Source organism: Equus przewalskii, chromosome 1, assembly GCF_037783145.1.
Source record: "Equus przewalskii isolate Varuska chromosome 1, EquPr2, whole genome shotgun sequence".
NCBI classification, from domain to species: Eukaryota; Metazoa; Chordata; class Mammalia; order Perissodactyla; family Equidae; genus Equus; species Equus przewalskii.
The window spans coordinates 171,521,037-171,782,201 of NC_091831.1; the positions used below are offsets into that span (position 1 = coordinate 171,521,037).

At 35.9% G+C, this 261,165-nt stretch overlaps 2 protein-coding genes across 17 annotated transcripts; one reads left to right on the top strand and one right to left on the bottom strand.

Moving 5' to 3' along the window:
* The first annotated feature begins 13,377 nt into the window (after positions 1–13,377).
* INSM2 (INSM transcriptional repressor 2) lies at positions 13,378–16,284 on the top strand. The gene has a single exon (XM_008512971.2). It carries the CDS (start codon positions 13,461–13,463, stop codon positions 15,159–15,161), a length of 1,701 nt encoding a protein of 566 aa, XP_008511193.2. The 5' UTR covers positions 13,378–13,460; the 3' UTR covers positions 15,162–16,284.
* Positions 16,285–17,347: 1,063 nt separating this feature from the next.
* RALGAPA1 (Ral GTPase activating protein catalytic subunit alpha 1) lies at positions 17,348–242,658 on the bottom strand. Of its 16 annotated transcripts, XM_070588292.1 has the most exons (43): positions 242,042–242,658; positions 208,596–208,706; positions 208,015–208,064; positions 204,976–205,033; positions 199,161–199,204; positions 197,622–197,799; positions 196,024–196,139; positions 193,062–193,200; positions 191,800–192,008; positions 189,893–190,132; positions 180,944–181,141; positions 177,288–177,425; positions 172,768–172,916; positions 170,045–170,174; positions 168,100–168,337; positions 166,946–167,107; positions 161,031–161,171; positions 151,598–151,765; positions 149,452–149,532; positions 148,316–148,440; positions 147,045–147,261; positions 145,587–145,763; positions 141,980–142,132; positions 139,340–139,533; positions 138,999–139,097; positions 138,302–138,457; positions 136,791–136,919; positions 132,337–132,462; positions 128,608–128,666; positions 125,102–125,210; positions 123,653–123,763; positions 118,156–118,224; positions 110,324–110,458; positions 109,453–109,636; positions 101,136–102,000; positions 98,716–98,787; positions 74,070–74,193; positions 63,755–63,910; positions 48,176–48,334; positions 46,342–46,469; positions 27,033–27,157; positions 26,395–26,425; positions 17,348–18,680 (listed from the first exon to the last, which is right to left on the bottom strand). In XM_070588292.1, the coding sequence occupies exons 1-42, from the start codon at positions 242,145–242,147 to the stop codon at positions 26,418–26,420; spliced, it is 6,336 nt and encodes a 2,111-aa protein (XP_070444393.1). In that variant the 5' UTR covers positions 242,148–242,658; the 3' UTR covers positions 17,348–18,680; positions 26,395–26,417. The 16 variants fall into 16 exon arrangements, 14 of the variants coding, with proteins under 14 accessions (XP_070444393.1, XP_070444414.1, XP_070444374.1 ...); XM_070588313.1 differs by lacking the exon at positions 149,452–149,532; XM_070588273.1 differs by lacking the exon at positions 26,395–26,425.
* Between the last annotated feature and the right edge of the window lie 18,507 nt (positions 242,659–261,165).

Consider the following 261,165-nt stretch of genomic DNA (forward strand, 5'->3'; position numbering starts at 1 on the left):
TCATTCCCTGAGAGTTATGACTGAATTTTGGAAGCTGAGCCTGGTTGAAATTAAGATATAGGAACACCAAAGGGAAGTGGAAGGGTGTTCGTCTCTCCCTCTGGAAACATGCTAGACAAGCCCATTAAGTGTGTTAGCTGGCCTAGTGCCTCTTTTGATTGCCTCCAAATTAACATGTAGTTTTAGGCAAATGTCACTTATGGAGATAAGCCATAGATTTCAAAGGGCATCGTATAAATGTAAGAGGAATGGCATTAACAAATTTATACATTTTATGTAATGACATGATAAGTAATGAATAGTTTGTTTATTTACCTTGAAATATAGAACTATCATAATTCTTAGATAAAGCACAATGATAATTCTGCCTTAGTATAATTTATAAGAAGTTTTCCAATGAAATCATCTCACATCCAGTGTATCTCATTATTAACCTCTGATATAAAACTCAATTACAACTAAATCTAATTATGTAACAGGGAATGTAGTGTATGTACTATAAGTACACACGAAAGGAAGACATGCTTTGTTTTGCCTAAATTTCCTGTTGATGTAACACAAAATATTACTTACGACATCTAGCACAATGATTTAGGTAATAATGTCACCAGTTAAAGCTATGACATGGATGTAATACATAGTTTCAGTTAGCCTATCAGACGCAAATCTTCAGGAAACTAGGCTTTATTGGTTCAGATACTTGCCTGCTTGCTTTACAGAACACTTTGTTAAGTGAAAGGAAGAATAATGTGTCCAATTGAAAAACAGAGGGAGTTTGGGGCTGGCAGAATGCAATTGCCCAAGTTAGAGTGAACCAAATTGATCTGAAATCATTTAGATAACAATGTGATGGGCAGCGGACAGCATTTGTTTATGAAGACAGATTATGCCAGGCAAATCTGATTTATTTGGTCTTATAAAATTACTCAACAAGTTTGTGGGTAAAGAAAACTCCATGGACAAACAATATATCTAAATGTTTGTAAAAGCTTTTGATGAGGCTCTGCATGAGATTACGATAATTGAAATGCTGGGAAGATGTTGCCTGGATAACAATGCAGTGGTGTGGTTATCAGATTTAAAACAGAGGAATCATAAAAAATAGATCATAATATCTAATTGAGGTATTTGGCAGAAGACCATAAAAGAGCTAGCATCTTTATAGATCAATATCATAAGCAAGTATGAAAATGATTTAGTCCACAAAAATTAATTTACTCTTCCTTCAGGAGGTAACATATCATAAATAAAAATTGGTTTGAAATACTTTACTATTGTCTAAAATGAACTATTACTTTATTTTTGGCCTCTACTGATATTTACAAAATTTGGAATTTGTGATGTCTGCCAAAAGCATTAAAATAGATAGATTACCACAAGTTTGATAGGTTTCCAAAACAGTAAAATTCAGTGAAAATCTTAGGTAGGTTTGTGAATAAATTCCTTTATAGGTTTTTAAGAGCTGAGAGATAACTTAAAAGAAAACAGCTATAGTAACAGTAATAATTTCGAGAGAAACAGCAACTAATTATAAATAAAAATTAAGGGAAGAGAATATGGAAGGAGAAGGGAATACAGTGTGATGCCTTTTAAAGTTTTATTGTCAAATGGGAAAAATACTTTCAATATATATGCACATGGGTTACATTAAAATATTTAACAATACGTATGAAATGGCTGCTAACCAATAAGAAATGACATCGGCCACAGAGCTAGCACAGGGTCCTAAAGACCTCTTGGTAAGTTGGACATTAACTCTTTAGTTGATAAATAACGGGGAGGTGGGTGGTGTCTGGGAGGGTCTGGAGTGACTGGAAGAGTCAAGGGGAGAAGATTTGGAAAGATAGTGGCTATTTGTTAATCAATACAGAAGTATTTTAATATTTTTAACGACTGATACAGCTCTTTTGGTGGGTACCAGCTTTACAATAGCCAAAGGATCCAAGGAAAAAAAGCAGACAATTTGAACAGGTTAGAATACAAAAAATAAAATACAATTTCAATAAACAGATTATAAGATGTTAAACTTCCTTAGTAATTAAATAAGTACAAATTTATTTTAATGAAACAATAGTTTTCACTTATCTAACTGGCAAATATTTTTTCTTGTAAGTGACAGAACATTGTCAAGGGAACAGGGCAAGTGGCATTCCTAAGCCTGCTGAGGGAAGTGTAAACAGGCACAACCTTTCTGAAAGATGATTTCTCAATATTTATCAAAAGTGTTTAAAATGTTAGTCTGACTTGATGGTTCTGGTAATGTTAGGCAAAAGTAGACAGATCAGTCCTCCCAGTGGAAATAACTAAAAGATCTGGATTTAAAATACATTCTTAAAGCATAAAATGATATGAAAAGATAGTATAAAATTGCCAGACTGAAGGTGAAGGAGAAATAGGAATCTGAATACCGAAGCTGATCTGCCCCGAGGGAATTTGCTGATTGGTAAAAACCAGAATCTTCATCTTGATAGACTTGCAGTGGAAGGGAGACAGAAAGCAAAGCCCAGGACCTGCACCGATGGCAAGTCTGATCGGAGTCCCTCCCCCACAAGATAGTGGGGCTCTAAAACTCCTGAGTATTTACTGCTTGTATTCAAATTGCTTGGGCCAGTGAATCTCAAGCCTGGAACCTGGGTTAAAATAATTCTGGATTGGCAGTGCTTCCAGGAGCCTGGCAGAAGCAAATACAAGTCCTCTTTTAAGTAAGATACCTTCATCATAGGCCTAAATCATTTCCATAAATAATTTTTCAAATATAATGTTCAGCACATTCTCAGAGATAATCAGGTATCCAAGGAAAAGAGATTAAATGGGCAAGAATCAGCAGAAACAACAAACAACAAAAACAGACTCATGAAGACTTTAAATACGGGAATTATGAGGTGTGGACTACAAAACAAGACTATAAAACAATTACGATAACTATGTTTAAAGACACAAAAGACCAGCATGAGGATATCTACAGAGAACAGGAAACCACATAAAGTAATATAGCAAGTCTGAATTTGAAAAAAAATAACCAAACAGAATTTTATTGTGATTTTAAATATTCTAAGTATTGTTTATTTCAAATAAAATTTATAAATAAAATTATAAATATATTTGTATTTTGTAAATACAGATAATTTTTATAAGTAGAATTTATACATAAAGATTTAAAGTTTGATAAGATTTTGTCTTGATTAGATACATCTTATCGTTCAGTGAACCTGAAGAAACATCAAGAGAAATGATCCAGAATGCAGCAGAGAGAGGTGAAAAAAATAAATAAATAAAAGGGAAATATATATGAGAGGGTGAAAGACACAGAAGATATAGTGAGAATGTCTAACACAAGCTTAGCCAGAGTTCTGGAAGGAGAAGGAGGGAATGAGATGAAGCAGTTATCTGGAGTTAACTGCTGTGGAGTTTCCAAATTGACAAAAGACTTCAAAGCACTGATTTCAAGTCTTATGAACTGAAAGAATGACAGATGAAAAGAAAACCACACCTAAGCACACTGAGGTAAAACTTCTTTTTAAAACCAAAGACAAAGAACCAATATTAAAAGCAGCCAGAGGCGCTGGCCCTGTGGCCGCGTGGTTAAGTTCACACGCTCTGCTTCAGCGGCCTAGGGTTTCACTGGTTTGGATCCTGGGTGTGGACCTGGCACTGCTCATCTGGCCATGCTGAGGCAGTGTCCCACATGCCATAACTAGAAGGACCTGCAACTAGAATATACAACCATGTATTGGGGGGTGCTTTGGGAAGAAGAAGGAAAAAAAAAAACGATTGGCAACAGATGTGAGCTCAGGTGCCAATCTTTAAGAAAAAGAAAAGCAGTCAGAGAGAAAGATAAATTACTTTAAAAAGAGCAACAATGTACTGACAGCTGACTTCTCACTGGTAAAAATGGGAAACCGAAGACAGTGGAATCTTATTTTCAATGTGCTGAAGAAAATAATTACCAACCTGGAATTCTATAGGTGGATAAAATAAAGACCCTTCAGACACACTGGAGCTAAGATATTTTGCTCCTAGCAAATCTACAGTGGAGAAAATCTCAGAGCACATATTTCTGGCAGGAGGAAAATGATCCCACAGGGAAAGTCTGAGATACAAGAAAGAGTTAGGAGCCAAGGAAGTGAAAAATGTGGGGAAATCTAATGAATATTAACTGTGTAAAACAATAATAATAATGTCTTGTGGGTTTTTTAAAGTACAAAATTAAAATAATAATAATAATAGTTTACGTCAGGAAAGAGTAGATGCAGTTAAAGTGTTCTAACTTCCTTAATATTATAAAAAATAAACTTTGATAAATTAAAAATGTGTCGTAATTTTAAAATTAATAACACAAATGGGCATAATTTTAAATTGACAAAGGGGGGAATTTGATACATAAAAATCAGAAATCAGTCTAAAAGATAAAAAAGAAAAAGAAATGTAACAGATCGGGCAAAGAGAAACCACTTTTGAAGATGGCAGATTTAATTCCAAATGCAGTGTCGGTTACACAAATGTAAAAGTGTTAAATGCTCCAGTTAAAAGTTAAAGATTGTCTGACTGGTTAAAAAAAATCCAACTACTGTTAACAGGAGACTCATTTAAAACATAATGATAAAGAAAGGTTGAAATTAAAAGGCAATTACGTACCATGCGAACACCAACCAAAATATAGCTGAGGTGTCTGGAGGAAAACATCAGAGAAAACAGATGGTAAGTCCAAAAGCATTAGTATAGATAGAAAGGGATACTTTATACCAATGAGACCCTCAATCACCCAGATATTGCTTTTAATTCTTATGCGCTGTGACAAAGTCTCAAAATGTATAGAGCAAAAATTGAGAGACTACAAAGAGAAATAATTTACTATGTGGGAAGGGGCATATACGTATATAATACTGGGTATGTAAAACTGCAAAATATGCATTCTTTTCAAACACATGAATGGAATTTGTTTATTAAATCTAAATATCTTCAATAACTATATTGAAGATCGAAAGGCTTTTTTTCCCCTAGCTAGGTAGACAAGCTTTCTTATTATTCCACGGTGTTTTCTGGGAACACGCACATTATTCTGCATAGTGAAAAGCTGGTTAGAGAGTCAGTTTCTCACCTTATGAGTTTACAAGCAACATCAAGCACATATTTACTGATCCTGAGCGCTAGTGTGAGCCTGTGCTGTGGAGGATGTTAGTTTATCTCATTCAATTTAATTCTCTTTCTAGATGTAGGTATTCTTATACCTAATTTAGAGATAAATAACTGAGACTCAGAGAGGTTAAGTAAAATTTTTAAGATCACCTCTTTAGGAAATGACAGTGCTAGAATTCAAATCTACTCTTTTTATGAGCAATGAACCAGCTCCAAAAGATCCTTAATCCTTTGAGACTGAAGTAAGGAGGTAAGTATTCTTATAAAAGACTATAAAATTAGAAAGATGATGTCTTTGTGCAGCATCGACAAAGGTTTAAGTGTCTGCAGTATAGGAGGGTTATAGATTGAACCAAAGAAGTGGCTATAAAATAATGTGATGGGAGAGAGCTATCTTAGAAGGCAGAGCTGGTGCTAGTGATTTGGAACGAGAGAATGGCCGAGGGGAGAGGACTGTCACATGCCAGCATAACAGAAATTAAAATGCCTCTCCATTACGGCCTCTGACACCATTGAAAATCTTTTCCTTCTAGCTCAAGTTCACTCTTTTCAATTGCTTATGGTTTCTGAAGTGAATCGCAATTTCAACAGGCAGTCTTTCTTGATCAGATGAAAGTCAGATTGTAAGTTCCCTCTACTTTCAAGTTTTTAGAATAAGTTATCTATTTCACTGCTTAACACCCGGAGAAAAACACTCATAAAGTAGAATAAAACAGTTCATCAACCAATTACTTAAATCCTTTCAATAGACGAATAATTAGGGCCACGCCATCTTCTGTTTTAATATTCTCCCGGCTGAACTCCCCACCTCCAGTCTCGTCTCACTCTCCTTACCTTCTTCTCCACATCTCCGCAGCTCCAGAGGTTTACTCCAACACAGCCATCTGAGTTATCTGTCCAACACAAAGACTTGATTACATCATTTAAATGCTTTCATAAAAAAATCACTGGCTTTCCCCGAATAATACTCAGGCTCCACTTAGGGTGGCATATAATGCTCTTTGCAATCTGGCCCCAACTTACCTTTCCAGGCTGAGCTCCTCATTTCCTACCACATCCCCTTACCATAGGAAACAACACCCTGAGGCCCCATGTAGCGTGGATACCATGCCGGTGTGCCTATGTGATAGGAAACTGGGGCCAGAGAGGTTAAATAACCTGTCCAAGTCACACAGCCAGTACGTGGCAGAATCAGGATTCGCACTCAGACCTGACTCCAAATCATGAGCTTAATCCAGTAAACTCCACTGTCTTCTGTCTTTCATATGTTTTGTGAATTTTGTTTTAACCATTTAAACAGATTTAACTTTAAGCATATTAAATACTATGGATAATCAATGCTGTCTTGCATCATAATTGGGTATAAAATATAAGCCAGTCACATAAATCATTCTGTTATTTCTGTAGAATTTATATTTGCCATTGGTGTCAATAGTTTTCCTTCACCTCAGACACTTAAATAATAATGATGATAATATAACCTTCCATTCATTAGGGCTTACCATGTGCCATAGATTGTGCTAAGCATCTTAGACACATAATAATACGTAATGATCAAAGCACTCTGAGATAATTATTACTAGTCCCATTTTGTGATGAGGAAACTGAGGCTACAAAAGGCTAAGTGGTCGCTTAAGATTAAATGGCTGGTGATGGAGCTGGAACTGAACTCAAGCCTGTCTCACTGGACAGCCTGTGCCCTTGATGAGCTCACGACGCCATCTCCCTTGAGAGCTTTAGATTGAACTTCTCAGTGACCTGGATCCTACCCTCCATGCCCTTTGCCTGACAGTCCTTATTTTCCACACATGTGGTCTCATCTTGCAAGTCTTGTCTTTCCATCTAAGCAGCTGACAAGCTCCTTTCTGCTCCCTTCTCCTAGATTCCTGGGCGCTGGACGGTTTGAGACAGTAGAAACTCTGGTTTTGAGCTGGGGCTTATTTTTTTTGCAGGGAGGGGCTTCAGAGGAAGGGCATGGGTCAAGTGGCTGAGGTGGGGAAGACAAGACCTCCCAAGGTCATACGATGCAAGGGAGCCCTTTCTATTCCTCTCATTTTTCTGTGCCAAGATTCCCAAATGCCTAGAATCTAGAGCTCCTTATGACTTCGTCCTCCCTCTGTGCTCAGGCAGAGTGGGCTCTGGGTCTATAGGGTGCAGCAATAAGAAACAATGATGCTTTTCGACTCCAGTGGCTCATTATTTTAACTATCAATTCATTTGCATATATGCCAGACATTGTTCTAGATACCAGATACAAGGCTGTGAAGAAAACAAAATATCTGTCCTCGTGGACCTTACACCTTGCTGGTGGACAAGAGACAGTTAACACATAAATGTATAATATGGTGACAGATAGTGATAAGTGCTATGAACAGAAAAAGCTGAGTAAAGGGACAGAAAATGATGAAGGGTAATGGTGGGTGTGGGGCTGCTATTTTCGTTAGGGTGGCCAGGGAAGATCTTCCTGAGGTGGTATTCTCTGAGTAAAGACCTGGATAAAGTAAAGGAACAAGTCATGAGCATATCCGAAGGAAGAGCATTCAGGCAGAATAAACGGCCTTGAGGTGGAAGAGTGTTTGTCATGTTTGAAGAAAACAAGGGGACCGATGTGTACGGAACAGGATGAATGGGGAAGAGAGTGGCGGGAGATACGGTTTAAGACCAGCCAGGGACCAATTAGAGCTTTAGATTTTATTATAAATATCATGGGAAGTCATTTAAAGATTTTGAGCAAAAGAGTAGAATGATCACATCTCTGTTCTAATAGGCTCCATCTTGCTGCTGACTGGAGAACACCCCGCTATAGTGGGGCAAGGTCGGACCCAGAGAGACCAGAGGGTGCCAGGGCAGAGAATCTGAGAAGCATTCAGGCTCAGGAAATGCTTTGAAGGTAGAGCTGATAAGAATTGCTAATAGATTGAATGTGGGGTATTTGGCTTGAGCCAAAAGTTTTCAGGTTTTGGTTTGGGCAGCTAATTGAATGGAGGTGCCAATTACCAGGCTGAGGAACAGGTTGAAGAGAGGAAGCCAGTTTTGTTGTAGACTTGTGAGAGACCGTTTGACTCTCCAGTTCTTGGGGGAGAAGAGGCCTCTAGTAGATGCCGCAGGTCTTAACCTTTCACAGGGGTGAGTCGACATGGAGGCGAGGGAGCAGAGAAGTAGAGGAAATACAGTTTCTTCTGAGGAATCCTTCTGATATTCAAGGCACTGAAATCATGTGAAATCATGTCACCCATGGGAGCTTGTCTCATAACACCATGATTTCAGGGCAAGAAGTCTCTCTCTTCAAAAAATGTCCTGATGGTTATTGTCTCAAAATTTTAGAATTTAAATCAAAGTAATTTATCCTACAAGTAGAGATAAGAAGCTTAAAATGCAAATAACCTCAGAGATAATGCAGTGTTTATGAGTTTTTATCAAAGTGTCAGAGAGCAGATGCAGGTCCTGAGGGTTTACGAGAGGAACAGGATGTCATTGTCAAGAGAAGGGATGTAGATAAAGAGAGCAAAGCTTTCACAGTGTTGCCAGGGGCTGCCATAAGTTATCAGAATTTCTAAGTGGGAAAATGGAGAAAGAAGCGTTCATATCTTGAAGGATTATCTAGGTTTATACCTAAGCGGAGAGTATCCATCTAAATCCATTCTCTCCCCTATCTTTTTGCCCTTTTTCTACCTTTTAACCTTTAACCCTTAATCTCTTCCCAAAAGTGTTCTTCAACTGGAAGGCCTGTGGTACCATAGGGGATTGTCACCCCTCTCCTAGGGCCAGAGTTCAAACAGGTGGCTCTGGAGAATGCTCCTTACCTGTGCAATTCCCCTTTGATGTCGCACTGTCATTTCTCCAATAGTGTCCTAGGGGCAGGGTACCACATCCAACACCAGAAAGGGTTTAAGGCAGCTTTTACATTATTTTTTTTCTGATTATCAGAGTGATATGTGCATATTACAAAAAATTTTAACAAAAAAGTTAAAGCAATAACAAAAGACTGAAATTCCTACTAACTAGAGGCAACTCTGACAACATTTTGGCACATTTCCTTCCAGCGTTTTATTCATTTTGTTCTTTCATAATTGAGCTCTTTGTTGTACAAGCAACTTGGCTTCCCGCTGTTCTTCTCAACATCACGGCGTCCATATTTGTCCACGTCATCGCATCTTTATGGCTACATAATCATCTATAGTGCAGCTGCACTGTGATTTAACAAGGGAGCTTCTGATGCTTTACAGTTTCAAATAACACTGTGATAAACAGCCTTGTGCATAAATCTTTGCTTTTCTTTTGGACGATTTACTAAAAGAGGAATTGGTGAATTAAAGGGTATGCATATTTTTGAAAGCTCCTGATATACGTTGCTACACTTATTTCCAGAAAGGTTGTCATCAAATTCACGTGGGGGGACCGGCAAGGGAGACCACTATTGGATCTATTAGAAAATATTTGACAGCAATTCTTTTTTTTTTTTTAATAATCTTTTTATTTTGAACACACAGAGGAGAAATGGCTGTGTACTGTTATATACTAATCATTATTTGCTCTGTTTCACAGTGGTAACTCAGGACTAACTCAGTATTAGATAACTGTGAGCCAATGTGGGGCACGTGTTACAGGGCACGGAGAAGGGCAGATACAGTTGTGTGGTGAAACTCAGGAAACTCTCCTTTCATGGCGGTTGGATGGTCCCTGGATACTGAGGGGACGGGGAGACGGGAGGTCGGAGAAGGCATTCCCGGGAAGGGGATGGAGTGGGAAGGAGGTGAGCAGTGCCCCCAGAGGCAAGGGAGTTGCAGAGGACAGCACAGCAGCACCGCCTGCCCTTCCTCACAGTGGGATGAGGCGGGGCTGGTAGGAAGGTGGCACAGAAGCCAATCCTTTGGCACCTGGGGTGATGTCGATGTCCTCTGGGGCAACCAGAGATCTTAGGGTAAATTTCTGTAAAATGTTGGTCAGGAATAAAAACAGCTCCATGCGGGCCAGGCCCTCTCCTAAGCAAATTCGTTTTCCTGAAAATAACAGAGGGTAGCTGCTCCTTGAACACTGGGTTTCTGAACTGTCACAGAAAGAATTCACGGCAATTATTTGACGAGTGACAGAATAGATGTACAAATGGAAGAGGTTGGCTGGTGGGCAGGATGGCTGAAAGGATGGTTGCTAGATGGATGGACGCCTTTGCTATCCATCTAATAACTAGCACCATTCATTCAAAAAATATCTATGGAATATTAGTTCTATGCCAATCACTTTATTAAGTATTCCCACATAATAACTGCTCTTTTGACTTTTTAAATTTCCATCATTTTTTTTATCCCCTGGAAACAGACCCACGTTCTCAGTTAATTGAAAGAGGAAGGACTGAGAGGTAAGGCTCACGTATCTGTGTTTCCCTTTTTATCTCTGGCAGAAAGTTTAGCCAAAGATACTTCCCCTCGTGCAATTTCAAAAACAATGTTACTCCCTCTCTTAAAACTTTAAACGGCTCTCTGTGCCTGTCCTATGTAATAAAGTCCACATCACATGGCCTGGTCCTTCACATTCTTTTCACAGTCTGATATGCCATGATTTTGCCTTCCACTTTTTTTGTGTGAAATTTTTTTATTGCAGTAAAACAGATATAACAAAAATGTCTATTTTAACAATTTTAGGTGTGCAATTCAGTGGCATTAATTGCATTCACAATGTTGTCCATCCATTACTGCTATTGATTAGCAAAACTTTTTCATCACTCCAAAAAGAAATTCTGTAACCATTAAGCTATGAGGTCCCTTTCCCCCAGTCCCTGATTTCTAATAATCTACTTTCTATCTCTATGATTTGTCTGTTGTAGGTATTTCATAAAAGTGAAATTTTACAATATTTGTCCTTTTGTGTCTGGCTCATTTCACTTTGTAGTATGGATCAGCATTTCATTCTTTTTTATGGCTGAAGAATATTCTGTCATTTGTATATACCACATTTTGTTTTTACATTTATCTGTTGATGAGCAATGGGTTGTTTGCATCTTTAGGCTATTATGAATAATGCTACAATGGACACTGGTATACAAGTATGTGTTCCTGTCTCTGTTTCTAATTCTTTGGGGGTATATCCTAGAAGTGCAAATGCCGGCTCATGTGGTTGACAGCAATTCTTACAAAGTACTATGCACCTGAGCCCCTCTTGAAAGAGGGCTGTCAAAGGACTAAAATTCTTACATCAGATTTTCCACACCACACAATATGTCTGGGTCATTAGGAGAAAGAAGGGGAAAAGAATTGAAAAGAAGTTGAGTTAGAAGTCATATATAAACTGATGTGTCAGAAATTATCAATTTGGAAAACTAAGCTTACCGACACTATTAAAGGACTCAACATTTTAAGTAGTGATTCAGAATATTTTGATTATAAAGTGTCCGGTTTATTTATTTTACTTAATTTTGTACAATTTCATGCTAATTAATGGGAAACACTATAATGATGATGTTTTTCAAACTGTGGGTCCTAATCTGTTAGTAAGTTCTGGAAATAATTTGTTTGATATGATCAGCATTTAAAAAAAAAGGAAAATAGAATCGAGTAGGAAATACAAGAATGCATTACACCTAGTTAAGGGTATTATTTTGAGAAACTTGTTTCAGTTAGATGTGTGTATATTATAAAATATATTTCTTATTGTGGGATGTGATCAGAAAAAAATGGTTTGAAGTCACAGGTGTAGCGGAAAGAGTCTGATCTGAGGAATTAGCCAGAACTCTAGTTCGGATCTGGGCTTTAGGTGAGTTTTGCCAGTCATGTAACTTCTCTGGGGCTCACTCCCCTCCTCGAAGGAGAGTAATAAGCATATCTCCTTCTGTTGTGTCTATGTGTAAAGATTAGAGATTACCTAAGTAGAATGCCTAAAATAGTCAATGATTAACAAATACATAATTACTTCCAAATCTTCCTAAAAACAATGCTCTCCATGTGAAAACACTCCCTTCATTAGAAGGAACACAGTATGTGTTACTGATGACTAGATCTGATACTCTCTAGTCTACTTTAAAAACACATTGCTCAGTCTGTTTCTGCAATTTGGTTTCCTAAGGAGTCTTGAACACATAGTTCTTTCCCCTTCTTATCCTCACATTGTACTTATATCTCTGTCATGGATTTTGGCATTTTATTATACACCTGTCATATGTTTTCTAACTATTTCATAGTTCAGCTAGTATGACAAACTTTCAGATCTCTTCTAGTGCTTAAAACGGCGCTGGGCACATTACTTAGTGCTGGATGAAAATCTGTTAAGTTTGGTCCATAGCACACCTTTTGCAAGGTATCACTTATATGAGGGGGAGCAGATGTAATCCTGATTCCACCAGTATTTCTCACTCAGTCTGTCCATGCTAAACAGGGCAGTTAGGCACTAAGTCATGTCTCGGGGTAGAACAAGTGGAAGGTGGGAACAGAGAAACCACTTTATCTAAGGACAGTCGAAAATTAGATCCTCCTTTCCCCTCCCCACTCCTATTCCCATGGGGAGGGGCATTTATAAGCCCGCGGACCAGGGCCCGGAAACCTGCAGGCGTCCTGAGCTCCAGAGGCTTGCCAGGCACGCTCCGTCTCCCGCACTGAGAGCCCTTCTTCCCAGATGAATTCTCATAGTATCACAGACGCGCGCAGCCTCGATCGATACTGGATGGCAGACGTGCTCCCGCCGTCAAGTGTAGGCACAGGGCGGTGGATTTAGCCGCCCTGCCGCTCCGTCGCAGCTTCTCATCAGCTCAATACGGGCAGACGACGTTAACCCGTTCCCCGCTGACACTCACTGGTCGCTTCCCCGGCACCTGCCGCCCGCCAGCCCTCCTCTCGGCTCCGCTCCCGCAGGGCGGCGCTTCTCCATCAGACTCCCACGCGTGGGGGGCAGCAGGGTCCCCGCCCCGAGCAGGGCGCCGGTAGGTGGCCTCTCCGCCCGCCTCCCCGACGGTCCCTGGAGGCGGCCGTGCGGGGGGAGCTGAGCATCCTCACCCTCCGGACCTTCCCTTCTCGTGTCTTCGCCCGGCGGGCGGCAGGGGCGGGCGGCCGGGGCAGACCCTAAAGCCGCCGTGGGGCCGCTGGCGGGCCGGGTAGGGCCGCGCGGGCCGCCTCGTGGACCCCCGCGAGCCCGGCGGGCGAAGCCCCGCCCCGGCGCCCGCTCCCACTCCTGATTGGCGGGTCCCGCCCGAAGGCAGCCCCGAGGTCCCGGCGCGTCTCAGCTATAAAGGCGGCCGACGCATGACGGCCGCGGCGGGGCTCGGGCGGCTGCGGTGCTCGTCCGCTCTCGGCCCCGCGCGCCCCCGCTCCTCCACGCCCCCGAGCGCTCCCGGCTCCACCATGCCGAGGGGCTTCCTGGTAAAGCGGACTAAACGGACGAGCGGCTCGTACCGAGCGCGCCTAGCCGAGCGGGCCTTCCCCCTGCTGGGGCCCCAGGGGGCGCCGCCCTTCCCCGAGGAGGCTGCCCGTACGCCCCAGCCCGGGGCAGAGCGGGCGGCGCCCCCGACCCTGGAGGAGCCCGGGACGGGGCTGCAGGAGGAGGCGGCCCGCCAGCTGTCGGGGTCGCCCTGTCGGGCCGCTGGGGTGAGCGCGGGGGAGGGCGGGCGGGAAGGCGCGGAGCGCAGGGCGGATGGCAGGGAGGGCCCCGGGCCCGGGCCCGGGCCCAGCCCCAGCCTCGCGAAGCCGGCGGGCGCGGAGCTGCGCCGGGCGTTCCTGGAGCGCTGCCTCAGCTCGCCCGTCTCCGCCGAGTCCTTCCCCGCGGGCGCCGCCGCCGTGGCCGCTTTCTCCTGCTCGGTGGCGCCAGCAGCCGCGCCGACCTCGGGGGATCCGTTCCTGCTGCCGCTCCGGGCACCGTTCCCAGAGCCCGCGCTCCATCCGGACCCCGCGCCCCCCTCGGCCACCCTGCACGGCCTGAAGCGGGCCGCCGGCGGCGAGCGCCGCGCCAAGGCACCTCCGGGCTGCGCGTCCGGACCCGCGGCCGCCGGAGTCAAGAAGCCAAAGGCCATGAGGAAGTTGAGCTTCGCCGATGAAGTGACCACGTCCCCTGTCCTGGGCCTGAAGATCAAGGAGGAGGAGCCCGCGGCGCTGTCCCGGGGCCCCGGGGGCAGCCGCACGCCGCTGGGGGAGTTCATCTGCCAGCTGTGCAAGGAGCAGTACGCGGACCCCTTCGCGCTGGCCCAGCACCGCTGCTCCCGCATCGTGCGTGTCGAGTACCGCTGCCCCGAGTGCGACAAGGTCTTCAGCTGCCCCGCGAACCTCGCCTCCCATCGCCGCTGGCACAAGCCGCGTCCTGCAGCCGCAAATGCAGCCACAGTGTCCTCCGCCGACGGGAAGCCGCCTCCTCCGTCATCCTCGTCCTCTCCGGACTCCGGGACCATTGCATCTTTCCTGGCGGAGGGGAAGGAGAACAGCCGGGCCCAGCGAACTGCGGATCAGCACCTGCAGGCCAGGGACAGCTCCGGGGCGGAGCAGCACCAGGACAGCGCCCCACACCAGGGCCTCCAGGTGGTGTCCCACTCCGAGCCACCGCGGCCTCAGCTTCCTTACTCGGAAGCGGTGTTGGGGCGCCGGGTGCCTGGGCCGGGCAGTGCCGGTGGTGTCGGGGGACCCGAAATCTTCGTGTGCCCATACTGCCACAAAAAGTTCCGTCGCCAAGCCTATCTGCGCAAGCACCTGGGCACTCACGAGGCGGGCTCAGCCCGCGCGCTCGCCCCGGGCTTTGGCGCTGAGCGCGGCGCTCCGCTCGCCTTCGCTTGCGCGCTGTGCGGGGCGCACTTCCCGTCCGCGGACATCAGGGACAAGCACCGGCTGTGGCACGCGGTCCGCGAGGAGCTGCTCCTGCCCGCCCTGGCTGGGGCGGCTCCCGAAGCGCCGAGCCCAGGCGGCGCATCCGACGGGAGTGCTCAGCAAATTTTCTCGTGCAAGCACTGCCCGTCCACTTTTTTCAGCTCCCCGGGGCTGACCCGGCACATCAATAAGTGCCACCCCTCAGAAAGCCGGCAGGTACTGCTGCTGCAGATGCCTCTGCGGCCGGGCTGTTGAGGCCCGAGAGACCAGGAGGATTGCGAGGCTGGCCTTGGAGGAGACTGAACATGGGAATTTCTGTGGGGCTTTCTTCAGCTTGCAAGGAAGCTTCACCTTCCTATATTTTCCTATATTTCTCTCCTAAAACTCCCAGTAGTCAATGTTCCGCCAGAGGAGCGGACAGCGAAATGTAAACTCCCTCTCTAGAGCAGGTATGTATGTGGTGTAACGTTCGCGGTCAAAGACTTGTCAGCTTTAAGTCCTTCTCACTTTCCCCACGAAAATAGGATTTCCCCCCCAAACTCTGGCGACCCTAACGAATCCTATATGACTCGTAATTCCTATGGAAAGTCGCAGTGAATGCGTGCATGTTTCAGTGTCTACAAAGGATTCTAGCTACCAGACGTGGTAGTCATTAATGTTTTTTTTCTCTTGCCATCGCAGGCGCATACGTAGTTCTGTCTCAATAGGGTCAGATATCTTGCATTGTATATTCTGTGAATTAAAAGTTATGTGATTGGTGCCAAACTTACGGGGAGGGGGGGCAAGATTCAAGACCCGTGTCTGTGGGCAGGAAATCTAAGAGGATGCTGGTGCTCCGGGGGACCGGTGTGGAGGATCTCCCTGTCAACTTTCTTTTCCTCCATTCTCAGTATCAGTCCTTCTTAAGCTAGGGTTTGGAGGTGGAGAGCGCGCTGCTTTACTGGAAGGAGTTGAGATACCCCCCAAAGTCTCATCTTTAGCTATTTTGTGTACAGTATTCAGGAAGAGATACTTTAAACCTTTCTTTAAATAATAGCTTTTTAGAAACACAGAACTCACTTCCTGAAGTTTGACTGTTTTAGTAGGGTTTCATCCAAATTACTTAATTCTTCTGTTGTAAATCTCATACTGTGTATACGAAACTACATTCAGCTTAAGGAAGATGTTAATACCTGTAATCCACTATGGAACTGAATGGCAATTCACTCAATATTCAGTATTTTCTTTCCAGCAGCAACCTGTATTTGAATTTACGTAAACCATATTCAGTGTACCCATGCCCTAACAGCCAGAGTTTGGGACCCTGGCTGAGTCTTGCTTGACATATAGCCCATATTTGTAAGATGCTGACCGCCAAATAAATGTACACAGCTGGTGCTTTGTTGTGTTCTGTGTTTGTCTTAGGAATCCCATTGAACACAGCCTATTTTTCAAAGCCACATTTCTTATCTCCTCAAATGTGTGCGCTAAGTCCTGCTTTAGAATCTTAGTGAGCCATTTAGACAGAATACAGACAAGAGAAATTATATTTTGTAATGAATGTAATGGTGCAGAAATGCAACGGGAAAATTTCCTTTGAGTTACGGCTGCACAGACTGAGCTCCAAAAGGCAAAGAATATGTACTATTCTTTAAATCTAAAGACACTTTACCACCCAAAAATGTCAACAGAAAAAGAAGTATTTTAAAGATGCTTTTTTGAAAAAAAAAAAGCTAGTGAAAAGTGTTATGAGAATGAAAAAGATCATGTTAACTGTGCTAACTTCACTATTTTCACTCCATTTTGTTACATATCAATCCATTAGCTGTTCATTTTTTTTTTTAAAGTGAAAGCACTACAGAAACATGTAAGCAGTTACTTGATGTTCCATTTTGTAATTCTTCACCTTGGTTGTGAAAAACTGTCCATATTGTTTAATCTTGTTCCCAGGGACCCTCTTTATCCATTTGTTTATTTTCTACACAAGCTTTTATAGGAATTTTAGTTTATTTTCTACATAGTTTCATTGGTATTTGTTTTTATTTATAAGAAAAACAAAAACAAGTGCACAGAAACTCTGAGAGGTTGTTTTAGAAACTGTCTATAAAAAGTTTTGTTCCTGAATGTTTATTATAAAACAAAGTGAAATTTAAGAAATCAAAGCAGCATGAGGCTGAGATAAATTGATGCTTTAACCAAGAGCATTGAGTGGTTTTGGCCAGCCCTTAGGAAGCTGTACAACTTTCTGCATTTTCAATGGCTGTGGTCATCCTGAGCTCAGGATCGCTGAGAAATAAGTTGGGGTATATCCTGAGCAGGGAATTCAAGTTCACGTTTCATGATTAGCAGAGAGAACCCAGGGTGACGCTTTACATCTCTCCATTGATCACACAGCGCTGCTTAATTCTAAGAATATATATAAGACACATATAAAAGACAAATCAACACTCATGGACAGGAAGTGATAAGAATATTTTTATTGTATTATTAAATACCATATCTTTTTCACTGTTACAAATTTGTAGATACTACATGAATGATGATACATAATTTATATTTTATAGTTTGCCGGTAGGATGTATTTACACATGCAGTTAGTACCAATGTCATGCTACATTTCCCTAGGAGATGCCCGTTCCAAACAAAAAGTGAGCAAAATAAGAGCAGCTTATCTACTGTAGGAAAATACTTCTGGAGGGTGGAATGTGTCCCAACCTGCACCTGCCAGTCCAGGATTAACAATGTTAGATTTAATTTAGGATCCTGGGTCACGTTCCCTTTTAAAATAACACACATAATTTAAGCAACACATTTATATCAGAAAAGTTTTTGCCTTTTTTTCTTTCTTTCTCTCCCTTTATTCCCCCCTTTTTGTACTTAAAAAAGAACACAGATACACCAGGATCCAGAAGCCAACAATAAAGAGCCACAATCTCAAAACAGAAATGGCATTTAACAGTGATACCATTTAAAAAAGCAAAACATTAGAAAAATATGTGGAAGCTAAACATAAATTAAAGTTCAGCACAGTGATTTTTCTGGTTATCAGATATGTCATGGCATCACCTGCACAGCCGAGAAATGAGGCATTGCTTTGGGAAGAAAAAGTTAATGCTAATTACTGGAGTTGGAACTTGAAATACTAAAAGATCATTTATTTTAAGTGTTTTATTTTCATAACATAAATAATCCATACACATTCTGTGTATTAACAGATTTGCAACTTTTGCTATAACTTTACAAATGCTTAAATTTAAAAATTTACATTTGTAAAAAAAAGCATATTTTACTGAGCCATAAAGTTGCAATGGGGCACGATAAATAAAATAATGAGACCATCTGTCCAATTATATTTTGGCTCAAAGTTAATCATGAAATTAAAAGTCAAACTACACAGACATAATTATCTAGGAAGGTAAAGGGTTTAGAATCCAAGTCCACCCCCAAATACGGCAGCTTGGAGTGGGGGACCCAACTGAACCAACAACCCAAATCTAAAATATGAAGTTACAAATTATTTAAATCCAGTGTTTTCTAAAATAAACTTCAGGAAGGAACATGCATGTTCTGGCAAATACGAAGGCCTGAAAGTGTAACTCTGTCCACGTGAAGGCGGCTGCTGCTGGCCATTGCTGGCGGCGCGGCCTCAGGATTTATTGGCTGAGCCAGAGGAACGACGCAGCTTCATGGACATGCGGCTTTTGCTAGTTCGAGGCGACATGGGGGACGCCAGGTCAGCCCCATCTACCTGCGCTGCTGTGGGAGTTTCACTGGGTAGAATCTCTGGGTAGGAGCCTGTGGGAAACAGCAAGAGCTTTAGTCCAAGTCACCTGGCCTCTCATCCCATAAGAAATAGCCTTCCTGCTACTGATTTGTAGCGTGGATCCCCACCCTTACTGAGGTCTTGAGAGGAAGGAGCAAGCCCAAAATGCGCTTGTTACAATGGCCTACTAATATTTTATTTAAAGTCCAGTGATCTGGTGGCTCATGTCATCATATTAGCAAGAAAGCGCCAATCATTACTTCCAGAGCCAGAACTAACCAGAGAGCTCCCCGGAAAAAGCAAAGGGAAGTGAAATCTTTGGGTCAGAAAGGACAGGGATCCAAAGCACCATTAGCATGCAGGGGAAGGCTCAGAAGCAGGTGAAAAGGACCGAGCCCTGTCTCTGGGGGACGGGCTACAACCATCAAAAGGGCCTTCGTTGCTCAAACTTGAAAATAGCACCAAATGGTTCCAAGAAGGAATTCATTACTATGAGACCATTATACATGCTGGGTATTTAAATCTGCTTTTAAGAAGGAGCAGGGTAAATTCGTGGGGGAAGGAGGAGGACAAGAATCTCATCTGAAAGTCAGTCAAAAAGACAAAGTGACCCCTCAAAATCTCTCAGTGTAGAAGAGCTATGCTATGCCTGTGTTTCATGAACCTAACTTTTGCAGTTAGACTACTCAGTCACCGCAAGTAGGTAACCAGCAGCATTAGCAGACATCAGCATTTAAGAGAAGCGAAACGAGTTCAAATGGGAAACTTCTTTGGGTCATCCACAAAGTAGTTCTTTACTTCTGTACTTTATTTCTATGAATTATGATTCTCTAACATACAATAATACTACAGAACTTTGCACACTATGGGATCTCAAATATTTCTGAATAAGAAATTACATTAAGAAGTCCTTCAAAAACAAAGAAAATCTTTAAACAGAATAAGGAAAATTTTAAAATACTGTATATGTTAAGGCATTTAATCCAGATTTTCTGGGTCTTATGCACATGAAAATTTTCTTTATGTGTGTCACAAACAAACAAACACACATCACACAGGTTGCAGACAAACTTACACATCTCCTTACTCTGCTGGGAAGCTTCTGGCATATCTGTTAGCCAACGTGGCACCTCACTGACACCTGAAGCTTGGAAATAATTACACTAGCACTTCCATACAGTGAAACATCTGTGCCTACACTGAGGTTATCAATATTTCTAAGGAAACACAAAGCTGTTGAATAAGGGGTACAGATCCTATTGAGACTCACAGGAAATTAAGAATGGATCTCAGTAGAACAAAGTGTTTTTAAGGCCAAATATAACTATACTTAAGAGCAAACATACATTGTCCAGGAAAAAATATTTTATCACTACTCATAATCCAGGTCAATTGCCCTCCTTTTCAAAGTAACTTCCCCAACATTCTTTCTTTTCATAATTGAAATGAGGTTGGCCTTCAAAATACAAGGAAGGATGTTTCTGTTCACTTTTACTCTTCCTGAAGATCTGAATTGGTTCATACTGGACTGAGACTGGGAAACCCAGAGGAAAATATGAATCCATGGCCCTTTTAGGGAAACGCTGCAGATGGCTGGCAGGAGAAAGGTGAGAGCAGCAGCTCATGCTTCTCTGGTAATGCGTGGTGTTCCCGGCCAACCATGAGGGGCCTTCCCATGGCTGTTTACCTTGAGATGGCCAATGTTTTCTAGCGGAGGTTTGGGGAGGAAGAGAACTATCACTGCATTTCTCTCTTTGTTGTGAATGAAGAAATGAAGAAGCGAGCAGAAGTGAGAAAACAAAGAGAAAGACAGATAACAGACATGAGAGACACAGCGCAGAACCTTACAGGTGTTAACCGAAGAGCGGAGAAGAGAGTCATCAGGTTTTACTATGAAATACAATTGGGCATGCGATGCGTTAGGATGATGATGCTTCACAATGCCAATGCTTTGTAAATTCAAATGCTATACTTACCAACTAATAAAACAAGTTCAAATAGGAAAAAGAAAAGAAAAGAAAAGTCTATGAGAGATTCTGTACACATGTCCCTTTTAAAGTGTTTATTGTACTGTGGCAGGTCACGTTATCCTAATCACACAGTCAAAATCTCTAGAGCTGTACTGTCCAACAAGGTAGCCATAGCCACAATAAAATTAATTAATATTAAAACTAAGTAAAAATAAAAATTTGGCTTCTTGGTGCACTAGCCACATTTCAAGTGTTCAGTAGCCACGTGTGGCTAGGGGCAGCCATACTGGACAGTGCAGACGTGGATATTCCCATCGTCAGAGCAAATTTTACCGGAGAACACTGCTTTAGACTACGCCAAATTCAAAGAGGACTTTCCTCAAAACAGCAATTCCTCCATGTCTCCCTTACTGCCTTCAAGGTCAAATCGCCTTTCAGTCAGCTGAGAGTCAAACCAGGCTTTTTGGTGTGTGTGGTACACGGCTCTCAACACCTCCTCACATTTTAGCAGATGGTATTTGTGGTATATACTCAGCATACACAAACTCTGTATAAATAATTTACAGTGGGTAGATCTCAACTTTAGAAGTAAAGAATACAGTGATATCTTTACTTCATTTCACATCCTATTCTGCCTAAGTATTCACCTGAATCATAAAGAATGTTGATTTATTTATTTCTATTAATATATCTTTAAGTATAAAGTTTAAAAAGTATCTGTGGGCTTCTATGTTTGTACATACTGTATCTGTTACTAACATTCTTATGGTACTCACACAGACTGTGTCTATTATCTTGATGGTATAATAAATTGATTCATATATTGTGCACTGATTACAATGAATTATTATTACAAATAATATGATGAATATGACTTTGGGGATCTATACAGATTATAAAAGGGAACTCAATGGATTGGTATTTATTGTGGCTTTTTTTTGTGTTGCTTGCTGAGAGGTATGACCAGTTTAAAACTGCTAAAGTTATTGGGTTATAAATATAACCTTTAAAAATATTGTGACTTTGAAAGCAATTCCAATTAATACTGAACTAAGAGGAAATGTGATGTGTTAGAAAAAGCTTGGGCATAGCTAAAACAGACCTAGGTTAAATGTCAAGTCTGTCATGCTGCTAGCTGTTGGATCTTGGGCAAAGTGACCTGAGATATTTTGTTTTCGTTTTTTTTTTTGCTGAGGAAGATTTGCTCTGAGCTAACATCTGTTGTCAATCTTCCATTTCTTTTCCCTTTTATGTGAGCTGCTGCTACAGTATGGCTGCTAACAGATGAGTGGTGTATATCCACGCCTGGGAACTGAACCTGGGCTGCCGAAGCAGAGCACACCAAACTTAACCAGTGGCCACTGTGGCTGGCCTGACAGTTTTCTTTTTTATAAAACAAAGACAGTACTAGTTATTTCGCAAAGTTGTGGTGGCTGAATGACTACATATTCAATGACCCTGGCATGCACAGCAGGTACACTGTAAGTGCAGCTTTATAATAAAGCTACTAAACAGATAAGAGTAAAATTTAACAGACTTTGAATCAGAACAGATGAAAATTAGAAGAGATTGAAATTGGAAACATTTTTGGAGAAAACGACCACTTCTCCCATGCCAACCTTAAAACTATTAAAAAAAATTAGAAAAAATTTTTTTCAATAGGTGGAAAAGTAGAGCCTTCAAACTAAAAGCACTTAACAATTTCTAATTTGTAGGTCAGGTTTTTGGACAATGTCTTTGTCGCCTCTCTCTTTCAACAGTAAGAAGGGTTGAAAATACTTAGACTAAATGTTAATTGCAATAGACAAGATCACAGACTCTGAAGTCAGACTTGTGCTTTACCAAGCACCAGGAGACTCTGGGTATCTGGGTGGGGCTTTTTTTTTTTTTTTTTTTTAATCTCACAGAACTGCTGCAAAGGTTAAATGAGAGAATGCATGGAGAGTACTTAGCAGAGTGCCTGGCATTCAGTAATTGCTCAATTATTATTTTATTATTTTCATTACAAAAATTTTACATCTGAATGAATGTTTGATGTGGAAACTGAACCTCGTAATTATTGCCACAAAAGGTTAATGGACTTTATTTAAGATTGATACTTTATTTAAGATTTTGCCTCTTGGTCAACAACATATGAGCCAAATTTCCAAGTTCAAAATACTGAAAACAGAATACTACATTTGGCTGTTTATAATTTCAGGCTAACCTAGTAATAAATAAATAGGATTAGGAAGCTGTTTTTAAAAACAGTAAACCAAGTTCCAGCTTATGTTCCATGTTGAAGGAAACTGGTTTTCCTGTTGGCCCTACCAATAATCTTTAGGAGATATATAAAGTAACTGTCTTCCGAGGAGCTGAAATATTTCCTTTCAGATTATTTCAGAGCCTGGGAAGACGAGGAGAGTTTAAAATAACTTTTAAAGAGGGACATCGAACTAAAAAGGTTACATAAGCAATAGCTAAATTTTGATGATTCATCCCATTCAAAGATTCAGACATGGATCTGACCATCGTCATGCTATTCCACGTACATGTGGCAATACAGAGTTTGTGAATTAACAGCAAAACTGAGGTTAGAATGAAGGAAGATTAGACGCAACTCTAGGTCTTCACAATCACTCCACCTAGATTCTCTCTTATTTTGATGACATAGAAATATCTGAATCTCATTACTAATTTTAATAATATTGATTTCAATAGAAACTTATATGTTTTCTAAAGGCAATAATACAAAGTGGTATGCATAGCTGTAAGCATATTTATGTGTATGTGTGTAGATATATATGCATACGTAGAGAGGGAGGCAAACACCTATCAACCCTTTAATTTTTAAAGTACTAAAATGTCTAACTTAATTGTAGAAAAACAATCCATAGGGCGAGGTAGATACTAGCTCAATTAAAAGAAGAGAGTATTAGAGGTGATTCCAGACATACGACACAATAGGCATTCAAAAATATTTATTGCTGATGATAGCTTTTAAAAGACATAATACTGGAATATGGGTGTATTTTTCATGTTGAAATTGAGAAAGAATTTAATTAATATTTACTGTGCACTTGCAGCAAAACAGGATCCTGTTTCTTGTTATTGGCATCTATAATTTCTTCTATTAAAAAAAGATAATTTGAAAAGACAACGTAACATTCGGGAAAATATCTAGATTTTGAACTAATAATGTAATCTGGCCAAGAAGAGGAGTAACTTCATTTTAAAATTCAGAGTCAGAGGAGAGGTGTTCACGAATATAAAAAAGTTAAAGAAGAAGGTCACTGTAAAACTTTTGATATTTTCCACACACATGCCTGACAAAGATAAAGGGACTTTTTTCCTGTAATTTTTTTTTTAAATAAAGGAAAAGAAAAATCTAATAATGTTTTAATATAGTTATGGCAGATCAACAAAGTGTGACATCACGATATCTCCCTCAATGACCTTAGGGATAAAAATAATTCCCCTTAAGTATCAGTTTACTGCCACAGACAGAGTCCACTTTGAGAAATTACAGTCATGAAATTTATGGATCAACTATGATATACCAAAAGTGTTCTTCATATGTATTTAAATAATACTAAAAATTATCTAGAAAAATCCTGTTTGAATTTCAATGTCATCACAGCTGGTACATTACTGTTAACCAGGATGTAGGTTTTAGATAATCTTGAACCAAGTTAAGTAAACTTAAAAAACAGTATTTTTCCACACTATTCTACCAAATAGAATTATATTATAGGATTGGTTAGAAAAAAATGGATTATATGCTTTATATGATTATCATACTGATATTTCTTTAAAACTTAATTTCAAATTATTGCATTAGTATTGATGAGTATTATTTTATATACGTGGGGTATGCATAGGATATCTAAAGTGAATTCTCAATTGCAATTATGAATGCATTTCCTCAATGTGGTAAATAAATTTTATCATTACATTAAAGAGTAAAAAACTTCACAATATAATGTAATTTTTGCCAGCCACGAGTCAGGTCCGTATTGCTATTATGTGGCTTATTTCATGTTTTCTCTCTTTCACTGATTTACAACTTTAAAGGGAGTTCTATATATATGGCGTGGTTTATAACAGGAAAATAAAAATTTGGACAATTGGAAGAAAAAATAAAACAATAATTCTTCAGATATCATATTGTTTTTGCTACTGTAGAAGAGTAAATATTTCATTTTTATATTATTGTGTTTAATTGAGAGCCACTCTGATAAAAGTTTCTATCTTTTATAACTATTAAAGCCTATAAAAAACCATATAAAAATGTATTCAGTAATACCAGAACAAGTTATTTACAGGTAACAACATCCTTTTGAAAGTTACAGTGCATGTTTCTAATGATTCCTAAAGGCAAAGACAATTTTTTAAAATGAACTGAAAAGAACTTGTAGCACAGTATTATGTTTATGTTAAAATTCACATTTTCATTACTATTTAGAAAACCTAAGTTTCATGTTAAAAAAGGTGTAGAATAAATAAAATAGTAAAACAGATTAAAAAATGAAGCCAATAGAGCCTTGACTTGGTTACTGTATCGTCCTTTACTCACGTCTCAGAAAGTGAGATGACTACTTACTTCCCATATTACACATCTGGCCAAATGTGCAAGATAATATGCAAAATATGAGAAAACCATTAAGAAGAGGAGCATGAAGGACTCCAGCTGGTAAATAACTATAACATGAAAACTGACAGCTTTTATATATTTAAGGGGAAAAGTTAGTCTGAATGTGGTCCTATTATCAATGTTTTTCAGTTGTGAAATTTATGGCTTGACTATATGATACACAAGTGTTATCCATATGTATTTTAATAATGTAGTCTGATATTTTATCAGATACTCTCTATTAAAAATGAAATTTCCAGTTATACTTAACTAGCTTTTATTTTGTTGATCATTAATTTACTTTTAAATCTTTCACTATCTTTCTTAAGGCCAAACTGAGTAATTTTAGATAGTGTCAATCCACTGAAGCCAATCTTAGACTTTTTAATCTCTCTTTCAAAAGATTCGACCAAATCTAATAAAATTTTCTCTTTCCTATTCCTAGGTCTTTTAACTGAAAGGGTTCTAACTTTTTTGGTAAAATTCTTTTTATAATGGCTAATTAAATGGTGACAGAAATGGAAGCTTTAATGTCACTGACTAAATCTCAATTGAGAATTACAGTAATTTTTTTTTCCAAATAAATTAGGCCAGAAAGGGAGTATTGTGCCTTTTAAACTTGTTTAATATAAAGAATACTTATATAACATGAGAATTTAAGGCTTATTATGATGAACTTCAAGTATATTGTATTCTCTTTTCCTGCTTCCCTTGAACACCATTAAAATAGTCATCTTTGTATTTCAGGTGCCTCGTACAGTGCAAGGCACACAACAGAATAACTATTTGATGAGTTCAGATATTCAATAACAATGCAACAGATTACAAAATACAAAGACACACCATTTCAGTTCAGTAGCACTACTTTTTCATGCTGAGAAACAAAAAAGGTCAATACAGGAACAAGGTGTAACTAATTCCAACCAAGGGTTCTATTATTAGTTATTTTTATCCCAGAACCAGTGTTAGTGTTTCATGCAGACCTGGGTTAGTAAGTATAATTCTGGAAGAAATTTAGTGACAATTTCTGAAATGTTTAGTATGAACCAGGGCAGTGTTAATTAAGTTTGCTTATTGTTTGAGTTACAAGCTTAGTGCTTGCTAATTTTTAAAAAAGGAAATGGGGAAAGAACAAAGGGTGTTTTGGTTGACACTTTGTCTTACCTTCAGATAAAGAGAACTGATATTTAATGATCTAAAGAGGGAAAATAAAATAAATGAAACAATCATAAGGAGTGCAAAGTATTACAGAATAGGAAGGCCATGAGTCATTTATTTTCTTACTGATTTCTTCAAAATTAGTTAATTGTGAAAATGCAGTACCCTCTTATAATCTTTAAATATTAAAAATTAATTTACTGTATTAAGTACTTCTAAATCTGGACAAGTTATTTTAAATTTAATTGTAAAATCAGAGATGATAAGGCAATATTCTTGGCCACAAGATTTGATCCTCTAAAGTTGAGAGAGTGCACGCTCAACTTGTGTTTCTTTTGCAGATACTTCAGTAATAATTCCATCAAACACAACAGTCACTGCCCATTAGCTCAGAAAAAATGTGGTGCATGTACTTTTATGAAGATTGTTGACTTTTAAAGGAACTGCATTTAGGTAAAAGAAAGTATAAATCAAATTTACAGGCCAAATTTAAATATTAAATGATGATGAAAAATATTTACATTTCAATGACTGGAATTTTATTCAAGCAAGTTTTCCATTATTTTAAAAGTTTTTAGTACAAAAGGGTATTGCATTTCAAGTTCCAATAATGAAAAGTAACTAATACTTGCTTTTAATCTTACCGGCATCAGATGGTAAATGATGGTAGGGAGCCGGAGAAAAAACCTGGGCCGCAAAATCTTCAAATGTCGTTGGTTCTAAATGGTGCTGGACAATTGTTTGCAGGTATCGCGCTCTCTCCTCATAGCTGATTTCCTTCAGTTAAGGGTGAACTTAAATGTGGCTTACATTGGAAACGAAGAGATCTCATCAGAAAGGACTGCTATGATGGCTAAGCCATTACTTCTTAATAAACATAACTATTCACTAACTATTCTTGTAAATCATTAAAAGTATGGCTTTTTAAAGAGTAAAAATACAGTTTTTAACATAAGTTTACTATTCAGGATATCATTATAAATGGCAGCTTAACAGGGAGACATTTATTAGAAAATAATTAAAACTAAATTGTAGGAAGAAAGAAAGGTAATAGTTTACTTGAGAAAGGATTCAACTGCTATCAGGTCAGCCTAGGCTCATCTTACCTTGTTAATCAGCTTCGATCTGCAGATTTACTTTGAAAAGCCACACAATTATAATGCTGTTTAAAATGCTATGTCTGAAATTCTATAGTTTTCATTTGTATGGATTTATTGTGAAAAATTCCTGCATATCTTCTTCTTTTTCTAAAATCCCTGCATTTACCCAACAATTGTTCTCATTTTGAATGGAAGACTACTGTTGCTGTAATCCTTGAATAACTCCATGCGGTTAAGATAAATACATAGTTGGATCCGTATGTCAGGAAAAAATACCTAGTCAATTACAACACTGAAACAAGCAGGAATATTTGCAAAGAGTCCACAGGACTCCTAAACACTGTCTAACAAAGCATCTACAGGGCACTGACACTGACAGAAAAATACTGTACTTCCCTTTCACCACATTTTCTTCTCTGATATTATTGACAAGCAACCAGTCCCTTGAAGTGTTGTTGCTTTTGAACAACCCACTCCAGGCTTCCTGTTTCAGCAGGCCTGATTGTGCTGTTAGCACAGAGAGGGCGAGAAAGAGAGAGAATATTTCTGTTGTTCACGAAAGCAACTATGGAAATGGCTGTCAAAATGTAGAGCAGCAGGCAGCAACATACAATTATCAGGAAAAACTCACATGCTGACTTCATGTCGTATAGTTCCTGAACTGAGAAATCAGTTAACCTTTCTTCTACAACTTTTGAAATTTTCCTGCTGTACTCAACGTGCTATGTTGATAGGCTTTACATAAGATATTTAAATAAGTATAAAGGATAATAAAATTTGCCCATTTGTTCTTCTTTCTTCACTGAATTTTTTCCAAAACCCACTTCAATATTTTCTCCTCAAAATTCCTTATTCTTTTAAAATTGCAATTCAACTATTGTTCTACAATTCTAGAAAGTGTAGACCAAGTCTACAACTAAGACCAAGAAAAATAATTTGAGAGGAATATAATTTAAAATGATATCCAATGGGAGATACAGCCAGTTACACTTACAAAAGGTTATTGATTAAGAAGAGGAAAAGAGGTAAAGGTAAGACTATATTCATTAGGTGCTTAACTTAGACTGTGATGTCTTCTGCCCTCTAAACGGCTTGAGCACTCTATTCTTGTATGACAGTTTATTTTATGCATCAAATATTGAAATAATCTGAACTCCAATCCTTGCAGTCCATTATTTTCAATTCTTTATGCTGGGGTTGAACTTCAAAAGAATTTCCCTTCTGAAATGGGTAGCAACAGGACAAGATGCTACATTAAAATGATCAGTGTAAGGATTTTACGGAAGGATCATACAGACATTTTTGAGTGTTAACACAGAAAGTAATATAGAACACTTTTTAAAAAGGGTATATGGTTATAAGTGGAAGAGGATGAAACTGATGGTTCAATCTAAATAATACCACATATCTCACAACTTGTTGGAAAGTACTTTTTTCATTGGGGGAGATTCACAGCTGCCGAATTTTCTGCAGTTAATAGAGTCCTTTGATTCACAGCAGTGCCCCTTGTACAAAAAATACTGGCCTTTGTGTATTACCAGAAACTAATTTTCTATTTGGCTGAAAAGGGAAAAATGGGGTTATTGCTTCTCCCTCCTACAGAGCTTTTCATTATGCCTGATGCACTCAACTTCTAAGCTCTTCTGAGAAAAAAAATAACTGAAGAGGCAAGAGGTAGAAAAATGAGCTTGTTAGCACATTAGAAGTGAAGTATCTTGGTGGGCCCTAGAAATTCCCAGTGGTGTGTTAACTTATCACTCTATGCATGCTGGCACTGATAGTCTCCCAATTGATCACTCTCTTTTCGCACCAAAGGTGCTGCCAGGAAGCAAAGGCTGAAGGCCCACAGGAGAACAGTCTGCTATCAAAACAAGCTGTTTTTAAAAGTCTGCTTGAATGGGTAAAACGCTTCATGAAAAGGAGGGTGGAGACACCTACCTGCTTTTAAAATGCTCTACTTTCAGAGGGCCTATAAATGAAATATTTTACTTTATCTTATTAGAGTTAGAGTTTACAAAAAAATTAGGCAGAAAGAAAGCAAATGTTAATATTTCTAAAGCAGGGAGAATATTTCCAATGTAGTAAAATTTATTAAAGCAAGAAATGACTATCTAGATAAAATACATTTTGGGATGTAATTCTATTTCACTATAAAAGAAGGAGATTTATAAAACTCTGAAGAAACTCTAATATAAAGCTATACAAACTAAAATTATCCAGATACAATATACTCATTTTGTGTAAAAACACATGATGTATTTAACAAAATTATTAAAAAACTTCATGATGCTTTCTAAAACAATTTTTAGAAGTTCAAACATAGGTGGCAAAGTGAAGGAGAACAATCATGAATGGTTGACTTTAAATGCAAAACTGTACGGCTTATCACAAATTAGGCAGGCTAACGGCTGACGGTTCCTTTTTGGAGGGTTATCTTCAGTAAACACTGTTAGCTTAGAAAAGAATTATAGTCGACAGTAACTCACCTTCTAAATGCTAAATATTCTTTATAATTTTCCAGATTTGATGTAGGCTTATAAACAAATCAAAATGAGCCAACTCAATCTACAGTACTTGAATCTTTTCCTCTTTTAACTCTGGAAAATATATATTAAGGAGATATAATGAACTCTACTTAAACCATAGTCCTGAGTCCACAAACAAGGTGCTTTTTGTGACTGAGCTGATTCTAAAGTTCCAAACAGTGTTGTTAGCATCTGCAACGGTCACCTGAATCCAGGGCAGTTAATTCCTGTATCTCCTTATAATAGGTTAGACCCTTATTCCTCAAAAGGCAGCTCTCTAGGGAAGAGTTATTAGTACCTATAAATTGAGTGGCATACACAAACTTGATGGCTAGCAACAACAGGATAGCTCAAGCTATATTCCTACTCTGAGTATATGTTATCACTGGCATTGAAATTAAAAAACTGAAACGAGATGATAAAAAAAGTAATGGAAAACTAAAAAATTCAGAACAAAATTTAAAGTACAAGTTGAATTAAGAAGGCTTTTGTTGTAAATTTAAAACAACCCCAGCCAAAGCTAGCTAATAAAAAGCCGTTTGATGGGGGAGACTTTCAGCTGGTAGGGATCTTTAATATAGAACTAGCCAATCAAAAGAAATAACACACAGGTGCTGCAATCACAGCACTGTAATGATCCACTAATCCTCCTTCCTTCTACTTTCTGCAAAGGCAGAAAAGGGGGGAAGGACTATTACTATTCTAAAAATAAAGGGAACTAAACATTTTCTATAGTACAGTTTAAACCTAATTTGTACTTCATTAATATTAAGTTAATATTATTATTCATTTTAAGTAACTACTTTTGATTTTAAACTTACATATGAAATTATTTACGGTCCTCTGCCACTGTGTCAAGACCAGCTGTCAAGAAACTGGGGTTCAATTTCAGCCGGTCCTGGAAAGAGATGCTTGAATTCTCTGTGCTGCAGTTTATCTATATGTTAAATGGGGACACCACCACCTGCTCCTATTTATGTCATAGGGATGTTTAAGATAAAGGATATAAATAGTCAATAACCCAAAAGTCCCCCTACATCTGTGCTGAAAATGGTTTATTTTGACCTTTGGCTCAAGTCTTCGTAAACAGCAGGTGCTTTCTCCTTGAGGACAATTTTCAATGTCAGTTTAAGAAATATACCTGTATTCATGTGCAAGAACTCTTTGATAATACTTCTTGCTTGTGGTATGTACAGAGGGACTTTTGACTTATTCTGATGAGAGGAAACTGATTTCTCATGAGAAAAAGACACAATACGAAGAAAAGATACTGCAGAAGGTTAATTACTACCACGGCTGTCAATTTTACTAATGTATAGGGAGACTAGACAAAAGGGAGATTTGCTTTTAAAGAAGCAACAACCCTTCATTCTCCACAATATTAATATAATGTACTTTTGAACTGCTTTTACTGTCACAAAAGGCAAAACTTTCAGTTTTGTGATCACTAATTCCATGGCATGCCCAGCAGGTTGTATAAACGTTTAGTTCAAATGTGATTCGTGACAAGTCTCAAAGAAATGGAAATGTGTGTGTGTATATATACATGTGTGTATATATGTAGGTTGTACATAGCAAGAATGAATAAAAAGTATAATTTTTCACAAAAAAGAGCTATGAAAATTTTAATTATAAGCAGACATCAAAGACACACCACTGCTTAGTTTCTTTTTAAATTCAGGTTCAATGTTTTCTTTCCTAAACAAGAAAAGAAAAAACTATTGCTCCTTTTTAAGTAAAGGCAAAGTATGAAGTGTGTATATCTGTGCTCAATGTCATAGCCTCAGGGCTTAAGTCCCATTCCGAAATTCCTAATTTAGTAAGCACTTGCCTACACTCATATATTTCTGTGGCTTCTTTGCAGTTTTAGCACTTAGGAATCTCAGCTCCCTTCTCTGTATAGAAGATTCCAAGAACAGTAATTGCAGGAAAAGGGAGAGTATTGCCTACTGACTTAAAACTTTTGGAGAGTACTGCTTACAGTATTCACGAAGTTTGTAAGATGGTTGGTAGCTTGAAATTGGCTATAGTGGGAGTTTTCACAACACAGAACTCCACGAACACCACAAACTGGGGCCTCGCCTGCTCTCGAGAGCCAGTTGTTAAACAACGTGTGCCTCTTTCCTCGTGCTTGTTCTCCTAACCAACTAGTGAGGAGACTATGCCATGGGGCAGAGGTCGTGTCTTTTTGTCTTGTATCTCCGGCACCTAACACAGTAGTACTCAATGACTGTTTACAAATTACAGATGGAATGAATACAGCTGGTTTGACAGTCGATTAGGAGATGCTATACAGACAGCCCCCTTCCCCGAATCCCAACCTGGCTCCCCAGGGGCAAACCTCTCTGGGGCAAGTATAGTTGGGACATTCTTAGGATTGTATATACAGAGTATGAGTCTTACTTGTGACAAAGAGTTGGTTTCACCCCTACCCTTGATATTGCTGACCTTTGGAAGAAGAAGTGAACAAAGCACAGTGTATACATAGATAAGGTGTAACATTAAGTGAAAAGAAAACTGGTAGTAAATTCTCAAAAAAATTATAATTGTTTAAAGAAGAAATTCTACAAATGTTCAAAGTAACTACAACTCACTACAATTCAGCATTAAAAAAACATTTTGCCCCATTGGTTGTGATAATTTTTTTTTTAATTTAAAGAAAGTAAAAAATTTTTCATAAATTCTACAATGGTTTGAGATAATGAATTTCGTTAAACTAATTCTTTTCATTTAAAAGGCCATCTATAGAGAATGGAGAAAAGGAAGAAACTTTGAGAAAAATCTCTATGGATAAATTTCAAAACCATTTTAGACAGATTTTCAAAAGTGCTCTGTATGCCTTAAGAATAGAGGTGATAATACCCTTGAAATACAATGGTTGGGAGCTTAAATATTTAGGTTTTTAAAGAGGCCACCTTGAGAGGGTTTAATCCCTAGGCATCATTTATTGAGAATTATCTTAGGGCAGCAGGAACTAGAGGAAGGATACGACAATGATTTACCAACATTACTTCCTGGAAACTTAGCAAAAGCAGCAAAATGTTTCTTCAGCAAGAACTCTTGCCTTGATGGAGAGCACAAAAAGATATTTGCCTGGAAGAACAAAGCTGCTGATTGGTAGAGCTGGGACTAGAACCGTGGTCATTTAACAGTCCAGTGCTCTTTCTGCATCCAATCTCAATGATCTGGGTTTTGTATGTAAGAAGCATTTTAATTGGTTCAGGCTGGCCAACACAATGAATGTTAGCTTAAATACTAAGACCGGCAATTTTTGAAAAATGTTTGTTTCTATACTAGGATATCATATGTAGTACAGTCATGCACTGCTTAACAACGGGGATATGTTCTGAGAAATGCATCGTTAGGTGATTTTGTTGTTGTGCAAACATCATAGAGTGTACTTACACGAATCCAGACGGTATAGGCTATGAGACACCTAGGCTTTATGGTACTAATCTTAAGGGACCACTGCCATATATGTAGTCTGTCATTGACCGTAACGTCATTTGGCAGCATGTGACTATAGAGTAAAAATCCTTGGCATGCTCTTAAAATAAAAACGAGAAAATAAATCACATTTGGCTTTTTAGTTCTAAAAGGCCCTGAAATATCTTCAAACAGTCTGAGGCAATATCATTACACAGGGTCTTGAAAAAATAATGAAAAATAAGAATTTTATTGAGATATATGATGTGAGTAGATATATTTTCCAAGTACATCTCAAAGATCTCATGGCTATTATTATCAGTAATAAAGTGGCATATTTTCCTGAAATATATAGGGCAATTAAATATCTCATGGGCTAATAGGCACTGCTTATTTATAAGACGGAAGTAAACTATATTGCTTACCTTATAGAGCAAGATCTGGTAAATTAATACTCCATTCCTTTCCTACAGTAGCTAATTTCTTCAAGAAACACGTAGTCTAGTTCATATGCAGTAAAAATAAGATTCCCCTAAATAAGTAGTATGAATCTTGGTATTAATATTATTTATTTGTACTATGTTAACAGAAATTCTTCTCAAAGTCTGCAGCGGGTTATGTCAAACTATTGTGTATGATTTTTATGATGCCTTATACTAACGAAATTCTTTAGTAGGTGATACTATCTACACTATGAAAGAAAAGCTGTGATTTGTCAGAGTAGACAAAGCTGGGCTTTAATCCACCCTTTTAACCATACTGCCAAGTCTATATTGTTTTCACTGCGTCTCAATTAGGAGACAGGCAGGACACCTGGTACTTCTTTATCTAAGTCCCATGGGCTGCCAGATGACTCAAAATCCATAACAGGTGCTAAGGCAGTGTGAGGATAGTCCTATTATTGAAAGCTGGAGTTGAATAAAATTTGGACCATATGTAATTGCTCATAAATCAGTCAATTACTAAATGAAAACATTAAATAAAAAGTTGATAAGCCCAATTCTACCAAAGCACATGTAAATATATTTAAAAAGATTAACCTTAAATAAATAGGATTAAAAACTTAAACCCTACCTAAAGGTTCTGAAAATCCTTCCTAATTTAATAATCCAATAATCACTGGTGGTTTCTAAAAAGCACTAACATGATTATTAAATATGTATATCTTATTCCACTTTCATAAAAGTTGTATAAAGCAAAACATTTAAAGGAAAAACTAAGTTATCTGAATTTCAAATTTAATGAAATTAACATTTTGGACTCTCATTCTTGATAAGATCTACTTGCAAGTATCATCATTAATAATGAGACTTCTATAGTCAATAGAGAACTGCTTCAGAATCACTAGCATTAGAGTAAGAATTTAAAAAACATTGGGGGAAAACTGGAAACAATCACTTTGTGTTACTCCTTTCAGGAATAAAAATTTCAGTACATTAAAGTTGAGGAAGTAAATGCATGTGTTTGAACTAAACACTAAATTTGAGTTCTGTCAGAAGATTGAAAAAGGAAAAAAATAACTAAATAAGTGAAATTTTACAGTGTACAATTACTTAAGTGTTATCTGTACCTAAATGTGCACTAACTTAATTAAGATTTTGTTTAAATGCTGTAATTATCAGGAGTACGAAAAAAGGTAATTTATGATCATGGTAAGTAGTTACAAAGTGCAGCAAACTGTCATTTAAGACAGTGTCATAGAATCTACGATAAACAATATATTGGCTGAAACTAATGCACAATATGCCCCCAGGGAGTGAGAGGCTTAGAGACTGGACCGTAACATGAAAATCTACCCATTAATCTTGACTTAAATATAATCTATCCTGCAGTAAAAGGAAGAATGGGCATTCAATGAATTACTGTTTTTGAAATATTGCCTGGGAGCCCATTTACTAAAATCATTTATGGGGACACGAGGAGATGGAATACTAGCAAATTTCAGAGACTGTGACTAATTTTACAAAACATGCATTTGATTTTCCCCCAATTAGCAGGAGCATCCCACTTAAAAAAATTATAGATTAAAAAAGTTTTCTTAAAATCTCTCTCCCTAATCCTTTGAAAAGACATGTTGCATAAATTACAATATTGCATTTAGTCAACTTAAGTTCAGCTGAAAAAAAAATCATCTATGGACATACACTGCGGGGTCAGGATCCCGGGGGCTGAAATAAGCTTTATTTTAATTTTTCTAAGATTGCAGATCATTGTTTCTTTGCATCAGAACCACCAACTGCTTGATTAGATTGACAAGAAGAAAACGGACGGGCCAAGAACAGTGTTTATACAAATATCATGGCATACAATGCTTCATAAAGAAGGAACAACCCTCACATGTTTAAAGATATCCCAAACGGAATGCACTGAGAGGGAACCGTGAGGGCCTGAAAGCTATCAGCCTCTCTTTTAAAAGATAAATCCATATTTAACCTTAAGATTTGCTGCCCGGTTTCTCTTTAGTGGATTCTTTCAGCACTTGTAATTGTTATGCATAAAATTAATTTACATTTCTATATTAATATGGCTTATATGTATTAAGATGATATTTGGGAATTCTAAAAAGCACAGTGTAAAGAAAATTAAGCCAAACTTGTCTTTAACCATGTCTGTTATATGAATTGTGGTGGTTTTAATCCACTTTCCTTTATTTTAAATTTCTATAAAGATTTAAAAGTACATTATATTCATCTAAACATAAAGCAAAACTGACTTTTGCTCTGCTATAATCTGGTGGGCTAAAAATTGATAATGGCACGTTAAAATGGAATTACTACAGGTGGTTGCTTAAATAATTTGCTTTTTCTGATAGTAGGTATGTACTAAATAGAAGTCAACACTCCCATCAAGAAAGTAGAAACATCAGTTCTACAACAGCTATTTTTGCTTCTTCTCTTTTCTGAACAGCAATTAGTAAAGCAACCCCTTCCCCTCCTCCCTAGTGCTGTCAAGCTGTTCAGAGCAGTCTGCAACTCGACAATGGTACCATTGTGAATGCTCTCTGGGCTTCCTTCCCACAGAGAGTTAAATGGGCAGTTCCTGCTGCCCATGATTGGTGTCCAGTGAAATAATACTCAAGAGCCAGGTTTTATCAGCTTCACGCCAAAGAAGTGAAGCCAGGGAACCCAAGCCTTCATATCATACTGGACCATATGCCAACCCTGATGGCCCTAAAGGTTTATCACTAAGAATCAGGATCCATCATGTCCCTTGTGAAATTTCACTCACATACCTTATGTGAAATGCAAAGCTTCACTAAAACCGAACCTTCTTTACAATTGGCATGAACAGATGGACGGTAACAGTGGTTTGGCAAGCAAAAGTTAAGATTTAAATAGGCTGTATTCTAGTGTTTGAGAGGAAAAGCGGCTAGAAGAAAATGGGGAGATTGTGACCCATAGTTTAATTTTAATTCCATTATTGAGTTATTAAAAATTCAACTGCAAAAGCCCTCATGTTTAGTAAAAGGAAAAGAATGGATTAAAAGCACTGCAATTCCTCTGTCAAACAAGGTTCAAGACTGATTTCAGCTTTACATCCTTCATTCTCTGCTCTCTGAAATCCCCCATAGCCTCCGAATCCACTGCTGTTTTTCTATTTAAACAAAGACTAGAATGAAACTTGCACATTATGTAGCATATAGTGAAAAATAACGTGAGCATACCAGTGTGCCCTCAATCACTATTACCAACAACATAATGGTTTAATAGAGAAAAAGAGAAATCCCTGTTCGAGCACAGATGAGAAGTTAATAAGGATGGAAGTGGAGAACTTCAGTTTTGTTGTTTTTACAGAACAGCCCGCCTATCACCTGACAGAGTTCTCTTTTTCTTCTGGTGCACTGTGATATGACTCAACTGTCTAGATTGGCATATGTGGACTGTGCTGTCACACTGGATTTGACAAAACAGATAAGATCGTTCTAGTGCTTTCTTTTCCTTTGCTATTTTTGCTGTGAAGCCAAAGTACTATCAGAATAGGATAAAAATACTTCATTTATCAGTAACGTGTTAAAGTATAATAGTGTGCAAAAGCACAATAATGTATAAAAGTACTTTACAGGAAAAGTGTAAAGAAGGATTGTTATGCAAGAATGAAGTCTATCACGAAACTTAAGAATTAGGAAAGTCTCAAATGCTCTTTATTAAATGGCAAATATGTATAAATATTATCAAACATTTAGAGATGTTCTTAGTCTCATTAAGAAAAATAACACCAGCTAACACTGTTATCACCCTGGCAATTACTGCATAACATTATTAAATACAGACTTTATTTAAATATTAGTATAATAAACAGACTGATTTCAGAAAGGCTTTACTAGAAAAGGAAAACAATACATTTAAGCTGTGTTCTGCTATTCAACAGGTAAAAAAAGGAACTGTCACCTTAGACACTGGTTGCTATATTATTGGCAGTAACATTAGGAAACCAAGTTTATTGTTGTTTTTTCTGCTTGACTACATATGCTGGTTTTGACCTACTTCTTGACTCTTATCGGTTACTACTCATCCCTTTGCTCTATACCACCCAGTAGTGTGCAACTCCTTGCATTTCCTGACCACATCACACTTGCATCCCTCCGTGCCCATTTCCCACCCCTAAGGAGGTCTTTGCTGGAGTTGTGTGCCTGGTAAAGTTCCATGTCTTTGAAGTAACTAGCAGACCATGCTTCCTGGGTAAAGCCATTCCTGATTTCCTCCTCCCCACTATCCTCTCCCACTTTAACAAAATTAATCACCTTTACCATCGTACTTTGTATACGTTACAACTGCTGGACTCTTCAGAGTTCACGTCAGGCATTCATTCTCAGGGCTCTCCCTCTCTCCTGCACTAGACTGTAAGCTCCTTGAAAGCAGTGATTGTCTTTCTATCCCTAACTTTTCTCTCAGTGCCTCCTGAATAGAAGGCACAGCAGGTAGTCAATAAATATTTGGTGAATAAATGAAAGGTCTAAAATCACTTAGCGATCTTTTTCTGGGTGAAGAAATACAGCCTTTTAAAAAATACTTAGGTTTGTCATTAGTGCATTAAGTTCTTGGTAGAGAATAAAAACTTAAAATATCTCTAGAATTAATACAATGGTAATAGAAGTTGGTCATGTACTGAAGTCATTTTTGTGAGCTCCCATAGTTTAAACACAGGAAAAGTAATTATTATTGGTCCATATTAGTAAAACCTTAAAAAAGATCATCTCTAGAGAACATTAAAAGACAATGCTATTTTCACACATACTGGTTCAACTCCACAGAATAAACTTCATTATCACAAAAAATTTATTACATATCAGAGAGATTTTTATTTATCGCTTTTACATCTCTTTGAAAGGACACAGGCAGATTTGCTAGACCAAAACTAACATTTTTATAGGTATGCAATAAAATATTCCCACAACGATTGTAAGGAAGCCTCTTAAAATACCAATAACATCATCAATAGGCCTATATTGCCATCACTCGAAAGGAATAGCTGAACCAATGAAAATTGATGCAGTAAAGAAGATATCAGAGTCACAACAGAAACGTTAAACATATCCTGGGCCCCTGTTTAAATAATTACTCTGTGTACATAAACAACTATGAGGTTTGGCAGCAAAATCCAGGCCAAGGGGACGTTTAATCACAAGCTTTTCGGTAAAAAATTCTATAGCAATGCCTAGAACAGACTTAACTGTCCCCATTGCAGAGCATATTGTTAGGTAAATAAGAATGTCTACTTGCTCTTAGAGAGCTCCCACTATACTGATTAAAATCAAAGGCATGAGGGCTGCAAGCATTTCAAAGGCCACAAACCCTGGATCACTTAGTTGGTGACACATTTTATTTAAAGAAATATCTTCTCTTCTTTAGAAGCAGAAGTGAGCACAACCAGAGATCTTAGAGTGTGCAACAAATAACCAATTTGTACATGCAGTTTCAGACTTTCATCAGAAAGCATGTAGAGCAAATGGCGCGCACAAGACAGCGAGAGCTCCTAATGGAGTCGCCCACATAGATGGCGCAGAGCTTCAAAAAGGACAACTGAAGCTCTCGGCCTGTCTAGAATCCCACACCTGTTCCCCACTGCTCTCCTGTGGCTACCAGCTTTCTTGCCATTCAGCAGGAAGTGTGAACCGTCAGGGCTACAGCCGCGTGCTGCCTCCTTTGTGGGGTGGGGTGGGGGGGCGTGGCACACCGGGACGGACAGACGGACGACGACAGACAGACACCAAACTGTGTTCTCTCCAACCCAAGACATCTGTCACTGTCATCAAGTCACAGATGTCTTAGCTCACTTTTCTCCTTAACAGATTCCCCTCCCCCTTAGAAGTGGAGGAAAAAACCTGATTATTGATCTTTGAAAATTATCTTCATTAAACTACAATGCCCTCTAATTGAAATATACTGATTAAAAGTCAAGTACTTTGTGTGTGCTATTCTGGCTTGTTCATGTACCAGGGGGAATCTCTACTGCTTCTAGGTTTCCTTTTCTTACCTATCCAGCACGCTCTTACAGTTGTAGCCTAGACTAATATAAGTCACAAATTATAACAACACAATTATAAAAAACACAAGTGAACGTATTATTAAAAGTATATTGGCAAAAGAATAGAAATTTCCTGTTAAAGAGAAAAAATGAATAGCTAAGAATCCATCCCTCCATCCATGAACCCATCTACCCTGTACCATTATAACAAATTACTAGCCACCTATCACTGTGCTAGAAGTGAGTGAAAGCAGGATATGTAGGACTTACTAACACATGCGTGCGCACACATAGTAAGTCCTATAACAAAATGCTACCAGGCAGTGTGCTGCTTAGTGAAGGAATTTTTCTTTTTATAAAGTTATTTTATTTGGGTCATGCAGAATGAATATATCAGGTGAAAAAGAGTAGAGAAGGGCATTCCTGGGGCAAAAATACGGGCATTCAGGGATGATAAATATGGTTTAGCTGGACACGCATAGGGTGTCCTGGGTGTCACTGTGGTAGATGACAGTAAGGATGGGAGGCGGAGCTGGGGAGGAGTATTGGTATCCTTGACAGAACTACAGTGAGAAATAGGAGGTTGGGAGGGTAAGTTAACAAGAACTGATTGCAGGTAGTCAAAGAATTTAGATAAGAATTTCAATAAACAGTCAAGAGCCATCAGTCTTTTACTATATTTAGATTTGTGTTTGAAAGAATATTTCCAGTGTTAATGTAGAGGATAATAATAATGATAACATCAACTACCAGGTAGCTACTACTTTCTGAGCTCTTGCTACATGAGAGACAGGCTGCTTAGTGCTTCCTGTGGATAATCTCATTTAATCCTTACAACAATCCTGAGTTTGGTACTCTTTTTACAGATTAAAGAAAAAATTAGACACAAAGACAGTGACATGCTTAATAAGAGGTTCTGGACCATGAAGCCCATGCTGATTTCCTAACAATCAGCTTCCATTTCTTTTTGAGGAAGATTAGCCCTGAGCTAACATCTGCCGCCAATTCTCCTCTTTTTGCTGAGGAAGACTGGCCCTGAGCTAACATCCATGCCCATCTTCCTCTACTTTTTTATATGTGGGATGCCTACCACAGCATGGCATGCCAAGCAGTGCCATGTCCGCACCCGGGATCTGAACCAGTGAACCCCGGGCCGCCAAAGCAGAACGTGCACACTTAATCACTGAGCCACTGGCATGACCCCCATATTTCTTAATATTATTAATTTATAAATTATGGACAGTCCATATTTATATTACCTTTTTGAGGAAATGATCTATAAAAAGATAGTAGATACATAAAATTATGTAGTTTCTCAATAAACTCACTTTCTTCTAACATGAAATGGTGACAATATTGACGGGCCTCCCGAAGAGGCTTTACAGTATTCTATCATAATGAATGGCAAACTGCATTAGTGGAGCCGATCAATTACATTTCATTTTGTTTTGGCACTCATACTTTTGCAACAGGTTCTTAACATTTGAGTAGTAGAACTGCAGGGATAACAAACTGTGACTAATTGAAGAATGATCATTGACTTCTGGTAATTTGTCTGATAGAGTTAAACAGAAACCCAATTCTGGCATTTAAGAAAAAGTCAAATCTAAACAGATTAGAAGAAATCAAATAATACTGGTTTGGCAGGACAGAATATTTAAACCTAGGAAGAAAGTGTTTTTTAAAGTGTCTAATTTTATAATATCCCTCATACTGAAATTTCAGAATATTACATATATATCATATACCCATATACACATAAAGTCCCAAAATATAAATTATAACAGACATGCTGCATTCCATCTACTCAAATCTCACTCTTCGAGGCCCAGATTTTCTAGACATTGTTCCCTGATTTTCTTACTCCAAAGAAAGGACTTCTTCCTTGGAACTCCCACAGCATTTTATTTATAACCCTACTATGACACATTTTATCTCACGTTATAATTATTAATGTACACATTATTCTCTCCTTTTAAACTATAAGCTTATCGAAGACAAGATTATCGTCTGATTTGTCTTCGCATCTCTCTCAAAATTTTTACCACTACTATGTAACTGATCAATAAACATTTTTGATAGAAGAAAAATAGTACAGTTCTATTTCTTGACCTGGCGGTGGTTAAACTGTAATTATTCAGCATATAGTACGTTTAGGATTTAAGTTCTTTTCTCAAATTATATTTTACAGTAAGAAAGTTTAAAAAGAAAAACTTAAGGAAAACAGGACATGAGAGATGGTTAATTTTATGTCAACTTGGCTAGGCCATGGTACCTAGTTGTTGGTCAAACACAAGTCTAGTCTAGATGTTGCTGTGAAGGTATTTTTTAGATGTGATTACTATTTAAATCAGGAGACTCTGAGTAAAGTAGATTACTCTCCACAATGTGGGGGGGCCTCATCCATCAGTTGAAGGCCTTAGGAGAAAAGATTTAGGTCCCCAAGGAAGGAAGGAATTCTATCTCCAGACACTTTCTGACTTACACTACAACATCAACTCTCCCTAGGAACTCCTGCAGATTTCAGACTTGCCAATCCCCACAATCGTGTGAGCCAATTTCTTAAAATCAATCTTTCTCTCTTTTGTATGTACATACACATGATTATGTTTCTCTGAGAGCCTTAATACACCATGATTATATACTGAACTTCTGAAAATTTCTATGTATAATAAATCCTACATTAAAAAAGAAAAAGAAACAGTACATACATGATAACACCAAATTTAACATTTGTGCATACTCAAAATGTCTCTAGGATCAAAACGAATAATTGTCTTAAAATTTTTATTTAAGGAATAGAATCATGATAGCTAAGACTATGAAACTAACACTTTGGAATTATTACTTTCACTGCAAAAAAACCCCCCAAATCCTCAAAACACACACACACACACACACACACACACTCTCACTCTCTCTCAACAGGTAACTAATAAATGATGTCTAAGATTAACCTGAAATACTCCTCAGGTCCAATGGTTACTCAGAATTTGCCTCCTCTTCCTCTCAAGTGTTGCATTTCAGTTCTAATTGTATGATCAAACCAACAAACTGAGCTTGAGACAAAAAAAGTTACCCAGCTGACAAAGTCAGAGGTTGCAAGAAAATGCTTTTCAAGTACAAGTAATGCAAGAAACGACAAGTGAAGTGAAGGAGAGGTTTCAAAGCTTGAAAGACAGTCATCAATACTGACAGATTACTGTAATTCTGGCTGCCAGCATGATCGATTTGGGCAGCATATGACAATCAATATTGTCCTCATTTAGTGAACAACATTAGATTCATAGTTACAGAAGATGTTCCTAGGATAAAATTTGAACTGTATTTAATGATCATAAATAGCACAATTTATGCTGTGGAATCTTAGTGGGCACTTTTATTGGGCATGAAATAACTGGCACAGCAGTACAATTATCCAAATATAATTGAGTTTATTATATATTCTTTTACTCCTTCACTTTCTCTTATGAGGACTGAAGGAGTAACTCTGGTGATTTTCAAAGCCTGCTTCTATCTCAATTTCTGTTAAGTTTTATTGATCTGTTTTAGAAAGTAAGATTTTTTTCCTTAATGGGAACTTATCTGGATTTGTCAAAAACATACATTTAAAAATTTACTGTATTTCTGAAATGTGTATTTGTTATTTAAAAGACATTTATATTTCGGTATCTTAAAATAAAGACCCATAGTTGAAATTTATTATATAAACTTTCATTTAAAAATCAAGTACTCCAGCTGGATGAAGTCATTTTCCTTAACATTTAGAATTAATATAGAACTTTGTGAAGGATGACTATATGTTCTTCAGATTAGCAAAGGCTAGGAGTCTCTCTACTACATACTTAATTAGTACAGGACAATAATTTTCCTATAGCTTCTAAATTCAAGCTTCCAAGTCAAGAAAACATTTGTTTGATCTGTCTAGTTTAATGTTTTTACTCTGAGTGTTCCAGAAGTAGCTTTGCTGATAGAAATTACTCATACTTTCTGCGTAAACAAAGTGTTCATGTTTACTGTTTTCATCTGAAACTCTCTTTTACCATCTTAGAATTTTCTCGAATGTGGTATCTATTAATGTCTCAGCAAGATTAACTGTTAAGAACTTCACAAAGCAGGCCTGAAAATCCAATCCAATCAATTAACCTACCAACCAACCAAACAAAAACCCAATTAGGCAATTCTTTGGTGTTGGTAGAGTTGTTTTATATTGACTGCAATCTTTACAGATAACAGAGTTAATCATTACACAAAATAATGTACCTTATTTCACTTACTAAGCACTTCCAAATTCACTAATCTCATTTAATCTTCACAACAATTCCGAGATGGGTGTTAGAATCTTTTTAACAGATTAAGAAAGTGAAGTTTAGAAGTTTAGAGATTCTGTGACTTGACTGCAGAGCCTGAGTTAAAAGTCAATGTTTTCTAACCGCAAATTCAGCTTAGACCTCTAGTATAACATGTAAGTCTGAAATAATTCTCAAGCGTATGAACCTTAGGCAGGAAAAAGAAATTAAGCCATATCTCCAATACTTTTAGTCTTGCATTTTTAACTACATTGTTGGTAAGGTGTGCATCCCAAATGTTCTTTGTACCTTGTTGTTGTACAGGTCAGAAATATTGTTTGGGCCAGAAACAGTTTGTGTTAGCTTGATAAACTGAGTTCTTGTTTTATGACATGAGAGGAAAACAGATTTTTGTATTACAATCTAATCTTTCACCACTTTCCCAAAAGGTTTAAGGCATTCTTTCAACTGGGTCTTAAGTAAAACGGTGGAGGACACCATCCTCAGATGAACATCAGGATCAGGCGACTGTAAAGTGGAAAAGGTCAGAGAGGACACCTCAGCAGAGCTGACACGTGGATGAGATTAGTCTTTGGGTAATAATCTGTATGTTCCTTGTAAGATTAGCTACCTTTCTAGAGATATTCAGGAAATAATAAATTGAATCCTTACATTTGACAACAACGATCACTTCAAATCTGAGTTTTCAACTTAAAGTGACGATATAACTGCTATAAATAAGAAATGTTATATAAATGTTATTACGCTTAATCTATGTAACATGCCATGATCCACCTAAAATTCCATTTCACAGCATCAGAATACATAAGAATCAGATTGCCTAAGTCAATTTTCATCAAAAGAAGAAAATGTATGTGGCAGACTTACAATAAATCCATTTCATGTGGAACAGAACATAGGATATTTAAAAAAGCCTTCCCTGTAAAGTTTAACATCTACAATTTACTATGTAAAAGAAACATAACTGAATTTTTTTAATCGTATAGAAAAAGCATATGGAAACCCAAATCTATTTTAGAAAGGACTATCGGAAACAATTTAAAATCTATTTTAGAAAGGACTATCGGAAACAATTTAAAATCTATTTTAGAAAGGACTATCGGAAACAATTTAAAATTTAAAGCTATGTGCACATTGTGTCCCAGGCACTGTTCTAAGAGCTTTACACATACTTACTCATTCAGTTCTCATAACACCATAAGCTACATGTTATTACCACGCTCACTTTATAAATAAGGAAATTGAGGCTCAGAGAGGTTAAATAACTTCCCCAAGGCTAGACAGCTAAGGAAGTGGTGGCCAGCATTTGAGTCCAGGCAATTTGGCTCCAGAAGCCATGTTCTTAAACACTTCATGTTCTCTTATACTTCCAGGTCTCTGTTTATGTTGTCCCCCTGCTTGGAATGCTCTTCTTAATCTCATCCACCCGATTAACTCTTATGCATCCTTCAAGATTGGTCCAATCCTCACATTTCTCAGAAATATTTCCTAAGAGCACCATCCCTTCCAGCTGAGAGGCCCCTTGTTATTATATTTCCAGAACACTATGTGCATAACTCTATTACAGCACATATAGCGAAAATAGTAGATTTCCTCAACTAGATTGAGTAGTTTCTGATGACTATTTTGGTTATCTCTGCACATCCAGAGTAGCAGAGTTCCTAGCACATAATGGGGCTCTAATTAATTAACCAAAAGATAAGTAGTGATTAAAAGTGTATTAAAAAATACATCATTCAGGGAGCCGACCCCGTGGCCGAGTGGTTAAGTTTGTGCACTCCACTTCAGCGGCCCAGGGTTTCACCAGTTTGGGTCCTGGGCGCGGACATGGCACTGCTCATTAGGCCACACTGAGGCAGCGTCCCACATGCCACAACTAGAAGGACCCACAACTAGAATATACAACTATGTACTGGGGGGCTTTGGGGAGAAGAAAAAAAAGATAAAAAGGAGAAAATTAAAAAAAATAAAATCATTCAAGTATCATAACTGCTCAAACCCTGGGAGGAACTCCATCATCTATACATCAATAAACAGAAACTCAAAGGTCTTAACAACACATAACAAATATTTACCTTGGAAAGTAGGCAGATATGAGAGTAGAAACCGTACTATTAAAAAGGATACAAGTTTTGATAGAGTGGAATCAGCGATTTCAGAGCACGGCTTGCATTTATAGCTGTTGCTCGAACCATAATGGGCAGGACCTTTCCATTCACAATAGCACCATCAAAAAGTGGACCAAAGAAGGGAACCTGATTGAGAAATTAGAACATAATTTTATACTCAGACTGGGGAAAGGCTGTAAATAAGAACAAAGACACTGTTTGCATAGAGAAGTGTTTCTGCCTCCTCTTTAGTTTTTCCTTCAGTAGAAATAACTATTCAAATTCAATTCTTTTCCACTATAGGTCATTCACACTAGGACAGTAAACAAACAAAAAATGCCAAAGGTCTACAGGGTTTCCATTCAAAAGAACTATGTGTTTCATGTAACTGACTAAATAATTTATACTCCTTGTCAATTTTCAAATTTTTGTAGCCTCAATTGTACACAAAAATCCACCACTAGAAATAAATTCCATTTCCTCCATTGAGTAAACACAGGAAAGATATACATTCTTGTAGGTAGCAAGTTAGTTTTTCATTATTTCTGTGTGAAACCAGCTTTAGTACATAACCTAAAACATTTTTACTACACGGTTTATTAGAAAAAAATCTATGTTTTGAAAATTACCATTTTTACCAGATGACTGATAGTTTCAAAAGTTATTCTATTTGAATATGGTTGGTACAAATGGCAGCCAAAGAGAATGACATGAGCTGTGGATAATACAGTAAACATTTTAGGCTTTGTGGCCACATTGTCTCTGCTGTATTTTCTTCTGTGATGTTTTTACAGAAGAAAACCCATTAAAAATGTAAAAAACATTCTTAGCTTGCGGGCTGTACAAAAATAGGAAGTGAGCTATAGTTTGCTGGCCTCTGGTTTAGATGAACGCTAAAAAAAACCTGGCCAGAGGCTTAAATTCACACATTGGAAACTTATTCCAATTCAAGAAGAAATACGGAAGATTCATGATGAACTATCAAAAGGTAGGTTTTTTATAAACTACAAGTATTCAATTTAAAAAAAAGTAAGAGGGGCTGGCCCCGTGGCCGAGTGGTTAAGTTCGTGCGCTCTGCTGCAGCGGCCCAGGGTTTCGCCGGTTTGGATCCTGGGCGCAGACATGGCATTGCTCGTCAGGCCACGTTGAGGCGGTGTCCCACATGCCACAACTAGAAGGACCTGCAACTAAGATATACAACTATGTGCTGGGGGGATTTGGGGAGATAAAGCAGGAAAAAAAAACAAAAAAGACTGGCAACAGTTGTTAGCTCAGGTGCCAAGCTTTAAAAAAAAAAAAGTAAGAAAGACAGCAAAATACTACAATTTTTATTATTTTGAAAGAAAATACTTCTGCAAGTGTGTTTCAACCGTATGGTATAGGACATCCAAGTAGAATTACTTGGCTTTTTTCTTTTTTACTTTGTAGAACTCTCATTTATTAAGTGACATGACTAAACAATTATGCCGTCTTGGTAAGATGCATCAACTAAAAATACAGGAATCAGACGTTGCTCTTCTAAAGGGAATGATTACTTCTCATGTATCTTTTAGGAAACTGCAATCATCCTCTTAACAAAAGGTAGGTCCTTCTGTGAGCTTAGTATAAAGCAACTTCCACTCTGGCACTATCTAGCCTTTTCCCATTTGAATACAGTTTCTTGCTATTTTTCCTGTTTTAGCTCCTTCTGAACTAGACTTAGACAACTCACATAGCTACCAGAGTCTGTGTCTCATTTCCCTCCATTTTCACAACTTGATGCCTAGTCTAATCCTTTTGAAAGGAGGAATGAAACTCACAACCCATATAGAACTCAAAATATATTATTAAAATGTAAGATGATGAGTTCTTACCTCTGGTTTTTTCATTATCTGGATACTGAACATGTGATTTTTCATTGGATATATTACAATAAGGACATCACCAAATTCTGTAGGAATAATTCCTCTTCTGTAGTCTCTAGTATGCTCTGACCAAACAATGTGCACTTCATCATTTCCTAAATGTCTCAACTGGAAAACCAAGAAAAGAGTTCATGGTGCTTTAGAAAAGCCCTGGGAGTATAGTCATATAGCTACTGACAACATACTAGAAAAAGGTTAAAAGGTAGAGAAATAAAAAACCATATTTTAAATATTTCATTTGATCATGTCTCACAACACGTGAAATACAAACACTCAAAAGCTTTAGGAGACACTGCAGAAAACCAGATAATTTTCAACTGTCTACGGTCAATGGGAAACAGAGAAGTCAGACAAAAAAGATTCACACACAGTCTCAGTATTCTTAACTAGCAACTGCACCAATTCTCCACTATGAAACCTTTTAAAAGATTGTTTTTAAAAAGTGCCTGATTTAAGACTCTTTTTTTCTGACCACTCTCTGGAAGTGCTAATGAGCAGAGAAGGAGCCTTTGGAGACAACAGGAAGAGAAGTAAAAGAAAGAGATATTTCATAAATTGGGTAATCACCTATTGAGTAAGAGAAAAGTTGATTATATTTGGTTTAACAAATTTATTTCCAGGTTTTCTTTGCCCGTGAAATTCTTCCAAATAGACTTTTTGAGATTTGTTAGACTCTCAGGATGTTATTAAATACTTGTGGTGCTTACAAAGGTGTTTCTGGCAATCAGAGAGGGTTAACGTTATGATGACTAAAATTATCAAAAAGCAAAGCAACCAAAAACTGGATTTCTAATAAGTTTGTTAGAAAAGTGAACCTACTACCCACTTGTCTTGAATTTTCTTTATCGATTCTCGCATAAACATGTATTTCAACATAAAATGTGGTTGTCTGACTGCATTTAGTGCTCCTGCCACTGCAGACATTCGACTCCATTTTTGGTGCGCATCTCCCACGGGCTTTTTGATTACTTTCAGGTAAGTGGACACATCGTAGGTGGGAAAGTTTGGAAGAGAAAACTAGTCTAAGTGTCATCAATATTTTTAGTATGAGCTAATATACAGACAACTTCTATTTTTGAAATGTGCAATTTATTTGGGCTTAAAGACCACATGGCAGGAAAAAAGTTAAGTGTGTGATTTAAAGAAGAAAGGAGTGAAGTTCACTTAATGAAAGGCTCTCTTCCGTTACCCTTTAGCCCTGAAGTTCTTAACCTGGGTTCAAGGGGTTTGTGCATATTTGAAAATTATTTGTAAAATTTTATTTGTGTATTTTTCTGAGGAGAGAGTCTATCAAACAGAAAAAAAAATACAAAAAAACTCCAAATACAAGAAAAGCCAAGAATCAGTGTTCTAATGGGTCTTAAAGTCCCCAAAACCAATCTATCTAGAAAATCCTAATCACTATGAATGTCATTAAGTATTTGAGAATACAAGGTAAATCCCTGAACTTTAAAATTTGTATTCCTAAGCGAGAAAAGCCTTCTCAGACACTTTGATAGATTATAAGGTGGAGGCAGCTATTACTCTAAAGATAGTGCCGAGCTACATCTATAGACCTGAATCTATTATTTTAGAAATATAGTATAAAGGTTTATATTTTCTTTTAAGGAAGACTTTTTTTTTAGGTTTCAGTGGATTAAATAATTCTTTTTGGAAACCATAAATGTGCTTACTGCTCTAAATACATGATGGTAGGCCTCAAACATCAAAATATTGTTTAAGTTTTAATTTTCATTATTTATACCACACATACACACCTTGAATGATATAAATGCAGGACTTGGGCTCTGTGACATTTTTAAAAACCAAAAAAGATTACACAACTTAGAAAAGCCATGGCTCTATAATTTCATTTTTTAATCAAAATACTTTAAAAATATCCTTCCTATACAGCCATCCCCATGTGTCAGCTTCTCTAATAGGTTTATGTTAACTGAATACAAAAGAAATGTGAAATAAATTTAACCAGGAGGGATGATCCAATCTAATTTTGATACATTAATGTCATATGCTGTACATGTTACAATAGCAGCCAGATCTAATACTAAGCTCCAGGCTATACTGAGATTTCCAAATGGCAGATTGTTCTAAGTGATATCAAGTATAATTGAAGTAATAAACGATAGTAAAAGCTGAGCACACTGTCAGGAAGAATTTAAGTATTTACTTTTTAAAATTAAATGAGTTAGGTTAGGAAAGACAAGACAACTGAAATAATGCAGGTCTCAATTTACAGAAAATTCCTTTTATTTATCTGCTACATTAACCCTTGAACTCTTGCCAAAGCTATCTATAATTTCTAGTGCCCACTTATCTAAAGAAACGAGAGAAAAGGGCAACTGTAGTTTTATCTTTTAACCAAAGCTTGTCTTCAAATATCTACCACAGAGTATTAAAAGTCTGTTATAGAAGTTTAAGGGAAAAGAATAATACATTTTTACCAAGATGTTGTAATGAAGATATTTGTGTACCCATATGTATAACAAAGTCATTCTAAACATGTTCAAGTGTTTTAAGGGAAAAGCTTCAAGAACATCCTTTATCATTGATATTCAAATGCTAAAAAAAGTAATGTTTCATGCTGTCAAGGTGAGGTATGTTTTTATATCTTTCTGTTTTAAAAATCTGCTATATAATAATTAAACACAAATTGAGAAATTGCTAATCATTGCTATGTATCTTAGGAATCTTTGAAAGACTAATGAAAAAACGCATTTTGAGTGGTTAACAGATTCAAAAGGGTGCTTGATATATTTGACATAAATACTTTATATACTGTTTTATATTTATCTATTCCTTCTCTCTCATAGACTTACAAGATTGTGTCCTATGCTTACTCAGTGGGTTTTTCTATACTCTGAAAACTCTCAAAGGAGTTCCTACCTACATGTTTTTATACCCTGATTCCAATCCCTTTTGAAATAGAGTATAAGCCTGTACACAGGATAGGTCTGTTAAAATGACTGGCAACCAAATTCCTCTTCCAAATTCACTTCAACTGCTGCTACAGTCATTTTGAGATTCAAGGTCTATAACATAAGCTGCAATTACCATCATCAATTTATGAAGATAAAACAGTTAAATGAAATTATTCAGCATGTGTAAAATTGAAGTCCTCAATATATTACCGAGTATTAGCACCAGGAGAGACGTCAAAGCTCGAATTTCCCACCCAATACAGGAACTCTCACTGCAATATCCCTGACAAGTAGTCCTGCCTCTGCTTGAATACTTCTAAGGTTGAGAAGCTTACAAATTCACAAATCAGCCTATTCATTTTTAAAGAGCTACAATCATTAGAACATTCTTTATACTAAGCTAAAATCTGCTTTCCTGAAGCTAGTTTTCCCAAAATGAGCCTTACCAAACAAATCCAATCTATATCCTATATACTATCTTTTCAGATATTTGAAGACCGGTCTAATACACATCTCAACTTTTCTTTTCCAGGTTAAAAGTGTCCTTAGTTCCACTTATGGTTTACAAACCTATTCATCATTCTGGATTATTACCTAAGTTTATTGATGTTTCTATTAAATTGTGCAGAGCATGAATATATGTTCTAACAAATACAACCAGCATGAATATAAGTTCCAACTACTACCACCAGCCCACAGTGGGGCTACTATTTCCTTTGTTCTGTTCACTAAATTAGTTTCTGCATTTTTACAACGCAGCCTCAAATGAAGTTGTAGTCAGTCGTAGTAAACTGGATGCCAGAACTAAAAAGAAGATTTCATATTCTTCTTAAATTTTATCTTGCCAGGTTCAGTTTATCTTTAAGCCTAACAAGGTCTTTTGTTAGCCTGATCCTGCTATTAATGTATTGGCTCTCTCTTTCCCAGATTTGGGTTAACGTTAAATTCAAATTCTTGTGTTTTCATTTAGATTTTAGATAAAAATGTCAAATGAGACAGTTCAGGTAAGAGACTTAACAGCAAGTCATTATAGATGTTCCTCCTGGTTAAAAAAATATCCAACATTTATTTATTTATTTTTATTTTAAATTTTTTTTGAAAAAGATTAGCCCTCAGCTAACATCTGCTGCCAATCCTCCTCTTTTTGCTGAGAAAGACTGGCCCTGAGCTCACATCCGTGTCCATCTTCCTCTACTTTATATGCGGGACTCCTACCACAGCATGGCTTGCCAAGCGGTGCCATGTCTGCACCTGGGATTTGAACCGGTGAACCCTGGGCCGCCAAAGCTGAATGTGCGCACTTTACCGCTGTGCAACCGGGCTGGCCCTCCAACGCTTATTAAATGCTTATTATTCTAAGTGCTTTGTGAAAATTTATTTAATTTTCAAAACAATGCTACAAGGTAAGTATAATTATTATTACCCCTATTTTTACAGGTGAGGAATTAAAGCTTAAAAAGATAAAGTAACTTGCCTAAGGTCACATAACTAGTAAGTGGCAGAGCCAGAATTTAAACTCAGGCAGGCTGGTTCCAGAAACCATACTTTAACCACCTCCCTATATTGCCTCTCATTAAATTTATATCTCTAGATATGATTATATAACCAGTCATGAATATACTTACTGAACTATTATTAAGATCACATTTCTTCAACTTGTCCACAACAAACGACTTAGTTAAATGCTTTATACTGTCTAAATGGCCTTCTCTGATCTAGTAATCCTATTAAAAAAAATTAAGTTACTTTGATATGATTTTGTTATGGTGAACTCATGGTGTTTCCTGGTGATCACTACTTCATTACTTAAGTGCTCACATACCATCTGTTTAATAATCCTGTTTTGCCAGGCACTGACATGGAGCTCATGAATGTTAGTAATTTTTGTAGGTGGTGGCCTGTTCCATGTCCTTTTACGAAAATCAGATGTTTGCCTATCTTATGGCAGTATTCTCATGTTCCACAACTATCAGCAGAGATACCAGAGTCAATTCTACATTTCCGCAGTGTCACAATATTATTCATCTGCAGCTGGAGACTAGAATTCACAGAAAGTAACTATACCTTCTCTTTCACAAAATCAGCTTACCCTCTGACTTCCCTATTTCTGTCAAAAACATCTGACAACTAATTATAATTACTTAGGGTCAAACCTGAAAGTCTTCAATTCCTCTATTTTCCTCACTGTATCTCTAACAAGCACTTCGTTTTTTTTCTAAAAAAAAGGGTTAAGGGCCTGCCGGGTGGCACAGTGGTTAAGTTCGCACACTCTGCTCCGGCGCCCTGGGGTTTGCTGGTTCAGATCCCGGGTGGGGACATGGCACCGCTTGGCAAGCCATGCTGTGGTAGGTGTCCCACATATAAAAACTAGAGGAAGATGGGCACGGGTGTTAGCTCGGGGCCAGTCTTCCTCAGCAAAAAAGAGGAGGACTGGCAGATGTTAGCTCAGGGCTGATCTTCCTCAAAAGAGAAAAAAAAGGGTTATATTTCTTTTTTGTACTTTCCTTCCTGCTGTCCTAGGTCAGATGCTAGTCATCCTGCACACCTGGACTAGTTCATGAGTTCTTAAAAGGCCCTGTCTCCTTTTTCCTATCCACCTTCTTTAACACATTAGCAAATACTGAGAGCTGACTAAATGCACTGTGCCAGCTATTGCAGATACAACAGTGAGGAAAAACAGACAGTCTCTGCTGTCACAAAGCTTCAGTCCAGTGGAAGAGACAGAGTAAAATAACTAAGCAATAAATGAATAAGTAACAATACAGATCATGATTCAAATATTCATCTCTGAATGCAAATAACAAAGAAAACTGGTCTATAATGGCACTTGAAGGATGCATAGAAATTATTTAGGTTAGGCTGTCCCTTCAGGAAGTAGTGGTATACATGTAGAAACTGAATCTGAGTAACACTCACTGCCCAAGCCCTCATTCTTTCCCCCATCTTCCAGACACCCACATGTAGCAAAACATACACTACCACATACTCCTCCATCATGTGAAAAAACATACTTTCACACATGTTCTTATAGTCACAAATATTTTCATATATTCACTTGCTGTCTGGATCATTCACTTTTAGTAATTAAGAAAAGCTTCTTGAAGCAATAAACATAGCAACTGGTATACAATACCTTAGCAGAGTGGGCATTCAATAAATACTGCTGACTATTAAAAAGATAGTATCACAGTGCTTATCTTGGCAATTTTTTTCTATCATTACGTAGTGCACAGAATAAAAATAGAATTATCTGCAATTACGGCATTTATTTAATATGCCACTTTGAAGGTGAGAAGTGCTCTAAAGAAAATGAAACAGGGTGACGTGATACTGTTTCTGTGTGGAGGGGGCTTCTTTAGCTAGGATGGTCTGGGGAGGTGCCTCTGAGGAATTGGCATGCGAGTCTGAGAAAGAACGAGAATGAGAAAGCCTGATGGTGCGGAGAAGGAGCCTTTCAAATGGAAGGAACAGTACGTGCAGAGCCCCTGAGATGGGAATGAGCTTGACATGGTGGCAGGTTAGAATGACAGCCAGTGAGGCCAGATTGTGGTAAATGAAAAGGAAAGTGACAGGAGATGAGAACAGAGAGGTAGGCAGGCAGGTGGCTAAATCACATAGGCACTGAAGGCCACAGTGAGGAATTAGTGTTTTCTTCTACATGCAATAAGAAGCCACTGTTATACCATCCAAATTATACCATTCACAGTGGTGAGATGAATTGACTCTGAACCATTTATATTTCCTGGTTGCCTATCCTCTGTTTTTGTCATCAGGAGTATGTTTACAGAAATTAGGGTTAAGGGTAGGGTCTCTGATATTAAAATAGTATTATTTTACAGAAGGCTGTTATATTTGGGACTGAAGCCATGAGTATAATTCTATAGCATTTATTAGCTATTATATTAGCTAGACTTTTACTAAAATAATAAAAATTTAGTTCTTATTCCTTAAATTTGTTTTTGATTCATTTTCCAGACTATATTTAGCATGTAATTTTTTTGAAAGTAACATACGCTTTAATTTTATTTCTAGATAAAATAAAGAAAAAGAGATTCAAAATTAAAATCAGATCAAGCAGATCTATAAAGCTCATTTATTTGCAAAACTATTGTGACCAAATTTCAAAACAGAAAATGAACTGCTGTCCATTACACTAACAGTATTTCAGAGGAAACTGACTTAAATAAAGTGCTTCTTTACACTTTTTTGGGGGGTCCAGGAAATGAAAGATAGACTAGAGAGTCCAACTAAGTACGTTACAATTATCTCAACTTGATCTTCTTCAAACTCCTGAAAGGATGATTCAGCTACCTATGAAGCAGAGTATCAGCAAGTGGCTAGAACAAGGAGACAGAGGAAATGAGACAAGCTCCTGCGAACACTTTATACCAATGCTTGCAGCACTTTTGATTTTTAGGGGTGAATAAACTCAGTTAAGTGGAAATTATTTTTAACCATTCTCCATCAATCTTCCTCAGGTAGAGACAATTTACAGAACAGATGGCTTGACTGGGGTTATATCAGGATTTTTGATATGGTAGTATATTTCTAAGAGACTACTTTGTTAGACTGAATGTTTAGTTAATTTGCTCAAAAAGTATAATCTACATTGTAAAAATTCTGTTGATATCGTCTTGAGCCTTCAAAAAGCTTTTCTTCATAAGAAATGAAATGCTACACTTAAACAGGTTCAAGGATATTTACCTCATTCTGAGAAAATAAAATGCTTAAAAATAATTTACAAAATCACCACATATTTTAAATAAAAAGTGAGAACTAAAATTAGTTTCTATAAAATAGATGTAAATGATTTTCTCCTATCAAGCTTAAAACAAAGAACCAGAGTCATAAATAATTCTAGCTTGCCAGAGGCACAGCTATTTCTTTATACTGACTGTCGACTATCTAATTTAATTAGAGGTATTAAACTCCATGCTGAGGTCAAGGAGCCTTACTTCCTCCAATATTACACTTCAACCAGTGCTCATTAATGTGTCTACTGAATGGATTAACACACCTAAAGATATATGTACAAAGGAAAGGGGGACAACCTAATGATATCCAATTGTTCATTTGTAATAGGACACATGTTCTAGGCCTCAACTTATTACCACTAATGTGGAATTTATTAAATTCAGGAGGAAAAATACCAATACAGAAAGTGATTTTTTATTAAGGAGAACTGGTATAAGACAACTGGTTTCTAAGATTAAGTTTAAACATTTAACCTTTTATTAAAAAGAAATTGATACTATAATAGAGCTAAAATATAAGCCTGTTACTTAGAAAAATGTTACATGCTAGGACTCTGAAGACAGATTGAGGGCAAGAGTCATACTAAACAGGGAAAAGGAAAACTCAGTATACAGAGAAACAAACGTTAAGTTTTTTTGATATCTATGAAAAGAAGGTTTAGAACAGCTATAATGAATTATGAGGCCAGGTAAATATTTCCTTTCCACTGAATTACAGGAAATGTTGCCTTAATTTAGTCCCAACCTTGATAGATTACCTTGTACTTAAACAGATTTAAATTACTGCTTGAGAACATAAGAGAACTATACCTTCCCAAATGATACTGCTTTATTACACAGTTTACAATTTTGAAGGTTTCACTTTTATATGTAGGTACCATACATGTGAAAGCAGTGACATTTTGAAATTTTCCCACTAAAACAAACAAGCCTTTAAAATTGCTTTATTTAAGTAAAAAAGCCTACCTAGCCAGGGTAATTTTTTTCAATAAAATGGGTACAATTATTTTAACAACTAAGATAATACATAAGCTTGCATTAAAAAAGTTATAATATTTCTGTCATCTCAATATTAAAGAATTAGAATATCACACCATGTAATTGCCTGTGTTATTTCTCCTTACTAAATAATGGGAAAAAATACTAGCACTTTTCCACTTGGTAAGCTATCAAATAATTTTAATTTGGAATTAATTAGCTTAAAGGAAATAATTAAATTAACACTTTTTCTAGGATGTGATGTCAGCAAAATGGTGGACTAGGGAAGTTCCAAACTCTTGTTCCTCCACAGAAACAGTGAAAAAACATAATCTTATACGTAGAAAACTGTGATTCCACAAAAAAACTGTTAGAGCTAATACATGAATTCAGCAAAGTTGCGTGACACAAAATCAACACACAAAAATCAGTTGCATTTCTTTACACTAACAACGAATAATTCAGAAAGAAAATTACAAAAAATTCCATTTACAATTGTGTCAAAAAGAATAAAATACTTATGGATACGTTTAATCAAGGAGGAGAAAGACTCATAGACTGAAAACTACAAAACATCGTTAAAAGAAATTAAAGACTATGTAAGCATATGATATCCCATGTTCATGGACTGGAAGTCTTAATATTGTTAAGATGACAACAGTACCCAAAGTGATCCAAAGAGTCAACACAATCCCTATCAAAACCCCAACAAAGTTTCTTGCAGAAATAGAAAAACCCATCCTAAAATTCATATGGAGTCTCAGAGAGCTTGAATAGCAAAAACAATCTTGAGAAAGAAAAACAAAGTTGTAGAACTCACATTACTTAATTTTAAAACTTACTACAAAGCTACAGCAATTAAACTATTCAATTAAAGCAAAAGGACAGACATTTAGACCAATGCAATACAACAGAAAGCCCAGAAGAAAGTCTTTGCATATATGGCCAATTGATTTTTTCACAGGTGCCAAGATCATTCAATGGGGGAAAGTGCAGTCTTTTCAACAAGTGATGCCAGGAAAACTGGATAGCCACATGCAAAAGAATGAAGTTGGACCTTTACCTCATACTACATACAAAAATTAACTAAAAATGGATCAAAAACCTAAATGTAAAAGCTAAAACTATAAAACTCTTAGAAGAAAACATACAGGAAAATTTTCATGACATTGGATTTGACAATGGTTTCTTGAATTGACATCAAAAGCAGAGGCAACAAGGAAAAAAATAAATTGGATTCCATCAAAATTAAAACTTCAGTGTATCAAAGGACACCATCAAAGAGTGAAAAGAATGGGAGAAAATATTTGCAAGTAATATATCTGATAAAGGCTTAACCTCTAGAATATATAAAGAACTCCTACAACATAAAAACAAAAATGCAAATAACCTAATTCAAAAATGGGTAAAAGACGTGAATAGACATTTCTCCAAAGAAGATAACAAATGGCCAATATACACATAAAAAGATGCACATAACCAGTCATTAGGGAAATGCAAATCAAAACCACAATGAAATACCACTTTGCATCTATTAGGATAGCTAAAATTTTTTTTAAAAATTGAAAATAACGAGTGTTGATGAGGATGTGGAAAAACTGGAATGCTTGTCCATTGCTGGTGGGAATGTAAAATGGCACAATCACTGTGGAAAACAGTTCCTCAGAAAGCTAAATGTACAATTTCTGTATTACTCAGCAATTCCACTCCTAGGTATACCCTAAAAGAACCAAACCAAAAATAGGGATTCAAATACTTACACAACAATGTTCACGGCAACATTATTCACAATAGCCAAAAAGCAGAAATAACAGTGTCCATCAATAGATGAATGGATAAAAGAAATGTGGTGTATACATATAATGGAATATTATTCAGCCATAAAAAGGAATGAAATTCTGATACATACTACAACATGGATGAATCTTGAAAACACTATGCTAAGTGAAATAAGACGGACACAAAAAGACAAATACTGCATGATTCCACTTATCTGGGGTACCTAGAAATGGAATCATACAGTACTCACTTCAAATTCATAGAGACAGAAAGTAGATCAGAGGTTACCAGGGGCTGGGTGGAAGGGGGAATGGAGAGTCACTGTTAATAGGTACAGAGTTTCTGTTTGAAAGGATAAAGTTCTGGGTCTTCCAGTTTCCAGTCTGGCATGTAAGGAGCTTAGAAGTCACCACTCTGTCCTAACAACAAGTAAAAAGGTAAACAAACTGAAAAATCAACTACTCTTCTTAGGTCAGATAAGTGAGGTTACAGGGCAAACCGCTGCCACCAAAATTAGGCAGACAGGCAAATACAGAGAATAATAACTTAACGGAGGAGAAACCTCTGTAGGAACCAGTGCCAGGGTAGGAAAACCTGAACTGTAACTGAGAAATTTCTGGAGACCCAGTGTGGACAAGTCTGAGAGACTGAAGAAGCATCAGAACCAGAGTCAGATATGGCAGAGATGTTGGAATTACAACTATGATTAATATGCTAAGAGCTCTAACAGAAAAACTAGACAATATGCAAGAACAGATGGATAATGTAAGATGGAAATTCTCAAAAAGAATAAAAAAGAAATGCTATAAATGGAAAACAATGTAACTGAAATGAAGAATATCCTTCATGGGCTCATTAATAAACTGGACATGACTGAAGAATCTCTGGGCTTAAAAACATAACAACAGAAACTTCTAAAACTGAAAAGCAAAGAGAAAAAAAAGACAAAAAAAAAAAAAACCAAAAAAAAAAACCAGAACAAAATATCCAAGAACTGTGGGACAACTACCAAAAAGTTTAACACACATATAAGAGGGAGAACAAAGAGAGAAAGAAACAGAAGCAATATTTGAAGCAGTAATGACTGAGAATTGCCCCCAAATTAATGTCAGGTACCAAACCACAGATCCAGGAAGCTCAGAGAACACTAAGCAGGATAAATGCCCAGAAAACTACACCTAGGCACATCATGTTTGAACTTCATAAAATCACAGATAAGAAAAATCTTGAGAGAAGACAGAGGGAAAAAACCATTTTATTTATAGAGGAGCAAAGATAAAAATTACATCTGACTTCTCAGAAACTACGCAAGCAAGAAGAGAGTGGGGTGAAATATTTAAAGTGCTGAGAGAAAAAACTACCAACCTAGAACTCTGTACCCTGCAAAATTATCCTTCAAAAGTATAGGAGAATAAAGACTGTCTCAGACAAACAAAAATTGAGGGCATTTGTTGCCAGTAGACCTGCCTTACATAAAATGTTAAAAAGTTCTTTAAGAGAAAAGTAAAATGATATAGGTTAGAAATTCAGATCTATATAAAGAAAGGAAGTGAGAATCAATAATTGCAACAATGCATTTGATTATGTATGCTTATGTATAAGTGAAATGAATGACAGCAATCATACAAGCGATAGGAGGGAAGAACTGTGCATACTGTGTTATTATAAGGTACTTGCAGTACCCATGAAGCAGTATAGTGTTATTTGAAAGCAGAAGTGGATTAGTTGTAAATGTATAGTACAAACGCTAGGGTGATGACTAAAAAAAGTTAAAAAAGAAAGGAAGTATAATTGATATGCTAAGAAAGGAGAGAAAATGAAATCATATAAAATGATCAATTATCGGGGCCGGCCCCATGGCCAAATGGTTAAGTTTGAGCGCACTGCTTTGGCAGCCCAGGGTTTCGCTGGTTTGGATCCTGGCGTGGACATGGCACCACTCATCAGGCCATGCTGAGGTGGCATCCCACACAGCACAACCAGAAGCACTTACAACTAGAATACACAAGTATGTGCTGGGGGGCTTTGGGGAGAAGGAGAAGGAGGAGAAGAAGAAAAAAAGAAGGAGGAGGAGGGGAGGAGGAGGGGGAGGAGGAGAGGAGGAGGAGAGGAGGAGGAGAGGAGGAGGAGGAGAGGAGGAGGAGGAGAGGAGGAGGAGGAGGAGAGGAGGAGGAGGAGAGGAGGAGGAGGAGGAGGAGGAGGAGGAGGAGAGGAGGAGGAGAGGAGGAGGAGGAGGAGGAGAGGAGGAGGAGGAGGAGAGGAGGAGGAGGAGGAAGAAGAGGAGGAAGAAGAAGAAAAAGATTGGCAACAGATGTTAGCTCAGGTGCCAGTCTTTAAAAAAAAAAAAAGCTCAATTATAAACACAAAAGGCAGAAAAAGTGAAAAATAGAACAAAGAACAAGGATAAAAAATAGAAAACAGTAACAAATACAGTAGATATTAATTCAATGATATCAAAGACCACTTTAAACATCAATTAAAAGACTGAGACTGTCAGAATGGATCAAAAAAACAAGACCCAAGTACACGTTGTTTACAAGAAACCCACTTTAAATATAAAGACAGCTACAGATTAAAAGTTAAGGGATGGAGAAAGATATACAAAAGACAGTGGGAGTAGCTATATTAACTTTAGACAGAGAAGACTTCAGAGCAAGGAAAGTTTCAGGGATAAAGAGGGGCATTACTTAAAGATAAAGGGGTCAGTATTCAAGAAGACGTAACCAATCCTTAATGAGCGTGTGCCTAACAACAGAGTGTCAAAATACATAAGGCAAAAACTGAGAGAACTCCAAGGAAAAATACAAGAACCCACTGTTATGGTTGGAGACTTTAGCATCTCTCTATTAGAAATGGAGAGATCCAGCAGCCAGAAAATTGCTAAGAATATAGTTAAACTCAAAAGCTCCATCAATCAACTGGATGTAACAAACATTTGCAGACTACTTCAATAGCAGATTACACATTTTTATCCCACTCACATGGAACATTCACCAGAAAGACTACATTTGGGCCATAAAACACAGCTTAACAAATTTAAAAGAATGGAAATTATACAATGTCTGCTTTCAGACCACACGGAATTAAACTAGAAATCAATAAGAGAAAGATTGCTGGAAAACCTCAAAATACTTGGAGATTAAACAATACACTTCTAAATAACATACAGATCAAAGAATTCTCAAAAAAATATTTTGAACTAAATGAAAAAGTTCTAGAAATGGATACTTGTGATGGTTGTACAACACTGTAAATGAACTTTATGCCAATTAACTGTACATTTAAAAATGGTTAAAATGGTAAGTTTTATGTTATTTTACCACAATAAAAAAACTCTGTATTTATAGATGAAACAAACTATTAGTGTTCAAGGTTTAATCTCTCAAAATTCTCTAATAAACCTAGTACTTAAAAATTTCACTATTTAAGGGTATAGTTTGAATTAGAACTCAATCATTTAATAATTCTTAGTGTTATCATCTCCAAAACTAATTTTGTTATGATAATGGATTGTTAAATATCCATTTCAGATTCTTCTTAAATAATTAAGGACAAACCCTTAATTTTGTTTTGAAGGAAATAAGAAATCTTACTTATTTGACATTTCTACAAAGGTCGCAGGAATAAAATTTCAAGTACTATATAATTACCAAATTTAATACAGTGAAGTGAAAATATCCTGACAATTTTCTTTTAAAAAAAAAAGCATTTTAATAAAAAATGATGCACTTTGTTCTGTTCTTACGTTTGCAATCTACGATACTATTAATTTTATACTCTGCTCTAAGATTTAAAAGTTGTATCCATGGAGCCATGAAAATGATAAACATGAGTCACTGCCAAGTTCTTAAAGATTAAAATTATTTATCTTTTTGCACTATATTCATAATTGTCTCTAATTTGGGTATGGCTTATTTTCATACAGATTTAAAATGAGATGATGGAAGAAAGTGCTTAATTGAAGTTTTAACGACATTTTACTCCAATCTAACTCTTCACCATCTTCTTGTCAGTATTCACGGCTCATTTCGTACTTTTAAAAACTACATGACAAGAAATTTTATAGCAAACCTGTTACTGAATTTACTTTCCTACATTTATCAATTACCCCCACCTTTACTTCTCATTCAGTCTAACTAGCATCTATATATTAGTTTTACTAACCATATTCATCTTAATAGGTAGTTTGCAACAGTATTCTAAAATGTAAACAAAAGACATCAGGGTATTAAATTAATCTTATAAAATATTTGAGACGAGTTTTGAAGTTCCTTTTTAAAACAGTGTGAGAATAACACTGATATCATAGCTTGTTAATGAAGCGTGAAGAGCTTTGATATCAGGCAACAGCCTATCAAGTCAAATGACCTAAGATATTAAGTTGGTTACATTCACCAGCAGTTTTGAATAAACTGAGGAGGAGGAAGAGGAAGATGAGGAGAAGGAGAAGGAGGAGAAGGTAAAGAAAAGAAGAGTTGGCCAAGATTTTACTCTTAAAAATGTTTCTCCCTAACAAAACCATACAACGGTGCTCTGAGGTATCTCTGTGGTCACCAGAGCAGTTTTTGAATGCTGGCGCCAGCTAGAGCAAAATGGTGGTGTAGATTTTAAAAGATGTGGGCCATCAAAACTGTTCCACTATATCTCTCATAAATTCTAAGGTAGCAAACTTTAATTAAGGCTTATTTTATCTGCTATATTAGTTTTAGCGAAAATTTACAATATAGCATGTGATATTTTAAGTGCTTTATAATAATTTACATTTCTTTTTCCTCTCCCTCAACCAATATAAACATTATATCTATCCATGTGTGAAGGGGCTTGAAATATAATTTCACCAATTTGAAAATACGCAGAAGTTTTTCAATTTATCACATCCCTGTTTTCTTGAAGACAAATCCTTTGTTAAGACTATAACCTTCAATTGTATCATTAAGGAAAACAGTTTGCTCTACAACAATCCTGTTTCTGAAGACAGCATTGGGTGAAGAGCACTCAGAAATAGTGCTTGATGATTTAGATTACTGCCTTATATATGTATTAATTTTCTTAATGACTAGGATTTCAAAATTCTGAGAACTTTTTTTCTCAGCACTTACTTTTTTGGTCAGAGAGTCATCAGAATCAGAAGGCATTCTTGTCGATACATGAAATACTACTTCTACTGTAGAGGTAGCAAAATATGGCGTGGTCAGTCCAGTGCTTTTGTTTTTTTGTAGTCCTCCCATGAAACCGCAATGGTTTGTAAGATTTACCTAGAAGCAATGAAGAGTCACATAATACTGATCAATTAAACAAAACTCAAAAATTCACTACTGAAAAAGATTCAAATTTCTCACTTTGCAAAAACATGGGGAAAAAGTGTCTTGCATGTTATCAACCAATACTTGAGCCAGAATTATTAGTTAGAGCTGCTCTGTTCACACTGGTATTGTTTCTTAAGTATTTGAGGATCTCTAATTAGTAGGAGTTAATTAGGAAAGAAATCAACTGCTGTGCAGTATGCATCTTTTGTTAGGCTACTAGGTGCTAACGATAAATTATAAAGGCTGTGGGGAGACAACACCACCAGAGAGTAAAAACCAAGTGGCAAAAATCAAGACTGGAAATGATTTGGGGAAGAGTTAAAACAGTAGTGTTACTTTGATAAAATGATTAATTAGGTATGTCATACATTTACTCATCAAAACTGGTTTCCTAATTATTGGCACCTATCACAGCTCAGAACAAAAATATAAAAATGCAGAACTTAACTACACTTCGAATGCATTGAAAAATACACACTAATCTGTGCAAAGATTTTTAAATATTTTTTTCCCGATTATAAATATAATACATGCTAATATCAGGGTCATTGCATTGGATGATATTCCCTGGACTTGTGCAATACACAGAAGCCACCAACTTGTGTTCATCATAGAAAATTAAAGAAATACTGGAAAGAAAAAAAGAAACAAAATTTAAATATTGTTTGCACCTCTCCACTCGGAGAAACTACTTATGCATATGCTTTTAAATAATAAAATCTGAATATCTGACAAAGTAGAAAATTATAGAAACAAAGCTCTGCACCAGGTGAGCTGAACATATCTCAGCTGTCAATATCAGTTACCACTGGCTAAACATATGAGTAACAAATTAGTTTTTATGCCATTACCACAAGATTGCCTCAATCACTTATAATATTTTTAAATTTATTTTTCTGACTCAGTAATACATTAACATAAGTAAAAATTCAAAAGATATACCAAAATTCTTCCTTCCATATCTCTCGTCTCCAGCTACTCAGTTCCCCTCCCAGAAAGGAATTTCTTAAGTATCAATCCAAAAATGTTCTCTGTACATACAATTAAATTTTTATATATGTGTGTATACACACACACAAAATGCATATACAATGTTCTCCATCTTGCTTTTTTGCACTGAAAATACCTTTAAAAATACTCCTATTGGTAAGTAAAGAGCTTCTTCATTTTTTTTGTTTTCATGGATTCACAGAAGTCCATTTTCCTGATATACAATAATTTAACTAGTCCCCTACTTAAAGGATATTTCGGCTGTTTCCAATCTTTTGCTATTACAGTCAGTGCTGCAGTGAATAACACTGAACACATGTCATGCTGCATTTGTGAAAGCAGATCTGTAGGACAAAATAGTCAAAAGAGGAACTGCAGTACGCACTTCTAATTTTTTTTTTTTTAAAGATTTTATTTTTTTCCTTTTTCTCCCCAAAGCCCCCCGGTACATAGTTGTATATTCTTCGTTGTGGGTCCTTCTAGCCGTGGTATGTGGGACGCTGCCTCAGCGTGGTTTGATGAGCAGTGCCATGTCCACGCCCAGGATTCGAACCAACGAAACACTGGGCCGCCTGCAGCAGAGCACGCGAACTTAACCACTCGGCCACGGGGCCAGCCCCCGCACTTCTAATTTTGAAACCCACCACCAAACTGCTCCCCGTGGACGGCACCAACAGTGTATGGAGTGCCTGTTTCCCTCATACCCTCTCAAATAGAGTATCAAACTTTATGAACTTTGCTAATCTGAAAGGTGAAAAATGCTATCTTGGTGTAGATTTTTTGTTGTTTTGTTTTAGTGAGAAAGTTATTTATTTTCAAGTCAATTCTCTGTGTAAAGGAGAAAGTCTCAGTTTAGTGTTCCTTTGCTATAAACACTTCTGTAACACTTACTGATCTCCCTTTGTTTGTTTTGTTTTTTGGTGAGGAAAACTCACCCTGAGCTAACATCTGTGCCAATCTTCCACTATTTTCTATGTGGGATGCCTCCACAGAGAGGCGGATGAGTGGAGCAGGTCCACGCCCAGGATCCAAACCCATGAACCCGGGCTGCCAAAGGAGAAAGCGTGGAACTTGAACCACTTGGCCACGGGGCTGCCCCGATCTCTATTTTTTTTAATTAAACTTTTTATTTAAAGATAATTGTAGATTCACACGAAATTTTAAGAAATAATAAAAAGAGATTCTATGTACTCCTTACCCAGATTCTCCCAATGCAAAACATATTATAAACATTAAAAACAAAAATATTGCAAAATATATTACAACCAGGATACCGACACTGACATGGGTAAGAGACAGATATTTTCATTACCACAAGGATCCCCCATGTTGCCCTGTTACACGAACCACACCCACTTCCTTCCTACTCCATCCCCTCCTTAACCCCTGGCAATAACTAATCTGTTCTTCACTACCAAAAATGTCATTTTGAATATGTTATACAAACGGAATTACACAGTATGTAACCTTTCCAAGTGTTTGGAGATTTTCCTGTTATTGTTCTGTTAATGATTTCAAGTTTGATGCCACTGTAGTTGGAGAACATACTGTACATGCTTTTAAATTTCCTGACGGTTGTTTCACGGCCCAATATACAGTCTACCTTGGGATTTGTTCCATGGGCACGTGAAAAGAATATTCTGATGTTGTTGAGTGGAGTGTTTTATAAATGTCAATCAGATGCTGTTGGTTGACGGTGTTGTTGAGGTCTTCTATATACTTGCTCACTTTTTGTCAGTTCTCTCAGTTGTTGAGAGACGGGTGAAGTCTCCATCTATGATTGTGCATTTGTCTATTTCTTCTTTCAGTTCTGTCAGCCTTGCTTCACATTATTTCTGTTCTGTGGTTTGCTGCACACACATTTAGGACTGCTATGTCTTCTCAGCAGAGTGACTCGTTTATTGTTACATCATGTACCCCTGTCTCTGGTAATTTTCTTTGCTCCGAAGTCTACCTTATCTAATATTATTGTAGCCACTCTGGCTTTCCTTTGATTAATATTTGCACAATCTAACTTTTCTCATCCTATTACTTTCTACCAGCCTAAATTGTTATATTTGAAGTTTCTTTTACAACATATAGGTGGGTTATGTTTTTTAAGCCACTCTGTCAATTTTTAATTGGTATATTTAGACCATTTATATTTCATGTAATGATTGATATGTTAGAGTTTAAGTCTGCCATTTTATTTTTTGTTTTCTGTTTATTTTCTCTGTTTTTTGCTTCCCTGTTTTATTTTTCCTTCCTTCTATGGGTTACATGAACATTTTCTCAAATTCCATTTTTATTTATCTATCATTTTTTGAGTGTATCATTTGGTAAACAGTTTTCAGTGGTTGCCCCTGGTATTATACTGTATGTATATAACTTATCACAGTCTACTGATGTTGTCATTTTACCAGTTTGAGTGAAATATAGAAACTCTACCTCACTTTATGCCCCTTTACCCTCCCGTTTATAATTGCCATGAATATTTTCATTTAGAAACACGTCAGATAGTGAAGTAATTTCTGCATCAACTATCAAACATAATTAAGAAAACTCAAGAGGAGAAGTGAAGCCTAGTGTATTCAGCCATTATTTTTTTCTTGCCATGCTCTCTCTTCCTGATGTTCCAAGGTTCCTTCTATCTTTTCCTTCCTGTTAATAGAACTTCTTTTAGTGGTTCTTTTAGGGTAGGTCTGCTGACAACAAGTTCTCTAAGTTTTCCTTCACCTGAGAATGTTTTGCTTCATTCCTTCGTTAGCCAGCAGACTCTGGGTTGACAGTTTTTTTCTCTCAGCCCTTGAAAAATATTATGTCACTTCCTCTCGCCAACAGTAGTTCTGATGGGAAATTTATCATTCTAATTTTTTTCCCCTTATAGACAGGGTACAATTTTTCTCTGGATGCTTTTGAGACTTTTTGTCTTTAGTTTTTACAAGTTTAATTATGGTGCATTTTAGTATGAATTTCCTTAGATTTATCCCGTTTGGGTTTAACTCAGCTTCTTCAATCTGTAGTTTTTTCAGCTTTACTTCTCTTGCCAAATTTGGGAAGTCTTCAACATTATTTTTTCAAGTAATTTCCAGGCCCAACCTCTTTTTCCTCTCCTTCTGGGACTCAGATAACAGGATCTTCTGTCATAGTCCTACAGGTCCCTGATGCTCTCTTCATTATCTTTAAGTCTATTCTCTCTCTGCTGTTCAGGTTAATTTTTATTGTTCTATCTTCTAGTTGACTGATTCATTCTTCTGTATCCCCATCTCTACCTGACTCTGTTGCTGGGCCCATCTACTGAGCTTTTCATTTATTATATTTTCAGTTCTAAAATTTCCATTAAATTCTTCTTCATATCTGTCATTTCTTTGTTGAGACTTTCTATTTTTCATTTATTTTAACTGTGCTTCTAATAGCTTGTTGATGTTAGTGTCTATTATCTTCTATTCATTCAGTTTGAGACCATCCTGGTTCTTGGTATGATTTTTGATTGAAGCCTGGATATTGTCATATAACGTTATGAGACTATGAATCTTATTTAAACTTTCTGTTTTAGCTGGCTGTTTTGTGACACAGCTCTGTCAGTGAAGTGGGCAGTGCTGTCTCATGGCCAGGTTCCCCACTTAACTTCCACTGACACCCAGGGAGGGGAGATCCTCATTACTGCTGGATTGAGGTAGGAGTTCTGGCTTCCTATGTGGTCCACTGACACAGTGGTGGGGGTGATCTCAATATTGCTGGGTGATGGTGACAGGTCTAATTCTCCACTAGGCCTCTTCTGACCTACCCCAGTGGAGGGGGGAAGGGGAACCTAATTACTGCTGAGGGGAGGGAATTCCAGGTTACTCCTGTAGTCTCCACCGGCACTGTGTGTGGGGTGTGGATGGGGGACTAGCTATCAGCTGGCAGAGAGAAAAGTCTTAGTTTTCTACCCGGCCTTCTCTAAGACTATATGGTACTACTCCGGTGGTACTCTGAGGCTCCCTAATCAACCTTTGTCATCGGTGGGGTGGGGGGGGCTTGGGGTCACAGTATTTTCTGTGGTGTTTGGCTGGAGTAGAGCAGTTACTGTCTAAATGTTTTCTATCTTTCTAGATTGTGCCTTTCTGGGTCCTTTGGCTAGAAAGAGTGGGCTTTCATTGGTTATTTTCAGTCTGCACTTGACGTTTCTAGGTTGCTAGCTTCTTCAGCTCCAAATCTGGGATATATAAGGCAAAAAGAAAACCCTGAGAATTTACCACCATGTCATTCCTTGGTCCCAAATTCCCTAGTTGGTCTGTCTTCTTTTCTCCACCTTTTAGCGTCTTCTTATGTTTGTTCTATACATAATGTCCAGGGTTTTTGTTGTATTTAGTGTGAAGAATAGGGAGAGTATGTCTACTTGATCTTCTCAGAAGTGAAAGTTCCTACTGTACAACTTAATGAATTTTACTATATTTACAGATAAGTGCATTACTACCACAGTCAGTTTCAGAACACTTTCATCACTTCGGAAAGAAACCCTGTACCCTTTAGCTGTCACCCCCATCTTCTCTCACCTTCCTAACCAGCCCTAAGCAACCATTAATCTACTTTCTGTAGATACATATATATATATGTTCCTATTGCGGATATTTCATATAAATGGACCAAACTACGTGGTCTTTGTGACTGGTTTCTTTCATTTAGCATGTTTTCAAGGTACATCCACATTGTAGCACATGTCAGTACTTCATTCCTCTTAATGGCCAAATAATATTCCATTATATAAATAACCCACATTTTGTTTATCCATTCATTCACTGATGGACATTTGGGCTGTTTCCATCTTTTGGACATTATGAGTAAGGCTGCTATAAACATTCATGTACAAGTTTTTGTGTGGACATACACTTTCAGTTTTCTTGGCTATATGCCTAAGAGTGGAATTTCTGGTCACATGGTAATTCAATGTTTCATTGTTTAATGAGCAGTGAGACTGCTTCTGACAGTGGTTACACCATTTCACATTCCCTAACTAGCAGGATATGAGGGTTCGGTTGCTTCGAATCCTAGCCTACAGTTGTAATTATCTCACTCTTTGATTCCAGCCATCCTAATGGGTATGAAGTGGTATCTCATTGTGGTTTTTTACATTTCTTGAGGTCACACTGGTTTGTAACATTATATAAACTTCAGGTGTACATCATATTTTGACTTTTGTACAGACTGCATCATGTTCACCACCGAAAGTCTAGTTGCCATTTATCACCATACACATGTGCCCATTTACCCCTTTTTCCCTTTCCCTGCCCCCTCCCCTCTGGTACCTGCCAATCTGTTCTCTGTATCTATGTGTTTGTTTGTTTATCTTCCACATATGAGTGAAGTCATAGTCTAATTGTCTTTCTCTGTCTGACTTATTTCACTTAGCATAATTCCTTCAAGGTTCATCCATGTTGTCACAAATGGCACAATTTCATCTTTTTTTTGGCTGAGTAGTATTCCACTGTGTGTGTGTGTGTGTGTGTGTGTGTGTGTGTATACACACACACACCCCCCACATGTTCTTCATCCAATCATCTGTTCATGGGCACTGCAGTTGCTTCCAAGTCATGGCTATTGTGAATAATGCTCCAACGAACATCTGAAGGGTGCATATATCTTTTTGAATCAGTGTTTTTGTGTTCTTTGAATAAATACCCAGAAGTGGAATAGCTGAATTATACAGTATTCTTATTTTCAATTTTTTGAGAACTCTCCATAGTGTTTCTATAGTGGCTGCACCAATTTACATTCCCACCAGCAGAGTGAGAGCTCCTGTTTCTCTACATCTTCCCCAACATTTATTTCTTGTCTCTTAAATAATAGCCATTCTGATGACTATGAGGTGATATCTCATTGTAGTTTCGACTTGTATTCCTTAATAATTGGTGATGCTGAACATCTCTTCACGTGCCTGTTGGCCATCTGTATATTTTCCTTGGAAAATGTCTGTTCATATCCTTTACCTATTTTTTGATTGGGTTGTTCATTTTTTTGTTTTTTGAAATGTATGAGTTCTTTATATATTTTGGAGATTAATCCATTATCGAACATGATTTGCAAATATCTTCTCCCAGTTGGTGGATGGTCTTTTTGTTTTGTTGATGGTTTTCTTTGCTGTGCAGAAACTTTTTAGTTTGATGTAGTCCCATTTATTTATTTTGTCTTTTGTTTCCCTTGTGTGAGGAGACAATGATATTCAAAAATATAATGCTAAGATCAATGTCAAGGAGCATACTGCCCATGTTTTCTTCTAGGAGTTTTATGGTTTCAGGTCTTAAATTCACATCTTTAATCTACTTTGAGTTAATTTTTGTGTATGGGGTAATACAGTGGTCCAGTTTCATTCTTTTGCATGTGGCTGTCCAGTTTTCCCAACACCATTTATTAAAGAGACTTTCTTTTCTCCATTGTATGTTCTTGGCTCCTTTGTTGAAAATTAGCTGTCCATAGGTGTGTGGGTTTATCTCTGGGCTCTCAATTCTGTTCCATGGATCTGTGTTGTCTATTTTTCTGCCAGTAACATGCTGTTTTGATTACTATAGCTTTGTGGTATATATTGAAATAGGGAGTGTGAAACCTCCAGGTTTGTTCTTTTTTCTTAGGATTGCTTTGGCTATTCGGGGTCTTTTGTTGTTTCATATAAATTTTAGAATTCTTTGTTCTATTTCTGTGAAAAATGTTGTTGGGATTCTGATTGAGATTGCATTGAATCTGTAGATTGCCTTAGGTAATATGGACATTTTAACTATGTTAATTCTTCCAATCCATAAGCATGGAATATCTTTCCATTTCTTTATATCTTCTCTGATTTCTTTCAATAATGTCTTATAGTTTTGACTGGACGGGTCTTTCACCTCCTTGGTTAAATTTATTCCTGTGTATTTTATTCTGTTTGTTGTGATTGTAAATGGGACTGTATTCCTGATTTCTTTTTTGGGCTAGTTCATCGTTCATGTATAGAAATGGGACTGATTTTTGCATACTGATTTTGTACCCGGCAACTTTACTGTATTCATTAATTATTTCTAACAGTTCTTTGGAGGATTCTTTAGGGTTTTCTATATACAGAATCTCATTGTGGTTTTTATTTCCATTCCCCTGATAGAAAATGATGTTGCGTATCTTTCCATGTGCTTATTGGTCATTTGTAATATCATCTTTGGAGAAATGTTTATTCAGGTCCTTTGGCCATTTTTTAATTGGGCTGTTTTCTAATTACTGATTCATATGAGTTCTTTGTATATCTTAGATCAAGTCCTTTATCACACATATGATTTGCAATTATTTTCTCCAATTCTATGGGTTGTCTTTTCACCTTGTTGATGGTATCCTTTGAACTACAAAAGTTGAAATTTTGATGAAGTTCAATTTATTTACCTTTTCCTTTGTTGCTCACGTTTTTAGTGTCATATCTAAGAATCCCTTTTATTTGTCAATCATACCTCAATAAAGCTGGGAGAAAAGAAAGAAGAATCTTTTGCCAAATCCAAGGTCATGAAGATTTACCTCTATACTGTCTTCAAAGAGTTTTACAGTTTTAGCTCTTACATTTAGGTCTTTGATCCATTTTGAGTTAATTTTTATTATATAGTGTGTATATAGTGTGAGGTAAGAGTCCAACTTCATTCTTTTGCATGTGCTTATCCAGTTGTTCTAGCACCATTTGTTGAAAAGACTATTCTTTCTCCATTGGATGGTCTTGGCATCCTGTCAAAAATCAGTTGACTTCAGATTTGTGGGTGTATTTCAGGAATCTCAATTCCATTCCATTCATTAATATGTCTATCCTTGGTGCAAGTACCGCACTGTTTGATTAGCATTGACTTGTACTAAGTTTTGAAATTTGGAAGTGTGAGTACTCCTAATTTGTTCATTTCAAAATGTCCTTGGCTTTTACTAATACTTTCTGTTTGGTTTGTTTTTTTAACAGAAAATCTACTTATAACGTTTCTTATATTTTCCAAAGCACTTTCACACACATAGTCTCAACTGAACTTCACATGATATCTGTTTGGTATAATAGTATACTAACTTCCACAAATATGCAGACAGCTCCAGAGAGCTCCAGTAACTCACTGAAGGTGAGACAGCAGGTTAGATCAGCCATAAAAACAAACTGAATGATAAAGGCTTACGTGTTTGACACTGTGCAAGGCATCGAGATTTAAAAGGAAAAGTCAGTGAGATGAAAGTGACCACCCTCTAGGAGATTACGGTCTTGTGAAGTGGTCTTTAACAACTTTGCTTGTGTACTCTCTACAAGAATTTTGTGAAACTATGTATTAAATTGACAAGTATAATGAAAATTTTAATCATAAGTTTAAACTCTTGTAAAAGATATAATTTCCAGTGTACCATAAGTCTTATATATATATATACTTTAAGTACATTTCATCAAAACCTTAAAGCTACAGATTTGGCTGACAGAATATATATAAAATGTCTGCTATTAATTTAATGACAAATCAATCAACTACATCAAAGTCACTTTCTATTAGAACATGTCTGAAACTTCATTTTTCAATTTAAATAAACATATTAATACAAATCTCTATGACAAGTATCTTACTTCTGAGTTATAATTCTAAGATAGACAGATATGGTACAGGAACCTTGACATGAGTTGGTTGCCAGGATGACATAAAGTGCAGCATCTTTCAAACTTTCTGATACAAAGTTGAAGAACAGAAAAGGAGAGGCACGAGACTGCAGAAGGGTTCTTCGGCATTAATTTTAGTAAAGTTGAGGATCTAGAAACTAATCTCCTTAAAACTAACCATGCTGACGTGCCTCCTAGAAAGCCTTGGTGTAGCCCTAGGGATATTCATATCTTAGTCTGAAGACCACTAGTCTAGTGATTACAGCTGTGAGGAAAATCCAGCGCTTCTAAACCTATGAGTTTAGTATTTTCTGACAACTTATTGTCTCAGAAAATAGTCAACAATTCTCCTTTCAAAGTCCCAACTGCTGTGTCTTTGTAGACGAGATGTAAGGCAAAAACAATAAGAAACCCATTGTTAAGTTGTTGAGTCTCCTAAAATAATGCTTCTAAAATAAACTTGGGGGAAAAAACCAGAAATCACTGCTTCCAAACCGAAATAAAATGGTATTTGGTATAATTTAAAAACAATACCTCCCAACCAAGACCAGCTACAAAATCCTCATACGCTTGACTTCCTCCTGTATTGGTAAGAATGGAATGTTTGTCTTCTTGTCCTTCAGCAACATAAAATACTGCAATCTTGTGTGTCTCTCGGCTGTAAAACAAGAGATTACACCATCCATTTGGTCATTAATTTATACATTCATTCATCCAATAATAAGTTCTATGTACAAAGTACGTGGCAATAAAAAGATGAAAATGAACTAAATCTAATGTAATTATAAATAAAAAATTATGAAAGTTACAAAATTGCCATTACAACACAAGAAAGGCATGATTACTTCTGCCTGGAGAAACTTAAAAGGAGAAGGTAATATTGAATTGAGTAAAGGTAAGGAAAATGTGACAAATGAAGAAGAGAAAGTATCAGAGAGACATGCAGGTGTGAATGCATGAAGCATGTGAAGAGCTGCCTGGTGTGCAATATGGCTGAATCTCAGAGTTAAAGGGATTGTGTTTTAGAAATAAAACTAAGTAGGAATATAGAGATGAATGAGAAATTATCCATTTCTTGAAAGTACTTATACACAATAAGAAATGTGTACACAAAATTATAAAACTGAATGGAGTAACTGATGAGTTCTTAGACACTTTATTTTTAAGTCTCCCTAAAATTAAAAATGTTCATAAAGGCAAATTTCTTATATGAAATCTGGCTTTCCAAGCTAACTAGGGCACACTATATTTGGTCTAGGTTGATTTAATAAAGCATGGGCTAACAAATTTTATGACTAGAAGTAATGTTTTCACCCTATTCTATGTAGCAATGTTTTCACTACCATACTATGTTTGAATTAAAAAACAAACAAACTACATCCAAAAACAACAACAACAAGTAAATAACGGAAGTTACTTTAAAAGATTAGTCAGACAACAATAATCTCTGGCACAACTTGAGGAAGTTGTCAAGTCATGGTTGTGGGTTTCAATATGAGCAACTTAAAATCAGGAATAAAGATGTTTTACCCGTGGGGCTGGCCCTGTGGCTGAGTGGTTAAGTTCACGTGCTCCACTTTGGTGGCCCAGGGTTTCACCAGTTCGGATCCTGGGTGCAGACCTAGCACTGCTCATCAAGCCATGCTGAGGCGGCATCCCACTTAGCAGAGCCAGAAGGACCTCAACTAGAATATACAACTATGTACTGTGGGGCTTTGGTGGACGGTGGGGGGGGGTGGGGAGAAGAAGAAGAAAGGAGAAAGAAGACTGGGAAGAAGAAAGAAGAGTGGCAATGGATCTTAGCTCAGGTGCCAATCTTTAAAAAAAAAAAAAGATGTTTTAGTTGTTTTCACTAATGGCAATATTTCACCTTAGGTGGTGAACACTTATGCAAACTTTTGGTGTATTTGATGTGTCATTAGGATAATTTAGTGTAAGCAGTAAAATATACTTTGGTGGGAGAAGGGAATTCCAGAATTCAGAAGAAGTATCTTGGGAGACTCTCTCCCAAGCAAAATAGCAATTTAACTGTGAAAATGAATTAAAAAACCCAACGACATCTGAAGTCTCTGGATATTGTCCTAAGGGCATACAGCAAATGGACAAACACTCATTCAAAAAAACCTACCAAGTCTGGTAAGAAAGAGTGTTTGACATTTGAGACATGACTTGCTCCCATACCCCATCTCTTCACCTCCACGTTACAGAAGCTTTGGCCTGCGCATTCTACTCAGGCCCAGACGGGGGTTCCCTCTTCCCATCCAGTTCCCAATCTGGGAATGTGGTTTCACCCTGGGAGAGACAGGCTGCTGGCTGTGTATCTCATCCACACCAGTCCCATGTTGCAGAAGCTCTATTCCAGGCAGCTGTGGCTGAGAGAACCAGGTCTCCCTTACCTCATGCAGCTCCCTCTCTTACAGGAGAAGCTCTAGGTGCAGAAGGCTGAGTGTGTCTCAATCTTCCCCACCTGGCTTAATAGTAGGGTGGAGGTTTGAGAGGAGGAGCAAGCTAAGAAGATGAGAAACTGCCAATCTTTCCCCAAATGCCTACTTGCAGATTGAGGGTGTTGCTCCAGGAAAAGTTGGTCCCTGATCCCATCTCAAGTATAATGATAGAGAGGTTCTGCCCCGGGTGAAAGGCAGGTCATAATGATGAAGAACTCAGCAGTAGCTCTGCTAGAGGGGAAGGATGTTATTTTGGGACAAAGCTTGGAGAACTCCATGCCTAAGAGTGTTGTCAAAAACAAAGAAGATCTTGGTGGAAAGCAATTAAGAGAAGCTAGCAGTTCCATGACATAAGCAAAACAGCATAGCAGCCAGAAGTTTTAATAGAGAGAACCAGGAAGAGATAGCCAAGAAGAGTCCTCCTGGGTGCACGGTGAATCCTAGGGATCAAAAAGCCTGTGCACATGCACTACTCTGCATCCACACAGGAGCAATCAGAGTCAAGACGTAGGACAGACATGAAAGCACTCCCCAACCCACACAGACCTATCAACACAAGGTAAAGCTTCACTGGTGTTGAACAATACTCTACTTGAACTCAGGGTCAAATCCTAGGAAGCTAAGACTTAACAATATTCAGTCATCCTGGTAGTCTGGAAGACTGTGCATGCCTAAGGCTGTATGCTCTTTGGAACAATCAGAAAGCAAACTCCAAGCTACTAATCTCTGGGTGAACAAAAGGAAAACAACATCAACACTCTGAATGTGACAGCAGCCTCCAAGTCACACACATATCCACAGTAAACAATAAAAATCTAATGGTGAAGTGGGCTAAAGCACAAACTTTCATCAATAAATACATAGACTATGTCAACCCAGGGGAGACCCCTTGGTAGCCAGGCTAAAAGATAAAAAACATTAAAAAACATTTCAGCAGGGAGATGAGAAGCTGCACACTGTGGGAAAGTAAGACTTTTCAGGCTTAATTCAGCTAAGTCACTAGAAAATAAACAAATGACCAAGCAAACAACAACAATCACCAAATACACTTTTGATTCAAAGACACAAAGTTGAAAATAAATGAAATGGGAAGAAATACCATGCAAACAGTCACCAAGAAAGCTGGAGTGACTATATACTATCAGACTTCAAAATAAAAAATGTTAGTGGAAATAAAGAGACATTTCATGTTAAAAAGTCAACCTAACAAGATATAAAAATTAAAAACATGTATGTGACCAACAACAGAACTTCAAAATACATGAAGCAAAACCAGACAGAAGTGAAGGCAGAAACAGACATTTCTAAACTCATAGCTGGTGACTTCAATACCACACTTTCAATAACGGACAGAACAACTGAGAGATCATCAACAAAGATAACAGCAGACTTGAATAACAGTATAAACCAACTAGACCTAACAGACATCTATAGAACACTCTACCCAACAGTAGCAGAAAACACATTCTTCTCAAGCACACGTGGAACATTGTTCAGGAGAAACCATAAGATAGGTCATAAAACAACCCTCAATAAATTTGAAAGAACTGGAATCACGCAAAGTATATTTTCTAACCACAACAGAATTAGAAATAAAAAAAAGTAGAAAATATGGGAAATGTACATTTATGCGCAAATGAAACAATGTGCTACTAAATAACTGATGGGTCAAAGAATAAATCTCAAGGGAAATTAGAAAATACTTAAGAGATGAAGGAAAATGAAAATATAACATACCAAAACTGATGGCATGCAGGTAAAGCAGTGCTCAATGGGAAATTTATGGATGTAAATGCCTATATTAAAAAAGAGGAAAAAATCTCACATCAATAACCAAAGCTTCCACCTTAAAAAACTATAAAAAGAAGAGCAACTGACCTCAAAGCAAGCAGAAAGAAGGAAATGATAAACACTAGAGTGGAAATAAATGAAATGGAGAGAATAGAAAAACAACAGAGACAAATCAGTGAACCCTAAAATTGGTTCTTTGAGATGATAAACAAAATTAACAACCTATAGCTAGACTGAGCAAGGAAAAAAAGAGAAGACTCAAATTACTAAAATCAGGAATGAAAAAAGAAGCATCACTATATACCTTACAGAAATAAAAAGGATTATAAGGGAATACTATGAACAATCGTATGCCAACGAGTTAGATAAATTCAATTAAATGGAAAAATTTCTAGAAAGACACAAATTACTAAAACCAACTCAAGAGGAAAAAGAATAACTGAATAGATCAATAACAAGCAAAGAGACTGAACTAGTAATGTGATTTTAAAGGAAAAAGTAAAACTACTACTTGCAGATAAGATGATTTTGTATATAGAAAATCCTAAGGAATCTACTAAAAAGCTATCAGAGCTAATAAATGAGTTCAGCAAGGGTTCAGGATACAGTATCAACAAACAAAAATCAATTGTATTTTGGGGCTGGCCCCATGGCATAGTGGTTAAGTTCAGCATGCTCTGCTTTGGTGGCCCAGGTTTGCCAGTTCAGATCCCAGGCGCAGACCTACAACATTTGTCAGCCATGCTGTGGTGGTGACCCACATCCAAAATAGAGGAAGACTGGTACAGGTGTTAGCTCAGGGCTCATCTTCCTCAAGAAAAAAAAAAAAAGAGGAAGATTGGCAATGGTTGTTAGCTCAGGGTGAATCTTCCTCAGGAAAAAAAAATCAATTGGATTTCTATACACTATCAATGAAAATTAAGAAAACGTTTCCTTTTATAATAGCATCAAAAATGATAAAATACTTAGGTATATACATATATAACAAAGGTACAAAACTTATACTCTGAAAACTATAAAACACTGTCCAAAGCAATTAAAGATCTTAAAAATAAATCACACATTCATGGACTGAAATACTTAACATTGTTAAGATAATAATACCTGCCAAATTGATCTACAAAGTTAATGCAAACCCTATAAAAATCCCAGCTGTCTCTTTTACAGAAATTAACAAACTGATCCTAAAATTTACAGGAAAATGCAAAAGGTCCAGGATAGCCAAAACAATCTTGAAAAAGAAGAATAAAGTTGGAGGACTCATAATTTCCAATTTTAAAACTTGTTACAAAGCCATAGCAATCAATGTACTGCAGAACTGCCATAAAAATAGACATACAGATCTATATGAAACAGAATCTTGAGTCTAGAAATCAGCTCTTATATCTACCATCAATTGCTTTTTGACAATGGTATCAGGACAATTCAATGGGGAAAAGAATAGTCTTTTCAACAAATGGTGCTGGGGCAACTGGATATCTACATGCAGAAGAATGAAGTTGGGTTGTTATCTTACACCATACACAAAAATTAAATCAAAATGGATCATAGATCTAAATATAAGGTCTAAAACTATAAAAGTCTTATAAAAAAGTTTATGAAACTATACAACATCCATGTAAAAAACTATACATGAATGTTCATAGCAGCATTATTCATAATAGTGAAAAAGTGAAACCAACCCAAATGTCCATCAACTGATGAATGGATAAACAAAATGTAAGATATTCATACAAGGGAATATTATCCAGCAATAAAAAGAAATGAAGTACTGACACATGCTGCAATAGAGATGAATTTTAGAAACACTGTGCCAAGAAGCCTGTCACAAAAACCACATACTGTTTGATTCTTTTTATATGAAATGTCCAGAATAGGCAAATCTATAGAAACGGAAAGTACAGGCATACCTTGTATTACTGCCTTTCACAGATATTGCAGTTTTTACAAGACCCTCTACCAGCAAAAAACATTACGACTTGCTGAAAGCTCAGAATATAGTCAGCATTTTTTTTAGCAATAAAGTATTTTTAAATTAAGGTATGCACATTTTCTTTAGACATAATGCTATTGCACACTTCACAGACTACAGTATAATGTAAACATAACTTTCATAAGCACTGGGAAACCAAAAAATTTATACGACTTCCTTTTTTGCAACATTCACTTCATTGCAGTGGTCTGGAACCGAATGCATGATATCTCTGAGATATGCCTGTAGATTAGTTTTGTCTAGAGCCGGGGAGTAGGGGATGGTGTTTGGGGGTAATGCGGAGTTGGCTGGTAATGGGGTTTCTTTTTGAAGGGACTAAAATATTCTAAAATTAGATTGTCATGATAGTTGCATAACCCTGTGAATATACTAAACACATGTACACTTTAAATGAGTGAACTGTACAGTATATGAACTACAGCTCAATAAAGTTGTTAAGAATTTAACTTGGAAGCATGATCTACTATGTGTAAATTCTGATCCTGGCAGAAAAGGAACTTCTCAGTGTTCTCATCTTTCTAGATAAAAGGCTATCAATTAGAACTCATAAATCACAATTTATGAAATTGGGAAGAGATGGATGGAAATGTTCACCTAATACTATATAAATCTAAAAGTGGAGAGAAATATATGTGTCATATAGGAAAAAATAGAACACAAATCTTTAAAATGCAAAAGTAAAAAAGAAATCACCTTTATATTATCTGTGCCCTTCCTAGAATTTGTGAAAGCAGAGTTCAGTTGCTCTTTTATGTCAAATTTTAATCTCTTTTTTTTGGAAGACTGGCCCTGAGCTAACATCCATGCCTATCATCCTCTACTTTATATGTGGGACGCCTGCCACAGCATGGCTTGACACGTGATGCATAGGTCCACACCTGGGATCTGAACTGGTGAACCCCAGGCTACTGAAGTGGAGCGCGTGAACTTAACTGCTACACCACCGAGCTGGCCCCAAATTTTAATCTTTTGATAGTGAATAATGAGGCAAAAGTATCAGAAAAAAAAGAAATTAGTGAACTTGCAACCACAAATATTCCATAAGAATATGTGCAGTACTGGCAAAATATTACGAGTTTACTGTTGGAAAATTCAAAGTAAAATCTAAGTTATAAGCACCTAGTTATAAGCTACAATGTAAGCACTTCTGAATCCCTGTATATACACTGCAATAGAAATAAGAAAACAAATCATTTTGAGATTTGAAAATAAAACCTCTGGCCGTTCAACCATGAGGAATAGGAATTAGTTAATCTAGCCAAAGAAAATAAAGGATCTATAAATGGTCTACGGAGACAAGACTATAAACAAAGTACCTGTTCATTTTTTTTCCTTCAGAGTCCTCCAGAGAAGTAATCAGGTTTGTTTCCAGGTTTCTTGGCTTAAGAAGCTCAAACTTTGCCTTACTGTCATGTAGTTAGAATGAATTTTTATTTGAATCCATAGTATTGGAAAAAGAAAGGAAACTATGCTGTTTCCTTTATTTAATTCTTTTAAAAAAAGCAAACAAATAAATGTCATGCATTTATTTGGTGTAGAGCATAAAAGAAAAAAATCTATGCTGTCTCAAGCAAGTCTCAAGGTATAAATGAGAATGGAAGTAGTTTGGCAGGCTGAACAAGAGGAAAGGATAAGGTAATGTAAAGGAACCATGAATAGCCAAGACTCACGGATATGGCCTGAGTTCTAGACTAAAAAGTCTGATTAGGCACTGGGAAGTCACTAAGGAATACAATAAAAATTTTACTTTAGAAAAATTATTCTGGTGGTGAGGACTGTCTAGATGGAGAAGCATAAGGAGATGAGAGCCTACAGACTACAGGCATACCTCGTTTTACTGCACCTTGCTTTACTGCACTTTGCAGATAATGAGTTTTTTACAAATTGAAGGTTTGTGGCAACCCTGTATTAAGCAAGTTTGTTGGCGCCATTTTTCTAGTAGCATTTGCTCACTTCATGTCTCTGTGTCATATTTTGGTGATTCTCTCAATATTTCAAACTTTTTCATTATTATTATATCTGTTACGGTGGTCTATGATCACTGATCTTTGACGTTACTATTGTAATTGTTTTGGGGTGCCAAGAACTGAACCCACGTAAGATGGTGAACCTAATCGATAAATGTGTGTGTTTTGACTGCTCCACCGAGCAGCCATTCCCATCTCTCTCCCTCTCCTTAGGCCTCCCTATTCCCCAAGATACAACAATGTTGAAATTAGGCCAATTAATAACCCTACATTGGCCTTGAAGTGTTCAAGTGGAAGGAAGAATCACATGTCTCTCACTTTAAATTAAAAGCTAGAAATGATTCAGCTTAGTGAGGAAGGACCGTCAAAAGGAAAGACAGCCCGAAAGCTAGGCCTCTTGGGCCAAATAGTTAGCCAAGTTGTGAATGCAAAGGAAAAGTTTTTGAAGGCTATTAAAAGTGCTACTCCAGTGAACACATGAATAATAAGAAAGCGAGACACCCTTATGGCTGATATGAGAAAATCATAGTGGTTTGGATAGAAGATCAAACAGCCACAACATTCCATTAAGCCTAATCCAGAGCAAGGCCCTAACTCTCTTCAATTCTATTAAGGCTGAGAGATATGAAGGAGCTGAAGAAGAGAAGTCCAAAGCTAATAGAAGTTGATTCATAGAGTTTAAGGAAAGAAGTCACCTCCATAACATAAAAGTACAAGATGAAGCAGCAAGCACTGATGTAGAAGCTGCAGCAAGTTATCCAGAAGATCTAGCTAAGATAATTCATGTAGGCAGCTACACTAAACAACAGATTTTCCATGTAGACGAAACAGCCTTCTACTGGAAGAAGATGCCATCTAGGACTTTCAGAGCTAAAGAGGAGAAGTCAATACCTGGCTTGAAAGCTTCTTGTTAGGGGCTAATGCAGCACTGGGGAAACCAATGCTCAGGTGAAATTCCAAAAATCCTAGGGCCCTTACAAATTATGCTAAATCTTCTCTGCCTATGTGCTATAAACAGAACAACAAAGCCTGGATGACAGCACATCTGTTTACAATATGGTTTATGACTATTTTAAGCCCACTATTGAGACCTACTGCTCAGAAAAAAAGATTCCTTTCAAAATATTACTGCTCATTGACATTGCACCTGGTCACCCAAGAGCTCTGATAGAGATATACAATGAGATTAATGTTGTTTTCATGCCTGCTGACACCATATTCATTCTGCAGCCCACGGATTAAGGAGTAATTTAGACTTTCAAGTCTTATACATTTCATAAGACTACTGTTGCTATAGATAATGAGTGATTCCTCTGATGGATCTGGGCAAAAAAACTGAAAAATTTCTGGAAAGCATTCACCATTCTAGATACCATTAAGAATATTCGTGATTCATGGGAAGAAGTCAAAATGTCAACATTAACAGGAGTCTGGAAAAGAGTTGATTCCCACCCTCAAGGATGACTTCGAGGGGTTCAAAACTTCAGTGGAGAATGTAACTGCAGATGTGATGGAAACAACAAGAGAACCAGAATCAGAGGTGGAGCCTGAAGATGTGACTGAACTGCTGCCATCTCACGATAAAACTTTAATGGATAAGGAGTTGCTTCTCATGAATGAGCATAAAAAGTGGTTTCTTAAGATGGAATCTACTCCGTGTGAAAATGCTACGAAGATTGTTGAAATGACAACAAAGGACTTAGAATCCTTTAGTTAATATTTAGTTAATATTAGTTATTATTTAGTTAATTTAGTTATAATTTAGTCAATATTTAGTTAATAATTAGTTAATAAAGCAGTGGCAGTGTTTGAGAGGATTGAATTTAATTATGAAAGAAGTTCTACTATGGGTAAAGTGCTACCAAATAGCACTGAATGCTATATAGAAATCAGTCATTTATGAAAGGAAGAGTCAATTGATGAGGCAAACTTTGTTGTCTTGTCTTAAGAAACTGCCACAGCCACCCCAACCTTCAGCATCCACCACTCTGATCAGTCAGCAGCCATCAACATGGAGGCAAGATCTTCTGCCAGCAAATAGATTATGACTCACTAAAGGCTCAGATGATAGTTAGCATCTTTGAGCAATAAAGTATTTTTAAATTAAGACAGGTACATTATTTTTTTAGATATGATGCTATTGTCACTTAATAGACTATAGTATAGTGTAAACATTTATGTGCACCGGGAAACCAAAAAATTTGTGTGACTAGATTTAGTGCACTATTTGCTTTATTGCAGTGGTCTAGAACTGAATATGCAATATCTCCAAAGTATGCCTGTACTTAGGGAGTTGATATAACTCTCTTAGCAAGAAGTACTAAGAACATGAATCAAGGGGTAGGCAGCAGGAAGAGCAAAGAAGAGACAGAGGTGAGAGACAGTAAAAAGAAAGAACTGACATAATGATTATGAAAATCTAAGGGCAAGGGAAAGGAAATGGTCAAGTCTGGGTAACTGTGAAATGGTAATTCTAAACATTGGGAAAAGCAGGAAAATCTGATTTGAGAAAGAAATGGTGACCTAGAAATGGTAGTAAGGAGGCAGATAAAAATGTGTAATAGGCAGCTACAAAGTCATGACTTTGAGAGAGAGGAGTCATGAGAATTAAGAGATAGGAGTACATGGACAGAAAAGAATAGAGTTGAGAAGATATGAGAGATATCCCAATGAGAGGGCTAGCTATGTTGGGGGCTAGGAGGCAGATAAGCCAGTGAGGACAAACTTGGAATAATTACAGAATTAGGAGTTGAACAAAGTAATTTTAGTGTTACAGAAGCAAGAGGAGAAGAACATTTTAAAGAGAGAATAGAGAAAGTATTAAATTTTTAGGGGGTATAATAGGGGATTTTTAGGGCAGTGAAATATTCTGTACGATGTTGTAATGGTGGATACATGTCATTACACATTTGTCAAAAGTCATACAACACAGAACACACAGAGTAAACTCTGATGAAAACTATGGACATCAGTTAATAATACATCAATATTACTTCATCAATTTTAACAAATGTACTACACTGATACAAGATATAAATAATAAAAGAAACTATGTGTAGGGGGAAAGGGGATATGTGAGAACTCTCTGTACTTTGCAATTAATTATTTTGTAAACCTAAAACTGCTGTAATTAAAATATGCTTATTAATTAAATTTAACTAATTAGATAAATTAAAGAGGCTGGTGAAAATTGAGAAAACTTTAGACTATCCTTCAGAAGGGTAGTTTCAGTAGAGTAGCAGAGGTCTGAGAACACATGGTGAGCAAGACAGCAAAAGAGATATGAGCCCTGCCCTCAAGGACTTGACCATTTAGTACCAAAGATAAATTATTATGGGGAAGAGTTACAATATGAGAACTTACAGAGTACTCAGAGAATTGTTATAATCATCTTGGAAAGAAGTAAGAAGAATATCTAAGAAATAATAATAATGAAGTGTGACAAATGCTATGAGAGGAAAGTGTTAGAGGAGTCTGAGAGAGCATATAAAAGGAGACTGAAACATAGATTGGGGGGGAAGGTAAAGGGTTAGAGGTAGTTTAGGGAAAGCCTTTTCAGAAAAGTGATGTTTAAGCTGAGACTAAGAGGATAGACAGGAGCTTTACTTGGAAAAATTTTATAGTCTAAGACTATTTCATTGTAAAATAATAAACAATAAGACTAAGACAGGTAACATTCAATTCTAGAAGACAAAGAATAATATAAAGATGATAAACAAGAAAGAAATAATAAAAAAAATTAATGAGTTAGAAAACACAACATAACAGCATAAAATAAATGAGAAACTGTTTCTTCGAAAAGATTAAGTAGATTATTTGCATTAAGGAAAAACAAAGCCCACTCTAACAGTGGTGCACAATTCACTTAAAACTCTAATTTAAAAGTTAAAAAGTAAACATTTAAAAAAAAACCATAACTATAATTTGTTACTAGATACATAATATAAAAAAATGTAAACTGTAACATCAATAACCTAAAACGTGCAAGAGAAAAAAGTAAAACCATAAAGTTTCTGCATGCTATCAAAGTTAAGTTGTTATGAGCTTAAAATAGGATGTTATAAATATATTTTATGTAAGCTTCATGGTAACCACAAAAGTAAAACCTACAGTAGATACACAAAAGATTATGATGAAGGAGTCAAAGCATACTCCTAAAAAAAGCCCATCAAATCACAAATGACGACAGCAAGAGAGGAAGCAAGGAATAAAGGATGTACAAAACAGTCAGAAAACAATTAACAAAATGGCATTAATAAGTCCTTACCTACCCATAATTACTTTAAATGTAAGTAGATTAAATTCTCCAATCAAAAGACAACAGAATGGCTGAATGAATAAAAATTAAGGTCTAAATGATCTTGCTGCCTACAAGAGACACACTTTAGTTTTAAAGACACAGAGAAAATGAGAATGAAGAAATGCACAAAGATATTTCAAGCAAATGGTAAACAAAAGAAAGCAAGGGTAGCTATACTTATATCAGACAAAATAGACTTTGAGTAAAAAAACAGTCAAAAGACTTAACAGACATATACAGAACATTCCACACAAAAGCATCAGAATACACATTCTTCTCAAGTGCAGATAGAATATTCTCAAAAATAGACCACACGTTGGAAAACAAAACAAGTCTCAATAAATTTAAGAAGACTGAAATTATATCAAGTATTTTTTCTGACCACAATGGTATGAAACTAGAAATCAACTTACAAGAAGAAAGCTGAAAAGTCACAAATATGTGAACACTAAACAACATGCTAATGAACCAACTACTGAATCAATGAAGAAATAAAAGAAGAAATCAAAAATTGGTGGAGACAAAGGTGAAGACATGACATATCGACATCTATAGAATGCAGCAAAAGTGGTACTAAGAGGGAAGGTTAGCAATACAGGCCTACGTCAGGAAACAACAAAAATCTCAAATAATCTAACATTACACCTAAAGAAACTAGAAAAAGAAGAACAAATGAAGCCCAAAGTGAGTAGCAGGAAGGAAATTAAAAAATCAGAGTGGAAATGAAAGAAACAGAGACCAAAAAGATAATAGAAAAGAGCAATGAAACTAAAAGCTGTTTCTTTGAAAAGATAAAAATTGACAAACCTTTAGTTAGAGTCACTAAGAAAAAAACAGAGAAGGCTCAAATAAATAAAATCAGAAACTAAAGAGGAGAAATTACAACAGATACCACAGAAGTATAAAAGATTATAATAGAATACTATGAGAAGCTATACATGAACAAATTGAATAACCCAGAAGAAACAGATAAATTCTTAGAATCACACAACCTTCCAAAACTGAATCAAGAAGAAATAGAGAATCTGAATGGACCAATCACTAGTAAGAGGACTGAAAAAGTAATAAAAAAATCTTCCAAAAAACAAAAGTTCAGGACCAGATGGCCTCTCTGGTGAATTCTATCAAACATTCAAAGAAAATATAATACCTATCCTTCTCAAACATTTTCAAAAAATTGAAGAGGAGAGGATGCTTCCTAACTCATTTATGAGGCCAACATTACCCTGACACCAAAACCAGAAGGACAGCATAAAAAAAGAAAATTACAGGCCAATATCACTGAAGAACATAGATGCAAAAATCCTCAACAAAATATTAGCAAATCCAACACAGTAATACATTAAAGATTTTATTTTTACTTTTTCTCCCCAAAGCCCCCCGGTACATAGCTGTGTATATTTTAGTTGTGAGTCCTTCTAGTTGCGGTACATGCAACGCCACCTCAGCATGGCCTGATGAGCGGTACCATGTCCATGCCCAGGACTTGAACGGGTGAAACCGTGGGCTGCCGAAGCAGAGTGTGCGAACTTAACTACTCGGCCACAGGGCCAGCCCCACAATAATACATTAAAAGGATCATTATGATGAAGTGGGATTTATTCCAGAGATGCAAGGATGTTCAACATCCACAAATCAATCAATCAATGATACACCACATTAACAAAATGAAGAATAAAAAACATATGATAATCTCAATAGATGCAAAAAAAGCATTGGACAAGATTCAACATCCAATTATGATGAAAACTCTCAATAAAATAGGTAGAGAATAAACGGGTACGTAATAAAGGCCATCTCCAACAAACCCACAGCTAACATCATACTCAACAGTATAAAACTGAAAGCTATCACTCTAAGAACAAGAACAAAACAAGGATGCCCACTCTCCCCATTTTGATTCAATATAGTATTGGAAGTTCTATCCAGAGCAATTAGGCAAGAAAAAGAAATAAAAGGTATCAAATTGGAAAGGAAGAAGTAAAACTGTCACTATTAGCAGACGACATGACTTTATATAGAGAAAACCATAAAGAATCCACCAAAAAACTATTAGAAATAATAATGAATACAGTAAAGTTGCAGGGTACAAAATCAACATACAAAAATCAGTCCCATTTCTATACACTAACAAGGAACTAGAAGAAAGAGAAATCAAGAATACAATCTCATTTAAAATCATAGTAAAATGAATAAAGTATCTAGGAAAAAATTTAACTGAGGAGCTGAAAGACCTGTATACTGATAACTATAAGACAGTGTTAAAAGAAATCAAAGAAGACACAAAGAAATGGAAAGATATTCCATACTTATGCACTGGAAGAATTAACATAGTTAAAATGTCCATATTACCTAAAGTGATCTACAAATTCAATGCAATCCCTATCAAAATCCCAATGATGTTTTTCATGGAAATAGAACAAAGAATTCTAAACTGTATATTAAACAACAAAAGACCCTCAATAACCAAAGTAATTCTGAGAAAAAGAACAAAGCTGGAGCTATCACAATCTCTGACTTCAAAACATACTACAAAGCTATAGCAACCAAAACAGCATGGTACTGGTGGAAAACCAGACAACATAGATCAATGGAACAGGATAGAGAGCCCAGAGATAAACCCACACATCTATGGACAGCTTATTTTCAACAAAGGAGCCAAGAACACACAACGGAGAAAGGAAAGTCTCTTTGATAAATGGCGTTGGGAAAACTGGATGAGCCACATGCAAAAGAATGAAAGTAGAACACAATCTTAAACCATAAACAAAAATTATCTCCAAATAGATGCAAGTTGTGAATGTAAGACTGAAACTACAAAACTCCAAGAAGAAAACATAGGCAGTATGCTCTTTGACAGCAGTCTTAGTAATATCTTTTTGGATATGTGTCTTCAGGCAAGCGAAATAAAAGACAAAATAAAAAAATGGGATGACATCAAACTATAAAGCTTCTACACAGCAAAGGAAACCAACAACAAAATGAAAAGACAACTTACTGATTTGGAGAAGATATTTGCAGATCATATATCCAACAAGCGGTTAATATCCAAAATATATAAAAAACTTTTACAACTCAACAACAAAAATATAAACCACCATAGTAAAAAATGGGTAGAGGCTCTGAACATTTTCCAAAGAAGGTATACGATGGCCAACAGGCAAATGAAAAGATGTTCAACATCACTAATTATCAGAGAAATGCAAATCAAACCACAATGAGATGTCACCTCATGCCCATCAGAACGGCTGTTATTAAAGAGACAAAAAATAACAACTGTTGGAGAGGACGTGGAGAAAACGGAACTGATGTACACTGCTTCTGGGATGTAAACTGGAGCAGCCGCTATGGAAAACAGTATGGGGATTCCTCAAAAAATTAAAACTAGAACTATCATATGATTCAGCTGTTACACTTCTGGGTATTTATCCAAAGAACATAAAAACACTAATTTGAAAAGATATATGCACCCCTATGTTCAATGCAGCATTATTTACAATAACCAAGACTGGGAAACAACCTATGTCCATCAACGGATGAATGGATAAAGAAGATGTGATATATATATATGTATACAATGGAGTACTACTCAGCCATTAAAAAAAGACAAAATCACGCACTTTGTGACAACATGGATGGACCTTGAGGGTATGGAGACAAGCAAAATTAAGTCAGACAGAGAAAGACAAATACTGTATTTCATTCATTCATATGTGGAAGATAAACCACAAAAACCACATAGATAGAGAACAGACTGGCAGTTATCAGATGGGAAGAGGTATGGGGGGGGGGGGAAGTGAAAGGAGTAAAGGGGTACAATTGTACAGTGACAGACGGAAACTAGACTTTTGGTGGTAAACATGATGTAGTGTATACAGAAGTTTACCTGAATTTTATTTAAAGTTTTAAACCAATGTTACCTCAATTAAAAAAACTTAGTGCTCAGTAAAATTTCCAATCAATAAATTGTTACACCCTCAAGGAAAAAAAAAGGTTAAAAGAGATAAAGATAGTCATTATATAATGATAAAGGGGTCAATTCATTAACATACAGCATTGGTAAATATTTATGCACCTGACAACAGAGGACTTAAATGTATAAGGAAAATACTAACAAGGAAAGGCAATAAACAGCAATACAGTAATAACTGGAGACTTTAATATCCCACTCTCAACAAGGGATAGATCATCCAGACAGAGCATCAATAAGGAAACAGTGGATTTGGACAAGACTACAGACCAAATTAACCTAACAGACATATACAGAACATTTTGTCCAACAGAAGCAGAATATACATTCTTCTCAAGTGCACACGAAAGATTTTCTAGGATAGGTCATGTGTTAGAATACAAAACAAGTCTCAAAGGATTCAAGAAGACAGAAATTAAATTAAGTATCTCTTCCAACCACAATGGTATTAAACTAGAATCAATAAACAGGAGGAAAGCTGGAAAATTCACAAATACATGGAAATTCAACAACACACTCCTGAACAACCAATGGATCAAAGAAGAAATCAAAAGGGAAATAAAAAAATTTATTGAGACAAACAAAAATGGAAATACAACACACCAAAACTTAGGGAATGTCACAAAAGCAGTTCCAAGAGGGAAGTTTACAGCGATAAACACATACTTTTTAAGCTCTCAAAAAACCTAACTTTACACCTAAAGGAACTAGAAAAAGAAGACTAAACTAACCCCAAAGTTAGCAGCAGAAAAACAATAGAGTAGAGCAGAAATAAATGAATTAGAGAAGAAAACAGAAAAGATGAATAAAACCAAGAACTGGTTTCCTAAAAGATAATCAAAATTGACAAACTTTTAGCTAGACTAACCAAGGAAAAAAGAGGACCCAAATAAATATTGTTATAAGTGAAAAAGAGCTATTATGACTGATAGTACAGAAATATAAGGGATCATAAGAGGCTACTATGAAGTATACACTAACAAATTGGACAACCTAGAAGAAATGTGTAAGTTTCTAGAAACATACAACCTATCAAGACTTAATCATGAAGAATTCGAAAATCTGAACAGCCCAACAAGTAAGCAGATTAAATCAGATAGTTTCACTGGTGAATTCTACCAAATATTTTAAGAATTAATACCAATTCTTCCCATATTCTTCTAAAAAACTGAAGAGGAGGGAATACTCCCAAAGTCATTTTACCAGACCAGCACAACCTTGATACCAAAGACAGATAAGGACGCTCTAAGAAAAGAAAACTACAGGTCAATATCCCTGATAAATAAAGATGCAAAAATTCTCAACAAAATACTAGCAAACAGAATTCAACAGCACAGTAAAGGATCATACAACATGATAAAGTGAGATTCATCCCTTAGATACAAGGATGGTTTAACATATGGTGATGAATGTGATATATCACATTAACAGAATGAAAGATAAAAATCACACGATCATCTCAATAAATGCAGAAAAAGTAATTTGACAAAATTCAATATCCATTCATGACAAAAACTCTCAACAAATTGGGTACAGAAGGAATGCACCTCAACATAATAAAAGCCATATATGACAAGCCCACAGTTAACATTATACTCAACGGTGAAAAGCTAAAAGCTTTTTCTCTAAGATTAGGAACAAGAAGATCAGGGTGCCCACTCTCACCACTCTTAGTCAACATAGTATTGGAAGTCCTACCCAGAGCAATCAGGCAAGAAAAGGAGAAAGAAGCCATCTGAATCAGAAAGGAAGAAGTGAAACTATCTCTGTTTGCAGATGACATGATCTTATATATAGAAAATCCAAAAGACCCCACCAAAAAAATTGTTAGAATAAATGAATTCAGTAAAGTTAGAGAATACAGAATTAACATACAAAAATCAGTTTTGTTTCTATACAGTAACAATGAATTATCTGAAAAAGAAATAAAGAAAACAATCCCATTTATAATAGCATTAAAAAATACTTAGGAATAAATTTAACCAAGGCAGTGAAAGATCTCTACAATAAAAACTACAAGATATTGATGAAAGAGAGTGAAGACACAAGTAAATAGAAAGATAACCTATGTTCATGGATTGGAAGAATTAATATTGTTAACACGGTCATACTATCCAAAGTAATCAATAGATTTGTTGCAATCCCTATCAAGATTCCAATGGCATTTTTTTACAAATAAAACCCACTATCCTAAAATTCAGATGAAACCACAAAACAGCCCAAATAGCCAAGGCAACCCTGAGAATGAAGAACAAAGCTGGAGGCATCACACTTCCTGATTTCAAACTATATCACAAAGCCAAAATAATCAAAACTGTATGGTACTGGCAAAAAACAGACACATAGATCAATGGAACAGAACTGACAGTCCAGAAATAAACCCATATGTATACAGTCAACTAATGTTTGACAAGGGAGCCAAGAATACTCAATGGAGAAAAGAGTCTCTTCAATAAACGGTGTGGGAAAACTGGATTATTCATACGCAAGAGAATGAAACTAGACACCTATCCTGGAACACTCACAAAAATTAATCTGAAATGAGTTACAGACTTAAATGTAAGACCTGAAACCATAAAACTTCTAGAAGAGAAACAGACGGTAAGCTCCTTGACATTGGTCTTGGCAACGATTTTATGGGTATGACACCCAAAGCAGAAGCAACTAAAGCAAAACAAAAACAAAAAAACAACTGGGACTACATCAAACTAAAAAGCTTATGCACAGCAAAAGAAACAATAATCAAAATGAAAAGGCAACCTATGGAATGGAAGAAAATATCTGCAAACTACAGATCTGATAAGGGGTTAGTATTCAAAATACATAAGGAACTCATACAACTCAATAGTAATATAAATGGGCAAAAGACCTGAATAAACATTTTTCAAAGAAGATATTCAAATGGCGAACAGGTACATGAAAAGGTACTCAACATCACTAAAATCACCTTGGTTGTTAGTCGATTCTGACTTCTAGCAACACTGTGTACAGCAGAGCAGAACCGTGCCTGGTTTTTTTTGGACCATCCTCTCATCTTCCATTACTTTATCAGACAATATTCTACTGCTTTTCATGGGGTTTTCATGGCTAATGTTTTTGGAAGTGGGTGGCCAGGTCCTTCTTCTTAGTCTGTCTTAGTCTGGAAGCTCCACCATGGGTGACCCTGCTGGTATTTGAAATATGGCATAGCTTTCAGCATCACAGCAACAAGCAGCTGCCACAGTATGACAACTGACAGACGGGTGGTGTGGTTCCCTGGCCAGGAAAGAGACCTGGGCTGTAGCGGTGAGAGACCGAATCTTAACCAGTAGACCAGTCACTAATCATTAGGGAAATGCAAATCGAAACCACAAGAAATAGCACCTCACACCTATTACTTTGGCTATTATCAAAAAGACAAGAGATAACAAGTGTTGGCGAGGATGTAGAGAAAAGGGAACTCTTGTGTGCGGTTGGTGGGGATGTAAACTGGTGCAGCCACTATGGAAAACAGTATGGAGGTTCCTCAAAAAATTAAAAACAAAACTAACATATGATCCAGTAATCCCACCTGGGTATATAGCTGAAGGAAACAAAATCACTGTCTTGAAGAGATATCTGCTTCCCCATGGTCACTGCAGCGTTATTTACAATAGCCAAGATATGGAAGCAACCTAAGTGTTCACTGACAGGTAAATGGATTAAGAAAATGTGGTGTGTGTGTATATATATATATGCACACCCAATGGAATTCAGCCACAAGAAAGAAGGAAATCCTGACATTTGCAATGACTTGGATGAACCTTGAGGGCATTATGCTACATAAAATAAGTCAGACAGAGAAACACAATTACTGTATGTTCTCACTTATATGTGGAATCTAAAAAAAATGAACTCATAGAAACCAAGAACAGATTGGCTGGTGATGGCCAGGGACGAGGGTGGGGGGACAGGCAAAATGGACGATGATGGTCAAAGTGTACAAACTCCAAGTTATAAGATGAATAAGTTCCGGGATGTAATGACAGCATGGTTACTATAGTTGACGATAATATACTGTTTATTTGAAAGTTGCTAAGAGAGTAGATTTTTAAATTTCTCACCACACACACAAAAATCATAACCATGGAAGGTGATGGATGTGTTAACTAACCTTATTGTGGTAACCATTTTGTGATATATACATAGATAAATCATTACATTTAAATCTTTTAAACTTACCCAACGTTACATGTCAATTACATCTCAAAGTTGGAGGAAAAAAAACTTTGAAGAGGTGATATGGGAATACATAAATTAATTAATTTAAAAAATCAAAAGAAAAAAAAGCCCTACAAAACTAAAATGAGAAAAGGAATGTAACAGAGAATTATGACATTATGTATTAATCTCTACTAGTATTGTTTTGAAAATCTCAATAAATTGGAGTTTTGTAAAAAAGCAAAAAACACTGAAATTGACCCAAGAGCTAAAAGAAAACCCACAAAGACTAATAATGATGAAACAAATTGAAAGACTTAGAAATAATATTCATTTTATAAAGCTGTCTATAACCTTAATTCTAAAAACATAATAAGAACAGACAGAAAATTATCTACAGAATATGCTAATAGACTGTACCCTAATTCAAAAACGAATTCTAATTCAATTATGAAAAACATAATAGGAAGTCAAAAGACCCAGTAGGGTTTATCCCAAGAATGAAGGAATTATTTAATATTAGCAATCTAGTGATGTTAAAATACAATATACATCAATTAGTTAAGAAAGTAAAACTATATGAAAATCTGAATAGATGCTAAAAATGATTCTGATAACATTTAACACCCTTTCATTATAATAACTCATTATAATATATGATATAATTATACATTACAATTTATAATATAACATTATATATATATAATATACATAATATAACATTATAATAACAGGCTACTTTCTCACATGACGAAAATTACCTATTTCAAACCAACAACTGATTATCTTACTCAAGGATGAAACAGAAGAGTCATTTCCCTTAAAATCAGAAAAGATGAGGATGTAAATAGGAAGAATAATGATAACAAATGTGCTTATTCTTTCCATATGAAAGTTTTCATTGCAAATCAAACCCAAGTATCGATGGTATTTTTTTCTGGAAAACAACAGCATAATTCTAACATGTATCCAGTATTCTAACATGAATCCAGAAGAATAAACAGGTGAGAATATCTAAGAAAATAAGAAAAATGTATGTGGGTGGGGTGAGGAAGAAGATGGGCTTATCAGACGTTAAATTATAAGGCTGTAACAAATTAAAGATTAACATCTGCACAAAATTGATAGACAAATCAATAGAAATGAATATAAAGTTTTGAAATGGCTGAGTATTTGATAAAAGAAACATCAAATCAATGGGCAAGGTACGGATTATTCAACAAATCACAGAAATAGACTATTCTCCAACATTCAAGCTAGTTTCATTTCTCATTCCATAAATCAAAATACATTTCAGAAGGAACAAATAATTAAATGTAAAGTAATTACAATACCAACCAAATAATTAAAGATTTACAAGGAAACATAATGTTTAATTGATTTCAAGACAAAACTTTCCAAGCAAAGCAAACAAGTGAAGAAATCCAAATAAAAAAGATTGAGAGATATAGTTACATAAAAATGAAAAACCTACATGCCAAACAACCTAAAGTTGTTGAAAACTGAAAGCCAAACAATTAACTGGGTAAACTTCCTCAATCAGTACACAAGTTAATCCTTAACACACACCAACACGTAAGAGAACTATTAAGAAAAATTCCTAAATAGAAAAATAGAAAAAGAACACTAAGAGAGAATTTGAAAACAGATTAAAATTTCTTACAAAAATATATTAACTTCACCAGTAATAAAGAACTATAAATTAAACAGATACTATGATCTGCCTCTCAAGCGATAAAGATTAAGAAAAAGTGATTAATATCTTGTGCTGACCAAGCTGACGTTTATATAGGTATCCTTACATAATGTTGGTAGAATTAGCAATTAGTACTTAATGGAAAGTAGCTGTGCAAAATGTATGGCCTGAAATAAGTTGTCATGCTTTGACCTAATAATTCTATTTCTAGGAATCTATCCCAAGGCAAGAAATTAAAAACAACTTAAACATCCAATAATGACAGAACTTGGGGCCATAAGAAATTATTTTTGAATAATATAAAAAATGGTTGAGGAACATGCTCACAATATAAAATTTTTTTAAAAAGTAACTTACTATACATATCTGATTCCATTTTTATAAAACAAACAAAAAATCATACGTATGTCTATCAAAATAGGCTGAAAATACATAAACAAAAGTTAACTACAGTGTTATAAATATATGGTTTATTTTTCTGTTTTATATTTTCTATAATAAAGAAATTAAATATTATTTTAAAAAGAACATTCTGAAGTAAGCTAAAAACAACAAAAACCAGTTAGGAATTACAGGAAGTGAGTAAAGGTTATATTTTTCCATAAATTTGGTAGCAAAAGGCACAAAAGTGATAGACTATAATTTCAAAGGATGGTAACTGAGGAAAATTTTGTTTTGTTTTGTTTAAAGATAGATAACAAACATACTTCTATTAAGAGGAATAAGTAGAAATACAAAAAGAAGGGATAACTTTTTTTTTTTTGAGGAAGATTAGCCCTGAGCTAACATCTGCCACCAATCCTCCTTCTTTTTGCTGAGGAAGACTGGCCCTGAGCTGACACCTGTGCCCATCTTCCTCTATTTTATGTGGGACGCCTGTCACAGCATGGCTTGTCTGCACCCAGGATCCGAACTGGCAAACCCAGGGCCACCGAAGCAGAACTTGTGAAGTATGAACATAACTGCCGCACCACAGGGCCAGCCCCAGGATAATTTTTTGAAGATCCTAGAACAGGCAGAGAAGGTGGGAAGCAGAAGTACAGATAGGGGAAAAACAAAAAGGCTTTTCTGAAACCAAAAATGAGCAAAAGAAGGTGGCTTAATTTAGAAATTTTAAAGAGACGAAGATGTAAGGCAGAGCTGTTTGATGAAGGAAAGGCCCGAATCATGGTATTCGCTTTGCATTCCTGTAGAATAGTGATGGCATGGTGGGTGGCTTGTTTCAAACTAGCTTTCCAATTATCAGAATCTCAGGATGTAATTAATGAGAGATGTGACCAATGTGTTAAAATGTGAATGTGTGGAGGAAGAAGAAAGCTTAAGAATCACTGTTCTAGCAGACTGTCTTTCTTATAGGAGCTCAAGAAGCTGAACTGAATTCCTAGTGAGGTTAGAATAGAGATGATCCTTTGACTATAATGAAGGGTTTGACAAACAAAAAAGTGTTTAAAATACAGTCATGCGTTGCTTTAAGATGGAGATACATTCTGAGAAATGTGTCTTAGGAGACTGCGTCATCGTGTGAATGTCATACAGCATACTCACACAAACCTACATGGTATAGCCTACCACACACCTAGGCCATATGGCACTAATCTTATGGGACACCCCCCATTGTATATGCAGTCCATCGTTGACCAAAATGTTACGCGGTGCATGACTGTAATTATTCTGAGAAAGAAAGTAAGAGGTGAACAGGAATTAAGAAATTTGCCGAACAGAAGAGAAGGCATTGTTGAGTAATGGAGCATGAATCTAGAGTAACTCTATTAGCAGACTGGTTTGATAATTTTCTCTGGTAATGTACTGTCACCTAGGAATAGAGAAAGTAGATGTTCAGAATGATTCTGATTAGAGAATTGATTATGGCCAGATATATATAAACGTAAGTGGAAGAACAGTTTTAAGGGTGCTAGATATGGCATTTTAAAAATAGTTGACAATGTGTGAGTTTCCTGGACAGGACGGCAAGTGAAATCAGAGGTGGGTGGGCAGTTTGACAGTGGGAATAGGAAAAGCAAAAAACAGGAGGCATAAAAGTTTAAAACACCGGTTGAATAAGACGTGAGAGAGTGAGAAATGTGGATGTTAAGGAGGTTGTGGATTTCAGTCTCAGAAATACAGGCATTCTCAATAACGGTGACATCCAAAGTTTCACTTTATTAATGTATTTCCAGTTAGACTGCCAAAAATCACCTATCCAAACATTTTATTTTTATGAGTTTGGAAAGGAAGGAAGCACATATACATAGGTTGATCTTATAGGAATTTCAGTTAAGTAATATTTTGTAGTTTCTAGTACCAGTTTCCCAGGAAATCTCATCCCGATACAGGCACTTAGAGATCATTGAAATAATGATTTAACAAGGTTTTACAAATCCAAACTGACATGCAAGTGGGTACACATCTAAGGGCTTAAAGAGAAATCAGTTACAACAATATAACAGACTATACCCATCTTCTTTGCTCCATTAATATTTTTTGTAGGTACTAGTTTGTATTCACCAGTCATTTCACTTGGGGCCTCTTAGAATAATCAAGGGCAGATTTGGAATGCCTAAATATGCGAAAACCAAGGACATTTTATAGGTTCAATCAGATTTCTGTTTCAAAAGATAATTCTGAAATGTATAAAAAAAGGTGTAACAATTCAAAGATACCAAATATTTTAATGCAGCCCTACATTTTTCCAAAACATTTACTATTTCTAAGGTATGAATAAATGAAAGACAGTTTCTGCTCAGAAAGTTATAACTGAACAAGATGGCATTATTCACACATAAATAGAGATACAGCTGACGGTTGCAAATTATAAATTTGAAGGTTTTCCAACAACTTACCACTGTCTTGAGTCCAAATTCCTAAGTTCTCTAAGTAGTTTTTCATTTTTCTTCAAGAGATGAAAGCTCCTCCTAAATAGAGAGAATTATAAACATTTTCATCACCTTTGCAGTGAATGACATCACAGTCCTGGAAATACCTTCCACTCTACTCATGCAACTCTTACACTGAGTTCTTGCCTTTTCATACTTCTAACACAAAGGAGAATAGACCCTAAAACAAATGCCAAGAATTTAAGTCATTATTTCTGCCCAGGCCATCATGCATTTCTGCTAGTGGATCATTATCTATCGGCCTCTTCAATTTTTCCTCGCAGATCCTGTGAGCTTCCCAAACTCATATCTAGAAAAATGGATGAAAACACTTGTAGGTTCCCTCTCAAGAGTTTCATAAAAATATGCAAAAAAGTTGTTCTTCACAAGAAATAAAATATTCGCAAAATCTAAATCACTACTAAGTAAGCCTGTGTAATTCAAACGGAATTTGCTTTCTTCTTTGTTTTACATTATATGTATTTTTTTTACCCTACTAAGTGATGTATAAATTTTCCCATATGTCCTATAGGTGCTAAATATGCACAAATTATATTCAGGAAATCAATGCTTGCTGTGGTAAAATATAGCTTCCCACCTTTAATTTTTCTCAAGACAATATATGGATGATTCTATAGCAAAAAATAGTAGAATGTACTTATATGAGTGGCAGTTACTTGTATTTGGACATACGAAAGGCAAACTGTGCTCCTGATACAGTGTGGCTTTCCCATAAGGCAGAGGATACTTCCTTCTAATAAATGGAAGGGTTTAAATCAAGTAAGATTACAAACACCAGGCAAGCAAGTAGAATTCCATTTCAATGCTTCACATGCGGTTGAATTACTTGAAGATACACTCGTCCAGTGATATCTGAGCTCCTCTCCTACTACTAATTGAAAACAATGTGTTACATAGTGCTTCTTCTTCCACTCCCCTACAGCTTTTAGTATCATAGAAATTTAAAAAGTGTCTATTATGCTTTACACTAGTGTACAACTTTAGTATTTTATGTACGTTAGCTAATTTAATTCTCACCATTATGTGAGGTGGGAGTTATTTCCTAAATTGTAGACTATAGCCTGAGGCTCAAAGGTTAAGTGACTCTAACCTGGGTCTTCTGATTTAAGTTTGATGCCTTTTCATTTAACTCCTACCTAACTTACTTGAATACACTGTGTATTTATTGCAGTTTTTACTGAGGTTTTTCAAGATACATAAGAAAACCAAATTAAAAAGAAATCTAGATTTTTTTTCTTGATACTAAATCTTGAGTCAAATTTCTGATACAAACAAGAAATGATCACACTGCTGTTTGTCTAAAAAAACAGTTAGGCTTATGTGACATAAGAAATACATATCTGGGCTCTGCTTCCAGTTCCTGACACAGAACTCCTAAAGCCCTGTAATTTCCTGAGTGTTGGAGGTGACGGGGACATCTTATACAAAGTTCCTAGGTCCCTTGGAATTTTCCAGGGTAATAGGAGCATCTTTTGTTCCAATGAGGTGACTCTTGGTGGGCACCTGGATAACTTCAGGTTGGGGCCTCATCACCAGAAAGAGCAAGCTATGATTAGAAGCTTGGAACTTTCAGCCCCACCTCTGGGGAGGGGAGAAGGGCTGGAGATTGAGTTAATAATCAATCATGCCTGTATGATGATGCCTCCATAAAAATCCCTAAACTATGGGGTTTGGAGAGCTTCCAGGCTGGTGAACATATTCAACTGTGCTGGGAGGGTGGCACACCCCAACTCCACAGAGACAGAACCTTCTGTGCTTCGGGTTTTTTCAGAATTCACTCTATGTACCTATTCATCTAGTTGTTTACCTGTATCCTTTAACTATACTTTACAATAAACTGGTAAATCTTAAGTAAATGTTCTGTGAATCATTATAGCTAATTATCAAACCCGAGGAGTGGGGTTTGGGAACCCGTGATTCATAGCTGAACTTGCAACTGGTGTCTGAAGTCGGGGACAGTCTTGTGGGTCTGAGCCTTTAACCAGTCTATGCCAACTCCAGGTAGTGCTGGAATTCTCGGTGTGGAAAACCCACACATCTGGTGCCAGAAGTGTTATAAGAAAAAAAGGCTTTCCTAATAGTTTATGTGAACGTTGGAAAAATAAGACACTTTCAATTTTATGAGCTATAATTTCTAAGTCAAATAGTTCTACTAGTCATTATGAAAATGTTAATAGTTAATTTACTGTGTTATCTTTTTATTCCATTGAATCCGGTGGTCTCAAAAAAAAATCTGCCCACTGGTCAAAGAACTAACTGGTAGATAAAAAACTTAGTGAGGAAAAAAATAAAGACTAAAATGCTTGATCAAAAGCTGAATAAGACTAATGTGAAAAAAAAAGGAAAAATTTCTCTTTTATTCTTACCTTTTATCCCAGGAATTCATTCCCAATATACTAAGAAGCAATCTGCAATAATAAAATGCTGACTGAGGCTTCTGAGGTGTTGGCTCATCTTGCTCCACAGCTTTCATGTTTAAGTCATTAAAGTGTTTCTCAACAAATTCTTTTTCCTCTGTATGTTGCTTAAGGATAGCATTGATAACATCATTTTCCTGTTTTTCAGAAATGCACACAGGTTGTGGAGCAGGAATATTAAGTGAGATTCCAGTTCTCTGTAAGCATTCAGGACTAGTTACACCTAAATACTGCAAAAGCTCATCAAGAACATCTTCTTCATCTTTTATTGTATCCCAAGTCGGTACGGTTTCTCTAAATCTTCTTTTAAACTGGAGGGGTATCCCATCTTTTACTGTTATATCTTCTAAGCATTCATTAGATGTAGGAGGCTCTTCTGGTTTCTCTTGGCGAGACAATGAAAGTATGAGAGATGTAGGTTCTGACAAACCACTTACAGGAGGTGGTCCATACAGGATGGCAGAATCCCATGAATATTTTCCAGAGAGATCACGTACTATGATTCTGACATTTGAATTGGCTGATGCAAGACCAGCAGACAAACCTCCTCCAGGTATACTTTCTTCTGACCTGATCTGGATACAGGACACTAATGTTGTATTGTTCAACACAAAGAACTGGATATTTGGACTCTCAAAGAGTTCAGGAGAAAGTTCAGTACTTTCACTGTAATGATTGTCATGATTTTCACACACCTGACTTGTTAACATAGCAGGACCACCACTCATTGGATAATGGCCCAAGTGATTTACCAGGTGTGTAATAACAGTGCGGGCAGCTATTGAGATTAATCCTTGTTGCATTTGAGTTTTCACTAGAAATGAAAAATACAAGTGAATGGAGACACTGCTGCTTCCCAGGGAGTCATATAACAATGAAATATTAGACAACAAATGGATTTGGTCACATCATCAAAATCACACTCACATATTTCAGTAAATATTACTATTTCCAAGTTAGATTCTGTACCACAGGAATGATGACAAAGAAGAAGAAAACTGTTCTTTGATGAAGTTTTGTTAATTTTGTAAGGTAGCCCTTTTTGAAATTTATGCTTATGGATTCCTAATTCAAACTTATACCTTTAAATGTATATGATGCTTTCAAAGAAGGATCAAAAGTATTATAAATCAACCACTTGAAATCACTTGGCATACAGATTAGAAAGCGAATGAAATCCAACTGATATGTTTCTTATGAGTAGATTCAGAGACACAGTTTGCAGCATGCCTTAAATGTCACTCAGTTATGGCTTTTATCGATGATGTGAAAGTTTCAGAGAAAAGTGATCTTTCATTAAACTTTAGGAGTCATGAGATCAATTTAAAGAGTAAGTCAGTGTAGCCAGTACATGCCAAGGAAACTCTGTTTTAAAGGAAAACATATTTTATGGGCCTCCTTATGTGTTAAATTTTTCCAAGGTGTTCTTCTATGTGATTGCGGTCTAGTGTGAGCAGTCAGTTGTACGTAAGAAGCTTAAGCACATGAGGGAAAGCAAATAGGTAAGGAACATATCAAATGAGTAACTTAAAAAAAATCAAAGGAAACAGTAAAAAGAGAAAACTCAAAGAATCTATTAGTAAGAGGCCTGAAAAGGCAAGGTGCCTAACGTCAGGAGCTGAAGGAGGAGGGAGGAGAGAAGGAAGATGTGGAAGCCAGTTCTGGAATGAGTGGTGTGAGGGGCTGGGAACAATTCAGCGACAGTTATCTTGATACTTTTCATCTAGGAGACCAAAGGAGAGTTGTTATTGGTAAGTACTGATCATTCAGCTAGAAGACGAAGTTTAGTTGTGTGTTTGTGTGTACATGTGTGTTTACAGTGTTCTTGTCTCACTTAGTTATAGACATGATTACAGATTTTGTTTCCGTATTGTTCTGCCACAGTCATAGACTGATCTCGTCTGAGTATTGTTTATATTCCTAAAGTTAACCATTTGGGAATACTATGACCTAGCTGCCAGAATAAATATAGATTTGGGAATGTCCTGATGATCAAAGTATTACCTACATACAGAAATTCCTTAATTTTAAGTGTACTTTGTGGTGACTTTTAGTAACTGTGTAGAATTGTTTAACCATCAACATAATCTAATACATAGTTAAAATTCCCCACCAACAAAAATAATAAATTTTATTTTATGTACATTATACCTCAATAAACCCAACTTAAAAAAGTTCATAAGGAGACTAACGTACACTGCTGGTATGATTACTTAAAAAGAGGCAAGAGAGATGAATAGTGTTACATTTTCAAGGCCATAGCCCTCAAGATTCAGAACCAACACCACCGGGTACGGGCAGAAAGTCAGCAAAAAACCAGTTTCTGCCATTAACATAACATCTTCTACATTATCCAACTCTAAAAAAGAACAGTTCTCTTTTGGCTTTGGTTGATTTTGAAATGTTACTGATTTACAAAATTTTAACTTTCTATTATCAATCAAGTTTTATGTCTACATACATGTATATATGAACATTTTTCAGTTTACTTAAAAAGTTCCAATTACACTAAACTTTTCTTTAATTATATTTACGGCTAGTTCTGAAAATCAGCTATTCAACACTACAAAACAACACTAAATGATTAACTTTAATTCAATCCTACATTTTCAAGACCATAAGCAAAGTAAAAAGTTATGTCACGGTGTGATGAGAAACAGAGGAGTGGCTTGAATCTAGTGTCTGCTTTCCCTTCTCTAGTTATAATTTGGAATATAATGGATGTTCACACTGTAAGCGGCCTTACAGATAACTTAGCCAGTACTGCTCAGTTTGTACATGAGGACAAATGGGTTCACAGAATTTAAGAGATTTGCCTGCCATTCAAGATTTCACATCAGGGCTCGTCTTTTGCTTCCCATCTCAGTGTTATTTCCATTTTTATCACAGTCTAATTTCCATATTGTTCTCTTTTGTTAAACTGCCCTTTTCTTTTGGCAAATCACTATGACATGTGGAAACAATGAATTAAAAATTTATCTTTTTCCTCTGTTCAGTAACTTCAAAAACTTATTTAGTATAAATTACTAAATAAATTGCCAAAATCAATGTAAAAAACTCACGTAAATAAGTCTAAATCACGTTTTAATACAAATTAAAGATTTTCTTTCCTTTTTTTTTGTGAGGAAGATTGTCGCTGAGCTAACATCTGTGCCAACCTTCCTCCATTTTATGTGGGATGCTGCCATAGCATGGCTTGACGAGCTGTGCTAGCTCCATGCCCGGGATCTGAACCTGCAAACCCTGGGCCGCCCACGGAGAGAGAGTGAACTTAACCAGTATGCCACCGGGCCAGCCCAAGATTTTTTTATTTTTGATGTAGGAAAAAAATGTTCTGTTCTTTATTTTCTTTTCCCCCTTTCTTCGTTTTGAGTGATAAACTTAAAATAGTTAACTTGTTCTAAGCAGTGAATCTTTTTTGCAGGACATTTCTGCAGAAGCGAAAGAGTATAATTTAATAGAAATAGATCACAGAAAAGAGAAAAAATCCTGACTTTGTCTCTGGCTTGTTCTTTGATCATGGGCAAATCACACAGAACTTCTTAAACCTCATTTTTCTCTAAGAATAACTGAGACTTTTTGTAAAGATGAATTAAAAATTCATATACAAAGCTGGATATAACAGAAACAATATAAATCATTCAATTTTTCAAGCATTATTGGTAACATAGGTTTTATGAGTTTCTTTTTCAAACTTGCTTATAAATAAACTGCAAGAATGAGCCAGCTCTTTCCCTAAACATAAACCTCCAAATCCAGGTACCAGTCAATCCTATGCACGCTCTTCCAAAGGAAGAGAGAGCAGGAACGCAGTTTAAATGAGCTTGTTCATAAATATGTCATAATTATTAATATTGAGAACACTTAAAAAATAAATTTAGATTTCAGAGGTAGGTAAAAGCATTTTCTTTCCTAAGCTGCTTCTCTAAATTCAAGATATATATAAAAAGGATAAAAATCTCTCAACTTGTTAATTGGGCAGTTAGATTGATTTAGATTTATTTTTTAGTTATAAACTATAGAACATACATCTCTCTCTTCTACATATCTACTTAGATATAAAGAAAACATATGAAATTCTCTAATTTAGAAACTCAAAATGAAATTCTAAAATAACCAGCCTTGTAAGAAAATGCAAAATGAAGATATCGATGCTTCTAAAGCTTCGTGTAAGTGGCATTCATTTAAATAAGTCTATTCAGAGTTGTCTTTTCAGATTGTCAGATTAAACAAACCCTACAGCATTTGCAGCAAACCCATAATTACAGATTATTATGGCATACAAAAGCAGCAAGACATAAAAAGCTGCTGCAATTCACTACACTGTAATAGAACATGCAGAGGAAGTTAATTTTGGCAAATGCTTTAACTATTAGCTTTGCATAATATGTATAGGTGAAACTGTAATTAGGACAGAATGAATCCTTCAGAGCCTGCTTTCACTCTGACCCTGAAAATGATGACTTCTTGCTAATAAGACTACTGCCATTTGACAAAAAGCCAACTTCACTACCTCGCTTTATTCTTTAGTAAATTTAATAATTACAGCTACTCCTGCCAATAGTTCTCAAATCAGACTTGTTCAATCCAATACTGAGCTTATTAGGGACATTCTATGTTTAGAAATCTTTGGCCAAAAAGTACTTGAAGATGATGAAGCATGCCTTAGACAAGGGCACAATGATTAGTCATTTTTGCCACATTAAAAACCCCACAGCATGTAGTCACTACAGACCACAGAATCACCTGCTGTTAGCTCACAGCTGTTCCTAAAAGGTTCTGCATTTATCTGGTCCTTAATATTTTTAAGTCCAAAGGGAACAACTTAATACATTCAGAGAATAGTACTCCATGGAGTATCTGGTATCAATATAAAACTCATCTATTTAAATCTTTACCTTTGTGTCTTTTACAGTGACTGTTGATGGTACAATAAATTTTGTATGAAATACATTAAAACTCCCCTTTATATACATAAACTATTTATTTCACTGTTTAAGAAATACACTATACTGCTGTGAATCAAACTTCATCACTTTACACCTTTAAAAATGCAAAAAGCAAGTAATCTTTCCATATAACTTTGTTTTTAAGTAAAATAAACATTCTATTTCACTATGCCAAATCTAAAGAAATAATTAGGTGCCAGCCCAGTGGCGTAGTGGTTAAGTTCGTGTGCTCCACTTTGGCAGCCCAGGGTTCATGGGTTCAGATCCCAGGCACAAACCTACACACTGCTCATTGAGCCATGCTGTGGCAGAGTCCCACATACAAAATTGCAGAAGATTGGCACAGATGTTAGCTCAGGGCCAATCTTCCTCAAGCAAAAAGAGGAAGATCAGCACAGATGTTAGCTCAGGGCAAAGGTTTTTCACCAAAAAGAAAGAAAGAAAGACAAGAAATAATTATAAGGTGCCTACATCAAGAATTGTCTAAATTATTTTGCTATGCTGTACTGACCAGTATATCTCTATTATATCTGAGCTATAATTTAAATTTATATTCCTATTTCACTTGTATATTTGTGTTCTAGATAAACTATTAGCAACTTGTGGTCAACCCAAAACCCTAGCCCTATTTCCTTGATGTGTAGCTTCCTATCTTCTCTTGCACTCTATGTCATCAATCCATTATCATTGCCACATCCTAGATGTTTACTCATTTATAACTATTCTACCTTTAAAAACCAAACTGTTCCCAAATAGCTGACTCTTTGACCACAACCTCCTGGTCTAGTGATTTCCCTTGGAGAGGGCTCTGGGGCTCTCATAGTTGGACGGGAGAGAAGTCAGTGGGATCCCAGGCCTTCACCCTGCTGCAGCTCTACCTTAAGAAGTTTCACAAATTGGAATTCCTTGTGAAATTTATTTGAAGAGGTTCCACTTCTTAAAACTCATTTTAAAAATCACTGTCCTAATATACTGATGCTCTCAGGGGTTCTCAACGTTGGCTGCATATTAATTACCTGCAAAGCTTCAGAAAATCCCAGCAATCTCAGATCAATATATAAAATCTCTATGGATGGGACTAAAGCATCAGTATTTTATTTTATTTTTTTTTGGGAGGAGATTAGCCCTGAGCTAACTACTGCCAATCCTCCTCTTTTTGCTGAGGAAGATTGGCCCTGAGCTCACATCCGTGCCCATCTTCCTCTATTTTATATGTGGGACGCCTATCACAGTATGGCTTGCCAAGCGGTGCCATGTCCGCACCTGGGATCTGAAGTGGCGAACCCCGGGCTGCCGAAGCAGAACGCGTGCACTTAACCGCTGTGCCACTGGGCCGGCCCCAAGCATCAGTATTCTAATGTGCAGCCAAGGCTGAGAATCACTGTTCTAACTTCTCATTACTAACCACACCTACTTTCTGACTCAACGGATCATGACATTTTCTTCCAACTTCTTAGTCATTTCCTAGCATCAGTTCAATCTTTACCAAGCCTAGATTCCACGGCTAAACCATATATCAATATTCTGAAAGCCATAGTTCCCTTGTATTCCTGCCTTTCCTCCTTACTGAATGTTGACTGGTGCAACCAAAACTTTGTAGTTTCCATTTTCTGTTGGGTCCCCAATAACTTCTGTCACTCCCTTTAATTTACTTCCATCTTCTTCTTTTTGGTCTTAGAAAAAGGGCTAATAGCACCTATACTTTCTAACTCATCCCCTGAGGAACTTCACTCTACTAATGATCCCCTTCCCACCTTCCTTCTCAGCTTATAATTAAGTTCAACTCTCTGCCTCCTTAAAACTCTCTTAACCCTGAACCATCTTAGCTTACCTACTGTTTTACCACTTGTCTTTCTTTCTTTCTTTAAACAGCCACGCTCCTTAAAGAGGACTTTCAACAGATGGCTCTACCTCTTTAACTCCTGCTTGCTCCTCAACCCACAGCCACTGCTTCTGCCTCCTACTTCTCTGAAACTGAAGCAGACACGTTTGTCGGTCTTGTTGTACTTGACTTCTCTATCATTTAATACTGTTGGCCAGTCTTTTAAAAATCTTTTTCCTCTCTTTGTTTCTGAGAAATTACTCTCTCCTAGTTTTCCTTCCTTTCCAACTTTTTCTTTTCAGAACACACACACACACACACACACACACACACACATTTCTAACAAAGACCTCTCTGCTAAGATCTAGACCTGCATATATAATGAACTGTCAGCTAGACATCTTCATATGAATATCCAATAGGTACCCAAACTAGACCATTTCCAACACTGCCCTCCTCATCTTCCCTCCCAAACCTCTGAACTTTCTCATATTTTTGGTCTAGTTTGGGGAAAATCTAACCAATTTAAGCCTTTAGCAACTCTTGCTTGGCCTACTGACTGGTGCCTCTGCTCCTGGGTTGACGTCCCTAAAATCAATCTAATATACCAGAGATCAGAAAACTTTTTCTGCAAGGGGCGAGACAGTAAACACCATCAGCTGTATGGTCCGCGTGATCTCTGTGGCAACTACTAAACACTTCCATTGTTGCACAAAAGCAGCCATAATGATACATAAATGAACTGCACGGACGTGTTCCAATAAAACTTTAAATAGGCAGCAGGCATGGGCCCTAATTTGCATCCTCATGTAAAATACTATTGTCAAAGTGCTCTTAATACTAATTTTATCATGTATATTACCTCCTTAAAACCCTTCAATAACTGCTGGGTTCCTCTGGGCTACTTCTGCATCTTGAAGGTACTTTTACTTTTAAACTCATATTACAAGTTTATTTCTTTACATCTTTCCCTTGTATCAGATAGCAAACTCTATGAATGTAGAAAAAATGTTACTGAGTTCACTATGTACCAAGAACTGTGCAAGGGGTTTTACACATATTATCTTACCTAGTACTCAAAACAACCCTATGAGGGAACGAATATTAGTATTCTCATTTTACAAATAAGGAAACAGACATATGGTCATTCAGCTATTAAACGAGAGTCAAAATTCAGTACCAGGTTTGTCAGACTCCAAAGCTAAATCTCTTATTCAATTATATAAATCCCATGATGTATAAAGTAAAATATGAAAAAGAACTTACCAGAGTAACTTAGCTAAGTGTATAAAAGGAATGTCATCACCTATAATCTTAGTAATTGTGTATCCGAAGTTATTTCTTAAATTAAAAATGAATTTTGCTATACTATAGATGGCAAGGTAAACAAGTACAAAGTAAGATATATTCTCCTTCATTATTTCTACCCTTGGGCTCAAATCATACTGTGAGAGAACCCAAGCAAGAATACTGTCCTGAAGAGAACTCACTTTACCTTCTGTTACAGGCTGGAGTTTAGAAGATCGTTCTGAATCAGGGGAGTGCAGAGGTTCAGGCTCTTTCAGACTTTCCAAATGCATAAAAGGATCATAATCTACAGATGCCAAATCAGAGAGGCTTATTGGAAAATACTTTGGATTGCTAAAACACTGAGCTCCATAAACACACCCATGTAATACCTGAAAATACAGGGGGAAAAAAATACCAAGTTTTCCTTTTCAGTGAAAATAAATAACTAAATAAAGATAAAAGGAGAAAAACATCAACTGGTAATACAAGAGCTTGACAAAAATTTTAAATATTTTAAAACTTAACTCTTCAATCAAAGTAAAACTTAATGCCTCTTCAAAAGACGAATGAGTAAAATTTAATGATTCTCATATTCAACAAAGATTTGACTCCTTTCAACTTTTTGCAATGAAACAACAGTGTCTTGTGGGAAGTACTTTTTTTTGCAGGGAAAGATTTGCTCTGAGTTAACACGTTGCCAATCTTCCTCTTTTCCCTTCTTTCTTTTCCCTCCCCAAATCCCCAGAATAAAGTTGTATGTTCTAGTTCTAAGTCCTTCTAGCTCTTCTGTGTGAGCCTCCGCTACAGCATGGCTGCTGACAGACGAGTGGTGTGGTTCTGAGTCTGGGAACTGAACCCAGGCTGCTGAAGCAGAGCATGCCGAACTTTAACCACTAGGTCATCAGGGCTGGCTCAGGGAAGTACTTTTTAATTATTCTTAGGTACTATAAGATAAATCTACATTGTTAGAAAATACCTAGCTCTAAAACAATGAAAACGTAACACTAAGAAATGTTATTTCTTTAGGTTTTAAAAACCCTTGCTTAACAAACAAATAATAAAGCAAAGAAGTTTACCTTATAAATGCAGTTGAGGACAGATTTTTCTATTTTGTCATTTTCTGCTCCTGTAGCATGGACTGGCTGAAGCAGTGTCTTCAGAGGTAAGGCCATGATCCAGTCCAGAAGGCACAAAAGTAAGGATACCACCAACTGCAACAACAACAAAGATCATTATTATTGTAAATTCATCAAATAAGAGCTTAACCTTAATAGAAATTCATCAATTTATTTTTTGTTTTCTAAAATTTATTTCAGAACTGAAATCAACCTTAAGTTCTATCATTAATATTTACCTAGACCTAATTGATTTTAAGATGTTGTATATGAACATTATCGTGAATTTTTCCCTTATATTTTAGGGCAAGTACAATGAAACCTTAAACATAATAAAGCAGTAATGTTAGAACTATTTTAAAATTAATATAAAAACACTGAGCTTAAAAGATGACAGACATCAATCAGCGATACTTAATTAACTGCACAAGGAACGTACCACAAAAGAAAGGTTTTAGTCCATATGTATCACAATCACTTCTACATTCCTTTTCTAATATAACAACACCTCACTGAGTATCCTGCCAGAAAGACTCTCTTGACCACTTTCTCAAACTGTTATCAGTTTTATTATATGAATCTTTCCACTGGACACTTTTAAACTAATGGATGTTATACCAAAACACTTTTATCCAAAATGTGGAATAAAGTAGTAGTATCCATTTGGTCCATTTTATTGGATAACGAATCATAAGTAGCGCCACAGAAGTGTCAGTCAAGTAGCAATAAGAGATCTGTTGATCTTCAGAGTGAAGACTAATTCTCCAATTCAAGGACGAATACTGGCCTAAATCTCCCAACCCATCCTTCAAAAGTACAATAAAGAACAAAAAGAACCGATAAAACAACACAAAACCACATCCTTAGTATAACCAAAAAACAGAGAATATCCAAACTTCAAATTATTCATAAGTAGAAGATATATGGCAAATCCCAGCAAGTTTTTTCGCATTTTCCCACTGAAAGCTTTAATGAAGAGCAAGGGCAGTTTGGGAAAAACTGTAAAGAGAGAAGGGAACTAGGTACAAATCTAAAAACTAAGCCAGAGAGAAAATCCACCCTAAGTGTGAGAACATTGAAAAAGTGTACTGGTGCAGAGAGCACTGAGCAGAAAGAAAGGACTTAAAGCGGACGCAGGAAAGGGAACACTTTGGGGAGAAGAATGTTGAGAGGGATGGAAAGACATCCTGTGGAAAATATGTAGTGGAAGGAAGAAGCAAAAGAGAAAGGTAGGATCCTACAAGACACAGAAGAGTTTTAAAAATCGATGGACCTACAATTCCTCTCCTCCTTAAAAAGCAGCCTCCAATAAAGATGCTATACTTGGTTAAACTGCCAGAAGAGGAAGCTCTTGAAGGAGGAATCCTGTAAACCACCCCAAGCCACGAACCTTGTCCACAGAAACGCAGAGGCAGTCTTCATCTATACAAAACTACTATAAAAAGAAAACAGAAAATGAGAATCTAAGCAATTCAGCTGATGAAAATCCTTCCCCCCACCGCCAAAAAAACCCCCAATTACAAAGCAGAAAAAAACTGTACTACAACATTGCAATCCGATTAAATATTTTTAAACAAGCATTTAGATATGAGGGGCAAAGAAAATCTCATCTTAAATCAGAAATGAAAAAACTAAGAAGAGGGGGCCGGCCAGTGGCACAGTGGTTAAGCGCGCACGTTCAGCTTTGGCAGCCCAGGGTTCGCCAGTTCAGATCCCGGGTGCAGACACAGCACTGCTTGGCAAGCCATGCTGTGGCAGGCGTCCCACATATAAAATAGAGGAAGATGGGCAAAGATGTTAGCTCAGGGCCAGTCTTCCTCAACAAAAAGAGAAGGAATGGTGGCAGATGTTAGCGCAACAAAAAAAGAAAAACTAAGAAGAAATAAACAAAGAAGGGAAGAACTGATTCAAATCAGGAAAAGAACTAAAAGAAAAGGACAAAATCATATTAGAAATGAGGCCTGAATTAAAAGATGCCTAAAGAAGAATAAATTTGAGAAAAACAAAAGCAAGATTTAATAAGGGGCATTAAGGTACAGTGAGAAAACAATTAAGAGAATAATAATGAGATAACAAAAAAGGTAAAAAGTGTCAGAGAGAAAGTGCTTGACATGGGAGACAGAAAGACTGCAAAAGTCCACCAGAAGCCAAGACAAACTGGCCTGCAACATTCAAGTCTAACACATATCCTGGTAAAACTGCAAAAGTAAGACTTCAAAAATAAAGAAAAAATATCCTTAGAGCCCCCAGGAAAAACGGCGAAATAATTTAAGAGAGTAAGAGAACAAAACTGGCATCAGACTTCTCAAGAACAATATACAAAGCAAAGGCAACATTGTGAAAAAAACCTTCAAGGAAAGTTAAGTGTGAACCAAAGATTCCATATCTAGCCAAGCTGTTTTTCAAGTGTCAGTGTTACAGAAAAGAGCTCAGAGAATTCTGTGTTCATGAGCCCATCCTGGAAAATAAAGACGAGCTTCATCTAACCAAGAAGGTGACTGAGGAACTTCAGCAAAAAGACTAATGGTGCATATTCGACATATTTAGTTAAAGATCTAAGATTAAAAAAAAAGGTAGAGATGAATGTGAAGAATCATTTTTTATATGACATATGCTATATGATGGTATGTATAGAAATAACTAAAAATGAACGCAGAGAGAGAGAGAGAAAAGTGAAAAAGCTCATTTATTAACATATAGGCAGTAGACAGGAGATAAAGGACACCCTTAAATAATCACAAACCACACAGTAAAAGATTAAATAAGAAAGCAAGGGGAAAAAGGCATTAAAAAAGGTATAATATAAAGGTAACCACAAGAACAAAGTACAAAATGTCCTGAATACTGAAAGGAACTTAAAAAACAGAAGAACAAAGGAAATATATCATATAGAGAAAGAAACATAGAAAACATAATATGCATAATAGCCATAAAATAAAATGACAGAGGCAAGATAAAAATTACGTCTTACCAGAATGAGTTTAACTTGCCTAATAAAAAGATATTCAATTTGGCTCACAAAGCAAGACCCAAATATATGTTATATTCATGAGAAAGAGTTAAACAAAAAGATTCAGAAAGGCTAAAATTAAAGAGACGGGCAAAAGTATACCAGGCAAATTAGAATTCAAACGAAAAGGCATTAACATTAAAAGCTATTATTTAAAATGAAGACAAAACATTTATCAATATCCATGTATCAAATAACAGTGACTATTTTTATAAAGCAAAAACTACAATAGACGCAAGTAAATAAGAGGAACATTAACAACGGGAGACCTCAAGACACGACTCTTAGTACAAGACCGATCAAGTGGACAAAATATAGCTCACGTGAACTAACGTTGCTTGAGATCCTCAACAATGTTTAACAATATTAAAGGGATCTTGTCACCAAAAATGGGAAAACCGCTAGTACAGAAACTCAAGAAACAGACCTTAATTATTCACTAAAGGGTAAAGATGAACTTTTTAACATAGGGAACACAGAAATCTGGTTATCCATTAGGAAAAACAACAAAAATTAGATCCCTATCTCAAAACATAGAGAATAAACTCTGAAAGGATGAGGGATGCAAACATAAAGAATGAAACCATACAAGTACTAGAGAAAACACGGGTAAATTCCTCTTTATCCACGGTACAGGGAAAGGCTTTCTACTGATGACTCAAAATCCAGACACAATCAAAGAAAAGACTTATAAACTGACTACATAAGAATAAATTCTTTTCCATGATCTCCCAAAAGAAACAACAAAAAACCCACCATAAACAAAATCAAAAGACAAATGAGAAAAAGGGAGAAAACTTTTTGCATATACATATATCACAGTTAAGAGCTAATATCCCTAGTACGTAAAAATTTGAGGGAAAAATACCAAAACCTGACAGAAACTGTAAGAAGACATTAATAGACAATTTAGAAAAATAAAGAATCAGGCCATTAGTAAATACGAGAAGATACTCAACCTCACTTATAAAAAGAGAAAGGTAAATGAAAACGACACTGAGATACCATCGTTCCCCTATCAAACTGGCAAAAATAGAAAAACATGACACACTCTGGTTAGGCTCTGTGGAAACAGACACTCTCACAGTTCACTTGTGGGAACATCAATATTTAACAAACCTTTATCTGTTTACCTTTGACCCAGCAATACCACTTCCAGGAATATACCCTGAAAACACCTTCCAAAATGTAAAATATATAGGCACAAAGTTAGCAACTGCAGCACTGTTTGTAACCGCAAAATTCTGAAAACATATGTCTATATGCCCATACGTAGGAGAGTGAGTTAAATAAACTATGGCACATTCACACAATGGAGTACTAATACTATGGAGCTGTAATAAAGAACATCAAAGGTCTTTGTGAATTGAGGTATTGTAAATTTCCAGGATGTACAGTGAAGTGAAAGATCTGAAACACCAAAGAATATCCAGAATATGGTACTTCTGTGTACCAAACAAGGAGAAAAAACAAAATACAGATGTATCTGCTCACCTGTACAAAAATAAACAAAGGATGAATAAACCACAGACTAAAAAAAAAAAAACCAGGGATGAAAGAAAAAAACCCTAAAATGGAATACATACAGAAAAAAATGACCTGAACTGCATTTCAAATGAATTATATAAACACACTGAGGTGAGGAAGGGGGGGAGAAGTAACCCAAATTATGCATATAGGTAGATAAAGAAATACATATATGTATATATTTTACATATATGTAAAATACATATTATATATGTGTGTGTACACATATTAGCTATTTTCTAGATCTATCTGCTGAGAGGGCCTAAAAAAAATAACAACCCAATGACAATGTTCAGGGAGAAACTGAGAGCCAGGTATTTTTGCTTACTTACTCTGTCCTGAGCCAGAGGGAAGTCTCTGGGGGTGCTAGTATGCTCAAATAGAACCACCTCTTTGTTTTGTGTGTTCCTAGGGGACTCATGAATGCCAAGCCCTGTCAGTTCCCAGAGCTAGGTAAGAGGGAGCCACTCCCTTAGGTAGCAGCTGTAACATTGGGGTGCTAGATGTGTGGACAAGCTCCTTCCAGGGAGAGGCTGGAGACCTGGTTTTATTGTTGGAGCAAGCCAGCCAGAGAATACAGGGGAAGTGCCCACTGGCTCTTACTGGTGGGGTGGGAGGCTTACAGTCAGCACCTACATGCAGGGTGATTAGAAGTTAGACCCTCAGGCAGCAGCTGGGCAAAGTGTGCAGTTAAATCCTTTGCAGAGGAAGAAGAGTAGATGGCTGTTTGGCCTGCTCCCTCTGCCCTTAGCCCTGGGGCGACAGCTGTGGCAACGCTCCTGTGCCTCCAACAAGCACTTTCTTTTGTTTTCTGTAGTTCTATGGGACAGTGAACACAAGCCTCGTGGCTTTTAGAGCCAGGTGATTTGGAGGCCTGCCCTTTGAGTGGCAGGCTTAAAAGTGGGGGTGTTATGTGTGTGGCCTAAACCTTCCTCTCCTCAGAGAGAAGCTGGGGGTCAGGGGTTCCCTCCTGATTGTATGGAGCTATGCCAGGGGTGGGGTTTATAGCAAGAGCGTGTGTTAGCCTTTCCCACCCATTTCAACGCGGGTATCTTCTCAGTCGCCTGATGTGTAGGACTAGTTTCTGGATTTCTCTCAGAGGGAAGAGCTCCATGTAGGGCTGTATCTTTGGTACATTCATGGGAAGAGGGAAATCTAGGAGCCTCCTATGTCGCTGTCTTGGTGACCCCTCTGTGCCTGCTCTTTAATTGTTATTCTTCAAGGTGTTATACTTTGCTAACCCTTCATACTCTGTAAATTCTCCTTAAGCGATCTCATATATTCCCACAGTTTAATACTGCTCGTGTGTTGACAATGTCAATAATTTTGTGTTGAGCCTCAAACTGACTACTTTAGGTATATAGTTGCTTTGCTGTGGTCTCTACCCGGGCGTTACTCTGTACGTGCAATATGACGAAAATTGAAATTCAGCTTTCTCCAACAACCCTGCTCTTTTTTTCTTTATTCCTGACCTTGATTGTGGATTCCACTTTGGAAATATTTACTCTTTACTCCTTTAGCCTTAGTTCAAATATCATCAATTCTTACCGAGATGACTGTAATAACAATGACCATATTATTCCTAAGTCAACTTTCACACTTTTTCAAGGAATCTTTTACAAATTTGGGATTTCATTGTGCATTAAAACGCTTCTAAAAAGTCACTTTCATAAAAGTCCAAGGTTCTTAACATGGCATCCAAGGCCCTTCCTATCTTGACCCCTCCTATCTCTGCTGCCTAATTCCTCCTCTGAGCCATGTACTTCATACCCTCTAATATGGAATTGCCTGTTTTCCCATGACATACCATGCCATTTCACACCTCCGGATTTCACACATGCTATTCCCTCCACTTGGAATAACTCTCTGAGTCTAACCTTTGTATTCATTTATGTAGAAAACCCTATACCTTTAAGGAAGTTTTCCCTTAACAAGCCTTTCTGTCTCAGTAATTAATTACTTCCTCCTCTATCCTACCTCTTATTATATACATCTTTCTACCTTTTATAGTAAACACTTACTATACTGGATTGCCTCAACTGTCTCTCTACTCTTTAAAATTCATGAGAGCAGGGACTATCTTATTTATATCTGTTTAACCAGTTCCAAGCAGAATACCACACACATATTTTGCGATGAATAAATGTTTAGCGAGTTAAGTGGGCCAGGAACAAAAACTTGGTTGTGGAGCTTTTTCATATTAATAGCTAGGCCTCTGGCAGACAAAGATGATCTAGAAGGGATGGCTAATTAGTTCTCCAGATATTGTTCAAAAACTGGATTTGGAATTCTTCACTATAGTCTAAGACACTAAAATAAAGGACTCTGGCTAGAAGTGGAGTATACGTATCTTCAAGAATGAGGAAAAATGTATTCATCAAGAGCTAGACAAATAGGTACAAAACGCATTTGATAATGGGTATATTACACTGAATAGGAAGAGGAAGAATAAAAAATTCTGAGGTAAACTCACAAAATTAGTGATATACAAGACAGCAGGAATAAAATGAAAAGACCAAAAGTGTATACAGTATGTAAGCCAACCAAGAAAACAACTGAGAATAGGTCCAGAAACATAATTACAGACAAAGACTTCAAAATAATTACGATATATATGTTAAAATCTATTAAAAAGATGGATTTAATTGATGAAGAAATGCAGAATTTCAGGAAAGATATGGTAACTGTAAAAAGAAACCAAATAGAAACTTTAGACTGATAAATACAATACCTGAAATAATTAAAGGAGTCTCATAATGATTTCATGAGGAAAATGCAATCTTGTAGAACTTTTTGGTGGCCAGACGGTATGTCTTCTCCTAAGTGTTACATCTCTCTATATTATATGTATTCTACTTAATGGAAATTTCTTTACTTTCCACTAGTAACAGCTATACAAAGATGCATAGCTGCCTTCAGAGTTGATGAATTCCTTAGAATTAATAATTTTCAGGTACAGACAAAACCATAATTTGACAGGATAAAATAATTATAAAGGGACAGAATGTCCTCCAAGGTTCCTTACAACCCTGAGAGTCAAAGACTTTATCGAACGACCATGATTAACTTGAAATTTGAACTAAAATATAATTTAGTTACACTTAAATAATGGAAAGATATATTTCACATTATAGTTAATTTTAAATACAAGATGAATTAATGTTTACCATTACTAAATATATATACCTTTCAACTTTAAAATACAAATACTTTACTAGACAACTACATGTTAAATATCAAACAAAATTTAAATTACCCTCTTGTCCATTTCATAAGACGAAGCTTCTGTACTTGGCAAAAGATGGGTAATAGTGGCTATTAGGATCTGTAGGCAAGAAAAAAAAGAGCTCAAAATATGTTAAACTAACGGTGCATCCTAAAACTTAAATGCTAATACTAAAGTGATATAAAATCCATTGCTGAGAGTTATCCTAAATACATTAACTGTTATTTCAAAGTAATTTTTAATAAGCAAGTTTTTCAAGTACACTTAAGTATCAATCATTTACAATCCTTATGTACAGAACCAAAATTGTATATGCTCTGTTAACTATGAAATGGATTTCTTATGAGTTCAGTTCATGAATCAATATCTATAAACACAAAGATAATATATGTTCTAATAGAAAAATTAGAAGATATAGAGAAGCAAAAGGATTTATAAAAACCAAATGCAATTCTATCACTCAATAGAAATCTACTCTGCTCAGTGAATTAGGTATAGAAGAAATGTACCTCAACATAATTAAGGCCATACATGACAAGTACACAGCTAACAACATACTCAATAGTGAAAAGTTAACAGCCTTTCCTCTAAGGTCAGGAACAAGACAAGGATGCCCACAATTGCCATTTCTATTCAACATGGTACTGGAAGTCCTACCACAGTAATTAGGGAAGAAAAAGAAAGAAAAGGCATCCAAATCTGAAAGGAAGAAGTAAAATTACTTGTTTGAAGACAACATGATCCTATATATAGGAAACTCAAAACTTTCCACCAAAAAACAGAACTAATAAACGAATTTGGTGAAGTTGCAGGATACAAAATCTATATACAAAAATCAGTTGTGTTTCCATACACTAACAACAAACTATCGGAAAGAGGAATTAAGAAACATATCCCATTTACAACAGCACTAAAATCACTAAAATACTTAGGAATAAATTTAACCAAGGAGGTTAAAGACTTGTACACTGAAAACTATAAAACATTGATGAATGACATTGAAGAAGACACAAATAAATGGAAAAATATTCCATATTACAGATTGGAAGAATATTATTCAATTGTTCATACTACCCACAACAATCTACAGATTCAACATAATCCCTATCAAAATTCCAATGGCATTAGAATATAAAAATAGATAGGAAAAACTATCCTAAAATTTGTATGAAACCACAAAAAAACCCAAAGAGCCAATCTTGAGAAAGAAGAACAAAGTTGGAGGCATCACACTTCCTGATTTCAAACTCTACTATAAAGCTATAGTAATCAAAACATGGCACTGACCGTAAGGTACTCACATAAAACCAGGAACATAGACCAGTGGATCAAGATAGAGAGCTGAGACATAAACTTATGCATTTATCATCAACTAATCTTTGACAAGGGCACTAAGAACACACAATTGGGAAAAGACAGTCTCTTCAATAAAAGGTGTTGGGAAAACTGGATATCCACATACAAAAGAATGAAACTGGACCCCTATCTGACACCACTCACAAGAATTAACTCGAAATGGATTAAAGACTTAAATCTAAGACCTGAAAGCATGAAACTCCCAGAAGAAAACATAGGGAATATGATTCTTGAAACTGGTCTTGGCAGTGGTTTCTTGGATAAGACACCAAAAGCACAGGAAACAAAAGCTAAAATAAACAAGTGGGACTACATCAAACTAAAGAACTTCTGCACCGCAAAGGAAACAATAAATTGAAAAGGCAACGAATGGAATGGAGAAAATGTTTGCAAACCATGTATCTGGATAAGGGATTAATATCCAAAAATGTATAAAGAACGCATACAACTCAACAGCAAAAAAGCAAATAATCCAATTAAAAAATGGCCAAAGGACCTGGAGAGACAGCTTTCCAAAGAAGATATTCAAATGATTAAAAGATATATGAAAAGATGATCAACATCATTAATCATGAGGGAAATTCAAATCAAAACCATAATGAGATATCACCTCACATCTGTTAGGATGGAGATTTTCAAAAAGACAAATGATGATAGATGTTGGCAAGGATGTGGAGAAAAGGGAACCCTTGTGCACTATTGGTGGGAATGTAAACTGGTATAACCATTACAGAAAACAATATGGCAAATCCTCAAAAAATTAAAACTAGAACTACCATATGATCTAGCAATCCCACTCCTGTGTATATACCCAAAGGGAATGAAATTTCTATCTCAAAGAGATACCTGCATACTCATGTTCATTGCAGCATTATTCACAGTAGCCAAGATATGAAAACAACCTAAACGACCTTTGACAGACAAATGGATAAAGAAAATGTGATACATACACACACACAGACACACACACACACGCACACATACATACACAATGGAATATTATTAACCATAAAAAAGAAGGAAATCCTGCCATTTGTGACAACATGGATGAACCCGGAGAGCTTTATGCTAACTGAAATAAGCCAGACAGAGAAAGGCAAATACTGTACAGTATCATTTATATGTGGTCTATAAAAAAAAAAAACCTGATTTCACAGAAATAGATTTCATAGAAAGTTGCTAAGAGTAGATCTTAAGCATTCTCCCCACAAAAAAAAACGAGTTAACTATGTGAGGTAATGGATGGGTTAGTTATCTTGATCTTGGTAATCATTCCACAATATCCAATCATCATGGTGTACATTTTAAATATATATAATTATATCTGCCAATTATTCCTCAATAAAGTTGGGGTGAAAAATAAAGAAATCTACGGGCCGGCCCCGTGGCCGAGTGGTTAAGTTCGTGTGCTCTGCTTTGACAGTCCAGGGTTCAGATCCTAGGCACAGACATGGCACTGCTCATTAGGCCATGTTGAGGCAGCATCCCACATGACACAACTAGAAGGACCCACAACTAAAATATACAACTATGCACTGGGGGGATTTGGGGAGAAAAAAATCAGGAAAAAAAAAATTTAAAAATACAAAGAAATCTATTCCCCTGTCTTTCCAGATGTTTCTCTGTATATATGTAAACATATGCTTTTTAAAAAAAAGCATTTTATAATGTGGCTTTTAAAATTTACATATATTTTACAATGAGTACATGAATAAATTTGATACAGAAAATATAAAATAATAAAAAGACATTATTAAGTGAAGGTAGAATATTCATATACAGTATTATAACTTACCCTGGCAATCTGTTGATCTCATTCAATTTTTTTATGTGTATGTTATAAATGTATGGGGGTACATTTACAGTAATTTTCTTGTATGTTATTATATTTTTATAAATTATTATTCAATGCATCAAATTTAGAGGAAAAATTCCTCTAAATATACTTTATACAGTATAAAGCTTTACTCACTAGTAGAATCTAGTATATAGACGCACCCGCTTAATAATAGTAACAGAACTGCGCTTCTGTTCCCAACTAGGCAAATAGGTAACCATTAGTGAAATATGCTCCACTGTTTTCAGATTTCATTTCTTCATTCAAGTAGAGGTGGAGTATTATAACTCTTCATGTGTATCTGTAGCGATTGGCCACTATGATGCATAGTGAAGCAATCTGCAAAAACTTTGCACACTAGAGAAGTACTTAAGTATTAATAATATATAAATTGATGAATAAAATAAGGGAAAGAATTTGGAGGCTTTCACATGAAAAAAAAAATCTGCCTACTTAAAGAACAACCTTGATTTTCAGACAGAATAATCAATCTTAAAGGGTAAAATTTCAAATGTTTTAATACTGACTGACATACATATGCACATTCATCACATTTACATCCAGTTATCATGGCCCACATGATAATGATAAAAGCTGAAGTCAATATTTATTAAGATTTATGTCTCATCATTTTTATGGCAAAAAGTACTAAATGCTTTACATGTATTTTCTCATTTAGTCTTCAGAGCAACTCTGTGAGGTAGATTTTTTTTTTTTTTTTTTTAAGATTTTATTTTTTCCTTTTCCTCCCCAAAGCCCCCCAGTACATAGTTGTGTATTCTTCGTTGTGGGTTCTTCTAGTTGTGGCATGTGGGATGCTGCCTCAGCGTAGTCTGATGAGCAGTGCCATGTCCGCGCCCAGGATTCGAACTAACGAAACACTGGGCCGCCTGCAGCGGAGCGCGCGAACTTAACCACTCGGCCACGGGGCCAGCCCCTGAGGTAGATATTTTTATCCCAAACGTAAAGGTAAGAAAATTGGAGTTCAGAGGGCTAAAGAACCGGTTCATAGCTACAAAGTAAGTAAGTGGCAGAGTCAAGGGCAATTAAACCAGGTGTGTCTAATCCTCAAACCCAACCTCTTAACCATAATACTATATTCAACTCAACAGATATTTAGTGAACAGAGTCTACCTGAAAGTCACCCTAGGCATAAAAAACAATAAAGGAAAAAGAAACCCGGCGTGTCTTAAAGGAGTTTAGAATTTGTAGACAAACATATCTTGTGCCATAAAGAGAGGCTGGCAACACAGTTAAGTGAGAAAAGCCTGGACCTGAAATCTTATAGACTTGGGTTTGAACTCTGTTTCTGCTCCATTGGATTGTGACTTTATATAGATACTGTATCCTCAGTTCTCTCATCTTAAATAAAGGCGGGAAGTGGGGATAATAGTCCACCTCAAAAGATTTAGAATTAAACAAGATATAATGAAAATATGACTGGTACATAGTAGGTGCCCAATAAATATTAATTATCGTCTTTCCTAAAAATGTTATAAGAACATGAAGACACAAAAGATAAATTCTTGTTGGAGAGGTAAGGATTCTTATTTTTTGAGGAGATGGTATTTAAACCAATCACTGAAAGATGAGAGGGTAGAGAGGAGAAATACAGCATTTTAGGCAAGAAGAAGAGAGTGAGGGGTATGTTTAGGGGAGAGTAAGCTGACTTGGGCGCCTGGACTATAGGGTATTTCAAAGGAATCTGTACAGGATTCTGAAAAGATGGGTTGGGTCTTCATCTGGAGGCCTCAAATTCCCAGCTAAAGAATTTGGGTCTTATTTTATAAGCAAAGGAAAATCACTCAGAGATTTTGTTTTGTTTGGTTTTTGGGGTTAGTGACATAAAAGTCATGTGAATGTGAGCGATAACTTGGAGTGGAAGACATACGAAGCCAGGAGACCAGCTAGAAGGCTACGACAAAGAAAGAATAACGAAGGCCTGGAATGTGTCAGGTGTTGTAGGAGGCACAGAATAAGAACTTCATAAATGATGGGCTCAAGAGGAAAGGAAAGGAATGAATCAAAATAATGTCCTGATTTTGGTAAATGAAGGGATAAAATGTTTTCTTATGTAAGAGAGGGAATGAAGTCGAATATACATTTATAAAGACAATCGCAATCACAAATTTGCACGTAGCATTTAAAACCAACAACACAAAAAATACAAAGGGACTGTCATGAACTCTGATACCTCAAAAAAGCATCCTGGGTTGCCATTATTTAGCTATATAAAATTTAAAGAAAACTATTAAATAGTCTTATATTTCAAGGTATCCAAATGTAAGGATCTTTAACAAGGTCATAATAAGAAATAAATGAGAAAATACTCACTTGAATAATTTTCAAGGGAGAATCAGGTTGGTAAATCTGAAGTCTAGGTACATAATGAACCAGCATGTGAAGCATGTTACAAGCTACATGGGCCACTGTTTTATTAGTAAACTGTAATAATAACCGAAAAAAAGAAAAAAAGAAAACCACTGTTATAAAACATTTCTTCTTGAACTATTATTCATCAATGCATTAATTGCTGAAAAATTTTAAATTTCATGTTTCTTTTTTTATTCTATATTTATAATGTGTTTATTGAAATACTATTAAGAAGATAAACATACAGCTGCAAAATAAAATCACGACACATTCCAAAGATACAATTAACTTTATTTTTTCTTTGTAATGTATGACTGTCTTCATTAAAGTTTTATTCCATTTTCTCTTACCTGGATTTCTGCAATGGCCTCTAAACTGCTAATCTGGTTATCAATCTTTTCCGTATTCCAATCTACTCTACACAATACTTCCAAATTAATCTTCTAAAGAACTGTTCTGATACTGACGTTCTCTATGCTTAAAACTGTTGGACGACTCTCCCATGGCATAACGTCCAACTTCTTATGCTTCTCTCTCTGTGACCAAATCTCACCTACTTTTCGTACCCTGACCAAACATCTCCTCTTTCCAAAGTCTTCTCGGACACCTAAGTCGAAGTGATCTCTGCTTCCTCTGAACTCAGTCAGCAGTTTGTATGTACCACTCATCTGGTTCTCTCAGCTTTTTATATTTTATTACTCTTATTTTAATCTTTTTCAGCCATCATATTATTTATCTCTTGAATCTAGTATTTATAATATTTTTTCATTCTAGTATCCCTCACTCTGCTTTGCAAAGTGCCTCAAACATAGTACAAACTCAAAAATACCACCAAATAGTTAGTATTTGTACTTTGTATGTTTAGAATCCTATAGAGATATTGTATTACAAGTCTTAAGACAAAAATAATATCATGCATCCTTTTGCAAACAAAAAATATCCATCTATTCTCTCAGACTCTCCAAACAATTAGGTTATTATTTCTGAGCAAATCTTATTCTGGTCAGAAAGAGGGAATTTAACTTGAATGATAAAACCAAAAAGTTGAACAGCTCAAGAATTCAAGAAGTAATAAAGATCAAAGAGTAGGTTACAAAAACAGGAATTAAGGTAAAACAAACAAGCCCACATATGTTGTTAAATGACTGGTTTGGAAATATGTATCCTAGGGACAAAGCCAAATAAATAAAAAGTTGAGATAAAAATAGGTCATCACTAAGATACCCCAAATTCAAGAGTAGGACCACTCTTAAGGAAAAAGTCAGGAACAAGGAAATAATGTAATAATTAATTAATGAAAACATTTATTGTTTTATTCAGTAAGGGCATAGATATAATTAACATTCGGAGAAAAATAATCATGCATTCTATATTATCTTAATATTTTCCACTAAATTAGTTTTTTTTTACCTTTAAGGAAACACAAATTACATTCAGAGCTTCCTTAATTTGAGGATGATGAGACTCATGGACTAGTTCTTCACAAATCCAAATTCCTAAACTGCAAAGTGCTACACATCTGCAAAAAAGGCAACCAAAACAATGATACAATAAAAGTGGATGAGTCGTGAAATGAAACCACCACCTCAACCAAAACACCCATAACCATCCAATACAGAACCAACATGCGCTGTTTAAGAGTTAATCAATTTGTTACTCTGTTCTTTAGCTCTTTCTGTTACTCTGTTCTTTAGCTCTTCTTAGAAAGAGAAAGCAGGAGGAAAGCACATCCCCGAAACTCTAAGCCAAATTTTCAATTATAATTTACTACCAAGATCATAGGTGTGATAACACAAGATCTTTCTACCAAACCTATAGTAATAAACTGATATTATCATAAAGCTTCCCAAACAAATATGCAATCTGCTTTCGAAAAGGAAAGTGTGTAATTTTATTGACTGATAGCAAGGTAAACCTAAGCAAAAACATGAAGCTGCCGAGATAAGTCAAATATTTTTTTCGTATCTTTTACATTTAACATACAAATTCTTTTTAAAACAAATTAGCAACACAAACAAAATTTCTACATTTTATTAGGGGATTCCAACAGAAACAGAACTTGTGGAAATTTTGCTCTGTTCCCTAATGTCTTGTGAAACTTCAATTCCCTACTTCAGCTGATCAGAATTAGTAGGAATTTCTATTACTGTGTTCAAGTATAAGCGTCTGATGAAGCACATGATGGTTCTCACTAAGTATAAAAAGAGTCAACTCCTATAGTCTCCTGGTATACCTGGCATGTCCTGATACTGATATTCGTTTTTTGTGTGTGTGTGAGGAAGACTGTCACTGAGCTAACATCTGTGCCAATCTTCCTCTATTTTATGTGAGATGCTGCCACAGCATGGCTTGATGAGTGGTGTGTACGTCTGCACCTGGGATCTGAATCTGCAAACCCCGGCCCACCAAAGCGTAGTGTGCAGACTTAACCACTACACCACCAGGCTGGCCCCAATATTGATATTCTTAAATTAAATTCAGTAGAACGCTAAATTTGAGAACAATTCAAGGCAGAACTATTTTCCTTTCCGAACACAGTAGATCAGAAGTTCTTACGTCCCTTCTTTCAGTCTATCACAGCATTAAAGCTACTAAATAGTTTACTGTCAAAACTCAGAAAGTCTTCTAAGCAAAGTCTACTGCTTTATTTCTTCCCTACTGTTGTCTATCCTAAATCTTAGGTGACATTTACAGATCAAAATAACCAAGTTTCAGGTTTCACAGTGAAAAGAGCTGTAATCCCTAGAGTAACAAGAAACTCTGAAGGGAAACAGAGCTGTCCGTGGACGCAGCTAACTTAAGGCACTTGTTTGGTAACAGAGGAGTGAGACCAGTTTGTTTTGTTTGTGTGTACAGTTGCCTACATTCCTCAAGATGTCAAAATAATCTAGATTTTTTCCAGTATGGCTCAACTCTCTGCTCCTGGTCAGATTTTCAGGTATAAGCTTCTAAGACCTCACATTCCTGAAAGTTATACGAAAACAAGTTTAGAAAATGCTTATGTTCAACTTCTGCAATTTTCCTATACTCTCAATACAAGCCATTGTGTTAACGATTCCCAAGGCTACTTCTGGGTAGATATGTTTTAGGCTTCAATATTCTTTCACTGAGAGGCAATGTAGTTGAAAGAAAAAAAAAAACAGCAAAAGATCTAGAATCTGAAGCTCTAGGTTCAAATCTTGTTTTGCCACTTCTTACCTATACATCTAACAAGGCTCTGAAGACAAACTGCCAGGGCTTTAATCGTGGCTCTGCCATGTCTGGGTGATAGAAGAGATTATTTAAATTCTCTGGGCTCCCATCTATAAAAGGGAGGATAAAAATTGTACCTATATCCTGGAGTGGCTGCAAAGATTAAATGAGGTAATAAAAGTGTTTAGAACAGTGCCTTGCAGACAGAAACGGCTTAATAAATGTTAGCAGTCTAAGCCATCAGTTCTTTCCTACCAAAATTGGAACAATAATAATGATTCCAATAATTTCTTAGAATTGTGCGGAGGACTAAATGAAACAATATTATGGGAAAATCCTTGTAAAATTAAAGGTTATCATTATTAACACAGAAAATGCTAGAGAAATAATATTGAAAATCATCAAACTTGGGGCTAAAAACTACCAGAAATGAAAATATGGAATAATGGAAAAGATAATGTTGTTTTCTGGAGTAGTTGTTTAGTATTAAAATGGAATTAATGTAAAAGAAGAATTTACTCAAAGAGATTTCTTTTTAGTTAACTTGGATATTAAATGAGAAAAATATGCAATGGAATTAAAAAGCTGGAGCTATGTCTCATTTAAGCAAACTGCTCATTTTACATGATTTTTAGCTCCTGCAAAAATAAGAGGTTTAAGTTAGAATTAGAATCCAAATGGTCAAAGCCGTGATCTGTACACTTTTATGAACCTTGGGTGATAAACTGTGTAGATTATTAGAAAAGAGGTAGCTTTGCACAGATGTAGGTCAGAGGAGTAGTGACACAGACTTCTGTTGAGGCTAATGACATACTACTAGAATTAGCGTCAAGAAATATAAAATATAAATTAATGATATTCAACGGAAAAGAAGAAACATGGTGTGCTAGTGGCAACCTGCTGATTTAAATTTCAACCTTTTTGGGAAAGGTTTAGTCAAGCAGCAAAAATGCCACAGTTTTCACTTTTTAATAAGACATTTAAAAAGGAAAACATTCTAAAATCTTATTACTTATAATCTATTTTTAAAAAAATATCCTGATAAAATATTCATAAATATTAATATATACTATTTTCTTAGATATATTACTTTCTACAATAAAAATATTTCATTTCAATTCAATTTAACAAACATTCATTGGGTAATTACTACTGCACTTCAAGGTATCGCATAAGAGACAGTGACAAACAGAACCTGAAGGGAAAGCAAAATGTACTTAAACTAAGATAAATCGTTTTAGATACAGAGAGTGACTATACTGAAAAAAATGACTAGGATTTTATTTATTTATTTATTTATTCTTAAAGATTTTATTTTTTTCCTTTTTCTCCCCGAAGCCCCCCGGTACATAGTTGTATATTCTTCGTTGTGGGTCCTTCTAGTTGTGGCATGTGGGACGCTGCCTCAGCATGGTTTGATGAGCAGTGCCATGTCCGTGCCCAGGATTCAAACCAACGAAACACTGGGCTTCCTGCAGCGGAGTGCGAGAACTTAACCACTCGGCCACGGGGCCAGCCCCAGGATTTTATTTTTTTAATGAAAGAAGGTTTGTATTGAAAACATGAAAAAAAGGTATTTAATCATCCAAATAATTTAAATTTCTACTTCAGAATAGCTTTTGTGTATCTAAAACAATCTGGACTGCTAAATAATTCAATCAACTTCTAAAATAAGATTCCAAACACAGAACAGTTGTATCACGTCTTAAGAGCATCTGACCTACCGTGCAGGACCAGAGGGCTCATCTCTTGCGGAACTTAATACAGTTTTGATTATAAGTTCCTAAAATAAGGGGAAAATAGTTAGTAGCAATGACTAAGATTTCATTCAACACATGTTTATTAAATGGCCACTATGGGCCCAGGCACTGTGCCAGGTGCTAGGTATACAATAGTGAATCATTCAACACATGTTTATTAAATGGCCACTATGGGCCCAGGCACTGTGCCAGGTGCTAGGTATACAATAGTGAAATAAAACAGTCCTTTTTCTCATGTACATACTTACAGAGTCCAATATAATTCATAAAATTAGCTAAATCAATAAAACAATAGTATGATCTGAATGTTTGTGTCCCCCTAAAATTCATGTGTTGAAATCCTAACCCCCAAAAGGTGACGGTATTAAGCGGTGGTTAGGTCATGAGGTTGGAGCCTTTGTGAAATGGATTAATGCTCTTGTAAAAGAGATGCCCAACGAGCTCCTTCCTGTGAAGGACTCTGTGAGGACACAGTGAGAAGGCGTTGGCTGTGGACCAGGAAGAAGGCCCTCACCAGAATACAAGTGTGCTGGAGCCTGGATCTTGGACCCCTCAGCCTCCAGAACTGTGAGAATTAAATTTCTGTTGTTTATAAGCTACCCAGTCTGCAGCATTTTGTTATAGCAGCCCACACAGACTAAGACAAACCATTTCTGAAATTTATAACCAAATGTATATGTTAAAAAGTAATTTTTTCTGATTAGAAGAGTAATAAAAAGCTCACTATAAGATAATCAAAGCAGATTTGATTATCTCCAAGGTATGAACATATTTTCAAATGTGAGAAATATCATTTAAAAGCAAGCCTCCTCTTCTTTGATAATTTGTAAAGCATGATAACGTGAAAGTTTGGGGAGAAGTGCTAGATAATAGTTAAAATTATGTAACTGAATAAAAACTTAAGAGGGAGAGTAAAGAGAAAGTAACTATCCAAAGAGAGGCTCTTGTACTGAGTTTGTGTTTAGTGGAAAGAGAAAAGAAAACTAGTCTATTAAGGAGTCTTGGATAGAATACTTAGGCAAGAAGTAAATCAAGATAGATCTGTGGAACGTAAGTCAAAGTTGAAGAGATTTAGGAAGGACAGCGACATCAACAGGGTCAAATACTAGAGTGGCTAAGGAGAGGAGAACAAGAATGCCACTAAGTTTGATGATTAAGAATCTGTTCATTCCTTTTTAATATTTTTTTTTTCCTGAAGAAGATTAGCACTGAGCTAACTGCTGCCAATCCTCCTCTTTTTGCTGAGGAAGACTGGCCCTGAGGTAACATCCGTGCCCATCTTCCTCTACTTTATATGTGGGACATCTACCACAGCAATGTCCGCACCCAGGATCCGAACCAGCGAACCCCAGGCCGCCAAAGCGGAACATGCGCACTTAACCGCTGCACCACCAGGCCGGCCCCTGTTCATTCCTTTTTAAAACATCATTCATAAGCATTTATCAGCTTAAAAGACTGTAAGCTCCTTGAGAGGAGTAACTTTCTACTTTGTAAACTTAGCATCTAGCCCAATGGCCGGCAGTTAATAGCACATGGAAGACAGCTGCTGTTTAAGCTGAAGAAATTTCTACGTAATAGGCCCTATCTTAAGTGCTGGAAATAAATAGATGGTTAGGACATAGTATCTACCCTTAAGAAGTTTAGGGAGGGAGGCAGATTTGTCAACAGTTAAAACCCAAGGTCATGTGTACAAGGATCAATGTGAACAAATAGCTCAACTTGGGAAAGTCATAGAAGACTTCACAAAGAGGTCGTAGGTAAACAGGATTTTGACCACTGATCAAGGTCAAGGACTATGATTATGTGTGTTTGGGGTGATTAAGAGAGACAAGAAGAGGAGAACAGGTCTATATAATGATGCTTCAGGCAGAAAGAAATGGATTTGCAAAAGCATAGAACTGAAAAATGGCACAGTAGTTTCCATGTGGCTATCTGGCTGTGGTTTAGAGTACATCGGGAGCTGGTTTCAATGAAAATGTGAAAATTAAAGGTGACCACTATGGTATGCAACTTTCCCCTTAAATCTTCATTTTTTTAAGAGTAATCACCATTTTGTTAGGCTTTTTGCTTTCTTCATTGCTATTAGAATTAGCTCTTATTTTGGACACTTCTCCCCTCCACAAAAAAAGTGCTGTTTTGTTTTTTAAATCACTTCAGCCTACACAATGGCCAGCAGAGAACAAGGCCAGTCTGAAATGCAGATTGTATGTAGGAGGCTAGGTTACCCAAAACTGCCTCGGCAAATTAAAACTATTCTCCATCCTTGACCTTCAGGATCTTCTGAAAATAGAAGCCAAAAGTATGAAATCCATGAAGACCAAGAGTCCATTTGTATAGCTTTATGAAGTGTCATTGTAAATTTGCACTGACCCATACAATGTCATGTACAAGCGAAGTTCACTTGTTTAAAAAATGTTTTCTGAGTATATACCACATGCCAAACAGCATGTTAAGCTCTGAGGATATAGCAGTAAATAAGGTTTTGTGGTATTAATTTGATTAAAGTGTAAATTCGACACTGAACGAGTAATTATAAGCGTGATAAATGTTGCAAAGAGAAATACAGGTGGCATGGAAAGTATACGCAACACTCCTGATGAAAACTGGATTAAAAAACTTCCTTCAGAGAAAGCACAAGTTTTAAAAAAATCATCAGCCTGACTTCTGAGGAGCTGTGATGCCCTTTGCTCTTCCCTTCTTTATTCTCTCTTCCCTTCTAACTCTAGGGACCAACGCAGGTCAAACACAGAGATCATCTGGCAAATACTCTAATAGGCACAACTTCTCAGGACTGATACACCCTTGAGAATTTATCATACATGGAAATTCAGTTAGAGACAGGTCTTGGCTTAGCGATGGAATTATTCACTACCAGCACACTGCTGGGTCCAGAGCACTAAGCGCCTTTATCCTAACTAGAAGACCTGACCACACCACTTCCCTTCACCTTGGTCTAAGAATTACTGAGTCCAGACTACTTAAGAATGCTTATCATGTCCCACCTTCCTCTTCAAACAGAGGCAGACCTCTACAGAGGCACAAAACAACTTGTCACTAATTTTTTACTTGAAATTTTTAAAAAGGCTTATAAGCAACAATTAAAAGCAACAGTTGGAAGTCTGCTTCTAATTAGACACTATCATCTATTTTTTTAAGGTTTAATATCTGGGGTAAGTTCCACCAGCAATTGTAGAGTCACTGTTTACTTTTGCACCATCTCCTGTTCAAGCCTGTTAATGCTTCAGACACATGGGATCCCTGCCCCAATTCCATAGTTTCCTACAGCAGAAAAGACTATTCCATTACATTGTTTGATTCAGCACACTGGGAAACTTGGAGGGGGAGAGAGTCAAAGATGCAGGTTTAGTGCCATCTCAATCCTGGAAGCTTTATGTTAGCAGCATCATATCTTGGCTCATAGGATGTTTCAATAAATGTCAGTGAATGAATGAATCCTGTTGAGATTGACATGTGAGTGAGTTCAACAACGAGAAAACGTTTCCAAAGCAGTTACAAACACAAAATGGGCTATGCTTCTAATGGACATTCCAGCCTCTGTGTCTAAAGGGTATCGCTGGTTTACGTTAACGACTGTGTGGATTTCTAAAGGAAAAGAAAGAATGAAATTTTATCGAATATATATTACGATTACAAAATTATTTAAATGCTAAAAATTAGCATCTGATTTCTTACCTTAACATCTGTAAATTGAGACACAGCAATATCAGGAATGTTGGGGTGGAGAGCAGGCAGTTCACAATATAAGTTGGGAAAGCAAACCAAGGAGCCCAGGAGAACTTGTGCTTCCACTCTTGGTGCCTGTGTACCAGATTTAAAAAATCTTTAGGATGTACTTGATTAGGTCCTCAAATTATTAGAAAAACTGCTTTATTACCTAACCATATTACACAGGGAAGTCAGTGCAAGACAAAATTCAAAAATAAAGGGGGAAACACAAAAAGATTCAAGTTCTCACCTATACTTTCCACGCAAACTACTGTTATTCTCAATAAATTCAATGAACAAATAGCAGAGCTTTCCTTAAGAGCAGCTAATAAGCAGAAATAAGCCACAATTAATGAGACTGCAAACAAAATTATAGCTTACCTAAGAGCATAAAATTACCCTAATTTTGAGGAAAAATATAAATACTTTCATTTTAAAGGCAACTTACACATATTGTTCTAAGAAGCAGATGACTCAATTTCACCAGATTATATTTGTTACTAAGAATGAATAAAGTAACTAAGGGTGAAAATGCTAACTATATCTTCAAGAAATAGGCACTAGCCTGGATGGTTTTTATGATACGTGCACATGAGAAAAGCACTGCCTACACTACCTACAAAAAACAAAATTAGAATTTATCCTTGAACTGCAGATGAAGGCAACTTTTCATCTTTTTTCCTTAATTGTATTAAGCCATTTCTAAAGTACCAGCACTGAACATTTCTTTTTCTTCTATCTTCTTGCATGCCCACCAAACACCAACACCCACCTACTAATATACTGCTTTATTTACTAAAATATCTACACATTAATTTATATGCTTAATAATACCTAACAAAAATGTTAAAACAAATATATTAGAAATATAATACTTCTCTTCACATAAAACAAGAACCTATCTATCTCCAAAAGGATTTCCTTATGTTAATAAATGTTATAATAGAGACAATGGAGTGGTACTCTACTATGATTTCCAACAAAACAACTCGTCTCTGTATTCAAAATATAATCTAGATTTACAGACACAAGGCAGCAGCATAACAGGGCAGGGTAAGCTCGCAGCCACCATCCCAAATTAAAATAAGTTATCCTATAAAAATGAAACGATAAAAATCCAACATTTAACGAAAGAGAGTAGCTAAAGGTTTTTCTTTAAAGGTGGATAAGGTAACTGAGAATGTTCAGCTATGTGGATATAATGGGAGCAGACCTGGAAGGTGATTGCAATTAAGAAAGGCAAGTCTAATCAATTGTTTTGTAATCTGCCAGGGGTGGGGGGTGCATTAACAGGAGGAAGATGATAATATGTATGGGACCTAAAATGGGAATCCAAGGAGAAAGATTTAGACTGCGTATCTCCAACATCATCCAGAGGAAAAGACTGCCCTTGACCTTACAGGGGAGATGTGGGTGTCAGGTCTGATTCCTGCGATGATTTGGTTTCCTACGCAGCCTTTCGCAACAGGTGTTCCTCATATGAAGAATAGAAAACAGAAAATGATTATTTTCAAATTTTCCCAAGGATGTTATATAACTAGTATCCTTCAAGATGCACAGGAAGGAAACTTAGTCACATAAAATGGATGCCTAAGGACATTAGGGCTTAATTCTCCTGTAGAACCTTGAGAAAGGCTGCAGGAAATGTGCTGCAATCATCTGAAATAATTGTCCCACTGAATAGTAATAGTGTTCATAGTAAATTGACAAAAAAGTGACATTGGTTTATGTCTCATTCTCCTCAGGAGTTCTATCAACTTTTGCCATTATCCAAGAGATTGATAATGTGTACACTGATAATACTATAATAGCCTTGTAACTTGTTTACCATCTTTAGTTCGTCTTCCATTTAATCTATGCCTAGATTAATAAATTTATTTGATAATCCCAAAGCACAGATTTAATCATCTCTCTCCCTACTTTAAAAAAGTTAACTGTTTATCTAATATAGCATTATAATCCGATTCCTGGCGTTTGAGAGCTTCTAAGATGTAGTCTAAAGGAGTGCTTTTCAATCTTTAATGTCCATACTAATCATTTCATTTGGGATATAGATAAAATATACACACTGTTTCAGTAGGTCTTGGATGGGGTCTGAGACTCTGTTTCTGGTGTGCAGACCACACTTTGGGTAGCTGGGGTCTAAAGTACTTTTCTGCTCTTTCTGTCCACTACTCTCTAGTCCCCTGCTTTTTCTCCCCAAATCCCCCCACTACATAGTTGTATATTCTAGTTGTGGGTCCTTCTAGTTGTGGCATGTGGGACAGTGCCACAGTCTGGCCTAATGAGTCGTGCCATGTCTGCGCCCAGGATCCGAACTGGTGAAACCCTGGGCTGCCGAAGCAGAGCATGCGAACTTAACCACTCGGCCACGTGGCCTACCCCTAACTATCTTCTAAACAAAATGGGTTATTTCTCTTTTCTTGAACACAGCTTACTCATGCCTATTTCCCTCTGCCTGGAATACTTTCCCTCATTGTCATTTTCACTTACAAAAATACAACTAATCTTGGGGCCAGCCCTGTGGCATGGTGGTTAAGTTCAGCACACTCTGCTTCATTGGCCCAGGTTCATGAGTTTGGTTCCCGGGCACAGACCTACACCACTTGTCAGCCATGCTGTGGCAGTAACCCACATATGAAATAGAGGAGGACTGGCACCGATGTTAGCTCAGAGCAAATCTTTCTCAACAAAACAAACAAAATACTACTAATCTTTCAAGGATCTATTCAAACATGTTTTTCAAGAAAACTCCGTGATATCCCTAAACAAATAAGATCTCTCCTTTGTCTGAATTACTAAATAATTTTATCTTATTTAACAAACTCTCATATTGTACATACAATGCGTCACGTAATGTTCCAACTATGTTACAAAGATTAAGTAATTTAATCCTTATAAAATAACCCTATGAGAAAGGTTATCTCCATTTTATCAGTGAAGAAACTGAGACACAGAGAAATTAAGTATCTTGCATAACGTCCCATGGTTAGTAAGTGACAGAGCTGGAATCTGAAAGCAGACGGACTGGCTCTAGATTCCACCTTTTAGCTACTATGCTAAGCTTCTCCTACTGGTACCTTCTCTAGTTGTTAATATACTTTCCTATCTTCCCAACAGCACACTATATGCTCCTTGAGCACAACGTATATCTCATTTATTCTATATCACCCTATATTCCACCCAAAGGAACACTTGGTACACAATGGGAAACAGAAGTTTAATAACCACAAAAGGGCTTATTAGCACCATGTTGAACACAGACTAGGCGCTGAATAAATACCTACACATTCAATTAATAAACACCCATAACCATGATGCAGTGCTGGAGAGGAGCCCTGGAGATAGCAAGAGGAGTAAGACCAATCACTGTTCTCAGGGAACTGGAGAAACACGGTTAATAACTAGCTATAAAGACAGCTGTTCTCTTATTTGCACATTTCCTCTACATGATTATATCTAGTTTCATGGCTTTCAATACCATCTGTAAGCTATTGTCTCCCAGCTTTACATTTTCGGTCCCAATATCTCCTTTGAGCTCCCGATTTGTACATGCAATGGCCCTCCTGGCATCTCCTCTGGATGTCTGATAGGCAGCTTCTTATGCCCCAAACAGAACTCCTTCTCATTCACTGTTGATCTTTCGCAGCTTATAAATTAAATAATGTATGTTAAACTGCTTTGCAAGTTATAAAGTGTTAGTCAAATATTACTATTTTTTCTGTCCCAAATACTCTTAGTTTTTTCCAGTAGACTTTCAGTTAATCGTTATTTCTCATTTATGTTTTTGCTCCAGAGTGATCTTTCTAAAATACAAATTTGATTGTGTCACTCTTTGCTTAAAATTCTTCAATGGTTACCCATTCTTTCCTTAGGACAAAGTCTAACCTCGTTAAACTATAAACACAGCTACTGCCTTCCTCTTTAGTTCACCTCTGCCACTTACACAAGAACAAGTTCCAGCTATGCAGAGTTACTTGGCACTGTCTCACTGCTCCACAGCTATACGAAAAATCCTCACATGCTGTCTTTGAGTTTAGAGCATATTTTGGGACTACCTCACCTGTTTCCTTCTCCTCTTTTGCTATAGCCCATTGTCCTTTTTAAATTTTCTTCCCTCCCTCTGCCTGTTTTGTTAGATTTCCTCAATTTTAAATTCTCTTTTGCTTATCAGATTTAATCTATTTTTATAGCTCCTGGGTGAACTCATCAACTAATTTTAGTACTTTCTTACACTTCAGAATTTGTTACTTTTTTTTTTAAATGTGGGAGAAACAATCAATTCCAATTAAATCGCAAATTTTCTTGAACATCAGCTTGTTATATCTTACCAACAACGGCTCTTCCTTTGTTGTTTTGTTAATTGAGTCCTGGTTAACTACAGTTTGTTATATTATGAAGAACAGGAAATAAAAACTTACATTGAGAAAAGCTGAAGAAGCCACTCTACTAGCTGCTATAATAAAATCCATAATAAGCATCGTGGCACCAGGTAAACCAAGTGAAAAAAACTGGGGTGAGCAGTGCTTGATGATTGTATTGACAATATCCTTAGGAATAAGGAAAAAAGAGGAAGAGAGTATCACAAATATAACCTTGGGTATCAGCTAATCAATATCCTTAAAAATAGATAACATACGAAATAATGAGATAGGTAATTACTATACAATGGCTGACTAATTGGAAAGATTAATTTTAACTCTTCCAAATAATCCATGCTTAGTATTATATTCTGTCAAAGGAAAGTAAACTTAAAATGTGTTTGTTTGACCTCGATACAGCATTCTTTTTGCACTAGCAAGCAAGACGGAAGGCTCTTTGCTTTAGAGGTTTAACATATACCCATTGCTGGAAACCAGATTGCAGAGTAGATCCTCCCACCACAGATTTGCTTCCATGTAATAACTCTGATCTCTGAAGTGGTATGACCCGTTATGTGGCAACTGGAGAGATTCTCTTTTTTTTAGATAAATTGCAGTCTTTTGATGATAGATATTTAGCCTCAGAAATCTAGACCTAGGCATTTTTCAGGGAATATCTTAACTTGGTTATTCACTCACTTTGCCTTTGTAATTTACCATGAGGATGCAGTGTATTAAGCTGCATTACTCAATCCAATTTATCTTAAATGAGAAAACTCTGTCTTTTTCCAATAATTAAGAGTGTGATTTTATTTGAAACATGTTCATAAGGTAACACTCGGTAAAGTAGTTTTTTCTAACTCATGCAAAAAGTTTTTTAATTTTTCAGAAAGAAATATTATCTTTTACTATTAACTCACTGCTCTCTAAATGAAGTACAAGTGAAATTTAACCACATGATGATAAAAAGGTTTATGTTACTTGGACTTGCAACCTCCCACACTTTTTAGTTTTATGACCGGGCTCAAGACCCCTGTAGTTGTGTTCTAGGGTCACATTTATGACTATGTAATGTAAGGACTGTGATTAATATAAATGCCAAGTCACTATGCTAATACAATCTATGGTAGTAAGAAAATGTGATGTGCTGATTCTTAAAGTGGGAAAAACCTGACTGCTACATGACTAGATGAGTAAATCCATATGTCTCAAGCGCCAACTATCAAGTAACAATTACAAAATGCTGAAGAATAAGTACATTAGGACATTAAAGGAAGATGTTGTCAATTTAAGTAAAGGATGGTTTAATCTCTTCAAAAGTGAACTCGTTGGTATAACATTAGAGGAAAGATGCATTTAATAATCAAGTCAGTCCCCTTAACTACAATAATTTGTTTTTCAACTACATTTCAAGAACAAACGAGGTCATAAAATGGAAGAAACTTGTAAATAAACCACTACATAAGTGAGTATTTTTAATTCTAGACCTTAAAAGTCAGGAGTTCAACAGAATCAAGAATCAAAGGTAAACTTATAAAGAAAGCAACTTGTTAGAAAGTATATATATTTACCTGGTCAATATGAAGTAATCCACAATGCATGATATTGTAGAAATGTGTTAGAAAATCTCTATTTGGAGAAACATCTTGTCTTCTTTTCATTGTATTACAAATAAGTTTATAAGCGTGTAATTTACCTTGTTTATATTTATCTGTCAACATGGTTGCCTACAATTAAAAGATGTTGGTTTTAATACTCAAAAATAAAAACTGCTTATTAAATACTTGAATATAGCAAGCAATATATTTGTTTTCATTTATTTCTATGTTGGCCTAATTTCTTTAATGAACTAAATATCAGGATTACTGAAACTACTGTTATCATTAAAATGACACAACATAGGTATGAATAACTACACACTGTTTCGTTTAGGAAAATGCACCAAACATATCAAATAATATTTAAAAGAATTAGACCTTTAAAAGTACATAGCATATTCTATGACACAAATTCAAGGTTTATATTTTACTTAAATACAATAAAAACATAATTTTCTATATTCATTTTTGTTTTATTAAATAAAAATGATGCATTCTGTATAATAATTTTATGTCCACTCACCTCTCTATATAACCCCTAATGATTAATTAAAAACTAAGTACTCTAGAAGTCTATACAATAGCTAAAGTATCCATCAAATATTTAAGACTGACCATATACTTATTTACCAAATGAAACTTAAATTACTATTTTATACAGTATGCTTACCTTGAAAAGCCAAGGTGTAAGAATTCTCAGTGGAGGAATCAAAACTGGTGGAGAAGGGGAGGTCAGGTTATCAGTTGAAATGCCGAGGTTATCTCTAATCTGTAATTTTCAAATAAAATGCAACATACCTATGAAAAGCATTCTCTTTCAGTTTGTTTTACCTTAAAATTTAAGTTCAAGTCCAGTTTCTACCACTAACTAAATATTTAATCATAGTTAAGCAACTTCACCATGCTGGGCACCAGGTTATAGTAAGGTGGTGCATGACAATGTTAACTAAGGCTTTTTCTACTTCTTAAAACTTTGTTTTTCTTTCCTTTTCCCTTTCTTTTCTTTTTTACCTTAGCTAGATTCTGCCAAAGTTCACAGAGGTAATCAAAAACTTGAGCATGTATTTCAGGATCCATGATAGCGTTGACATCTCCCAAAATGCCTAGCATTCTTCGCCACATTACAGTAGCAACATCAGCATGCCATCCCGTGAGAGTACCCCCTGCCATCACACTACAGCATTCAGATGGAAATTCACTGATTTCTACAAAAAAAATAATATACTAGTGTCAGTAACTTTTCTAGAGCATTGGTCACAAAAACAGAAAAGAGTCAAATTAATCTTAAAACACCTACAACAGTGAATAAAGGAAATGTTAATATGCATCATATGACCTGATAAGGTCAGAACCTCATCAGTTCATAATTCCTTATTATGGCAATAATTACTTATTCATTACTGCTTCTATCTAGATTTACCCAAGGAGGAAATGATGTAGACACCAGACAGAGAAATTTATATTTGATATAAAAAGACCATGTTTATAACTACATACTCTTTCATCTAATACCTACTTCAGGTTACATCAGCAAATTAATACAAAATCTCAGGCTGAAGGCAGATCCTGTAGGATATCTTCATAAGCCTGTTTCTTTACAGTTAAAACTTCCAAAGAAATATATTTATATTTAATTAAGTCAGACCTAGCATTAAAAGGGATATCACAATGGCATTTTTACTAAAATTTAAACATAAAATTTCCATATTTTTGTTTATTAATATTGATAATATTATATGTAAGAAATATGGGTAACCTTAGGTCCTAGTCTCATTTCTGTCACTAATTACATGATGTTGTACAAGTTATTTAATAAAGGCTACACTTCCTCATCTGTAACATAGATGGTTCAGCTAAGTATCATAGCTCTCCTCCAGCTTAAAAAAAATCCGTTATTCTAGTCAATGTATATAAAGGAAAAGGCAAAATCATTAGAAAGTCAGCAAAGATTTTTCCTGCTTGATAATATCTCAATGTACTAACAATTTACAAATTCATTCTGAGTATACGTACATCCTTTACTCTTAATGTTTAACTTTTTTCTCTTTGCATGTAAAGTGTACAATAACTCATTGTATTATTAACAACGTTACTAAATAGTCTTTCACAATAATAAAAAATAGGCTTCTGGTGTAAACCCACTAAAATGAAAGAAAGCAAAAAAACACTGCTGTTTTAACCATGACTGTGAACATCTCCCTACTCTACAGAACCTTCATAATAGAGTGACAACTGATTTGTCTCTAACTTATCCTTCTTGAAGTAAAGCTAACAAAATTTTCAATGATCACAAAGCAAACAACAAGATATGATCCTTCTTTAAATCCTGGATTGGGTTGGTGGTGGCATGGGGTAGCTAAAAGGATACCATTTGGGACAACTGAGGACATCTGACTATGGACTGAAATTGTAGTGATGTGTCATGTGAAGTACCTTGAATATGGCCATTATACTGTGGTTATGCAGGAAACGACATTTATTCTTAGGATATACTCATTGAACTGTCTGGGTGTGAAGGGTCTGATATGTGCAATTCACTCTTTAACGGCTCAGCAAAAGCAACAACAAAGGGACGGCAGGATTTTTTTTGCGCATGTGGGTGCATGTACGTAGATACTGAGAGAGATAAAGTGGCAAAATATTAACAATTGGTGAATTTATCTGAAGGATTTATGGGTACTCATTTTACCAGTCTCGCAACATTTTTGAAGTTTGAAATTATTTCCAAATGTTGGGGAGAAAACTGAAAACAAACAAAACAACCAAAAATTGCAGGCCAAAAGGAGGAAGGAAAAGGTCAGAAATAATCCACAAACCAGAAAATTAGGGCTATGTAACTGCAAGGTAATTGCATATTAAGAGAATGAATATGTTAAAAAAAAAAGGCCAGAAGTTACATGGCTTTAATTGCTTCCTTCAGTCAGAGCATAAATGTGCTGCATTACCAATGAAAACTGGCATTTCATATTATTTACTGTAAATATCTCATCAACTATGTCCTTGATGGAAGTTTTTGGCATATTTGCAAAATGGCTTTTTATCCTGATGCCTGTTATGTCATGTTGGACTTAACAAAAACAACTTTTTTAACTTGCAGTTTCTAAGATTTCCTAGTCACTTTTTAACACTTACTTAAAAATAATAATGCTTCATTTGGACTGCCTACTTTCTAATTAAATTTAGTTGATATACTTACAGAATCAAAATCAATAAAAAATCATTAGTCAACTGCTTCACTGAAAGCTTGATAAGCAAGCAATAATGCTACTACTTTCTCCTGTGAGTCAGAGGGTTCTTCAGGTACAACATAAAGAACTGTGAAGCCAAATTATGTATTTCCTGTTTTAGGAAATGGCACTATATCAATAAATGATAGTACAATATACAAAAATAATGCAATCACTAATGTGAGGACTGTACTCAATTATAATAAAATAAATAACAAAAATCAGAGTATAAATATCTTTAAGAGCAAGAATAAATGTTATAGTAAAAAATTTCCAAAAGACTTAGAAAAGTCTAAAAGACTTTTAATAATACACAATCAATATATATAAAATACATAATCAAGTTTAAAATGCCTTATTTAAGATCTCCTGACACTAATGCCCTGGAAGGAAAAACGACAAATATCTAATTTGGAAAGATTGCCTAGGTCATCTGGTGTCTGAAGAACGGAGTGGTGGAGCTTCTCATCCAGCTGGAGGTCCTTCTGCTCCATGTGATCTGCATTCAGTGTAGAGGGAGAAGGCGTCTGTGACCGGGATCCCAGAGCTGAATGGATGGGAGAAGCACTTTCTGAACCTGTAAATAGAAGTTCATAAAATTACCATGAAGAAGATATTCAATAACCTCTACCTATGACGTAATGCTTAAAAACCCCAATAAAGCACAAACTAAAAACATCAGAAGATAAAACAGGTTATAAATTGGCCAAAGAGGTCAAAATAATCATAATATTGTACAAGATTTTATATCGAGGAGTCTCATCTCACGTCTGCCACGGGACTAGTATGGAATCAGTACTGGTATTTCTCTTAGCTCCATACGTTATCTTCACCCATAAAAATCTGATTCATTTTAAAGAACTAAGTCATTAAGTAATTTTTTATTGTTTAGCTATTAGAGAATTATTAATGCCTTTAATTTTATTAATAACAATCTATAATGGCTGAGAAAGACTTTTTTGTCAAAGTTTTTCAATAAAGTATTGTTATAGTGATATTCATGCCCTGAAAAGAGGCTATTTAATTTTTGTTCATATCTCCTATAGTAGATTTCTTTTGTAGTTTCTGAAATGACTATAAGAAAATAAAAGGAGATTTCAGGACTAGTATCATCCCTTTGATAGAACACAGCTATTCTTAAAGTTAATAGTGAGATAACATAAGCAAACTTCACCTTTAGAAAATACTGTGCTGAATAGTTTGTATATTGAGTATATGGAGTTGTACTCTTTGCTGAATTTTATGCCTTTTAAACAGAAATCAATCTAAGAACTGCTTAGTGTCTCAGACGAACACCCTTGCACTAATACTACCAGCACTGATCAGTATTCCTAGGGACTGACCCAGTGGCGTAGTAGTTAAGTTCATGCATTCTGCTTTGGCAGCCTGGGGTTCACTAGTTTGGATCCTGGGCATGAACCTACATACTGCTCATCAAGCCATGTTGTGGTGGCACCCCTCACATAGGAACTAGAAGGACTTACAACTAGGATATACAACTATGTACTGAGGCTTTGGGGGGAAAAAAAGAAAAAAAAGCATACCTTAAAAAAAGATTAGAATTCCTAATAAAACTTCCTAGTAGAGTTCCAGAAATAGTCACTATGAATAGTAAATATTTGTTACATACATATTAAAAATTCTTAGATATTGAATTATCCAAAAGTCATATTGAGGCAAAAGGCCTAAAACAAGTTCTCTATACACATCAGTTCTATTTTTAGAACTTTTTTATAGAACTATTTTACAGACTAAATAGAAATAAGAAAGAAAAAGTGTGGTCACACTTCTTTTACATATTGTAATCTTTTGAAAACACAATAGTCTGATTAATAGGTTAAAGAAAACTAGACTATGGCTTGCATGGGAAACATCTCTGGTTCACCGGTAAGCATGATCTTTAGAAACTCTTGATTCCTTTGAAAGAATACTTGGTCTCCAAATTAAGACAGAGACACATCCTGTAGATTCTTTTGAGTCACAGGCTGGGAGGGTCATGCAGTGGATCTCCAGACCAGTGAGAAAACTTCTCAGGCATTTCATTATTTACACTTTGAAAATCCACTCTTTTCAAGGTTCAGTAATGTCTCCACACTTCTTCAAGAAAAGAGTTTTCTAAACCACTGTGCTGGGCACACAAATAATGCTTGAGAAACATTTGTTTATATATTGATTTCTTATTTCAAAGCAATTGCAGAAATATTTTGGAATGGTAAAGGGACCTGATTTGAAACCATGGCTTTTTTTGGTTTTTTCTTTTTTTTAACAGTTTGTGTGTTCTCTTTTCTCTCTCTTTTTTTTTTTTTTTTGGCGGGTAAACATTCACCCTGAGCTAACATCTGCTGCCAATCTTCATCTTTTTTTTCTTTTTCCTCTCCAAAGCCCCAATACATAGTTGTATATTCTAGCTGTAAGTCCTTCTAGTTCTTCTACATGAGCCACTGCCACAGCACAGCTACTGACAGATGAGTGCTGTGGTGCTGTGCCTGGAAACCAAACCCTGGCTGACGGAGCAGAGCACACCGAACTTTAACCAGTAGGCCATTAGGGCTAGCTTGGCATTTACTTCTTTTTTATTGCTGACTATTATTTCAATGAATGTTCAGCGAATGAATACATTACAATTTGATTATCCATTCACTAGTTGATGGACATTTGTGTTGTTTTCAGGTTTTAGCTATTGCGAATAATACTGCCATGAACTTTCACATACAGCTGTTTGAAGTAAATACCTAGGAATGGTCATATGGTAAATGTATGCTTAATTTTAAAAGATACTGCCATATTTTTGCAGAATGGCCCTACCATTTTACATTCCATTAGTAACGCATGATATTTCCAGTTGCTCTAACCCTCTTCAACACTTGGTATTGTCAGTGTTTTTAACGTGAGCTGTGTTATGATGTGTGTGGTGGTATCTTGTGGTTTTTATTTACATCTCCTGATTTCCAGTAACATTGAGCATCTTTTCATCTACATTTATTTTTAAGGACAACTACAGTGAAGGTGTTTACTATAACATAAGACTTTTCTTTGGTATTTCTCTCTGAGTAATTTAAATTCTGTAATTACAGGACTGTGGATTTGACCCCATTGGCTTCTGTGCTCTAATCAGCCCCTATTCTGCAGTGGGGCAGGCAAAAGTTCTTAACCATCCTCTGATAGGAAAGATGTGAAAAGGAAGCAGTAGGATATGAAAACAGAGAGTGGGCTCTTGCTTACTGAGTATTCCACTGGCCAAATTTCATCTGTTGGATTTGGCTGAGGAAATGTGCCTAATTCAGACATGCAGAAATCACTGCTCCAATCTCAGAAGTTCCACAAGATGCAAAAACCACCTTACTGCTATTTAAACTGGAATGGACAATCAAGCCCATCAAAAGGCATCTGACCGCAGTGGGAACTGGAATGAATCTGGATGGTACAGTGCAACCCCTCAAGTGCAGGCCACTCTGGTCACTGCACTAATCTTGCAATAATGTAACCCTGCATTTCACGACTGAATTTCTTGAACCCTGCTCGTCATATTATCGTTCATTGGGTTACGTCACACAGAAAAAGTTGCTGAAAAGCATAATTTATCATATAAATACAGAATATTAGTATATTGACAATGAGGCCTTCTATTAGGCAATGTGCTTTACCTTTTCTATAATAAATACTTTGCCAAAGAAATCTATAAAAATCTAGGCTAACTCTGAAAGACAATGAAAAAGGTATGGTGCAGTGCTTATTAACTTTTTTTTGGTTACCTATTTAAAAATCACTGTAGGAACTGCTCTGATGCAAACCTATTCAAAATTTTGCATACAATATTTGGAATTCTCCTGAAGCTTCTCCATGTGGACTCCAGATCAAGAAACTCTTACATGAATTCTTTTTCCCCTCCATTGTTACATAAAGATGAGTGAAAAAAATCATACTTAAATAGTAATAAGTAAAACTTAAATTCTATCAAATAAAATTCTCAAGAGATTCTTTGGTGGCTTAAAAAATGCATTTAAGGAATACATTCCCTTGAGTAACTTTACCAGTAACTGTTGCAACTTCAGCAGAAAAAGCCTGTTGATTAAGACTGCTTGTTTCAGAATCTATGTGAAGCGTGGTTAGACTGGCCACTTCTTGCTCTTCAGCACTCTGATGATGGGCAGAACCTGAATCCACATCAGCAGAGGACACAATCCCAGTATCAGCTCCAAAGCCAAAATCTATAGAAAAAAGAAATGCTAGTATACAGACCTCCCAACTACAAAACAAAAATACTTACAAAAGAGACACAGCTACTTCAGCAAAATGCTTAAACATTAACATTCCCCCTAAATCTGTTCTACTTACATACCACTCAGGCAAGTGTAAATAATGTTAACACTTTGAAGTTTGTAATTAGAAACAATTTTTTAAAGGTTCTCATAGCTTATAATTAACAAGAATAATGATAAAAGACAGCCAGACAGATGATATCTCATCACTATTCTTAGCCATGTTTTCTGATGGCTGATAATACAGTCATGCATCACTTAAAGACAGCGATACGTTCTGAGAAATGCATCATCAGGCGATTCTGTCATTGTGCGAACATCATAGAGTGTACAAACCTAGATGGGACAGCCTACTACACACCTAGGCTATACGGCACTAATCTCATGGGACTGCTGTTGTATATGTGGTCTGTCATTGACCAAAACATTGTTACGTGGCACACGACTGTATACTTACGGCTTTTCAAGTATTTCATAATCTCTAGTAGAGGTATATACAATAAAAATGGCACATATATGGTAAAAATAATTTTTCTTTTAAATCATATTCCCAGTCTGAGATCAGACTAGTATATAATCCATAAGGGCAGGAAACATGTAATTCTCCAATGCATCTCTTAGCTCCTCACAAACTTGGTTCCCAAGGTTTTGAGTTTCTTTTCTAAAATTTTGGTAACCTTCATCCACTTTCAAGTGTAAAAGAGAATTATAACAGAAAAGTTATGTGGCAGCAATATAGCACCAAATAAGACCACTGATGTCATTTTAACATGAAGCGATTATTCACGAGTTTTGGGTACTGCAGCTCTGAACATAACTGTACTGCACACACTGAAGCAATGACTGTGGCTAGACAGCGGTTCCCGAATATGAGCGCGTGAAATAGCGCCAACTCAGAACCAAGACTGTCCTTTATTCTATTATCAAGCCCACCCTAATTTTTTTTCCTTTCTATATTTTTGGTCTTAAAATATCATTTGTTCTATGAAAGCACAGTTTTTTGTTTTTAAAAATATCTTTAGTTTGGCAACATAAAACGATCCTAACTTTGAAGTGATTCCCTAAAATTTCCTTTGGAATTTCACTGACAAATGAAATCAATATATATGGGAACCTCTGTCTAAGTAACATTAGAGAGGAAGGCGATGGTTATATATAACATGTGAGTCAGTCTCTAACAGAAGACAATCAACAAAAAACCATATTGCTCAAATAGAAAAAGATACTTGCTGTCAAATTTTCGGCCATCATACTGGAAAGCGCTGAAAGAATCCGAATGACTGTCTGAGCTGATAAGATCACTGCTCCCTGCACTAGCAGGAGAAGTCCATTCTGAGGGCACACCTGGGTCATCGATAGGACGCATTTGGCTCTGCTTGTTTAGAATATCAGGGAGGTCTTTGGGAATTTCGAGGCTGCCTGGACTACTTCCTCTTCTTGTCATAGTCTGAAAATTCAAGAACTTTTGCCATTAAAAAAATGTCTTTTTATTCTCACTAAGCATCTGAAATCTTTAATTCCGAAGACAATCATCAAAGTAAATATTGAGACTTAGCGCCTGAGGTGGGAGGGGGAAAACACTCCCAGAACAATCTACATAGCTGTGTGGAGCAGGAGTCTGAACTGCTTACTGTTGGTCTGACTGAAGCAAAGACCCACATGTCAGATGGTGCTGAGCGTGAGACTCCTAAGCCTCAAACGGATCAATGGACTGAACATATGCTAAGACAGTAGAAAGAGCAAAGTATTCAAATGGAAAAAGAAGCAGATAGTGGAGGGAGGGAAGAATGATGACAAAGATGTCACTCTATAATGATTCCATATAATGATTTTATAAATTTTTCCTATTCGAGGAAAAAAACTAAAAAAAAAAGGAAAATGCAATGGAGCTATGGACTTTCACTAAAGATAAGCTGAAATCCAAAGAGAATATGACCACTTAAAAAAAGCAATTCCACACATATTTATCTTTCCTTAACACTTAAGCATTATTAGGAATAAAACTGCTCCTATTTTCATTTTGCCATAATTCTAATACTGAGGATATAGGTAACTTTAAAATCGATTCCAAAGTTATCTGGAATGATTAAGCAATCAGTATTCATGCTATCAAATTTATGAGAGGTGGGCCAGAAGACCTCTACTGTTCTCCTTTCTGCTGAGGGCTGGCAGCGGACATGAGGGTAACCTATGAGCGAAGATGAAAAAGAGCGGGAAGAAGGAAGTAGTGGCCTATCCCTAAGTTGCTAAGCAAACAGGTATTCCAATCTTTTAGCCTGGTCAAAACTATGAGCCTGCTTGTTCTATGTCTCTGGATAAAATATATTATAAAAATATAATTTAAAAATCTTAATTCAAAAAAAGTTAAATTTTGGGGGAAGGCTATTTGGAATAAAAATTTCCACATATATATTCTATACATATATTTGTATGCAGGTACATAGCTTAGTTTCTCTACCCTCCTCTCTAAAATCAAATAAATAAAACAGAATAACACTTACTGAGGCATTACCACTTCGAAGTCGTTCTGCTATAAACTCATCCATCAGATCAGGAACATTAGCATTGCTGCTGCCAATATCACTATTAAGAGGGGGCAGTTTGGGGCTCATGTCCTCTTTATTGACTAAAAATAAATAAATAACTATATATAGTGAGGAAAGACTTGACTGCATTTTCTAAGTTTGAAACAAACAAAATCAATCCAAAACAAATTATCTACGCCATATCAATTATTTGCAAACATGCATTTACGAATAATTTCTCTCCTTTTAGATTTAATTTTAAGAATTAGTAAATTGATATTTACTTTATTTAACTAAGCAGATGTTAGTCAATCTTCAGTATAACCTTAAACAGCAAGAAAGCTTACAGATAAGCACTAGTTGGAGTTAGGTTAATATTGCCTATAAAGAAACTGGTATATTTATCTTTCTTCCTGCCTCTATGCTTCTACACAGAGCCTTAATAATTTATAATCCCACTTTCCCCCATCGAATTATTTACAAGGAATATATCTCTTGAAATCTATGCAAATCTGAGTGGGATATAAATTCATTTAAGTTCAGATATTTATAAATAAAAATTCTATGATTTTGACATAATGTTTCTATTCACTACAAAATCTAATTTTATTGCTTTTAGAAAGAAGAGGTTTATTTTCACAAAGTTTTTTCCGTGAAAAAAACCCACAATAGTTATTTTAATTTTTTCTGACTACATTATGATTTACATTAACAGGAAAGTTTTAAACTTGGGAAACTAACTTACAAAAAACAGATATTTATTTATTTCACTATTGAAAACTTGATTTCTCTGCAATTTAAAGAAAATAAGCACTGTTTATATTCCTTATGAACTACCAAGCATTTGAGGTTAAGAAAATACACTGGTCAGGAGCTCACTGTGAAATACCATTATCTTTATATTACTTGGCCAGGCTTTGCTAAGCTGTCAAATACTGCCCTCAAGTGGCATTAATGGCTCAACGCAAGATGCATTATAAAGCATTCTGTTAATCATGCTAACAAAATCATGTTAAACAAATAAAATCAAAACCTACCTTACTGCTGAAAGTTAATTTTCTATATCTGTAAAGTTATTTTAAATTTGAATCAAGATAAGAGAAAACAGTTACCATAATCTTGCTTTCTGTAATCTGTCCATAGAGGTTCCATACTTAACTCATGATTGGCTATCATGAAACCTTTATGCACATCTAAAATCTCAGAAAAAAGAAAGTAATGATAAGTGTTTCAAGGCCATAACTTGCATTCTATACATATGAATGCAAAACTAAAAAGCCTACAGCTTGTTTGGAAATGGCTTAAATGAAAAGTAACTAAATCCACTTTGAGATTTAAGAAATAATTTCCTCTTCAATAATAGTTAACTAAAAATGTTGGTGCTGGTTGTAGGACCTTGATTTCCATTATGTTATATAACGTCAAAGTAATTTTTTACCAAGAAAAAAGATAAAACCAAATAAATCAGCATTAAAAATGGATGAACTCAATTAGATATAACTGGTGCCCTTTTAAATATAAACTATAGGGGCAGGGGAGAAAGTATTCTGACTCCTCAGTAAACGTAATTTCAAGGCACACACTGAGGAAAAATATTTGACTTAGATAGCTTTGAAAGGTCATTAAAATTTTCCTATATCATCTTCTTTCCTATCTTGTTCAGCAGCAAAGAGGTTTAACTAAATGCCTTATAAGGGAAATTAGTAATTTAAATAAACGTTTTATGCTGGGAAAAATACAGCTGGGAAAAGGCGCATGCATAACCAAACAGAGAGAAAGCAGTGACCATCCCAAAGCTTTTTGATTGCTTAGAGCTTGCTTCAGTTGCATTAAGCCAAACTGGTGCTGTCTTTCTCCTTTTGCGCTCTGCACACTGTTAGTGCTCACCTGCAGCTTTCCTTCCAAAATAGCCCATTACATGACTGTACAGATCCCTCAGTGGAGCCTCTGGTGGCATTCTGTTCTGCCTCTGTGGGGAAACATTTGCCTTCGGCTTCGAAAGAGCATGTACAACAGTTTTATAAACGCCACCCAGGGAGCCCTGCTGTAGCCCTGCCTCGTGACTTGACCTAAGAGCACTGCGACTCCCTGGCTGGTTACTTGCTACTCCTTCTTTTGGTGATATGGTGGTGGGAATCTCTGTAGATTCCTTAATTGTTTTACTACTTACTGTTGTTGCACTAACTGTATCTAGAGGCCTGTACACACCAGGTTTGACTAGCTCTGGAACACTGTTTGAGCTGGCATGGGTGTTGCTGGTGCTGCTACTGCTACTACTACTGAAGCCACTGAGCTTCCGCAGTCTCATCTTCCATGGAGCCTCTTTGTTTTCCAGAGGGTTATAAAACTGAACCGACTCAGTAGATGGTCTAAAAGTAACATGAACACTATTTCGCTTTTTAGTAGCAATTTTCATGATTTTGGCTCTATGAGTTACTGTTTCAGACAAGCTCCTTTTAGTTGGAGAAAGCTTGCTAGTGTTTGTAACATGAGGCATTCTACGGTTAACAGGTGCTTTTAGTGTAGTTTTCTTGGCATGCATAACATGTGGGACAGTGATTTTTTCATTAATTTGCACACTCTTAACCTTTTCAACTAATGTCATATCTACACAGGCATCTAATTCTGTGGCTGTCTGTCTAGACAGATGTTTCCTCTTCTCTTTATCACAAGGGCTACCTGAACTAGGTTCCGATGACTGTTTATCACTGTTTAGTTGTTTAGATTTTTCAGAAGTTTTTGTTCTCATAAAACTGTCTAACTGGTTAGGTGCAATACTACTCATGAAGACAGCTGAGTTTGGTTCTTTTTGAAACTGTATGTTTTCAGGAGTCCCAACAAAGGAGGTGATATTTTCTGATTTACTTTCCTGGTCTATGTTTTCTAATTTATCTAAGGATGATCTTTCATCCCTATTTACGGCAATAATCACTTCCTGAGAAGCTGCATCTTTACCTAACTCATTTTTACTATGATTTTCCTGGTTTTCCTTAAAATATTCTTTCAGAGAGGAAAGAAGATCATCATCTCCTTCAAGGTCAATGTACTGGATCTGTTCAAAAGCTGAATCTGCAAGTTCTACTGGATCTATTAAGTGGCAAAGATGGTCATATATGCTATCACCAACTTCCAGAGAAGACTCTCTACTATGAGTATCAGTGATGTGGCTTTCAGTGGATCTAGTTATTGAAGAAGCCTCTGTGGAACTCTGCAAGCTTGGCGCATGACGGGATGAACTGTCAATGACAGGAACTGCACCTTTGGCTCGTTCAACAGTGAATGGTTCCAAGATGTCAGAAGTGCTGCTACTTCGAGGCAATGGCTGCTCCTCATTCAAAGCACCAAAAACTTCATTTCCAGTGTCTTCACTTTGTGAAAAATGTCTGACTCTAGTTGGGCGGGGAAGTATTTGAGCATCATCAATATCTGCAAAAAAGACAAATTATGTAGAGTAGGAACTACATAAATATGAAAAGCATTAATTTCAACCATACCCTAAGCATACGCTTAAAAAATAAAAAATCCTTAGATTTTTTGGTAAGCTCAATGAAAGAAAATCTATTAAAAATACAAATCTGTTTATAAATAATGATGGGCACAAGCCAATATAGCATGTAGTGTCAATGAATTAGAAAACTACCAGAATACATTTTAAAATGTTAACATGCAAAGAAACAGACAGTGAGGTGATGAAACATTTGGAAGTGCAGTTAAAGATAGAGCTGTGCCAATAAATCAAGCAATTCAAACTTGCTGTTCACTTTTTCCTACTTATTTAAGTTCCAAGCAGAAAAGCAATCTTAACACAGAAAGCCGATCTAAATATCCCATTGTAAAAACTTACAGGATTTCAGAAACTCCCCTGTTTTTCTTACCAGGCAAGAGGCATCATCTTTTCTTCAAATCTTGCCTATCTGTTTGATCACATGTTACAAATGGAAATCTCCACCCCCCTCCTAAAGTTCTATTGTCAGGAAACAATTTATCTGTTTTGCTGAGGTGTTTATTTTATTAGAGTATTAAAATCTATTCATCCTTATCAAATAAAATCAATACAGTGTTTAAAAAGTTCATTGTACTTTTTTCATTTCTGACACAAACACCATTTAATCTACTAGGAAGAATCCTCTGCCTATCACTGGTCCTTTCCATTAAATAACCATCAAACCCTAAAAACTGTAACTGTGTCTTCTTACATCTCGTTTTAAGAACGACAGGTTTTAGAGTCAAAATGGACATCACAGGTTATCTAACTCTCTGAGGAAAGTGAAGCCACTTTCTCAAATTTATAATTGTCAAGTCTGAGAAGCAGGCTGTGTTCCATGTCATTCATTACACTTTTTTTGCTGCGTGAAGTGATAAGTATATTGAAATCCTCAAAAATCTTTATGAAATTGAAAATCACAAGATGTATTTAACTTTATAGATACATATAAGATAGTAAGTTTAGAAGTAAACATCAGTGTCTATGAATCTATCATGGCCTTTACGTTACCTAGAAATAACTGAAAACATTTTTTTCGGAAGCCAGCAAAATATAATGTAAAAAGGATAAAAAGTCAAAAAGTCAGATGTTGCTACTCATTAGGCTTGTAATGCAAAGGTTATATAAGTAAGCGAACTACCAGTGAAGAGTTAACAGAGAATATTTAGATTCAGAGTAAAACAGCGACTCGTCTAAGACGACAAAGTAATTCAGTGATGTGCTAGGTCTAGAACTTGGGTTTCTTACTCTAGACTCTGAGACCCAGTTTTCTCACTTTAAGATGGGGACAGTAATTCAAAACATTCTCAGGATCCATGTTGTGGATGAAAGGAAGCTGGTCCTTCTGCCATTTCATTCATATCACCCTCTTTGTATCAGGTCCAAAAGGAGCCACTTTGCACTAAATTCAGATCAAGAGAAGTTTCTATTCTGCCAATATCCACTATATTCCTCAAGATACACATTTATACTCCCAGCACAGTCAAATGCACCCTGTCTACTAAATTTGAAACAATTCATTTCTTTTATCACTAAGATGAGGGGAATATAATACTTTAAAAAACGACACTGGCTTTCTTCTTCATACACTCCACTTAGAAATTTTTCTAAATGAAAAGCAAAACATTTCCTCAGAAACTGCACATTTATATTCATTATTTACTCTTGCAGGAGATAACTAATGCATATTTGTGTATCTTAACGAATGTAATAAGTATTTTCGTCTGTTCTATCTCCCACAATTTGTAAGATCCTCTGCCTAGAAGACAGAGATAATATTCAACACACACCCCAAGTTTGCTTCCACGAAATATTCTAACAGGACTCAGCAAAGGATAAGGACTGTATAACTCTTCTATAAAAATTCTTAACAATTATATAGTTGGAATTGTATTTTATCAGCTCCAAATTCAAAATCAGGATCTTAGAACCTTATTAAAGTCTAATGTTACAAGACTAGCAAATACATGAACTTAAGAGAAAAGTAGAATATTAGTTTCAATTTTTAGTTTATTGATATTCCATAATTTTCCCATTCTAAAGAAGCCAGTAAAGACTGTGAAGTTCTGTTTTTCAGAATTTCTTCCCAAACTCGGTCCTTACATTGCATATTAGAAAATTTAACCATTATTTCAGTCTAAGTGTTTTTTCCCTAAACTTTTGTTGCTACAAATGAATAGCTAAAACTCTCATGAACGTTTAAGAGGGCAAGAGCTTTAAAAACAAAGAAAGAACATTTTTCTTTCAGTAATGTACCATTAGAGAATTTAAATTTAAAGACAATACTAATTGCACAAAATCAAAGAAGAAAATATTTGCTGACAGGAAACCAATGTCAGCACTTGAATTAAACATAATCGGCTCTAATAAGACTTAAATTTAAGGAAATATACCTGAACCTTGTTAAGAAGGAAAGGACTACATAATACCTAAATCCTACATAGATTTTTCATATGCTGGACATTATTCCAAATGTCTTACATATATTAACTCCTTTAATCCGCACGACAACCTGTGAAGTAGGTGTTATTAGCCCCATTTTACAGATGAAGAAACTATTTAAGTGACTTGCCTGAGGTTACATAGCTATAAAGTGGAGAGCTGGGACTTGAAGGAAGGCAAAAATTAATCCATGTTCTTAGTACCCTGAATATATGTTACATATTCATGAAATAATTTTGTTAAATTGGTAAAAATTGTGTTAAGAAATTATAAAGTAGCACAGTGATTTATCTCTATAAAGGTAAGAATCTTAGAAATCAAAACTTAGTCAAATATGAATTTTAGTAAATTATGCAAGAAAAGACAACTAATAAACTTTCTACTGGATTGCTAAAAATAATGGTGGCATCAGGTTTAAACAAAAATGGCCTTCAAAACAATTTAATTATGCCACTTACATTTTACCTTGAAATGTAGCAGCCTCTAAATTAAAGAATCTTAATCTAAAGTATTAGTAATTATTGAATGAGCAGAACAAGAAAATTGTTTATAACAAACTAAAAAAAAAAAACTTGAACATTGAGAAAATGCTTCCTATGAAGCCTACAAAGTACTAGAAATGTTAAGTTTTATCTCTAGATTTGCTTAATAATGTTTAGTATTAAAGTGTTGAAAATTATTTCTGAACCAAGTAGTAGTTTTTTCTGAATATTCTGTTTCAAAGAAAAGTTTTCTTTGCTATTTCAAAAGATAAGCTATAAATTAAAGTGCAATATTTGCTTGTAATGTGCAAAAAAACATTCTTTCTGGGGCCAGACCAGTGGCATGGTGGTGAAGTTCACATGCTCTGCTTTGGTGGCCCAGGGTTCATGGATTTGGATCCCAGGCGTGAACCTACACACCGCTCATCAAACCATGCTGTGGCGGTGTCCCACATCCAAAATAGAGGAAGATTGGCATAGATGTTAGCTCAGGGACAATCCTCTTCACCAAAAAAAAAAAAAAAAAAAAAAGAGGCTTCCACTAGAATTTACATTTCTTCAGGATTTTCTTTGTATTAACATCACAATATCCCCTTTGCTTGAAGTAGCTCTTGTCACACAGGAGGGGCTCAATAAATACTGGCAGAAGGAAAGCATGTCTTTTATATTAAAAATCAGAAGCTGCTAATTAATAAAATAGCAAGCTAACTCCTCAGGAAAAACACCTCAAGTTATAATACTAACATACTACTAGAAAATTTTAATAATTTCTAAAACGAAATTCTGCTACAGAATTAAGTGTCAAAATTCCTTTTACCAAAGTTAAATTCTATTCTTGGCCAATTACAAACACGAACTTATTTTTACAGCTCCTAAATTCATAAAATCATTCATATTAGTATACGCAGAAAGTGATGCCATTTTGAAGCTCAAGTTTTTTCTGGAATTACCTAAAGGAAATTATAATGTCCTTTATGTAATTAAAATTTTTTTTGCCAATTTGGGCAACAATGGCAACATACCTTCAAGGTAAGTAAGAACTATAGAGCATCTATTTTTCCAATTTTATTACTAACAGAGGCTAGCAAAAACTGTACACCTTTTTAAGACCAGATCTTCAATTTGCAGGTAATTCAAAGCAGTATCTACATCACTGAAATCACATGAAAAGACTGAAAAGCAACAAACCAAGCTCAGTTAATTTTAATTTTATGCCACTAAAATTAAAACACTAAACTATTTTCTACTCTTTATCCTCCTAATATTGTTTCCCTGACTTTTAAATTCTGGAAATAGACATATGATCAATATATTTTTTATCCTAAGAAAATTACACTGTTTTGTTTATGAGCGTGTGACATAATAGCATGTTTAAGTTTGCTTCACATTTTTATTGAGATGTACTTTTCAAAGAACTAACACAAATTATTTCAGCCAAAAAAAAGATCTAACTTAGAATTATGCTAGAATCAGCAGAATACACATGGAAAAGCTGTAAAATATTACTATCATATATTGATGACAAGAAAGAAATTCCTTGATTGTGTAGAGAAGCGCCTACTTGTTTATAAGAGATGCAAAATCCTCCTCCCAATTAGGCTGAATCCAGGAACTGGAGAGGGTATGAGAGATACCACCTTCTTTCTCTTGGGACTCAGAAAATAAAAGTAGAAAGATAAAAACATTTTGCTTTACAAAGCTCCATTTAAATAATGAAGCATTGTTAGTAACATTAGCAGCCTATGTAATACGGCCTAGGCAGACTAGTCTAACAGCAACAATTATGGTAAACAAATTAGCAGTTTTGAGAACTAACTGGAAGAAGGTGGGTCTGTAAACTTAATTTCAGGGTGAGAAACCCACAGTATTTGATTAGGCAATAATAAGAAACAGTTACAAAAGTATAAACAAAGTCAGATGTCCACCATACGTATGTTCTCTTACGTCCCTTCTTTCAGTAAAGTATTATTTTGGGCAGTAAAAGCTAATTTGCTTAAGAACAATTATTGCGATTTCTGGCTTCTCTCTAATCCGTTTCTCAGGAAAATAAAGACTGCGAGGCTGGGCTACCAAATGTGTACAAGTACAATCTAGTGTAGGAGAAAGGGCAGCAAAAGTGTGGCTTGCCCAACAGACCCCAGCATGACCTGCAGAGCTTTAAAAAATAATGCTAGGTCTTGTGCAACCCCCAGCATACTATACCAAAACCTGAGGCAGGAGCCTGGGAAAAAATATTTCTTCAACATCAGATGAGTCTGACGTTAAGAACTAACGTCACTGACATAGTGGCAATGCCCTTAACTAGTGTCCAGAGCTTAAGAAAAGCTCTTCAAGGATATTCAGCTATTCAATCAGTTTAGTCAATATAAAGCTATACCATATGGCAACACACTCACATGAATGCGGGTAGAATGGTCATCTAACCAAGAACAGTGAAGGAGAAAAAATGACTGGACAAAAGTAGGGTACTTTGAAAACTGATGGTCTATTCTTAAACATCTTAGTCTGCTAAAAAAAAAAAAAAGGAATTAAAAGGAGATTCCTTTTACCTCCATAAGTATTCAAGAGTATCAGGTAAATATTCTTCTGAAAAACTCTGCTTCTGATCAAAAGCTAGACTGATTGTTTATGAGTAGTTTCACTGTTTTTCTGGTGAAGTAGTTACAGAAACCTCCACTCCTGGTCTTAGATGAGGCACCCAGGAAACAGGTTATATTACGAGTTTTGATTAAGCCTGCTCACATGAGGGAAAAAGACAAACTACGAAAAACTTTTGTTTTTCCTCTTTATGTAGTTTACTTTCCTTATTAATTCTCTCTGTACGTTAAACTATTCTAAAGTAAAATTTATTCAAACCTTGGAAGAAAACATGAGCAAATAAACAGTTTGGTTAAGAAATGAAGTTTGCAGTGATTTTCTTTTATAAGTTTAGCACTATTTAAACATAAAATCCCTGTTCATATAACTTCTTTTTCCTCTCCCTCTCTCTCTCTCCCTCCCTCCCCCACTCCTCGCCTTCTCTTCCCCTCCCCTCACCCCCTCAACGCACTGAACACCTGAGAAGCAAACTGCAGGCCTTCAATTCGCCTCCAAGAACCAGACAGGCAATAAAAAATCCAGTATCTCAGGTTTCTCCTGTGTAAGCTTGTACAAGGATAATCTCACCCAATTTTCAAAGAGTTAATTTTTAAAATTATGAGGTTAGTTTTATATCTTCCCAACTTGTTCTCTCTGGAAACTTCATGCTACAGGATGTCAATATGTGTACCAGGAAAAGTTCTCCATGTTTAAATAAGTTTGATAAATAATGGATTAAACAGTTGTTGTTTTAACAGGACTTCTGGGGGCCTTTAATAAAATGACATAAAATAGGAATCTTTAACCCTTTAATACCTACTAACACCTGGAAAGTGTTCTGAATGTACATGTCAACCTGGAAAATGCTGAATTCATTCACAAGCCAGTTCTCAGGAAGGACGGTGTTTGCTGCTACTTTACATGTTCCTTGCCACTCGCTTTTAAATCCTAAGAGAAAAATGATTTTTACTCAAAATAACTAAGTCTAATTATACTCTTACATTTTATATGTACACTTGCACAAAAAAAATGAAGGCAACTATATTTTAATTTATTGATAAATAAGCATTCATTTCAAGGATTCTGTATATTCTTTCATATACTTTTCCATAGGGTCCATATTTTCTAAAATTAACATGTATTATTTTGATAATCAAATATATAGTTTGTTTTGATTTAGTGACTAGTGTCTATTATCTAAATCTTTAAATCTAAATCCCCCTCAAATGCGGGAAATGAAAAAAAGAACAGATAAAACTCCCATTTAGAAAACGCCTTTCAAACATCCTTCATAAAACACTTCCCCCATCACATCATAAACAGTAACCTTTCTGAATTATGTATTTACAGCAAAGGAAACAGGAACGTATCCCGGGTAAGGTACTACTTTGGAACATTTTAAAGGGAACAATCTCACCCTTATTTTAGCTTTTTAATAATATTTTAGCACATAATGTGCATATTTGCCAAAATATTATTTGTTTCAGACAAGAAATTTTGTAAAGCCCTTAAGATTCTGAGAAAAAAATAAATCTTCCTGACAGTTTTAAGACAGTAGTAGAATATTTCATCCAAGAAACATTTAAGAATTGGCAGCCAAAACTGATTTTAATTTTTCTAAACATGTCAAAAATGGTTTGCACTACATGGTGTAACTATATTAAAAAGGGAAAAAGCTTGAAGCAAAAAAATACATCTAAGAGAAATTTACAACAAATTGGGAGTTTCCTTTAGCTATATCTAATTTAGTTACAAGAACAAAAACATTGTTTCGTTTGCCAATTTAAGTAACTAAATTATAATCTGATGTAAGCAACCAAAATCAGTGCTACTTACATAAGAAGGTACAGTGCCTAAATGGAGCAGCAAAGAGACAAAATATCTTAACTCTTTGCTTGTAGCTAAGCATGATATGTAACAAAAATATGTGCTGTTTCCTTCCATATATTAAAATGTATTATTCCACTTATATATTTCCTAATCTTACTACTTTTTGCATCGATAGTTTAAATTACTCATGTAGCCTAATTTTACTATATTTTAATATAATCACTCATCATCAATATTTATTGAGCATTCAGGTTTGGATTTGAAGTAAAGTTTCCTATTTTATTATTGTCATCAATAAAACTGCAAAATCAACTACCAACTTCATTATAAAATTCATTATTTCTTATTAATCGTATTTTGGCTTCAAAAATAATACTGAACACCTAGCAAAAATATGAAAAAGAATATGCTGAAGTAACTGTTTCCCAAACAAGGTATCCTGAGCTAGAAAATACAAACATATTACATCTGATAATTGAATATTTTTCTCATTTTGAGAAAAGCAAATACAAAGTTTCTACATTTACAATATTTCCAAAGAATACCAAATGCAAGAGTTGTCTGTGTACTCACACATATTTAACTCTCAATTATGTAACCTCCCCAACCCTCACATCTGGTTTGGGAGAAATTTCTGATCTTAATGGGATTAGGGGTGGTGGAAGGGACTTCATTCTGAAATATCATTTTTAAGAAAAGTGCACATTCTCTCGAATGAGCCTATGATCTATTAGCAATTGAAAGGGTACAGACATAGGTTGTTTAAAAAGAAAAAAATCAGCAACCTCACCAAAGTGGCAACATCAGGGAAACACTCCTAAGAAGAATGACAGAAAAGTACCCAAGAATGTACAAGTAACTTTCTTTGAATTAGCACATTTTGCATAGTAACTATATTCAAAAGTTTGCCTTTGTCTAAAAGAAAAGACACTGTATAATTTCACTCATATAAAATTTAAAAGAAAAGAAGAAACTAATCTATGGTGATAGAAATCAAAAAGTGAGTGTGTGTGTGCCTGTGTGAAGGGTACTGACTTGAAAATGTCACCAGACAATTTTGGGGGTAAGGGAAACATTCTATATTTTGTTTGGGGTGATGGTTAACAGCGGTGTGCGCAATTCTCAAAACTCATTGAACTGAACTGAACTAAACCCAAGATCTATGGATTATTACTATATATAAATTAAACCTTACTAAAGAGCAGACCATGCCAGGACTGGGCTTCAAAGACTTGAGGCAGAACTGGAAGCTAAGTTTTGAGGCTCCTTAGAAACTGGGGCTTCACAGAGTAGTTTCTTTATTTGGCTTAAAAATGAGTGAGCTCTCAGAATTCTACATACTACTATAATCTAATATAAATACAAAGATTTATTCCAAAGCAACTTTTAGATTATGTCCTTTTCTCAATCATGGATTCCCCTTGCTTATACTATAGATAATGGAGAATGCATTATTCAAGACCTACCATATCTTTAGTTAAAACAATGGGAAATGAAAAGTCAAAGCTCTGATTATCTTCCATGTCATCTTTTGCGAGACATCTATACTAACACAAATATATATATATACTACTGCTTATTTTAACCACCTAAGAAGATGAAAAAAATCACATGTAAACAGAAAAAAATTGTCCATTTACAACCAAAAATATTGGACATTGGCACAGCACTAAACTTAGCACTTCCAGAATGAACTGCAAAGATAGCATTAGAGTTCAAATAACTCAAAATGTTGATTTCTCAACCACTTTCCCAATTTCCCACACCTCCCCCAAAGAAATTAACTTTCCAGAGTTTATTTGATTAAGCAAAATTTGAAAGCAGAAGAATTAAAAAGTGAAATAGGTGGTGCAGAAATTAGCAGAGGTGGCACTACCTGAAAGCTCATCAGAAAGGGGAGTGAGAACAATATCAGGCAAGAAGGGTTTGGAAGTATGGATCAGAACAGGAGCACTTTTAGCACTGCGTATATAGGCCGATGGCAGAGCACATTCACCAATGGATCGGCTTCTCATGGCTTTAAAAAAGGAAAAGAAAGAAGTGGGGAAGGAAAAAAGAAGAGTGACTATAATGAAAGGCTTGTGTCACAGAAAAAGCAGCAACAGAGAAAACTAAAAGATACAAGGAAGGAAATTTTAAATTAAAACATTTCAGCACGGCAAATACTGGCAAGCTGTAAGAAAAGAAATCAGAGAACACAGATGACATTTCAAATGTGAATTTTTTGGTGTAAAGCAGGAAAATGCTTTTCATTATTAGCAGTTACAATGGTACAGCATTAAAAACAGCAGACACTTTAATTAGCACTATGTACTCAAAACCAAGGGTTGAAAAGTTCATTGAACGAAAACATCGAAGAAAGCTCAATATTAGTTCAAAGAAATTTTTGGTACCATATTTGGGCATTTCTTGAGCCATTCTGAGGCAGTTCTGAGCCATTCTTCTTAATGAAGCTGACTTCCAAGAACAAATCATTCCTACTTTCATACTCTTCCCTAATAAAGTTTCAAAGTCACTCATAGGTCTTTTTAGAAAATTTTATGAAATTCATAATCTAAAGGATTGAATCTCATGGTTAGTTATTTGTTCCTGGTAGGAGAAGAATGCTTAATAAAATCAGTATATCTTATTTATATTAAAGTTAATAGTATAATTTAAAAAATTTAAGTAGAAACATTTACAGAAAATAGAATTTGCAATCAACATGAAGAATCAAGTTACTGAGAAAAATAAACGTTTGTGCTTATTCCAATCTTAAGCATATTATATAAAAACTGAAAAGATTAAGTTTTTAAAGAGAAAAACTGGATTACTTTCTTAAAATTGCATTTGTAGCTGTATTCTAATTTCTTAAAAGGAGAGTCACCAGTTCACAAAACTAAAGACAAATTTTCATACACTTTGAAACAAATTAATAATCAAATTTACACTTCCCAAACTTTTTTTTTACTTCACTTTTAGTCTAGAGCTTCCTGAATAAATGAAGGCAGATGTATGGTCACGTATGAATGGAGGACTTAAAAGAGGCAATGCTGCATAATACCCAGGGCAAGAGGAAGGTCGGCACAAAACATTTCAATGTTAACGTCAGTTCAAAACCTTGGATGCTTCTGATTACTGGAAACACTTGGTTCTCTGATGCTAAATTCCTCTGCTTGTCACACGAAGCCTTTGTGACCCAGCTGAATAACCACGAAAACGTCACCTCCCCCTCCTCCTGTTTTCCCATGCTGCCACCACAGAGTTGTATACTGTTCCCTGAAAACTTCTCGCTCTTGCATAACAGCATGGCTTTATGAGTTCATAATATACTTGGTCTTCTTTTCTTCCTGACACTCCCTCAAACTGAAAATGTCGTCTCATCTGTGAAGCTTTTCTGACTTTACCACATATTAACTTACTAGCAACATAGCAATGAATGAAACAAACAGGAATTCCTGCTTTTATAAATCTTACAATCTCTTTTTTAGTGGGTTGTATGTTTTTATGTCAGCCTCCCAACTTTTCAAATGCAAAAACTATCACCTCTTCTCTTTTATCTTTATATCCCTAGTGCCTAGCACATATAAGCTCAGTAAATCTTTACTGAATAGTGTCTATATTTGGGCAGCCCAGCACAATCACCTGAAAAACAAGTTTCAGTTGTGAACACATATAGGAGAAAATCAAAAGAACTACATGTATGTCACAGAGTTCGTAAATAGAAAAAGATAGAGATTTTTAAAAAAATTATTAATGTTGGAAAAATAATTCTTTACAAGCAGCTTTTAGGTAAATTTATGTGCAGTAAAACATGGGAAGTTGGAACATATTATGATAATGGAAGCAAGCTGCCTTCAGTAGATGGTTTGCCATGTAATGTATTAAAGATAAGGGTATTTTGAAAATTGAACCCCATAGACAAAATGTCAGAATCTGGCCCTACTCATGTTTTCCTGCTGGCTTCTTCTCCTTCTTGTGGAAGTGATGAACAATTGTATAATCCAACTTGAAATAAAAGTTATGCTGACTTCTGGATAATCATTCATTAAAACTTCTTAGAGCAAAAACACAAACACATGCAAAACTTGAAGCGCTGCTTAACACAAAAGGCAAAATACTCCTCTACACTTATAATCAGATGTGATTTTTAGAGATATTTCTTTTAAAACTAAACTGAATCAAATTTTCAACTCCATTGATGAATTACAAGTTTTCCTCTATTTTTCCCTTGGATTATATAATTCCTTGGAGCTAAAAATTCCTTGTGTTCCTTCTTTCCCACCACCAACCTGAAGGAAGAGCTTGGGCATTTCCCTTGGAGCTTTTTCCGTACTGCAGTGATGTGAGTTTGTGTTATGCTCCTGAATGAATTCTTCAAAAATGCACCCCTCCATTAGCTACTATCCTGCAGGTCTGTATGCATACCAGGAAATGTGTCAAGAGCCTCACTGCTGAGCAACTTGCACTATAGAAAATTACTGACAATGAATTAGCTACTGGGATTTTTTGGGATTTACTCATCTAAAGCTTAAATCAGAGAATCTCTGTAAAGCCACTCAAATTCCCACTTCCACATACATTCCTAAGCCACACGCATCGGTGATCTTTTTTTTTCCTGCTTTTTCTCCCCAAATCTCCCCAGTACATAGTTGTATATTTTTTTAGTTGTGGGTCCTTCTAGTTGTGGCATGTGGGACACTGCTTCAGCGTGGTCTGACAAGTGGTGCCATGTCCTCGCCTAGGATCCGAACTGGCGAAACTCTGGGCTGTTGCAGCAGAGTGCATGAACTTAACCACTTGGCCACGGGGCCGGCCCCAGTGATCTTCTTAAATCTGTAATATGCTTTATGTAGATGGAAGGGTGGTATGGAAAATATAACATCAAAAATTCAAAACAAATTTTCAAACAGGTAAACATGCCGATTTTTGAAGGCTTATCTTCACCTCTCTCAAAAAGATGAATAAGAAAGAAAAATAGATGCACTCTACATAAATTTATCTTGGACCACAGAATATACACACTATATCAAAGACTGTAACTTTCACTCCAGAGTTCCCATGGAGCATAAGAAATTCATGGACAGCAAATGTGACGGATCACTAAAAACACACAAACATACACAATAAACAGGGGGAAGGCAACTCTAGCCTTTTCTCATTTCCAAAATGTTACACATGTTTTTCCCTATTTATAATTAAGTAAAATTCATATCATGTATACATATTTCTCTACTGGAAGAAATTCCTTCATCCCCAAATTGAGGCCCAATATCATAATGAACATAAACTAAGAGGAACATTAGAAAACAAAAGCATGATATATTTGTTCCAAAATTTGAATGCCTTGTCCTAAATTATAACTGCAAACAAGATAGAATGCGTCTCACAGATATACTCTAAAATATGTCCTAAATTCACTGCATCTCCTTTAACATTTGTTGGCATAAGCAAACTCTTAGATATGCTGGCCAGATACAATTTTTAAATTAAACTTTAAACTTAAGTTATATATTAATAACAGAAATTTCTTAGTAAGACCATCTCAGGTAACCTGAAGGTTAAAGGATTATACCATGTTTAATATTTTTTTAAATGCAGTTACCTTTAAGGGAAAAACAAATGATAAATTCTTGTAGCAGAATTCCTATTTAAAAATTCTAGAAAGCAACCTATAAAATAAGGCTTTGAATATCATCTAAAAAACTCACTATTTTATAAATTTCACCATAGACTATACTGGTGTCCTCATAAATTATAACCTCAGGTGCTTACATAAGTTTAGACCTCTAGTATAAACAAAGCTGTTTAAATTAAACTGGTCTAAAAAAGTTACATATCCTGTTACTTGATTGGGTAATTCCAAGTCATGGGAAAGAATATGATAGTTTTAATGAGCGGAATTACGTTTGTTATTAAAGGGAATATTGCAGAAAACAGAAATGTAAATTAAAGTCAGAAATATTATCAATGTGATTTATTTCTTTCAATACAAGTCATAAAATTTAAGAAATGGAGAATGACACAAATCTTAAAAAATAAATTTGAAAAATTTAAGAAAATATATGTCCAAAGAATATCCTAATTTAATCTGCTGCCCCTTTTAGTATTTAAATCAACTTTATGCAGGTATCTTTCTTAATAAACTTTTTAACGCTTTAACTTTCTATTTGATAAGTTTGTTCAATGAACAAGCCAAATAAGGTTGTTTTGACATAGGTAGCAGAAAGTAATCATAGTCAGGTATGAATTTAAGGGGAATGTTTTACTCATTATATGCGTTTTAAAGATTAGAAATATGCCAAGACGCTAACAGTGATTACTTCTCATTAGACATCTAATGGGTCCTTACGCTTCCCTAAACTTTATCTTCCACACTAAGCATAAATTACTTCTAAACTCAGAAAAAACTATGAGACTTTAAAAAAGATTCAAGTTTTAAGTAAAACAAAGTAAAATTTTAAACTTAAAAGAACAATTCCCTCCCAACCAATACACAAACATTTTCTATCAATGTGACATTAATATAAAATGAAGAAAGGCATTTTAGATGTAACCAACATCTTCCTAAGAATTTCAAACAGTGATTCTACATATTATAATAATTTTAATCCATCAATATCTTTTTTCCTTGTATAATTTCTTACTCTTCTTGCTTGACATATACAATCAATATAATTCTCTGCTTATTTCAGAGGCAGAGGACAATTGTGAAAATATAATTCTTTTGAAGGGTTTAAAACTAACCATGATTTTTAACCCTTTTAAAATCTTTAGTTTCCCTATTCTCTTTCTAGTTTTATTTCTTCCTTTAGAACTGTAATTCTTAACACTTTAGAACCATTTTACAGAAGACATATCATTCCAACAATGGTTTTAAATTTCTTTAAAATAGTGTTTCTCACTAATTACCATTAAATACAGATACATTCCCAGAGAAAACTCTCCTCATAACAGATTGTACACCCTGGAGGAACACCAAGCAATTTTGCTTCAGGTATGTGAAGTATTAACATTCCCACCACACAGATGAAGGAAATAAAGTCTAGAAGTTCAGGAAATTCTTCAAGATCACCTAGCTATTTAGTGAAGAAAGAGAGCGAGAAAAGAGATTAGGACAAAGCCCTCTTGTTTTTCATTGCAGCACTCTTTCTACTACAATTCAGACCAACTGCTAAATCTCTGAGAGGAAAAGGAACAACATGGTAGCTAGGTCCACATTATGCTGAGTGATCCTACAGCCAGAAATTCTTCCCATCATTGCTCCTTTGCTGCTGTTTCCAAAATTATAGAAATTTCTTCCACGTCTGTCAAAAGCAGCAAGGAAACAAGCAACAGACTCCACCTTGGCCTCATTGTCTGCAAGTAGAGGGCACGTAGTCTTCACCGCAAGTTTGTGAAGCCACTCTAACTATATAACTGTACCACTGAAACTTAGCTACCCTAATTTTCCATGTTTGTGAGTATATTCACTTAGTAGAAACTATACCAGTTAATGCATGAGTTCTGTAAAGTGAATCAGAGTTCTACTTCTTCAATTCTGTAAAATAAGTTTAAAATAATTTATATCTACAATAAAATGAACTACATAAAAACAATGTATATAATGTAAGATAAATCTTAATAGTATAAAGGGCTAATACAGCATGTCATTGGACTCTGAGTACTACTGACAAAAAGGTTTTGCTATATAAAATTTTCATAAAACAACAAAAATCAACTGATAAGAAAACTACGTATTTACATACATTGTTATTAAGGAGTATAAACGCACTGCCCTGTACAATTCTCATGATTTTAAAGAGCACATACCAACTGTTTTTTGACGTACTATACTCCTCGCCTTTTCGGTTCCTGGGGAACCAGTGGTTGTTGCACTTCTCTGTCTCATGGGGGCTTGGCCAGGCTGATCGCGACTCCATCCTCTGGAAAATGACTTGTCAACTGAAACTTTCTGAAATTCATGTCCAACTCCTAGAAATGGAGATTTCCAATCTCAGTATACTGTCACCTGATCAATAATCTCTTCAAATTATGTGTGCCACCTTGCCTCAGATTCTTGGGTTTACTCATAATGTATTCTAAAGTAACAAGATAAAAAGCTTGTGTACTGTAAAGCTTTTCTGAACTTCATTTTATGTAAAAATCATATTACAAAACTGATGCAGAATTTAAAAAATACGTAGTCAACAATAAATTACCATAAATCCCCTGCCACACACTTGCTTCATTATAGAAATGAAACATTTGCACAAGCCAAAAAGAACAAAGTGAGCTGACGAAAAGCCACCCTGGGGTGGAAGTTACTAAATCTCTAGTTGCCAGTAACAGCCACTGGGAAAATAAATAGTCCAGGAAAAAGTACTTACCACCCTGGACTATTGTTAAGTATGTGACTCAGATGTAATCTCTAGCTAGCAAGTAATTATTAGAAGTGAAAAATAGTAACAAACCAAGGATATAAAAACATGTATTCATGATATAATCACTATGTTACTGTCACTCTCCCCCTTTTTAACAGTAGACAGAAACAGAGTCCACATCTAGGGAAAGTTTGCTTTTAGTTAAAACCAGGAAAATGCTTTCATAAGAATTTTTCAAATAATTCTTTTTAAATAGAATAACATGAAATCACCTTTTAAGTTCTAACAAAAAACTGCATATGATAAAAAAGGTTTTATAAATTTTCATTTTGGCTAATTATTAAAAATGAGATATTTAAGATTCTGAAGTATTTAACTTTAGCTAGATATGTACAGAGCACTTTATCTCTCATCGAAATTCATGAAAACTTGCAAGGTACCTACATGGCTTATTATTGAAAATTTTTAACCTCCAGGGTAAATGAAGGAGAGAATAATTAAGAGAAAACATGACTTCTACCCTCACCTTCTCCCTGGCTTGATTTTCCCAGACCAGATTATTTAAACCACTTTATATGGAGCATCTCCGTGAACAATTCTTACCTTTCCCTTTGTGCTTTTTTTGCTTTTGTTCACTCAGCTTATCCAATGGTAAATCACTGAGATCCAAACTATATAAATTTCTAGCTAAAACTTTAGTTAGTGTCTCCATAGTCAGTGACCACTCAGTGGCTAACTCTTCCCAATAGGTCAACGATGACAATACTGAGAGTAAGTCATCCCACAGTTCTCGGGAGATGTACACATTTAGATTTGCCTTGATCCAGGCAACTATAAGAGTCTATAAAGACAAATAATCAGAAACAACAATGAAATATGTTCAAAATCAGACAATTATTTTAAAATTACCTAACAACAAGCAGAATTTTAAATCACATAATATTCATGACCCTTTCTTGGTACATAATACTTATAAAAGTAATTCACACAATCATTAGCACCTACTATAAATTTCATTTCAACAACTGTCAACTCCCAACATTCTAGTAATTAAGACAAGTTGCCAAAACTGAAAAGAAATCTTCCTAAAGTTGTAACTATCCTTCATGCTGTATTACATTAATGTTACATAAAATAAATGCTGTTTAAAAACAGATAAAAGTCCCCACTCTATTAAGTGTTGAAATTATTGAACTAAAAAACCAAAACCTACATTCTTAAAGATGGAAATCACCAACTACACAATTTGAATATCTAAAAAAACAAGTTACTAGAAATGTACTTAATGAAATGTGTTTTTGAAAAATTATATGTAAACTAAAGGATAAATTAAATTTCATTTTAAAGACACTAGAGGAATCAAAAGCATTCTGTAATAAATCCAATCATAGCCTAAAAAACGTATTCATAACAGGACCGGAATTACTGATTAGCCAGTACTTCTGAGATTTTACAGATTTCTACCGAAGATACACCCTCCTACTGAAGAAACAAGTCACAAAATAAAGTCTTTCAAAATCTGAGGTCTACAAATTTCACTAAGGAATTCACATAAATTTACACATTAAATATAAATATGAAAATGAGCAGAGTTTACAGTATAGTAACAGCTAGTGACCCTCCATTCTATCTTTAAACAGACTACAAAAAAGTTATTCCATATAGCAAGCTAAAATTTTGTCTTCCTATAGCGCCCATCATTGGGTTAGTTCTAATAACAGGGAAATTTAGACAAAAAAAAGCTAATGAAGTCAAGAGGAGTTTAGATAATAAAGGTAGCTGGTTTCAAAGGATTATTCGCCACCAGCAGAGAATTTTAGCTAAACTAGTGTATCTGAAAAAAAATTAATTTGAACAGTTATACTTATGGCCGAGAATTAGATCTGAGACAGCTTCTATCTTTGACATTAGGAACCATTTTATCCAAGTATTTGTATTTAATGTGTCATCTTAAGAAAATATTATTTTGGTTTGTATTTTCCAAAGAATCTATCATACATTTAAAGTCAGTATTCAATCCTCAGGTTGGAAAACACAACATGTAATTCCTATATAACGAAACTACCACTGATACTTCAAATAAAGAAGTGAAGAGAATAAAGTCTTATGGAACAGCATGCTAAGAAAGAATCTTGATTATTTACTACTTTGTCGTTACTACAGAACAATTTAAAAGAAAGTTTTGTTTTGCTAACAATTTCAGAGACTTGGACACTCTAAAGCAAACAATACGGCCATTCCTCAGGACACCTTTGGGCAGCTTTCAGCAATCACACATAAGGACGCCACACAGGAGATAAACATCACCAACCTGTTTTAACACTTTTTTCACAGGCCTGCTATTTCATCCACTTCTATATTCTTATTCTATGTATGGCAAATAGCCTATTTTGATAAGCAACTTTTAATTTAGCTCTACAAAAGATTGTTTAACTTGAAATGATCTCTGATTTAAAACTTTTTTTCCCCAGATAACAAGTTCAGGGCTCAATGAATCTTAAAAAAAACAATCTATCCATCTGTTTATCTATTTATTTATTTTTATTGCCTGGAAAAGTGGTCCTGCAAGTCGACCTGCCAAGGTCATGTTTTTTTTCCCCTGGAACTGCAGAAAAGCTTGTGATGGCGTCTTCAGTACAGACTCCGTGACTCTGAGCAACACAAGCAGCATCTGTTCCCTTAAAGGAAAAACAGGAATTAATGCTTCCTTCCTGCATGTTTGCTTTTTGTTAATGAATAACTTTCAAATTAATATTTGTTATAAAGATGGTATTATCTTTTAATAACTCAAATATCAAATATCTTTCAAATTTTAAAAATTCTTTAAATATTGAAATTTAAAATTCCATTTTATAAATCTATACCAGCCATTCGTAAACCATTTTTCAGCTTTAAAATCCTCTTATCAAATAAAAATTTATGCAAAAGCTGGTGAACAGGGGGTAAGAATGTGGAGAGTGCTCCCATCCCACCACCCCACAATCAAGTAGTAATCTTAGGGAGCTATCTGAAGCACACTCATCTATCTATACAAGATAATTCCACCTTGATGCCTGGCCATCTAATACATCTTTACAATATGGAGAACAAGCACATATCTAGAACAGTACCAGGTGCAATTTAAAAAACAACATGATATTTTAAGATTAACAGATCACAATCAGCCTGACAAGTAATCAAGGACCATCACTCTATTGCCTCTTTCATCCTTTTTAGTTTGACTATTTTTACTCCAAGTCAAGCCAATCCTAATATTATCCTCACCTGGTCTCTTTCTGCTAGATGCTTATTATTAAGACCATCAAACTATGTTACTTACACCTGATAATTTGAAAATTGATTCAACCACCTGTGAAAAAGAGGCTGACAAGGGGACTTCAGTTGGGTGTACAGCCAGGCTACCAGCCCAAGTCCCTATCACAGCCTCCTCCCCTTTGACTTATTGGCAGACTCATTCTAGGAACAGCAATATGTGGGACAGTCCCTGTGAGAAATGTGGCACAGGCAGAAACAGATCTCAGATCTAGATGTTATGGTTTTTCTGGGAAGTGGGGGCAGAATCAAATAGAAAAGTATCAATTAAAAATATTGTGAATTTATTAACAAACAAATGCACGCATTCATTCACAAAATAAAAATCAAAAGCACCACATTTGTAATCTTAGGCTTCCAACTTAACTATAAGAAATGAAAAGCTATTTGAAATTAACTACATATGTAATACAGTATAGATTTTCCAAATCTTATCTGATTTGTGGTCAAATCATAACTCACTCATATATCAGGCAACCTGTCACTTTGTAATACAATAATAATGATTTTAATTCATAAAGTCTTATAAATTTGATGTAAACACGTGAGTAATCTCTCATAATGCAAGGGAACTTGAATCACCATGTAAAACAGAGATATTATCTACTTCATAGGATGCTACAAGGATTAAGAAAGAAAATGCATATAAAGTGCTTAAAAAGATACCTGGCACAGAAAAGTGCTCCAAATAAGTTAATAACAATAACTACTTCTAAATGAAACTATATTAATACTGTTAAGAATTTTTTCAAAATAAAGCCATTTTTCCATATGTAGCAAAACATAAATTAGGCATACTCTATGACTAAGTACTCCCATTTTTTAAGAATAAGTCAAAGGAGGAAAATTATATACATATAAGGATGTTCATCATTCTCCCCTCTTCCAACAACAAAATGAAATAACTACAAATCCATCAACAGGTGACTGGTTAAGAAAATAATGCTACATACATATGGCAGAATACTGAATGAGTGGGTGTGTGGTTTGCTGAACCAGATGTACACCAAAGGGCAAACAACGATCACCTCTAGAGAATGAGCCTTCAGGCAACTTTTATTTTCTTTTTAAAACTTTTCTTTGTTTGAAAATTATAGTGAATACGTATTATTTTTACAAAAACTGAAGAACTGGACTTATTTCCCTGAAAGGTCTTTTTTTCCATTCAATTAAACAGATATTTATAGAGTACCAATAATATATAAGGTACTAAGATAAAAACAAGACAACCAGTATATACCTTTTAGGGCCTCTCAATTCAGTGAGATAAAGAGACATTTATAAATCACTTTATAAAGTAATTTAGGAATTAAAACAATTTTGACAAGAACTATAAGAGAGGTACAAATACAGAACGAAAGTGAGGGAAAAAATGTAAGTAAGGGTATGTGGAAAAAGGAAAGTGGACTCTAAGGATAGTTACGGTGACAAAAGGAAAAGATGGCAGGAATTAGACATTCTAAAGAGAAGTTCACAATGTGCTCAGGAAAGGTAATTTGATAAAGCTGGGAGGCAGGAGTCTATCCTGCCAGGTGGAGTTTAGGCTTGAGAGAGGGCTAGAAAAGTAGGCAGAGGCCTGACTGTACGTGGCCTTGATTGTCAGGTTGAGGAATCAGGCATTTACCCATGCAATCAGTTAGTTATTCATTCATTCATTCATTCACATATGCATAAATTCATTTATTCATACATGCATACATGTATCCATTCTGATGGGGGGGAGGTCATCATTGCCCTTTAGAAAGATAATCCAAGGGATGTTGTGGAAGTTTGATCAAAATTGTTTGACATAAAGTGAAGGAGACTATTGTCATGATCATCACATAAAATATTACATTTATTCATTCGTTCAATAATAAAAGTGTCTACAACATTGTAATAAGCCCTGTTCATACTTTTCCTCTAAAACTTACTATACTCATATACACAATGAAAAAAACAAGGATAAATGTTTTTTACCAAGTCTTTTTGTCCATTGATACTTGCACAACCATGAACCGATAAATATTAAGAATGCGTTTACACATATCTGTGTGCTCATCCAGAAGATTTTTTATTTCATTTGCAGGTTCAAGAAGAAATATGTTTGATGAGTTTATAATAAACACCTAAGATAAAAGAAATCATGAGCCATTCACTATAGAATTTCAATGGCAAATTTCTTATTCAAAGAAAAAAAAAAAACATACACTCATCACTAGGTGATCTACAATGAACTTAAAAGCCTAAGACTATAGGTTAATTCTAACCCTACTTCTACCATCAGCTTGGTATCTGAAATTTAAACTCATTAAACCCGTCTATTTTTATGTGTATCCAGACAAATATAAAATTACTACTAGGCACCCAAAGAAAATAAACCGAGTGAAAAACAGCCTTTCTTAAAACTGAGAGCTTTACTATAATAACGCTATTGCTGGGGTTGGCCCCGTGGCTGAGTGGCTGAGTTCGAGAGCTCCGCTTCCGAAGCCCAGGGTTTCACCGGTTCAGATCCTGGGCCTGGACATGGTACCACTCATCAGGCCATGCTGAGGCAGCGTGCCACGTGCCACAACTGGAAGGACCCACAATTAAAATATATGCAACTATGTACTGGGGCGCTTTGGGGAGAAAAAGGAAAAATAAAATCTTAAAAAAAAAAACACTATTGCTGTCATAAAATGAAAAGAACAATAAAAAATACAAATAGTTTAGGATAAAAGATAATAGCTAAATCAAGAAGAATTTTCTGAATGAGGTGTTCAAAACCAACTCTTCTCTTTTTTCAAGTTTATTGGCTGTGTGTGATATCTGTTTTGGTAATAGTCTGCGTATTATAGCACTACTAACAAGGATCCCTCAATATGTATCTTTAAATTCATTTTAATCAAATTATTAATTGTATTTTGTTATTGAGGACAAAGTTATAACGGTGACAGGTATGTGGAAAGGTTCTCAAAGACACTTCGGAGGAACAGAACTTACATCTACTGTGAACCTAGGAGATTTACATCTTCTACACTCATAATTCTGATTTAAATCTCCTGGATGAACTACATAACAAAACATAGTTGTAAAATCAATGTGAGAAAAGAATATTAAGTTAACTCTAAACGAGTGAAAAGAGCTGACTCTCTAAGTCTAGCAATAGTGACCAGGAAAAGAAAGAAAGAGGCACAAATAAACATTAGAAACAAAATAAGGACATAACTGTAAATCCAGTAGAGAATTTTAAAATGATAGTTCAGTGGATAACTTAATGATCATAAAATTAAAATGGATTATTTTGTAGACAAAACAGTAACTGCCAAAACTGACTTGAGAAATAGAAAAGATGTATACATGAGTACCAGGAAAGAGAGAGAAGCGGTAACAGTCTCCCTGATCCAGCCCTGAACACCAGGCCTAGACGGCTTGACATGCAAAGTTTTGCCCAACCTTCATGGAAGATGATCCCTGTTTTACATAAGTTGTTTCAGAGACAAAAAAGAAGGAAAACCACCCAATTTGTTTTTCAAAAAATATAATCCTGTTATCAAAAATAGACAAAACCTATATAAAAAAAGAAAATAAGAGACCAATATCACTTATGAACATATAGATGAAAATCTTGAAAAAATTGAGCAAAACACAATACTTTATGACCACGTCGTATTTACCCCAGAAATGTAAGAATGCCTTGCCATCAGAAAAGTCTATTAATACAATATACTCTTATCAATAGAGTAAAATGGAAAAAAGCATGATCATCATAATGTATGCATTCAGCACTTATTTTTAAAAAAATTTTTAGCAAACTAAGAAAAAAGATAAAATTCCTGAATCTGAAAAGAAGCATTTATTAAGAGCTATAGCAAATGTTTGAACAGCAATTGAACCTGAGAAGTACTGCCAAAAGCCAATAACAAGACAAAGGTATTCACTATTACCTCATTGTCCTGGGAGACCCAGTAAGCACAAAAGGAAGTGGAGTGGATAAACAATGAAAGTAAATGTGAATGAATTGAAAAGGAAAAGACCAAATTGACTATGCAGCATTCAGGGAGAAAAGCATCCCAGATGAAAAAACAAAAAAAAGCAAGTTTAAAAGGCCTGAGGTGAGAACCTGCCTAGCATATCTGAGGAACAGCAAGGAGTATAAAGTGAAGTGAGGAAGGGGGAAAGCAGTGGGAGACGATGTTGAGAAACTGAGCCAGGGCATGTGGAGCAGAGGCTCTCACACTGCCAGTGGTGAAAGAACAGGCTTTTCCCCCTAAGTCTTTCGCAGACCAATCCTACTGAAAAATACGATAAAAAATGAAGTAATAGGAAAAAGGAAATGAAACAAGAGATACAAAATACAAACTCAAACTTTTCATCAGAATCAAGATATTAAACAACTTCGCTTCTAAACTCTCACACTCAATTTTGTAATTATCTTGTGGACCAGCACTAGTCTATGGACCACAATCTGAGGAGCAATAACAGACAGCCTTATAGATCATTAGAAAGACTTCTGCTTTTACGCTTAGTGGTAATGGAAGACCTCTGGAGGATTTTGAGCAGAAAAATGACATGATCTGACTTACATTTTACAGGATCCCTTGGCTATTGTGTTGAGAATATGGCTATATGAATGAGAATAATGGGTGGGCAAGAGCAGAAGCAAGGATACTAATTAGGAGACTACTCCAATAATCCAGATGAAAGATTCTAGAGGCTCAGGCACAGGAGGTAGTGTGAGGACTGAATAGTAGTCAGATTCTGCATACATTCTGAAGGCTGAGAGAATCTGTTGTCAAGTTAGATGTAAAATATAAAAGAAAGATAGGAGGGGCTGGCCCGGTCGCACAGTGGTTAAGTGCGTACGTTCTGATTCAGTGGCCCTAAGTTTGCTGGTTCGGATCCTGGCTGCGGACATGGCACTGCTCATCAAGCCATGCTGTGGTAGGCGTCCCACATATTAACTGGAGGAAGAAGGGCACGGATGTTAGCTCAGGGCCAGTCTTCCTCAGCAAAAAGAGGAGGATTGGCGGCAGGTGTTAGCTCAGGGCTAATCTTCCTCAAAAAAAAAACCCAGGAAATAAGATGGCCTGAGCAACTGGAAAAAGGAGCTGCCATTAAATGAAATGAGGAAAACTGCAGGAAAAGCATGTTTGTTAAGCAAGATGAAAAGCCAAGTTTTAGACATGTCAAGTTTGAGATGTCTATTAGATATTCAAGTGAAGATGCCAACCTGGCATTTAAATACTTGAGTTCAGGCCTTTTAGAGTTCAGACGAGAGGTCTCAGACTAGAGATAAAATGTTATGTAGAAGTTGCAGCATATAGATGATATTTAAAGGCATAGGAATGGATGAAATCAGCAAGAGAATAAGTAGAAAAGAGATCCAAAAATGGATTCCTGGGTACTTCAATATGAAAAGGTCAGGGAGACATGGAAAAATCAGTAAAAAAAGAAATTCTGAGATGTGGTCAGTGAATTAGAAGAAAAACAAGGGGTATGCTATTCTGAAGGTCAAGTGAAGAGGAGTTTCAACAGGGAGAGAAAGATCTACTCTGCAAAAATGCTCCCGACAAGCCCATTAGGATTAGGATTGAAAAACGTCCATTTAACAATGTGGAGGTCACATACGGCTTTGACAATAGTCTGACGTAAAAAATGAGTAAATATTATGAACTCCTACAAATCAATAAGAAAAAGACAACCAACCAAACAGAATAAAAGAAAAAGTATATAATAGGGAATTCACAGATAAGAAAAGATGCTCTATTTCAGTACTGATGAAGGAAAAGCAAATGAAAACAGAGAAAGACAAACTTTAAAATAAATGACATTTATCTCATATATAGGAGCAGCAAAAATTAAAATCTAACCATACAAGTAATGGGGAAGATATAAGGATATAAGAACTCACAAATACTACTGGAGGGATTATAAATTATTATCACCACACTGGAGAACAATTTGGCAATAATAGTAAGGTAAAGCTGATAATGTAGGAATCTTCCAACCCAGTAATTCCACATCTAGGAAGATATCCTAGGAAAATTCTCCCACATGTGCTAAAATACACATATATAAGAATGTTCAATATAGCACTACATGCAATAGTGAGAAACTGGAAACAATTTAAAAAACCATCAACAGAAAAGTGAAAAAATAATCTGTGAAATAATCATAAATTGTAATACCACAAAGTAGTTAAAATGAATGAATTATGCTATATATCAACAACAAATCTCAAAAACTTAAGGTTAATGCAAAAAGTTGCAGATGACAATACACCATGACACATTCACATAAATTTTAAAAAACTGTCTAGAAAAATATGTAAAGTTTATCAATATTATAAAGTGAAAGTTAAGGAAAAAACAAAGTATGGCATAATGATGATTGATAAATGTGGGTGGTGAACTTATTACACTTAAAAATTATATTCTACACTGAAATACTGAATTATATATCTTTGAAATACTTAACGATTATTATTTTTTAAAAATAACCAAAATGTGATCCACCTGTAAAACTGCCTGGGTACCAGCTCGTGTGTTTTGTTCTATGGCTTCTTCAGAGGCATTATGAAGAACATCTTCGTAGGTGCCATTTTTTGCCCAAGCAGAATTTCGAACGTGATCAGCAATACTAGTCTCATTTTCCTGAAGCAAAATCAAGTTGTTAATATATCATTAATTAAGAATGTTATGACAAGTCAGTAAGCTGGAGAAGTAAACTGGAAATTATTGGGTCCCACTGCTAAGCATCTTCTCAAAATAGAAGATGTCTTATTTGATTACAAAAAAAGTGAAAAAGAATGTTCACTGTAAAAAAGGTTCTCGTTGATAAAAATATAAAGAAAGTAAAAAATCATCCATAAGGACCAGCCAGTGATTATATCACTTCAGATATAGAGACATTTTTCTATGTATATAATGTATAAACCTCCCCTCTGTACACTTACACACACAATAATGGGATTATATTATTTACAGCTTTGTAAGAGATGAATCCTGTTCTAAAGTAAATACCAGAATCCAAATAACTTAAATAACACAACAGAAAATAGCTTCTATTTATCCTACTTACGAGTAGTAAAAATTCTGTTATCTGAAGACAGAAGAATATTGATACTTCAAAGCACTGAGACTCAGCTTTCTGCTCGAGTTTTAGCGGTCAAACGTCCTGCAGACTATGGACTTCCCTCAGGTGAAAAGCCACACAAACAGGAACTTCACTCAGTGTTGTTCCTTTTAAGTTTCTCTCTAGTTTCTTTCTGCTTCTGGTCACTCACTAGTATCTTCGAACAGTTTTTGTTTTTCGTATTTTGTCTAGAGCTTATGATTGTAACATGCAGGAGGTTTAGTTTAAAACTAACTACGCTGGGGCGGGCCCCAGGGCCAAGTGCACTGCGCCCAGGGTTTTGCCCGTTCGGATCCTGGGCGTGGACGTGGCACCACTCGTCAAGCCATGCTGAGGCGGCATCCCACATGCCACAACTAGAGGGACCCACAACTAGGAATATACAACTATGTACCAGGGAGCTTTGGGAAGGAAAAAAATTTTTAAAACTCTTTAAAAACATAAAAATAAAAATAACTACTCTGCCATTACCAGAAGCAGTACTGGAACTCAGCTCTACCTGAGCAGCCAACACAATACACTATGGTCTAGTCTACACCTTTCTCTTTCTCCATTCTCCCACCATCAGCTATCTTCTAAATAGTTCTTCCTGAACGACCCACAAGCACCTCAAATTCAAGATACTTAAAAGTAAGTTTATTAACCATGTCCTCCCCATGCTACCAACTCCTCTGGCCACCTTGGCTACCACCACCAAACTTGCACTTTTTTTCTTCCTATTCTTGTGTGAATGGCAACTACCCTGTTGCAAAAGAAAGAAACTTGGGACACCTCACCATTTCTCATTTCTCTCAGCCCAATTAATCATCAAGGCACAATGATTTTACCGCCGAAGGAGCTCATATACCTGTCTTCTCCCTTCTATTCCCATCGTAACTTCCCCCGTCCTCTATCAGGTACTTATCTTCTCCTTTCTGAACTTTGCTTATACTTCCGAACTAGTCTCCTTGCTCCAGACTGGCCTCCAATCTATCTTCCACTCTAGGTTTGAATGATCCTTCTGAAATAAGTAACTATCCCTACCATCCTTCTCTTCATAATCCCTCAAAGGTTTTCCAGTGTCTAGGTAATCAAAGTCCATGAAAATGGCATACGAGTTACTGAACAGAGTCTAGTTCTCGCATATCTCATATTGCCTACCACTCTCTCCCACCTGCTCTTAGCTACAGTCAAATAAAAATATTTTCAAGGCCTCTCACATCTTTGCACAAGCTTTTCACACTGTGTGGCTCCTTTCCCATGTGTTACCTGCCCTTCATATTATATTACCTCCTCCGGGAAGCCTTCTCTAAGCAGAGTTAAGTACTCCCTTTCACACTCTAAGATCACAGCAATATTACTGTTTTATAATACTTACTTTGCATGTTTTTCTTCTTGCTAAATTATAAGTTATGTGAAGGTAGAAACGATGACTGACATGTTTCTACTCCAATACTAGTTCTCAGTGTGGGCATTACCATGTTTTACAGAGCTCTCTGAAATCTGGGGGAGTGTTTTGTTGTCCCAAGAATTGAGAATACTACTGAGATTTAATGGGTGAGCTGGGAATCCTAAACACACCACAAGGTGCAAGGCCGTCCTGCACACACAAAAACCGTCTTGTATTCCACGTCTTTCAAATGTTTCACAAATACTATGTGAATACAAAACCCATTTATAAAATTATCTGAATCTATAACTCCATTTTATAATTAACATCAAACTTTAAGTGATTTTTATACATACTGAATTTATCAGAAATATAATCAATGAATGATTATATCTTTTATTTTTGATTCATGCCATTAGCAAGATGAAAAATCACATCTCTAATGGCAACATTGGTTGCGGTATTTGAGTAACCAACAGAACACACCTTCACAACACTCCCACATCACCCTTCCTTCCTGCCTTCCTCTCTCCTTCCCACTGTTCGTTTTTTAAATTATGTATGTAGATAGATTACATTATCTATCATTTTTATTAAAGGTGAGTAAATTTCACAAGTTACACTCAGTACGGAGCTATAAATTCATGTCAAAAAATTGGAGGAAAACAAATTATTTAGATCCATAGGTTTATTTTCTAGCTTTATGCAAAAACTGGATATTTTTATTGGTGCATACAAATATAACTGAGACTACTATTTCATAATTTACATGGTTAATTTTATTTGCTTCAATTATATTTCTTAGCTACATTTTTCCCCTTCTTAGAAGTAGGGGAGGATATTCTACATATATATACATCACATATATACATCTATAAATATTGATGCATTGGATCTCTGTAGAATGTGGCCTATTTGTTCACAAGTTAACATCCAGATAAACTCCACTGATGAGGTTAAATTAATCACTAGGGTGAATAAACACTACCAAATTGCTCCCATCTAGATTTAGTAAGATATATGTCAATATTAGACTCCAACATTTTGGTGAGAACCTGACCTATGACAAAGGTTAAACAACCAAAACAAAAGAATTAAGGAATAAATAGAACCAGGAACCCAAATTCCACTTCTACTCTCTTTTCTCTCATCTTTTTCCCTCTGTGAGTAAACTCCAGTCTTTCTTATCACAGACCAGCTTCTTAGCAGGTCAAGACATGTTTTATTCTGCAATCAACTTAGTGCAAAAATTTCCAAGAACGAGCTCAGAATATTCTGGTTTGTGCTGGGTACCCAACTCCTAGAATAAGACAGGCCAGGGGGAACTGTAGTTTGGTAATCACTCTGAGAAGTATGATACTGCAACATCCATTTTGATCTAGTACCACAGTGTAAAATATTCCACCTTTTATAACAGCACCTAATTTTGATCTAGACAATGACTTCAAGAATTACTACACAACCTCAATATTAATTATTTAAAGTTGTGATATCTAAGGGCTTTGGGATAGAGTACTGAGGTAACATATTATCTAAATTGCAAAATATACTGAAAGGTGCCTTCACATTCCCATTTAGTAAGTATATATGTGTTAACATGATATTACACTTTGGTGAAAATCTTATCTATTAAACCTATTCTAAGATACATAAATCTTAACATTTTACCTCTTCTCTCTTTTCTCCTTCTTCCATTGAAATATCACGGTCTGTGACACTGTCAATGCAAGGTAAGTCTGAAGAAGAGATGACAATTTCTTCAGGCTCTTGCATGAACAAAGGTTTTTCCTCTTGCTGGATCCATTCCTGATATACTTTTACCACTTTTCTCATAGCGGCTGCTTCACAAATTGGTAATAAAAATGCCTAGTGAAAAAAGAGAATAGAGATAATGATACTTACTTTGACACAAACCACTAATACATACATTGCTATTACGTTACAAAATGTGAGATATAAATGATGCTTAAAGAGTTAAAATCAATCTACTTATTGTCAGAAAAAGCCTTTTGTCTCCAAACAACTTGTAAATACACTGAGATAGAAATGCTTTTGGTAGATGGACACTGATTTCAAGTACAAGGAGCAAAGACTTGTTTGAATTGTACTCTCTCAAAACGAAAATATTTCCTGTTTTGTGAAATAACTGTACTCCTACAAAGGTCAATGTAAATACAACTTTTCATAATAAATCACATTTTTCTAACTTATTGCTTTTTAGATTACTATTAAAATAAATTTTGATAGAAAGATTTTAATTAAAAAATAAAATCTAACTCCAAGAAGTAATAAAAATCACATGTAACAAGGCAATTTAGCTTTTCTAAGCATATTTAAAAAAAAGTTACAGTTTTGTTTTGTTTTGTTTTGTTTAAAGATTGGCACTTGAGCTAACAACTGTTGCCAATCTTTTTTTTTAATGCTTTTTCTCCCCAAGTCCCCCCAGTACATAGTTGCATATTTCAGTTGTGGGTCCTTCTAGTTGTGGCACATGGGACGCCGCCTCAACATGGCCTGATGAGTGGTGCCATGTCCACGCCCAGGATCTGAACCAGCGAAACCCTGGGCCGCCGAAGTGGAGCGTGCAAACTTAACCACTCGACCACAAGGCCGGCCCCAAGTTACAGCTTTTTAATTTTGTTTTACATATAATAAAATTATAGAAGTTAAATAAGGCAAAATACTTAGAAAATTAAAAGGAGTATCTTACGGTTATTCTTTCCTTTAGGTACTTTTTGGGTTGCCTTAACTTTTAAAAAAGTAAATGCTTTCCTCACCACAAAAATACTACATTTTCATAGCAAAAAGATTTTTTTATACAATTCAGACATGCAAATATAAAACATCTCAGTAAACAGTAAAATTAACAGTAAAAGAAAAAGAATCTCACTACCCAAAGTCCTTTCCTTATGCATGTTTGTGTTTATGCATCAACATTTTCACTCTACTTTTTATTTGCAAATAGAAAGGGAATTAAATTGCTTTTAATTTTTCTTTTTAGAAAAACTATTATTTTTAACTCTAAAAATCACAAGACTTCTACCTAAAACCTGCCACTTCCTACTCTAGAGTTATCAGTATATGTATTTAATAATAATCATGGCATCAAATGACTTTATTTTATCTGAATGAAACTAGCCAAGAAAATCAGCTTCCCAAGATAATGATGAAAAGTCAATGCATAATAGCAACAGGGTATTTAATATGCTGTTTGGTAATCCTTTTATTTATTTGCTATTATTGATTCCCTAGCAAACTACATTACTTGCTACTTTCTCCATCTAACAAACCCATTCTCAAATTCCATATTCCACTCTCATATTCTCATATTCCAGCAGTTTAATGGTCAATGGTCTGATTTTGATCATCACTGCCTGCTCTGAGGCTATTTCATAATTGTAGCAACAAGTGAGCCTTCCTTACAAAGGTTCAAAAAAAAGAGCTCAAACAATTTCAAAGAAGTTCTAGTCTTAGATACCGAGAAATTAATTTATTTTTTAAAATATTAGTATGGCGGAGCCAGCCTCGTGGCGGAGAAGTTCACGCGCTCTGCTTCGGTGGCCCAGAGTTTCGCCGGTTCGGGTCCTGGGCACCGACATGGCACTGCTCAACAAGCCACAGTGAGGCGGCGTCCCACATGCCACAACCAGAAGGACCCACAGCTAAAAATATACAACTATCGGGGCTGGCTCCGTGGCCGAGTGGTTAAGTTCGCACGCTCTGCTGCGGTGGCCCAGGGTTCAGATCCTGGGCACGGACATGGCACCGCTCGTCAGGCCACGTTGAGGCAGCGTCCCATATCCCACAACTAGAAGGACCTGCAACTAAGATATACAACTATGTACCGGGGGGGTTTGGAGAGATAAAGCAGAAAAAAAAAAAAGACTGGCAACAGTTGTTAGCCCAGGTGCCAATCTTTAAAAAAAAATATATATATATATACAACTATCTACCAGGGGACTTTAGGGGGAAAAAGGAAAAAATTGAAAATAAAAATCTTAAAAAGTTAGTATGGGAACTCTGTATTTTCTATTCAATTTTGTTGTGAACCTAAAACTGCTCTAAAAAATAAAGTTTATTAATTTAAAAAATATTAGTAATCTCCAGAGCTAAGATATTTGTTATTGCATAAACTGTCATACTATATCCCAAGTGGCTTGATGAATTTATTAAAGACCTAAGTGTATATAAGCTTTGTCCTAACAGGTCCAAAATCTGATTTTCAACACACTAAATATGGATCTTGAGGAAAGACCGATATTAACCACGGCTAAAACACTGTTGTGTAAAAACCAGAGAACCAATTTATACATTTACAATGAGACTTAACTGCCATAGAAACCAGAACATTTAAATCCACATATGGCACATTATCCCTCTATGATAGCACCAATCAGACATCAATTATTAATTAATAATAAGGATAACTGTCATCATAGGCAGGAATATCTGAATCTACACGCTCAACAAATTTTCTCTCTGTAGACAGAACTGCATGAGGTCATCTCCAGTTTTACGATTCTATGACTGTGAAACTACATCACAACCAAAAAGGCTACACGGAAAGGAATCAAAACAGCAGGAGAGAGAAAAGTCAAATAATTAATGGTATCAGCTTAAGATAACCTGGTACAGTTTTCTAGTAACTGGCTTCACCGATGGGATCTGATTTACTGTAGCTAAGGCTCTCTTCTTCCACGAATAAACACTAACAAAACATTTTGGTCTCTGATGTTCTTTTAATACGCTTTCATTAGTGCCTCTCCTGAGGGTGTACAGGTGCATCTGACTGTCTTTGGGCAGGTGGGTTAGACTGGTCATGGAAGGTTTCTCTGGTGTAGTCACATTTAAGCTGTGACCTAAAGGCTGAGTAGCCAGGTGAAAAGAGAAGGTGGAATGGGTACAGAGGAAAGAGAGGAAGGTTGCAGAACAAAAGTTCAGATAGGAAAACCAGTAAGTTTGGAGGCTACGAGGATGGAATTATTTGAAAAATGACAGGTAAAGACATTTCTACTAAACTTGTTTACCTATAGAAGGACTTGTACTCTAGCTGGAATTGCTAAGGGCAAAATCATTATATATCCATACACCTGATAATTAATGGAATATTTTTGTTTATACTACATTATGGAACATATGAACTTTCAAAGTAAGGAAAGAAACTATTTCACAGATTGAGAATTTGGCAAATTTATCCTCAGTATTAAGAAAATAAAAATAGCTTTCCTACTGCAATCTTAGATTGATTCCTTTTCAAAATATGGATGGTTTATTGGAGTCATCATCCTAAAATGTATTTTTCCTTAGTTCTGCCTTAAGTCACTTTTAAAAGATAATGGTTACAATAAAAACAATTATCTCAGAAGACTTCATTTCACAGCAATATCATAAAAATGTATCCTGGAATCTTCCTGCATAGAATGCCTAAAAACTGTCACATAAAAAATACAATGTACCGTTTAAAATGAATGGCTCAGCTTGTATGGATATTCTGAGCCTAGAACAAAATGGGAGTACAAATCCAGAGAGGCAAGTGAGCAATGAAGCTGCTGGCTGCCGCCTTGGACAGCCTAGAGAGCTCTGGCCACCTGTACAGAAGGACAGACAGATCAGGTCCTACAGGTAAAGCTGAAACCAATGAAGGCTACCACCTCAAGACAAAGGTGAGCTGGGAAGGGAAGAAAAAAAGCTTCTCCACTATTCACTGACTCCAGAGAAGAGTCAGTGAGCAGACGTGTCTACTGACGTGGGGCAGAAGAGTACAAGGGAAGAAGAGTCTTCCCGGCAAATTCACCTTCTCAGGCTGCCATCACATAACTCTGAGTGCAGCAAAATGGGAAGAATCATAAGCTGAGAATTTTAATTTAAAGTAAACCACGGTTGACAGGACCCCTGAATACCTAAGAGAAGCAAGAACAAATCCTCTCTGGAGGAACACATCCTTAACCCAGGTTTCAAAGTAATTCCCATAGAATTCCAAAGAAATGTAAGCCCATAACGTGAAAACCCAAAACAAACAAGCATGAGTCAGTAAACAGAAACAACAAGGACAAAACTGCAAAAACTTCAGTTACTTGAATTGTTGAAATAAGGACAATAAAATAAGCATTTTTAATGTTTTGATTAAGAAGAAAGTGAAAATATGATTAAAGAATAAACTACTGAAAAACATGACTAGGCAGATATGAAAAAACCACCAAATGCAACTTTCAAAAATTAAAATATGAAGAACATGATTAAAAATTCAATGAGGGGAATTCTTGGTTTCCAATAGTATGGTGAACTAGGTAATCTGAGAAACCTTCCAATTGAAAAGACAAAAATGATGGATTTTTTAAAACTTTAAATTTTTTAAATGCACTGATGAGCCAAAAAGTAGGAAAAAAATATTCACAAGTAAAAACCTACATGAAATCCAAACTCAGAGATGTTTTAGAGGGAGCAGTAAAGCTGATTTTCACTTTCAGTGGAACCACTTACTTTGGTTTTCAGGGATCTACTGGGGCGACGCAGGGAGAACAGCAGGAAACCTCTAAACAAAGCTGAGGTTCCAAAGGACTATATGTTGTCAGAGTGAGCCTGAATTAGGAATAAACCCATTCCATTAAAAGTCTGCAAGGAAAATTGCCCATATCTAGACACAGAGTAGATAATAATACAACAAAAATCTCCCCAGAGACATTTGTTGCTAGCCTTAACACAGGTTTATACTGTGCATTCATATTATTTGGCTAGCCTGAACCTCAAATCAAGAATTCAGTTTAATGTAAAATGGGTAATGTCTCTGCATCTAGAAGAAGCAAATCTAACTCTTCTCTGGAAGAATCAATGTTTAGCAAACCAAATGAGGAAATAAAGTCACAAGAAGCAAAAGCTCAGAATCAAAATTCCTAATTTCTGAAATCACAAAAGATTGCAAGAAACACAAGAGAATACAGCACCAAGAGAAAGAACATACAGAAACAAAATATGGCAGAATCAGACCTATAAAGACCTCAAGATATAAAATTATGTTTACATTAATATATAAAATATAAGTAAAGAACCAGACACAATAAAATTATCAAGCAGACTGGCCAACTTCCAGAAACAGTTGTAATAAAAAAAAAATATCCAGAATGTAGTAGAGAGACAAAGAGGTGGAAAATATGAATGAGGTTAACAGGAAGTGAGAAGGTCTAACACACACATCCTGTCAGAGTTCTAGAAAGGCAAGAAAAAATGGAACAGAGGCAATATTTAAAGAGATAGCGACTGAAAATTTTTCAGAACTGTCAAAATATATTAATCCATAAATACAGTATGCCCAAAATATCCCCTGAAGAATAAATAAAAGGAAATCTAGACCTTGGACACACCATAGTAAAGTGCAAAATGCCAAATATTAAAAAAGATATTAAAAAGAGCCAGAGAAAAGATAGTTGACCTATAAAGCAGTAGGAGTTCAACTGCTAGTAGACATCTCAATAGCAACAACGTAACACAGAAAAGACTGGGAAAGTATCTGAGCATCTGAAACGTGCTGAGTGAAAATCACCGTCAACCTAGAATTCCATGTCCAGTGAAAAACATCTTTCAAGAATGTGGGCAGGGGCCAGCCGGGTGGCACAGCGGTTAAGTGCACACGTTCCACTTTGGCAGCCCAGGGTTGGCTGGTTAGGATCCCAGGTGCGGATATGGCACCACTTGTCAAGCCATGCTGTGGTAGGCATCCCACATATAAAGTAGAGGAAGATGGGCACGGATGTTAGCTCAGGGCCAGTCTTCCTCAGCAAAAAGAGGATTGGCAGATGTTAGCTCAGGGCTAATCGTCCTCAACAAAAAAAGAATGTGGGCAAAATAAAGACATTTTCAGACAGGAAAAACTTAAAGTGTTTGATACCAACAGACATCGACTAAAGTAAATTGTAAATGATGAACTTCAAGCAGAGGAACGTGATTCTAAATAGATGATGTGAAAGGGAAGAAATCATAATCAAAGAAAGTGATAAATATTTAACGAAATGTAAATCCATACTGAATGCACAGAACAATAATACTGGAGTCAAAACACAAACATGCAAAACAGAGCTGAATTATTTGATAATTTAACAATATATAAGTTGGGGGAGAAATTAATCCAAACATAACAAATTAAATAAATCCAAATATAACAGTAATTATAATAAATATAAATATTCCAGTTAAAAGACAAAAATTTTTAAAAATCCAACCATATTTACAAGAGACACATAGAATCTAATGATTTGAAAGGGTTGAAAAGAAAAAGGTTCAAAAAATACATAAGGCTAATTCTAATAAAAAGAAAATGGTATAAATGTAGTAATAGTATATGAAACAGACTTTAAGCAAAAATAATTTCTATAGATGACAGGGGCCATAAATAAAAGGTTTAAATCACCAAGAAGATATAAAATTATAAACTTGTATGTACGTAATTTCACAGTTTCAAAATGTACAAAGAAAAATTTCTAGAACTATAAAGAAAAAAAGAGACAAATCACCATCAGACTTTAAGATTTTAACACAGCCCTCTCTATAACTATGAGGTCAAGCTGACCAAAAATCTTAAGTAAGGATATAGAAAAGTTGACCAACACAATCATAAGCTTGATCTAACAGACTTTCACGATCGCTGAACTCAACAGAAAAGGGTACATTCTTTTCAAGCACACAGGACATTTACGAGAACTGACTATATACTAAACTGTAAGTTTTAATAAATTTTAAATAATTAGTACAGACTGTATTCTCTGACCACAAGAATCACATTAGAAATTTGTAAGAAAAAAATAGAAAAATCTAGTATATTTGGAAGATACACAATGCTAAATAACTCATAGGTCAAAGAAGGTATTAATGTGAAAATTAGAAAATGTTTAGAAGTAAATAACTCGTGTGATATATCAAAATTTGTAGAATGTAGTTAAACAGTATTAATAAACAGCCTCAAAAATGCTTATATGAGAAAATATAGCCTCAAAAAACGCTTACATGAGAAAAATGAGAGGCTAAAATTAATCACCTAGGAAAAGAACCACCAAATAAAACCAAGAAAAGTAGAAAGAAAATAACAAGGAGCAAAAATTAATAAAAGAGAAAATAAACATAAAACAGGATCAACAAAGCCAAAAGTTCATTCTTTGAAAAGACTAATAAAATTGACAAATCTCTGGCAAGAATCATTACAAAGAAAACAAACAAGAGACAAATACTAACAGGAACGAAAAGGGAGAACATGAATATAAATCCTTCAGAGAATAAAAAGATTATAAGAGAATAAACTTTCTGTCAAATTTGAAAACAAATGCAACAAACTCCTAGAAAAATAAACTTATTCAAACTGACTCATGAACTAGAAAACCTGAAAAGTTCTACAAGCTTTAAACTTTCCCACAAGTAAAGTACTCCAACATTATTTGTCAAATATCTTTCCTTCTCATCTGTTATATATTCTATCAACACAACCTTAAACCCGGCAACCAGAACCACCGCCAAAGCCGGACAAAATGTTACCCCAAGTTTGTTTCTTTAACCTAGGTTGACAAGGCTACTGCTGCCTCTGGCTCCATTTTACACGTCAGTAAACACGTGCAGGAGATGAAGATCTGCTCTGCCCAGAGAGCTCCCTGGCATGTGAAGGCTGTGTGGGACAGAATAAAGAGACTGACACGGGAGGCAGGATCTGTGAGTTTAGGCCAGATCTACCACTTACTTGTAGTGAGACTTGAACGATCGCCTTCAGCTACAAAACTCAATGATGTTTACCTGCAAAAGTGAAGTACCTTTGCTATTAGGAGCAAATGAGTAGTTTTCCTGAGGTTTATTTTCCACAAAATTTCTATGAATTGAGAATGTGTACTCAAGGAATTTCTAGCTATCTTTATGTGAAATAGCTTTTATTCTTTTTCTTTCCCTCTATTTTATTCCCCAAATAATATTTGCCTTAAGCAACTTTAATTTCAGAATGCCTTAGAGACAAAACTGGGCCTCTGAAGGGAAGATAAAAGCAATGAAGACATCGCTGCTTATATTTATAAATGACTTTTTATTGATTGGAGAGTGAAAGATAAAATACTTTTACTATAATTTATTAAGCAAATGATAGGAAGAAAAGTTTCAAACCATAAAGGGCAAAGCTAAGAAAATTATTCTGATACAGAAGGAGTACGGGGGGATAGTTATTAAATTAAAATCACCACAAACTAAAATATATAAATAACAGAAAATATTAAAGGATTAGATGTAGTAAGTTTAAAAAACTAAACAAACTTTAAAAAACATTTCCCTGGAGAATAAATTTTAAATAGCTGAAAGTCAGTATTTCAATATTAAAAAGTCTCTATTACAGGGGCTGGCCCCGTGGCCGAGTGGTTAAGTTCGCACGCTCCGCTGCAGGCAGCCCAGTGTTTCGTTAGTTCGAATCCTGGGCGCGGACATGGCACTGCTCATCAGACCACACTGAGGCAGCGTCCCACATGCCACAACTAGAAGAACCCACAACGAAGAATACACAACTATGTACCGGGGGGCTTTGGGGAGAAAAAGGAAAAAATAAAATCTTTAAAAAAAAAAAAAGTCTCTATTACAAATGAAAAATACTGAGAGGTATTTTACCTGACGAAATATCTCTGTGACAAAGTTTACATTACTTCTTTTAGAAGAAAAGACCCTGCGAACGATTTCAATGTCTGTGAGATGCTCTTCATCGATGCTGCAGAGACTGGAGGAGCTCGGCTCTCGCTCGGTGAGCGTGCTCGTATTGGAATGAGACTGTTCTGGTTCTGCAGTTCGATCTGCTTTATCAGCATTATCACTTTTGTTTTCTTCTCTGGATACTAAACTAGCAGCTGCTCTCTAAAATAAAAACAAAAGGGGGAGAATATCACAATCATTTAACTTCAGATTTTGTCTTCTAATAGCAAATACTGGCAGAATCTAAAGCATTCCACAAGTAACTTACAGCAGTGTTTAAAATCCGGGCATAGGGTTTCATTTGGAATCCATTCTAAACAATTAAATGGCAATGCAAATAATTCAACATCTAAGCAATATAGTGATACTCACTAATCATCTATCCACCTATAATTAGATTTGTTTTTGAGTATGTTTTTGGTACAAACAAGTTACTAATTGAAGCTGAGTAAATAATGCAGATGAAGTTGGCTCTGATCTTCAATAATAAGTAAATAACAACACTGGACTGTTTACCCAATAAAGTCTTAATGTTTAAAATCATCTCTATCTTCACTTAGACAAAATTACACAAGTAGAAACTTCTTAAATTAAAATCCAAAGGAATGAAAGAAAAATTATGTCAGAAGAAACAGAAATGAAGCTAAAAGAAAATATTAGAAAACTCTATGTTCTAATAACTTAATAGAACTTACACCACGACTGAAGATGAAGCCTAAGTCTAGGGAAAAAGTAAAACTCTTAAGGTGGTGATAAAGAAATTACTACATGGGATAATAGGAAGATGGTAAATTAGCTTCTGGTGAGTTACTTGATTTTTCTCTCATCATCAAATAAGAGAGTTTAAGTAAATGATCTCAAATACGCCTTCTCAATCAAAAAAATCTGATTTTAGTCCATTAAGTTCTGGGATCGTAAAAATAGTTTCCATATTTTTTTGTAGAGAACTTGGAAGACAGTTTTGGGGAAAACACACTGCATTGTCTGCTACAGATAAGTAGAAGGCTAAGGGGAACATAAGTCAAATTTTCTGAGTGTCAATGAACTAAATACCCTTTATACCTCCACTAAATTTTTAAAAGATTTAAGAAGTCTTTTAAAAAACACACTATAAGATTTTTAAAACTAAATGAGGAAATCTGAGAAAAGGAAAATAAAAATAGTAAAATATATATACACTATAACAGAGACTAGTTCAGGAAAAACTAAACTGAGGGAAAAGGAGAAAGTGAAAAAAAGTATGAAAAAGAGGAAAACTCTTTAATCAAAAATAGAATTTTAAATATTAGTCCCTCCACTGTATAGTTGAGTAACTTTACATCACGTTTCTAGATTCAGTGTCCCTGTTGAAACACAAAGTGAGGGAACGAGATGCAGACAGGACTTTAAATCAGCATTCTTTGAATGCCTAGAAATCTAAAAAGAACTATGAAGGTTCTATAACCATTTAATCGCATATTGTTTCCAACCGCAAGAATTTATTTGTACAATTCAGGATATTTTTAGTACTGTACAAGTAACAAAATACATAAAAATATATAAATGCAAACATAAAAATGTATAAAGTACATAAAAAAATAAATCAGAAGTTGAGACTCATATATGACTAAAATAATCTTCTATACCTTCCAAGTTTTATTTCTTTTACTAAGAAAACTATTGGTTCTAACAATAATTGTTAAAATTTGGATTTATAAAATACACTTACACAAAGAAAACATCATTATTACCTGTTTTAAATGTGTTCTACACCTAGGGCAACTGATATCAGCAGACAAATATCATAAGCTATTTCCAACTTTAACAAGCTTGCCTTACGTGTACGTTACCTGAATATTCTTTGGCACCGCTTCACCTTCCATCCCAGGAATATGAGGTCCTGTATGTGGCTTTGGCTCAAGCCAGAAAGAAACCAGCCAACGAATGACAATAACACGAGCCTTAATGAAAGGCTCCTTTGTACAATAGATTGCTTCATTGGTTTCAGTATCCTTCTTTATCATGACATAATGTGGCTTTGGTCTCATCTGGGGGATATCTATGTAAAATAAAAGGAAAACAAAAGCCAAAATAAGAAAGGAAGCATGCTTAGATAAATCTACAGTTTAAAACATTTGAGAAAACATTGTAATAATAGTCTGGATTTGGAAGTAGATTTAGTACAAAACTGATATTTTAAAATAATTTGCCAGATATCAGCATGGAATCTAGAAGAGTGAACCATATATGGCTGATACATGAAAACATATCTTTTGGTAAAATATCATTAGAATGCTCAATGAATCCTATCTAAATACAGAGAAGCTTCCAGAGCCATTTAAAATTAATGAGCGCTCACTTCAATTAACGTAAGACTGAGACACATATTTTGAAGTCATACAAATATGAATTTCTCCAGCAAAAATATTTTTAAAGCAAATATTGTTCCCAACTGGAAAGGTTTGCTACCCTGCCTAATTTAAGTCATTTCTAATAGCCCTAATAGTTTTGCCTAAGCCTGTTAGTCGCCTAAACTTGACAGAGCTTAAAATAGGAACATCTTTCTGCAAAAGGAACATTTCCTCATACAGACTGCCAATGCCCTCTATAAATGGCAGAGATCTGCTTCTAACCAGGATTTGTCCAGGAGGCTCTAGCTTCAAGGCTCCACCAGACATCTTGGCATAGCCACTAAATACTGGACAAGCCATGATCAAAGTATACGACAGTGTTATTATTCATATAGAATTTGAATAAGACATTCTAAATTCAACTCTTGGGGGACCTTAAAAGGAAAACTTACAATACAGTTTAAGGATCATATTCAACATTAGAATTAAGTTTAACTTATAATCAAAAATATTTCTGGTGGGCAAACTTTTACCAATAGGTGAGATCCAGAGAATAAGTTTTTATAAAAGCTCCTCACTCTCAATGAAAATTTCCTATCAATAAAACTCCACTTTCAGTATGAATGAAGGTATAATATCTCTAATCAATCAATACAAATATTAAATGTTACCAGTTTTCTGCAGGTAACAAATGCCACCTTACATTAAGGTACACCTTATGCTTATGTGCAATCTTTTAGAAAACTCCAAAGACCACCTACCAAGTACAGGATGATACAGACTGTTCTCCTTGCAGATGTTTGGGAAAATGTAAGGCAAGTAATATTTCTTAAAATGTGAAAACAAAAATGAAAATCCCCTTTCTTGGTTTTCTTTATTCTTCCATTCTAAACTTTTTACCTAAAAATAAACATAATTAGAATCATTCCAGGAGACAGAAACAATTATTAGCTATTATAAACAAGCTTATAAAAGGTTACTTAAGCAATGTACTAAACTGTTATACTGTGAAGATATACAGCTACATATATGTATGCATATAATTTATGCATATAAATATATAGGTAAAGGACAAATCTTAAAAACTAGTCTAACGCCATGCAAATGCATGACATACATGACATTTCAAAAATCTCAGAAGTTAAATATGCTCTGGAAAACTCTCAAAGTTGACTCAAAACTCAGCTCTACTGATGACGAAGATACTAATGTTCTTTCCCCTTTGCCCCTTCCTGAATAATTCAGCCTAAAAGTCATAACAAATGGGTATATGTGGGAGAGAGTGGGGACGGAGTGAAAGCATCACAGTCAAGTGCAGGTAATCCAGAGCCTGACCACAGGGGGCAGGGTATCCAGGAAGCGGGGGGTGGGGGGGGTGTAGCAGAGGCAGTGGCCCAGTGGGGACTCAGAGTGTGAGAGGGGTAAGGACAGTGTCCTTGAAGGTGGGGCAGGGTGTAGGGGGGGAACAAGAGGTGACAGAGCAGCAAAATACAGGGTGTGGGAATTCCAGCAGGGTGAGGAAGATATCTAAGGAGGGGGGATGGTAAAGGCCTAGAGTGGGCCACAGTGAGATACCACCATCTACTCACTTTAGAAGGGCTGAAATTACAAACTCACCATACAACTGGTAGTGAGGATGTGAAGCAATTTTAAGTCTCATATGTTGCTGGTGGAATGTAAAAATGTCTAATCATTTGGAAAACAGCCTCCTGACAACCAAGACATTCCACTACTAGGTATTTACCCAAGGGAAAAGAAAGTTTATGTCCACAGAAAGACTTGTTTACCAATATTCATAGCAGTTTTATTTGTAATAGTCAAAACTGGAAACAACTCACATTACCATCAACAGGTGCCTAGATAACAAATCATGATATATCCATACAATGGAAAGTACTCAGCAATAAAAAGGACCAAACTATTGATACACACAACAATATACATGATTTTCAGAATAGTTACGCTGAAAAAAAGCTAGACCAAAAAAAAAGTATGTACCATATGATTCCAGTTGGAAAATGCAAACTATACAGACAAAAATTAGATCAATGGTTGCCTGGGGATGGGGTTGCGATGGGAAAAGGATGGATTACAAAGGGATCCAAGGACTTTTAGGGGTGACAGATATGTTCATTATATGATTGTGGTTATGGTTTCATGGGTGCATACATGTAAAATCCATCAAATTCTATATTTCAAACATTGTAGTTTACTGTTTGTCAATTATATCTCAATAAACCAGTAAAACAATTTAAAAAACCTATATGAAGTATAAAAGTTTTTTTGTTTTTTTTTTAAATATTAGATGGGGACAGGCCTCGTGGCCGAGTGGTTAAGTTCATGCACTCTGCTTTGGCAGCCCAGGGTTTCGCCAGTTCAGATCCTGGGCACAGACATGGCACCACTCATCAGGCCATGCTGAGGAGGCATCCCACATGACGCAACTAGAAGGACCCACAACTAAAATATACAACTATGTACTGGGGGGATTTGGGGGTAAAAAGCAGGGAAAAAAAAAAAAGATTGGCAGCAGTTCTTAGCTCAGGTGCCAATCTTTTAAAAAAAAATTTTAGACAATGCTGCAAAGCGCCGTATTTTTTTTTTGCTTTTTGCAGGGCAAGATTTGCCCCACACTAACATCTGTTGCCAGTCTTCCTCCTTTTTCTTCCTTTGTTTTCCCCCTCAAAGCCCCAGTACGTAGTTGTGTATAGTTGTAAGTTCTTCTAGTTATTCTATGTGAGCTGCTGCCACAGCATGGCTACTGATGGATGAGTGGTATGTTTGTGTGCCTGGGAACCAAACCTGGGCTACTGAAGTGGAGCACGCTGAACTTTAACTACTAGGCCATCAAGCCTGGCTCAAATTTTTTTAGTGTTTTGGTTTTTTTAAAGAAAGACTGGTAATAATAATGACAGTAATAACAACTACCCACTATAGAACACTTACTGTGTGTCATGCACTTTTTTATCCTAAGTACTTTGTACTAATTATTTAAGCACTCAAACACCAAAATGGGATAGGTATTATTTTTATCTCTATTTTAAGCACAGAGAGGTTAAGTAATTTGCCAAAGGTCATACTCTCAGTAAGATGTAGAATGAGGATTCAAACCCTGGCAATCTCATTCAGGGTCCAAGTTAACTTTATGATGTTTGTTTCTGAAGCATGGGGAATTTTTGTGCTTGGAATAATTACAAGAAATGTGTACGTGCTGAGAGTGTTTTCATCAATCAGGACATGTACATTTCCTATCTAGAGATGAATAGGTTATTTTATAACATACATGAACCTAGAAATTTAAAAAGTACAAATAGGTTTAAGTGTAAATTACATTCTCTCACCTCCACCCCATCCTCTGGCCACCTCCCCCACTGCTGCCTCTTGGCAGACTGATCCCTAAATCAAAGTTAATAGTTTTTCATTTAGCTGCCGATTATAAATGAAAGGATTAGAAAGGAAACTCAACTGGTTCACATAAGAGTATACATAGAGTCCACTTTAAAAATTCCTCCAGCTCCCTTTCTAAGAGGTTCATAATCCCTCTGATGATTTTTATTTCAGAAAGGGCATATTAACATATATTTTCAAAAGTAAAAATTTGCCACTCTTCCCTTCAGGAAAATAAGCAAATATCTACTATGACAGAATAATGGTAAGGGGGGGAAAATAAATTACCCACACAGGATGGTAAGGGGAGGTAATATCAAACAAGATAACACGTACCTGAATTACTATATATTTTAAAAGTGCTTCAAGAAAGTAGCTTGTGAGATCTTCTTGTCCTTTATCTCCTGATTGTGGGGGGACAAGAGGAGTGATTTCCTCTATAGTAACTTGAGCTATCCAAAGACAAAAGAAAAGTTTAGTATAATTGCAAAACAAATTAAATAATAATGACTCAAAATTTAATTGCAAAACATAAACACAGTGAATACTCTTTGAAAACATTCTAACGACTGTAACTTGAAATAAATCTGGTAGTCCTAATAGTCATTGCAACCACCATAAACTAAGAATCAGTTGTTTCATGAACCCCTGATTTCGAGAATGTGACATACAGATGAACAGACAGATATGGAATTAAAAGTGAATAACGTCTCACTTGAAAAAGAACTTCTCAAGATATTTTAAAATTCACAGTAAGAGAGTTTATTACAAAAATTCTATAATATGATGAGAAGCATTAATAATAATGTGTTTATTTATCTATTAAAGGACAATCTGATGACTCTAGGTAATGACCATGATTCCTCCTTGAGGTAGCCTCTTTATTCAAAGGATGAAATACTATTTCCCTCTCAAAAAGAAATAAAAGTTAGCATCTTAGATCCTTGGTTACAAAAGTCCACTTACACAATAAAACTTTTGCATTTTTTTACTTTTCAGATATTCAAAAACATTCATTATAACAAATGTAAATTCAAAAAAATCAAACCACAACTAGCTGAATTCTCTTAAATATTTCCTAAGCAGCACAATTAGTACCTGGTTTAGCACAGGCAGGTCCCAAAACCTATTTGTCAGTAAATATCAGCCAAGTAATTAAGCTCACACAGATGGATTTTTTTACAGTCCTCTTTGCACAAAGTAAAACACACTTGTACTTCAATGAACATCTAAATTAACTCAAGGTTACAAGACGATATATGAGAACTAGGAATTAAAGATAAATATAAAATGGCCTGTATTAATCATGTGTTTCTGATGCTTTAACATCAGGGGTCTTGCTGGCCCTGGCGAGGATGGCCCTCCCAGGGCTGGCTAATTCCTAGATGTAGTACACAATGGGCCCGAGAGTGCGCCTTTCACGTAAACCAACCAATCCAGAGTCCACATCTTTACCACCTCCTCTACAGGGCTCTCACTCACAGAGCCACTATTCTCCTGATCTGATTACCCCAGGGCCAGGTACCAGACATCTAGCCATAGCCCCTATGCCCCAGGGCCTGCTGAAATTATCCAAACTAGCCAATCCTAGGCCTGTTCACCCTGCCTCACACATTCTTGCCTGCAGAAACCACAATAAGGGCTCTTGCCCATGACAGCCCCCACCCCGAACTGATCCTGGTGCTTCCCCGTCTGGCCACCCTCCCTGGTGGAGTCCCTTCCTCTTGGGAACTGTGAGTAACAAACTATTTTTTTAATGGCAATTGCCACCTAATCTGTTGGCCTCATAATACCTGAATAATAACAAAAATCTACATTTTAAAACATAGCCTTGGATTACCCAGTTCATAAACGTACAGACATTTAAAAATATATATTAACAGACTACATAGAAAATTTTAAAATACTGATGGATAAGACCACATGAATCTTACTTTCTTGAAGGTTGAGTGGAGGATTAATGAGATTATCTAAAGTTCGAGGTCCATGTTCAGATTGTGGTGCTGAAAATCCAGGGATTAAGCATGAAAACATCCAAAGCTGTTCTTTGCTACAGTTATTCTGAAGAGCTTGCAACCATAATAAGAAAAGACGAACACCTTCCCGCCTGATCTAAAATAAAATGAAAAAAGGTATTTTTATTTAAAATGGATATACTTTCTTCCATTGAAGGCCACAATTCTCTAGAAGATGATTACAGAATGATACTTTGCAAAAGAGGGGAAGAAAAGGAAGGAAGAAGAGACAGAAGAAGAGAGCGAAGGATGGAGAGATATTACACCCATGACACTTACTGAACCCTTATTATTTGTAAATCTAAATTCATGGATTTTGAACAAATAAAGAATGAACTTGGCCTCTAACTACTTAAAGCCATCAACTAATTTTTGTCCTATAATTTTCACTTGTAAAAAATCAGAAAATCATTTTCTTCTTGTTTACTTCCCTCCTTCCCACCACCACCAGTCTAATCTAAGAAGCAAGAAGAAAGAGGGGGCAATGACAGTTCCTTGCTATAATGAGTTTGGTAAAAGGATGAACGGTTATGGGGATCCTGGTGCACTGCTAACTCAATGCTCTTGTCCTTAAAAGCGTATCAGTCTCTGAAATTGTCTCATTTACTTATTATCTGCTGCTATGCTGCAAAGCAGGAATTTTGGCCTATTACTATATTCTAAGCACCTAGAACAATTTCCTGTACACAGAAGACAACAAATATTTGAATCAACAAATGAATTCTCTCCCAGGAAGAAAAAAGAAAAATAAAGAGGAAAATTCAATCTCTGACAAGCAAAGAAAGTTCTTCACTAACCTAGCTTTACTGGTAGCTCTGGAAATTACCCCACCATGGCTTTGTTAAGTAAGGGCACTGTCAAAGCTATTCAACTGCTGCCACCCTCATGGTTTAGTCAGATTAACAGGATAAAGAAGCAGGATGCTTATTCCTTTGTACTGCTACACCCAAGCCTTCATGCCAAAAGTACCTACAATATGAGTCTTTTATTTAACCAAAAGCATGATGCTTTTGGTCAGAGTAGCTTCTCTTAACCAAAGCACAATGAGAAAATGAAAAAAAAAAAAAGAAGAAAAGAAAAGAGACAAACTCAACATTTTTATATAGATCCCCTACTTTCCTCTACATCTAAGAATAGCTACCGTAAACAAAGAATAACTCATTGAATGACTAAGTAATTTTTGTTTTCTGGGGACCAGAATAAAGTATTTCTGGTGAATGAGTCAAAGTAGTGGCAAAAGTACAAGTTTTTCAATGATCTGGTCAATTTACTATGTATATTCATACATACTGAGTATGTTGATATATTTTAAGTGAATTCACTTCAATTAAACGAACTGAAGACAATTCAAAATTCTTTAGGAAAAAGGTGATGTAGGAAAAGTGGAATAGGTGGCTGTATGCTTTACTCAGTTTGTTAAAAAGTCACAGGAAAGAAATACCATTATATGTATTATACCTTCAAGGAGTTTCCTGTGTGCAGTAGTTTCTTTAAAATCAATCCTGAAAAGAAAACATGATTTTAAATATTCATATCATCTTATTTGTTTCTAAATGTCAGAGTTCTCGGTCAGACTTGAAAACACTATAAACAAGTCCTTGGCAACCTCCAAATTATTCTTGGTGACCTTGACATTCCTCTGGTCAAACTCTTGGGACCAGAAGGGCATATAAAAAGTCACCTTTCAACACATGGTTTATTGCAATTAAACATGATTTGTTCTATCAAAACAAACCCTAAACCCAAAATTGCATTTAATACAACAATCTATGTATATCTCTTATTTAGACTAATATAATTAAATACTTTCTCCACCACTAATACAAATAAAAACCACTGTAGAAAATTTCCATTTAAATAACCACATGAACATCCATAACTCTAATATTTCCTAACAAATATTTCCATTATACTAATTAATTCTTTTTCAAAATATGCAAAATCATCTTTAATATTCCTTTTTCTTTCACATTATACAATATTTCAAATCTACAATAAAGTACTGAAATAACATTAACAAACATCCAAAGGTCCACCATTTGGTCTGAACAAATCTAAACACAGCGCCATGTTTCTTTTAATTTCAAATTTTCATGTATTTACATTATCTATAATGTTTTAGCTAACAGTACAAGTATTACCGAAACCTCCTGTGAACCCATCTCCAATCACTTTCCTCCTTCCCTCCCCAGTGGAAACCATTATCCAGATTTTGGTATTAATTATTTCCAAAAATATTTTTATATTATTACTACTTATTGATAAGTCCATAAAATATTTAGAACTGGTTTATACGTTTAAAACCTAATATTAGTAATAAGAATTTCTTCCATAGCCATTTGTTCTAATTCTGCATTTTTTATTCTTCCTAGTAACATCAAGATTACATATATATAAAATATATATTTATATACATACACACACACACACACACATATATAATGATCAAACCTGTGACTTTATTTGGCTAAGTTTCATTTGTCATACAAAAATAAGCTTTAACGTTTCAACAAACTGTGCTGATTTATCTGCAATTCCCTTTCTTATGTTTGAGCAAACTCAACTTTTTAAAGGCATACTATGTAAACCCCAGTCCTTAATCAACTCTCCTAAAATATTTATATATGGTAAATGCACTATGGCATTGTGGACCGGATCCTGGAACAGAAAAAGAACATAATAGAAAACCAATCAAATCTGAGTTAGTTTGGAGTTTAATTAATAGTAAACAAAACAAAATAAAATCTTATATATGTGGTATCATACAAAACAAGTCATTCTATAAGATGCTTTTCACATCCAATATTAGCTTCTGAAATTTATCTATACTGATCTACATAGCTCTAGTTAATTCATTTTAACTGCTGTACACTATTGCACTGTATGAATATACTACTAATCATCTTATTTGTCTTCTTTATTTTAGCACATTTGGCTTGTTTTCAAATTTTGTTACTCCTGAGAACACTATAATAAATGTTCTTGTTCATGATTCCTTGAACACATGTGAGTTTTCCCAGGGTATATAAATAGGAATGAAATTACTCACCTTCAACTTTACTAAATATTGGAAAATTCTCTCCAAAGTAGTTGAGAAAATTAGCAGTACTACCAGCGGCGTATGAGACCGTTGTGGTAACACATTCTTGCCAATATAAAACACCGGCAGATGCTCGAATATTCGTCTGTCTGATGAGTGTTAAATATCTTAAAGCCTTCCTGTGATGTTTCCTAGTGACACCGAGCATCTTTTCATTTGGCCATTCAAGTTTTCTGTCACATCCTTTGCACAGTTTTCAACTGGTTTGTTTGTTTAATTTGAGAGTTCCTTATACCTACTGGCTACTAATTCTATGTCAGTTCTATGAACTGGGAATATATTATTCTAAACAACTCAGCCACGTTTTTATTGACTGGGAGGGGTGGTATCTTCTGATGTACCAAAGTTTTAAGGTTCATTATAGCCAACTCACCAATGTTTTTCTTTCATATGTGTACCTACTGTATCTAAAGAAATACTTCCCTACCTTAAGTTATAAAAATAAACCAAACAGTCTCTTCAAGAAGTTTTAAAGTGTTCCTTTTCTCATTTAAGTCCGGAAATCCATCATAAATCCGTTTCCGTGTGTAGCAATAACAGAATTTTTTCCCCCCAAATAGACAGCCAATTATAATACTAACTCTTTCAGAGTTTATTATAGAATGAAATGCTATCTCAATCATATTTCAAGTTCCATATATAAGCCTGAGTCTTTGGCTGGCCTTGAAGCCCTTTTCCATTAGTCTACTCATCCAACCCTGCAACAATGATACTGTCCTTAATTATTACAGCTTTATAATACAGGTTGTTATTGGGTATGGGAAGATCCAACAACACCATCCTCCCTCTCCCATGTGTTACTCTTTCAAGTTGCTTTGGCTTTAATTTTCCATATAAATTTTAAGTTAAACTTGTCAGGCTACATATGAAAGTCCTGTTAAGAACTGTTATCTTCACATATCAAGCCTATCTTCCATGAACATTGTATAAGATCCCATTTATTCAATCCTTTCCTGTTCTTCAATAATCATATTGCTGTCATACATTAATCTAATATTTTAAATGACTGCAGAATACACATTCTCAAGCACACTGAAACATTCTCCAAGAAAGACTATATTCTGGACTATGAAATGTCTCAAAAACTTTAAAAAAGACTAAAATAATAAAAAGTGTATTTTCTGACCACAAAAGAAATGTTAGAAATAACAATAGAAAGAAATCTGTAGTAACATCAAATATTTGAAAATTAACAAAATAACACTGCTAAATGAGCTATGGGTCAAAGAAACCAAGAGGAACATTAAAAAATACTTTCAACTGGGGCCAGCCCATGTCATAGTGGTTAAGTTTGGCGCACTCCACTTTGGTGGCCCAGGTTCGCGGGTTCAGATCCTGGGTACAGACCTACACCACTTGCCAACCATGCTGTGGTGGCAACCCACATATAAAGTGGAGGAAGAGTGGCACAGATGTTAGTTCAGGGCTAATCTTCCTCAGCAAAAAAAAACCCAGAAAACAAAAAAACCAACCTTTCAACTGAATGAAAATGAAAACACAACATATTAAAATGCATGGGATGAGCTAAAGCAAAGCTTAGAGGGAAATTTATTGCCTTAAATAGCTATATAGAAGAGAAGAAAGGTACCAAATTAATATCCTAGACTTCTATCTTAAGAAAATACAAATACACAAGCAAAATAAACCTAAAGCAAGCAGAACTTTTTAAAAATATAAAAGACTAGGGGGCCAGCCCCATGGCCAAGTGGTTAAGTTCACATGCTCTGCTTCAGTGGGCCAGGGTTTGCCAGTTCTGATCCTGGGCACAGACCTACCCACTGTTCATCAAGCCATACTGCGGTAGCATCTCACAGAGAAGAACTAGAAAGACCTACAACTAGGATATACAACTATGTACTGGGGCAGTGGGGAGAAAAAAGAAAAAAAAGAGGAAGATTGGCAACCGATGTTAGCTCAGGGCCAATCTCAACAACAAAAAAAACCCTCTCAATAAACTAGGAATAGAAGAGAACATCTTCAACTTGATAAATAGCATCCATAAATTTTTATATTATACATAATAGTGAAACACCGCTAGACCGCTTTCTGCCTTACATCAGTAATAATGCAAGGATGTCTGCTCTTACCACTTTTATTCAACATTGTTCTAGAGGAACAATAAACAAAAAAGAAAGAAGAAATTAAAGGCAACAGATTGGAAATAAAAAAGTAAAATTATCTTGACTTGCAATTGGCATAATTCTATACATAGAAAATTGAAAGGAATCTACAATAAAACAAATGGAATAAACGAGTTTTACTAGAAACACTGTAAATGTCTATTAATTGATGAGTAAATTAACAAAAAGTGGTATATCCATACAACAGAATATTATGCAGCAATAAATAGAATGCTGATACATGGTATAATATGGATAAACCCCCCAAAAAATTATGCTTAAGTGAAAGAAGCCAGATGCCAACAACTACAAATTGGATGATTTCATTTATATAAAACATCAGAAAAGACAAATTTATTGAGGACAGAAAGCAGGTCGGCAGTGGGAAAGGCAATTGTCTTTAAACGGGCTCAAAGGAATATTTTAGGGTGATGGAAATGTTCTGAAACTGGACTGTGGTAACTCTAAATATTTACCAAAAATCATTGGATTATTTACTTAAATGGATAAAATAAAGCTACTTTAAAAAAATCAACTAGAGTCATTGATTTATTTTCTTTTATACACAAGACAGAAAAGAAAGGAAACAGGGCTTTAGAATTCTTCTGGATGACAAAGAAAAACGACCATTTATGTATTTTCTCAAGTTAGACATTTATCAGAATATTAATCATAACAACTAGATAGCCTAAAGGTCCTTTGGAGATTTAAGGCTACATTCCTCAGCAGATACAATAACCTTTGAAGTTCAGATGTCTCAAAAAAAGTTTCTTCATAGACAACCTTCAAGGACAGTTTATGATTATGAAATACAAAATAGAATTTCATTATTCTGTTGAGCACTTTATCACATGTTTATTAGCAATTCATATGTCTTCTTTGATCTACTCAAATATTTTGCCTATTTTAAAAATTGACTTGTCTTATTATTGAGTTGTAAGAGTTCTTTACATACTATGGGTACATCATTTTTTGTCTCAAATTTTATCTAGAAAGTTTATTCTAAAAGACTCCACTATCTAGAATATTGTCCTTTTTAGCCCCTACATCAATATCCCTCCTATATTTCCAGAGTTCCTTTTGTTTCTGGAACTGCTAATTGGGGATGGCTTACAGTTTCAAAGCCTCAGAGAAGTTTTCATTTGCTATAACTGAGTAACACATGTAGGGCCTAAATAAATCTATGACTCTATTTTTTAAGGGGAACAAATACAATTTTTACAAATGAATATAAGGCCTATAACATTCTACCTCAACAATGTAGGTGGCCGTCCACATATTCCCCATGAGAGAAGGGTCATGAGAATCGCTAGCAATCAGCCCTGACATCATTGAGACACTGAACCAAAGCCAGCAACTGCCTACCTGTAGACTCTTTTTTTTTAATCTGTAGGGGAAAAACGTCTTATACTGAGAGCTCGAGAGCCCTGTGATTATTACAGAACGACTTCAGGCCAGCAAGCATCTTGGCTTAGTTCCTGGGAACATAAAAAGTCTGTGACCTCCTGCCTACTTGGTCTCTGACAGTAATCCACCGTAGGCTTTCTTTTTTTCCCCCCATTTCTTTTTACCTTCATTTTATGATCTGGGAAGCTCTACTTTGGCCCTTGAAGCAGTAAGCTTAACTCCAGTTTCGCCCTTTTCTGGTGTGGAGCAAACTGCCAGCTGACACTGCTTGCTTTCAAACCTGGAGCCCACGGCTTCTGCTCTACTTGGCATTTTGCATTTCTCTTCCTCTTCTGATTTATAGAGATGTTTATTTTGATGCTGAGCCTGCTTCTATTTTTTTGGTTTTATAGTTTTATCACCAATGTTAAGGTATTCAGAGTAAATGAACGAGTGGATCAAAGAAATTTAATACGCCATTTTGACTAGAAATCCTTCATTTATGTTTTTATCTTATATTCCCAGTAAGTCTAGTCCTGTAATCTTTATTTTATTTTTACTAAAGTTTAAAATATGAACTCATTTCAAATGATGACCAACCCATTAAAGAGCATTTTCATATATTATAATTTCTTTCAAATGGGAAATACACATTTAAATTACTTACCAATACTATGAAACTGCCATCGCTGATGAATTCTTTCTGGAAGAAGTTGTAAAATTTTCTAAAAATCAATATGAATAAAACAAAGGAAAGAATTAAAAGCAAGACATGAGTCTATAGGATATCCTGCACAATGTGAAAAATTAAACAAAGAGCTTACACTAAGCCTTGAAGAGTTTCTTATGTAAAAGATAATATTTCAAACACAAATTAGTCTCTGAGCTAATCTGATAGTTGCATTACTCATAATATTCATTTACTGGCATTACTTCAGCACTGGCATACTGATCAGTATTTGAAAACAAAAAACAACAAGCTATACTAACAAAGACTTGGAACAGGAAATTAATGAAATTTATCTTTTACAATGATGCGAAAAGTAAGTATAGTTCTCTTATTGATTAAATACTAACTCTATATCAAAATGCTTTTACTATTCTTAGAATTTCTGCATTGTGGATATTACTGATTAGTTTTGAATTCTTTCAGATATTAATATTTGTGACATTTTCTCTCTCTTTGAGTAGTTTCTTCTCCTGTTTTGATAAACCCAGGAGAAATATTTTGATTTCACAAAAATCCCATCAAATATTTGTACTGAATTAATTCATGTAAACCCAAAGGTACTTACATGATATGATAGCTATAGGTATGAGAATAAAATTCAAAACTTCAGGAGCCCTATAGTTACGCAAATATATATACAGGTTTCCATCAACTGGGAAGAAATACTTCTTAAATATAATACTTTCAAACTTTTTCCTTTAATTTCCTTTACATATTGCACCTGTGTGGATTATTCTAGATCAATAGCTGCCTTACTATGCTGCTGAATTATCCACTTGCTCAATGACATGTGTGTTTTTGTTTCTATTGCTGCTTATACTACTATTATTATTTAAAAACACCATTAACTGGATGTTCTAAAGGCCAAATACTGAAGAAGACCCTTTATATAATGGTATCTCATTAATCTTTGCAATCACCCCAAAAGAAGAGTTTATTAATCTAATTCGACAAATGAGGAAATGGATTAAGCAACATTAGAGAGTGGAAGAACAGAGGTTCCAACCTCAATGTGCCTGTTGCCAAAACTTGTGCTTTTACACTGTTCTGCTCAAAGGATGGTATGCACGTTTTACACTTGTCTGTCTTCCCTTTGATGTGATCTTTGGCCGTCTCACACGAGATGGTGATGAAGAAATCGTAAAGTTCACAGATGAAGTGCTAGGCCCACCTGAGACACACAAGCTTCTTCTCCCTCACCCTCCCCACATCCCCCGTGGTCACCTACAACTGTATAATTAGACTTATTTTGGTGTGAAAAGAAATAAAATTATAGAAAGTTGAAAAGATAAGTTTGTGAACTACTCAAAAGTATTCCTAAATTACGATTATTAAATTATACTTTCGATTTAACACCTTATAAAACATGTCTATATCTTTTTTATGTGGTTAATATAAAGATGAAAGAAATTATGTGTACTCTTAAGAAGAAAATAGAATTTAAATCCCATACCATATTATTAACATTACATAATGGTGCTTTTTATTCCAGAAAGAGGAAATCAGTTTATTTATAACTTCTTGATTTTTTTAAAATCATCATTAGTCTCTAAAGGCAGAGGTCAGACATTATTGCCCCCATTATGAGTACAAAAACACAAGCACACAAGCTAAATATTTTTTCCAAAAGATAGAAACTCTGTATTTAACATCTTTTTTCTAATAAAGTTTAATAATTCATTAAAGACAAACATTTCTGTCCAAAGAATAACAAGTGATCGGTATATATTACATACAGGAAAATAAACAGTATTTTTTAATGAAAGGAATATCCTGAAAGAGCACCCAATAACTAATCAATCGTCTCAGTCTCCTGAATGTAGGGCGAGCACGAACATCTGAAGGAATGCTTTCTAAGAATTATGATCTTTTCTCTGTGAATATTTTTACTCTTACTCAAAAACATCTATGTTTTAATATTCCCCTTATAAACATTCACGCAAACACTTGGGGAAGTAAATATAAGCAAATTCCTCAGGGTTAATGACTAATGAAAATTAACTACAGAACAGGTACCAACACCAGGTACTTCCCTCTGAAACTTAAAAAAAAACCCAAAAAACAACTTTCCTTTTTAGCTGTGACTAAATCAATAACTAAGAGAGATATCCACTAGATTGTTCAAATTCTTCTAAACTATATCAAAACACTCAAAATACAAAACAGTGAACTATCTTTAATTAGGAGTACACGGAATAGCTCAATCTTTAGAAACTGATTTCCAAATTCTTTACTGTGCCTTTCAAGTCACGAGATCTAATCCTGACTTTCTCCAGATCTCTAAATTCTCCATAAAGATCAGAATAGTCCTATCACAGATTTGAAAGACAAAATGAGGAGCAAGGAGCTATTTTAAGAGTGAATGTGTATGTGTGTGTGTGTGTGTGTGTGTGTGTGTGTATGAGAGGGACCCTAATTTTTATCAGTATGCCAAAAATAAAACAAATTTTAGCAGAATATCAAACGCTGCTGTTTCCTTCTATTTATTTAGCAATAAAGACTTGTCCCGTCCCAATCAAAAGTAATAGAGAACAAGTTATAAAACATTTAAAATTATTTTATACAAGTTTGTAATAAAAAGCAGTTAAAGCAGAAATGATAAATTCCTTAGGTTTATAACAGTTCCAGGCATTTACCCTCTCAGGTAAGAATGTTTTAGAATTAAAAAAAAAAGCTCTCCATGTATGCAAACCTCCCACAAATTAAAATTTTCACTGTTTGCAAATACACTGAATATAGCACAATTTTGTGGTGTCGTGCGTATAAAAACATAATTCTATCTGAATCTAAAAAGAATATATGTACCTCAAAAAATAATTAAGAATTAGGTATATTTTTAGGTTTAAAAATGTGATTCAGTTCTTGGGAAGCATGGCAAATTCAGTGTTTTATTATATGCTTTATAGTTTTAATATATTCCTTTGTATGTTACAAGAATTATTTTGGGGGAAAAAAGCTAGATTGGCAAGTACTCACCTCAAAAATAAAAAGTATAGCATCCAATTCTTCTCTTTGAGACTTGTGACCTAAAATATTTTTACAGAAAAATATTTTAAACATTATCATTTTGTCCTCATTGTTAACAACCACTTAAAAAAGCTTAAAATATTTCAAGCATTGAAGTTTTTTTCTCATTATTCAATAAAATGTTTAAAGCATATTCTGTTCAATGTGTAGACAATATTGCAGCATCTCTCTCTCCTCTTTTTCAACAACTAAATTTAGATTCTACATATTTATGTCTAAAAACAAATCATAACATATTGTGGAGAACTTTAAATGAACCCTGAAACTGAAAATATGACACTGATGGATCAGACCCGACCCGTGCCCCTGGCGGGGGGGGAGGAGGGGGAGCAGGTCCTCTAGGCCACCTCACAGTAACAAGGAGAGCACTGGGAACCCACAGGGTGAGGGGGGGTCTCAAAGCTGTCTGACAAAAGGAAGTGAAATAATACTACCATTCCAGTGTCCAAGAGTCTATTTTTAAATGAACATTTCTGACGATTATTTGAAATTTCGACATAAGCCAAGATCAATTTTAATTAACATCTTACCTTTCTGTTTAAGACTAGCTTCAATAGTCACAAAATTCTCAAAGAACACATAATATATATGTGAAAAGTGTTGGTCAAAAAACTGCTTAAGATCAATAGACTCTGCATTCTCTGAAAAATAAATGAAAAAAGTTTTCAGTGATTACTATTTACAAATATATTAAATCATATTCAGCAAATATTCATAGTGGCAAGTTTCCTTCATTAAAGTCAAAGATCTGCTGCCCCTAAAGTTGTATCCTATTAAAATATTTGAGATAGGTATTTACATCACTGCATTCTTGTTCTCACAACTTTAGTTTTTAAAGATTTGAGTTATAATTTTAAACACTGGTCAAATTAGGTTATAATAATCTTTGTTTCCTACAAGAGAACAACGTCTCAGGGAGATTTATTCAAAATTAACCAAACCAAAAAAAGAAGTTCTATTTTCAGTTCACAGCTACACCTCTCTACCTTTTCCCCAAGACAGTCTAAAATCAGTATTTCTAAAAGTAATAATATATTCTGTCTAAAATACATTTACTTAGTAAATTGGTACCTAGCAATAGGGTTTATAAGGCACATAAGTATGGAGCTCAAACACAGATAATCCTGCTCTAAAAGAACTGTCAGGATAGTCCAGGGCACACAAAACTAGACATATAACTGTGCACAGTGGAAAGTGTTGCATACTGAAAGTAAAGGGATAAAGTATAATGGCAGTTTAGAAACACAAAATGATTTTCAAACCTCAATGAGGGGTGAAGGTGGCAAAAGAAGAAAAGCCTGACATAAGACATATTATTTGAAAAGACTTTTAAGGACAGGAAGGACACTGGACACGAAGCGGTGGGCTTGAACAGAAAGGGCATTCTAGCCATAAACAAAGACATGGAGTGAGGAAAGCATGGAGGCATGAGAGGATGGCAGAACAATCATTCATTCTGGCTAGAACTCAGAGCATTTTGATAAAAATAAAATTGAAACAGTAGCCTTGAGATATGTTATAAAATGTCACGAACGCAAACTAAGGAGACTGGACGTATTATTCAAAGTAAGATATCTATGTGGGCATGTATGTACTTGTGCATTTTGTTGTTTGGTTTACTTTCAGGAGGAGTGAGAAGGCTGAAAAAAGGGGGAATGGAGAATTTTTACTTTATATACTTCTTACTATTCAAATTTGTTTACAAAAGGCACATACTTTATTTATAATACAAAATAAATTTGAAAAAGGCAACTGGAAGAAAAAAATCAAAGATTTTTGAACCTGGGAGTGAGACGAAGAATAAACTACTATTAATTGTTAATAAACTCAAAGGTAAACATCAATTAATTTCTTAGAATGCCTTAAGGCTCAGTGGAATACAATAAAGTTAAATAGTAACAAAGTACAGACAGCACTTTAAACTCTCTTTCAGATATTATCTCATCCTATGAATATTCATAATAATTCTTTAGTGACATCTTGTCTGATTCTTTAGTGACACCTTGCCTATGGAATTTTCCAAGACCACTTCCCTTTTGCTATGCCCTCGCAAAGGAACGGATGGATGCCTTCTCCTCTCTATTCCTTTGGATTCTCTACATTTCTCTCTTATAGAAGTAACTATGTTAAGTGTTTTTCTGTCTTTTTTCCAAGACTGGTCTATAGCTTCTTTAGAACAGAAACTGTCGATCTTAGTATTCCCAAAACCTAGTACGGTGCTGAACAGATATGTACTCAAATATGTTTTATCATTAAAAAAATACTTTAATTTTACTGTATTTATTTTGCAGTTTGGAAATTTTTAGCTTGGAAAAGACCACATAACCTACAGACAGGCAAAATTGCATCGTTTCATCGTGACTGAAATGAGAACACCCAGATTCACTCCTACCTGTAACACTACCCGTGTGACTTTTCTCAGAACTAGAAAAAATAATAATGGCTAATAAACTGAATGTTTCCTATACGCTGGACACCCTTCTAAGCGCTTTACAGAAACTGACTCCTATCATCCTCATGGCAACACTACAGAATAAGTACCATTATTATCTCTATCTTACAGATGAGGAAACAGGCAGAGTTTAAATAACTGAGCCAGTAAGAAGCAGAGTCAGGGATCTAAACCCCACGCAGCCTGGATCTAGCACCCTTGCTCTTAACCTCTTTGTTATTCAGCCTCCATGGTAATAGGAAAAGAACACTAGCAATTTATCTATTACCTGCCTATAAGAAGACAAAAAATAATAGTCATCAAATACTAAACACATTTTATAAACTATCAAAATAAAAACACATATAACTGAGATAAAGAGAAAAAGTATTCTATTTTTCCCATAGAGTAGTTTAAAGTAACAAAGAACTATGAAATTACAATGAAATAGGCTACTATAATTACCTCTAAATTTCCTGAAATTAATGTTTCAAACATAACTAATGTCTCAGGGGAAAAAAGAAAACAAGAACAATAAGAAAGCAAAACAAAACATCAGAACAAAACAAAAGCAAACATGCACCAACTCAAGATTTTGCAACATACTGTAGGAGCCAAGACAGTCTCTCATAATTTCCTTTCCAGACAGCAAGTTAACAAAGCCTGGAAACTACATACTTGCCAATAAAAAACACTGGATCAAAATTAGGCTAATGTGTTTTTTACTCTATATCTATTTGTAACAGACTAGTTAGCAAATAAAAACTCTTTTATAAAATATTTTTGATCACCAATTCACAAAATTTACATGGTGGTGGAAAGTAGAGGCAGATACACAAAAAAGATGAATAAAATATACTAAGAGGACTTCGCTTATTAAAAAACAACTCTCTCTATAAAACAACACAGAAGGAAAAAATGAAAAAAAAAGACGGAAATGCAGAAAGAAAGAAATTATGTAAAAAACTTCTACCAATTTTAAATCCCCATACCATGTCTCATCCTTTCCAAAAACGTCTCCCAAAATCCATTCAGTTTTCTCTCTCTGTGAATGCCTCCATTACTTTTAGTCAAGATGATTCCTAATTATTGGAATCATTAGCTAATATTATTCTCTTAAAGAAATTGGAAGCTCTTTGGGAGCAGAAAGCATAACTTGGCTTCTTTTACCTTTCAAATTCTTTCAAAATTTTAATCTAGGGAGAGTGCGTGCATAGTGTTAAACTGACGGTTGGCACTTAAAAACAAAGTTTAGGGGCCAACCCTGTGGCCGAGTGGGTAAGTTCACACGCTCTGCTTCACTGGCCCAGGGTTTCGCTGGTTCGGATCCTGGGTGCAGACATGGCACCGCTCGTCAGGCCACGCTGAGGCAGTGTCCCACATGCCACAAGTAGAAGGACCCACAACTAAAATATACAACTATGTATTGGGGGGATTTGGGGAGAAGAAGAAGGGGAAAAAAAAAAAGACTGGCAACAGTTGTTAGCTCAGATGCCAATCTTTAAAAAAAAAAAAAAAGGTTAAGGGTTCAAAATTTCCCCCTATTTTCAGAAATACTTCTGTTCGATTTGCAGTGTTAGTGCATTAGCATTTCCTTAAAGAAATCAAATAAATATTTCAACCACAAATTCAGATTGAGGGTTCTGATATTTAAAAAACTGACTCAGGCTTAGAAATGCATTTGTAGACCTTTGGAATACTAAGTTTAAGTAGCAAAATAGTTCTAGACCTCATTTTGTTTCCACAAATAAAATTTCAGATGTCTCTAAGATCTTTTTATGAATAAGCTTTAAGAAATGAATCATAACATATTTATTTTCTACTATGCATTTTTAAGACATTTAAGCACTATAACAAACATATAATTAAAGACTTCAAAGTTCAGAGCCAGTTTTTCTGACTTTAAATTTTAGATATTAAATACTTCCCTATAACAGTTATCACGTAATTCAAGATGGAAGACCAAAATTTCAACAAATTTGGTAGTATTACTATTCTTCCTCATCTATTAAAAAAATCACTATTTACAACTTTTCCTCAAATGATGGCATCATAATACACTAATCTGTGAGGCGTATCACAAGTAATCTGCTTCTAATAATAAAGTACCAACATTGCAAATTATCACCTTAAAATAATCAATAATAATCAGGATAGATCCAAGAACATGGTGAATTGTCCTAAAACAAAATACCTTCTTATTGCAAACATGCAGAAATGCTGGATAAAAATAAATAATATAAGCTCAAAGAAAAGAAAGGAGAGAAAGATTGGAAGTGAAGAAAAAAAATAAAGCAGGAGAGAAGGAAGTGAGATGGAGGAAGAGGAGGCATGGGGGAAGGGAGATAGTGACAATGTGGGATGAAAAAAGGAGAGAGGGGCTGAAGGGGAAATACAGAGGAAGGGGGAATAGGAAGGAAGCAAGGGTGAGGGAAAGGGGCAGTAGGTAAGGGGGGAAAAACCTCAGAAATCCAGTATGAAATACAAGTAGCATGGAGTTAAGCACAAACAAACAGCAAAAGGGCAGAGAAAAGCAGAAGGCACACAGAAGAGAAAGGAGGAAGAGAGGAGAAAGAGGAAAAGGGGAAGGGTTAAAAACACACAAATAGGCTGGATAAATTATTAATAATATATCATCAATCTCTAAAAAGAGGGAGGTTTATGGGATCGGGAGAAGTTGAGAAAGGGGAGAAAGAACAGAGGGCGAAGGAAAGAAGTTGAGAAACAGTAAGTTAGAAGACAGAAGTGAAGCTATTGCTCAGAATGTAACAGAAGAATAACAAGATGGAAAATATGAAGACAAGGATAACAGACTATCTGGGAAGTTCCAAGAACAGAAAATGTAAGCAATATTCAAAGAAATAATATCTGAGAACTATCTAAAATCAGTGAAATACATAAATAAATCTTCAGTCTGGAAAAGCATATTGAGTCCCAAGCAGGAAGAACACAAATCCACACATGGACACATCCTACCGAAAACAAAATGGAAATATTAAAACCAACCAAAGTTACCTATACAGGAATATAAAAACTAACAGCAGACTTCTCATTAGCCCAACAGGGACAGGAAGATAACGCAATTTTATACTGAAAGAACTAAAGGAAAATAAAAGTCAATCTAAATATACTCAGCAAAATTACTGTTCAATAGCATAAACATGAAAATGAAGCAAAAGGTTCTCTAATACACTTAAACACTCAAAAACCCTCACTCGAACTACAAAGATATATTTCTTTTTTTTTTAAAGGTTTTTATTTATTTATTTTTAAAGATTGGCACCTGAGCTAACAACTGTTGCCAATCCTTTTTTTTTTTTTCCTGCTTTTTTCTCTCCAAATCCCCCCAGCACACAGTTGTGAATTTTTAGTTGTAGGTCCTTCTAGTTGTGGTACGTGGGACACCGCCTCAACGTGGCCTGATGAGCAGTGCCATGTCCATACCCAGGATCCGAACCAGCAAAACCCTGGGCAGCGGGAAGCAGAGCATGAGAACTTAATCACTTGGCCACAGGGCTGGCCCCACAAAGATATATTTCTGAAAGAAGAGAAATAAACTCACATAGGAGAATGGGAAGCAAGGAGCAAAGATGAACAAAGAAAGTAGAAAACGAGTAAATCTAAATGAGCACTGACTGTTAAAATAAAAAGAAACAAAATTACTAATACAAAAGTTTACTAACAAGGAGGAAGTAAAATAATAGATTATAAAGTGAAAGATGAAACAGAAATGCCACAGAGGGTATTTTAAGATCCTATTTTGTTAAGAGGATGGTAAAAATACTGATGAACTCCAGACTTTAATATTAGTATACTAACGAAATCTTATGAGTTATCACTAAAGGGTAACTACAGGATGTATAACTTCTAACCATTAGAAGGGGAAAGGACAAGTTTATCAATCTAACAGAAACAAGTAAAGAAAAGCAGCAAAAAAAGGTGAATGAGGAGGAAAAAATAAATATACCAGTATTTACCAAAAGAAATTTCATGGATTAAAAGCTCCAGTTAAGATACAGCTGTAATCATTCTGGATTTAATACAAACAAAAACCAAGCTACAGGGTATTTACTAAGAAAAATTTTTTTAACCCAAATGACTAAAGTAAAGGAATGAAATGAAACATATCATTTACATACTAACCAAAAACACCAACACTGATTCCTCAATAAGAGGCAAAGTAAACGTTAAGGCAAAAATTACTACAATTAAAGAGGGTCAACGTATTTTGACAAAAGGTTCTATTTACCAGGAAGCTTTAATTCTAAAGAGTTTCAAAATATAAAAAGCAGAAACTGAAAGATTTCTAAGGAGAAACAAATCCACTAATAGCATGGTAGATTTTAAACACCCATCTCACATCTAACAGAGAGAAGACTAGTAAGTATACAGAAGATTTGAACTTTACACATAAAACTCTCAATCCAACAGAGAACAAATCTTCTTTTCATACAAAAGTGAGATATTTACAAAAATTGAACTAATAATTAGGACACAAACTAAACACGAAAAGTACCAAGAATAACATAGCACATAGCATATGCTCTTTGACCAAAATGAAATCAAATTAAGATAATAAGCTAACTCCCCATATAAAGGGAGAAGAGTGCTAGAAAAGAGTAGAGGTTACCAGTCCCAAGCACTCACAAAGGCCAGGAAGAGTGCCTACTCCCCCAAGCCAGTCTAGAAACTCATAACTCCTGGAGCAGTTAGTCCTAGAGTGAACACTACTCCAGAGCCATCTAACTCATCACAAAAGCAAGATGCAAAAGGATCAAACTGTTTCTAAGTAAATAATTGGGATTAATTTATCCCAGAACAGAGCTCAAGAAAATTTATAGGTATACAAAATATTCAGGACCCAATAAGGTAAAAATCACACTATCTTGTATACACGTTGAAGATCACCAGACAAGCAAAGAAGTAGAAAAACCTAATTCATAATGAAGTGAATAATCACTAAATCAGATTTAAACTAGATTTTAACACAGATGTTAGAACAAGCAAAAAAAAGCATTAAAATAGTTATTCTATTTTACATATTTATATTTATATATTTTATTCTATTCTATATATTCAAAAAGTTGAGGACAGAAGATATAAAAAAGATGCAAGTCAAACTTCTATAAACAAAAACTACAACATATAAAGTGAAAGTAAACTAGATGGAATTAACAGCAGACTGATGTTGCAGAAGAAAAGGTAAATGAACTTGAAGGCACAGCAGTAGAAACTACCCATAAGAAACATACAGAGAAAAAATAATCCAAAAAACGGAAAAGCACATAGATGACTGTGAGACAATTTCAAGTGGCCTAACATAAGAGTAATTGAAATCCCCAAAGAGGAGAGGTGGAAAAATATTTGGAGAAATAATGATCCAAAATTTTCAAACTTTATGAAAATCACAAACCCACATATGCACGAAGCTCAGCAAACCGCAAGAACAAGAAACACAAAGAAAAATTCATCATGGCACACTATAATTACATTGCTCAAAAGCAGTGAGAAAAAGAAAATCTTAAAAACAGCTAAAAGAAAAAAAAAGACATGTTACAGAGTAACTAAGATAAAGACCAAATCAGATTTTTTTATCAGAAACAATGCAAATAAACAAGTGCAATAACATATTTAAAGCACTGAAAGATAAAAACTGTCAAGCTGGAATTCTATATCCAGTAAAAACATCTTTCAAAAACAAAGACAAAATAAAGACATTTTCAGACATACAATAGCTGAAAGAATTCATCACCATCAGACCCGCAAACTACTAGAAATTTATAAAGAAAGTCCTTCAGGCAGACGGAAATGCTATCAGACAGAAATATGGACCTGAAAAAGGAATGAAGAGCACTGAAAATGGTAGTGACAGGGTAAATGCATAAGTATTTTTCTTATTATTTCACACTTTTCCAAGGATAACTTTAAACAAAAATAAGTACAATGCATTGTGTGGTTTATAAAATACGTAAAATACATGAAAACAAAAGCATACAGAGGGCAGAAATGGAAGAACACTGTTATAATATTCTTATACTATACAAGAAGTACTGTCATCACACTTGAAGGTAGACTTTGATACATTAAAGATGTATACTGTTAACACTAAAGCAACTACTAAAATAAAACAAAAAATGTACTGGTAGTAAGTCAAAAAAGGAGATAATATAAAATCACAAAAAATACTTGATTAATAAAAATGAAGGCAGAAAAAGAGAAACAATGATCAAATAGGATAAAGAGAGAACTACGAGTAGATAATAGACTCTAAACTAACCATATCAATAATCACATTAAATAAAAATGATCCCTCCAAAACGGCAGAGACTGTCAAATTGTATAAAAAAACAAAACGCAACTATATGGTGCCCAAAGAAATACAAATTGCACACTTAAAATATATGTAGTTTATTGTATGTCAGTTAAGCCTCAATAAAGCTGTAAAAAAATCTAACTACTTAATATAGACTCGAGACTATTTCCATTGATTTTTATTCCATTATGTTCTCTGAAGTGAGAGGGGGAGAAACAGAAGTCCAAAAAATTGGTATCATTCTAGGAAATGCTTTGATTTACAGAATATTTTCTTAATACCTAAACCTATGCCCATCTGTATCCACAGAAGCTCACTGCACATGTGAACGCATTCTTCATAAGAAAAAAACCTTAAGAACCTCTGATTCAAAACATTCATAACACATTTATGAAGGAATTTAAAGCAACATAAATAAAACCAAAAAATGATCTTTTTTTCTTAATGCTTTCACAAATATGGTCTGGTGTCCCAACATGAAGGACAAGAAGTAATTTTAACTAGAAAAATTAACTCACAGAAAATAAACATTAAAACTAATTTTTATCTTTATAGAAGGAACCAATGTTATGTAAATGAAAAGGCAAACTCACTGCTGTAATTAACAACATAGCAGGGAGACAAGTCAATCTTCCCATTGATAATTGTCCTGAATGTTTTAATTCATCAAAATAAAAAGCTAGGCACCCTTCTCCTGTACAAATACTTACAATATATGTTTGTTTTTATCTTTCAAATATGAATTATTCATTAGTCCTTCACAATGAAAAGCAAGAAGAAGATATCAATGACAAAAGTCCTGCTGGAAATCACACTAAAAACCTACTAAAATTTCAAAGCAAGCAAAATAGTTAGATGTAGCATATTTCTTTATCAAACTGGTGTTTCAAAATAACTGCAGAAAAGCTGCTGAGATATGATTATAGTTACATCTGAGAGCAAGATGATAATTCCTACAAGTAAAACGGCAGAACAAAAAGCACTAAAGGCAGCACTAATAAGTGATCGTGATCTCAAAGTAATTATTTCTAAGCCTCATTTCAATCTATAAACATAAAATAAAAAAATTATTCTCCTGCCTTCAAAGATTCCACAATGGGCATAGAGGAAATAAGGAGATACAGTGAAAAACAGAATCTAATATGCACAGAGATATAACGTTTAATTTAAGAGCAAAGTCAAGTCTATATGTTATCAAACATGACACTGCAAGCTAAGCATGGAGACATAAGGATAAGGCAAATAGCTATGATCACTTGTGTTTACTTAGGTATTTTACATTTGTGTATAGCACTTTTACAGTTACACATATATGATCTTATTCTCTACAAATGTTTTTGAAATAGGTATGTTACCTCCATTTTATAAGGAAACGAAGCCTGAGAGAAGTTAGGTAACTTGCCCCAGTCACACAAAGCTATTACATGGCTCCAAATCAGCTCTTCTGAGTCCTCACCCACCTCAGGGGACAGGAATAGCCACACGTCATGCGGTAGGCCAGAGCATAAAATAAACTTGTGACCAATTTTAATGAAACTTATTCTGAAAGAATGGTATTTTTAAAGAATTATTTGAAAGCTACACAGTCCTGCAGAGTCTGAGGTGGATAATTTGAAGTTTTAGGACAGAGAGATACTGAAAAATGCCAAGAATTCAGAGGATTTAGTCCAGTCCATGCATATTACCCTAATATATCTCCCCTTACACTGCCTGATTATATCCTCTTCGCTTCACCACAAGTCCTAAAATTTCACTAATTAAATTCACTTGTGATAGCAAATTATTCTAGCATACAGTGTAAGGAGTTAAGCACCATTCATATATTAGCATAAATTAGTACCAACTACTTTCCTCATAATATACAGAAAAGGAGGAAAAGAATTGATACAGGTGTGAAGAAGGGGAAGAAAGAAGGTAATATCTATTGAGCATCCACTGTTTTCTAAGGACTGAGCTATACACTTTTCTTTCAATTTTATTATTTCTCATAGAAACCTTAGGAGATAGGTCCTATTAACTTCATTTTACCTCCTCACTTAGTTTACTAAAAAAATAAACTAAAAACTAAGATGCAAAGAGATCAAGACACTAGCTCAGAGAGCAATTACAAGAACCAAGTTGGTTTAAGGAGGCAGCCACTAAAAACATTCATAAACGACTACTTTAATGAAAGAGAGAAATGTTAAGTATTTATATTTTAAAAAGCAGGTTAGAAGTGGGTAATATCAACCAGTTGATGGAATAAGGAACTCTGAAAATCTCCCCCTCCACAAAAGCACCTAAAACAAAAGCAAAAACAGTAAAAGTTAATTTTTTTCAGAAACATGGAAATTACACAAAGGCTTGTAACAATCGGGCATTTATTCAAGAAAAATGGATAAATCTCACTAAGAACAGTGAGCTTTGTGGCACTTCAAATTTACCCTATTCCCATCTCCTCCTCAGCTCTGTGGTAGCCTTGAAAACCAACAGCCCATATCACTGTGAAAAATAGCAGCCTAACAGTAACTGGAGGAGTCAGAAGAGAAGTGAAGCTCTTTCAAAGCCTCATTCTAAGAGAACTCTCATTGTTTGACTTATCTAGCTGCTCCCTGGGAAAACCCACTTGCAAAGTTTGTCTTTGACTTAACTCAGAGCTCACAGAGTACTAACCTGAGGACCTTTCTGGAAAACAATCAGTGGCAAGTGCTTAACACCACAGCTGCCTGAGGAAGCAATCACTGATGAGGCAAACAACAAGCCAACCAAAAGAACTTAAAAGGAAAAGCTGGAGAATGAACTATCCATAGGGAACTTTAAAAAGCTTTGACAGCCTAATGAGAATACAGAAGGCTATACACATGAGTAGGGCTGCAAGCATGCTCAGGAAAGACTGGAGAAGGCTCTAGGAATCTAAGCCTTCACCTCTAGCTGACCTTGAGATGCTACACAAGAAGGATGCAAAGGCCAATACAGAACTGTAAACTGTCTGGCTGAATATTGATGGTATACCCCAATACACACACAGAGCCCCTTGGCAAAGACCAGGAGACTTACTAACTCCAGGCTTGTAGGAAGTCTCTGCCCAATCATTAGCTGACCACAAAGCTGAACAAGTAAAGCATTCCCTGGTCACACAGGAGGAAGAAAATGGACTGCACAGTTAGTTCAGGAAAGTCATTAAAAAACACACACAACAAGGTTGTAATCTATCATAACATTAAAAAAAAATTATTAAAATTAAAAAAAAAATCTTAAAAAAAAAACACACAGTGACAATAACAACAACAAACCCTGGTTGGAAAAAGGAGAAACTGGTTTCCAGAGTTGCTACATTATTTAAAATGTCAAGTTACTAACAATAATTCCAAGTCAAACAAACAAGAAAGTATGTTCCATATACAGAAAAAGAGAAGTCAACAGAAACTGTCCCCAGGGAAGCATAAACATTTGACCTACCTGACCAATGCTGTTGTCTTTTTTAAATATGTTCAAAACAATAAAGAAAAGTGTGAGAATGGTATCAAAACCAAGTAGAGAATATAGATAATGAAATAGAATTATATTTTCAAAAAATAAGTTTAAAAGTACAATAAGTAAAATGAAAAACTCACTGAAAGCTCAAAAACATATCTGGACTGGCAAAATAAAAAGTCAGCAAATTCAAAGACAGGTTAGTTAAGATTATCCAGTCTGAGGAACAGAACAAAAAAATAATGAAGAAAAATGAACAGAGCCTCAGAGACTTGAGGCTCACCATCAAACATACTAATACAAATATAATGGGAGACCCAGAAGGAGAGAAGAGAGGGAAAGAGACAAAAAGAATTATTTCAAGAAATAATGGCTGAAAATGTCCCCAATTTGATGAAAAACATTTATCTGCACATTCAAGAAACTCAACAAATTCCAAGTAAAATAAACTCAGAGACCCACATCTAGACACAAAACAAAACTGTCAAACACAAAGACAAAGAGAGAACCTTTAAAGCACCAAGAAAGAAGCAACACATCACTTAACAAGGAAGCCTCAATAAGAAAAACATCTAATCTCTCATTAGAAAACATGGAGGTCAGAAGGCACTGAGAAGAAGTGGTCGGAGATTAAAGAAAAAGACTACCAACCAAGAATTCTATATCCAACAAAACTGTCCTTCAAAATTTAAAGAGAAATTAAGACATCCCAATATGCAAAAACTGAGGATGTGTTGCTAGCAGACCTGCTCTACAAAAAATACTAAAGCGGGAGAGGAGTGGCCCTGTGGTGTAGTGGTCAAGTTTGGTGCGCTCCGCTTTGGTGGCCCAGGTTTGCAGGTTTGATCCTGGGTGCGGACCTACACCACTTCTTGTCAGCCACGTGGTGGTGGCAACCCACATATAAAGTGGAGGATGACTAGCACAGACGTTAGCTCAGGGCTAATCTTCAAGCAAAAAAAAAAAGGAGGAAGACTGGCAACAGATCTAACCTCAGGGCTAATCTTCCTCAGCAATAAGTAAGTAAGTAATAAGTAAGTAAGTAAGTAAATAAATAAATAAATACCAAAGGGAGTCCATCAGGCTGAAATGAAAAGATTCTAGACAGTAACTCAAATCCATGGGAAAAAATACTTTGACATGTAAATGAAAACACAACATACCAAAATTTATTATCCAGCTAAAGCAGTGCTTAGAGAAAAATTTACAGCTTTAAGTGCCTATATGAAAATGAAGACCTCAAAATCAATAACCTAATGTTCCACCTTATGAAACTAGAAAACAAAAAGCAAAAGCATACTACTTCTAAGGCATGCAGTATAGGGGAGGAAATAATAAAGACTGCCGAGGAGATAAGCAAAATGGAGAAGAAAAAAATACAAAAAAAAAAAAATCAATGAATCCCAAATTAGTTCTTTGAAAAGATCAACACTGGGGCTGGCCCAGTGGCACAGTGGTTAAGTGCGCACATTCTGCTTCAGCGGCCCAGGGTTTGCCAGTTTGGATCCCAGGTGTGGACATGGCACCACTTGGCAAGTCATGCTGTGGTAGGCATCCTATGTATAAAGTAGAGGAAGATGAGCACGGATGTTAGCTCAGGGCCAGTCTTCCTCAGCAAAAAGAGGAGGGTCGGCATCAGATGTCAGCTCAGGGCTAATCTTCCTCAAAAAAAAAAAGAAAAGATCAACAAAGTTGACAATAGGGGAGAAGTCAAATAAGGTATTACTAATACTCTGGATCCAGTTCTACACCTCCAAAATAAAAAATAATTGCTCAATTCATTTCACTATACTCAAAGGCACTCTTTCTTTTTGAAAATAATGAAACATATGCATATTTGAAAAATACATTACACTGAGTAAGGGAAAGTAAATACTATTACACTGGGAAAAAATATATCCTTTAAAACAACAGAGGATAAAACCAGAATGAGTTAGAATGGGAGAAGTTAATTCTAAACACATTATACAGACAATGCTTCTCAAATTATCTATGAAGGACTAGTTTTTTGTTTTTTCATTCCAATTCATCATGGACCAATGCTTTACAACAAGTGAATTACTAGAAAATAGAGTGAAAAGCACCTAGACTGGTCTATATCCTATTCAACAAGACAAGTTCACTAACCACATGCTTGCATGTCACAGCACTGTCAAATTGAAATGAGCTTCTCAACACCTCAATTTCTGCACTTACCTTGTTGCAGATCTGTAATAAACAGTTGGTAAACTAGCACTGGTCTGCAGACTACACTTTGAGTAGCACTAGTAATGTCTGGGAAGGAACGATGCCGACTTTTGGTGTATAGCCTTGATACTGCTGCTGACAGTGAGAAATCTGTTCCTGCCATGAATTCACCAATAAAACCAGGATTTCAGAGAATGATGCAGTAAGAGGAGTGGCATAATCTCTACTTCTTAAATTCTCATTAAAACCGGGTTACCAAATCTCATAAATCATCATCCCACAGTAACTCCCACAACAGTCATTCCTTTCTGTTTACATTCCCATTAAATCAATTTGTAGGGTAAGGCCTGGTATCTTTATTTTTTAAAAGCCTGGAAGACCACTGCCGCTCGCTTTCCTGCATTCATATCTGTGGCCTTACCATTACCTTCACCAAACTGCTCTTCTTTTAATTCTACTGAAATTCTAATCATCTTTCAAGGTAAAGCTAAAAAATGCCCAGGCCCCATGAAGCTTTCGCCAAGCTCCTCCTTTAGATACTATCCTTCTATCTTTTAAACTCATAACATGTTTCATATTTGAATGATTCTTTTACTATACCATCAACTCCTTTCTTTACTCCTTTGCAGCTACCCAAAACCTAGTAAAGCACTATCATACAGTTAGTTATTCAAATGGTTTCTCAGATCCATCATTTTCAGATTTAAAAAAATAAATAAATGGAAGCACAGATGGATAATTATTTTTCTTAAAGACATTTTACAAGAAATGGCATGTTTATAAGAAGCAGCTTACAGTAATAACCAACTTGCCTCTAGAAGGCTCTAAGAACAAGTGATGGAAAAGGAAAGATAACTGGGAACCTTGAAGCTATTGACTTAAAAGAATTCACACAATGACCACAAAGTTTTGGTAATGCAAACACACCTTTTACTAGCTATTTTACTTTAGTTTTCGGTGAGGAGGGAAAGAGTAATGTTGCTAAGTGACACAATTTAAGGATTTCCTTGTGTTTATCTGAAATAAAACACCAGCAATGAATTTTATTTCCTTTCATTTAATCAATTCTCCCTTGTTTTCCCAAAATCTAACTTCTAAATAATTTTCTCTCTAATTTACCCATTTTAATAGGCTAGAGACTGAGAATAAAGCACAGAATCTGGACCATCATCAAGATCATTCAAAGGTTTGTACTCTATTTTTCAAGAATAAATTTTTACTTGATTTTGAATAGGTCATAATATCTCTGATTCAATTTTATCACCTTTTAAGGTTCTGATTAAAATTTAAATACTGTTTTAAATTTGTCCATATATTCTGTGCTTCAAATGCATTTTGTCATGTAATCTTCCAACAGTGTCTGAGATGCTGTTATTTTAACTTTATAGACAAGTAAAGTATCTCTAAAAGTGTTAAGTAAATAATATAGCTGAGATCAGAACCCTTCTGACTTTCTCCACTATCTCCCCTTACTTACTAGCTATTTAATACTGAAGTTTCCTTGGGGATTAATTACTATCCACCACACTGGGCTGTTGCAGGGATTAAGTCAGGTAACACATGTCAAATGCTCAGTCCAGGACCTGCCACACACATAAGTGGTCAAACATATTAGCTATTAGCCAATATATGACAGCTCTTCTATGAAAATGTTCACTCCTTAAAAGCTTCTCAAAAATAGTGAAGAGATGGAACTGTATTTGTGTTCATGTGAAAAGTCAGCCAATTTACTTAGTAATTATTAGAATGTTAACAATTCCTGAGAACACAATACTCAACTTACGTATATTTTGGAGTATATCTAAATTCTGAAATCAATCCCCAAATAACGAATATTTAGATTGGTTCAAATTTTTCACTGCTCTAAACAATACTGCAGTGATCTATGCACTTATCCACTTACTTTCTTAGAATAAATACGAAGAGATGGAAATGCTGGTTTCAAAGGATATGCACATATACATTTGAAATTTTAATATTTAACAGTCAAAATGCCCTCTAATTTACATTCCACCAGCAATGTATGAAAGAATCTGTTTCCACATGTCTTGATAACATACGTTGCAATTTTTTCCAAATTTCATAAATTTTTAACAGTTCATAAAGAAATCAACTCTTGGGGCTGACCCCATGGCCAAGTGGTTAAGTTCACACGCTCTGTGTTGGTGGCCCAGGGTTTCACCAGTTCAAATCCTGGGCACGGACCTAGCAACGCTCATCAAGCCATGCTGAGGTGGCATCCCATGTGCCGCAACTAAAATATACAACTGTGTACTGGGGGGCTTTGGGGAGAAGAAGAAGAAAAAAGAAATTAACTCTTTTAAACATGTTGCAAATGTTTCCTAGTTTTGTTTGTCTTTTAACTGTTAATAATGATTTTTACTGTGAGAAATTTTAAAAAAATGTTTTGGGGGGGGGGTCAAGAAGATTGGCCCTGAGCTAACATCTGTTGCCAATCTTCCTCTTTTTTTGTTTTTTCCTCCCAAAGTCCCATTACATAGTTGTATTTCCTACTTGTAGCTCATTCTAGTTCTTCTGTGTGGGATGCTGCCACAGCATGGCTTGATGAGTGATGTGTAGGTGTACAACAAGGATCCAAACCAAGGAACCCGGGGTCACTGAAGTGGAGAGCACAAATTCAATTACTTGGCCATGGGGCTGGGCCCAGAAATTTAAAACGTTTTTATAGGCAAATTTATCAAACATTTCTGTGACAATTTCTAACTCTGGTGTAAGTTTTAAGAGTGGTCTTACCTATCCCAATACTTAAGATATATTTATTTATTTTTTCTTCCATTTTATACTGAAGAATTAGAACTATTTAGAATTTATTCTACATAAGACATAAAGTAGTGATCCATATTTTCTTATCCAGATGAGCATTTCTTCTTCTTGATCTTTATCTAGACCACCATTTAATGAAGCGGTCACGTGAGCTCCTTCTGTAGCAAATGGAAGCCATCTTTTTAAAATTTTACATCCTTTTTCAATGTAACTGTTCTTGACTACAAAAAGAACTGCAAAGCTTTCTTAGAGAAAAATATGAGATTTGTATTTACAAACACTAAGGAAGGCTTAAATAAATAGAGACTCCTTGGGATAAGAATACTAGATATCCTACAGATGTCAATCTCCTGTAAATGAAATCTATGGATTCAAGGCAATCCAATAAAAAAATTCTAACAATATTATTCATGAAATTTAACAAGCTGATTCTCAAAGTTATATGCACGAGCAAAAGGCCAAAATGCCAAAAGATTTGTATTAGGCTCCTGTGGCTGCTGTGACAAATCAGAGGCACAAACTTTGTGTTCTGTCTTCACATTGCCTTCTCCTCTGTGTCTATCTACAGGTCAGTTTATTCTGTTAAATGGAGGGAGCAGGGGAGTACACTTTAAAGCTAACGTGGTGTTGGCCTCAATGGACACAAGTTTTCTAAAAGTTAGATGTTATATAAGGGTCATGAAGATTTCTTTCAATAATGGAAGGGATTATCTGATAACCTCTGCCATAATGCCCTAAACATTTTTCAGATAATATCCTGGTTTTTTGTGTTTTATTTGTTCTTTGTTTTTTGTTAAAGATTGGCACCTGAGCTAACAACTGTTGCCAGTCTTTTTTTTCCTCCTGCTTTTTCTCCCCAAATCCTCCCATTACATAGTTGTATATTCTAGTTGTGGATCCTTCTTGTTGTGGCATGTGGGACACTGCCTCAATGTGGCCTGATGAGCAGTGCCATGTCTGCGCCCAGGATCTGAACCAGCAAAACCCTGGGCCGCTGAAGTGGTGCGCACGAACTTCACCACCTGGCCACGGGGCCGGCCTCCTGGTTTTTTGTTTTTGTTTGTTTTTCTATTTCAGATAGTGCAGACTTTAGATTCCGAACCAATTTATTTGCACAGGTACTAAAGACAACCTAAGGTTTCTTTCTGATCAGAATACTCACTTTACATGTTCTTTCTGCCACTGTCAACTGAAAGGAAGTTAATTACAAAATAGCAACTTTGCTCTCCTCATACCTGATACATTCATTCATGAACCACATAACATTGACTGAGCATCTATTACATGCCAGGTGTGTGTTGAGTCTAAGGATATGAAGATGAAAAGACACACCTCTGCCCTCAGCAAGTTATCAGACACAGGCATGCAAATATAAATAATTACATTGCAATAAAATAACCAAATTACTAGAAGAAAATATGTACAATGTAGGAAAAGCTCCTACACCTACCTGGGAAGGCTTCACCAAAGCTATAAACAGATTTTGCCCTGAGACTTGAAGGAAGAGTAGAAGCTTTTGGTGTAAGAGTGATGGAAAGTAGTAGGGCACAGTAAACGTTATTAGCAAAAGCATATGCACCACAGAAACTGATTTCTCATTCAATATTGCTGAAATGTAAGGTACTAGACAGGGGTAACAAGAAGTTAAGACAATATGGTAGACAAAGATAAATTTATGTTGGGACACTTAGGATTTGAGGTGTCTGTGGGACACCCTTACATCTATTTATCTTTTCCAACCACATTGTTAAAGATGAAAGTTTCATGTCTTAATAACCTGGAGGATGGTGATGTCATTTACAGAAACAGACAAAAAAAGAAAAACAATTTAGATTGTGTAGACATTTGATACTAGAAAGAGCAGATGTAACAAACATACTAATCACCTACTTCTCTATTTTCTCCAAGGTCTATTTCTATGACATGGATCCTTCTAAAAGAAGAGACATTAGATAATATATGAACACACACAAATTACGACTGAATTTAGAATTCAGAAAAATATGTTAACAACAATAACAATGCTTTCTTTTCTAAGACACTGAAAACTCATAAACCAACATGTTTCCTTCTTCACTTTAACTGACAGGAAATCTAAGAACCAAATTCAATGCCTCATAGCTATAATCAGCTCATCTCTGGAAACTGACAATGTTTCCTTTCTTTAAGTAGTGGGTATTCAGTTGTCTATTTTATCACTAATTGTTTTATTCCACATTTATTCACTCCTGTAAGTCATGTAAAATCCTTCAGATGCAGTAAAATCCATAATAAAAGAAGTATTAATGCAAAGATGACTCACAGTATTTGAAACAGCTTGTTTTACTAAGCAAATTAATCAGTACCATTGTTTATGTAAATAATCTACTCAGTAAATCACTTCTTCATAAATATACAAAGAGAAAGTATTTTAATGAAGTCAATTAATTTTTCAAATCAGTAAGTTTAAAATTAAAGAATATAAAGAGTATATACAAATTAAAAAACATAAAAGGGTTGAATGTCATGCATATAAGATTACTTACTACCTTTGTATATCAAACCCTTAAAAATATATTCAAATATCAAATTAGTTTATTTTTATAGGCAGTTTATAGTTCATAATTACTCCTACACATTTTCAGATTTCCAACCAAATCTTGTCCAAGCAAATCTATGCCATTTTTATTTATTTAATGAACATATAGTGCTTGTTTCTGTCCTTATATATTACCATTCATACCTACTGCACACTAGTTATTTATTTTTCTGATTTTAGATATTTTAATCTAATTTTCTTTGTGAAAACATTAATATATTCAGACTGGAGACAAAAATCAGATATTTTTCATTAATCACTTAAATTTCTTCTCAACAAAAAAAGTAAAAAATGGACACCAGGTTGCTTTGTATGAAGCCAATTTTCAGTCTCATTCATTTAAGACAACCTCTTATTATCAGCATCTTATGTCCAACTGCTGTTTATGTTTCAGAGTTTTTTGTAATTTTTGTTTGTTTCAAGCAGGTACGGACATCAGGTGAGGGAAGTCATTCCTGACAAATGACAAACAAATGAGTTGCCCCTTCAACTGCTCCAGCTTACTGACTTAAGAGTTGCCAGTCAGGGCCAGCCCCATGGCCAAGTAGTTAAGTTTGCATGCTCTGCTTTGGCGACCCAGGGTTCATCAGTTCGAATCCTGGGTGTGGACCTACACACCGCTCATCAAGCCATGCTGTGGCTGCACCCCACAAAGAAGAACTAGAATGACCTATGCACTGGGGCTTTGGGGAGGAAAAAAAAGGTGATTGGCAACAGACATTAGCTCAGGGCCAATCTTCCCCCCTTGCCCAAAAAATGCTTAAGGCAAGTCCCAGACCATTGGAAGGGCACAATAAATGCTAGCTCTTAAAAAAAAAAAAAAAAAAAAAAAAAGGAGTTGCCAGGCCATGGTGAGAGGAAAGGGAATCCAGGCAGAGCCAGTGGAATTTATGAGTCAGTCATAGAGACTAAGATAATTAGAGTTCACAGGACAGAGCACAGAAGAGAGGAGAGATGTGAGAACCCAGGAGACTGGAGACAGCCCCCTTCCAGTATAACCATAACATACTTGTTAGGAAACGTCCCAAGACGGAAGAAAGAACTATGTGAAAGAATTTGAGAGACTACTAGCAGATGCTCACATAAGAACAGGAACAGTGCTGGTTCCCAAGAGTTGGGCTACAAAAAACACTTGTAATTTGCGAGGCATCGAGTAGAATACTCAGGAAGGTATTGCCTCATAGTAGGTAATAATTAACCTTAGATGATGCACTCAACAAATCATAAAAGCAAGACATGTAATGATCAAACAGTTTTCAAGTAATTTAACTGCATCCCAGATAAAAGATCATGAATTTATAGGAATACGAAAATATCCAAAAGCTAAGAAGGTAAAATTTGCAATATCAGAAATTTAAAGATTACTCTACATACAAAGAAGCACAAAAACAACCCAGAATGAGGAGAAAAATCAAGTGATTAAAAGTGACCCAGAATTGACAGAGATGTTAGAATGAGCACAGAAGTATATCACTATTTTAATTATATTTCATATGTTCACAAAGGTAAGAAGACATGTAGATGATATAATTATTTACTTATTTACCCAAAATGTACAATGTCTAAAATGAAAAAAATAAATGAAATGAGATTAATGGCAGATTGTATGTAGCAGAAGAAAAGACTAGTGAACTTGAAGACACAGCAATAGAAACTATCCAAGATAAAACAGAGAGTAAAAAGAATCCAAAAAAAAAGGATGTCAGTTCTTTTAAAGCTATGAGACTTTCCAATATACTAATAATACTTTCTAATATGCTAATCTAATATTAATAGTTTATAATATACTAATAAATGAAATTCCAAAAAGAAGAGAGGGGAGAAATTACTGGGAAAAAATGGCCAACATTTTTCCAAACTTTCTAAAACCATAAACCCACAAATCTGAGAATCAATAAACCACAAGCCAAGAAATATTAAGAAAACTACACCACAGCACATCATAATCAAATTGCTCAAGATAAACGATGGAGAAAATCTCAAAAGTAGCCAGAAAAAAACATGACCTTTCATACAGAGTAAGATAAGGATGACAGCACAGTTGTCAGAAACAAGGCATACAAAAAGTGGAGTAAAATCTTTAAAGGATAAAGGAAAAAAGCTATCAACCTAGAATCATAAATGGAGCGAAATCTTTCAAAAAAGAAGGCAAAATAAAGACTTTTTCACACAAACAAAAACATAAGGAATCCATCACCAGCAGACCATGATCACAGAAAAAATGTTAAAGTCCTTCAGGCAGAAACAAAACGATACTAGATGGATGGAAATAGCTATCTCTGTAAAGAAATGAGAGCACTGCAAATGGTACTACATGAGTAAATATATGCCTTTTTCTTATTATTTACAACTCCTAAAAGATAACTACCTATACCTATTATATAAACAACATAATGTAGGGTTTATAATATGTATAAGCAAATGTTGTCACCAAAAAAGTATAAAGGTTGGGGGGAGAATTGGAGGTACTCTTGTAAAGCTCTTACACAACACGAGAAGTGGTATAATATCACTTAATAGTGGAATCTGGTAAGTTAAAGATGTATACTATAAATCATAAAGCAATCACTAAAATAAACAATTATAGCTAATAAGTCAACAAAGGAGATTTAAGAAAGAGTTGCAAATTTATTAAACTAATACCAAAAAAGGCAAAAAAAGGGGAAGAAAGGGAACTAAGGACAGGCAAAATAGAAAACAAGCAGCAAGATGACAGACTTAAATTTAACTAAATCAATAATGACATTAAATGTACACCATCCAGATCTGAATAAATAGTTGTTATGGTCTGAATCTGAACAGAAAAATTACAAGTAAGGAGACTGAATCAGTAATAAAAAATCTCCCAAGAGAGAAAAGTCCAGGACCATATGGCTTCACTGGTGAATTCTACCAAACATTTAAAGAAGTGATAACAATCCTTCTCAATCTCTTCCACATAACAGAAGAGGAGGGAACACTTCTAAACTCATTTTACAAGGCCAGCATTACCCTAAAACCCAAACCAGACAAGGACACTACAAAAAAAGAAAATTATAGGTCAATATCTCTGAAGAACACAGATGCAAAAATCCTCAGCAAAATATTAGCAAAGTGAACTCGAAAATACATTAAAAGGAGCATAACCATGATTAAGTTGGATTTATTCCAGGCATGCAAGGATGGTTCAACAACCACAAATCAATAAATGTGATTCACCACATTAACAAAGTGAATAAAAACCACATGATCATCTCAATAGGTACAGAAAAAGCATTCAACAAAATTCAACATCCAATCATAATAAAAACTCTCAACAAAGTGGAAATAGAGGGAATGTACCTCCAAATAATAAAGGCCATATATGACAAGCCCACAGTTAACATCATACTCAACATGAGAAGCTGAAAGCTTTTCCTCTACGATCAGGAACATCTTTCAACATAGGAAGTCCTAGCCAGAGCAGTTAGACAAGAAGAAGAAATAAAAGCCATTCAAATCTGAGACAAAAAAGTAAAATTGTCTAAATTACAGATGACATGATCTTATATATTAGAAAACCTAAAGACTCTACCAAAAAACTGTTAGAACTAATAAACAAATTCAGTCAAGTTGCAGGATATAAAATTGATATACAAAAATCAGTTGCATTTCTATACACTAACAACGAACTGTCAGAAACAGATATTAAGGAAAAAATCCCATTTACACTTGCATCAAAAAGAATAAAATATCTAGCAACAAATTTAACCAAGGAGGTGAATGATCTGTACACTGAAAACGACAGGACATTGACAAAAGAAACTGAAAAAGACACAAATAAATGGAAAGATTCCATGGTCATGGATTAGGAGAATTAAAATTGTTAAAATGTCTGTACTACCCAAAGTGATCTACAACTTCACTGCAAACCCTATGAAAATTCCAATGGCATTTTTCACACAAATAGCAAAAACAATCCTAAAATTTGTATGGAACCACAAAAGACCCCACATAGCCAAAGCTATCCTGAGAAAGAACGAAGCTGGTGGCATCACACTCCCTGATTTCAAACTATTTTACAAAGCTATAGTAATCAGAACAGTATGGTACTGGCATAAAAACAGACACAAGACCAATGGAACAGAATATAGAGCCCAGAAATAAATCCATACATAAATGGTCAACTAGTTTACAAGAAAGTAGCCAAGAATATACAAGAGGGAGAAGATTATCTCTTCAATAAATAGTGTTGGGAAAACTGGACAGCAAGATTCAAAAGAATGAAACTGCACCACTATCTTACACCATACACAAAAATTAATTCAAAATGGATTAAAAGCTTGAACATAAGACCTGAAACCATAAAACTCCTAGAAGAAAACATAGGCGACAGGCTCCTTGACATTGATCTTGGTGATGATTTTTTGGATTTGACAAAAATGCAAAGAAAATAAAAGCAAAAATAAACAACCAGGATTACACCAAACTAAAAAGCTTCTGTAAAGCAAAAGAAACCATCAACAAAATGAAAAGGCAACCTTTGGAATGGACCAAATATTTGTACATTGCATATTTCATAAGGGGCTAATATTCAAAATATATAAAGAACTCATGAAACTGAATAGTAAAACCATATAGAATCCGATTAAAAAGTGGGCAGAGGAAATGCAAAGACATTTTTTCAAAGAAGACATACAGATGGCCAACAGGGACATGAAAAGGTGCTCCACATCACTAATCACCAAGGAAATGCAAATCACAACCACAATGAGATAACACCTCACACACCTTAGAATGGCTATTATCAAAAAGAAATAACAAATATTGGTGATAATGTGGAGAAAAGGGAAACCTTGTGCACTGCTGGTGGGAATTTAAGTAAGAACAGCCACTATGGAAACAGTATGGAAGTTTCTCAAAAAATTAAAAATAGAACTACCATATGATCCAGCAATTCCACTTCTGTATATATACCTGAAGAAAAAGAAATCACTACCTTGAAGTGTTATCTGCACTCCCATATTCATTGCAGCAGTATTTATAGTAGCTAAGATGTGGAAACAACGTAAGTGTCCACTGACGGATGAATGGATGAAGAAAATGTGACATATAACGTGTGTGTGCGTGTGTGTGAAATGTTATTTAGCCACAAAAAAAGAAGAAAATCCTGCCATTTGCTACAATATAGGAGGACCTCGAAGGCGTTACGCTAAGTGAAATAAATCAGAGAAAGAGAGACTGTATAATCTCACTTATATGTGGAATCTAAAAACGCGAACACATACAAACAGAGACCAGAAGGGTGGTTGCCAGAGGCAAGGACTGGGAGTGGGGGAAATGGGTGAAGGTGGGCAAAAGGTACAAACTTCCAGTTATAAGATAAATCAGTTCTGGGGTTGTAACATACAGCATGGTGACAAAGAAAAAAATGTACGTCATCCAAACACAATTAAAAGGCTAAGATTATCAGATGAGATAAAAAAGTAAGACTCAACCATATGCTGCCAACAAGAAATCCACTTCAAATACAAAGACACAAATACATTTAAAAAACAGGAAAATATGGGGCTGGCCCCGTGGCCGAGTGGTTAAGTTCTCGCGCTCCGCTGCAGGCGGCCCAGTGTTTCGTTGGTTCGAATCCTGGGCGCGGACATGGCACTGCTCATCAGACCACGCTGAGGCAGCGTCCCACATGCCACAACTAGAAGAACCCACAACGAAGAATATACAACTATGTACCGGGGGGCTTTGGGGAGAAAAAGGAAATAATAAAATCTTTAAAAAAAAAAAAAACAGGAAAATATACACCCTCCTAACACTAGTAAATGAAAGTGGAAGTTATATTACTTTAAATATTACATATAATATAATAAATATATAAATATTTTATATTACTATAATGCTACATTACTATTAAGTAGATTCCAGAGCAGAAACTATTACCAGGGACAAAGAGATCATTTCATAACAACACAGGAGTGAATTTACCAAGAGGAAGTAATAATCCTAAATGTTTAGGCACTTAGAGCTTGACAATACATGAAACAAAACCTGATAGAACTGCAAAAAGAAACAGACAGGGGGGCCGACCCCGTGGCTGAGTGGTTAAGTTTGGGTCCTCTGCTTTGGTGGCCCAGGGTTTCACAGGTCAGATCTGGGCACAGACCTAGCACCCACCGCTCATCAAGCCATGCTGAGGCGGTGTCCCACATAGCACAACCAGAAGGACCTACAACTAGAATATACAATTATGTACTACTAGGGAGCTTTGGGGAGAAGAATAAGCAAAAAAAAAAAAAAAGAAGAAGAAGACTGGCAACAGATGTTAGCTCAGGTGCTAATCTTTAGGGAAAAAAAAGAAAGAAATGGACAAACCCACAATTATAGTCAGAAACTGCAGCCCCCTCTCAATAATTGATAAAAGCAAGTAGACAGAAATCCAGCAAGGATACAGAAGACTTGAACAACACTATCAAACAAGTTGTCCTAATTGACATTTTAAATCACTCAACCCAAAAAAGCAAAATATATATTGTTCCCAAGTGCATATGGAACATTTATCAAGTTAAAACACACTCTGGACTACCAAATTTCAACAAATTTTAAAGAATTCAAGTCTTAAGACATATGTTCTCTGACTATAATGGAATTAAATTAGAAATCAATAACAGAAAGATATCTGAATAATCCACAAATATTTGAAGCTAAAGACACTTCTAAATAACCCATGGAATCAAAGCAGCAATCAAAAGAGAAGTTAGAATGCATTTTGAACCTAACTGAAAATGAAAATACAAAATGCCATAATTTGTGGGATGCTACTTACGGGAAAATTGGTATCACCAAATGCCTATAGTAGAAAGAAAAAAGGTCTCAAATCAATAACCTCAGATTACATCTTAAGAAACTAGAAAAAGAACAAATTAAATTAAAAAGAGCAAATTAAACTAAATTTTAAAAAGTAAATGGGAAATAAAGATAAAAGCAGAAATCAATGAAATAAAAACAGAAAAATAGAAAATAAAGCCACAAGCTGGTTCTTTTAGAAGATCAATAGAGTGATAAGCCTCTAGTCAGACTGACCAGGAAAAGAAAGACAAATTATTAACATCAGGAATAAGAGAGGTGACATCACCACAGATTCTACAATTATGAAAAGGATAATGAGGGAGCGTTATGAACTACTTTCTAACTATAAATTTGTTGACTTATATGAAATGAGAAAATTCCTTGACAAACACAAACGGCAATGCTCATTCAAGAAGAAATAGAAAACGTGAATAGCCCTCTATCTATTAAAGTAGTTAAAAACCTTCCCTCAAAGAAAACTCCAGATCCAGATGGCTTCACTAGTGTATTCTACCAAACACTTAAGGAAAAAATAATACCAATTCTACATGAACATTTCCAGAAAATTGAAAAGAAAGGAATTAATTAATCAATACTGTTAGGCTTCTCAATTAATACTATGAGGCTAACATTACCTGGTATCAAAACCAAAAACATTACAAGAAAAATACACACCAATATCCCTCATGAACATAAATACAAAAATTATAAACAAAATTGTAGCATATCAAATCCAACAATATATAAAAATGACAATACATCGTGACCAATTGAGGTTTAATCCCGGGATTGCAGAGTTGATTTAACATTTGAAAAACCAATGACTGTAATTCATCATACCAACAAATGAAAAAAGAAAAACATCTGTTCATCTCAAGAGAAGCAGAAAAAGCATGTGACAAATCCAATATCCATTCCTGATGAAAACTCTCAGCAAACTAGGAATAGAATGGAACTTTCTCAACATGATAAAGAGCATCTATGAAAAACCCACAGTTAACATCATATTGTATGATAAAAAATTGGTTCCTTTACCCTTGAGATCAAGAACAAGACAAAGACATCCACTTTAACCACTTCTATTCTACACTGTACTAGAGGTTCTAGCGACTTCAATAAGCAAGAAAAAGAAATAAAGGCATCAAGATTGGAAAAGAAGAAATAAAACTGTCTTTACTCACAGAAAATGAGGCTGTCTATGTAAAAAATCCAATGGAATCTATAAAAAACTGACAGAATAAGTGACTTTAGCAATGTTCAGGATACCAGCTCAATATACCAAAACCAACTGTATTTCCTTACACTACCAACAAACAATCAAAAATGGATATAAAGATATGGGGCTGGCTGACCCGTGGCCGAGTGGTTAAGTTCGCGCGCTCTGCTGCAGGTGGCCCAGTGTTTCGTTGGTTTGAATCCTGGGCGCAGACATGGCACTGCTCATCAAACCATGATGAGGCAGCGTCCCACATGCCACAACTAGAAGGACCCACAACGAAGAATATAATACAACTATGTACTGGGGGGCTTTGGGGACAAAAAGGAAAAATAAAATCTTAAAAAAAAATGGATATAAAGATACTATTTATAAAAACATCAAAGTAGAAAATATTTAGAGATAAGTGACAAAAGATATGTAAAATCTGTACATTAAAAACTACAAAACACTGCTAGAAAAATTAAAGAAGCCCTATATAAATGGAGAAATATCCTTTGTTCATGAGTCAGAGAATTCAATATTGTTGACAATTTTTCCCAAATTGACCCATAGAGGCATCACAATCCCAAGCAAAATCCCAGCAAGAATTTGTTATTTATTTAAAAAATTATTTTGGAAATCGACAAGCTAATCTTAAAGCTCATATGTAAAGGACCTGGCACAGTCCGTCCCCCTTGCCCCCAAAAAAACCTTTGAAAAAGAAGAACAAAGTTGGAGGGACAATACTACCTGATTTCAAGATTTATTACCAAGTTACAGGAAAAAAAAAATTGTGGTATTGGCACCAACACAGACAAATAGATTGCTGGAACAAAACAGAGAGTCCATAAATAGGCCCACACATATAAAGAAAACTGAGTTTTGGAAAAAGTACAAAGCAACTCAGTGGAGAAAGGGCAGTCTTTTTCAACAAACGGTGCTAGAACAATTGTATATCCATATGCAAAATACAAATTTCAATCCATATCTCAAATCATACTTACAAAGTTAACTCAAGATGGACCACAGACCTAAATATAGATCCTAAAACTATAAAACTTCAAGAAAAAGCATAGAAGAAAATCTTTGTGACCTTGGCTTAGGCAAAGATTTTAGATACAACACCAAAAGCATGAACTATAAAAGAATAAATTGATATATGGACTTAACGAAAATTAAGAATTCCTACTCCTTCAAAGAAAACTTTAAGAGAATTAAAAGACAATACAAAGACTGGGGGAAAAAAATCTTTGCAAATCATATATCTGATAAAGTACTTGCATCCAGAATACATAAAGAATTTTCAAAACTGAATAAGAAAGCAAACAACTCAATTTAAAAATAAGTAAAAGATGTGAACAGACACTTTATTAAAGAAGTTATACAATGGTAAGTAAGCACATGAAAAGAAGCTCAAAATTATTAGATATCGAGGAAACACTAGTATAGGCACGACATACTTATTACATATAGTGGTTGAAATTAAAAAGACTGGCCATACGAAGTCGTGTTGGAGCAACTGTGGAGGAACTGGAACTCTCATACACTGCTGGTGAGAATGTAAAATGGTAAAAAACCATACGGCGATTTCGTAAAAAGTTAAACACACAATCACCCTACGATCCAGCCATTCCATTCATAGGTATTTATCCAAGAGAAAAGAAAGCATACGTCCAGAGAACAAGTACACCTCACAGCAGCTGTACCTGTAGCAGCCCAAAACTGAAAGCAATCCACATGTCCATCAACAGGTTAATGGATAATCAAATCGTGGCATACCTATACAATGGAATACTACCCAGAAATAAAAACAATGTACTATTGACACACGACACAACAATATAGATGAATTTCAAAATAATAAGGCTGAGTAAAACCAAACAAAGAGTAAATACTGCATAATTCCACACATATATAAAACTCTAGAAAACGCAAACTAATCTAGAGTGACAGCAGATCTGTAGCTGCCTTGGCGGGGCGGAGGGGGGGCCAGGGCAAGAAGAGGTAGGAGGAAGGGACTGCAAAGGGGCAAAAAGAAACTTTGAGAGGTTACAGATATATTTGTTATCTTGTCTGGATATGTTCCTAATCTTGAGTGTCATGATGGTTTCACAAGGTATATGTATGTCAAAAATTATTCAATTATACACTTTAAATATATGCAATTTATTGTATGTTAATTATACCTCAATAAAGCTATTAGATTGATCCAACAATGATCAATATATTTATCAGCTAAATAAGCACTCATGTTTTTATTTTTAAATCAAGAAGACTGATCTGTTACCTTGCCACAGAAGAAAATTAACACTCAGTCAATATCCATTACACGCCAGGTATTATGTTCGCCACTTTACACATGCTAACTTAATATCATTATCTTAAAGCTATTAACTGTTAAAAGAAGAAAAAGGTGCAGGGAGAGAGGGTAACATGAAACTTTAGAAATTAGACAAGACTTTATCTCTATTTTTTAAAAACGCTAACTTGCAAGTTCCTACAAATCAAATATATAGCAATATCAATGAACACAGCAGATTAAAATTTAAATTCTTCAGAGTCAAGTTCTATAAATCCGCAGGAATTGTCCTACAGTGAGAACACATATTAGGAAAAAGGTTTACACTTGATGCTTAAATTATGTTCTCATATATTTGGATTAACTGAATTCTCCTATAAGTACCCTGGGTGAATGGCAGTTCAATTTAAAATTTAAAAATATAGTTCAAAAACAAACAACCCAATTAAAAAACGGGCAGAGGACTTGAATAGGCATTTTTCCAAAGAAGGCATACAAATGGCCAACAGGCACATGAAAAGATGCTCAATATCACTAATCATCAGGGAAATAGAAATTAAAACCACAACAGATACTACCGCACACCTGTCAGAATGGCTATTATCAACAAGACAAATAATAACAAGTGTTGAACAAGGATGTGGAGATAAGGGAACACTCATACACTGCTAGTAAGAATGTAAATTCATGCAGCCACTATGGAAAACAGTATGGAACTTTCTCAAAAAACTAAAAATAGAACTACCACACAATTAAGCAATTACACTTCTTGGCATTTATCCAAAGAAAGTGAAAACACTAATTTGAAGAGAGAGATGCACCGCTGTGTTTACTGCAGCATTATTTACAACAGGCAAAATATGGAAGCAACCTAAGCGTCCATTGATAGATACATGGATAAAGAAGATATGGTACACATATATGTGTGTGTATATATATATACCCAATGCACTATTACTCAGCCATAAAAAAATGAAATCTTGCCATTTTCGATATAGATGGACCTACAGGGTATTATGCTAAGTGAAATAAGTCAGAGAAAGACAAGTAACATATGATTTCACTTATACGTGGAATCTAAAAAACAAAACAAACGAACAAACAAAACAAAACAGAAACAGACTCGTAGATACAGGAAAAAAAACTGGTGGTTATCAGACAGGGGAAGAAGTGGGGGAGGGGGTGGGCAAACTAGGTGAAGGGGATTAAGAGGTACAAACCTCCAGTTATAAAATAAATAAGTCATGGAGACCTAAGCTACGGCATAGGCAATATAGTCGACAATACTGTAATAATTTTGTATGGTGACAAATGGTAACTAGACTTACTGTGGTGATCATTTCATAAGGTAAATAAATGTTAAATCACTATGACATACACCTGCAACTAACAGGCTAGTGTGTCAATTAAAAAAAAAATTCAGATGGGACCAAAAAAAAAAAAATCCTGTGTAATTGGCAATGCCCAATTACTTTGCAAACTAGTTTCCTCATAGGGTTAACTTTATGTAAAAACTGCACCTGCTTCCAAAAAGGATTTGCAGTGGCTCTTCCACCTGCAAAACCAGGTAGCTGACTGGTGGACCTCTAAGACGCCTTCCAACCTTTGCTACTCTACTTTCTCCCACTCATCTTCTTAGGAATTACATTAACCATATTTCAAACAAAATAACTATAACTATTTAAAGATATAATACATAAACTAATATATTAGAACGAAGTATAGCATTTGAAGATCCATCTTTTACTCTGTATTTTGACAAGGTTTCTAAACTTCAGTACTATTGACATTTAGAGCTAGAATACTATTGTGAGGGACTATCCTGTGCATTTTAAGATGTTTAACAGCATTCCTACTACCCACTAGATGCCTGTAACACCTCCACCCAGTTGTGACAACCAAAAGCGTCTCCAGACATTGTCAGTGTCCCCTGGAGGGCAAAACTGTCCCTGGTTGAGAACTACTGTTCTAAAACTACAGACTGTATTAATCCCTCTGTATTGACTACCTCCAATCACAGGGCAGGGAGTGTGAAAGCCTGTTCTGCATCTAAAGGCTCTTAAGGATATTTTAAATGTTTATATACAGTATATGTTCCATTTTTTAAAACCCCATAAGTTACTAAAAAGCAAAAAGGTTTTCTTAAACTATTGTTTTGTTTTCAAGCCAAGGAAGCGAGGCCCTACAAAATATCCGACATGTGTGACCTCTTAATTTAGACCATGTCTCCCAGATGGAAAAAACTTCTGTGCCAAAGAAATATATGAACCATTCTGTAATCACTTTACGACTAAAGAATTATGGCAGCTAATTTAGGAAATGTCAATACGCTACTGGAACTCAACTTTATAGCTCTGCCATTACCAAACCCACAGTCTGTCCCAAGTAGGTGTCAAATTCCATTAAGTCTTCGATTTCAAACTGCCATTATCTGATACATCTCCTACACTTCACACATTAACTTTCTCTCTCACTCTCTCAGCCAAATCTTTTCTTCAATGACTTAACTCTGAAGTAGAATGAAAATAAAAAGATCACAATCTCAACTATACTTAGAAGACATATTTCCTTGAAAACTGGGCTTCTTTTTATACTGCTAAACTGAATTTAACTGCTTTCTTACTATTCCACAGGAATAAATACAACTTACTTGTGACATAGATGAGCTGTCATAAATGTAGGAAGAGTAAAAAAAACAAATGAGACAGAAATCTGGGCTCCAGCTCTGGCTCTGCCTTCTAGCAGCTAGACGACCACTTAACATTCCCAAACTTCAGCTTTCTCTTTTGTAAAAAATGGAGGATGATAATGTCTACCTCTCGAGTTATTGCGAGGATTAATTAAAATTTATATGAAACCATTCCGTAAACAGTAAAGCACCCTACAGACGCTGGGTAAGATTGGTGGTATCCTGGTGGCATAAGTAAACAATATAGTAGAGAAACATGCACCTCAAATAAGGGACTTATCTCACTGAATAAACGTCACTTTTCAAAACAAACACTCATTTAGGAAGAGAGCTTGAGATAAACTCTTAACTAGGATTCAGGCATCTGGGTTCTAAACTCAATTCTGCCATTAACTCTCTACCAACAGAGGCAAACTAATTTTCCTTTTAACCTCACATTTCATCTAAAAACATCCAAGTACCAGAGAAGATATTCCATAGGTATCATTACAGCTCTCCTCAGCCTACGAAATGACCAAATATCCGAAAGATTCGTTTCACACTATCACACTGCCAGCAAAACAGAAGTCGAGGGCAACAAACGGTAAGAAAATTTTAATTAAATAAAAACAGAATTCCATACAATTCTCCAGAAGCAACGCAAACGATAAACCACCCTGTTTTCTCTACTTAATAATAGTTCTCCCTCTAAATGACAGCAGTGATGAACAAGGTGCATTAACAGAAGGGCGGGGCTCTTTCCCACAGGCTTTTGGGGAACCACCCACTTCCCAAAGAGGTGTAACTGCTTCCTCCTTGCCCTCAGCAGCCAAGAAAACTTGAGAGATCAAGGTTTATATTGTCTGAGAACGTTTTTCCCTTTCCACTTGGGTGGGGACGGCGGTCGTCATCTGACAAACATATCCCACAAACACCAGGATCCACTACATCCAATCTCCCGAAAGTCTAAAAAAGATCGAAGTTTTTTATAATAACACTAGTTTTTCAAAGTGAGTTCGGACTACTAACTCAGACCGAGATGAGCCCGTGTTGGTGGGGCTCAGTGTCTGCCAACGGCCAAGTTTTCGCCTCCCCAGACGAGCCGCCCCCGCGCGCCCCGCAGAGCGCCGCCGCGCCCTCCTCGCCCGCCTCGCCCGCGCCGCGCCGCACAGGGCCGCAGGGGGAGCCCCGGGGCCCCCGAGAGGGCGGGCCGGCCATCCCCGGCCTCCTGGGCGCCGCCGCCCTCGCTCCTCACCGATGACGATGCGCAGGTGCTTGAGGCGGGTCAGCGCGTCCTTCTTGGTGTCCAGCACCTTCTGGGTGGACTTCTTCACGTCCCCGTGCGGCTTCTTGGAGAACATCCTGCCGCGGCCGCGGCCACGGCCGACTGCGGCCCCCTCCCGGCCCGGGCGCGGGCCGGCGGCGGAAAGTGGAGGCAGTGGGCGGGGAGCACACTAGCGCGGGCGGCTCATTCACTCCCCGGCCCGGCGGGCCCCGGCGCGGCCGACTCCTCCCAGCCCCAGGCCAGGGCCGCCACCGTCCCCCGCCTCGCGCCGCCGCTGCAAGGCACCTTCGGCTCGGGCCTCAATATGGCGGATCCCTCGCCAGCCCTGCACGGAGCCAGGGAGACCCGGCCGGCCCGCTCGCCGCCGCCGCCGCCGCCGCCCGCTTCCTGCGGCCGCCGCTCGCCGCCACAGGCCGGGCCGGCCCCGGAGCCGCGGAGGTGGGGCGCTCGCAGGCAGCGGCACCACGCCGCTCTCCCTGAGGCCCCCTTAAGGTTAAAGCTTCTTTAGCAGCTTAGACCCTGCAGAGGCCGCAACGGAGACGGAGTGTGGCGATGGGGTTTCACGACTCTGCCGTCGCTGGCGAATGGTCCCCGTGGCAACCGCCTTCTGACGTCAAGGGTACTTGACGTCATGCCGGCGTGAGATCATCCGTGGCATTACCCACCTTTTATTTCCTGTGTAAGCGGCCACAGGAGGAGCCCAAGGAAGTCAGGGAAGGTAATTACTGCGTGCGCCTCTGTCAGCAAAGTGACTCCCAGCCAAACTCCCAAACTAGTGTCTTGTAGTTTTTGTTTAAAAAGGCCCTTCATCTCCACTGTTTACTATGTCATGGTAACTTAAGAAGATAGCTCCAAAACATCAAAGCAGGCGTGCAGTACATTTTAGATCCAATTCGAAAGGCCTTGCTTCTAACAGCCCTTCATTTCCTCATTTGACTTTCGTTAAAGAGTTTTTGCTTGTTTTGTAAAGTGATGATAAACAATTTACTGTAATTTAGAGATTTGTGAGGTTATAGCACATCTTCTTGGTTAAAATTATCTTGCACAAATAAATGAATTCTCCAAAAAGCATTCTGTAACAGAGGAAAAAATTGCAAAGAAATCTGGAGAACTTTCAGGGTGAATTTTCTTAATAAGAGTTCACAAATCCAAGAGAAAAATACTAGGGCGCAGGTAGAAAAATTAGTAGAGAACATGAAAAAACTCACGAAAGTGTATACTCATAACTAAAACGTGAAAAATGTTCACACTCGTTAACTTTTTAGAATCAGATTAAAACAATATTTCTAACAATTTGTAAACAACTTTATTAAGGTGTAGTTGGTATACGATAAACTGCCCCTTTTCAAAGTGTACAATTTGGTAAGTTCGATATTTGCATACACCCATGAAAACATCACCACAATCAAAATAGTGAGCATATGCATCACCCCCCACATTTTCCTCTTGCCCCCTTGGTAATCCCTTCCTCCCACTGCCCTACCCCTGGTCCCCAGGCAAGCACCGATCTGCTTTCTGTCACTTGCAGTTTGCATTTTCTAGAGTTTTATATAAATGTAAGCGTACAATATACTCTTTTTTGTCTGCCTTCTTTTACTTAATATAATTTAATTTTTAACAATAATGTCGGTCAAACGGTAAAGTTTATTTTTAAATTAGCCATCTTCCCGCTGATGAGAGTGAAAGCACACATTCCTATTGCTTGCTGAGAAGAAGCATTAATTACTACAAGCTTCCTGGAAATTAAAATTTGGCATTATGTATCAAGACACTTACAAATGTTTATATACTTTGATTCATTAGTTCCACTTTTAGAACTCTATTCTAAAAAATCAGAAATGAGAAAAATATTTATGTAAAAATATTAAAGCATGATTTATAATATCGAAAGGTTGGAAACAATATGAATGTCCATCAGAAAGAAGATGAATGTCCAAGAGGTGGAATGTTATGCAATCATGAAAATTATAATATGAAGACTCTTTAATGACATAGAAAATAGTCAAGACGATATTAAGTGAAAACGCAGATACAAAACTGAAAATATGTATGTTATCAAAACTGCGAAAGAAATTATGTACATAAAATATAGTTAGAAAAATGATGAAAAAATAGTCCAAAATTGTGATTATAGCTACAAAGTGGAATTACAATTGATTTTAATTTTCTTCTTTATGTTTAGTTTAGTTTCTCTTTTTTTATTGCTTTTACAATTTAAAAAACAATAAATACAATTTAAAAACAAAAAATACAATTTAAAAAAATTTAAAAAGTTTTCTTAAAGAAAATTAAGGAAATCTAATATACCAATTTTAAACTTAAAACAAATTAAAATGTATATATGGGAATAGAAACTCCTTGAAAACAAGAGCTTTTAAAAAAAAATTATGTCGTATTAGGACACAGAATGAATATTTGTTGATTTTTAAATTGTTCTGTTTACGTTAGAAAATGGTTTCTTTTGATAGTAGAAGAGTCATCTGATCCCATGATTCTGACTATTATTTATTTGGTAATTTTAGACACCTGTGTCCCTACCTGTACCCCACCCCCCCAAGGCTCTTTTGTGAGATGCAAATTGGACCTCACCATTTAGAGGTTCCACAAGCTGCTCAAATTGCATATATACAAAACTGCAATTGTCATCTTTCTCCTCCCTTCTCCCAAACCTGACTCTTCCTCCTTCATTAAACATCCTTGTTGAAAATACCACTCTCAGTCCAGTTTTTCAATCCAGAAACTAGTATCATCTTAAGGATTCTTTTCTCTCTCCTCTCTTGTCCAGTCCAATCAGTTACCAAGAACTGATGATTCTACTTCCTAAATCTTTCTTGACTTGGTCCTCTTCTCTCCATTGTCACAACCTTTGTTCAGATGCAGGATTTCATGTCTAGCCCTGTGTGCTAGAAATGGCAGTAGTTTCCTCCTTACTCTGACATCTTAGTAGGATTTGAGTGTCCACTCCTTTTTTTGTTTTTTGGTTTTTTTTTTTTTTTTTTTTGGTGAGGAAGATTGGCCCTGAGCTAACATCTGTGCCAGTCTTCCTCTATTTTGTATGTGGGTCGCCATCACAGTATGGCTTGATGAGCAGTGTGTGGGTCTGCAAGATCTGAATCCGTGGACCCCGAGCCGCCAAAGCAGAACGCACGAACTTAACCATTACACCACTGGGTCAGCCCCTATCCACTCCTTTTTAAGTAAATTTTAAGAGTTAAAAAAAAATACCCAAGGGGCTGGCCCAGTAGTGTAGTGGTTAAGTTCACGTGCTCCACTTTGCCAGCCTGGGGTTCGTGGGTTCAGATCCTGGGTGCAAACCTACGCAATGCTGGTCAAGCCATGCTGTGGCGGCATCCCACACACAAAATAAAGGAAGACTGGCACAGATATTAGCTCAGGGACAATCTTCCTCACCAAACAAAACAAAACAAAACAAAAAAACCCAATAGTCTTATCTTCTTGCACTCACTACTTGAATATCTGTGTTAATGAAGAAAAGAAATGGCATGGGTAAATCAAGATATTTTTTCTTTTGGGGGGGGTATAGTTTATGGTTACACATTTGTTTAGGATATGTCTTACTGTCAGGAAATGCGTAGCACTTCAGATCAAAGAATAAAACCCACACTGAGGGACTAACTAGCTAGAAACATGTCCAGATTTTATACCTTGCTCCTACTTCATAGTGATTATGACTGGCATCTCTAAGTCCGCTAAGATGACGCAGGAAGAGCAGACCTAGTCTTTTGCTCTTTCTAAACTTATTGAAGTGGAGACGAAAGAAAAGATAATTAGCTACACTGATTTTAGTGGATAGATGTTGGTTTGCCTACCTTCTTCTGATTATTATGCCCAGATTTTCCTTTGGAAAGCCACCCCTCTCTTGGTCTCATTTTGTCTCATGCCCACTGCCGTGTTTGGACTTCAGTATTCTGGCACCCTGAGCAGAGCAAGTTTACTAGGGATGGGCACATGACCAGGTCAGTCCACTAAAATTCACTCCTGCAACTATGGGAAAAGAGAAACCCTTTTTCCAGAATGAAGGCCTGGAACTGTTAGGAACCAATGTGTGAAAAGAATCTGCTGGGGATAAAGCCAACGCTCCGACAACAGAGGGGATAGTTTGAAAGGAAGAGAGTGAGTCTTGATAACGTCGTTTGGCCATTTGGATCCGACTTGCCTGAAGTGCCATGATCTTTTCCATTTCACAGGCCAATAAAGTCCTTATTTTGCTTAAGCCAGTTTGAGTTGGGTTTCAGTCACTTACGGTAGGAGAAGTCCTGATTTACACATTTTAAAGATACTCTGCTAGGCTAGAATAGGGATTATAAGTTTTAACAGGAAAAAAAAAAAAGAAAGAACTGCTCAAAAGCAATCTTGGGGGCTGGCCCCGTGGCCGAGTGGTTAAGTTCTCGCGCTCTGCTGCAGGCGGCCCAGTGTTTCGTTGGTTCGAATCCTGGGTACGGACATGGCACTGCTCATCAGACCACGCTGAGGCAGCATCCCACGTGCCACAACTGGAAGGACCCACAACGAAGAATATACAACTATGTACTGGGGGGCTTTGGGGAGAAAAAGGAAAAATAAAATCTTAAAAAAAAGCAATCTTGCAGCCCTCTTCTGCAGTCCTCCAGCTGACTTCCTGTTGTATCCACCATGACACACACCACACTCTATGTGGTAGTCATTCTATGCTTCATCTCCCTTGTGTTAGACTGTAATTTCTCTTCAAGACAGGTTTTTGGTTTTTATTTTTCTGTGTTCCACAATCCCAGGCTCTAAAAGGCTGTTTTCTCTCCCTCCCTCCTTCTCTCTCTCCTTCTGTCTTCCTGCCTTTGTCTCCATGTCTGTCTCTGGCTCTCTCTCTCTCTGCCCTCCCCAGTGGTACCTGGCATGTGGTAGGCACTCAGTACATATTCATGGGAAGAATGAGTAAACACCAGGCACTCAGTAAATACTTACCGAATTTATGCAAATATAATAAAGTTGCTATTTCTGCTGTCAATTCAGGAACAGTAACCTGCCTGGTGGGGATGGGGGTGGAGGGAACACCAGAGGAGCAGAGAGGATGGTGGAAGGAGGACAAAGAAAGGAGAAACCGTACTTAATACGGACAGACCAGAATGTAAGCAGAGCCAGTCTTTTACTTTCCAGGTTTTGATTCACAGGGAAATGTGTTCTATGCCTTCCTTAGGGTTTGAGGTGGAATTTTTTTTGTCTTTTGTGTTGATGTGTTTCCACTGCGGAAGTTAAATTGCTATTAGGGTCTTAAAATATCAGAATGTTACATATAGTTGAGACAAGAATAAAGATAGAAAGAATAGGAGAAAAGAAAAAGAAAAGTAGTCTTTATTAAACATTTCCGTGATTTATCATGAAAATGAACATTAAGTTGTGGTCACCAGAGACTCTAGCAGAAGGATAAACTTGGAGGCTACAGTTTGGGCAATTCATTCTGTCCTAAATCTGTTACTAAGAATATTTTCATATGCTATTTATGTGTTTTCTTTCATATCTTTTTTCTGTCATATCATATACCAGTACCAGTTTTCTGCTGCAAACAACAAAAAGACTTTTAAGCAGAGCTATGTATGTTTTCTACAGAATTAACTTGGTTTCCTCTTCTATTACTTGTCCTTTTTTTTTTGCTGAGGAACCCTGACCTACTGCCAATTTTCCTCTTTTTGTATGTGAGCCACCACCACAGCATGGCCACTGACAGATGAGTGGTGTAGGTCTGTGCCTGGGAACCGCCAAACTTAACCACTAGGCTACCAGGGCTGGCCCATACTTCTGTCTGTTTTTAATCCTCTTTTTCCTATTTGCACCCCACATAAACCTGGATATGTTGTCATTTTCTCCTCTACAAAGAAAAATTCAAGATATCCTGTTACATTGATGGAGTCAACCAAAGAATCTGCAATAGCTGAAAAAAATCAGAGAAATTCTGAATGGTATAAATTAAAATTGCTCTTGGAAACTTTCTTCTATAAAATAACTTCATCAGGAGTGAGCCTACTTGTTTGCAGGACTGTGTTTCTCCTATGTTCTCACTCAAAGCAATAGCCCTGTCCAAAATACAATGGCATATTTTATTTATTTATTTATTTTTTTGAGGAAGACTAGCCCTGAGGTAGCATCTGTGGCCAATCCTCCTCTTTTTGCTGAGGAAGACTGGCCCTGAGCTAACATCCGTGCCCATCTTCCTCTACTTTATATGTGGGACACCTACCACAGTATGGCTTGCTAAGCGGTGCCATGTCCGCACCCGGGATCTGAACTGGTGAACCTCAGGAGACCGAAGTGGAACGTGCACAGTTAACCACTGCGCCACCCGGCCAGCCCCACAACAGGCATATTTGATTATCAGAGAAAAATTAAAAAATTCAGCCAAGAAGAGGGCTGTAAGACTTTTGCCAAAATTATGTTTAAAAGAAAATACTTTGCTTAATAGTAGCTTGTATAAACAACAATATTATCACTTTTTTTTAAGTTTACAAAAATTTATTCAGTTCCCACATTCACGGCTTGTATGTCGGTCTCATCAGAGCTTGTTTTGAGGAAGCATTATGATATATGGAAAAAGAAACGAATTATTCAAGGAATTTGGGTTCCAGTTCCTCTCAGCATCAGTTTTCTCAATAAAATCAAGATAAGGTCTGCCACTCAGGCTTTTGTAAAATTCAGGAAATAATAGTGTTTTCAACTATGATCTTTAGAATTAGATAGATGGGAATTAGATAGTCTCTTTCAGGTCTTACTTTCTCTGAGATCCCTGGCACATAGTTTAATCTCTCTGAGCTTCATTTTCCTCATATGTAAACCACATCAGTAATTGTGGTAATTAGCTGAGAAATGGTATGGAAAGTTACTTCTATAATGGCTGACACATCTTGTAATCTTCCTTTCCTTTCCTTCGTAGACTTTTAATAGAGCATTTTGTATACTAGTTATTTCAAGATTTGCTCTCTCACTAGACTATAAACTCCCTGAGGACAGAGACCATATAGGTTTCGTCTAAAGCTGTGTGCCAATCTTCCTACAGGGTGCCCTTTACAAAATGCCCTCGATAAATATTTGTTGGATGGAAGAATGAATGTCCGTTTCCCTCCCTTTCTCTTGCAGAGGCACTCAGTTTAATGTTTGGTGAATGAATGAAATAATTTTAAAAAATAAAAAATGTAACATGTTATTAATAATAATTATATGGCTGGCATGCCCGAGGAAAAAAGGAAACATCATTGCAAAACAAACTGGCACAAATGTAATTTAGATACAGCATGCCGAGCCCACTGCCTGATTTTTCTCTTCCCAATGACTCAAGTACTAAAATTCTTTGAAAGTATAAGCTCTGCCCACTGGAGATATATTTATTATGAAAAGAAAAACCCAGAGAATTCTCTTTGAAATATTGCTTGTGAAAACTAGAATTCAAACTTATGTTTAAAGTCATGAACATCCCAAGAAAAATAGGTAATCTTCAATCTCCCAAATATGAATATGCTAGGTTACAATTTTTTGTGGTCAGGTTTATTCAAATTTAAGAGATTTTTTTAAACCAATAGATTAATTTTTTGTTTTAGAGATTGGCGCCTGAGCTAAGAACTGTTGCCAGTCTTCTTCTTCTTTTTTTTTCTTCTCCCCAAAGCCCCCCAGGACATAGTTGTAGATTCCAGTTGAGAGTGCCTCTTGTTGTGCTAATTTTTTTAATAGATTTTAGTTTTGTAGATCAGTTTTAGGTTCACAGCAAAATTGAGAGGAAGGTGTGGAGATTTCCGTATTCCTGGCTTCCACACGTGCAGTCTCCCTCCTTACCAACATCCCCCACCAGAGTGGTCCGTTTGCTCCAATTGATGAACTACACTGACATTTCATTGTCACCCAAGGACCATAGTTTACATTAGGTTCACTTTTGGTGATGTATATTTTATGAATTTGGACAAATGTCTAATGACATGTGTCCACTGTTATAGTATCATGCAGAGTATTTTTACTGCCCTAAAAGTCTTCTGTGCTCCATGTATTCATCCCTCCCCCAGCCCCTGGCAACCACTGATCTTTTTACTGAACAGACTTATTTTTTTAAGCAGTTTTAAATTTATAGGAAAATTGAGCCAATAGTATGGAGAGTTCCCATACGCCCAACTCCCACTCAGTTTCCCCCATTATTAACATCTTATGTTAGTATGGTATATTTATTACAATTAATGAACCAATAGTGATATCTTATTATTAACTAAACTCCATAGTTTATTCACATTTCCTTATTTTTTATCTAGTATCCTTTTTTTGTTCCATGATCTTATCCAGGATACTTTATTACATTTAGTTATCATTTCTCCTTAGGCTCCTGTTGGCAGTGATAGTTTCTCATTAGACTAACGTTGCTGGTTTTGGGGAGGAAGATCACAGAGGTAAAGTGCCAATTTCATCACATTGTATCAATGGTACATGCTATCAACATGACTTATCACTGTTGCTGTTGACCTTGATCGCCTGGCTGAAGTATTATGTGTCATGTTTCTTCATTGCAAAGTGGTTTTTCTTGTTGTTGTTGTTCTTTTGCCTTTTCCATACTGCACTCTTTGGAGGGAAATCCCTTTGTGCAGCCATTATTTCTTAGTTGGTTGCATTTTATTATAAAGCTTGTACATTTACTTCTATTGCTTTCGACATTGTATCTGTTTTAGTTTCATTACTTGTGAATGAGAAGGTTGAAATTCCAACTGTGAGGCAATGGTAAGAGTAGGAGCAGAATGCTTACCAAGTGAATCCTAATGAAACACAAATGGCAAGGATCTGAATTTAGCATTAGAAAATTAAGAACCAAAGAAGTAATCAAGAGATAGACCAACAGTTCTCAAAGCGTTTGGGCTCAGGATCAAAATTATTGAGGACTCTCAAAGAGCTTTTGCTAATCTATTACATTATTAAAAATTAAAGCTGAGGAAACTACAAAATTCTGATGAAAGAAATCAAAGACATAAATAAACAGAGAGATAGTTCGTGTTCATGGAATGGAGCATTCAGTTTTTTTAAGATGTCAGTTCTTCCAAACTTGATCTGTAGACTCAACACAATACCAATCAAAACCCCAGCACGTTATTTTGTACATGTGAACACGTTGATTCTCAAGTTTATATGGAAAGGCAAAAGATCCAGAATAGCCAACATTAACACCGAAGAAGAATAAAGTTGCTACAGCCTGATTTCAAAACTTACTATACAACTATAGTAATCAAGACAGTATGGTTTTGGTGGAAGAACAGACAAAGCAATGGACAAAACAGAATAGAGACCCCAGAAATAGGCCCATACAAATATAGTCCACTGATGTTTCACAAAGGAGTACAGGTAATTCAATGGAGAAAGAGTAATCTTTTCAACAAATGGTGCTGGAACAAGTGGACATCCTCATGCAAAAAAATGAACCTAGACATAGACCTTACATCTTTCACAAAAGTGAACTTGAAATGGAGCATATCTAAAGGTAGAATGCAAAACTATAAAACTTCTCAAAGAAAACTTAGGAGAAAATCTAGGTGAGCTTTCATTTGGTGATGAGTTTTTAGACATAGCACCAAAAGCATGATCCATGAAAGAAAAAATTGGTAAGTTGGATTTTATTAAAATCAAATGTTCTGCCCTGTGAAAGACACTGTTAAGAGGCTCGCAAGACAAGCCACAGACTGGGAGAAAACTCTTGCAAAATACATGTCTGATAGAAGACTTGTTTAAAATATACAAAGAACTCTTAAAACTCAACAATAAGAAAACAAGTGATTCAATTAAACAATGGTCAAAAGACTGAATAGACACCTCACCAAAGAAGATACAGTGTATACAAATGACAAGCATATGAAAAGATCCTCAATATCATTTGTCATTAGAGGATTACAAATTAAAACAACAGTGAGATGCTACTACACACATATAAGGATGACTAAAATTCAAAACACTGGCAACACCAAATATTGGTGGAAATGCAGAGCACAGGGACTCTTATTCATTGCTGGTGGGACTGTAAAATGGTACAGCCTACTTTGGAAGACAGTTTGGCAGTTTCTTATAAAGCTAAACATAGTCTTACCATATGACCCAGCAATGGCACTCCAAGGTATTTACCCAATTGATTTGAAAATATGTCCTCACAAAAATCTGCACACAAATGTTTATAGTATCTTTATTCATAACTCCCAAATCTAGAAGAACCACGATGTCCCTCAAAAGGTGAATGAATAAACAAATGGTGGTACATCCAAACAATGGAATATTATTCACTAATTAAAAGAAATCAAGCCATGACGACACAGGGATGAATCATTTTTTTTAAAAATTTTTTTTAAAGATTGGCACCTGAGCTAACAACTGTTGCCAATCTTTTTTGTCTTTCTGCTTTTTTCTCCCCAAATCCCCCCAGTACACAGCTGTATATTTTAGTTGTGGGTCCCTCTAGTTGTGGCACATGGGACGCCGCCTCACCGTGGCCTGATGAGCGGTGCCGTGTCCGCGCCCAGGATCCGAACCAGAGAAACCCCGGGCCGCCGCAGCAGAGCGCGCAAACGTAACCACTCGGCCACGGGGCCTGCCTGGGATGAATCTTAAATACATAATACTAAGTGAAAGAAGCCAGTCTGAAAAGGCTAAAGCTGTATGATTATAATTATATGACATTCTGGAAAAGGCATTATTATAGCAACAGTAAAAATCAGTGTTTGCCAGGGGCTTGGAGGGGAGGGAGAGAATGTGGAATAGGCGAAGCACAGGGGATGTTTTAGGGTGGTGAAATCATTCTAGATGATACTGTCGTTGTGGATACTTGACTCTAGGCATTTCTCAATACTCATAGAGCTTTATAGCACACAGAATGCAGCTCAATATATGCAAATTAAAAGAAATCATTTAGGAGATCAGAGGATCCCAGGTTGGAACACAGGATATGACAAAATAATTTAACTGTTTTACAATGTATGAAACAGCCTCACTGGAAAAGGTGTGGGAAAGGTATTCGTTCAGAAATGAGTGGAATCTGTAAGACTAAAGGCTCAAGAAAATGTACATCGACACTGCACTCTAGTTGACAAAGTTGTTTCCCATGAGGGTATGGGTTAACAATTCTGATACTGCTATACATGTATACTGGAATTAAATAATTAGGTAAGTGGATGGCAGATGGTGGGACCCAAGTTTCTCATTGTTGGAATGGGAGTTTTTCAGATAAGCATGGGGAAGAGGGTAGAATGATCCACCTGGAGTGGATTCGAATTGAAGACATCAGTATGAACTCATGTTTAAATTAATATCTACAGATAGTTACATATAGAAATATTTGTAGATATGTGTATATAGATAGATTAGTAAACATATATATTTCCTTGTTCTGTCAGCTGAGAGGGCTTAGAAGCAGTGACACCCTAGTAGCAGCAAGCACTCCTAGCGCTCAGATCTTGGTTTTTAAGACCATTTTCCAATTAAAAAACCAAGGCTCTTTGGAATAATGGCCGATTCCAGGATTGGAGCAGAACATATCAAGCTGAGCCTGGAGCATTTTGTAGTGCCAGAAAGTAAAGTGCTACACACACACACACACACACACACAGAAATGATGGGAGTATGTCAACTGAAAGAGCACCTGATGCTCAAAGCTGAAACAATGTGAACAACAAAATAAAATAGTATTATATTATAACACCCCAAAATAAAATAAATATCCATGAGTCCATACTGATATAAATAAATGATTGAATAAATAAATAGAGAAGAGACAAATTTCCCATGCAAAAAGAAATCCAAAAAAATTATATAGATACCCAAGGAGGTGGAGAATAACTCCCTACTTCTTAGGTGTGGTCTGCACATAATGAGTTTCTTCCAAAGAGTATAGTATGGAAGGGGCAAGGGGAGTAACTTTACGGTGGAGAAACGACGAACACTACCTTAGCCAGGTGATCAAGGTCAACATCAACAGTGATAAGTCATGTTGATAGTGTGTGCCCTTGATATAACGTGATGAAAATGGCACTTCACCTCTGTGGTCTTCCTCCCCCAAACCTATAACCTCAGTCTAATCATGAGAAAAAGTTAGATAAATCTCAGTTGACCAGTACTCCTCAAGACTGTCAAGGTCATCAAAACCAAGGAAAGTCTGAGAAACTATCACCGCCAAGAGGAGCCTAAGGAGAAATGATGACTAAATCCAAGAAGGTATTCTGCATGAGATCCTGAGGTAGAAAAAGGACATTAGGTAAAACCTAATGGAATCTGATAGACTATGTAGTTTAGTTAATAATAATGTATCATTATTGGTTCATTCATTGTAACAAATGTACTATACCATTTGTAAGTAAAGAAAACCATGTGCAGGGCGTATGGGAACTCTGTATTATTAGCTCAATTTTTCCTATAAATCTAAAACTGTTCTAATAATTGGAGTCTCTTAAAAAAATTAAACCCGAGAAATTTTAAAAATATTTTAATATGCTTAAAAATGACAGTGATAAGCCATTGCATGATAACATTAATGATTTTTTGAAAAATGTATTTATGAAAAGATATGTTTATGAAAAAATAAAAATATTTATTTTTCAAAACATATTTAGTGAGAAAAGTGTCACTTTTACTTTTTTTTTCAAATCTCTTTAATGTTTGGCTTAGGAGAAGACAATTTTATTCTTACAATGTAATATGTTCTTTTGGCTGAAGTATATGAAAAAAATCTGACCTCATATATATATGTAATTTGAAAAGGGGAATATTTTTATACCATTTCAGATAATTGTGGACATCACACTAAAACTAAACTCAACTCAACAAGTGGTAGTTTCTTAAAGATCGATTGCAATGTGGAATATGAAAGCATATCAGCAAACTTTTTGTATTTTTTACACAAAAATCTTGCACTTTAAATGGACCTTTTACCCAGGCATAATTTTGTAACATTATGCATTTGCCATTTGGAAAATAACTGTTCACCGAGTTATACAGATATTCCAAATGTTAATACCTTTCGTTAAACAATATAAATATCTAAAAAACATCACACACATCAGAAAATCCTTTAAGTATTGGAAAGTTGTCATTCTCACTGTGGTGGATAAAAGTTTTCCAAATTCCTAGTTTTCCTTTGGAAGCTTGAATTTTATCCTTGGTAACAAATACTGTCAATTGTTTTACTAAAAGTGATGGGCTCACTTTGTTTATTTGATTTTTTGTGAAAATATTTGCCAGGTATCCAGGTCTGAATAACTGTAGTTTGTCAGTTCTTTCAAGGAAAAATGCCGTTCCTTGAATCAAGTTGTTAGGTGAGCTCACAGCTCAGTTGCACAAGTGTTTTTCCTTAAGCCCACCGTCGTACCTCAGTAGGCAGCATTAGTGCATTATTTATGCTACTTCCCATTTTGCCACAGAAAATATTAAAAAGATGTGCACTCAATGCTTGGGATTTCATAAAGAATAATTTTTACTGCTTCATCAAGGACATTCATAAGTGAAACTGGCAGTGAGGAATACAATGACTGTTAGAACACTTTGGTACCATTGCCTTCATGATAATGTGCCAACCATTTTACTTATCATTGCTTTTGCACCATCTGTTCCAACGTCAATAGATTTTGTAATTTCTCTGTTGTAATTTCATGGATTATGATTTAATTTTTAGAGAAAACAGGTAACATTCACACACAAGTCAAGAAGCATTAGAAGAAACAGTATGATTGGTTATGGACAGAGAGAGCTGAAAATCATATACAATGAGTGTAGAACTTCTTAAATGAAATATATTTTTCAGGAGATTTGTTGAAGCAAAGGCTACTGACATTATTTCTTAGTATAAGGAAATGAATCAAATTCAAAGAGAAGGGAGATAAGTAAACTATATCTATATCCTCCCTCTCATTCCCCAAATTTAATCCATTACTAAGTTTTGTCAATTTCACCTCCTAACTATCTCACATTTGTCCATTTCTTTTCACCATGCAGCCTCCACCCCTGTCCAAGCCACCATTATCTTACCTCAACATCTGATTGACTTATTCCTTTCCCTTGTTCCTATCCAATCCATTTCCTGCTAAGCAACCAGTGATCTTTTTAAAAGATCTGATCTTAAATTAATGTAATCTAATCTCATCTTCCCTTCCTACAGACTTTCCAGTGGCAACCCACTGCATTTAGGATTCAAAAAGAAAAATCAAATTTCCTTACCATAATCTACCAGGCCCTGTGAGATGTAGCCTTTGCCTGTCTCACCAACCTCATCCTGTGCCCCTTTCACACTTGAACACTAATGACCATCCACAGTGATCTCTTAATTCCTGGCACATAAACACCCTAAGGTCTTTCCTACATCAGAAACCTTACCTAGGCTAGCCCCTCAGCTTATGATTCCTCCTTCCCCTCCCAGCTGGGCTAACTCCCACCCATCTCTCAGGTCTTAGCTGAAATATTCCTTCTTTAGGAGGCCTTATCTGACAGCCACTCCCCATCTTAATCAGGTCTCTGTGTTATACTCTCATATAACACCAGTAGAGAGCATTCCTCAATTTGTATAGTGGTTAATTGTTTAATCTTTATCTCTGCACTTTTCTGTAAGCTCTGTGCAAGCATAGGCTGAGTCTGTTTTGTTCACCAATGAATCTCTTGAAACCAGCCAGTACCTGACATATAATAGACATTCAATAAATAGTTAATATAGAAATGAATATGAGAGGGACTTTTGATAATAATAGGTAAGAAATTATGATGGGAGATTTTAAAATATTTTATTCATTGTTTCCATTCAAAAAACATGCACATTTTAAAGAAAAAATTAGCTGTCTGTTTTAGTCAGAACTCTTTCAGCTGAAAGTAACAAACAACCAATCAAAACAACTTCAATGAAAAGAATTTAGGGGCTGGCCCGGTGGCATAGTGGTTAAGTTTGCACATGCCACTTCTGCAGCCCAGGGTTTGTGGGTTTGGATCCTGGACATGGACCTACACACCACTCATTGAGCCATGCTGTGGCAGCATCCCACATACAAAATAGAGGAAGACTGGTACAGATGTTAGCTCAGGGCTAACCTCACGCACACACACACACACACACACACTCACAAATTTATTGGCTCATGTCACTGGAAGTCTGAGGATTAACATTGAACACATATAGATCCAAGTGCCTACATAATGTTATCAGGAATCCTCCTCTCTATTTCAGCTCTGCTTTTCCTCTAGGTTGGTTCTCATCCCACTTCTCCCTTCCCCGAGTCACATGTGGAAGGGAAAATGGCCCTAGCAAACTGAAGCTTACAAGCTTAATGGAACTTTTAATTTCAAAAGACAACTTCCTCCCTCCTGATAACTCCATTAAAAGTCCTGGCAATGCCCATCATGGCCTAGGTTGGTCCACATGTCCATCCCTAAACCAGGAGAATATAATATTCTGACTGCTCACCTGAACCATATGAGCTGAATGGAGTAGAGGGGGTTCTTGGACGGAAAGTCAGGGAACAATTATCTCAATGAGGGGGTGGATACTGGGGAGGCCAAAACAAAAGGTATCTACATTACTAATTATCCGGAAAAATTATTTGAAGAAGGACAGTACAGATTAAAAATAAAACTGCATATAAAATATTTACCTTTGAGAAAAATCTTAGAGAAAAGGAAAATTTTTCTACTTTAAAAAAAAAAGCACATGATGAGCTGAGCCATGAGACAGTGAACTAATTTATAGTTCTGGACTTATAGTTGAACTAATCCCAGAACTAATTTTTGCAAATAGAGAAATAATACAAGGATGTGTCCTGTACCAGTGAATGGGCTGTTTGAAGCACCTTTGGGTTGTTTCATTTGTAGTCAGTTGAAATTATGGTCTCATATAATTGGTAGAATTATAAATTGGTGTCATCTAGTTGTCATTGTAGATCCCTAGAGGCCCTTTAGTTTGAGTGATTGAAATGTTTACCCTGATTTGAGTACTAGCTGTTTGTCACAGCTTCTGGTCTCCTGCCTTTGTTTTTCCAGCTACCACCATCTGGCCTGGGTCAATCCATAGGGACAAGGTTTGTCGATTGTACAGCTGATGTCTCAGCTCCACCATGTGGTTGTGATTGGAATTAAGTTTGCTTCCCTTCAGAGGCAAGATCTGCTGATTAAAAAGAAGCAAGCACAAGGAATATAATGAGGGTAAATCAGAGGAAAAAATGGACTTCTAGCTGCTTCCGTATATCTATTTTATTCCAAACAAAGATGAAACTAAGAATAATATAAAATGGCAGTTTTACTATTTTCTTCCTGCTCCTCAGAAAATACTTCCTGAATACAAATGCCCCACTTTGGAGACTAGTGACCTAGAAAAATCCTCACACATATGCCCCAAAAGATAGATACAACAATATTCATTGAGGCAACCTCTTGTAAATGAAAACATCTGAAGCAATCTAAATGTGCATTAACAGTAAAATGGGTAAAATTCTTAATATTCATTCAGTGGAATATATATACTCAATGGAATACCTTAGAGCAGGTTAAAATAACTGGATTAGAGCTACCTGTGTCACAATGGATAAATCTCAAAAACATTTTTGAGGGAAAAGGAAGTTGTCACATGATATGTAGTATTGAGGCCACTTTAAAATATGAGCACTTTAAAACGTATTAAACAATCCTACATATTATTTATGGATACATACATATACAAAAATTGTATGTACACATGCATGGCAATCAAAAACACCCAAGACAGGATAACGGTTAGTCTGGAAAGGGAAGGAGAGAATTGGGATTGAGGGGGGGTCTGGAGCAAATGTGGTAAAGTGCTAAGATTTGACAAAGCTTAGGGGTGAGTACTGTGTTTTATTTATATATATATATATATATATATATATATATATATATATATATATATAATCTAAATACCTATCTATGTGTTTAAATTATGTAATATTAAAATATTCAGTAAAACAGATTAGAAAAATGTTACCCCAAAGAAGATATGAGAGGAAAACTAGAAGGAAAAAGCCAAAATTATTTTAGGTCTACTTTGTGCCAGAGCAAACCCAGTAAGAAATGGAGTGGTTTAGGATCATCTACGTGAACACTACAGTGACCAAGAATTACGATAGGCGTACCATTGCAGAGAATGAGCCAAGAATGCAAATCTTCAAAAAATGAGGGGGAGTGACCTTGGGAGTATGTAGATGACAGTCACAAGGAGAGATACTGTGTGGCATATCCTAATGACAAGCTGGGGGTTTTTAGGGAGGAGAGAGGACAGCTGGAAGGAACGAGGAGGACAAGGAGCGTTCCTACTCCCTGACGAGGTTCAGTGGGAGTAGTGGTGCAAAGGAAGCAGAGTCCTAGGGGAGGGCCATGTTTCCTTCAGAACAAGAAAGTTAAGGGACCATTCAGAGTAGAGGGTGACGATATAGTGGATTTTGCTGATGACTGACCATTAGTTCTAGAGGGCTCTCCGTAAATGAGTAACTATGAATGGATTAATGAAGAGTGACATTTAAAATGTATCTAATGATTATGTAAGCCCTATGTAAAATATTTGTAAAGTGCTACATAAATGTAAGGCATCATTACTACCTCCTTAACTGCCTCAACTGAGGAAACTTCATTCTGCTTTCATAGTTTTCTTTACATTAATTTGTATTTTCTAAATTGACAATATTCTTTTCTAGCCTTATTAATTTATTTCCTTATGGTTCTTCTTACAATTCCCGACACATCTTTTCTAAAATCTATTTGGGGAGGGGGAGAGAAACTCTATTTTTAAGCAAAACACCATCAGGCAACTCTAACTGCATAATCTCCTATTATTCTGTTTGCCTTAAACACAAATATAGTGATGACAGGAATTGTAGAGCTGGAAGAGAACGTAAAGATAACATAATGCATGGGGCCGGCCCTGTGGCCGAGTGGTTAAGATCACCTGCTCCACTTTGGAGGCCCAGGGTTCACTGGTCTGGATCCTGGGTGCGCACCCTACACACCGCTCATCAAGCCATGCTGTGGCAGCATCCCACATAGAAGAACTAGAATGACCTCAACTAGGATATACAACTATGCACTGGGGCTTTGGGGAGAGAAAAAAGAGGAAGATTGGCAGCAGATGTTACTTTAGGGCCAATCTTCCTCACACACACACACACACACACACAAGATAACATAATGCAACATTCTCATTTTACACCTGACCAGAGATTATGTGGTTGGCTAAATTTTATTGGCTGGTTACTAGCAGAACCAGGGCTAGAATCCATGTCTCTTCTCCAACTTCCTTCTGCTTTTCTTTGAACAGCAGAAACAGCACCTGCTAGATTGGTGCCATATGATGGTGGTTAAGTGCAGGCTCTGATGTCAGACTACCCAAGTTCAAACCTTAAATCTGCTACTTATTAGCCGTGGGAACTTGGTCAAATAATCTTACTGCTCCATGCCTCAGTTTCCTTGTCTACAAAATGGAAGGCATCATCGTATCTACTTCATAGAGTTGTTATAAGGATTAAATGAATTAATGTTTTTAAAGCAGATAACAGTGCTTGACACGTAAAGAGTGACCAGAAATGTAAGCTACTGTTAGAATTTAGCATGCACTCTGCTGGCTGCTGATATAACAGAGATGAACAGAGGCCAGGGGTTTTACCCACAGCTGTATTTGTTTGATCTGAAGTTTAAAAAACAAAGCCAAACCAAACCACCAACAACAAAAACCACCCGAGATAATGTTTACAAATCTGAATATTTCACATAGAGATCTAAATTTCCAGTTTCTCTTGAACATTGGAAAGTCTGACATCTAGACGAGAATTCTGATGTAGTAACAATTGGCTGGAGCTGAAAGTAGCTGCCCCCTTTAGTCCACACCACTCCCATAATGTATGTGCATGTACTCACACCCTTCCAGTTTCCATCTTAGCTTTACCTGCCTGATTACCACATGCATTTGAAATTGCATCCCAGACTAAGACAATCCTGCTCCCAAGGAACTCACAATCCAATAGGTGAGATGTGTCTGCTAAACAATTCACCATACAGGATGATAGAAACAAGTACAAAGTTGCAAACTACTACAAAGTACAGTAGTAGCCTGAAAGAACATGAGTGTGTAC

Coding starts and splice junctions, on each gene's coding strand:
- INSM2 (XM_008512971.2), top strand. CDS start 13,461: ATGCCGAGGGGCTTCCTGGTAAAGCGGACTAAACGGACGAGCGGCTCG.
- RALGAPA1 (XM_070588198.1), bottom strand. CDS start 242,147: ATGTTCTCCAAGAAGCCGCACGGGGACGTGAAGAAGTCCACCCAGAAG. Junction 148,441..150,226: donor TTTTGGAAGGAAAGCTGCAG/GTGAGCACTAAC, acceptor ATTTATTTTTAG/TCAATAAAGAGGACATGAGC. Junction 128,667..132,336: donor CTCAATTTACAGATGTTAAG/GTAAGAAATCAG, acceptor CCCTTATTTTAG/GAACTTATAATCAAAACTGT.